This window comes from Castor canadensis, chromosome 10 (genome assembly GCF_047511655.1).
Source record: "Castor canadensis chromosome 10, mCasCan1.hap1v2, whole genome shotgun sequence".
Classification (NCBI taxonomy): domain Eukaryota; kingdom Metazoa; phylum Chordata; class Mammalia; order Rodentia; family Castoridae; genus Castor; species Castor canadensis.
Window position 1 is genome coordinate 66704653 of NC_133395.1, and position 288358 is coordinate 66993010.

The 288358-nt window shown below is 36.9% G+C and overlaps 2 protein-coding genes and 1 non-coding gene across 3 annotated transcripts; 1 reads left to right on the forward strand and 2 right to left on the reverse strand.

Moving 5' to 3' along the window:
• Positions 1-6817: 6817 nt before the first annotated feature.
• Stoml3 (stomatin like 3) lies at positions 6818-20206 on the forward strand. The gene is made up of 8 exons (XM_074042852.1): positions 6818-6838; positions 8641-8706; positions 11454-11645; positions 11728-11800; positions 15210-15292; positions 16602-16805; positions 18246-18380; positions 19824-20206. Exons 1-8 carry the CDS (start codon positions 6818-6820, stop codon positions 20046-20048), a joined length of 999 nt encoding a protein of 332 aa, XP_073898953.1. The 3' UTR covers positions 20049-20206.
• Positions 20207-21390: 1184 nt separating this feature from the next.
• LOC141413170 (small nucleolar RNA SNORA71) lies at positions 21391-21523 on the reverse strand. The gene has a single exon (XR_012437981.1). It is a non-coding gene; the product is annotated as a small nucleolar RNA SNORA71 (small nucleolar RNA).
• An 8925-nt stretch (positions 21524-30448) lies between these two features.
• Frem2 (FRAS1 related extracellular matrix 2) lies at positions 30449-190858 on the reverse strand. The gene is made up of 24 exons (XM_020184528.2): positions 185404-190858; positions 180440-180529; positions 123240-123386; positions 118067-118297; positions 106401-106526; positions 104966-105217; positions 69454-69603; positions 66917-67126; positions 65500-65697; positions 64289-64453; positions 63448-63630; positions 60481-60611; positions 58494-58652; positions 56892-57195; positions 54668-54799; positions 54067-54398; positions 45042-45234; positions 43285-43389; positions 41646-41773; positions 41399-41533; positions 40587-40713; positions 39324-39511; positions 38968-39114; positions 30449-36664 (listed from the first exon to the last, which is right to left on the reverse strand). The coding sequence occupies exons 1-24, from the start codon at positions 190559-190561 to the stop codon at positions 36152-36154; spliced, it is 9504 nt and encodes a 3167-aa protein (XP_020040117.2). The 5' UTR covers positions 190562-190858; the 3' UTR covers positions 30449-36151.
• Positions 190859-288358: the final 97500 nt, after the last annotated feature.

The window sequence follows — 288358 nt, forward strand, 5'->3', positions numbered from 1 at the left end:
TCCCTTCCTGGATGGTCTTGAGATTCTGCAACCAAACAGCTCCCAGGAGCTGCTAATTGCCAGCCCGTGAGTAACACCGTATTTCTTTTTGGCAATTCTGTAATTTCCTGAAAAGTGTTCTTTGATGCAAGCCACGTGCCTATTTCAGAGAAAAAGACAGGAAGGAGGATGGATTGCAAGTGATGAAAAGATAGTATTTACCCCTAAGATTTTATGTTAGATTTCTTGTTTGATACTCAGTGTCATTGATTTTTCTCCACAGAAGTTGACGAAGTTCTATTTTACCAAATGTGTCTTCACAGGGTTGGAGGTGTGGAGGGTGGGGAGGGGAGAGAGAGTTGTAAACACTCCTCTTTCCAAATCCAGGGAAGGTGATTGTTTCCACCTTTTTTATTTTTCTCCTGGGAAGTACCTGATCTTTCCTGCTTTGGATACACAAAGAACTTTTCTTACTTGACATGATTTTTTAGCTTTAAATTTCCTTTATTTATTTAATTAGTGACACTGGGGCTTGAACCCAGGGCCTACACCTTGAGCCACTCCACCAGCCCTTTTTTTGTGATGGGCTTTTCAAGATAAGGTCTTGGGAACTATTTGCCCAGGCTGGCTTCAAACCGAGATCCTCCAGATCTCTGCCTCCTGAGTAGCGAGGACTGCAGACATGAGTCACTGGCACCCAGCTTAAATTTACTTTTAAAAGCCATAAATGTATCCAAAATTTAGAAAACTCAGAATATAAACATCAGAAAATTAGGAAACACTGAATTTCCACTACTTAAAAGTAACTGCTTATGAGTGTGGGGTCTATGTAGACCCTGGGTGAGCAACTCTCAGGTCCTTATGTCTCCCGAACAGAGAACTGGACAGAGATACAAACTGCAGAACAGTAGTAAAGCTTTATTGAAAAAAAAATGAAAGAACAGGCACCACGAGAGAAAGAGTGGTGGGCCCTGATCAGGTGGCACAGAAGCACTAACCTTTGTTCAAAGGACAATTTATAAGTTGTAAGGGCAAACACCAGGAAAAATCTCTATGGTCTTTGTAGGAGAGAGGGCCAATGCTGATTAACACGTTGGTTGACAAGGTCTTGTTATTCTTTGCATGCATTTATGCTAATTCCCAAGTTTAATTGTATGCATGAGATGCAACCAATAGTCATAAGGTCTTAAGTACAGGGCTTTCCCTGAGAGATCAGATTGAAGACAGATTTCTCTTTACTGAGCATGTGCACTTTGCTGATCTGAACTGGCCAAGAGACTCCCCCAGTCTTTGGGGGAACTTAAATCTGCAAAGGGATTTACAATCAAAAAGGAATTTTCAGTCAAGGAGATGTTGAAGGGTGGTATAGAGTGGGGAGAAGGAGGAATTCGGCATGAGGTGAAGTTTCTCGTTGAAGAGGGTGGAGTCCCATGGTGAGTAACTTTCCCTGTCACTAGCCTGCCTTATAACCACTGTTCATATTTTTTTCCTTCCGAATTGTTTTCTATATATGCATTTGTACTAATTGGGATTCTACTGGCCATATGATTTTGTACCCTACTACTTTTTTCTCTTAACATTTTGCCAATGATTTTTTCAAACTTAAAAAAATGTACATAATATGTTAATATGTGTATGCATCATGTTTTACTTAATTATCTCTCTGTTGTTGTAGCTCGGGGTGTTTTGTTTTTTTAATTTACCACTGGTATAAATGACACTGTCACGAGAATGTGTAGGGACAAAGTATTTGTACTTGTTGGCAGTGCTGTTATTTCAGAGGGTGGGAAGCCTGGGGAGCATAGGGATAGAGGAGAATGATGCAAGGCAGTGTATCTTCTTTATTTTCTTCTCATGATGCAGAGGAGTGGCTATGTAAGGCAGAAAGTGTGGAGGAGAAAATGCAAGGGCATATGGTTCTCAGGTTAATTGAGTCTCTTGAGAGAAACATAATCTCTTCTGGTGGACCGTTATTTACAGACAAAAACTTTCAAACACATCCATACATCTATTACATTGCTCAGCATAACTCTGAGACTTCAAAGTGGGTGAAGTGTAGCTTTCATTCACTTTATTTTTTTTCTGGCATCCACTGTGGATCAGGAAGTGGAGACATAAAAACAAAATACCTGTTCTCAAAGCTACAAAACTTTACAGGGAGTTCACAGAAGGTAAAGACGACAGAACTAAAACATGACAGTGCACCTTGGAGAAGTGATGATAGAGGGTGTGTAAGAGTCAAAAGAGGAGTGCCCAAGGATGATGGTGAGAGTTAAAGAAACATCTTCCTAGAAAAGGGATAGGTGACAGAGGGGAGAAAGGATGCTAAACTATGCAAAGGGTCAAAACGTGTAGGGACATGAATGACTTTCCCTAGTACTGTTAGCGTGTGACTTGGCTTCCTTCTCCCATAATGGAGACCACTAAGGAGGGAGGAGGAAGACAGATTACAGGAATATTAATAAAGGAACTTGATCAAAGTACACTGTACGCATCAATGGAATTATCACAATGAAACCAACTTGTGCTATTAATATATGCTAATGAAACAAATAGAAAAAATTAAAACTTAAAAAATATATAAAACAATTAAAATTTTACCCCCCCCCCCAAAAAAAAGAAATTCTTGCCATCTGTAAATCTGAATTTCTGATGTGCTGAAAGCTGAAGCATCAAGCCTCGTTTCAGGCTTGGGAGTTGCTGCTGCATGTGGGTGATGGAGTTGAGACTGGTTTTCTTTGTTCTCATGGTGATAGCAACCATGCTTGTTAGTGTCACAGTTCTTTTAGCTCAGCAGTGTGCAGTCACTGATTTATCTGGGGTTCTTGTCTCAAACTCAAAGAATGAAATCCATGGTCAATGAAAGGTGAGTGCAAAGTTAAGGAATTTATTTAAGGGGGAAGAAATAAGACAAAGCACTTGACCTAGTGTTGCTGGCAAGTAGCAGGATCTAGGGGTTTTTACTGACCTAATTCTGGGTGTTGCTCAATCTCTATGATAATTGGGTGTGCAGAAAACAACATTCTGGTTGGCTGTGCCCTTTAAACTGATGGGGTTTGAAACTCTTCCAATCCAGACCAAGGTTCTAGTAGTCCTCATCCAGGTCCTTCCTGCTTTTCTTTTTCCCACCATTTAGGGTCACCAGGAAGTCACTAGGGAAATGGGTTGTTTTTCTCTCCTGTAAAGATATTTTCCAAAATAAGCATGCAGGGATGTGTCAACTTCTGGGGATTGTTGGCAGCTCGGGTCACCATGGAATTTCCCAGGGGCCTCTTTGTTCTGGCTATACTGCCTATGACCAGCCTATTCAGGATAACCTGCCTATTCAGGGTTGGGAATCATCAGGGGGAAACTGAGGCCAAGACTTTTGGGAGCAAGGGTTCCATAAAGGGGGTCACACGGGTATTTAATTGTGTTGGAAGTACTTAAATTCTTAAGCTGGATGATAAGTATAAAGTATGCATTATTTTTACAATTTTTTGAATGTTCTATGTTAAAATAAGAAGCCAGGCTCAGAAAGCCAAAAATTGCATGTTCTCCCTCATATGCAGATTATAGACCCAAAACAAATGCAGTAATATTATCAGACATGGGTCACACACTAAGGGGAGAATGTGCACGGAAGAAATAGGGAAAGGAAAGGAAACCTAAAACTTGAATGTGGTTGATGTGCTCACTGTATAGAAGTGAATATAGTAATCTTAAACTGGCAGAGGCCACTATGGGAAGGGGACCAGGAAGTAGTTAAGAGAGCTGGTAGAGATGAACCAATATGGGTTACAATACTTACGTGCATGGAAGCAATGCTAGGAATCTCCCTGCATAGTCATCTTTATCCCAAACTAGCAAAAACGTTGTATCTTTCTTATTATCTCTTATGTTTTCTCTTCAACAAAATCAAAGAAAAAGAGGGCAGAACAGGTTCTGCACAGAAGTAGGTGGCGGGGTAGGGAGGTGGCCCAAACAATGTATACACATGTAAGTAAATGTAAAAATGATAAAAGATAAAATAATAAAACTTATTATTAGGGAAAACACTCAAAAAATATGACTTTACAATGTCTCTTTTAAAAGAGCAAATGGTAAAAGGGGAATAACTATAACTATGCCTTGTAAAGTAAATCTGACCATTTGGAAGATTCTTAGGATCATGAGTACTGAATTCATAGACTTGTCAGTACTGTTGAACTCATCATCCAGCTCTGGATTACAAGGGGTTACTTTTGTTTTGTTTTGTTTCATTTTGCATCAAATTTACAGAGCATCAAACTTGAGACACTCCTATCCCAGCCTCTCAGTGTCTGAGATTGCAGGCATGTATGGCTACTCCTGGCTCTCTGAATTAGCAATTCTACCAAAAACCTAGTATCTTTAATTTCTTTTTTAAGATTCCAAAAGTTATCTGAAAGAGTTTGTAATGTCAGTGGCCAGATTATACTGGCAGATAGAAATCCCCAAAGGCCTAAATGTTTCATTGTATATTACTGAAAATTTAGTTCTTATACATGTGAAAGATCCACTCACCCCATAGAGAAAGAAAGCAGTTCAGTGAACGCCAAGGGCTGAGAGGAGGGGAAATGGGGAAGGACGGCTAACAGCATGGGGTTGCACACCACTGTGAACATGCTAAGACCCACTGAATGGTACAACTTTGAGGATGAGTTTATCGTATGTGAGTTGTAGCTCAATAAAATAGATTTCTTAAAAAAGAATACTGTTTGGTAAAAGAAAAGTAAAATAAAATGTAAATTGCTGAATTAAAAACTGCATTGCACAATGTTCAGGAAGCAAAGAAGAATTTATTCAAGACTATCACCATAGAGGGGAGAGGCTAAAACTGAGTGTGGACCAACTTGGTGGAAACAGGTTGGTGGGGCTTTGATGTTGGGGGGAATTAGTAGAAAAGTCGTAGAGGACCTCAGGGGGAAATCACTGGCCTTGTGTGTTTACCAATAGACCTCTCATGTCTTCAAGGCAGCTTTACAATTTGGGAAAAAGTTGTCCACTGAAGTTAGGCTCCCATTTTCCACAGAACCCTCTCCTATTTCCTTTAATGTTTTCATTCCAAAGAAAATGCTCAAGGCCTTGAGAAAAAGGCTCAGGCTGTATAATTAGGCAGAGGAGTTTTTAAATATTCAGATGTAAAAAGCAGATAGAAAGAATTCACAATGGCAAGTTTTCTAAAATGCTCAGAAGAAAAGGATTGTCAGGGGGCTGAAGACAGGAAGAGGCTGAATCTGTCTGAAGGGTTCTGAGCTTGTCTTGGTCAAAGCTCACCTCTAGGAAAGCCTGGGCAGTTGCCAGGGTGACCAGAGGGCCTCATCAGATGTATATGTATTTGGTTTGGTTTGGTTTGGCTGTATTTAGGGTTTGAACCCAGGGCCTCATGCTTGCTAGGCAGGTTCTCTACCACTTGAGTCACTCCACCAGTCCTGTTTTATGTTGGTCATTTTCAAGATCGAATCTCCTGGACTATTTGCCTGGGCTGGCCTTGAATCACAGTCCTCCTGATCTCTGCCTCCTGATAGCAAGAATTATAGGTATGAGCCACTGATGCCCAACTATATATTTGGTTTTTGTTTTGTCTGCTGTGTTGGGTGGTGAAATCAGGTCCTTGTGCTTATTAGGTAACTGCTCTACCTACTTGAGCCATGTCCCCAGTCTTTTTGGTTTTTAGTTTGTTTTTTCAGATTGGGTTTCATGTTAACTTTACCTGAGCCAGCCTCAGACTATGATCCTCCTTCCTCCACCTTTTGGGTAGCTGGAACCATAGATGTGCACTACTATATCCAGCTTATTTCTAAAATGGGGTCTCACTATCTTTTGCCTAGGCTGGCTTTGAACCTTGATCCTCCTGATCTCTGCCTCTGAGTAGCTAGGATTACAGGCATGAGCCACTGGTACGTGGCCTACATTTTGCATATAGCAGGAATTTTATCTTTTTCCTTTGTATAAATATACAACTTACTTATCCCTCCTACTGTTGATGGATTTGACTGACTCTTCATGTCTTGGTTTTTATGAGTAAAATTGCAATGACCATTATCAAACAAGTTTTTAATTGTCACAGGTCCCCATTTCTCTGAGGTATTACTTAGCAGTTGAATACTAAGTCGTAATGTGTGTGTGTGTTTAGGTTTAGTATGTACCTCCAAAGAATATTTCAGGTAATTGTAGCAATTTGCATTCCCAACAGCATATCTGAGAGTTATTTGCTCAATAACCTTGCTAAAACATAGTATTGTCAGTCTCTAATGTTTGCTTTTCTGGGAACTGTGTGTTAGTATCTCATTGTGATATAAACTTTGATTGTCCTGATGTATAATGTACATTCTACTTTGATGTCTTTAAATACTGTCACAATACCTATACAGCTTTTTAAACTTTTTGCTATGAAATAAATGACTATTTATTTTGTGTAGTTAATTCAACATGTAAATGCCATTCACTAAGCCAAGGTTGGGAAATAAACAAATCACTAAGCCCATTTTATTTCCTAGACTTAATTTCCAGCATCTAAACAATTTCCATGCATCTAAATAGGTCTACTGATTTGGAATATGTTCTCCTACTTCCTGGCCTCAGGCAATACTACATCTTGCCTTGAGTATTTTTGCCATCAGCTTAATGGGTATTTAAGTCTCCCCTGGTGCAAAGGGCTGTATCTGGGCACTAGGGACAATGCCCTGAGGGCACACGTCTATAGCGGCACGCGTCTACAGGGCAAGTTTGCTTTTGCCTTACAGCCTAAGTGAGGAAAGGCAGACATGAATTGCTGTCAGTTTGTGGAACTTGTGAATGCTACCTTACCTGAATAAATACTAAGGTGACAATGACAATGGCGGCTAGGGAGTTCTGGGTAAAAATGAAGGGTTGGCCTGGGTGCCTCTGTAGTCCTTCCACTGAAAGCGTCTGGTCCTTCTCCCCAGTGTCAGTGGTGCTGGGCCTCAGGTTCCTTTTGCTACGTCTCTATCTCTCCCTTTGCAGACTGGAAAGAAGGTGGTGACTTCTTCTGTTCTTTTTCACAGCCACATAAAAGAGGGAGTCTTTACTTCCTTCCCAGTTGTAGACTTTCTGGAAGTACAGTAGATTACTGCCTATGGCACCTGTCCCCTCCTGGACTAGAGTTCTTTTTATTTATTTATGTATCCATTTAGCTATCTGTCATCTATCTGCTTATTTATTGGTGGGACTGGGGTTTGAACTCAGGGCAAAGCATGCTTGAGCCATGCCTACAGCTACAACTGGAGATCCTGATGTCAAGTCCTACATCTTACTGACCTTTGACTCCTCAGCTCTAGGTCAGTACTTGTCATGTAACTGGTACAGTATTTGTTAAATGAATGAATGAGAAATCAGGGGCAATTTGTCTCTCCCAGGAAGTGAGCACACGACGAGGGCTTCGTGGTTATGTACAATGGTCCACAGAAAATACCCTTTTGTGAATAAGATTTTAAACTTAAACATTTGAGTTTCAACTTTACAGTCTTCTACCATAAATCACACTGAAAATGTAAGTAATTTTGGTATAATCCAAAACAAATAGATACTTTTAAAAAAGAGGAAGCTAAAGATGTATATTTAGATCAGTGCACAATTTTGATTTGAATTAGTACTATTGTGATATTTAGCTTTTAGATATTTTGTAGACATTTTCACGTAACTTTTGCAGTTGAGGCCAGAAACACTTGTAGGTCTAGTCCTTCAGGACACGTGGAAATCTCCCCTGATCTGAAGGGTTTGCCTCTCTGAGTGAAAGTGTCTCTTTGAAATGAGCCACAGATGGGCCATGTTTTACTCAACTTTTCCACTAATATTGTTTGCTGTCTTTTGTTTATAATTAAAAATTGTGAGAAGCTCCATTTAATGTTTAAAAATGTAGGGAGATAAATCAGACTTAACATGTAAGGTCAGTTCTCTAACAGGAAGAAAATGGTTCAAAATAGCAAAGGTAGACCAGATAAAACATGTAGTCATTTTTTTAAAAACACATACTTGGTCTTTTGTCTGTCTGTTTTAATTCACTAGAGTAAATATGTCCTTGATGTAAACGCAAAGTATTTCTTCCTGATTAAATCGTAGATGTAGACTTTACAGTCTAATTCAATAATAAAGAAGTAATTAACTGCTAAAAAAAAAACAGAAAGAAAATGTCTGCTTGTGGATGTAGATAAAACAGATGATTCAATGCTGTCAGGGTTTAGATTTTTCTTTCCTTCAACCTCGAGGGAAGGCTCTGGTAGAAGTCTAATGTAGGTTGATGTGAAGTATGGAGGTTCTGCAGGTCTTTTGTGGGTTATGTGTATTTTGTTGTTTTTCCTTTTTTTTTTTTGGTGGGACTGAGGTTTGACCTCAGTGCTTCACACTTGCAAAGCAGGCAGTCTACTACTTGAGCTACACCTCCAGTCCTCTGCAGGTCTTTTGTGACATGGCCCTGAATTTCCTATTTGGTCAGAATCAGAATCCTCAAATCCAGATATCAGCATAGTATTTGGCTTTAATTATGGGAGGGGGCTGAGGGAGGCAAGGCTGCCTGAAGGACTTGTTTCCTTGCAAGTACAAAAGCAGTGCTTGCTTTGTGACTGCTAGAGCTCAGGGAGCTGAGCTGGGAGCCTGCAGGGAAGCTGACAAAGTAGTTCAGAGCCCTACTTTACCCAGCAGCTGAAGACACCTGCGGGCTCCATCAATCCTCCCAGCAGCAGTGTCTCTGGTGATGGCAGTGCTCAGGTATAACTCCTGGAAGATCAATCACAGTTTCATTTCTTTTCTCTCTAAGCTTGCTGAGTGTCCTGCATACATGTAATGGTACAAGGGATCAGGGACTCTGGAAGAGCACCTGTAGGTCAGGGTGGTTGTCTCTGCCACAAATACTTCTTTATATCGCTTTGTGTTAAGGCTTGAGGCTACTTTGAAATGTATAGGGCTTGACTCAGGGCATTAGGTATAAATGGCATCCCAGTTGGAGCACCAGTTGCCTGTGTATGCTGTCCTGTAACATCACCTAAGAGAACTCCTAGACATCTGAACATCAAATCCTGGAGTGTCAGCAGGGAAGAAACAAAGAAAGCACACCCCTGCTGCCTTAAAACTTTGACCAAGATTCCTTGAAAGAACATGTTGACCAGCCACACATGTATGAGAAGTTATTGCAGCCTGATTTGTAAAAGCAAAGATTGCAAGTAACCTCAATGTCAACCAGTGGGAGAATGGCTAAGAAAACTGAGACTCAGGTTTAGGATGGAAGAGGAGGCGAACAACTAAAACAGGGGCCTATGTAATGACATGGAAATAGATCCAAGGTGATGAAGTTAAAAAAGGTAGAAATCTTGGTACACTGTGCTGCTGTTGATCCACAATAAAATCTACAACCAAAGCCGACAATTTCCAAATTAAATATATGTATGTAAATACATAGGCATTGGTTCTTAAAGACATGCATCAAACTGGTAATTATAGAACTTCTCTAGTTAAAACTGGGACTGAAAATGGGATAGTCAGAAGGAACCTAGAGTTTTTTCAATAAAAAGATGTAAGTATAGGTTGTGTTAATACTAAAAAAGTGCCGGTAAATGAAATATAACAAGAAATTTTATGAGAATGGATAATGTGTCTTTTTATCTTGTATAATGATAATCTGATCCACCTTACTGTGATTCAGGGCTTTAGAAGGTGGTATTTTAGGAATTTAAACTTTGAAGTAGACAGGCAAGCCCCTATTAGTTATAATATATCTTTATGTGTATTTAGACCCTATAAAGAACTTTTGTGCCAGGTGCTGGTGGCTCGTGCCTATAATCCTAGCTACTTAAAAGGCTGAGATTGGGATCCACCCCAGTCAAATAGTTTGGGAGACCCCATCTCCAAAATAACCAGAGCAAAGTAGACTGAAAGTGTGGCTCATGTGGTACAGCACCTGCTTTGCAAGTGAGAAGCTCTGAGTTCACACCCCAGTCACACCAAAAACCAAAAAAAGACTCAGGTCCCAGTGAATCAATAGCAGCAAAATGGCTAAATGGAATGGATTTAAGGGAGTGCATTTAGACTAAGTGACTTTAGTAGTTGGATAGGGAAGAGGCAATGATGATGGAACCTCTAACCTGGGCAACAGGGTGAGTGGTTAAGGCATTAACTGAAATACAGGTAGCATATGATGTTTATGGGATTCTCTGGGTGGAGAGAGCTGGTGTATATAATTATTTTCAAGTGGAGAATGTGACTCAATTGGGAGAGATGTAGGAATGAGAATGAGGGTGGATGTCTAAGAAAGGGAAATGAATGAATAAGCTTTAAAAAGGTAACAAAAGGGCACCTCCTAGCTACTCAAGAGGCAGAGATCAGGAGGATTGCAGTTTGAAGCCAGCCTGGGCAAATAGTTCATGAGACCCTATCTGGAAAAAACCCATCACAAAAAAGGGGTGGTAGAGTGGCTTAAGGTATAGATCCTGAGTTCAAACCCCAGTATCCCCGCCCCCCCCCCCCGCAAAAATAGTAACAAAATGGCAAATACAAAGCATGCTATACAGGAGGGTCAGCCAGACATGCATGTTTTAATCAAGAGTCCTGAGACCTAAATTATGTGATTGATACGACTAAAACTACAAAGTGTTAGATGGTAGGATTTGAACTCAGTTTCATCTTACTGCAAAGGAATATTCATTAAGCCAAAATATCTCGCTATTATAATGCATGATTAACAAAAAAAAATCTAATGTAATGAGTCAATCCAATGTGACTAGTCAGAAATGCCAAATATCAAGATTTTTACAAATCCCTGGAATTCTTATCCATCTGTAAAATAGGAATAATAGTTGCAATATATATTTACTCATATAGCTGTCAATGTATGGGTCAGGAGATAAATAAAAGTAATCTCATTTAGTTCTCATCAAATCTTCCAAGGTTGATAACTTCTATTCCCATCCTGTTAGTGAAGAAGTGGAGACTCAGAGATTGGGTGGGATTTAGGAGACAGCTCTCATAGGAAGTCATACCAAGAGATCTTTTAAATGTTTTTCTGGGTGCCACAATATCCCCCAACTCCCACCAGGGATAGTAGTGCCTTTCCCACCTATCTTAGAGGTTATTTTGAATTTTATCTGGAAGATTAATGGGGCCCAAGAATCTAATGGTTCTGGTGTGGATAGTCTACAGGCCACATTCTAAGAAACTATTTTATGTTTTGAGAATGATAAGCCATACCAGCCCTACAGAAATGTAATGATATTTATTAGTTGATTAGCAACAGGCTTTTCTTAGAAGTGACAGATCAATCTGAATACCTAAAAACCTGAACAAAAGGTGTGTCTGTATATGTGTGTCTGTGTGTGTCTCTCTATGTCTGTATGTATGTGTCTGGGTGTATATATCTGCATCTGTGTATGTGTGTGTCTGTGTGTATGTATGTGTGTGCTTCATTGCACTCATGGGTGTGGATGGATTTAAGTCTCCCCATCAATTACATCAGGGGTGGCTAGTCATCTGGGCACTGTTCTCACCTACACAGCTTTTTGGCTTTTCTAAAAATCATATCAGTTACAGGTTTGCTTCTTTCTCACTTTCTAGGGATCAACAAAAACCAGCTTGGTGTGTGTGGCTGGATTCTGTTTTCACTTTCTTTACTATTGATGATTATTACCTTCCCCATCTCCATATGGATGTGCTTGAAGGTAATTCCCCTGGGAAATAAATGGGGCTCTCCATATGAGCTGACAAGCCATTAAGACTAAATGCTCTCCCTTAATCTCTTAGATCATTAAGGAGTATGAACGTGCTGTTGTATTCCGACTGGGACGTATCCAAGCTGGTAAAGCCAAGGGACCAGGTATGGTACTGTGGCTGCTCTTGCTAGAGATCGTAGGCACCTCTTAACTATTATCACAACCACCAATGGTTTTCCTGGTGGCACCCATTGAGAGTCAAAGAAAAACCACAGGAAGCTGGAGCCCTCGCCTTTCTGTACAGTAGAAAGATGTTGCCCTATTATGAAAATTACTGGGACTGACCACCATTTTGAGATTTCAGAAATCTAGACCTGTTTCCTAACTTTTCCACTGAGAGGTCCAGTGAATGTGAACAAAGGGTGAAGGGTACATTGACTGGATGTCACTTATTGCCTGGTCCCTGAGAGCATGTCAAGAGAATGAAGGGAGAGAGCAAATGGCCAATGTAGACCACTAAGATGTTAGTGAAGAATATTCAAAGAGCTGGTTTTTGATTCTCACTCTTTGAAAAGGGCTAATCAATAAGCAAAAGGTAGTTTTCTTTTAGAGCAAGTAGACTACTAGATAGAGCTTGAAACCATTGTACAACTCCTTTTGTAAATTCTCTTGGTTTTGAAAATAAAGAATCAGGCTAACAGGTTTACTGATTTATCTAAATGAGCCTTACAGTTGGAGGTAAAGATGCCCTTCTGGCTTTCTATTACCTAATGTAGTATTTATTTCCATTTTTTTCCTCTACAACCTTTGAAGGAAAAATGTTCCAAACTGTTCATGTTACAAAACAGTTGGGGGAGGACAAGAGAGTGTCACATATTAAAACTGCCTAGAAATGACATATTGATTTAGTACTGACAACCTCTTATAATGTGTCTTTTGTTGAGCCAAATGAAATTGCTCATATTTATTTTGATTCAAAAAATGGCAATTTCACATTATGTCAGTTTCTCAGTGCTTTAACAAATACTTGATAGAAGCACTGAGGCTTGAACTCAGAGCCTGATTGGTATAGGCAGGCACTCTAATACTTGAGCCATTCCATCAGCCCAAAAGGTAGAAAATTTATTTTGGTTTATGGTTTCAGAGGTTTCATTCCTTGGTTGGCTAACTCCATTGCCTGAGTCAAGGCAGAACATCATGATGGAGAAAGTATGATAGAGCAGAGCTGTTTTCCTCATGGTAGCCAGGAAGCAGAGACAGGAAGGGACCAGAGATGAGATGTATATTCTTTGGGTATACCCCCCTTGGTTATACCTAGTGACCTATTTTCTCCAACTAGATCCTGCCTCCAAATAATGCCAAAATATTTTGAATCTATCAAGGAATTAATCCATTGACTATATCAGAGACCTCATGATCCAATAACTTCCCAAAAGTCCCACCTCTAAACACTGCTGCATTAGGAACCAAAACACATGAGTCTTTTGGAGGATACCCCTTATCCAAACCATAACACATATAGTTATAGTTTCAATATTCTTGAAAGGAAGGGCCATCAAAAAGCATCTTAGTAGACCCATGAAAAGCAATGATTATTAGCTATATTTTTCTGGTAACACTTGCTTTATGCCCTCTCTTATAGTTTATTTGTGTAAAACTGTTATCTCTCCAGTTTCACTGAAAGATCTCTGGGGACAGAATTGTTTTAGTGCCAGTAATACTCTATATACTTTGCACTTGGTCATGAACCATGATAGGTGCTCTTTTATATGAAAAAATAGCAAAAATTTCCAAAGGTGAAATGAGGCTTGGCCATTTCAAACAGTATAATCTTATGTGTCTAATTTCATAAAGAACCTAAGAAAAGAGGGCAGGAATTACTTACTTTGGATTTATTATAAGTTTGTCAAGTCAGAGGTGTTAGAATCAGCACAAAGTCAGCCCCTTTTGCTGTCATGTTCCATCTGCTGGGGCTAAGATTATCACTTAAAATAAAATTGAGTCTGACAGAGGCAGAATAATCATAACATGTATTTCTTTCAAATGAATTTTCCCAGAAGATCTCACTACTAAATGTCCCAGGATAACAACCCTCGTCATACATGTCTCTGGGGCTAATAAGTTACCTCAGAATGTCATAAGGACCAGAGGGAAACAACCCAGATGGTTAATGGAAAGCCTCTCTACTTTTGCAAATTGCAGTTCTTTAATAATAAAAGTATTACAATAAGAGCTGCCAATCCTTGAGCACTTACTACACAGCTGGCACTATGTTTGGTGCTTTATTTTATTGCCATATTGAATCAGACTTTGTCTTATTATCATCTTATAGAGATTAGATCACTGATGCTCAGGAAAGTTAGGTAATGCTCTCTAGTTACAAGGCATGGCAGGACTGAGATTTAACTCTTGCTAATTTTCAGTGCCATGATGTCAATAATGGTGCTGTGGCACAAAAAATGGAAGTAAATTAGGCAGTAATTCTTACCATATCTCAGCAAGGTTTAGAGACCCAAAGAAAGGCAGCATCTCAACAGTGTTCTCTATTTATGCTATTTGTGCTTCATAGAGAGCTCAAACCAAAAACTTGTTTCTGCTTTGAAAACAAAAATAGTAGCCAAACACTTCCCTGATAAATGGAAATGGATTAGTGGCCCTATTTTGCTGACATGCCTGGTGGTTCTAATCCTTGCAACTCTTGCAGTAAAGAACTTCCTCCAGGTTAATGCTAAAGTTTCATAGGGTCCTCAAATAAGTTTTCTGTGTCCATCCTCCCCTGACCAATCCTAATACTTCACAACTCAGAGAAAAGTAAGTCTTCACAATTGGGAAACACTGTTGTACTTGAACCAGAACACAGCTATGGAAAAACTGTTCCTTTTTTTTTTTTTCTTTTTTAGATAGGGTCTCACTATGTAGCCCTGGCTGGCCTTGAACTCTAGTTCCTTCTGCTTCAGCCAGCACCAGCAGAAACTATTAGTTCTGTAATGCATTGGTATCAAGGAGTCTGAGACCCTGGGAATATTTTATTCAATATTTCTTCAGTACTATTGAAGATGCTGACAGAATCGGCAATCACTGATATTCAAGTCCTAAAGTCTGTATCACTTGAATCTTTTATATAGATACCTTATAAAGAAACCAATTTTCAAAAAATCCTTTTTAATTGATGCCAATTTAAATGCTTAGTTGGAAGTAAATTATTTCAAAATAAAAATTAAAAATTAAAAGTCATGGATCATTAGCTTCTTACCAGAAGACTTTAATTGCTAAGCAATTACTTTTCTTTAGTCACTTTTTAGACTAACAGGGGGAAATCATCCCTGTGTTCATGCTAAACATTATCTGAGCAGCGAATCTACAGCCCCACGATGTATATAGCTAGAAGACTGTTGTAATTACTTTCAGTAAGTAAAGTTGTTTTTTTTATTATTATTATTCATATGTGCATAAAAGGCTTGGGTCATTTCTCCCCCCTGCCCCCACCCCCTCCCTTACCACCCACTCCACCCCCTCCCTCTCCCCCCCACCCCCTCAAGTAAGTAAAGTTTTAGATCAATTTTCTTTTCATAGGCTTGATCCTGGTCCTGCCCTGCATAGATGTGTTTGTCAAAGTTGATCTCCGAACAGTCACCTGCAATATTCCACCCCAAGAGGTAAAAGATTAAAGATGTGTTATTAGACATGAAATCTTATGGTATGTTTTGAATCTGTGAGGAGGAGAATGAACTGAATCTCCCTAGGGACCTACATGAGTTGCTTTAGGTGGCTCTAAAACTAATGGCTTTGTTTTGCCAAATGAGACTGAAGCCAAGGACAAGATCTGAAAGTCTAGATGACTTAGAATGACCAGGTGGGAGAAAGCCAGAGAGAAGAGAGGCAGTGTGCAGAGATACTGGGGTGGAGAATGACAGGAAAGTAGCTGAAGTGAACCTGGTAGAGGGCACTGGGTAGTTATAATAACTTTATCCATCACCTTCTCAGAGGTTATTTTAGAAATATTTACATGACTCACCTTTGCTTTTGATTTTAACATTTTTTGTGTATTTGAGTGTGACTGCAGAACAGGTGTGGGGACAGAGCAGAGGCTATATAGGGCCCACTTGCATTTGGACTTCAAATAATTCCCTTTTATTCTTGAAGTACTGTGAATAGATAACCAAAAACAACGACAGCACTAGGGAAAAGGAGCAGAGTTACTAATAAGCATGCCACCCTCTCATAACCAAAGTGCTTCAGAAAGAAAAAAAAATGGGAGTAGAACCTAGAATGAGGGAGAGCAAAGGAGACAGAAACTGAGTAAAGAACCAACACCCATGTCTGCACACACTGTTGAGAAGCATGGAGGAGCAAACTCAGGACTCAGCCTGGTCATAGGCGGCCTTGGAAGGCTAGGTGACCTATAGCAGGGCTTTTTTGGCTCTATAATGGACAGTTCTAAGTTCTGCTCCATGGTTCACTCAGAAGTCTCTTGTTTGCTCTCAAATGCTTTAGAACAAATGATGCTGAACCTCTCTATAAGACTAAATCTATTTTACTTTACTTGAATATAGAACACGGTCTCTGGTGCCATCTATGTTTTCTAACAAGCACTGCTTCGTCAAGTCAGAAAAAACCTGAAAACCAAGTAGATCACAGGTATCAGGAGACAAATGTTCTATGTTTGTTTAGAAGTAGAAGATGGCAGAATTCCAGAATGGTTATTCTTACCCTGGCAAGTCAAGGGCTTCTGCCTATGAGATGTAAGATCTCTCTAAGATGAAATTGCAGGGGTAAGCAGGGACAAAATCTGTGCAGAAATTGTGTTATCAGGTAGGATGACATCACACTCAAGGCAGGACTGGTGACTGCTAGCATGAGTGGTCATGAATGCTTTCCTTCTGTGGAGGAACGCTCTCAGGCTGGCTGCCACTTTGTCAATTGCTGTGACAGAACTTGTGACCTCACCTTGTTCTTGCTCTACAGATCCTTACCCGGGACTCTGTGACTACTCAGGTGGATGGAGTTGTCTACTACAGAATCTATAGTGCTGTTTCAGCAGTAGCTAATGTTAATGATGTCCACCAAGCCACATTTCTGCTGGCTCAGACCACTCTGAGAAATGTCTTAGGGACACAGACCTTGTCTCAGATCTTAGCTGGGCGAGAAGAGATTGCCCATAGCATCCAGGTAAAGATACCAAGAACCAATGTTCTGCATCATGAATTCACTCATCTTAACAACCACAGGTTGTCAATACCAGTAGTTCAAAGCACTCCTCCTCATGTTTATTCACACACACACACACACACACACACACATGGCTGCTCTAGAGAGGTGAGCTTCCATTTGTGATTTCATTTGTCTATCATTCATTAATTCATTACAGCATAAATATCTGTTTGGGAGAAAGAAGCTCTGGAAATTGTGACCCTTGTCCTTTTTTTTAAAATTCAAAATTAAGAATTAACATTGTAGATTTAACCTTTTCTGAAGAGGTTAGAGATCACATTTATTTTCAGTGTAGATAACTCCAGAAATGCGGCTATTTCTCAGACAGCCTTTGCATTCCTAAATATTAGTGGGGTACAAAAGTTAGAAGAAGATTCATTTGAGACAGCAAACATATGGCATGTTTGGAAAATATGCCATCGTTGGAAATTTTTACAGCAAACCACCAATATCAGTAATATTAATAATAACAGTAATCATTTAGGATGTAGCAGGTATGACCTCATCTCTTGTCCATCCTAGCTTATAATCACATTTCTGTATTTTCTTAAATCAATTATACTTTGATTCTAAGCCCCTTTTCTGTAAAATAGAAGGAAATTCAACTTGGATCACTCTTGGCCTCTTGAATAGTCCGTAATGTAGTAAAAGTAACCAAGGTTTCATGGAGCAAAGTAAATTCTGCATGACAGACCCTGTGTCATTTGTGAGAGCTCTGGGAATTTGATAGCTCAGATGTTTCCCTTCTAAATCCAGCTCCCTGGTTTTATGTGAGGTCTCTCTAATTCCTGGGGTCCTGCAGAAATCACAGACAGGACAGGGATCACTATTTGGTGGCGGAGGTCTCTGTCCTTGCCCTTTGGGAGAGCTGGCCTTTTAACCTCACTGCTTTGCCAGGCATTCTTGTCCATTGCTATCCATGATAGCCTGCAAGATGTCTTCCATGGTTTTAAGCTTTTACAAAGGACAAAGATATCTTTGACTTTAAGTTGTCTAAAAAATACCCTGAACTATGCTCTGAAGTATGTATTGCTAAAAATATTATGTATATATATATATATATATTTATGTATAATATATATGTATGTATATATACATATATATATTAAAAACTGACCATAGTGCAGAGGCTAAAGAAAGCATGACAAACAAATGTGGAGCATTTGCTCAAATCTAGATGGATGTCATATATATACTTAGAGATGGTTGTGGGGTGGACCCTTCTGGCAAACCATGTAAAGATTATCAGAATTTATTCATGAAAATTTCATGGAGTTCTCTTCAACTCCAAAAAGTGATCAATAAGTTTGGGAAGGATTAATTTCCCAAAACATACCAGAAACTTGTATCACATCACCTGTTTTCTGACCAATGTCCTTTCTTTTGATTTGGAAACAGACCTTACTTGATGATGCCACGGAGCTGTGGGGGATACGAGTTGCCCGAGTGGAAATCAAAGATGTCCGTATTCCTATGCAGTTGCAGAGATCCATGGCAGCTGAGGCTGAGGCCACACGGGAAGCCAGAGCCAGGGTGAGGGCCATTCTGTGTTACACGTGGAGGGAGAGCTGCCTGCTGCTGAGGCAGACAAAAACAGAGATTAAATGGAAGACCAAGGTTTCTCAATTAAATTGTTATGAAAGAATATCTTCAAAAAGTTTTTCTTTTTTCCCTGAGAATTTCCCCTGAATTTAAAGGTAATGAGAAGCCTAATGTGTCTGAGGCAGTTTGGTACCAAGTCAAGAGGATGTTCAGCCACATAGCAATGTGGAGTCTAACACTGGCTGCACATTGGAGTCTCCTAGAGGATTTAGCAAGGCAAAATACTTCAGACCTAGTGATGCAGAGTCTGGTGTGGGTCCAGGAATCCCCACATCTTCATAAAGCTGGTGTTTCAGATGTAGTCAATTTGTTGCCTGTCTTTTGAGCATCATTGTTTGAATATGTAAATGTTACTGGATTAAATGGTAATAATTAAATACAACACAAGCTAGAGTTACAAGACGTAAGTCCATCTTGGCCCCAGGTGTCCTTTTTTTTGATACTGAAATTTGAACTCAGGGCCTCACTCTTGCTAGGCAGGCGCTCTCCACTTGAGCCACTCCACTAGTCCTCCATGTGTCCTTACATCTGCTCACCTTCATGTCTGTGTGGATAGAGTTCCTAAGCATCAGAAACCAACTGAGATCAGAAACTTTGTATGCCCTCTTTGGAATATTACTTACGAGCCGATGAAGATTTTCTTTGCTCTCATTCCTTACTCATATCTGGTTTATCTTCTGAGTTCCAACAGCAACCAAGAAGGGACGTGGTGAAGAGGGATGAGCCATCCCTTTACCACACCCTTTTCCCAAGGACAGCTGACTAATCAAGAGAGTTCCAATGAGGATGAGGCCGGTACTTATTGATCCATGTAATCAAGAGCTGAGGGAACTAGAAACAATTCTGGCATTGAAAGAATGACGCAAAATTGGCAAAAGAATGAAATAAAATTATCTCATGATAAGTAAAAACAACAAAAAAAGCCATTTGGAGCCCTTGAATTTCAGACTTCTCTAAAAACTAAGGCCACAAGTAATGAGACTCCAAAGAACTTCAAGAGCATTCCTAGAGTGGATGGCCAGGTCTTCTTTTGTGTTAAATAACATTTTTATTGTGTATGGTGGTGCTTGGATTTGAACTCAGGGCTTCATGTTTGCTAGACAGTTTCTTTTGTGTTAAAGCTAGTGATTTTATTTGTGTTTGAAAATAAAATTCAGGGACTTATAATTTGTAAAAATATCTCTCCTGATATTGTGTTATCTCCTTGAATTTCTCTAATCATGACAGGATGTGAAACTTTTATCTTGCCAAAGAAAGTTGCAGAAGAAACTCGTAGCAAAGTAGGGACTGGATGTGGAGAGGGCAGAGAGACTTCAGCATGGGCCCAGAAAAAGAACGTCCTTTTTTGGTAAACCTTTATTTCTTTTATTTTAGGTTGTTGCAGCAGAGGGAGAAATGAATGCGTCTAAATCTCTGAAGTCAGCCTCCATGGTACTGGCTAAGTCACCGATAGCCCTCCAGCTGCGTTACCTACAAACCTTAGCCACTGTGGCCACAGAGAAGAATTCCACAATTGTGTTTCCTCTACCCATGAACATACTAGAAGGCATAGGTGGTATCAGCTATGACAACAACAAGAAGGTTAATGACAAAGCCTGAGGTCCTCCCGATAGCCGGACCATTGTTGAGAGGGTCCTGTTTGTCTTGGGGAGAAGTCAGCAGTTAGAGGCGTGAGAATTCCAGCACAATTTGAGACACAGTAATTCTACAGTTGGAATAGCATTAACAAGGAAAAGCGTAGAGTCTATAAAAAGAAAAAAAAAAAGCAAAAATGAGGGCTGCTTACTACTTTTATTTTAAAGGCATAATCAATTTTGCAATATTCTTTTTTTTTGCAATATTCTTATTAATTCATATTATTACATGTCCCTGACTTTAAGCAGGAACGTTCTCACAGTAAGGAACGAAATCTCCATGTGATAGTGACTAAGATTTCAGAATTACTTTTAGTTGTTTTAAAAAAGTATTCTAGATACCTTGTAAAGAAAAATAGGCCTCATATTTATTCTACATATTTGCTTTACAATTTCAAAGTAATTACTTGCTATATCTCCAATAGTTGCAATAAAAACACTCCATACTGAAAATTGTAGCTAATTTTGATGTTAAAGACAAAATATCAGCTGCAAACACAGCACTGCCCCCTCCAGGGTAAATTGTACTCAGCTCAGGATCCCATCTCTTTACTGCACTGCATGTCTTGGGGTTATTGGCCAATTCCCAGCTGCCTAGCACCTGTATTAGAGGTGGGACAGGGCACAGTAGAACAGAAAGCCCCAGTCAATTTATCTGCTTTCAAGTGAGAATGTTTGTAAAAGGTGTCATGGTTAAAATCACTGGGGAACATTATCCTGTAAATTTAGTGCTTTCACTCTGTTTGTCCCAAGAATCACAAGTAGTAAAGAATTGTTTGTAGTCTCTCCCCCACCCCCCAATAACTTGTTGCAAATAAAGAAGCCATAGAATATGAATGTATTTTAAAAATTGCTTTTTTGGGGGTTATTTTGTTACCAAGGCACAATTTTCTTTTGGGATTAGTTTTGAGAAATGGCTAGAATTTTTTAAGTTACTACTTATTAACAGCTCATGGTTGCACTGTGCTCATCCCTTTATAGATACCAAGAAGTATATTTATTTTACACATGAGAAGGTGATATCCAGAGATTAAATCACTTGTCCGAGTTCCCTTAGCCAGTCAATGTCAGATTAGGATATTTACATATCTATCTATCTATCTATCTATCTATCTATCTATCTATCTATCTATCTATCTGGTAGCACTGAGGTTTGTACTCAGGGCCTCACACTTGCTAGGCAGGTGCTCTACCACTTGAGCCACTATATCCTGGGCTGGCTTTGAATATTGATCCTATTGATCTCTGCCTAGGATTACAGGTGTGAGCCACCAGTGCCTTGCTGGGTTAGGATTTTTTTTAAGACACGTGTGGAAGCTCCAAAATTTGAAAGGAACAAGAGAGGACCCTCCAAACATGGGAAATGCTATTAGCACTTCCTCTCTCTGCCCTATCAATGATGAGGTCACAGGCAGTCCACAGTCACTTTCAAATGCAGGCCCTGGGCTAGGATTTTTAAAAGACACTTCTGACTTGCTTTATATATCATTGAATTTTATTTGAGGAGAGAGGGGGGAAATAGAGCCCTCCAGGTGACTTTTTGTCTTCACTACCGAACTTAGGTTCTAGAATCGTAGGAGTTCACTGTAGTGCCTAGGACTACACACACCTGCACAATGGTGTGTTTGTGCAAACACACTCCACACAGGCTTCTCACTCTTCCAAGTAACATCAGCACCCTCACATTCTCCATTTCCTCATAGCACCACCCTGCCCTTTCTTTCCTCACACACCTCCTTCAATACATGGGCATTAGCTACATATCAATGCAAAACGGGATCTTACTCTACCTTCAGGTTTGTAACTTTTTTTCCCATAACACTGTATGATTTTAGGGCAATCTACAACTTATGATTCATACTGGATTCTACTATTTATAAGACTCCAGTACTCATTCTTAGTCCACCGAGGTTCACATGGTTTTCCTTATAGACTAAGTACTTGGATTGTAACAGAACTGGGGACTTTGGTGCATAGGCAGGAATCTAAGATAGGTCACCAAAATAAGCCAGAATGTGAGGTCATGAAGTTATATCAGTTAGATACTTAACAGGTGACCTTATATTCTGAGGAAATGGCACTGGACTCACATAGCTCTACCCGCTATGGCACTTGGGAGGAGGAGTCCTTTTTTTTTTTAAGCCCTACTACGCTTTTTCCTTTCCTTTTTTTTTTTTTCAAATAAAGTTTTTAATAGCATATGATAGTTTTACAGGGGGTTTTGTTGTGACATTTATATATATATATGGTTTAGTTCATCTCATCTATTACTCTCCCTCTTCCCTTCTTGAACTGCCTTCCACAGGTTTCACTATTCCATGCCCATCTATGTAGAGAAGGTACCTCAACCATGTTCACCTTCCTTAACCCTCTCCATTTTCCTCCCCTTCCCATTCCTTCCCTCCCCTTAACATGACCTGTTTTACGTTCCTGTCCTTCATTGTTTCAGTGTCTGTTCATTGTTCAGCGAAGTTTTGCCTGTGTTTTACCTGTAAACATATTGTACTTTAGTCAGACTAACCCCCTCTATTACTTTTCCTTATCTTCCCCTCCATCCTGTATTGTTCAGCTGTTTTCAGTGTGTTTCTTTGTGTCTTATTCCTACACAGATATGATGTATTTCAATATTATTCATGCTCTAGAGAGGCGCCCTACTTGTACAAGAGCATTTTACTGGCCCTTGCAAAAATCTCTTCTTAGCCTTGTTGCAGAAATCTATAGTGATTCCTTGTTTGGTGATTTGCATTAAAAATGCACATTTTTTTTGGCAATGCACAAGAAAACACTAAATTAGTGGTTGGTGGTGAAGGTAAACATTCATTTGCTCACTGACTCTTTCAAATGCACACCTCTTTCCCCCAAAAGAAAAAGAACACACACACAAAACAAAACAAAACAAAAGTATAACCTGTTTGCATCCCATGGATTGGGATTGGGGTATGAGAGCTACATCAGAATCTGTGGGGTAATGGAATATACAGCTTGAAAACTCCCTAGGAGATTCAAGTGATTTCATTCCCTGCAATGTTAAGCCTTATTCAGTCTTTAGTCATTTATTACATTATTATTATTATTATTATTAAAGGTCATTTATTACATTATTATAAAAGGCTGACTAAAGAGAGACCTTTGGAAAGAAAGTATATTTGGGGACCAGGAGTCTGTAGAGGAATCAGGTAAGGTCAGAGCTCTTCTGGCATGTGAAGGCCAAGGATTATATTCAAAATACTGTCACCCTCCCCACCTACCCCTTTAATAAGTCTAAGGCTCAGGTTATTTTCCCCTGAGGGAGGAAAACAAAGCCAAGAGTGGAGCCAGCAAGCAATTATTCTCTTTGTAATGCAGCCGCAGGACCCATTCATTGCATCAATTTTTAAGCCAGTACAGATAATCTGCACCAGTTGATTTCCTTGTTTATTTTATTATTATTATTATTTTTTTATGGTGCACTAGGGCTTGAACTCAGGGCATCCTTCTTTAATGGGAATTGCCTGACCCTGACCCCAAGACTAAGTTAGGGCCTAAAATTTTCACTTTTCACAGTATTGCCCCTTTTGCTGGGCCCAAGGTAATTCCAGTGCTGCTTTAGTCTGGTAGGCCTGTTAGAACAAAACATTATAAACAGATTGCTTATAAACACCAGAAATTTATTTCTCACATTCTGGAATCAAGGTCAAGGCACTGGCAGATTCCATGTCTGATGAGGGCCCACTTTCTGGTCCTTAGATGGAAACTTCTACCTGCTTCCTCATATGGCAAAAGGAGTGAGGGGTCTCTTTGGGTCTCTCTTGTAAGGACACTGATCTCAATAATGAAGCCTCTGTCCTTACTGTCTAATCACCTGCCAAAGGCCCTACCTCCTAAAACCATCACCTCAAGGGTTAGGACTTCAAGACTGAATTCTTGAGGGACACAGACATTCAGACCATCATAAATGCCTCCTGGTTGGATGCCAGTTGTGGTGAATGCTCATCCCATGGAGTTCTAAGCTACCAGAAGACAAGGGCTAACACTGAGAGATTGTACAAGGAGGGGAAGGGAATTCCTGAAAAGGAAATTTTGGCTGGAAGTAGTGTTGATGGTGAAATCTGGAAAAATACCTTGGAGGACATGTAGTCTGTGAGTTTTTTAACTGTTAGTTAGCTTTAAGGCCTTGAAATATCCTTTAATGGAAATTTAGCCAAGCACTATGTATATAATTGATAACCCTGGAGCAGCTCTGGAAGAAGTAGGAGACTGAGGCTGTGTCTCCTGCTCTGTTCTTTCCATTCCCAATTCCACTTTACACTGGTCATCTTTGAAAAACTCTAGTTTCTGGATCACAGCTGTGACGGACTAGTTGACAAAGACCTAGAGAAGTGAAGTGACTACCCAAGGCCACAGAAACAAGATGTGACAGTTATGATTCACTACTCTCAAATCTAAAGTAATGGAAGCTGGGCATGCTGGTGGATATCTGTAATCTAGTACTAAGGAGATGGAGGCAGGAGGATGGTGAGTTCAAGCTTAGCTTGGATTATATAGTGAGATCCATCAAAATGAAATGAAACAATACACTGTAATATAAAGCAGGGAAAACCAGTTTTTCCTACTGCACATTGACTCTTAGGTCAGTCTCAGTTTCTAGTGGTTGTTGGTGTCATATGATAGTCATTGAGAGCATCTGGCTGTGCATTATCTTGGAGCAGGGATCTCCTGAGACAACTTCCAGAGTTCTAAATGGGAATGGGGGAGGAGTAAGGAGCAGGATTCCCCCGCCCCCCCTCTGCCCTTGCTGTTTATTTACCTAAAGCAGTCTCTCCCTCTCCATCTCCCTCCCTCTCACTTCCTTTTTCTCTCCCTCTTTCTCCCTCCTCTTCTGCTCCCCCTCCTCCTCTCCTTCTCTGTCCTTTTCCTACCTGCTCCCTTTTTACCTTTCTATCTTCATTTCTTTTAAACCCCAGACATACATTTCCCACCTTTCACAATTGGACTTTTGTATTTTCCTCCAAAACAACTCATTCTCTTAGGTAGCACTGCCCTGAGTGGAGAATGACAACAAGCCAGGATTCAGAAGATATCAACCCAGAGGATAACTTGATCTTGGACTTCTAGCCTCTAGAATTGTGAGAAAATAAATTGCTGTTTAAGTCAGTCAGTCAGTGGTTCTTTGTTATGGCAGCCCCAGCAAATCAACACAGCCCCCTCTTTTAGTGATTTTAAGACTCGGATCTTGCATCAATATTTCCTCCATGCTGCTGAGGAAGTGTAAAGAGGTATAAATCGCCAGTTGCTTACTTGGAAGCTCCTAACCTTGCTACCTTTAAAATGAACTGGAGAACCTTAGGAAATCCTGGTACCTGGGTTCTAGTCCCAGAGTTTCTGACTAAATGTGAAGTTTGACTGCACATTTCCCATATGCAATACTAAAGTATATAGCCAATGGAGAACATTAACTTTAGAATGATGGCTGTACTGCACTTGCTTGTCTGTAGTATTTCATAAACTTTGTTTCTGTCCCTGATATGTAAAATTTAGGGAAAGTGGTTCTTCTAAACTCAATGTTTACCAGTATGGTAGATTTTCAACATGTGACATCCAATGAAATGTGAGGAAGGTAATAAGACCCTGGAAAACAAATACCAGGAGGACCTCTTTTAAGTGAGGGGTGCAGGTTGTAGTTACAGAAAAAATATAGTATTTCCCTGACATGACAATGTACTGTTTCATCTGCAGAATTTTTTATGAAAATTCAATTTTTGAACCCAGCCTCTCCAGGGCTCAGGCTGCTCCAAATATATCACCCTGAATCTTAGGAAACTAATAAAATGTTCTGCATTTCTGTAGGTCAAAATTATTTGCTCTTTTCTGAGCCCTCTGAAATTCTGTCAAAATTGGATCGATTTTGACACCATCACAATGTTATTTACTCCTTTTCTCCAATATCTCAGATATACCTAAGAAAATAAAATAAAAACTATTTTTCTGAAATTAACTCAAAATAGTTGATTTAAAAACCCTTTGGGAAGAATAATGGAGAGGGTGAATTCAAGTATGATATATTTGATATATTGTAAGAACTTTTGTAAGTGCCACAATGTACCCCCACCTAACACAACAATAAAAAAAGAAAAAACTTTTGACATTTAATTTATTTTTGTCCTTTTATTGAGTTGCTTAAGGGAATTATATCTCCAGGTAGATTTTCCTTTCTAATAAAAAAGTCAGGACTGCTTGACTGATGCTGGGAAAACTGGAACCTGGGGGAACATAAGATAAGAGTCCAGGTGTTCCTTTCCTTGTGTTCAGAAGACCATGAATTCAGTCTTTACCCCTGCAGGGATGCCTGGCCTCAGCCTTTGCCCCTGAGCCTGCAGACTTGACAAATTGTCACCTGAAAGAGGTGGCTGGCATTCATGGTTTAGACTATTCTAGTAAAGGAAATATAGAGAGGACAGTATAAAATGTTTCCAGAAGTTTTTACATTTTTAAACTGCCAGGATAGAAATTTCTCTGTAATACAATTTTTGCCTGCTTGCAATTTTGTAATGTCTCTGTTGGATCAAAAAACAAAACAAAAATAAAAAAAAAAACCAAACAAAATAACCTTCCTCAGTGCTTCAAATCACAGTGGAAAAATGCTAATGGATGACATTCCTGTTAACCATCTTAGGTTAAAAAAAAAAAAAGAAAAGATAAAAGGGAGGCGGGCACTTCCCAGGAGAGAAGCAGAGCCCAAGTTAGGCTCAGCGAGCTTGGCTTTATCATCTGTCTGTCCCTACATGTGATGGTGGGGACAGAGTGGTGGTGGGGGCTCTGAAAATAAAAAAGAACAACTCATCAACAGACTATGGAAAAAACATTTGATTTCAGGAAACATGATATTAGTACTTAATAATTTAGATAGAAGTTCAAATTGTTGAAAATCCCTTTTGACTGTCTTTTGGATGTTTGAATCTTTATTCTTTACTGTATAATAAGTAATCAATCAGAGAGTTTTGGACCAAGGACAGTGAAAACTGTCTTCTCCTTGCTAAACTCTCTGATTAATTAATCACCTCAGCACCAGTTATCCGACAAGTAGGGACAGCATTTGTGCACCAGAGCCCACTGAAATTATCCACACTGCTCCATCTTAAGCCTGCTCACCATGCTTCTCCATTCATTCCCACAGAAATAACAATAAAGGCTTTTCCCCAAGTTTCCCCTTGCACATTCTGCCTCCTGACTGACCCTGGTGCTCTCTCTGTGGCTGTCCATGGAGCCATGGAGTGGCAGGCCTCATCTTGTTGGGAACTATGAGTGTAATACGCCACACTTTTAATGATAATCATCTGATTTGTTGGCATTGCTGCATCTGAATAATAATAATAATAATAATAATAATAATAATAATAAAATACCCTATGTTTAAAATACCAAGTCATGAGCTTGGGAACCATCTCCATAGGGAGCTATTTGTCTGTAATTCATCTATATGGAGCAGGACCTGCTTTAGTGTCCATAGACATGATACACTGTGTGGATGGACAACAGAAAGCCAAAAATCTGTACACTACAGAGCTCCTTTGATCTGAGACACTGCCCTTGAGGCCTTCTCTTTTGACACTCGGGTACCACTAGTACTTCATAATTTAGGGTTCTCTCTTGAATGTAAGCAAAGTGGTAGTAATGGAGGGAGATGGGGTCTTGTCCTCATGGAACATGGATGAACCACACCAGCCATGGCTATGCTGGATTCTAATACAGCCTACATGGTTCTAACTCTCTAAATGACTTCAGTTCTAAGAAAGAACTGGGGAAATATTTTTACCTCTTTTTTTTTTTTGCATATGCCTCCCTCAGGTGTTATTCCCCTAATAATGATCCTGGATGACTCTTCATTCCCCACTTCCTTCAAGCTTAATGTTGCATTGTTTAATAAGCTTCTCTATTGCCTTTTTCCACTTTGCTGTCAGTTACATTTAAATTACTAGGGTCCCATCTTAACATCTTGAAATGCTCTATGGACTATTGGGAAAACAGATTTTCAAAGATCATTGACAAGCTTCCTTTAGGGTTTTTGGGTTGGTTGAAGGATGGGGTGTACTGTAGAGTGTAGTCTCTGATTCTTCTGGCTCCATGCCTGATGATTTTCTTCCCTAGTCAGGTTTACCTTACTAAGTTTGCTTTGCTTATCTCCCTCCTTGAAATTGGGGGTGTCTGGAGTGATTGTGTTTTTAGAGAAGATTTTTGTCTTCCACTGTCAATATCCTGGTGGGACTGGCTCACGAGTCTTCCCTTCTCTGATTCCCTTGCTCAGACTTCCTGAAGGCCTGGCTTTCTCTCTAGCAGTGTGGAAGTTTCCCACTGCACAGGCCAGTGTTATTCTTTTCCTTCTAGGAAAGATTGGTTGAGCTGAATTACTTCTGATGATTATAACCTTTTTGCTACCACATGGTCGTTTCTGTCCTCAGTCTTGAAAACGCTGAATGAGCTTTAACATAGGACTTCTTTTCCTTCTACCTTACCTTCTCCTTTTTTTTTTCCCTTTTCTTGGAATTATCCTTCAGTATCTGTAAAAGGTTGTGTTTACATTCCCTTTTGGTATCAAGTATTAGTGTTTTCATGTCAAAAGTATGACCTGATGATAAATCAAATGACCATTGATTAGATGAAATTTGCATAAGTAATCAGTTCATATTGGAAGTAAAGGCCATATTGGTTGATTCATCCGCATTGTTGAAGCTCAGGAGGGCTTCCTAATTCCAGCAGGGTCTAGTCACCTGTTCCCTGGGACAAAGGATTAGTCACTCCAAATATGTTGTTGCCTTCAAATATACATTGTCCATGGAAGGCTTCAGGTTGTTATCTTCACCCTTTCCAACTTGTGGGCAGGCACTAAGTCCCTGTGGGTATATCAGTGGAAGAGTGGCAAATGCTTTCCAACAGTATAAAGGTGGTAGGGAAGCACATGTACCAAGCAGCCAAAAGATCTACATGAATGAGCTTTGACTCCAGAACAGAATGAAAATAATTGATATTCATTGCAGACTATTAAGAATTCTGTGACTCCAGTGTAAAATAAAAATTAAAGAATGCACCACAAGAGCCAGGTGTGAAAGTGTACACCTGTAATCCCAGCTACCTAGGAGGCAGAGATAGGAGGATTGTGGTCCCTGAAAACTTAGAAAAAGGCACAAGACCCTATCTGAAAAATATCTAAAGCAAAAGAGCTATGGAAATAGCCAATATGCCTCACTACTGATGAATGAATTAAGAAAATGTAGTATTTATATATAATGGAATTTTATTTAGCTACAAACAGGAATAAAACTTTGTCTTTTTCAGGTAAATGGATGGAACTGGAGACCATCATCTTAAGTGAAGTTATCCAGGTTCAGAAGGGCAAAACCCACATGTTTTCTCTCATATGTGGAATATAGATCTAATACAAATACAGCAATTTAAAACAGATCACACTGATGGGAGGTCACATATGAGAGAGGGAGGGTAAAAGAAGGAGGTTAAAAAGGTGAATATGGTTGATGTACTCTCTATACAAGAATGAATATAGAATTTTTAAACCTGTTTTAACCACCATAAGAAGAGTACTAAGTTAGAATGAAGAAAAATAGAGATGAACCAAGTCAGGTTATAATACATATATACATGGAAATGTGTAGGTATCTTTAACAAACAAAAATGTGATTTTTTTTTTTTTACAAAACTGGAGAACAGGAGGGTTTAAAAGGTCCTGTTTAGGGGGGCTGGTACCAGTGGGAGGGAAGAGGAGGTAGGGAAAAGATGGAGGAGGGTGAATATAGTACAAATACTGTGTACATATGTATGTAAATGTTGAAACTATCCCAGGAATGGGGAGGGGTAGTTAAAGGAGAATGATAGAGGGGGTGAATTTAAGTATGATATATTTGAATGCTTGCTTAGAAAGCACAAAGCCAAATGTTCAAATGCCAGTACTACCAAAAAGGAGAAAAAAAAAGAAAACCAAACAAAAAAAAGAATGCACTACAATAAATTTGACCATTTGAATATATTTATATGGACTTTATGTATATTAAACACATGATATACTATGAAAGAAAACAGGTATATGCATGAAACACAAGTGATAGCAAGAGTTATTTTTAAATGGATCTGAGACTTAATGACTCCAAATTATTCACATAATTAAACTTGAGTATCCAGCAAATAATCTAGTAACTTTGCAAATACATGAAAAATAAAAAATTAGAGTTTATTAGTTTTTGGAGAGTTCCCATGGGAAACTAACAAAGTTCTATTAAGTTTTGTAAGTACTTCATTACACACAGATACGCAACTCGGTGGTTGAAGATAAATTCATTAAGTGTTAGGGAGGGCACTGGGAAGGAAGCAACCACTTAATTCAATTATAAAACACACAGTTCCTTGTCCAGGATAAAGTTTTTTTTTTTTTTTAATACACAAATGGGTTTTAGAAATATCTTGCCAAAAACTGGAATTCCTGATATCATAGGCAAAGACTTTGCTATGTATCACTTTATGTAAGGTATTTTATGTTGGCCTCTACATATATTATCTTTTATTTTTGCAGTAATTTTATTTCTATATTTTAAGGTAGTTTTTTATTATAATGGCCTTTAACTTTTTTAGCTTTTAAAATTTTACATTCTTTTTTTCTTTCTTTTAAGGGAAGGAAAAAAAAACTTCCTTCTTTTGTGAGAGGATGATCCAAACAGTGTGAAAAATAAAACTCCACAATAGAAATGGATCGTCTAATTGACCATGTACTAAGCCAGGGCACCGTGGGCTGACTAGTAAAAGAGCATTGTGCAGTTAATCATTAGAACTTTACAATTTCCAGTGCCACTGACATCCTAGCAATCTCTTTTGGCTACTGATTTCAATTATCCTAAAGAACTACACATATGTGATCTTTGGCTTTTATTCCTAATTAATGAAATCTTTAAAGGGATTTTTTTTAAATATTAAAGATTAAGGTTGAACTTCCACTGACAGAAAAAAATCAAGGCACAAATTGTCATCAAATTACTTAACATGATCCTTTTGATGTTTGGCAGGAAGTCCTTTGTTGCTATTACCTCAAAGCTTAAAAATTATATAGAGGAAGTATAAATGCTACACAAATGCTGTGTGGGCCCACAGCACTGGCATGGAGAAGAATGTCTACTACCTAGTAAGCATGGTGATGGTTTCACCAGGAAAACAGAATTGTCACTGGAACAATGAAAAACACATCTCAGAGAAAGGAAAACCTAGTCTATGAAGTTAAAGAAAGAAAAAGAGAGTTAAAGAAAGAGAGAAGAAAGTTTTTGTGTGTTGTTGTCCTTCAGCAAAACAAAGTATTGGAAAAAATACTTTGTTTGCACAGAAGCAAACTAAATGCATTTGAAAGATAGGTAGGGAAGAAAGCAAAACTGTTCAAGGTTTTCAAATTTAATATTCTGACTTTTTCCCAATAAAAAAATCAAAGAGAGATGTACTTTAGTATATTTTGTTTTATCAAGTTTTGTCTGAGAGAAAACCAGCTTTTTCCCTCTATTATTTCTAAGTAATCTCTATTAGATTTCTGTGTAATCTTTCTGGTAGAAAGGGAAGGAAAATATGTCCTATTTTAGAGCCTTTTAAGAAAATCAAAATAACTTCTCAAATCTCAAAATCTTTTGTTCTTTAATATGAAAGGATATGGAAAAGGGAAGAAATACACAGTGAGGGACCCTTTTAACCCATGGATAATATTTGTATTACTATGCAATACTAGAATCAATTCTAGGAAAATATTTTAAGGAAATATATTAGCCTTTGAGCCAATGTCATACAGACTCCCCTGAGGTTTTCACACATGACTTTCTGCTGGACTTGATAATAATCATGAGTTATTTCAGTTATACTATGCCTTTAGGGTCATCTCTTTTTAGAAATGGGATTTTTAAATAATGTACATGTTTGTGTGTGTATAACAATACTAGTATTTACAGTTTTCTCCCAAATTAAACATTTCTGAAGTTTGTTTCTGGCAGTACTGGGGTTTTAACTCAGGGCTTTGTGCTTGCTAGGCAGGTGCTCTCCCACTTGAGCCATTCTGCCAGCTCATGAACTTTGGCTAGTCAGATTAACCAAACATTTGAGTCCCATTCATTTGCCATAGAGTTGTGGAGACACTTGTTTTCATCCTTTTATTATTGCTATCATCGCTAGAAAAATGAGAGTTTCAAAGAGTAGTCACATGTATGTTTTAAAAATAATACAATTATGAAAAATTCCAACTTGCAAAACATTTACATCTTTAGCAATTTTTCCTTTTTCCTGTGAAAGAACTGAAATGGTTTTCCAGTCAAATTAACTAGGAATTTTCAAAATAAAACTTCCAACTTTAAAAATCATAATGTCATTTCATTCAGCACTAATATTGCAACTTTCACCTTATTCATCTTGGAAATATTTTAACTCCTAGCATCAATACATATGAGGACAGGTTCCCTGAAATTTTCACGCAGGTCTATTTTAACTTTTAATGTTGACCTTGGACTTGGTACCCTGGAAAAGATTAGAGGTAAATGATTGATAAAGCTCCTTTACTGCTTACAGATAGAAATCCCTTCATCTTGAGCCCACAATGGGTCCTTGTCATCACAAATGCTATGCTGTGGCCTTGTAGCAGGGTTCTACCTGGTCTTTACTCACATTGTCCAAACACTGTGGATGCTGGTGAGAGGGTGGACTTCAGGAGGTGATGATGACACTAAAGGAGGACGAGTTCATGTGCTACATCCCTTTCTTGTAATAAAGGGGCCCTGGCATGCACTAAAAGGAAAAGAAAATTCAGGGTCATCTTCATCCATACCATGTACATCCTCTGTGTGGGTCTGAGATATTACTGATTTAAAACATTTTGTATTACATCTGTGATAAGAGTGATTCATATCATGTGGAGTGTGTTTTAGACAAAAAAGAGTAGAATCTAATGTTGGTGCCCCAGAGAGATTTTTGAATTGTGGTTCACAGATATGCCAGGTGTGTGCTTGGTCCAGAAGAGAATCTTAATGCAAATCCTGAAATGTTAGTCCAAAGAAAGAGCATCATTTGGCTATACACTGACTGAGGACATGGAGAGTAACTTGTTTTCGATGTAATCTCTCAGAATGGCTAACTGATCCTAGGAGAGCTTTCAGTGAATGTTGTTCAAGGGAATGAACAGGAATGAAATGATTATTAAAATTTATTTATGTATTTTAATGCTTCCTGGTTTATATGCTTAGAGAGCCATTAATGGTGATATTTATTTATTTGGTAGGGCTGGGGTTTTAACTCAGGGATTCATGGGTGCAAGGCAGAAGCTCTATTGCTTAAGTCACCCCTCCAGGTGGTAATATTTTTGCTTTTTGGTTGTGTGTAATACCAATGAGACCTTTATTGGGGTCATGAGGTATTGAGGAATTAAGGAGATATTATTGCTGACAATCTTCTCTCTAGGGTAAGTTATTTCATGTATTTGTTCTCACACTACTGGGATAGTTCCCTAAACACAAAATAATGAAAACAAGAGTCTGATTTATTTAACAAAATTTTTCCTTATTTTTCCCACTAAAAAGAGTTTTAAAAATACTTAATGTATGTTAAACCACATATTCAGTAAATAGATATTTAAAAGATTATGCAAAAATTCAAATGCTTTCTACTTAAGAAAGCTATATCTACTTGTTACTCCTTTTTCAATGGGTAAAGGGGAGGAAGAATGGAAAGGGAGGGAGGAAGAGAAGAGATGAGCAGAGAGAAAGATAATTTCTTTTGGAGGGAAGGTTAGACTCGTTCTGTAAACATGTTATTTAATTTATAGACAGTTGCTTCACTGGAACAATACATTATGGAGTGAAATTTGCTATCAAATCAGCCAGCCCAAAAGAGATTTGTCATAATAATGCTTCACTGATCACTGTCCGCTGGTTGAGATCAGAGATTGCGTCATAGCCAGATTCTAAAGCTTTTAACTACTAAAGTACAGAAAGTGGGTTGAGAACTTGCTCCAACAGTCTTTGTAAATTGAACCCAACCCTAAGTAGTGAAAGTGCATGGACTACTTGAAGCTGCTTCATTCATGTTAATTATGAGGTAGCTAAAGATATAGCTAAGCACCTGCCAGAAGATAGAGCAAAAGAAGGAGGATAGCTAATTAAGAAAGTATCACTGCTTATTTTGATAAACGAACTCCTAGGCTGTACAGTACCTCTATTTTTAGAAGTCATTAGTAGGTACTTTTGAAATTTGTTAATTCCTCAGTAGAAGGACACTATAGTCTACTTTATTCTTTAAAAGACTTTGAATGTGAAGTGCAGAGCTGCCCAAGAGAAGGGAAGCAAGTATCACTTTTCAGCTCTCTCCCACTGCCAGTGTAGCTTCCTTTTTTCAACCAAGAGATGGTTGCCACTCACAGGTATGATGAACAGGTATGACCTGGGGAGAAGTTTGCCTTTCCCAAACCTCCATTTCACCATGATGCCTCCCTTAGCCAGGTGATGGCTGAGGTGAAAAATGGATTCCAGGCAGCACTTGATGGCTTTAACCCTTTTTTCCCCCTTCTGACCTTATTTTTGTCTGAAATACACACACTTACTAGCTTTTGGAAGACTGATCATTAAGCTACAGAAGTTTTCCCCCTTCAACCAATATTTCTTCCATTTGGTAAGAACACGTATTTGCAGAAAAGCAATGCCAAGGAAGCTCATTCAAGTTCCCTGGCTTTGTAAGGGGAAAGATAAGCAGTGTTACAAATTATATTTTTAGATACTGTCAAGAGCTCAATGCACTAATTCATTGAAGTAGGGATGCCAGAGAGCAATGCTTTCTTCTTGGATCAAAGAAGAATATGATCAGTGGCACGGGTCATCTCCAACACCATTCTAGAATGACGGTTTAGAGATTTCCATCATTTGGACCAGATGGTGACTAGAAATCTACTTACATGTCCTAAGGTCGAGTTAAGTTCTGCATGCTATTATGTGGCTATGCTACTCCAAGGGCTAATCTCATTTATTTCTCATCTGTCATAATGTCTTTTTATTTTAAAGTATGTGTAAGAGGCACTCTGGTTATACATATTTTATTAATAAATACCACTTTCACTCTTCACCATCTGTAAAGATGTTTCTCGTTATCATTTATGGGTTCAATACTGCAAACATCTAGGCTCAGTTCTTGGAGAACATTGTCTTGTAGTGAATCTGACTCTATGGCATTTCTTTGTCATCAAGTCACCAACCCTCATGTTTCCCACAAATATGCAAATATGTAGCACCAAAAAAAAGCATATTATTATTATATTCCCATGCAAGGGCTCTGCTATCATTCACTCTATACCCAAACAGAACAGCCTCTCTCAAAAATATTTCCCAGAATTAACATATTCTTTGGTTTAACTTAAAATTAAATAATCAAATAAAACACAGAGGGCCTGAAAAGAATGAGAAGCAATTCAAATCCAAGTGAGGAAGTTATTTTCTTTCTATATTTCTTTCCACTCTCTCCCAAACAGCAGAAAAGTGATTTGTGGGTTGAGCTAGCCCTGGTCATAATTCTACATTGTCTTCACTTATTAGAAAACTTGTCATAATAAGAATGTGTTCATCACTCTTCCATCACTGCTAATTGAAATCTTTTTAGTAATAATCAGTTATACAATGAATAAACAATGTGATAATTGCACCTTCAAAGTTCACACTAACGTAACAATAGACTTCTCTTAAACTTCTGAGAAAGTCTGTTAGCACCTTTGAGTAGGTTCACCTCTACTATGTAGAGAACATGCCTAAAACAGGAAGTACACTCCTTGCCATCCGTCCATGGCTCTGTGTAGGTGTGACCCTGTTGTTGATGGTTTCTGAGCAACAGGACAGATGTGGCCTGAACATATGTTTTGGTGAATGAAAGAACAGACAGAATTCAAATCAAAGTACTTTAGCATGATCAGGTTCTCTGAGCAGCTTCATCACAGAAGTCCCCAGTTCTCTGCTGTTTATCAAAAGCATCTGGGGTTCTATTATAGTTTTTTCTGAGGCACTTGAGAAGCAGGTTGAATTCCACTTGTGGTGGTCACACCTCTGAGCTGTCACTTTGGTGGCTCTGTGGGGGCATCACAGGCTTGCTGCTGCCAGAGCCTTTTGGGATATTCTTCCCCTTGACACTCCCCTTGCTCTTGCACACCACTACTGCAATGACAGTGAGGCAGACGGTGAGTAATCCTACTGCAGTGCCTCCCAAGACAGTGACTAGGCTGATCTCAGAGCCGGGACTGTTGAGCTCCCGGGGTAGGGTGCTGTCAGGAGGAACTCTGCCTTGGGGGGTCTGCCTCTTTTTGCTGCGGTCCAGGACAATGTGCTGGATGTTTGTTCCTCGGTTGTTTTCAGCACCAATTTCCCTTGCCAGCAGGGATGTGCTCCTGACCTCCCTCTTCTTTCTGTTCTTGATAGTTGCCTGGGGCTTCCTGTGATGCACCAGGGAGTGGTACTGGTACTCCACGCTCCTTTTGCCGATACCTCGAAGGGTGCTGTCTTTCGATCTTACTGTATAGATTGTGTGTATGTACCATTCTCTGCCCAGAGCAACCTAGAAAACACAACCCTCTTTGTTAGGAAATTATTTTCTAAGCTGACCCAATTCATGACTATTTGCAAAAGAAATTAATGGCAGAGATTACGATCATTTCATTTATGGAATTAAGTTATTCAATATTCCTCAGTGCATAATATGTGCAAGGCTTTTTGCAAAGTGCTCTGACTCTGTAATATGTTCTTTTCAACTCTTTTTTTTCCTGCAATGCTGGGGATCAAACCCAAGGACCTTGCACGTAGTAAGCATGTGCCCTACCACTGAACTACGCTCCCAGCTTAAACTGTGCAACTTTTAAGTGACCATGTACTGGTGAATATTTGGTATTTGCAGTCACAGAATGTGAACACAATAAGGACTTTTGATATTTCACAGTTGAGCTTGTTCATTTAAAAAAAAAAACAAACGATTAAGAATACACAGGAAATTAGTGCCTGGCTAGCCTCACTCAATTAGTGTTAGAAGCAGAACTGGAGCTCAAGCCCTCTGAACCTCAGGACTTTTTCAGTATGTCTTGCTGCTTATTTCCATATAAGATCATGGTATAGGGCAGGCAGGCTGTGGGGGAGGAGTGTCAGTTTTTAAGCTTTTCCAGGGCCTGGGAAAATTTGGAAGGATTTTCTGATGACTCTTAGAAGCATTCAGTATTTAGAGAGGTCAGGTGCTTTGAGAGTTAATAGTAAAAATGAAAAAAAAAAGTTGTACTTTCATTTTTTGGTAAGATTCACAATAAGAAGTAGATTTCCTTGAGATTCCTTCCTTAAGAATGCAAATCAAAACCACACTAAAATTCCACCTCACCCCTGTTAGAACACCACCACCAACAAATGTTGTTGAGGATGTGGGGAAAAAGGAACCCTCATACACTGTTGGTGGGAATGTAAGCTAGTGCAACCACTTTGGAAAACAATATGGAGGCTTCTTAAAAAACTAAACATAGATCTGCCATGTGATCCAGCAATTCTGCTCCTAGGTATATAATTGGAGGAATGTGACTCAGGTTATTACAAAGGACCTGCACACCCATGTTTATTGCAGCACTATTCACAATAGCCAAGCTATGGAAACAGTCAAGATGTCCCACTACTGACAAATGGATTAAGAAATGTGGTATTTATACTCAATGTAATTTTATTCAGCCACAAAGAAGAATGAAATTTTGTCATTCACAAGTAAATGGATGGAACTGGAGAACATCATCTTAAGTGAAGTTAGCCAGGCTCAGAAGGCCAAAAATCAAATGTTCTCCCTCATATGTGTACTTTAGACCTAAAACAAATACAGTAATATTATTGGACATGAGCCACACACTAAAGGGAGAAAGCACACGGGAGGAATAGAGAAAGGGAAGGAAACCTAAAACTTGAGTGTGGTTGATGTGGACACTGTACAGGAGCAAATAAAGTAATCTTAAATTAGCAGAGACCACTATGGGAAGGGGTTTAGGAACTAGTGAAGAGGTCTGGTAGAGATGAACTAATGTGGGTTGTAATACACATGTGCATGGAAGCAAAGCTAGGAATCTCTCTGTGTAGCTATCTTTATCTCAAACTAGTAGAATGCTATGTCTTTCTTATTATCTCTTATGTTTTCTCTTCAACAAAATTGGAGAACAAGAGGGTGGAACAGGTTCTGCCTGGAAGCCGGGGGTGGGACAGGGTGGGAGTGTGTGGGGGGAGAGGTGGCCCAAACAATGTATACACATGTGAGTAAATGTAAAAATGATAAAAAAAAATTCCTTCCTTATTTAAGTCAAATAAGACCAACCCATTTCACCTGTCTGTATAAAATAGTGTTTGCGTAAGTTTCAGTAAATATCATTAAGGGTACACTTGTTTTCCTAAGGATCCCCAATGTTAACACATTCGTCCACTAGATGTTGTTATAGCTGCCTGCGTCCCTCTTTACATCTTGTCTCCATGTCAGGATTTTCTTTCTTGGCTTCTGAAATATCTAGAGTGGAGATTTTGCAAGCTGCACACAATTGCTTTTCTGAGTCTAATCAGTTCACTCTAAAAAGATGGCCGTATAAATTCTGTAGGAAAGAAGTATTCAATAAGAAAATTCCCAACTATCAGAATTAGACTTATATTATGAGCTGAATAAGAGCCTTCTTTGTACATAGTCATATTTATACATTGATAAAAAAATTGGTAGATTTTATGGAATGCAGGCTCTTATTAAATGCTGTGATTCACTGTATGTGATGTTACCATTATTTCCCTTTGTTTATGAGACATTTGAGATGGAAATGTTAGTCACTTGCATGTGGCTATTAAGTGAGTTTGTCTGGGGCCTACCTGGAAGAGTGGTGTGGAGTCGACTTTAAATCCATCTGATCCAGGTTGGTTCACTAAGACAATGGCTTCAGGGTCATCCACTGCCAGTTTGGCATTAAATAGGACATTTCCGAAACTGGTGGCTTGGGTTTCTGGCTGAGCTTTGTCCTTGAAGCAACAAGGAAAATGATGATTGCTGTAGGTAATGCCAACTTATGCAAGGGCAGAATGTTTGCCTATTAGTTTTGGACAAGTTCAACTTACCATAAAATGTCACTACTTGATTTAGTTAAAAATGATGATATTGTTTAAATTGTAAGACAAAAGATTTAATCTTGAAAGTCTATCTTGTTCGTTGTTTGGGTCAAAGCACTTACCACAATTTTAAATCTATATAAGAGTGAAGGAGAATCAGCTAAGCAGCCGTATTCTGCATTGCCTGGGCTGTACTTGGGCACATAGCCATCAGCTCCAGTGCACAGGAAAACCTTCTCAATGCTGCAGTAAAAGGAGTCACCCAGATTCTGGACAGGATCTACCATGACACGACCATAAATTACATCCCCTGAAACAGATATGGAAATGTTATTTCTGTTACATGATAGGGTGTCCCCTGTGATGTTACAGTTTGTGACAACAAGGACACAGACATGGTTTCTTCACTCTCTAGTCTGTCATCAAATGTGTGTGGAAGCCTTTTTTGTGTTAGCTTTGGAATCTGGTCCACCCCAAGTTTTCAGGTCAGGTCATTCCACAGACTGACCCCAAGTGGCTGAGAGTTATGGAGCCTCCCAAGCCAGCCACTAATGGAAACAATCTCAAAGTCTGGCCTGTAATTTTTTTTTCCAGTACTTTGAATTGAACCCAGGGCCTTGAGCTTGCTAGCAAGTGCTCTATTACTTGAACCATGCATCTAGCACTTTTTCTTTTAGTTTGTTTTTCAGATAGGGTCGTGGCTTTTCCCAGGCCAGCCTTGTAGGAGATCCTCCTACCTCCACCTGCAAAGTAGCTGGAATTACAGATATACACCACCACACCAGCCTGGCCTATAATTTGACATTCATAACATCCCCTTGTGGTTAAAGTCCAGTTTCCATAAGTTAATTAGTAGACTAATACAATATAGAATAACACTAAAAAGAAAATGTCAATAAAATACCTGGTTAATTTTATTTGCTTTTGAAAGAGGGCTTAATAAAGACCCTGGTATTTGATCACATATTTTACAGATAATACTGAACTCCTCACACATGCTAGGTATTTTGCTACCTTCTAAATTACATTTTCAAAAAAGGTGGGCACAATCTTTGCCTTGTTTGGCATTTATAATTTCAGGTAGCTGCAGTATTTTACACTTTCAAAATTGAAACAAAAGAAAAGCAAAACCCATACTGGTTCTAAAAGTCACTTAGGTACAGGAGATGGCAGTTAAATCTCTCAGAATAAAAAAAATCCATCCAGTAAAATATACCCAATTTTGTGACTTCTCACATCTGTCAAAGTGATACTCAGTCATATCCTCAAAAACTGTAAAAGAGGCTAAAAATTTCCCCCTCAAACATCCCAATAAAGCAAAGCACCAATGATACACAGGACAAGCAGAGCCTCCTTCTCATACTTTCTGAGTATGAGAGCCATACCTTCTGCAAAAGCAATGTCACTCTCTTGCCCAAATCCCATGGATCCATCTGACAGCCAGAGACTCTTCTTGGAAAGTAGATACATGTGGGTGTTTAGGCTAAACTCAGCTGCCACTGGATCACTGACCTAAAACAAGAGTAGCAGCCCTTTTATAAATTGTTGATGGTTCTGGTGGTAAACAAGTACATACCAGACTGTTCATAGTCACACATATCTGCTGTACACTGTCATGCAGAATACTGAACAATGCAATGAAACTTTTATGCCCAACTCAGCTTCGTCCTTAAAAAGGCAGAAATGGTGGGGTCAAATAAATTTTTTGAATGGGACTAACCAGCATTGCTTGAGCTCATTTCTGCTGGTTTATTGGGGCCACATAAAAGATTTATAAATAGCTTGGTCAGTGGTATACATTTTTGGACAAAAGTTGCCATTAATTTTTTTAAATGCATAATGGTAGTTAGGTACTTTGAGGTGGATTGAGCTACAGGATGTTCATTTTCCTTGGAGATTAAGAACAAGATAAAGAAGTACAAAACTCTGGGGAAAACTCTCAAATATCCAAGGCAGCAAACTAGAGGAGGAAACAGGAGATCAGATAAGAATAAATAACTCTTGCATGAATTTAAACTATGAATTTTATATCCTGAGCTAACAACAGATAAAAAACAATTTCTTCCTCCTTCTTTTCTTTCTTGCTTCCTTCCTTTTTTCTCAGCATGCAAATAAAGTAGTTACCTATATGTGAAGAAAATTTTACTAATCAAAGTGGTTTATCAAGTTGAGGAAATAATAATTCTATGAGACACACCTGTTGGAACCGAATGTCAAGGTCAAAGGTGACAGGCTCTCTGGGGTTGCAGGTGACTGGAAGATGATACTCCTGATTGGATGGAGTGGTGCAAGGCACCAGCTTTACAGTATAGGTTCCTGAGTAGTCACGTACCTTTGAGGAGGAAGGAAGCATTAATAGGCATTTATAGACATTTATAGATTTTCCCTGAAGTGGAATCAGAAGGCAGCAGAAAAGGAAAACTGAATAAGTCTTAATTACTTACTGCAAAGTCTGAGACAAAGCTCCATTGCTGTACAGGCTGGTTATAGGTTGGTTCACTCCTTATGAGGCGAAGGGAAAAGGTCAGGCCTGGATGATCAGCTGACAAGATCATTGAGCTTGTAAAGGATGCTAGAAAAGTACCCAGAATAAAAATGTATAGTGGCTAAATCAAAAAAATATGCAACAATTTAGGGTTTTCAAAGTACTGTATTATGTATAATTTGCTCTTAAGTCTGCAAATTAGGCAAGGTTAGCAAAACCATACTTAATTTGCAGCTGAAGAATCTGGGAGTGACTGTGACTCCCCCAAGATGACACAGATAGGATGTGTGACTTTAGATTCCTAAATCAGTGTTTTTTCTGCTCTGTTATTCTGTGAAAAGGTAATTATACAGAAATGCTCTTATTTGGGCTGGTGGTGTGGCTCAATGGTAGAGTGCCTGCCTAGCAAACATGAAGCCCCGAGTTCAAACCCCAATACCATACAAACACACACACACACACACACAGAAAAACCCAAAACAAAACAAAAACAGACTCAGAGAAGCTCTTCCTGCTCAGGGCTACTTTCCACAGAGAACAGCAGGGCAACCAGGGCTGGTGAGAATGCATTAATTGTGCATCACAGTTATGGGCTGAACCTAAAAGTCTATTAGCATCTGTGCAGCTGGGCAAACCCAATTTATGAATGGAATCTAATTATAATTAGATTACTTGCAATTGGGGCCAAACAATGATGCAGTTTATTAGAAAGGTGGACATGTAGAAGGAACTGTAAAGGCCGGGAAATACTGACTTTCCAGAACTTTTACAATAAAGCAAAGTGCTTCTTTTTGATGCTATATTTCTTGTAGCTCAATGCCATAAAAATACAACAGACCCTCTTTGTGTTCCTGAATATTCAGCTTTATTTTTCCTTCCTCAGAGCTCATGCCCAGAAAAAGAAAGGCTATGGAGATGGTAAGTGAACAATTTTTCCTTTCCAGTCTGACAAAAATTTGCACAGCAGTGAAACATGCAAATCAATTTAGTAGTATGGAAGGTCAAATAAAAATGAATTAGTTCTAATGAACTTTCACTTATAAAACAAACAAACACACATGGTGCTTTATTGAATGGTGCCTTATTAATATTCAAAGCACAGCCCATAGAGAGAGTACAATTGCCTAGCAAATCCTTATTAAACATAGCTGGTTAACATGTCTGAAACTTGACTATGAAAGTGAAGTGCCACTCTGACTTCATAATAAAGGTTTCTCACAGTACCTAGAAAAGATCTGTGAATAGAGAAGAGCTTGCTAAACAAATCACTTGAAATGCAAAATTTATTTTTTGTACAGTAGAAGTAAAGCAGAGAAAGGGACTGTTATTCCAATGTACTTTTCCTAAGGAAAACTCTTCTTAAAATGAACTCCATAGAGTTTCCTTTTATGTGTACTCAATGCTTTTGCATTTCCTCAAAAAGTCTACATAACGATGGTTTTGCAGCTGGTGAGATGTAAGGGACCATGAAGCCCATAAAGCGATAATTACTCATGTGAAATTCATCTCAAATTAGGGAAGGCTGCTGAAACCTGTGTAGATATTGAAAAACCATATGCACATACTTGTCATGGGTGTTAATGGGTAATGGTGCTTACCAGGATGTGATAGCACAAACAAGCCATGGAACTGAGCCTGGGTCTTGAAGTTCACAGCCAGGCATCCCTCTTCACTGATGCGCATACTGGTTGGATAGAGAGAACCTACAATGGGAGTAGAACACAAGGTAGAAATGTAAGTGACCACAGACTCCTAAAGTGCAGAATCTTTCCAGAATCTCAATTTTTCTCAATTCAGATTTGTCTCATCTTTAAACAGTCTAGGCAATGGATATTATCAGAAAAATTCGAATAACAAGAGAGGTAGAAGTTTCTTTGTTTTGTTTTCTAAGATGTCTAAAGTGGAGGTAAAATGAATTAGGTAATATGAACCTGGCCACTAAGAAATACACAGATTGATTACAATGCTATGTGTATTTTTTTTAAAGGCTTTAATCTACAAAAGCAGAGCTGTAAATGGAGAGACATGATAAATGAACTTGCCAGAATTGTAGAGATTTGGAAATGGAAATGGGTTTGATTTCTTCAGAACGATAGCAAATTTTAAAGTCTTGAAGAAAACTGGTGCTTTCCCCCAAAATTTAATAGTTTGACAAAATTTGGCTCCAGAGATAAGAAGGAAGCAGGAGATTCTGCTGTAAAGGCCGAGAACCACAGCAGGATCAATAAGATCCAGTTAACTATACACTGTCTAAGGTGAAAGTGAGATTAAACACTTGGAATAATCTGGAATGACTATTCAGGGTGGTCATGTTACTTGTCAGATAGCTCTAAGGTAACTTTAACCTGCTTCAGATTGTAGATTTATATTTGAGATGTGCTAGCAACTCTTACTTTCTTTCTAGCTAGCAAAATGTCGCACTTTCATGACATAGATTTTCACGAAGCAGAACAGTAATGTGAGTCTGGAAAGAAAACACACTAACTCTGCTAATGGAATAATTAGCTCGGAACGTGTAGACTTTACATTATGATTTTGACATAGATTTTTAAACAGTTTTGCAGGTGCTGATGGGCTCTAAGTGCTAGTCAACAGCACTTCCTACTGTGCTCTAAGACATTCTGCCAAAGTGTCACAGAAAAATAGAATTTTAAATCAGAAAGAGAAACTACAAATTTTAGCTATCATCAGAAGAAATTAAGCCACAGAAATATTAATCAATATGCTTCAGATTACACAGTTAGTTATAGGGTCGGAACCAGCATCCAGGGCACAATTCACCCTGGACTTTAAAATGTACCTCTTGAGTCAACAATATCGAAATGCATGATATCTCTGTATGTACATAATGATATGCACTGAAAGCTGTTGAATAATGAGAGGTGGGATAGTAGGGAAAGGGTAAAATAAGTAAATAAATAAGAAAAGTAAAATGCATCTCTCATTTTCAGAAGCAAAATATGTAACTTCTCCCCTTGCATTCATTCCTATTTTCAACTGGAACTTCCCTATTGGTTTTCTAGAACCTAGGGAACTATGCAAATTGTGTTGTGTAGTACATAAATGACTCATCACCTAAGATGAGCTGTTAGTGTAAAATACCCACAAAATATTGAAAGTTACATTTAGCAGCCACATATTATGCAAAATCTGAGGCATTGATATGATCCCATATCAATCAAGATCCCTTATCAAGAGTTTTTCCTTGATAAGTGTGAAAAATTATCTTATTGAATACAAAAGTAAAATATACTGAAAGCTGCTTCTATTATTTTTAGCTAGAGTAAAAACAAATCGTCTTACACAATTCAAAAATGTAAGAAAGCTAGAGTTTCTTTCCCAAGTCTTAACCCACCTTGGAGTTCGGCTTCTGGCGGGCTGCCAATCCCGTCATTCCACAAGATGGCAGTGTCGTACACAAAAGTCAGACGGAGCTCCGACTTCAAGTCAAAATGCTGCCAGCCTCCTACCCCGACAGGGGAATGGAACACGTAGGAAACATACAGAGGAACTCGGAGGGTCACGTAGGACTGCACTAGGTTTAGGACCTAAGACAATAAAATTATCCCCATCAACAAGATTCAGTGTTAATGAAATGAGTCGTATTTTGTACAAACCATTTTCTCCTTTCACTTAATGGAAGACTTAATGTAATCAATAAGGAAAGGAAATGATAGCATGTTACAATCCTATTTCCCCCTCACTTAATTTTGGATCAATTAAATTGTTGCACTAGCTACCTTCATTTGGAGCAAGGATGTACATCCTTAAGATAAATATTATTTTGAGAAGCATATACTTGTATAGTCCTTTTTATTTTATAGCTGCTTTATTAAGATATAGTTCACATACCATATAACTCACCTATTTAAAATGGACAATTCAGTAGTTTTTAGTATATTCAAGGAACTGTGCAACCATCACCACAATCAATTTTAGAATATTTTCATCCCTCTAAAAAGAACCTTGTACCCATTATCAGTCACCCACTATTCCCTCCTCCCCACAGTCCCTGGCTACCAATAATCTATTTATGTCTCCATGTATTTGCTTATTCTGAACATCTCGCACAAACGAATTCTACAATACATATGTGCTGGACTTAGCACAATGTTTTCAAAGCACGTCCATGCTGTAGCATGTTTTAATACTTCATTCCCTTTTATTACTGAACAGAGTGGTCCATTTTGTGTGTGTGTGTGTATTATTTATCCAGTGATCGATGGATAGCCATTTGGTTTGTTGCCAGTTGTGGGATATTATGATAAATGCTGTAAGAGCTACTTTATTATATGGAGAAAGATAAGACAAGTGGTAAAGATCTGGAAGCAAATCTATTTAGTAATGACATGTAATACTTAAGATGTCTCAAGAATAGCTAAAGTGAAGTGTCCTGCTTTGAATTTTATACACTCCTTCATGTATTTAGTTTGAGTAGGGAGAAGTGGAGGATAAATTAATATTCATTTATCAAGTACCTACCAAATTTCAGACAATGCAAATTCCCATTAAAAGCTATTTAATATTTTCACTCAACCACATAATTATATTTATTATGTGCCTGTGTGGTTGGATGGATAGATGCGTAATGTACAGAAAAAGAGATAGGAAAATTAACTCTCGAAGAAATAAGGCAAATTTTCTACAGAATTCTTTAAACCTCCTGAATGGCTCTGCCAAAATTACAACCTAATTTCTGGCCCAGGCTCTTTCTCCTCTACCACAATTCACTGTGTTCCAGCAAAAGTTGAGGGTAATCCTAAGATCATCTAACAACATTATTGCCTTTAATTCTCAACATAGCTCCAAGAACAAACACAACTAGTTTCTTTTATGTAAAAGGAATGGACAGAGCACACTTCTTAGAGGTCCTTCTCAGGCTGTCTGATAATGGTCTCATTCTTCCACACTGAGCTCAGAAAAGGAACAGCATATATGAGTTAGTAAACAATTTCAATTATGAGGGCTATACTATATCAGTCATGCTATCATGTAGTTAAGAATAAACTTAAGTTACAAAATGACAATCTGAATCACTGACAAAAATATATAAAATGAGAACCATCAGCCAAACAAGTTATTTGGTTCTCAGTTTCTAACCTGGAGAGCAAGAAAAGTGCCTCGCAATACAAATGCTTTGAGATGCTTTTTCTATTATAGTGGTCATAATTACTATCATGGAGCAATTGATTGTGAAGTCCAGTGTTCACAGTGTAATGGAGAGTGATTAAGTCAATCCATATGCCATTGGTAATTAAGATTCATCTTTCATCCTATGATTTTAATAAACTATCATTTAAAGGAGTATTAGGCTTTAGGTGTGGATTTCCAATTAAAATATAGAAGTATCAAGAATAATTTTTTGCAGATATTATAATCTATCCATCAAATTCTACTGTGGGTACTACTTTGGAGGCAATTACTAACTTTTCCTTCCTATGTAGAAATTAATTGGAATGTAGTTCCCTGCCTAATTCTTATTTGATTTTGTTTAGTTCCTGGGGTATACCAGAATTTATCATTTCTGGACACAGAATTGACATCTTATTGTATTTTCTTATTATCTATGGCTGGGTCTTTCCATCTACTAAGCATCTCTGCCCAGATAGCTGAAATGGAACTACCTCTATCATCCAGGTCACTGACCTATTTATTTCTTCAAAATTAAAGTATGCAATGCAATCAACAACCTCTAGATATCACCTTAAATAACACTCAACTTCAGCTTGGACCACAGAACTTTTTAAGGTATTTGCTTGACTACAGAAATATATGGCAGCTGGGTGCCAGTGGCTCACACCTGCAATCCTAGCTATTCAGGAGGCAGAGATTAGGAGGATTTCGGTTTGAGGCCTGTCAGGGCAAATAGTTCATGAAACCCTATCTTGAAAATACCCAACACAAAAAAGGGCTGGAAAAGTGACAAGTGGTAGAATGCCTGCCTAGCAGGCGTGAGACCTGAGTTCAAACCCCAGTACTGCCATATATATATTTATTGCAAATCTTAAACTGAGGCACAACGAGTAACTTCATATGTCCTTTATTGATACTTCAAGTTTCTCCAGCAAAGGCAAATGATGCTTATTTATTTACTAATTTGTGGCCTGGGGTTTGAACTCAGGGGCTCATGCTTGCTAGGCAGGTGCTCTTACTGCTTGAGCCAATCTGCCAGCCCTTTTTCTGTGATGGCTTTTTTTCATGATAGGGTCTTGTGAACTATTTGCCCAGGATGGCTTCGAACTGTGATCCTACTGATCTCTGCTTCCTGAGTAGCTAGGATTATAGGTGTGAGCCACTGGTGCCTGGCCAAACAACACTTTAAATACCATATTTAAAGAGGAAGTACAAAATGCAAATGCCCTAGAAACAAATTTTTGTTACTACTAAAAGTGTCAAGTTTATATTTGGAGATGGTACTGTCTGCCTGAGGACATAAGAAAGTCTGCTGCTCTGTGTGTGACACAGACCAGGGAGGGGATGAATAGTAAGAAAGATGAGTACCCCCATTTACATTCATAATATCAATGGGAGAAACTAGTGTTGGGGAAATTGCAATAGATTTTATTCTTCACTTATTTTGAACATGCAGTTGTAGCTGTCAACTTATATATATTATCTTCTTGATGTTTTAAAATTCTTATGGAAGGGGGTAAATTCAAATATGATACATTTGATACATTGTAAGAACCTTTGTAAATGCTACAATGTACTCCCACCCACGACAACAATAAAAAAAATCAAAAGTCAAAAAAGATTCTTATAGAAGTAGGCAGTATATGTACATATGTGTTATATATATGCTGTATATTTGCATATATATGTATATGAGTAAACTCCAAGTATCTAACCAATAGATTTCAATAGAATTACTCAATAGAATTATAATATACCTATATAATACACATAATTTTGTATTTTCTTATTGGCAATTTAAATAAGCAAAAAGAAACAGATGAAATCAACTTTAATAATACAGTAATACAGTTTACTTAGCCAAAAATATCAAACATATTACATTTTAACATGTAATCAATATAAGATAATTTCTGGTGAGATAGTATATAGTCTTTGTTTGTATTAAATCTTTGAAATCTGGTATGCATTTTATATGCATGACACCTCTCCCCTCTGGCCAGCCTTTTTTGGGTGCTCAACAGCCACACATGGTTGGTGACAATCCTATTGGACAGCCCAGCTCTAGATTCCCATGCTCAAGGTCTTTCAACTAGACCACATATTTTATCACATATGTCCCACCTTCATGTAGGATATGTGGCTTGTGTTTACCTCGAAGATTAAAAACTAACTCAGAGCTGTTAGAATTTCCTTGAGAATTTCCACAGGTGAGGATTTTGCATGGGTTGAAATGTCTTTCCCTTGAGAGATGATGAGGAACATCTCTCATCAAGATGGGGTTGTTTGTGAATAAGTAAAGAAGGCTCATGGATCTCAAAAGCTTCAAGTTTCAGTGAAGTGTGCAGTTGGCTACTCAAGTGAGGTCATTGCATTCATTTAGGTTCTCTGAGTAATGTACACCCAGGAAGGAACATTTGGGAAGAAAAGATCTTGACATAGGCCCAAATACAAGCCTTTCTGAAGGGCTGTGTACTAGCGATCCTCTGGAAGGAGCGTCAGTCCTGCTCCACAAACTCTAGAAGTAAAGACAGCTCTATGGAATATTTCCAAGGATAGAATTATAGGGAACCGAAATGACCAGTGATTGAAGGACAGTTAAATACATTGTAATGGTACCTCACAAGTGAAATATCACACAGTCCTCAAAACTCAAGAATCTGAAGAATTTTTCTTGTTATGAGAAATGACCAAGTTAAAAAGGCAGTATACAAAATGGTATAAATGATATCATACTACTACTCTTAAAAAATGTGTGTGTATGTTGAAGAAATTAGAAAATATTTCTGGGTACAATGATAGTAGAATAATGGGTGGGGCTTTTTTCCTTTTCTTATTTTGTGGGGTTTTTTTTTTTTTTTTTGATGGTAGTGGGATTTGAGTTCAGGGCCTTGCGCTTGCTAGGCAGGTGCTCTACGACTTGAGCCCTTTTTACTTTAGTTATTTTCAAATAGGGTCTCACATTTATGTCCAGGCTGGCTTGGACTGGGATCCTCCTACTTAGCTTCCCACATAGCTGAATGACAGGTGTGTCCCACCATGCCCAGTCACTGGTTAAAAGGGAGTCTCATGAACTTTTTGTCTTGGCTAGCCTCAAACCATGATCCTTGCAATCTCTGCCTCCCCAGCTAGGATTGCAGCTAGAACCACAGCACCTGGCCTTTTTTTCTTTTTTAAATACTTTTTTTTAGCCCCCCAGAGTTCTGCAATGACATCATTACTTTCATTTAAAAAATAAAATTAAAAATAGTAAATTTGACAAAACAGGAAGCGACAAACTTCATGAGAGTCATGCATTTCTGTATTCATTTTGATAGTTCTTAAAAAATGATTTAGAGTGGCTTATGTATAAAAGAATCAGTGAAGTAAATGTAAAATAATTGGAATGAAAAGAGATGGCTGCTAAAGGATATTCTAGCCTCAAAGTTCATGTGTGTAAATCAAATACACCACTAAAAAGGAGGTAAAATTATTCTTCAAAGCAACTAAGGAAAAAAATTTGTTTACTTTTCCAAAGTCATACTAAGTCTTTTCACAAGTACATTACAATTTCATGTCTCAAGTACAAACTGTAATTGAGGTTGCATTTCTGTAGCTTATTCATGCACACTTTTCAATGTTATCAGTTGTTTACCTAGCAAGGTGAGAGCAGAAAACTCGAGTGTGTCTGAAACAGATTTTTCGTCACATACACAAAAATGCAGGGAGTTGGCAATATTTCATGGTGGTAGCTGTAGCTACTAAGAACACATAACAAAAAAAAATCAGTTCTCCATCACGCTGCTTTTGGCAGAAGCAATTACAGGTTAATAAAAGTTGTTTGCACAGTAATTACCTTGAGCTAAAGTGCCAAGTCTAGGAAAGGAAGGAAGATAATGTTTGCTACGTGCTTGTTCAGGGCTTTGTGGTGCTGCAGAGGACAAACAGACCTGCCTGTGCTTCTTACTGGGGTGGTCAGCAAACCCATGAAGCCACTCTGAAACACATGTCACCTGTGCTGATGGATCACCTTTATTTTTATCCTTTTTCCTCATATTAAATGTGGAAATACAAAAGTTGGCAAGACTCTCATGACATTCGAACATAGAATCTATTTATCATGCATTTAGTGTGCTTTTCTTCAGAAGCGATCTTGTAAATTATGTGTTTGCATTTAAAACCAAGGTGTGAAGTTGCAAACCACTGTTGTGAGGACCAGGAACTGCTCTGTTTTCCAACAGTAGCTGTGGATAGAATCTGGCACGTATTTTCATGATCACTACTAGGCAGCATTCTTGTACTAGAACAAAGGGAAAAGTTCATTTGACTTTCTTGCAATTTCATCTGTGACCATATTCATTCTTCACATTCACCCAATTCAATGTCCAGATAAGCATTGTGATGTGGTTACAAGCACAGGCTTACAAACTCCCTGAACTTAGGTGGGTTATTTGAATTCTCTTTGCTTCAATTTCCTTATTCATAATGGAAAACTGTACTTATCTCATAGGGTCGCTGTGAGTGGAAAAACACAAGTACTTTAGAAGGATAGCAGGCACATAGTAAATATTAAATATGTTAGCTATTACTGTTATCATTTATTGTTAGTTCTATTACATATTTTCTCTTCTTCTCCAGAACCTCAAAACTAATGAAGGAAAAGTAAGGAAATATCTTAGAGTGTTATTTTTCTTGTTTTAATTTATATCTTCTTCTTCCTCACCTATATTTAAGTAATATGTATGTTAGTGTGTTTGAGAGAATGCATAGGAGAATATCAATAGTTAGGAGAGAAACAGAAATTTAATTCCAAGGAAGAAAGGGGGAAAAATGGGTGCTCATCCCTAAGCTTTGCTCTAAGAGAGTAAGCCCCATGTTTAATTTGCTAGTTTGTTACTTAGATTACACTGAGGACTTCAGAAAGTTAAAACTTGGTCCTGGAATCTCAGTGAATTGCACAGAATTTGATCTTCTCTGATGTTGATAATCATGGTTATACTTTTAAATTTATTTTCAATAATGCCAAAGGAAAAAAAAAATCCTTTCCAGAAGGGACTCATACAACATATTGGCCATCCACTTAAGAAGGTTGCACAAACTAATTAAGAATTTTGTGACGTGATAATCGTTATGAAATGCTTGATCTTATTCCTTGTGTTTTGTAACGCAAGTCTTTAAGGCAGGTGGAGCTTAGCTGAAACCTGCAGTTGCCAGTTTTCACTTAATGGAGTGGAACTTTCTGCAGTTCAACCACAGAAGGAGAGCAAAGACTTTTCTAGTTAACAGAGGACATGGGAAGAAAAAAAAGTTCTGAACTCAAAGAATTCAATAGAGGAACTGGGATTTAGCAAAGTAGAGTGAGTTAGGTGGGCACTTTAGAATCAGATTTAGTCTGAGGAGTTCACACCTTAAGGGGAAGGCTTTGCATTCAAAATGACCTTGAAACGTTGGAGAACTGGACAGATAGAATAAGATAAAGCTTAAGCAGGGTACACACAGTATTTCAATAGATGAGACGGTCTGAGTCACATATAAAAGAAGGAAAGGGGTTTGGGTCACATATAAAAGATACCATTCTGTGAAAAAAACAGAAAACATCCCTGTGAGCTAAAACAGACCACAAAATAGATGAGGCTCACAGAGAAGCTTTGCAGAAGGAAAAAAGTGATTTCACAAGCAATAACTGAACTATGATGTAATCCAATTACTGAATCCTATATTGTTTATGCCAGTAGATCCTGTGGCTTGGGCAGATCCCTGAGAATAGAGCAATCAGAAAGGAAATGGTGGTTTAACATTGGATTGCAAACAGGCTCTGTGAAGAAATGCTAAAGGAACTAGAGACAGTTGATCTATACAGAAGGCTAAGGTAGATTTGATAAAATGGACCTTTACCTTTATTCTGGAGATAGGATTTTTTCTTTCATGTCTTTTTTCAAGTGGTGAAAATCGGTGGAGACGGAGTTAAAAGGCTAACATGGATGAGGCTTACATAGTTTGCCCAAGGACACATGGCTAGAATATATCAGAACCAAATTTGTGCCTGCCTTTGCTTAATTCCTGTATTGAACCTCTTTCCACCATTTCACACTGTCTTTATGTTTTATTTTGGCACTACTGGGATTTGAACTTTGGGCTTCCTGCTTACTGGGTAGACACTATACCAATTAAGCCACACCTCCAGCCTTAAATTGGTATTTGGGATTATTACTATTTCCCATGAATTTCTGAAAATTACAGTTTTTAAAAGAGATTGTTAAGATATGACCTCAGACCTTTGAGTCTAGTAGATTCCAGACAATGATATGATGCTGTTTGTTATCATTTGCTTTTCTCTTGCTACTACTTATTTTATATTTTAACACCTTAGGAAGACAGGAATTTGGAACTCAGGAATTGCTGATTCCATTAGGAATTTAGCCTCACCTTGGCTAAATCTTGAAAGACATGATATATTCCACCTGCCACTCACCACTTTAATGAGGAAATCTACATTTGTAACTGTTATTCCAGGTAAGAATTTTTATTTCAAAATACTCATTGTAATTTTCAACTATAACCAATATACAAATTTTAGATTCTCTATTATAACCCAAACGGTAGACCTTGCTTTCTTATCATTTTAGCATCTTTTTTAACAATGATGGGGAGGCTTTTGTGTGTGTGTGTGCATTTTATGTGCAAATGTGTAGTATGGGGAGGAATTATTTGTAGTGGAGACTCTTAATGAAAATACTTTTTACTATGTTAAGTATTGAAACAGGAAACACAGGGAGGAAAGAGAAAAGACTAGAAAGAAAAAGGAAGCGAGATAAAGGAAAAGGAAGGAAGGGAAGAGGAAAAGTAGTAAGGAGAGAAAAACTAGACCTGATTCTCAGGTCTGTTAATTGTCATTTTAAGTGACTTATGATACACTATCTCAGGCTCTTATGCCTATACATGAGAAATGATAATTGTTTACTTTGAAGAGAAATCAGTATTTGCAGCTTAAAAGTCAGTAGATTTGGAGTTTAAGGCAATGATGATGCAGTGTCCTTTTGATATAAAGATAATGTAATTGATCCACTTTTTAAAAATACATATATTTTGACATATCATTTCATCAATAGACATGGATTTTCACACCATCCATCCATTTGTCTGGTCCTTCTTGTTACTGATGACCTATATTACTAAGAACAGAGTTAAGATTTAGTAAAAAAAAATATTGATAGAACAGACCAGTTGATTTATCCAGTGATCAAAGCTCAGATGCTAAAAATGTGTACCTGGCCATCTGTCCCAACAGTGCCTCCACAGTCAGCCAGGAGCTCCGACATTTCATAGTAGCTTACAAACTCCCACAAGCAGGCCTCCAGGTTCAGGTTTCGGTAGAAGCGTAAGGTACTGGAGCCTCTGATGGCGGCACTGTACTGATAAGGATATGTCTCTCCAATGACATCTGGGTTTTTTGTTGCATCAGTCAAGAAACCATGGTGAGTCTTCACTTCAGTGTAATCCAGGAGGTTGGAGCACTTGTGGTTGCCAACTCTTGTGCCGTCAGGGCTGAGGGTCAGCTCAAAGTTGGTTAGCTCTCTAGTGGAGATCACAGGGAGCATGCCTACAGCGAAGCATATTAACCATGGTTCTGTCTTACTGTGTTTGGACATGGGTTAAACTTATTTAATTTTAAATAATGCTTAAATTGTTAGACTTTTCAAGGCTAGGTAGAAAGAAGGCAGAAATAATTGAACGGAACAGCAGGACTTGAAGTACAAGTCACAAATTCAATACTGGTGTAAGCTTGGAAATTTAGAAAATTGAGCAAAATAAATCAGGTGATGAGAAGCCCAAAACTGTTCCATGGACATGCTCACCCAAGACACCTACCGTCTATGTGTGGCATTGTGATGGTGAGCTTGATAAGGTTGGGGAAGTCCGGGTCCTCAGGACCAGTGTAGCGCAACTTAGCTGAGAAGGGCTCGGCCCCCACAACTCCAGGCACACGCGGCTGACAAAGGCCTTAAGGAAAACAAACACATTTATGCTAAATGAAGACAACAGAAATACCCAGGGAGTATTTTTATATGAGTGCTATTATTTTTCTACACACTTTAAAATTCTGGGTGGACCAAAACCTGGTTAAGAACGTACATGATGAAGAAGCAGAGAACCAGCGTGAGGAGTCACCACAGCACAGGTTCATGGCCTCTTCACATTTTAGAGTTTTGAAAAGATTTGAGAAGAAACAGTTATTGTTTAATGTGACTTAATATGTGCTGGTTGTTTTAAATCATGAACAAATTCACCAAATTATTTAATATGTTGTGTGAACAAATACAGTAAAAGTGACTGAGAGCCAATAGGAACAAAGTATAGTTAAATTAAGTGAATTTGATATTTACCCTAGAACAATATACTTATGATTAGTTAATATACATTAGTTATTTATTAGTAGATAAAATTGAAATGTGCTTTTATTTATTTATTTGTTTATTGTGGTGCTGGGTATTGATCCCAGGGCCTCATGCACACTTTGCAAATGCTCTACCACTGAGCCATAATTCTCTAAAAGGAGCTCATTTTAAAGACAAAAACTAAAATATCTTTTCAATCACAGAACACATTGTATACTATATTCTTACAATGTATTTTATAAATTCTAGTTAATTTTTTCTTTCTCTCTCATTTGTTCTAAAATTTCAAAGTGACCTTCAAGAATTCTGAAATGAATGTCATCCTCCAATGCTTCCTTTAAGAGAATTATGATGCCTTCATTTGAACATGGAAGGGACCAAGACACTGAATTATAATTTCAAGAGAACTAGGAAGTACATTTTTTTTTCTGTTTCTATACAATGGAGAAAATAGATAGGTCTATTTATTAAAATAACAATAAAATCAGCAGTAGTCTCCAACATCTGGGCTATCTTTATTAATAAGGACACTAATTTTAAAGCATTGTTAATTTTTTGGTACCAACCGAACAGCTTGGTTTTAAGAAAAATGTAAAACCATATATTTATTTTGAGTATTTTATTTATGTATAATGTTTATTATGTATGACATAAAGTCAACAAATATATTAAACATCAATAAGTATTTGATTCCAAATACATAATGGTAGGAGGATGTACATATAGCATTTTATTTATTTATTTATTTTTGCTGGATTGAATGCAGGAACTTGTGCGTAAAGCAAACCCTCTACCACTGAGTTACACCCTCAGTCTCTTTCTGAGTGCTGTATGCTAATGAAATTTTAGAAATGGAAACATATACACATAATCTTTAAAAGACACCTAAGGGTTAGGGGTACAGTACTTGCCAGGCATGCACAAGGTCTTAGGATCAATTCCTACCACTGAAAATAAAGAAATAAAAATAAGTATAATCTCAAAATTCCTTTTTTTCTTTGAAACAATCTTTGAGGCAATAATCTAAAGATTCTTATGCAGTTTGAAGAATCAGTTTATAATGTGGAATTCCTGTCTTTCCAATGTTGTGTATAGCCATATCCTATTCTCCACTCCTCCCTGTAATAACAAGATAAGATAAGGGTGAGTTCATATATTTTCTACCTGAACTGGCCTTCCCTGCTGTCCCCCGCAAACTCCTACTGGTACAGCAGCCAGCTGAGCTCCTTGCCTGGCACAGGCAGCTCCTGCCAGATCTGACGCTTACATCTGATCCTGCTCTGTCTCCTGATGGTTCCTCCTCTTCCTCTCTGCTTTCTCTGCTTGTCACTCCCATCCATGTTTTCAAGATTCAGCCTCTCTGTGTTGAGCTTTCCTGATCCACTGAGGGCAGAACTAACCCTAACTTCTCATTTCAGGCCTTATTTGTTTGGGTCTTCACCTTTCCTATAGACTCCGTAAGGATGGTTTCTTGCTGATTTTCTTTCTGCCAGCATAAAGTGCTGTTTGACATATCATAGGTGCTCACAAACTATGGACCTGTTTCCTAATGAATACTGTTGTAAAAATGGATTTCACAGTTAACTACAGAGCACTGTGGAACACATTGACATTGGAAGAATTAATAACTGGAAATAGACATTTGAAATATTCCATAGTATTCCAGCAAGATTCCTGCAAAACTGACAATGCTTTACCTTCTTCTCTACCGATGGTTACAATAGGGCTCATCAGCTCCAGCCCTTCATTTCCATCGGTGTTCACAGCACGAGCCGCACACTGCACCCGGGAGCCAGGCTGAAAGTATATGGAGTCTAACGTGATTATCTTGGAGGATGTGAAAAAGGTGTCGAAGTCCACCTCTTTCATGGGGCTTGTCACACCATCAGGACCAGCTGGAGCACTTATCAGCCATCGGTAGCGAGTCAAAGTGTCATTGATGTTCTCACTTGCACAAATAGAACCTGTTTTGTCATAGTCTGAATATTTGGGGTTGCAAGCCTATGAAAAACAAATAGCCATGTTAGGAATGCCGTACAGAACAATGCGGACATGATTCCTCTCCAGTTCTCTCAATTCTCATGTTTTCACTGCTGTCTTTTATCATTTCTATGTGTTTTTCATGCAACTTCTAGTTTCTATTCCCATCCCTGATAGCTTTATGAAGTGCAAGCTTGCTTTTCCAACAGCTTATTAAATGTTTTCACTTCTAACTTGATACATGCAAAATTGTTAACCACATCACCATCTCATCAGAGTTGCTAAATTATCTTTATCCTTTCTCTTTTCCTCCTTCCTCTTTCCTTCCTCCCTAAAACAATGTTGATGGTCACCTCTCTTTTGGGACTGGTCACACGCTCAGCACCAATGGGAATTCTTGTCAGTCATAGAAAGCTGGCTCCTTTCTTGCCTTCCACATCCAGTCAATCAGTGAATTTGATATTCTTCCTTTGCAAGGCTTTTTAAATTGCTATCTTCTTCAATTATTACAAAATTTCCCTGTCTAATTCAGGTCTGTCCTGCTAACACTCTGATATCACTCCTTTTATTGTGTAGTTTTGTGGAAGAACTCCCTGCTATCCAGCAAATGAAACTTAAGTTCCTTAGTGTGATACTTAGGGATCTCTATAATCTGTTACTGAGTTATTATTTATGCCTTTTTAATTCAATAAACATTTACTGCATACCTGTTACATGTGGGTTGTTATATTAGGACTGTTGTGATATAAAAGTAAGTAGGTCATTGTGTTTGTTTACAAGGAGCTAATAATTTAGTTCAGAGAAAGCCAGTAGAAAAAGTATGCCACTTTTCTCTCTCCAGCTTTAGCTGCTGTTGCAATAAATTCATTTTGGAATAATCTTTTCTTACCTGAATCTTACTGTAAATTATTGAAATTCTACTGACTGTACTAAGCTTTCCCATAGAGCCATGGTTCTAGTTCCTAATTTGTATTATTACTACAACAATGATCACATCTTGCCTTATACTAGAGCTACTGATTCCTGTTTTTCTCTTCCTTATTTTTAAATTCCTTCTATGAAGAGTTTATACTCATTTGTTTTTCTATCAGTGAGAAACTCTCAGATTGTATATTCTGTACACATAAATTAATAAATCTTTGCTGGATGAAGGAAAAAATGGAGTTTCATTTAATTCATGTTTTTTCCTTCACTTCAAAGCTTAAATACTGCAATATTTTCCCATTTTTGTTTCTTCATGACAATACTGATCAAAGTTTATAATCACTGTAAATAGTTATCTGATAATTTCCCTCTGTTTCCATCAATTTCCTACTTACTGTGATGCAGATGACAGGATAGCCAGATACCGGTCCAGTGTGCTCCTTAGCTTTGGAAGTGTCATCATACATCAGCAAAGACACAATTTGAGGGACAGAAGGAAAAGTGACATCCGCCATGTTGTTCATTTCTTCTATGTATACAATAGCTTTGGTCACCTAGAAGGAAAAGATAATTATCACTGATTCATGAAATATTAGACTTTTATTGCCTCTGTTATATAGAAAAACATTTACAATGCCTAGGAAACCCATGGAATCTTTGAGATAAAAATTGTCACACCCAAATCCCCTGCAGAATGATAGGCCTTATGTGGTTTGTTGCATGTTACCCTGATGCTTTGTTCATATCTTATGATTCCAAGGGTGGGTACCTGAGCCTGGGACAGCTAATTCAAAGTCTGGACGGTAGCTTGTAAGGTATTTGGGTTTTAAGTTATTTTCTCCAGTTTTGAGAAGTTGATATAGCTGACTTGGGTTTGTGAAGTAGAAATTGTATGAAAAAGTCTATTAGTTGATAGTGAGAAAGCTGACAGACACTCCAAGGGAAGAGACATCCTAAAGGTCATGAGATAGTGTGGGTCATGATGAAGCAGATGACAGTGGGAAGGAAAGCTTTAAAGGGCAAAGGCCAGAAGGCAATGCCTGAAATACAGGCAGAGGAAGAAGCTGAGAACTAGGCAGAAACAGAATCTTTGGACATCTGCTGCTAGCAAGGTGACAAAACACCTGATTCTGTTTGTGTTGGCTCCTGAATAACCTCCCAATATTTAATAACTGATATTACAGCTTCCAAACCTATCTTCACATATAATATGCTCTGCAGCTTACAATAGGGTTACATACCATGGGCCCATCCCAATCCGAAAATACTGTAAATCAAGAATTCATTCAACCCACCTAATCTTCTGAACATCACAGGTTAACAACACAGGACACTGTAGAGTCTCAACTGTTGGTCCTCATGATTACTCAGAAGAGATTAAAGCCAAAATCCAAAGTATGGTTTTTACTGAATGGGTATCACTTTACAACATCATAAAGTTGAAAAACTGTAAATTGAACCTTTGGAAATCAGGAATTGTCTATATACTCTTAAGAGGAGCTTTTGTCACTGGAATTGATTTGATTCAATTTCTCTTCTTTTCACCCAAAAAATTTTCATATAATAACCAATAAAAATAATAAAAGATTTACTTTTATGTGATCAAAACACAAAAATATATTTGATAAAGAAGTTTTGCCCATACTTATTGAATTATAAATATGACTCTAGAAAATAAGGAAATTTAGCAGAAATGCCATCATGCAATAAAAATGATAAAATGACAAAAATATCTCCCCCATTTGACCTCATATTAGTAGTAAAACAAATGATAAAAGCAATATAGTAAATTAAGCCTAAATATTAAAATTGACCTGCTTCTAAAATGACATGTAATTTTAAAATTATTTTCAATGTAAGGGTCAAAATTCTGTGGAAATTATGCTTACCTTGAATAAAATCTGGTTGTTGATACAATATAAATTAAATAAGCATAGAAAACAAGTTTTATGACTGAAACATTTCAGACATGAGGCTCGAGACATCAAATTCTAATCAAACTCAGAGGAACAAGTGGGAATTTTGAGGGCTAGCAAACTGTTTTGTGGGCGAAATGTCTATTTTAATCAGTTGTGGCACTGAATTAATGTCTTGTCTTTGTTCTGAAATGATTCGTTCTCTCTGGAGGTCAATTTCAAGTTCAGTTCCTATTGAATGTCATAGGAAAGGTAATGGCTGACGTGGGGCTCACTAACTAAAGGCCTTGGGTTCTTAGAAACAGGATTTGTCCAAGAAAAAGAGGAATTTCCTGGTTATGATGTAATTAGAATGAGATTTATTTCATCCAAAGTGTTATCACTTTATGACAGATGACGTGATTTCTCATATGCATTTCCTCTGATGAATGCTGGCCATAAATTTATAACACATTGTATTACTTACCTGTGTCTCCGCTATCATGTTTTCATCAGGTTTTAAGTGAACAGTGAAGGCCTCTCTCATCTCTCTTACCCCATCAAATATTACTTCAATTTCAACAGTGTGTTGGGTTTCTCCTTCCTTAAACTCAATTTCTATGAATGCAAAAACACAGACTTAAATCTTTTGCATATGAGCATGAGTTTTTCTCAAGTCTTTTTTTCACTGTGTTCTACAAATAAAAGTACATTCTACTTTGCAGCCTAGTATATTTTTTGTAGGTGTATGTATGAGCAAAAGAGAATCAAAAGTTCACAAACATCACTTTTTCTTATTTTGTATAATTGGAGTGTAATGTTTTCTATTCTATTCTATTTTACCATACCCTATCCTATCCAAAGCAAAATTGTAATCATAAGTTACCAAATTAATTTGTTGGCTTACAGATAGAAAAAAAGCTGAGTTATGAGGCAATCAGTAGTTCTTCTATTGGGTCATAATGGGACTGTTCTTGGGAACATTATGAATGAATGTTACTGCTTCCCCTCAACCCACTGTCCCTTCTCACTAAAAAGAATTGCTTCATTGTCATGAAAATTAAATCTAATTATCAGAATTCTGAACTATTCATTTTAATTTTTTTTTTGCACTCAGGTTTTGAACTCAGGGCCTCAAGCTTGATAGGCAGGTGCTCTTACCACTTGGACCACTCCACCAGCCCTTTTTTGTGTTGGGTATTTTCAAGATAGGGTATCAAGAACTATTTTCCCAGGCTGGCTTCCACCCACCATCCTCCTGATCTCTGCCTCCTGAGTAGCTAGGGTTACAGGTGTGATCACCTGCACCTGGCTCATTTCAAAAATAAACAGTAAAAAAATCATTGGATTTTATTGAGCTCATAATTAAGCAGCTGACCATACTGTTAAACATGTATAAACTATTTTCTTGGTTTTACTATACCTTTCAGGAATCTGGTTCAGAAGAGAAAATATAAAGAAAATAAAGTATAATCATTCCAATCGGAGGAAACAGTAAATGTTGCATCTTAACTATGAATTCTTTATGGCAGAAAATAATATTTCTAGTGCATTTTTATACTTCAATTTTTATGATCAATCACAAAGAAAATATTTTCTTGAAAATCCAGTTAATCTAGATATCTTTAAAAGTAGTTCTGTTTCTAGATGCAGCATTTTTTTCCCATTATCCTTGGGAGAAAACAGGATTTTTTCCCAAGAGAGAGAATACAGACTTTTGACCTCTTTGGCACCTTCCTACATGGTAATGGGCAGGTGGTTGTGCTAACACAGCCTCCACTCAACAAAGAATGGACTTTATGGTTCAATAGCATTATAGTCCCTCCATTTTTCTCTCACATTTCCCAGATCTCATTCACTTTCCTTTCTTGTCTTAACTTTGTAAGCATTCAAGATTTTATAATTCCCTGATATGCAATTCAAATTTCTAAGGAGTTTAAAAAATAATTTATTTTAAATATTTATTTCTGATAATACACTTGCTAGATGATAGTTAAATTTCTTAATCACATTTGTCTTAATCTGTCATTTTTAGCATGTGAAAAATTTTCAACTTTTATTTATTTTTTTTCTGTTTTACTTGATTAGGTCTGTCTTCAATTTAACCCATAAAAGGAGAAATTAGGACATGTTTTGTAAAAATACCCCTTAAGTTTGTATTATAAACATTTTAAACAGCAAGCTGACATTTATGGAATAAAAGACATACAGGTTAATTTAGTATTATTTAACTTTTATCTGATATAATTCATCAGTTCACTACATAGTTAAAGAATTATGTTCCTGTTTGGCCAAAAAAATCATTTTATTTCTAAGTAAAACAATTTCCATTAAAGAGTTATACCAGCAATATTTAGAAGACTTTTCTTTCATATATAATGTGCTTATTATAGAAAAGACTGACTAGATTTTGGAATTCAGTAGCTTATCAATTTTCTTTTCACATATAATTTATTTCAAGTATATAGGGAGATAGAGGTGGATGAATTTGAAGTACTATACTGGTTTATCAAGGTTTTACAATATATACAAAGGCAATACCAGCTCCTTTACAGAAGATGCTATTTTTCTATTACCTCATTCATTTTGTTAGTGATTCAATAGTTTCTATCAGTCACTTTCTATATTTTCTTGGTGAGTAAGAAAATCAAGATGAATGCTTGAAGTGCTTTGATGGGCAAGAATTAATGACTGCTGGTAGTGAGCAGTAAAAAGTAGAACTATAGTAGGTAAGTGGAACTCCAAATAATTCAAAAATTTAATTTTGGATGTAAATTTATGGCTATTGTCAGCAAATAATTCAAAGAGAGACAGAGGGAGGAAGAGGGAGAAGGAAGGAGAGAGAAGAGAGAGAGGAGAGAGAGAGGAAGAAGGGGAGGCAGAGAGAGAGAAAGAGCGAGAGAGAGAGAATTAATTTAATTATTCCAAAAAGTAGATGATGAAGTGATCCCAACATTTGCAGAGGAAGGAAAAGTTGTGCGTAGGGGGCACCTATGCCCCAGAGAACTCATGGCCTCTGGGGCTGGTATTTCACTACCCTTTCACTGTCCTCTGTTATTACACCATTTTCTGGCTTTAGTTTTAGATTTCAGGTGTTGTCTAAACTAAAATTGATTATTATCATGGCTATCATGCACATTTTCGATGTAATGGAAACTTACAGGAAAATTATTATTTAGGTCTGCTCACCGTCTGAAGGTAAAAACCAGCAGAGAGTTAACTCAAAGCTGAAAGTTATCTAGCACATCCACTTGAAATTCCCCAAGTCCTAACACATGTACCCTGTAAGTCAATTAAAGATAAATTTTGTTATCTTTAATTTTCTAAAGGAGATGAATTGATGAGTCTGAAGGAGATGAGTTATTTCAATTGGATGTTCCTCTTTTCCCCAAAGGCACAGCACTAACACAGTGTTGGCATGATCCTACTGGAGGCAAGCCTTGGAAGCCCCTACCTTCTGATACAGGATGATAGTCTTCCCCAGAAGTGGCTGAGCCATCCTTGGTATGGACTCTCACGATGGAAACCTTGGAAGTGTCTCCTTGGCGAATCACTGGAATTTTGACGATCACTGATTCGCTTGGTTCTTTAGGTTCAGTGACACTAAATTTTGTTTCTCCAAATTTGATAATAGACTCTAAAATTGTGGAAAACATAGATTAAATTGTTAGTCAGGGAAAACTTTTCCCTATTTCTGTATCCTTCCACCTGGGAGGAGCTTAATTACTATTGCACTCCTGCTTCTCTCTGTCCCCTCACCCTGTATTAGTGGTGAGTGTGAAAGCGGAAACTGACAAGTATAGCCTTGCTCCTTCTTGAGGATTAACCAGCACCCAGAGTACATGTGCTCTGAGCTGTCCCTTTGTAGCATAAATTACAGGGGAGCAGGCCATTGATGCGGAAAGGGAAGGGAGGAGGAAAATATTGGCAGGAGATTACTTGTACCTCTAGGTTTGTGTAGGGGGCAGGGCAGATATGAAGGTTTAGGCTTCAGTATTTAAATATAAACCATATTCTCCAAACTCAATTTTATCAGTGCTTTATTCAATTTATTTCATTTATTTTTATTTTTTGTTGTGTTTAAGATTGAACCTAGGATCTCATGCATGCTAGGCAAGTGCTACCACTGAGATACATCTCAAGCATTAGGTTTATTTTGTTCCTCATTTGTCTTGGATTTTTCTTATTTCTCAATCAATTTCATATCTGGGCTAGAAAGAGAGTTCTTTTCTGAGACACCTAAAACCTTAATGTGCATGGATTTTAGCTCCCAATTCATAGCAATGAATTCTTACTGTCAGCATCATCTTGGATTCTTATCAGAGTTTCATTCTGTTCACCAACTGCAGCCCCAAATGGAGAACTGCTTTGGGGAGTGCCAAGTACCAGACGCAGCTCCTCTACCTCCTCATAGAGTGTATCATCCATCAGTTCCAGTACACATGGCTTTTCTGTCTCACCTGGGAAAAAACAATAATGACGGCATGCCAATCCTTTCTCATAGGCCAAGGATACCTTGACAACTGGGATGTAAGCACCACAAGAGCAAGAGATTTTGTTTTTTGTTTTTTTTTTTTTCATGCTAGACCAGTGCAAAAGAGAGTATGTGGCATATAATAAGCCTTAATAAATATTTGCTGAGTAAGTGAATAAGTGTTTAAATATATGCAGTGACAGGCCTTTATTTGTGCAGGAATTTCTGCCTTTAATTAAGCTCTATCACTGTTCTTAGAAAACAGAGACAGAAGAGAAAAATGCCAATTTTGTTCATAGATTTCTACCATTATGATCAGGAAGCAAAGTTAGCCAATTTGTATTGTTTGGTCATTGTTAATTTGATCATGACACTAATTTTTAGTATTACTAATTTTAATTTATTGAACAAATTGAGATAAGAACAATTAGGTCCTTGCCACTAATTAGTGGGACCAATATTATATTCTTTTTCATTAGTAGTTTTCAAATACATTTTAATGATTATAAAATATGCCATCTTATGGATGTTTAAATAGATAATAATAATAATTCTCAGTTGCTAACTATTTATTGTCAATGTTCCATTGCTCTAAACAACTGTGATAAACATCCACATTAGGAAGTCTTTCTGCATGTTTATGATTCCTTTTCTTAGAATATATTCCTCTAAGCAAAATCATTTGATCAACGTGATCACATTCTTTCAGGCACTGGCTTCATATTAAAAAAATCCAAGCTCAATTTCACTTAATTATATTTCAGTATTAAGTTTAATTCCTGGCATGGTGAAATCTGTACATGCGATATATTCTTGCCCACTAAGTTTTGAATAAACAATGTTGCATGACATTAGGAGTCAAGAAGTTAATACAGAAACCTGTTACAATGGACTTCACCCTGTCATTTAGTATACATAAGCTCACGTCACAAACTTGTTGAAATCAAGGCACTTGAATTAACTTTATACATATCTCTCAACAAACACTTGGCTTTCTTAAACTACACATAAACATTTCAAGCTCACTCTTACCAGGGAGGAATGTGATGATGGAGACCTCAGTGTTTGGGCGTTCTTCAAAGTCCATCATCACCTGTGCGGACCCCTGCCGTGTGTAGCATCTCACTGATGATCTGTGCTGGATATCCCCACTCCTGTGGATCATTGCAACTATCTGGCCATCATTTTCATGACCAGCGTACACTCGTTCTTTGAATTGCATCTTAGGCACTGCAAAAAAATAAAAAATAAACATGAATTTTCTTAAGGGAAATGGCTTATTAGAAGATATGGCTTACTGGAAAGAATAAAAGAAAAGAAGTGAGGAGAACTGGATCTCAGTCTGCTTGCCAATGTTTTGACCTGAAGCAAGTGACTTAACTTCAAGAAGTTTGATTTTCTTATCATTGAGCTTTTGCTCTATCTAGTTTGTGGAGTAAACTTATGTAATAAAGTGCTAAAAAGTAGATAAAGCAGAAGACCTTAAGATATTTCTATCTACTTATGTTGCTTAATCATGAGCATTTTAGAATTTCTTGACATGGAGAACACCAAATATTGTGGGCATAATTACAAGCATATTTTATGTAGCCCATGGTTGAGAGAACTAAAATGAGTGTGTGTACATATAATAACTTAAACTGAGTCTATTCAATATAAGTCTCATCAACAAGAGATGAGATTCCTCCAAGCACTGTCAAAATCAACATGGTGGAAGAGTATCTAGAATTCTCTTGTGATGATGTGGCAGAGAGCCTGTCGCATGTTCAGCAACTAGAATCTTATTAGGGAAATTTGAGGAGTGGTAGGATGAAGGAAATAACATAAAATGTCTTGTGCTGAGACATGGAAAAAGACCACTGACACTCAAGTGTCTGTGCAGCTCCATGTGTTTCCAACCATGTGTGGTGAGGAAATTATTGAGACAAAGGACACTAATAACAATACCATTTTTTTTCTTCAAAATTTGAGAAGACTAAAGGTTTTCTTTGAACATTGTCTAATTCTATCAAAATGATGAAGAGGAGAAAGGAAGATATGATCAATAGGATGTTTGTATAGATTGAGTGGTGTACCCTGTCATATTCGTATATTGAAGTCCTAACTGCCATATGAAGAGACATAGGGACAGGACAGCCATCTGCAGGACGGAGACAGGCCTTGGAACATTCTCTCCTTCCAGTCTTCAGAAGGAACTAACCCTGTCGACACTCTCATTTTGACATCTAGCCAATAGTTGTGAGACAATAAATTTCTCGTTTCAGCCATCCAGTCCATGGTGCTTTATAATGGCAGCCTTAGCAAATAAATATCGGTGTATATAGTTTATCATTCTACTGCCATTTGTACAAATCCTAACTTATCATTTTACTCATAACATATTTGCATATTCTATATTTATTTACTATTATTATATTTACTTATTACTGTAAAATTGATAAGCACTCACAATCAGAGACAGAGTCATTTATGAACAGTGTGGCTTTGCTGGGCTCGCCAAGGGCAGCATTCATAGGCATACGGAGCACAAGTTCGAATCTCTCAATTCCCTCCAGCACTGGTTGTCCAAGGTCATCCAGGATGATAACTCGAACAGTCTGCATGTTGACTCCAGGTGCGAAATCTAAATTTCGACTGATTCCAACATAGTCTGTTCCAGCTGTAACAGTAACAAAAGGATTATTCAGATGGGATCAGCTTTTTTTTTTCTTTGGTGGGTGTGGGGTTTGAACCTCAGGGCTTTGCGTTTGCAAAGCAGGTGCTCTACAATTTGAGCCACACCTCTATTTCATTTTCCTTTGGTTATTTTTGGAGATGGGGGGGTCTCACCAATTATTTGCCTGGGCTGGCCTCAAACTGTAAATCTCCTGATCTCAGCCTCCTAAACAGCTAGGATTATAGGTATGAACCATTGGTGCCTGGCCTAACTTTAAAAAAATTACAAGACATAAATTATACAGATGCATTTATAGTTATTAAGAAATAGAAATCAAGCTGGGCGCCTGTAGCTCAAATCTGTAATCCTAGCTATTCAGAAGGCAGTGATTAGGATAGTCATGGTTCAGAGCCAGTCCCTGGCAAATAGTTTGTGAGGTACTACTTTGAAAACAATCAACACTCTTTCAAGTGAAAGAGTGCCTGCCTAACAAGCACAAGGCCCAGAATAGCACAAAAGAAAAGAAAAGAAAAGAAAGAAACCAGCATAATATTATAGAAAAGTACATTTAATGAAATGTGAATGACCACATGGTCATTGAGGGGTAGCTCAAAATCAGTTTCTGAGCTTTATTTGTGTCTAATGGTAGCACATTGGGTCACTTACTTTAACTTTCTATATTATAGTCCTCCATCTTTATTAGAATTCACTAATGGAGTTAATAAAATCGGGTCTAAAACATTCTGCAAGTCAATCAAATATGCTTATAAGTTATATACAAAATATGTAAACTTAAAACTTTGATCACATTAGTTAAATATCTTTTTTCTAAGTGCAAAGAGGGAGAGTTTTTGAGATAGAAAAGTATAAAGAGTCCCCAGGGTTGGGTGTGTCCCAAGACAGAGTGCCCTAAATATCTCTATTTCTTATTTCTGCAATTCCAGAGCCACTACAGAACGTACTATTCAAGTGTGTGATTACCTTTTGGGTATAGCTACACATTTCAGATATGAGCTTCTGTCCCCCACACACCAACATATTCACCCCAGGCAATGAGGGCAAGCTTCAACTCCAAAACGTATTTGATGTATGATTTAATATTTTCAGATCATACAGTATATATCCATTTATATCTAAAGGATTTAAAAACAAAGCTACCCTTTAATTTCAAGGCATCACATCCAGGAAGCCCTGAAAGTAGGGGACAATTGTTCAGTATTAGTCCTTCTCTGTTTTCCTGCTTTTTGCTCATCTGACTCTGATTTCATACCTAACTTACTTCTGAATGTATCTGTCATTACTTCATTTTAAACAGCTGTGTATTCTGTGGGTGGTGTGGTAGTTCGGTGGCAGAGTATGTGCTTTACACACGCAAGGCTCTGGGCTCAAGACCAGCACAAAAACAAAAACAAAAACAGTGTGTACACTCTATAGTTCTTTTTTGTAGTTTTCTTTCCTTTGTTTCTTACAACTTTATTTTCATTTCACTCTCCTTACTCCCAACTCTGATTTGAATTTTTTTTCTTAAAAAATTGAAATTTTTTTCTTAAATTTGGTTAAATAAATGTTTCCTAAACACCTATAATCCACAAAGGACTATGCTGGTTGCACTGTATTTAAAAAACTAAAACCTAAGGTGACCTTTACAATGGTCTGATTCCTGTATGCTTTGCAGGAAGAGTGAGTGAAATGTGTGAGGCATGCGTGTGTTTGCACTTCCCATGGGTTTGTCACATAAAGATGAATCCATGTATTGTTGGTTGGTTGGAAAAAAAGGAAAGGAAATTTCAAATCTTGTGCTTGCCCAAACATTTATGATCAATGTTTTCAAGGTATGGATGTCAGAATAAGAAGCAGGTATGTGTTAGCTAGGAGTTTTCGTGATGACATCCTTTTGGATCTGAAGTATTTGTGGGACTATTTGGTTGAAATGAGGAAGGAGTCAAATGATGACACATACCTGCAGGATACGTCAATGCCACTAGAGTTCTGTGAGGGTGACTGGTATGATTATTCTCCTGCATACATCGGAGCATTTAACCATGTTAGATGTGTTAAGAACTGGAGGACCAACTCATGCAAACACAGGCATTAGAATTTACAGTATTTGAGTCTTACATTGTAACCTGACCTTTGATTCATGGTCTATAATGTCCTTTCCCACAGTGGTAAATAAAGTCTAGACTTACCAATGACATAGTAATAATTTCAGGAAAAAAATCCATCCAGATTGCCTGAATATAACGAAGTATTTAGTTTGAAGGTATTTTGTGTCATGGTGTTTGAAAGTTATAGACCACTAAAAAGAGTTGATTGAGTAAACTGCTCACCATCTGCAGAGGGAGGATCTGTTTTCCGGGATCTCACGGTGACACTGGATGGCCTGGAAAGGTCAGTGCCCGTCCTCCACACCCGCACCTCTACATAGCCAGCACTCTCCTCCACAGAATACTGGGCATCCCCAAAGTAGAAGATGGGTTCTGTTCAGAACAAAAACATTGCTCCAATTTTGTTTTTTCACATTAAATGTTATTGAGATGATTTCAAAGAAGAGTCAACTTGACCTCTTATCATCATAGCTTTTCTTTTTTGGTAAGCTAACATCTCTTTAATCTAGACATTTATGCAGTTTCAAATATTCAGGGTAAAATACCACTCCTTAAAAATAAAACTACATGTGGTAAAGTGCACGATGGAAAATTCTTATCTTGAGGCATAGGAATTAGTTCATCTCCCATAGGTGGGGTTATGTATGGCTTCTGAACATACCTCCTGGGAGAGCAGATGGAAAATTGAACCAAACGAAACAAACACATGATTGAATTTATTTTTTTTTGAGAAGTTTGGACTGAGTACTTATTTTATCATCTCCTATTAAGTGTCCACTCCGGGACAGAGATCTTACTATTTTCATTATGTCATCTTCTAGTCCATTAGAAAAGGGTTTAATCCAGTGCATTTGTGTCTTTATAACCACTGGGGTTAGAACCTATTTGTGTAATTAAACTGAATATGTATATTACCAGCTCCAAAGACTTTAGGGTGACCAGAGCCTGCCTGATGGTTACCTATAAAGTTTGGGGATCCTCTATACCAAATGAGGTTTAATTAATGTCCTCATGTATGAAAATGATGTAACTTTGGTCATTAAACTGGGGAACATGGTTTGGGGACTTTATAGTTTTCTCCAGTATTGGTGATGAATTTGAATTCATCTGATAATTATTTCCCATCTGAGTCTACCTGTGACTAATAATTTACATTTTGATAAAACTGCTGGAAGTCTGACGTACAGCAGCTAGATAGTATAGATGAAAACTGAGAGATAAATTGTGAACTTATTTCAAAACACACATAAGCTCACAGAAAATTGTAAAGTAATAGAGTATATAATTTTCCCATTGTGAGCTTATTTTATAAACAATCATTAACAAAAGTAAATTTGACATGAGACATTCTAGTTATTTGTCTTTGATTTTTATGATTCAAAAGGACTTTGTCTAGAAAGATATGCAACTAAGTCACCACTATTTCTTAGCACACAAGATGATTAGGGAGATGAGGTCATGTTTCAGAGAACCCCAATGAATCTCCAACACACAAAATGAAGCAAACCCCTCCAACAATGACTTTCAAAGCCATTGCAAAGGCCAAAAGCAATCATTTTGCATTGCTTACATTGAACATGGATTCTCTGTTTTCCTACCCCAAATTGGTTGCTCTTATTAAAACTGGAATCACTTCTTTTCTCTGCTTCTTCACCTGGTGGACATGATTAAAAGCATCTAGCTCCTCCAAACTATTGAAAAATATGAAACCAATCTTGGGAATTTTGTTTACATATTTTGTTTCAGGGGTGATAAATCTGCCTAGAGCATAGTTTACCTCCCTCCTATCTTTTCAACTTGGATGGTGCTGGGACATGTGAGTGTGTGTGTATAGATGGAGATGTTATCGTACTAACTTAGGCAAGACAGAGCTCCACTACAAGCCAACACATTCCTTGCATTTTTCACGTCTAAGGAGAGGGCAAAGGTGAAGACAGAGAGCCCTGAAAATGCTTATTCTGACCAGATGGCCAAACCAGGCACATTTGCTTGTCTTCTAAAAGGCTTTTATAATCATTATGGAGGTTTGATCACCTGCCTCCAACAAATGATCACTCTAAATCTGTTTACATTCCTGGCAAATCATATCTTCACACAAATTAAGTTTCTGAGTTACAGAAGAGAACTGTGAAATCCAGAAAGGAAGAACAACTTATTTAATACTATTGCCGCCATCTTCCCAATCCTCACAGACACATACTAGAAATGGAAAGTAAAATCATATGAGTACAATAATAAAACACCAAAGGAGGCACATATCAGAGGTAAAATTGTGCTTTGCATGTGTGCTCAGCCATTCTGTCAAGTGTAGAACAGGTCTTTTTACTTTATAGCTTAATGTGTAATTCATGCACGAAGGAAAAGGGAGTCTTATGTAGTACTCTGAGAATTTTTATCCAATTTGTCATTCAGAATGAAGATTAATGATAATGGTTACCATATATAGATACACATGTGTGTGAGCCAGAAGAAAAAGAAGAAAGAGAGAGAGAGAGAGAATGTAACATCATAAATAGTTACATAAATGACACAAACAATGTAATTATATTACCTATAATATGATTCATTATTACCCTCATCAGAAAGTAGGAGCTGGGATAGAAATAGTTTTAAATATTAAATTCCTCAATTTTAATACAGAGACTAATAGAAAAGCTAATTCCTTATCAGTAGATTTAAGCTATTTATATGATTCCTCTCACCCCTCTGTGCTCCACTGAGGATGACTGGAAGACAGATTAGATAAATAATTGCAATCATTATAATTAATGTTTGAGGTAATTAGCCAGTATGAGATTAAAACACAGTTCAATAGTTTCTATACGGCACAAACAAACAACAAAACCTCAAACCATAACTGCCCAGTTTCTTGTGCTACAAATAAAAAGAAATGGCTATGTATCAGCACCTTTATATTTTTCAGGATAGATGAATGAGAACTGAAAATGTCAATTAATATTCATACTTAATTTCTCAGTATCTTTTCCAAATCTCTAAAATCTAAATATGGTTTATAATTGTTACCATTGGCAAAAACTTTAGGCATATAAATGAGTTACAGATCCTTCAAGGAGTGAGTTGAGTGACAGACATCACTCAAAAACAATAGCAAGATCCTTCTGGAACATTTTAATGTGTGTTAAGCAAGGGAAAGGAGGGAGAGGATACATGGCGAAGACTGTCAATGGTTGAAGGATAAATATGCAAAATCCAGAATAATTGCTGTTGTGCTACCAAATAACAATTATTTATGGGCAAGATTTTTACTCACCACTGTTTTTGGTAAACTTTTTTTTCCCTTACCTAGGACTGTTTCTTTTAAACATTAACTGAAGATCGTTGCAGATCAGTCAGGGAAATATTCATATTACAACTTAGAACAACAAATTAGAAAAAGCCTATTTAATTCTCTCATTCAGGTCTTAAATACACACTGTGCCTTTTACTATATTTAAGTTCACAGACTTAATAAAGAAACAGTCAGTGAGTGATATGATCACCTGGAATGAGAGGATGATGAGGGAAGCCTCCACTCAGATAACATCATAAAACAGCCAATCCTCACTATTCCATTCCCAGAGCTGAGAGCCAAGCAGCAAAAGCTTGGTTTTCAACTGGTCTAGAGAGTGTGAGATTCCTAACTGAGGTCAGAATCTACTCTATAGCTTCCTGGCGTTACACCTCTAATTCTAGAGCACAGATCAAGACACTGACTGCAGAAGTATCTATGTTAGTTCATAATTAAACATTTATGACACTTTCAATGTTGGTGATACTTTCACTCCACACAGCACAGATAGAATCACATTTGTTTCCTGCAAATGTAGAAAACAAGGATTGGTGACAAGCTACACAACACTCAACACTCCTACCTGTGACAAAGACAAAGAAAACTAATTTGAGTTTGTTTCCATGATAAAATAGTGAATTATTTTTGAGTGTCTAGATTGATGTTTACAATTACATTGTGTCTCCTGAGATGAAAGAAAGAGATGCCAGCAGTAATTGCTATCTGGAGCCAAATCTTATTTACTCATGTGTACATGGACCATCAGTCAAGTTCACTTTGTGGCTCTAAGATGTTTGCTTAGAACTGAATGGAATATAGCCTTTGATGCTGTCTTGTGGTTCAAAGCTGAAAACAATACAAGGGAAAATCCTAAAATTGTAGCTCAGATATCTCTTCTGAGTTTTGAACCCTGATAACTCACTGACAACTCAACCAATTTCCCATGAATGCTGCAAGGCAAACTCATCCAAAGCAGAGTGAATGGGGCCAGTTCTACCTTACCCCCTGGTTTCTCTGCCTCATGGCAACTAACCTGGGTGCAGCCAGCCTCACCTGCCATTTGGCTTTTCCTAATAATACTTAAAAAGGTTCTTAACCAAAGTGACAGCTCACATCATGGTAATCCCTTGGCTGACAAGCTTCTATTGTCTTTCGTTGCCTTTGGATTGCTCACAAACTCCTTAATGTGGTTTACAAGACACTAAAATGTCTTGTCTTGTCTGCCTTTTATACCCCATGTTGGTCCCTTTTCTGCTTAACAGTCTAGTGTCTGGAATGCCTTGTGTGTGTCTCACCCAACCTTTGCTGTGTCACGATGTGTCCCCTCCCCTCATCTGGGTAATTCTTAAGTCTTTTAGACACTCTGCATTCCCTTACCAAAGCCCTCCTTCTTTTTCCACTGTCACTGCATGTTTATGTCTCCCATGTCTTTGAGGTCTCTAAGGGGAAGGAATTAAACTCCCTTTATTCTTTGGTGTTTTTCTGACACTTAGCTCTGTCAATGCCTGGCCAGAGGTGCTCAATCATTATCTGTAGAATAAACTAACATCAAGTAAAATTGGATTCTTTACTGGCTACAATAAATGAATAAACAGGTCTCTCTTGGAAGTGAGTGAGAAAACACTCTGAGCACTAGACAGTGGTAATGCAGGAGTCTCAGAAGGAGGAATGTGTGGTTGTCTTTGCCAGAAAATGACTTTGTAAGGCTGCCCTTTGGGTCTAGAAGAAGTCCACAGGAGGAAGGGAAGTGAATCACGTGCACTCAAAGACTGGGGCTGGTTGGTTGGCTGGGGTTTTTTTGCTTTTTAAATACACTGCCTCCATTGGTTCCCAAACTTGATGTGCACTGGAATTATCTAAAGAGATTTAAAATATAGATTCTTGGGACTTACCTTCAACTTAACCAATCAAAATCTCCAGTGGGAGCCTCCCTGAACAAGCATTTGTTTGTTTTATTTTATTTGATTAATTAATAGACTTTATATTTTAGAGCAGTTCTTGGCTCACAAGGAAACTGAACAGAAATGCTCCTTCCCTTTGGACAAGTGCCCTTAAGATCTCTACGGCTGGTACACATGTGGGGTAGTCCTGCCCTGTCTTAGCTTATTTCAGGGCCTTTAGTAATGGAAATTTAGTTGCTAGATACCACACCGCACTCCTAGTTTTAAATTCAATGACCTTACTTCAGCCTCATCATCACCCTTTGAGGTATGTACTGCATTAATTCTCTTTTCACAGATAAGGAAATGAAGGATTATAAATAAGATAGCAAGAGATTCGCCCAAGATTGCATATCAGGGAAATGGCAGATGAAGCCTATACCCTTTACTGCAATGAGGAAAGACAGGGGTCATAAGGATAAAAGATTTTCTTTTTCTTTTTTTTCTGGGCTTTGAATCTTGGACTCTATGCTGCTAGGCAAACACTCTACCACTTGAGCCATGCCTGCCAGCAGCCCTTTTGTTTTTATCTTGTTTCTGAGATAGGGTCTCACTGCCTTTGCCCCACTGTCCTCAAACTGGAGATTCTCCTGTCTCACCTCCCTAGTAGTTGAGATTACAGACGCACACCACCACGCCTGTTTTGAGTAAAAGGTTTTCACAAGATTTTAACAGATAAAAATTAAATATATGGGAATTTATCATAAGGAAATGCTAATGGTATTGAACAAACATATGTACAAAAGAATGTTTAATGTACTTCATTTGTGCTGGGGTGCCATTGGAAACAAAACCAAAATCCACCAGAAGAGGACTGATTAAAATACAGTTCTTGGGCTGGGGATGTAGCTCAGGGTAGGAGGGCTTGCTTAGCATGAGTAAAGGCCTGGATTGGATCCCCAGCACCACACACACACAAAAATTGAATACAATAAAGTAAAATATAGTTCTTTCATGAAGTGGACTCTATCACACACACACACACACACACACACACACACACACACACACAGTCAAAAAAATACTAGTTGAGATACCAATGTCAAAGGTGGCCTGAGAAACTGTATTTTATACTCTCCACTATATAGCACCTATGACAGATTAAAATTAAATGTAGGCTGCCATTTCTTTTTGGTAGCTTTGAAGGTTTCCCCCTTTATCACTAATCTGCTTTATAGGGAAAGAAAGAGCCATGCTCAACAAGAGTGGGCTAGGAATGGAAGAGAACACCAGAGTGCTCAGTGGAACCAAAGGTGGTTCAAGTGGTAGAGCACCTGCTTGATACCCAGTCAGGTATCAAAGATGAAGAGTTTTTAAATACCCACAGAAGCACATGAAAATTACTAAAATCACAACAAAAGTAAGTTCAAGGGAATGTGCATGTAAGAAATTATGTTGAGCAGAGAAATGGATAAAATATGTTGGCACATCCAAATAACTATAGATTGAAAGCATAAATAGTAATCATACTTGGTATTTTTCTATTTAATCCTGAAACTAAAAAAACTGAGCCAACAGTACAGAGGTTATACAGCAGGAGGAGTTAAAGTAGCTAGACTAGTTTAATATGTACTTGATTTTTTCAATTGAGCAAGCTTTGTTAGACAGATAGTATCTTCGTTAAAATTATAAGGGGCAAAAGCCAAAGGACAGAGGCCGGCAGGGAGTAAAAAATAATTCAGGAACAGGAGAGCATTCTCAATATAACAAGAAACTAAGAAGACAGGATAATCAAAGGAAAAATCTATATACCACACAGAAAGCCCAAATGTTTCCATAATTAGAATAAGTTTAAGTGGATTATGTTTTCTCATTTAAAGCAGCTCATTAGGTTGGAATAAAAAACAAAATAAATGTCACTTTTAAAGATGCCATTTATAAAAAAACAAAACTACAGGTGAATGTGAAAAGTACAAGGATATAAAAAGTATATAAGAGGCCCAAAGACACAAAAGCCAGATAAATACAGTATTAAAAGTCAAATATTATTTAAATGAAAATCATTAATAAAGTTCTACATAATACAAGAGGACAGTCCACAAAAATTATGTGATAATTTTGAATTTATATCAAAATATATGAAGCAAATATTGACAGAATTAAAGGAAAATTCTGATTAATCTACAATTATAGTTTTTATTGCACGACTTTCAGAAAATGATAGAGGAGGGCTGGCGTAGTGACTCAAGTAGGAAGAGCGCCTGCTCAGCAAGTGCGAGGCCCTGAATGCAAACCACAGTACTGCCAAAAAGAAAATGATAGAGTAGGCAAAACAAGTTAATAAGAATACAAAAATTTACAACATAATTTTTGTCTAAGGTGTGTTCATCTGTTCTTGCCCCCCAAATAAAAGATCAGTATCCAAAATAAATAAAACTCCCATAAACTATAAGAAAAAAGTCTAACAATAAAAGGAAGAATTGGAAAATTATATAAACATGCAAGTAGAAGATAAACTTGCCTTTTTTTGGTGGGACTGGGTTTGAACTCAGGGCTTCAGGCTTGCAAAGCAGGTGCTCTTGCTCTGATTATTTTGGGGATGGGGTCTTGCAAACTATTTGCCCCGCCGACCTCAAACCATGCTCTTCTGAATCTCAGCCTCCCAAGTAACTAGGATTACAGGCGTGAGCCACCAGCACCCAGCTTTGTATTGTTTATAAATAATTTTATTAGTTACACAGTGAAACAAAAACTAGAAAAGCGATGAGATTCGATAAGATCATGAAAGCCTAAGTAGTTCAATACTGATAAAACAGACATTCTCAGATACTGTTAGTGGGAATATAAATTAATTCAAACACCTGAGAGATTTTATAATATCTACCAAAGCTGAAATTGTACAACCAATACAACCCAGTTATTCTGCTATTTGGTATATTCTTTATAGAATTTCTGTACAGAAACATTCATAAGTATGTTTTATCCAACATTATACTTAAAAGGAAGGGGTTAAACTCAATGTCCATCAGTGGGGGAATAGATAATTAAAACTCATGTACACACATCAAAAAGACCAGATCTTCAAAAATACAGTGCTGATTAATTTTTTAAATCAAGCTGAATATATATATATGTGTGTGTGTGTGTGTGTGTGTGTGTGTGTATATATATATGTAAATACATGCACACATGTGTTGTGATTTCTGATACTCTTGGGGACTATGAGCAGTTGAAAGATATGAGTACAGACTTAACATCATAGGTGTAGTGTTTGATACTTTAAAAAGATTTGCAGGTTGAGGGTGTAGCTCAGAGTCAGGGCACACATGTGTGATTGTCTGGGTTCAATGCCTAGCACCAACCTCTCCCCGCTAAAAAAAACCCAAAAAGATCTGAAGCAATTGTGAAAAATGGTAACATTGCTTAATTTTATGTAGAGGATATATTTTGCTATATTGCTTTTGTACTTTTCTGGTACAAAATTTTTTAAAATAGTAGTTACAAAATATTATGCATAAAATGATTCCATTTTTTAAAGTGTACATATGTATTATAGATGCCTAGAAAAATAAGAAAGAATTTATGTTGAACTTCTAACTGGTTCATTCATTTCTTTCTTTCTTCTTCTTCTTCTTTTTTTTTTTTGCTGTACTGGGGGTTGAAGGCAGAGCTCCGTGCTTGCAGGTGCTTTCTCACTTGAGCCAGCCCTCTGTTTATTTTTTAGTGATGGAATTTTGAGGTCATTTCACTTTCTTTCCTATATATTTCTTATATAGATTCATTTACTTCACATTTAAGTTTTTTTCAGATGGCATGTATTTTTCTAATAAGAAAAACAAAGGAAAAAACTCATCATGAACTGCCTCCCATAAGAAACATATTTTTTAAATTATTTTACATAAATTTGACTGGAACTTCTCCCACTTCTCTTTCAGGCATACCTGAACAAATATCTTTCATTTAAGGTATTTTAGAAATACCTTAAACATGCATTCTTAAGAATGACCTCTTGCCTAGTCTTCAAAAAGCATTTTCAAAATTCTTGTTGAAAAATTGAAGTTCCAATGTATAGGTGAAGGGAAAGTTTAAATCATTTTAAAGGCATGTTTCTTTTTCTTGCTAACTACAGTTTCTTCAGAGAGAGTAAAGAAAAGCTAATACATACTTAGGATGCTGATAATGACTAGAGATTTCAGTTGAAAAATCTCATGGTGAGTCTTTCTCCAAAAAGACAATGTCCTCTGAGATCCTATTACCAATGTAGCTTCACCCCAAAACTTTGATCTGATCTTTTTCAGGGTAACCAGAAATTTAAAATGAAATTTAAATGTCACAGTCATCAACATTCTTTCCCATCCAGTAGCATGTATTAAGACTTCATGCATGCCTTTTATTCAGCAAATATTGTCTTGCTTTCTGCCTTCTAGGAGAGTATTTCTGACACTTAAACTTTTTTATATCCTATATTCATATCCCATAGCAAACAAGGGAGGAGAAAGGAATACAGGTCATATGTTTTTTAAATTGAATTTTCTCTCTTTCTTTTCTTCTTTCAACAAGATCTTGCTGTACAGCCCATGGTGGTCTTGAACTTTCAATTCTCCTATGGCAGCTTCCCAAGTGGTGGGATTACTGGGGCTCGGGCAATCACCTCCAGCTAGCACTTATTCTTTTCATGCCAATATTTTCCAAAGATGGTTATAGGTCTGCATTGTAAGCCCCTGAGGGGTGTTTGAAATTCAGATACCTGGGGTCTCACCTCAAATCAACAAATTAAAATTTTTGGCAGTCAAAAGATTTTAAAAATCTCAGGTGACCCATGTGCATGTAGGAGTCTGAGACTCAAGTGTGCCCTTCAGCAACTAGCATGGAAGGACACAGGATCACAGTGATTGCACCAGGTGACAGTGCCTTGGGGAAGAGGTTCTGAGAGGGTGGGGTGGCACATGACAACAACAAAAGGAAGAAAAAATGTGAGCTGTACCTTGTAGACTGAGTGGGATTCAACAACCCCAAAAGAAAAGAGCATCTAAGGGGGTAGAATAAAAGAAAGATGTGAGCATGTGGTGGTTGAGTGATGTGGCTAGAGGATGTAGAATTCTGAAAACAGGCAAAAGGCTGGAGAGGAAGTCAAGGTGAGATCTGTGCTAGGCAAGTTCTTGCATTCCATTTTAAGATCTAAGAACCGTGGATTTTTAAGCTGGAAGAGACACTGTCAGATCTTGGTTTGCAAAAAAGAGAACTGTAGGAGCACAGAGTACTAGTGGCAGGGGGCTAGACTGGATGCTGAGAAACCCCCAAAAGGGAGGTGCAGTCCTGCAGAGTCAGTGAGTGAGTGAAGCCATTAGCTAAAGCAGTGGAAGAGGGAAGATGGAGAATCTGGATTTGAGAAGCAATGCTTTATGATCAGTTACACATAGATGATGTGGTGATATCTGGCTTGGTCAGCGGGGCACCTTCTTATTGGGATGGTGATTCATATTGTCACTCATCATGACCAATGGAATTCTCTTTCCTCACTTTCATTTGCTATTTTCCCCAGTACTTGTGGGATGAATTTCTTCAATGTTATCTGGGTAAGAATGTCTATTAACATGCTCTATTCCCTTGTGTGTGGCCTTCTTTTAAGACAAAAATTCCCAATTATTCTTTGGGTTAAGGATACAGATAATAGCATCATCTAGATGATGAAGAGATGATATACATAATTCAATTTTTGCAGAGATGATATACATGATTCAGTTTCAAGTTTTGAGTATAATTATTTGGGAAGATGAGTAAAAATAATGTTTTTAGTCAACATCAAATCTCTTTTTACAAGACAAGAGCAAAGACAAAACTTGCAGAGAAGCAACTTTTGAGCCTGAATCACAATGGAAGGTAGCCAAATTATTTGATGTGGGTAAAATAAATTTCCTTCCAAACTTGGGTATTCCATGTGTATCTTTCAGTGTTCAGACACCAGTGATATACTTAGAAATACCTTAAAACATGCATTTTTAAGAAGGACCTCTTGCCTAGTCTTCAAAAAGCATTTTCAAAATTCTCATTGAAAAAACTGAAGTTCCAATGTAGGTGAATTAACACACCAACTATAAAATCTAAAAAACAAGGATGCCTATTTTTCACTCTACTTTAAGAAAGCTAATAGGCCCCCTGTTCTATGGAAGTGTTCATATTTTTCTCTGTTATCAATAAGACCAAAAGTGAGGAATAATGACAAATGATGGAGTTCACTATAATAATGAAAACACCTGATATATTCACTTAACTCTGGATATAGTCCAAATCTTTAACTTTGTCTATTAAGGGATATGGTTTACACCTGTCAGAAGTTCTTAGTCCTGGCAGTTAGGTGAACTCCACTGTGGTGTGTTCTTTCACAATTAAATGACTATTCTTTGTAACACTGCCAAAGTTCCATGCTTCACACAATCACTTTCTGGCAATATGGCCTCAGGTAACTTACCTAATGTGCCTGTACCTCACTTCTTCACATGGGGATAATACCGGACCTGCCTCATGAACTTGTAAAGATTGAATGAGAGAATGTATTTAAAGTACTTAGTGCATTGCTTGGCCTGTCACAAGCTCTCAGGAGAACATCATCTTAAGTGAAGTTAGCCAGGTTCAGAAAGCCAAAGGCCACATGTGGTATACAAACCTAACACAAATACAGGTCACATTTAGGGGATGTCACATACAAGAGAGGAGGGCAAAAGAAGAAAGTTAAGAAAGTGAATATGGATGATGTACTTCCTATGCAAGAATGAATATAAAATTTCTAAACCTCTTGAAATCACCAGAAGAAGGGGACTAAGGTAGAAAGGAGAAAGATGGAGGTATGAACCAATTCAGGTTATAATATATGGAAATGCCACAATGAAACATCTGTAGAGCTATCTTAAACAAACAAAAATGTGATTTTTTTTAAAAAACAAAAACATAATTGGAGGGCAGAACAGGTGCTCTCTGGGGGTTAGTTCCAGTGGGAGAGGGATGATATAAGAAAGAGTGTAGGAGGAAATAATATGTACACATGTATGTAAATGGGAAAATGAGACCTGATGAAACTGCTCCAGGAATGGGGGGAGAGAGGATAAAGAATGGTGGAGGGGTGAATTTAACTGTGATATATTGTAAGAACTTCTGTAAATGTCACGATGAACACTAGTATAATAATAATAAAAATAAACAAAAAAGGAAATATTAATCATTACATTGTATATTTTGTTATATTTAAAAAGTGATAGAAATTGGGCAAATAAATGGTGGTTTGTGTAAATATTTATGTAGTAAGTAATATGTATTACACCATATATGTGATTTCAAAAAAGATCTGAAAACAACACAAATGTTATTGAATTGGGGGAGGGTTAAATATGTTACAGCTACACTGTGGAATATTATAGAGCCATTACAAGCATGAGCGGAGTTCACATGAATTTACTTGAAAAACTTTTCATGACAAACTCTTATGTGAAATAAGTATATGTTAATATAGAACACTTGATCAATATTATCTTCAGAGTGCCCGAACTCTCTCTGTACACAGGTATATATGTATGTGTATGTACATATCTATGCATATATACATACATATATATCTTCATTTAGTCTTTTAATAGAGGAAAGTACTATTTGAAGTAGGTACCATTATTACTCCCATTTTATAGATGAGGAAACCGGGGTCTGGAAGTTCTAAATTCATAGCCAATGAGTAAAAAAGGAAATCAGACACTTTGTCTCTAGAATATTTGTTAGTTACCACTTCACTTTAGTCAAAATGAAAAAAATGCATACAGATAATTGCATGTGTAGGAAGACCCACATCAAGCTAAAGTGACTCACAGCAGAGATGTGGCTTTGTTAGGGACAGAACCAGACGGTTACCATTGAGTTGATGTACTTTTGTTTAGTATTCTTATACTAATTTTATAATAAAAATGTTATTACTAAAATAAGAATTAACCTGTATAACCTTTAAACATAATCTCAAAATGTTAGATTTAAGACAAAATAATAAACAGCAGAAATTCTGTCCTTTCTGTTAAGAACTTTAAGACACTGTTTACCCTTAACGGTTTTGGCATTTTTACCACTTTGCTGCTGTATTTCCCAGTGCTATGGAAGAACATGCACTCTAGGGAACTGAGGCGCTATTGAACTTTCAAAAATATCATTACTTAGGTGTGCCAAGGTCCTGCAAGGTTTGTATCTTTCCATTCTTACATATAACCTACTGCCAGTGACAGCTATCAAACAAGTCCTGCTTCTCCCACTTCTCACTTTGCATTTTTCACCCTGTGTTCAAATGACCCATCATCATTCATCTCCCCCATTAGACAGAGCTCTCCAGAGGCAGGAATCACATACAGTTCATCTGTGAACTCCAAAGAGAAGATTGGAGGCTGGTGATAGAGGTAACCAAACAGTGTGTGGGGACATCAACTAAGACTACCACTGCTGCAAACTGTCTCCTAACAGAAGTAATTGTTTTGGTTGTAAGTTCATCTTATATGAGAGAACATACTAATTAACATCAAAATTAATGCAAGAGTAATAATAATATAATGTAATATAATATGATATAATAATTGCTATATTTACTAAGTAAGCATCTGCCTCCACAAGTCACATAAAGGTCTGTAGAATCTTTACAACGCCTTTAATACCTTACAAGGTAATTATTTCTAACAGCTTTGTCTGCTGTTTAAAAACAAAATTAAGTGAAGATTCAGAAAAGTTAAATAAGTCCTCAAGACCACACAGTTAGTATGTGGTACAAGCAGGATTCAAACATAAGACCTGGATACTGTGAAATATATACTTTTTTTTTCCCATTAAGTCATACTTTCTTTGAAAATGATTAAAAATCTAGACAGTAAAAATTTTTAGCCATTTAGATTTTAGAATATTCTCTTTAAAGATTGTAAGTGTGCTTGAAGGAAAAAGGAAGAATAATATTCTCTACAAGAGAAAATAAGAATATGTTATCTATACATTCCTAAGTTATGCAGATACATTTCTTAATTAAAAACCAAGGTCGTACCATCATAGCAAGAGAGAAAGAACATGAGAGGCCATTCTATGCCAGTTCTCTCTATGCCTTTAAAAGTGTTACTGGTCCAATAGTCACCAATCAGAAGTTAAACATGTATTTTTATGCCTGCTGACTAACATGAATTTTATAAGAATTCAGAATCAACTGACACTTCGACCTCTGGGTGATTTATTTGGGAATCCCAACAGCTGAAGGAAGAAAGACTAGGATTAATAAGGTGTTAAACAATGTGTGTGAGGTCTCAGGAATAAAAGCATGTGGTTGACACTCAAAAAATAAATAACATGGCCACGGGCTGCTTAACAATTGACACTTGAAACATACCTGCTGGCGGCTAAGGAAGGACTCCAGAATAAACAGCTAAAGTGACTCCATTTCAAGATGAAAGGAATGGCTCCTATTGTGGGAACCCCTCCGTGGCTCTCCTAGTGCCTGTGCTCAGTGGTTGCTGTCAGCTCTGTGCATGGCTTGCAGGAATGGGAAACACCACGTCCCCAAGCTGTGAGTGCTCATCTCCGTCCACTGTGAAATGTCTGACACTGGGGGAGTCATCCTCCCTGGGTCTTGGATTTTTGCTCTGCAACATGAGGCTAAACCAAATGGGCCATGTGAAGTTCAGAGAAACTTTCTGGTAGACCACATTCTTCTGCCCTTCTCAGAGATTTGTGTTTTTCCTATCAATATGGATCAGTGGGCAGTAAATATCTCTCTCATTTTAATACTTGTGCAATCCACCACACTTACTTTCTGCATTCCTTATTGGAAGGAAAATAGTTGCTTCCTCTTGAGACATAATAAGTTAGAAAACCATTCTTGTCTAATAAATGATGGCCAAGGGGAAACCATACCCAGCGATAAAAAACAGGTATTATACCATTTTCATATGAATTCTCATATTCAGATAACATGTACTCGTTAACACACTTGGCTTTCACACTAACACCTTGTGTAATCATTTAAACTAATTTAATTTATAAATATTTATTTTAATTATTAGTCACATAATTTATATATGACTAATTTATAGAGGATAAAAAATTAATATTTAAAGCAATAACATAAAGAAATCAAGTTATATTACCTCCTTGAGTGATGGGAACAGCTTAGTTAAGGCCTGAGGGATGGTCACAGCATGGCCTTGTGAGCCAAGGTTGAAAGGAAGCTGAAAGAGGAGGTTGGGTAAAGGAACTGGGCAGCTCAACAAATGGCTATATGGGGAAACTTAAAAGCCAACTTAAGGTTGTTAGTGTTTGGATAAACGTAATGCCACTATGAAGCTGTTTAGCATGTCTATTCTCCCCGCTGAATACAAGCTGTAGCAGGCAAAACTTTCTAGAGTGTGACAGTGTAGCCTTTAGGTGGGTGAGTAAACTTTGATTTGGAGCAAGCTCCCCAACACATCATTTGTTCTTTGAAGTATGGAGTTGTATAAACACACGAAGTGGGTTATTTTGTGATAAAGCACTTTACTTTCTGTCTGAAATTTATTATAAAAATAGTAGGTAATAGCAAGAGTATTAAGAAAGGTACCCTGGTCAACCTGCCTGCTTCTGTGCATCCATCTATCCATTTTCTACCTATTTATAGAACACCTGCTACAGGTAAGGCACTGTGCTATATGCTGGAAAGCCTTTATTTTCGAAGAACTCTGAGCCCAGTAGTGAAAAAGAGAACAGGCACACCACTGCTCAATTGTCCTGGCAGTAGTAATGATGACAGCTGAACATATTGCTTAAATTAACCTAATTATTCTTCATAAGAGCCTCTGAAGTAGATGCTAGTATATGGAACTTACAGATACCGGACAATATGGCTGCCTTAGTACATCCTGCCTCTCCGTGCATGAAGTAATTCTGTTTGGATTGATCTACTCAATTTTACTACTTTATTTATATAACAGAAGTATATCTCTCTCCTCACTCTTTCTTCTCTGCATAAGATCATCATAAAAAATCTCCCTCAATACTACCACCCCTTTGTCCAACTTCACAATCACTACCATTGATCCTAAAGTTTCTCCTTCCTTCTTCTCACTTGGATGATGACTTTATTCTATCCATTTTCTTCATGCTCCCAACTCCCATTGATTTTGAAACTCATGAAGACATGATTTCATCCCCCAAACACTCTAGAAATCCTCTCTTCATGTTGACCAGTGACCTTCTCTTTGCAAAATTCAACTGGGTACTGCAGAATTTTGTCTTTTTAAAATTTCTGTAGAATTTAATACTGTGGGTCACATCTTCATTCTTGCATTCTTATCCTTTTTTCAGTGATATTACTCTCTCCTCATTCTTTTCCTACCACTTTCAACTCTTCTCTATTCATTAATTGTGTGTTTTTTTAAAGGAGAAAATATGACAATCACATATTTAATACTATTATTAGCAGCTGGATTTTGAGCCATTAATGTGAATTAGTCAAGTGGAGGACAAGGAATGGAAGGGCTTCCCAAACAGAAAAAAGAGCATGAAAGTGGAAACAGGATAAGTAGATAGCCTGGTATGTTTGGGAACTACACAGTTTGGCAAGATATGTTGTACTTCTTGGACAGAGGAGATGGGGTGACTAAGAAAGGCAGGTAGCAATGATCAGGCCATGTAGGACCTTGTGGTTGGAACCTTGTCCTAGAAGTTGACAGGAGAGAGGTGTGATGAGTTTTAAAAAAAGCAAAGATGAGCTGTGCATGGAAGGGTCTAGAGGATGGATGGGCTGGGACTATAGAAGGACTACAGACAGCACATACAGGAAGCTAGGTGAGATTTGAAGTTAGCTTGGATGAGGTAATGGTGGTTCAGATGGGGGAAGATGGTGAGTATATAATGTGCACAGATACAAAAGAGGTAGAATAAGGATTGAAAGTGGGGGGAGGAGATAAGAAGGAGTCTAATGCTGGTGGACCCATTCACCATGATTAGGAATCCAGAAGTAAAACCAGAGTAGAGCAAGGACTAACTGCTCTTACCTATTTAGCTTTTTGTTTTAATTTCTTTCAGAACCTAGAGCATAAAGCCCTAGTAACTTGTGAGGCTATATTGCTTTTCTTTCATTCTTTAAAAAGAAAAAGAAGACAAAATCCAATTTCATCCACAGTAAATTATTGGGTGTCCCATGGTTATAACAGAAAAGTTTGATGTAATTTCCCTCTTCACAGAAATGTCAAGGGATATAATGTTTTGAACAAGGTAATAGGGTGTCCTCAGAGAATTAATCAAACTTTTCTTCTGCTAATGGTTGATTTGTCCTCTCAGCATATCAAATTGGATCTAGCACATATTACTATGCAAATTTACTGACATTGTAAAGAACTTCAAAATATGTATTCTGAACCAATGTCACTAGAAACATGCACTTAGATTCGTTAGGAGGACAGGAATCCTTGGAAAAATGGTGTAACTCTCTGTCTCTCAATGTTTTTATGTAGCACAGATAATATTGCCCCATTTATTGAGCTGGAGACCATCACGCAGATGCAGAGTCAGCACCCAGACAGACCATTTCTACTTTTATCTCCTATTTATAGCATTACCTTGCAACATTGGGACTATGGCTTTGGTTTTCCAGGGATTTTTTGGTTTTGTTTTTAAAAATTTTTTCCCTGGCAGTGAAGGTCCTGAAAACTACCCTTCTAAATGAGGATGATTCTCAAAAAGAAAAAGGGGGGAAAAGAATGAGCTCTTTGTTGGCATTTTGACCAGAGAGTCAGTTTTGTAGTGCATTTCCTGGGACTATGAAACTGATTGTTTGTGAAGCACCCTCAGGGACACTGACACTGAGATCTATTTCAGCCACACAAGGTGGAAAAAGGAAGCTATTTTTTTTTTTCTCTCACAGTGCCTATAGTAAAGAGCTATCAGCAATTTTATTTCTTTTCACAGGACTGTGTTTTAAGGCAGGGACTGATGACTTGTACTATGGCTTGGTTCATCCCAAATAGTGCAGTTGTCTTCACAAAAGAGAGATTGTCACAGCCTACAGGGACATGGGACAATACACACCAATTTATAAGCTGCCAATTTGAATGACTCAGTCTTCTAAATTCTTTGGGTGGAGGAAGGCTGGCCTTCCTGGAGCCCAAGGCCAACTTGTATGATCTTCTGAAAGCTCTATCCCATGGGGAGCCCGGCCTTATAGTTTGCTATGTTGCATTTGTTTGTCTATCTGCCTTGTCCAAATTCTCTATAGACTTGGCTAATCTATTCGCCACTTTGTCTTTAGTGCCTTGGGGCATGACTACCACTCAGTAGGACTTAATAAATGTAGGAAGTGAAGACAGGACAAACTCTTGGTCTCTGTAGGAGAGCACAGCATGTAGAACATTAGAGATGTTCAGCAAATAATTTTGGTGAACAAATGCATGAATGCCACCTCTTGGTATCTGTAAGAAACTAGTTCCAGGACCCCCTGTGGATATCCAGCTCCATAGTCACTCAAGTCACTTATGGAGTAAGTAGTGTTTGCATGTAACTTATACTCATCTTTCCATATACTTTAAATCATCTCCAGATTACTCATAATACCAAATACATTAAATGCTATGTAAGTAGTAGTTATACTGTATTGCTTAGGAAATAATGACAAGACAAGTAGTCTGTACATGTTCTGTACAGATGCAATATTGTTTGCATATTTTCAATCTGTGCATGGTTGAATCCGCAGATGCAGAGTTTATGGTGTTTTAATTTCAAAGGTCTGTTTCAGTGGCACAGAATGAAGACCTGTTTCTTAGAGAAAGGTGAAGAAGATACTTTCTTTCTTCAGAAGTGTGAAAGGAAAGTTTTCTACATAATTCTGTGTGCTTCAAATTTGCTATCAGTAGCCTAACAAAAGAAGTACATTTTAGTTTTATAAATTGTATCATCCCAGAATAGGCTATTATTGTGATTATTTGTAGCAAAATTAGTTCACTGCATACATTAGTGGGCAATCTTTTATCTTCCTTGTTTGGAGGCAATGTTTTTTATATCATTTTTAAAAAAACTTAGGACCAAATTACAAAAATGTTACATGTAAGGTATATAAACTAGGGGTCAGGCACAGTGGCTCAAGCCACTCCAGCTACTCAGGAGGCAGAGACTGGGAGGACAGAGGTTTGAGGTCAGCCAGGGCAAAAAGTTTGTGAGACCCCTATATCAATCAATAGCCTGGATGTGGTAGCATGTGCCTATCATCTCAGTTACATGGGAGGATATAGGCAGGAGGATTGGAGTCTGAAGCCAGCCCTGGGCAAAAACACCAGAGCTTAGCTGAAAAATAACTGAAGCAAAAAGGGGCTGGGACTGTTCCTCAAGGGGTACAGCAGGTGTCTACCAAGTATAAGGCTCTTAGTTCAAACCCCATGACTGACAAAAAGATTTATAAACTAGGAATAAAGGAACAAAAAGAGAATTAACTATTTGGTTCAGCCAGACAGGATGAAGACCTGCTTCTTGGGGAAAACATAAGAGCTATTGATTTCCAGTAAAAAGTAACATCTACCTGTCAAGAGAAAGGAAGGTTCGCAGAGAACCAGGAATACTGTAGAGCACTACCTCCAAGTTTAGAAGGAAGCAAACACTTCTACATTGACCATTGGTGTATTACCAGTGTCAGAAAATAATACAAATATTCCAAACATTTTTCTCGATTTCTTATTCCGATCCCATAAATGGAGATGCTGTTTTATGCTTAATAGAGGATGTTATGAAGCACACGTTTTCCACAATGGACCACACAGGTGCACAGTGCATTGCCTGGATGTAATAAATGCATGAGTATATCCCTGGAAACCCATTATCACACTTACAAGTTATCACAGCATTTCTTAGACTCTAGCTTGTCATTGTGTCCCTGGGGTACATGGGCCAAGACTAAAGTGCTCTGCTTTTGGCCAATTTGCAGCCTTTGGCTTATCAGCATTTTTTTTCTTTTTTTTTATATTTTACAATTTCAACAATAAAAGGATGCATCAGACCTAATAGTATGTTTTTAGAGATCTTTTAAAATTACTCAACCTTTTATGCATTTTGTTGCAATATTTCTTCCAATAGTTTTTAAGTTTACAAACTCTGAAGTCTAGTATTTGAGAAGTGACTTCTCAGATTTATGTGATTTGTCAGTGGCTGAGATCTTAAGGTTCCTATAAATGCTCAGTGATCTGTTTCCCAGTTTTAGTGAAAATAAATCAGCAGTATTTATCTTTTTGATGTTTACAAGGTGGTATCACATGGCCAGAATCCACTCTTCTGTTTAGAAGAGATGGGAATCAGGTAGATAGTGTTACTATGAAAAGACAAAACAAACACAAGATGGTATTTATCCCTAAGAACCTGATGAGAGTGAAAGCCCAGGAAGGCAACACTTCCACTGAGTGGTTTAGCTAAATGAGACAGAAAAGGCAATGCTGTTCCATCTCCAACCTAAGTAGTAGACTGCACTAATTTGCTCACCTAATGATCCTGGAGGAATTATCATTGGTAATGATGAACCAGATAGTTCATTTACAAATTATCTTAATATCTGTAACATTTTAATTATTCTAGGAGAATATTCGGATGCTGTGTGCATGTAAAAGTAGACATAGGTCACTTTCACTTGCAAAGTTCTGTTAGGATGCTTAATGTCCTTTTTCTTGGCAGTGCTGGGGTCTGAACTCAGGGCCTCACATTTGCTAGGTACCGCTTGAGCCACTCCACGAGCCCTGCTTAATGTCCTTTGAATATTTGTGCAGTATCAGAAGGCAGCTGTGTATGTTAAACATGCAATATTTAACGTACAATAGGTTAATGCCACAGGCACTGCAGCAAGACTGGCTAAATGCTCACCATGGGCAAGTTACCTAACACTCCTAAAAGATGAAGCCAAGGCATAACAGACCCTTCCTCCTAATATGCGTATGTGTGTTAAGTGAAATAATTCAAAGTAAAAATCTTAACACACCTAGAAAGGTGCTCATGTTAGCTATGATTTTATGAAATATATGCTATCTATGAAGTCCTAAAAAATAAAGCCATGATTTAATTTAATACAATGACCAGGTCCTTGGCAACGTCTCAACCTTAAAACAGCCCAGCAGACCACATGCCTGCAAACGTACACGCCATGAATTGGAGAGCTCACTTCTGGGTGAACCAGCCCCATGTTCTGGCACAGTTCCCTGTGTTCACTTTCTTGTGGGCAAGAAAGTCATTGTTCAGTGTAAATTACACAAAACGGTGAGCTGTTCTCATGAGGATTGCTAGAGTCTTTGCCTTTTCTGGTAATGGTGGGGAAATGTTTTCATGGGAATAGCTGGCAAGAGTCAAAGTGGCTGCCTGCCAAGCTTTCGTGTGAGCAGTGGAACAAAGCTTGTTAATGCTTGTCCCGTGGTGAGCTGTGCATTGTATCCACAGTTTCAGAAAGACCAGAAGAGTCCACAGCAGTGCAGCTGCAAGCTCCTTTGGAGGTTGAGTCAAATGTACCCACTTTTCTAAAGACCCCACACCAGCCTTTATTTCAGTTCTGACTCCCTACCTTGTGGAACTTCCCCTTAACAGCTGGCCTGCTAAGCCCTGAATCAGGCCCAGAATTAAGTTGAGAAGGCTAGATATCGGGACTGGGGGTGAGGGGACAGGTCCTCCAAAGGCCAACCCTGGAGATGTCTCAAGTCAATGGACCCTGCTCTTCAACATCGTGAATGACTTGTTCATCTTCACAGCACTCTTATCCTTCCTGCCCCTCCCACTCATTTGTATTAAAAACAAATGAATGGAGGAATTTTACAATCCTCATCCTGAAACCATTATAATAATAAAAAATGATGTAAAGTGGCTTTTTACCAGAAAGTGGTTTAAATTTAACTGAAAGTATTTACAAATCCAGACAATGAAACCACATTAATTTAGTTTTTAGTTATTTTGAAAAGGGACATTTAAAACCAGTTTGTTTAAAAGGTCTAAAGGTATACTTACTATCTGAAAACTTCAAGAATATACTTAACCCTGCATATTTCTACAAGCTTTTAAAAATTATGTAACAAATGATAATTTCTATTTGCAGTAACAGTTAAGTACACATATTAATATTTAGTAGAAGTATATTCTGGTAATGTTCACTTTTTCTACCTCACATACTTGATTTATTATATTTGTATGAAATCTTAGTGCATAGTGATTTACTCTTTTCACTTTCTCTTTTCCTTGTCGTCCTTATCTAACCTCTAAATTTAAACTATCACTACTGGATATGCAACTTAAAGATCTCACACTGCAGCTTTATGCAGTTTCATACTTATACTGGTCCATTCTCCAGTTCCACCTGCAAGGCCTATGTGAAGTTCAAATTTAGCATGTTGATCAGAATTTCTCATCCTCTTCCATCTTCTTTTCCCTACTCTGATTCCTCTTGTAAAGTGCCTATCATAGGATCATTCTTTGAACCTTCCATGCCCAGACATTTTGGGTAAATTTTTTACTTAATTAATTACTAGGCTTTGAACTCAGGGTCTCACAGCTGCTAGGCAAGCACTGAACCACTTGAGCCAAGTCCCCAGTCCTTGGATACACATTTTAAAAATTCCTCTCTTCCCTTTAAGGCCTGGTCATGTCAGGTTTTTCTTAGCAATGGGTCTTCTCTTTTCTAGTCTCATTTCCTTCTACCCTATACTTCCAGCTCCTTTTTGGGTTCCAATTTCTGTGTACTTCCATTGCTAGCTGATTAATAATCTTGAAACCTTGCTTTGTTATTTCTCTCTCTAGTTCAAACACTTTCAGGTGCTCTCTATCAAATAAATTCAGACCTCCCTACTCATGCAAGGCATCCATGAGACTACAGCCCATGAGTTCTACTTTCTTTTGTTTAGTCAGTCTTTAAAGTGTTTTTTCATATACACCATATTATTTGGTTTTCACACAAATGCTGGAAGGTAAGGCATTTGGTGATGGGAAGCTCATGCTTCCAGTGAAGAAAACACACTGGAGAGGAAAAGTGGACTGGTTAAGAAGACAGGTTGATGGTCCAGAATCATTAACTAGAATATAACAAAAGTATACCTCCAGCCCAGGACCTGGACACCTCCAAAGAAATGGGTAGGAAAACTTTCACATAGGAGGCATCCTGCTCTTACTGGATTGTCCACTGCTCCAAAGACCTTTCCTTCCTCCATGATTTCACTCATGCAGTCTTAGAATAATTGGCCTTATTCTTCATTCATCTAAAGCCTTTTCATCTCTGAAAGGTTTCATCTGTTCGCCTTCTGACTCAGAATGATTCATAACTTGCTTTTAATCATATGCTGTGCTGCCTTCATAGTCTTCCTTTTCACTGTTTCAACTTATTAAAATAAATTATTCTCGTTTAACCTTTCATGTACTTAATTTTTTTCTCTTCCAAGTCAATTTATTTAATTTATTTTTTTGGCACTACTGAGTGTTGAACTCAGGGCCTTGTTGCTAGGCAGCCACTCGAGGCACACTGCAGCCCTTTTTGCCTTGGTTATGTTTGAGATAGGGTGTGGCTTTATGCCTGGGCTGGCCTGCACTGCAATCCTTCCATTTGTGCTTTCCCAAGTAGCTGGAATGACAGGCACATGCCACTGCACCCAGCCATTGGTTGAGATGGGGTTTCTTGAACTTTTTACCAGGGCTAGCCTTGAACCTTGATCTCCCCATCTCAGCCTCCTGAATAGCTAGGTTTTACAGACATGTGCCACTGCACCTAGCCCCGGAGTCAATTTTAAGTCTCGACAGATTCTGGCCTATGCCGTAAGTGTCTCTGCAGTCCCCACGTCATACTTAGTAACTGCATAACAAGTACTTGCTGCATGTGTGTGCTATTTAGATTTTTCTAAATGGCAAGACATTTCATTTATACTGTTTTATTTTTGTTTTCCAAGGGTGTAGTATCTATATCACTATATCTACCCTTCTTCCCAAAAGAAAAAAACTGCTTTAATTTCTACTAGTCACCATGTGTTCTGTAGAGCAGGAATGCACCAAATATTCTTTGGCTTTCACTGAGTCCTTGGCACCATGAATAATATGACTGTATTATTGGTGCAATACATAAATATTCTGAGTGGTTAGAAAATCACTTTTTCCATTTCTTGATTTTTAATTTTATTCTAACTCAGGCATACTCAGCATAGAATAAAAGTTTGTTTGGTCAAATTGTTGTTTTAATTGCATCTGTGCATTCCTTACAACCTCTGGCTGACCTTCCTTAACTTGAGCTTATTCATGCTAATGTCAAAAATTGTATTTAAGATGAGAAAGAATGGTGAGTAGGTCTTTCAGCTTTTCACAAATGAATAAAATTTCCACCCATGCACCATCCCAGGATGTATTTTTCTTGCACTAGGAATAATTTCTTCTCTAAGGTACTCCTGCTGTTGAGAAAGCTTTTCTGATGTAAGATTTGAATGGCTGTGAATTGAGTTACATTTACCATAGACTCTCTATATTGCCTTTTACATGTTCCTGCTTCCATCTGGCATGGTAATTTTTCTAGGGTGGTCGAGAAAGAGAGCTAATTTAGCGGAAACTCCTGCGGGTTGCCATACAAAGGCAGAGAATGATTAGCTTGAATGTTCTTTAATCAGCTTCTGAAGACTGACAGCAAAGATTAGTGAAATATTCTTAGCACCGACTTAATATTCTTCTTAAGGAACCAATATTGTAGTATTAAATTTTGGCTTTACTGAAATATGGAGCTCCAAAGACATTGATGGAGGATGCTTAGGATGTCTGCATATTCTTAATGTTGGAGATGTTGCTGATGTGTAACACACTATTCTCTTCCAAACAATGAAGATTTTAGCTGTTTCTTAATGATGCAACAGATTTTATCAAGGTGTATTTCTATACTTCTAGAGCACCCATCCTACTCTCTTACAGTTTACGAGTTGGCACAGAGAGATCCTTTGGCCCCAGTGGAAATTTTCAGACATATACAAGGAAGAGAGTCTCCAGTAGCACATGTGTGGTCCTCCTTCACTCTGCAGGCCTATAAATGCCATTTTATAACTCCATGGAGGGATAAGCTAGCTTTGGAGAATCTACTTGCTTTTTATAATTCAGATTGTTATAAAGTTACAAGGGCTTTATCTCTTTTCAGTTAGGAAATGGTCGGTTTATTGATTCCTCACTGGAGTATGCTCATTACCACAAAAATAGGCATAATGATCAGGGTGAAACATCTGGAAGTCACGAAGGACACCTCGTCTAGATTGTACAACATTTTTGCTTACTTCCATAATTTTTAGTGGGTGAAAAAGTGATTGTACTTAGAAGCAACATCTCCCCCTTGACCAATTTGGACTATTATTTATTTATTATTACTATTTTTTGTTGGTATTGGAGTTTGAACTCAGGTCCTTGTGCTCACTAGGCAGGTGCACTACCACTTGAGCCACATCCCCAGCTCTTTTTTGCTGTAGTCATTTTTTCAGGTGAGGTCTCACCTTTTGCCAGGGGTAGGCATCAGACCACAATCCTCCTACCTGTGGCCTCCGGAGGAGTTGGGATTATAGGTGTGGATCTCTGCACCTGCCACAGGCTGTTCTTTTGTAGACTCAATGCAATTTTCTTGTTTAGTTGTATTATTAGGTATTGTTTATATTTAAGCCCCTTGATGAGATTCAGAATTCATTATAGTTTAGTGGTGAAGCATGTAAAATCTGAGTTAAATAGACCTAAATTTTGAACATATACCCACTACTTTACAGCTGTGTAACCTTAAGCAATTTTTCTAAGCCTCTGAAAGTCTTACTTCTCTGTCTTTCAAGTGGAGAAGATACCTATACTTCTCTTGTAGTTTTGAGGTTAACTGGATTATTCATAGAAAATATTTCATACATAGTAAGTGCTCAAAAGTCACAGCTGTATGATTTTATTTGTATCATTACATATTATGTTAGCTTTATGACACTGACAAAATACCTAGGATTATCAACTTAAAAGAGAAAAGGTTTATTTTGGCTCACAATTTTGAAGGTTTCAGTCCATGGTCATTGGCTTATTGCTTTTGAGCCTGTGTTGAGGCATCATGGTGGGAACATGTGGTGGAGGAAGCTGCTCACCTTATGGCAGCCAGGAAGCAAACAGAGAGAGGAAAGGGATGGGCTTCTCAATATCCCCCTTAAGGATAATTCTCAATATCCCCCTTAAGGATAATCCAGTTACCTAACATCCTCCCATAAGGCCCTATCACTTCCCAACAGCCCCACAGACTGGTGACCAAGCCTTTAATACATGAGTCTTTGGTCAAGTGAGAGCACATATGAATGAAAACTGACTCCCCATTGAACTTGGCACCCTTTCTTCTCTCTGTGATGAACTGGTGACACTCTGCATGGAGTGTGCTTTATCACCAGCAATACTTTTTGTACATGGTAGGCAAAACATCACACTAAGATGTCAAGTTTTAAAATGAAAAAAAAAAAAGGTAAAATTAATAGTACCTCTATTTTAAACTCACAGAAACTGGACTCTTCAAAATAGCATACCCTTAAGGAACTCATCATTTTGTCCCTAAACCAATTCTACTCCTATTCACCATCGCAGTGAAATGTACCACTCCCAATCCAATTGCCCTAGCTAGAAACCAAGGCATCAGCCTTTAGTCTTTTCTGTCCTTCATCCCTTCCTGGGTGCAATCTCTTGATTGCCTGCTCGTCTCTGCATCTCCCTACAGTCACCCCCGTTAATCTGTCACCTGTGCTTTCCCATGGTCCCCTAATCGCTTCAATCCTTTCTTTACATTGTAGCCAGAACAGTGATATTTCTAAAATGCAAATCTAATTTTGTTATTCTACTTAAAACTTATTAGTAGTTCCCTATTCCTATTTCAAGAATACAATACAACTCCTCTATACAGGAAGTGGGCCTTATAAGATTGTCATCTTGCCCATCTTACTGAAACCCTCTTTGTTATCCACTCACTTGAACTCTAGAGTTTTGCTCTTTTCAAGCTGCTATCATTTCCATGGATGCATCCCATCCATTCAGCCTGTGCACTTGTGACTCTCTTGTCCTAGGAACATACTTTCCTTCTTTCACTGGACTACCCTGATATTGTTTTCAAAATCTAGTAGGAAGTCCTTCTGTGAGAAGAAGAGCACTGTCACATTTGTCTTATGTCTGTTTGTTCACTTACCTGTGAATCCTCAAAGTACCAAAGGCCCATGAGTTAAGAGGATGTAGTTGTTTTTTTTTTTCTTTTAGTTACTTTCACTTAAAAAAAAATTGGTTGTGACGGGTAGGAGTATATTGTAGCATTTACAAAAGTTCTTACAGTGCATTAAATATATCATACTTGAATTCACTCCCTGGCTGCTCTCTTCATCCCCTCTCCTCCCATTCCTGGAACAGTTTCAAAAGGTATCATTTTTGCATTTACATACATGTGTATACATTATTTGCACCATAATTATCCTCCTACCTCTTTCCCCACCACCTCCCCCCCTCCACCAGTGCTACCCCCCAGAACCTGTTAAGCCCTCCAATTTTGTAGAAGAAAGAACATACAAGATAAAAAGATAAAAAGAGAAATGACATTTTTGCTAGTTTGAGATAAAGATAGCTACAAAGGGAGTTTTGTTGTGTTGTTTCCGTGCACATATGTACTACAGCCCAAATTGGTTCATCTCTATCAGACCTCTTCATTACTCCCTAGTCCCTTTCCCATGGTGGCCCCAAACCAGATTAAGATTACTATATTCATTCCTGTATGGCGAACACACCAACCACATTCGAGGTTTTGGCTTCCTTCCTTTGCCCTATCCCTTTTGTGCATGGCCTCCCTTTAGTGTGACCCATGTTCCATAACATTGCTGCATTTGTTTTCAATTGATAATCTGCATATGAGGGAGAACATGTGGCTTTGGCCTTCTGAGCCTGGCTAACTTCACTTAAGATGATGTTCTCTAGTTCCATCCATTTACCTGAGAATGACAAAATTTCATTCTACTTTGTGGCTGAGTAAAATTCCATTGTGTATAAATAACACATTTTCTTAATCCATTCATCAGTAGTGGGGCATCTTGGCTGCTTCCACAGCTTGGCTATTGTATGTAGTTGTCTTGATGCTGTTACCACAGCACTTAACCATGTGCAGGTGTGGTGATGCTCAAGTCACATTTCACTTTTTTTTTTTTTTTTCTGGTGCTGGGAATTGAACTCAAGGTCTCACTTGAGCCATGCCCCTAGTCCTTTTCGCTTTAGTATATTTTTCAGATAGGGTTTCATGCTTTTTTTCAGGGCTGAGATCCTCCCATGTTTGCCTCCGGAATAACTGGGATCACAGACAGGCATATACCATCACAGCAGCTTGTTGTTTTTTAAATTAGAACATATTACTTGTACAAAGGAATCTGTGATATTTTCATGCATGCATATAATGTAATTTGATTAAATTCAACCTATTACTCATTCTTATCTCCCCATTTTTAAAATAAATTTTAGTGGGTTTCATTATTTTATTTTCATACATGCATATGAAGTTTTTTTTTTTTTTTTAAGACATGAGGTTTTTTTTTTTTTTTTTTAAAGATAAGGTCTTGCTAACTTTTGCCTGGGGCTAGCCTTGAACTGTGATCCTCTTATCTCTGCCTCGCAAGTAGCTGGGTCAATTCACATTTTTTGAAAGAAGTGAATGTTAGAGTCTCAAAACTGTTGAATAAATGAATAGTTGCTACACTACAATGTGACATTATTCAGAGATTCTGTCTCATAATTTGCTCCAACTAGAAAATCTTTAAAAGTAACATTTCTTTCCCCAATGTTAAATTTGTGCTGTACAATAAGTTAAAATTTTTTCATTGTGAATTTTTTTCTAAATGAAGAACTCCATTGTATTTTCTCATACTTAATCACATATTTTTCTGGTATACTTTAACCTACCTTTGGTCCTCTCCATTTTTCAGGACCTTCAACTTTCAATGAAAGCTGAAGATAAAAGAAATAAAGATCTCACACCAAAGTGTCTCACACAAATACAGAAAGATTCACTGCTTTTAGTAGCAAATGCGTAATTCAGAGTCATTTTAAAACACTGAACAAGGGAAAGACAATCTTGTTTCCATATTTTCCCTTATATTACTTATTCAAGTATATGGTAGAGGTATTGAGGTGACTTCCAACAGGCAAGCAAAAAGGACAACCTACAAAATGACACAAGCTAGCATTTGTTACATTAGGTTGTCTAGTAGGTAAGACATAGGAAGGAAAAATGATATTATTTGGCAGAACTGCACCCACTTATTTGAAGCTAGTTTCAAACATTGAAAGTCAGGCAGGTAGTGAGGTAGAGAAAATCCAGAAGAAGAAAATGCAGTGTTTTTGGCTTCCTGTGCTTTTTGTACTTTAGCATTTATTCCTCTTGTTTTCTTCTTGTACTATTTTCCCCCAGTTTTAAGAATAATAGGGAAGGGAAGAAAAAGGTGAATAGTCAAGATAACATTTGATTAGTCAAGAGACAAATTTAAACACCAAATTCACATGTCGCAAGTCAGTTGCTTGTCTCACATGATCCTTCACCAATCCTGTCCCGGAGTCTTTTTAACTTAGAAACTAAAACCTCAAATTGGTCAACAGAGGGTCTTTTTAGATGCTTCCTATTAAAAAAAACACATATATTTGTAAGTGTGCTGTGAGGAAGTACTAAGAATGCTTTCTTCATAGGTTGCAAATTTAATTTGTTACCTCTCCCCTTTATTTTATCTCAGTCATTAGAGATCCCTGGTGACGAATGAGAATGGAGCTGTGTGAGTCAAGGGACAATGTTTCTCAGTGTCAAGTGTTGCTGTCTTTATTTACGTGGGAACTTAGCTTACAGTGGAACTTTACTGTGACCACTGACCCGCTGATGCTTAAATTCTATGTGAAGAAAGCATTGTGGAAACACAGTAAACTTAGAATAATTAAAATAAAATTTCAAATAATCTATTTTGTGTTTAATGAAAGAGAAACGAGGGTTTGCTCAGTAATTAAGTCACTGTTCTAAAGAAGGTTAAGTCCAGAAGTTAAAGCTCAATTTATCTTACAAAAAATAAACAAAAAAGAAGTTTGGATGACCTATCTAGTCCTGGTACTTCTGAAATGAGAACTATCAGTCCACATGGCAATCTAGTATTATAAAAGAGTAGTCCATAAGCTCAACTACAGGGAATAGGTTTGTAAAAATGTCACTTTTGCTCAATACAGACTTTTCTAATGAATTACAATGACAATATTATGAAAACTTTCCCAACACAAATGCTACGAATATAACAAACACTCTTTTCAATGTGGGTTTTATGCTAAACAAAGGGATACTCTCAAGAAGGTGGAATGAAACCTTGTACAGTTTTATAATAAAGGAATAAATAAAAGAAATAAAAACCAGAGTACTAAGTAAACAAGTTAATATTGGGACTGCCCTGAGTGAGCTGCATTTGACTGCCCATGTACAGACAGGCGATATATAGTGGGAATTTGAAAGAGAAATCCCAGGTACAAATAAAAAATCATATAGAAGTTGTGAGAATTAGAATACAAATCCATTCTCTACTGACCCCTAACAGAGTTTATTGTTACTTCTGAGACTCTGGATGGGGACAACTTTTTCAATTGTATTTTGGATTCTAATTAATACTATCTATCTGGGAGTGAAAATCCTCATATAACAAGATAATTAACATAGAAATTGGTCCTTTGAGTATAAATGTAAGACCAGCCTGAGGGTTTAGTTGTACATGTTTCCTACATAAAAAGTCCCATTGAAAATGAGCTCATAACCCCAAATTTTTATATTCAAGGAAATATACCATGATAAAGAGACAGCTGAAGCAATTTGGAGGAGATTTGGGTTTTTTAAGATCTTCAGTGATTTGATGATGAAATTGCACAATAAATATTATAAAATAAGTATTCCAAATTGCTAAATGCATAAAAGGAAAAATTATATAAAGAAAATAAGAATGATAGAAAGAAAAACAACAGTAGAAAAAAACTTCACAACCTCACACGGAACTTCTCCAAATGAAAGTATGATTATTGAAACAAATAACCTCAATGGGTAGGTTAAGTAGCAAACTAGACACTGCAAAAAAGAGAACAACCTGAAAGATAGATCTGAGTGAAGAACAGAAATTAATGTAGACAGTCATGGTGGTACATGCAGGAGGATTGAGAATTCAAGGCCAGCCTTGGCTATATGGCAAGATCATAAGTCAAAAAACAAAAACAAAACAAAACAATAACCAAAACAACAGAAAAATAAAAAAATGAAAGTAATAGAAATTACCTAAAGAAAAACTAGAGCCAAAATAACTTAAAGAAAAAAGCCTAATAAAATGTGCAAACTTGTGCTCAGGAAGTTGAGGAAAGCTGCAAGTCCAAGGCCAGCAATGGTACATTGCAAGACCTTGTTTCAAACAAATAAAGTATGTGTGTATTTATATATGGAAAGACAGATGAAACAGAATAGGAAAAAAAAGAGAAAGAGAATGGAGAATTTCCTTAAGAAAATTATCTTCTTAAAACTAATTTAAAAGAAAAAGAAAATTTAAATACTGTCACAAAAAAAGTGACAGTATATACACATCTAGCTAAATATATGGATATATTTATAGTTTTATAAAGCCCATAAAACTGAATCATCTCAGTTTTATTTAAAGTTTCCATAAGGAAAACACAAGATATTATCCTTATTCATTTAATGAGGCTATTATAAATTTGATTCTAAAACCAAACAAATAATGAACTTAGAGCCCTATTTCACTTATAGTTGCAAAAACATTAAATAAAATACTGATAAATTTAATCTACTAACATATGCAAAATATATCATGTATGTAAAGATGGTTTAGTGCTACTAAATATAAAAGTGTATTTCATTATACAGTGAAGAGAAAAGACTATATGATAATTTCAATAGGTATAGAATTTTTTTTGATAAAATTTAATGCTTATTTCTGATAAAAGTCTTGTGAAGCCGGATATTTCCTGAACTGGCAAAATGTTCCTAGACTCCAGTAGAATTTATCATTCTAAATGGTGAGCCATTTAATATATTTCCTTTCAAATCAGAAAAAATACAAAGATGCCTGCTCTAGTACTTCCAATCAACATCATATTAAAGGCCCTACAAGGAATAATAAAATAAGAGAAAGACATAATATTGAAAACTGTCCAGGAAAAAAAGACAAACAGAGGAGTGAATAAAAAGAAATGATTGAATTCAAAGTGCAGGTTCTAAGTCAATATTATTAACTCTATAAAGGAGTAACATCATATATATATATGATATATATATCATATATATGATATATATAGATAGATACCTATCTATCTATATCTATATCTATCTATTATCTATAATCATCTCTGATTTCTCAAGTATTAGGAGGTCTCCTGAGTATTATTCACTGAAATACTAGAAATCCTCATTCAGCCACTGGGACAAACTCTGAAGTACTTCAGCCAAAAGGGTTCTATGGGTAAATAGCATAAATAAGGTAAAGCAGACAGATTGCCACAAAATGATTTCTTATTTTGAATGCTAAGCTGGATAACTGTAACTTTAACCTCAGGGTGGAGAAGATGAAGCCCATGGGGAGCTTGCGCCATCTGCTGTGTTACCTGGTCCAAGGAAAAATTCCTTCTGGTAGGACAAAGTAATCTTATAGTTGAGTTTTCAAAGATTTGAAAATAAAGCACTTAAAGATCTGTAAACTGGGTTTATTTTACTAATGGTATTTCAAACAACCATCAAGAAAGGGAATAACCACTCAAGTGGGCAACTGGATGTGACAGAACTGGCCATACATAGAAAAGACTCTACTGGGCTTCCTTTGTCTGTTTTATTCCTTCCTCACTCCCTTGGATATGACATGCTTTCACTTTGTTCCTTAATTTCCTATAGCATCTTTTCCTCACTCCTTAGCTGTGATTTGCTTTCATGAAATTGATTCTCTCTTTGCTTCTTTTGTTTTTCCTCCCCCACTTTGTCCTTCAACTGGACTGGTCATTGTATTTTAGGAAAAAGAATTGCAATATTTGTTGAATAACATTAATACATATTGCTCTTAATTAGGAAATGACTTTACAGGTTTCTCAATCATTACATCAGCAGAGAAGATAAAGCAACATTTTTTGTTCTTTTGTCTTATGCTTTATTGGCTTTTGATTGGGGAAATGGAATGTACCTATCTTTGATGATGGTAAAGTTTACTGTTGGGGATAGTTCAGGTTATATACTGAGGAACAGTATGAGTTTAGGAAATATTAGATTTGTGGAAATGGGAACCAAGGTTTGGATGGCAAGAGATACAAGACTGTGGGATCTGTAAGGAGTTTATTACAATCAACATGTGAAAGGAAAGGGTCTGCCTGAATTAGAATAGGGGTGTCTGCAGTGGAAGAGAAAGGACAGATGGGAGAAAACAGAGAAGAGTACCTGGTGTTTCTGAGCTATTGAGTAAGGTTGGGTGATGAAGAAGGATAATGATTATTGCTGAGTACTTTTCTGAGAAACTGCTGGTTCAATGTTCACATAATACTTGCAGCCTCAGACTCAAAACCCATGAAAGCAAAAGTCACCAACTCTGTGTATGTTCCAGGGTGTACAACTTGAGCTTCAGCTACCCCACTCATAGCGCTACTTGCTCTGTCTATGCCAAGGAACAATAAAGCTCAGATGAAGCATTGATAATAATAAAATATGTTGCAAATTCTATGTAGTAGTAAGTGGCACCTCCACCTTATCACCACTAAGGAGATGCTTTTAGGGCAGAGTGATGGCATGGAATGGTCATGCATTTGGGGCCCTGATGCCATGTCACCGTGTACCAATCTCCCTTGTGAGTTCAAGTCAATCACTTCATCTCTCTAAATCTGTCTTGTCATCTGTAAAATAGGTATAAAGACATGACTCTTTCTGTATATTGGGTGGTATATATGTGGAATGATAACAATCTTTACAGAAGAGGTTTTTGTCCAAAATATAGAGAAAATATTTTTTTCTTAAAACAATCTGGGCTATAGTAGGTGTTAATTAGACTTCCTATTTTTTTTTTAATTTTTAGGTGTTCCTCTTGAAGTATCTAATTTTTATTATTTACTTATTTATTTTTGGTGATACTGAGGTTTTATTTCAGGGTCTTATACTTGGCAGGCAGGTGCTCTACTACTTGAGCCATACCACAACCTAGACTTCCTATTTTTAAGTTAAACCTAGATTTATCTATGCCAATATAGATACACCAATAGATGATAAGCCTTTAGTGTGAACTCTTAGATCTATTTTGGATGACACTGAAAGTACTGGCACTCTCTCACTAAGATTGATTTAACTTAAAATAAAATTCCTGCACTTTAATATAGAATACAACTTCTTTTTATTAAACTAGAATACTAAAGCAATATTTGAAAATAGTAGAATACCTTCTGCATTATCTAAGTATAAGGTAGAATCAAGACTCTTTTCTATTCTGTCTTGATGAAATCATTCCTAATTTTATCATCAGTGTTTTTAAACTTTCTCTGTAAAAAAATCAAACAAGTAGGCATTATTACATATTTTGCAGGATTGTGGGGAATAAAGCATAACAAGGTACAAAGGACCCAGGGCTATGCCTGGTACTGGGCATAAACTCACAAGACACCTGACTACCTTCATCTCTCTCACTCCTCTTCATACCTTAAGTATCAAAGAACTTTCCTGGTAGATTAGTAGATTATTTTCAATTTCCTGACTTTTAAGATTATTTGAGCTTAAAGTCTTTTGAGACTCTGGCTTCCTTCCCAACAGAAAGACTCATCCTTCCTCTTTCATCCATCATGAGGAAAATGTTAAGGGGGGAAGAAAAACAGTGCAACATGGGGGAAAGAGGGATTCCTTTCTCTATGCATACTGCTCTTGCTTGCACCAGAAGATTATTTACAACCTTTTATTTATTCTCTCTTTCCTCATAATAAATTACAGACTGATTCTTGAATTTGGGAAGACTAAGACCCCTTTTCTTTTGAAGGCATTGCTACATGGTAATTTGGTTTCCCTAGAAAAGAGTGGTCTAATATATCTACTTCTCTTCATTGGACTGAGAACGAGCTGTTGGATTTAACTTTCCATACATTTATTACCTTTCCAGTTACTCATTTAACAGCCTTGTCTGAGGTGTTTCTTTGAAAAATACAGGTTAAAATTACAAAATATGAGCTTTTAAAAGCAAAGTCAAATGGAAGAGAAATAAATTAGGTTTATTAAAATCACCTCAATTCTTCACCATAAAGATTTAAAAGTGTAATTTCCTAGTGGTAAATAGCATTGTGAAAGAAATTACACAGGAACAAATGCACATAGGTATGGCTTTTGCCCTTCGGACACATTAAATCAAGAAGGAAGAATTAACTGAGGCAGCCAAGTGTGAACCTTAATCACATTATAAAATCAAGTGTGAAGTAAATGTTAACGTTATGATTCTGTTCGATTCTCATTTTTTTCTCTGTCTAGAAAGCTGTGTGTGCTGTCAGTAAGTGAAGAATTTCGAGGTAAATTAGTACGTACCATCATCTTTGTCAGGAAGGATTGTAACCTGAGCCCGTGGGAACTCTGATCCGAGTCTCCCACCCATGGGCATGCTCAGAAGGACATGGAAGGTCTCCTCCTCTTCATACAAGGAGTCATCAATAACGACCACACGACACATTTGCTCCCGCTCGTCTTTGTCAAAGCGGACAACACTGCTGTGGTCCTCGGGCCTGGATATGTAATCAGAGTAAGACAACACGGAGGTCGGCACAGTTCCGGTTGCTGTTCCTGAGGGTAGAGAAAGTCCAGAAGGTTTTTATTTTCACCTGCTGCATTGCCATGGTCCTCACTATATATGAACATTCCAGAAATTGTATTAGCAGCCATGTTCTATTCTAGTGTCATGATTCAATTTCAGAATGAACTCAAACCTATGGGGAACATTAAACTTTCCAGTGTTTAAACACAGTGTTTCCTGTCAATGGACTTTTAGATCACACAGTATTACAAAATAACAGCTTTTACATTCAGATGTTGATTATGTATCGGCCAAGGGCCAAGTGCATGCTTGCTTCATTAATCCTCTCAACCTTCCATTAGGTTTTACACATTTGGCAACTGAGGTGTGCAGAAGTTAAGCTACTTGCTCTGGGAACACAGATCTCAAGGCTAATCCTGAAGTCTGTTCTTAATTACTATTCTGTCCTGGCTTTCAATTCACATACATATTAATGAAAACTTTAATGAAGATCTACTCAGGCATCAATGAAATATGTGACTATTTCTTCTCCATTCTTGGCAAATCTACTGTTTTCCTAGTGAATTAGTGACTATTAGGTATGAATCTTATTTTTTTTTTTTACATAAGCCCACCTTTTCTAGGATTCTTACCCATGAGCAAAACAAATATTTTGAAATTTGTTTGCAATGAGTTTCAAAGTAGTTTTTAAATTTTAAATATGCTCTTATGATTTTTAAAACTTCAGAACATTGTTTAAGCGGCCTTGAGCATGCTCAGCAAGGGCTACACCCCCAGCCCTTGATTTTTTGAGACAAGTCTTGCTATGAAACACAAACTGGTCTGGAACTTCATCCTCCTGCCTCAGACTCTGGAATTTTGGGATTACAGGTGTGCACTACCACTCCCAGCTCTTTTATTTTTCCTGTTTTAAAACAATAATCCTCTTTTCTTTGAAAGACTTGGGTGGGCTTCAGTTCCATGCAATTTGAAAAGCTTCAGGTAAGGAAAGGAAACAGAAATGTTTGTGGTGAGCAGAAGCAGATTCCTTCCACACTCTCTTGGATTAGTCCTCAGAGGTGCAGTATTGGAGAAAATGGCTGAATTAATGGAATTTTTTTGTATCTTTGAAAAACCTCATAATAAAGTATGCCTCATGGCAAAATGTCACGGCACTAACATGTTAGAGGCTTATTTCTATTTGGGGGACTATTTTAGTTTTTTTGCAAATACCTTGCTGTGTGTAGCAGATCACCATCAACTCCTGGCTGACGTCCCCGCTCCTTCTGATGGGAATGAACAGCTCCCCCACGTCTTCTTCGATGGAGTATTCAGACTGGGGAATGAACACCATAGACTCTAAGGAGAAAACACAAGTACAGCCACTGCAATATTAGTCTGAGCTGCTTATCTAGGAAACAATCCTCTGCAAATTAAAGTTGCTCTAGTGATTTGATTTTTTTCCCCTTCGCATATTCTTTTAGAATAGCACAGTGGGAGGAGAAGGAGGGAGGAAAGGGGAAAAGAAGTAGGTATGAAGTGAGCATGTTCTGGGCCAGCGAATTTTAAAAACTACACAGAAAATCCAATGTGGCTTTTCTCACCAGTTGTTGCTTTATATTTCAGTTCCCCGGTGCTACTGACACAGTGCTTTTAAATCCAACTTTGTTCTCTGAACACAGATTAACACTTTCCCCTAGAGTGGAACATCCTGAGGGGTAGAAAGACCTTGGAATCCCTTTTGTACTAATACTTTACAGGTGGGGACCTCAGGCTCTCACAGTTGAACTTAGTTGTCGAGGACAATCACCGGTGGTGTTAGGATTAGAACTCAGATCTTGTGATGTCTATTGTTATTCTTTTCACTCAGAGCTGTCTGCACCCCCAACTATAGGCCAGTGTGCCTGCTGGGATCCAACTCCCTCTCTATGCTTGGGTCCCTCAAGCATAGAGGTGGAGATGGCCAAGGCACTTACTAGCCCTGGGTATTCTACTATATCTGGGAATCTCTAGAGTCTTTCCCTCATCTTTGTAAAATAGTCATGAGATTAAATTCTTTTAAAATTTCTCATTCTGAGTATGTCATTTGTTTCCTCCTGGCACTCTGACTGACACATTCATTTTTAAAATGTTGTAATGTAAGTATAAGATTGTTTAACTAACTCCTGATCAATCAAACATTGATGGAGTGTTTGCAACTTGCCAAGCACAGTAGTTGGCATAGTGGATATGGAAGTAACCAACGTATCTGGCCTCATGCCTGAGGGGTGGGAAGGATTGCCGAAATAAACACATGTGAAGGTACATATTATATTCAGGGTGTCATGATATGAAGAAGGTAATGTGTGCAAGGGGTGACAGGGAGGCTGGGACTGGGCATGTGGGGATGGAGGGTCTATATGTAGGAAAGTCACTGAAAGAATCTCTGACAGAGGTATATTTGAGCTGAGATTAAATGGTAGCAATGAAGTGCCCTTTGTGAATAACTTAGAGAATTATAGGCAAGATATGAAAATGGTCTTGGGTTAGGTTGTGTCAAGTATGTTCAAGGAAGGTCAATGTGGTCTGAGCAGATTGGAGAGGGAGAGGTTAAGACACGAGACTACAGAGGTGGTAGCAGGGTAGATGGTGGATGGATCTCAAGTAACCTTGAGGAATATTAGAAGGGCTTTGAATTTACTCTGACTAAGAAATGGAAATAAGCAAAGACCACCAGTGGGGTGAGAACAAGCAAATGTTATTTATTCAAAGATTACTATAGCAATGGAACTGACCACGTTCACTTGTGTTTTGACAGACTAAAAGGCAGTCAGAAAAGTGGGAACACTTCATAATGGGAAAGAGGGAGGTTAGGGCATGCCTTGACTGAAGGCTGTGGACTAGGAAAGCTGTAGCAAGCTGACTAGAAGTAGGGCATCCTATGGGGATTATTCAGGTGTGTATATCTGGGTCTTTCAGTTTTATTCAGAGTTGGAAGTAGGAACAAATATTATACAAGATGTCAGATCAAGTTCTGATCATCTTAGAATGATTTCTATAGGGTTGTGGTTTGGTTTCCTGATTGCTATAGGTTGTGGGTCAGAGCTGTATTTTAATGTTGTTTGATTTTTGTCTATTTGCACATTTAGTCTCTCTTTATGAATGGGGTGGAATAGTATTATGTGACATATTTTAAGAACATAAGTTTTGACTGCTGTAAGACAGACACTAAGTCCCAGGAGCTGAAGCAAACAGCCTGGTTATCAGTCTTTGCAACCATTCAGGCAAGACATTGTAGATGGCTAGAAGGTAGCAGTAGAGGTTGTATGATATTGTTGTGTACAGGATATATTACCAAAGAAGAACCAAAAGAGCTTTCTAATGGATCAGATGTGGTATGGGAGAGGAAATGAAGAATCCAGGATGACTCTAAGTTTTATTGACTAACTGGAAAGATAAAATTGCTGTTTATAAGGGTAAGGGAAGGCTGTAGGAGAATCAGATTGATGGAACCTGAGGTACATTTTGTATATTTTAAAATTTAGGTGTCTTTTAAATATCCAAGTTGAAATGTCCATGTAGTTTCTGGGTATACAATCCTGGATTTCAGTGGCGAGGTCCAGATGAGGAATATACACTTGGGAGTCCACTGGCAGTACTATGTAAAACTATGACTCAGAGGATAATGGCAGAGGGAGGGATTGCAGATAAAGAAGGAAACAAGTCCAGGGACTCACTTCAGGGCATTGAGAAGTCAGGGAGATAAAGGAACAAAGGAGACAGGGAAGGACTTCCAAGGATGGGGACAACCAAGGGAGTGTAAGTATAGGAAGCCAAGTGTAAAACATGTGTCAAGAAGGCAAGGACTGATTGTTTTAAATGCTGCTGACATGTCAGGTAAGGTGAGAGTTGAGATTTAGCCAAGAGAAGACATCAGAAGTTGGTTATCCTCACCAGCTCTGAGTCAGTGGAGTAGAGGAGGCAACCTGATGGAGTGGGTTCACAAGAGAGTGAGAGGGAGAAACCTCAGATGTAGATATAGGCATTGCTCTCAGAAGATTTGCTTGAAATGAGATCAAAGTGGCAGCTAGAAAAACATCTTTGCTGGTGTATTTTTAACATGAATTTTAGTAAGGCAAGAATTACAGCTACAATTAGGAAGTAAGACTTTATCAAATATAAAATTTCAACACAGGTATGATTCTGAATTTAATACAAAAACTACACAAAGTGCCATGGAATATTCAAGTCAAATAGTCAAATAGTTTTAGTGAATTTCTTTTCATTGACTTATGGGAATTTGCTCTGGTATCACTGATGTCTTTTAAGCCATGGACTCCATTACATTAGCATGAAATATTATGGAAAGCTTGATATCTTTCTTAAAGTTTGTTATGGACTGAATATTTGTGACCCTTCAAATTCATATATTGAAGCCCTAATCCCTGATGGAAATATATTTCAAGCAGCATGCCATAAATGGTGAGTGATACAATGGGGAGATGGCAAGAGGTAATGGTCTGTAAGCCAGAAAGAGGCCCCTCACTAAGAATCAAATCTATGATACCTCTGATCTTGACTCCTCACTGGTGGAGTCAGGATTAGAACTCACATCTTGTAATATTTACTATTATTCTTTTTACCCAGAGTGTTCCTGTATGATTTATGGTTAAAAATACAATGATGTACCATCAACACTTTCCAAAATAACAACCTCCTGAACAATGAGAAATGAGTGTTTATTGCTAAAGCTGGTATCTTGTACACCAGCTGGAGTTAACTAAGACAGGATTGACCACATACTATGCTGCTAATCTATACTAGCCAATTTTGTTTTCAAATAAGTGATTAAAAGAAATTGCACGTATAAGATTTTAACTGAATAAGGCACTCTGAGATTTAAATCTTGAGTGCCTGAGTTTTGGTTCCTCCTACACTCCTTGACCCACTCAGGTTTGATAAAACAAGCCAGTGCCAGAAGGTTTGAATTGTGAATAAAGAAGAAAGCTGGGTGTCCGGACCATGCCCTCAGCTCTGGAATTCATTCCAACAGTTGATCTGACAGAGGGTAAATAGGCCCAGTATCAAGTTCAGGTCTTCTGTTGACCTAACTTCTAACAGAAATGTATATTTTGTGGGAGAAACTAGAAAAGGGTATCAGAGAGACAAAGACTTCCCTGGTAGACTTTTCAGTTGACATTATTTTCCACCTTCACTTTATGTATATAATAGAAGTGTCTGTGCTAAGTGTCTGTGCTAACTTCCCCAAGCTCTTTATGTGCAAAATTACTAAAAATGCCATTCTTGTCTTAGTCTTAAAAACGATTAGCTAATATAAGCTCTTACTATTTGTTAAGTTCCATTCTAAACAGCTCACGTGAACCAGCTAGTTTTATCTTTGCAATAACCTTGAGGTAAGAACTATTATGACTGTCGTTTTACTTCTATGGACCCAAGGCACATGCAGGGTAAGTAACCTGCAAAAGGTCCAGTTGGTAGATACTGATGTTTAACTGGAACCCAATCTGTCTCAGAGCCTATGCTTATAACCACTGTGGCCACTCAGTGTTCTGCCTAAAGGAAGTACACTCAGGGTCACAGAAAACATCACTCACACCAGAGGAAATAAAAAGCTAAATGGAAAAAAAAGGATCTATCTATCTCTCTATCAATAAAGTACTGCTGAGGCAGAGAGAGCGGGGGGAAACAGAGGCAGGTAAAAGGAAGCTAGAAACAAGGGTTTGGAGGGTTTTTTAAAAAAAAGTCAGTATATTCACAGAGTTTTTATATATGTATATAATTGTATACATACAAAATTATTAAAGTATATAATATGTATAACATAAATAGCACATGTAGAGAGAAATATTTGTATATTATAAAATAAAGGTGTGTATGTCAAATCCTATTCACACATTAGTTTGAAACGGTAGCATCTTTGTGAAGGTATTTGCTGAGGGAAGATGCAAGGGCTAAATTATAGAAATAGCAAATTCTCATTAAGTGAACAGAGACTAATAAAAATAAACAGTGCAAGATTGTGCTATCACATGTTAATAATGCTTATTCCCATGATGTTGTAGGATTACAAAAAACTTTAAAAAATAATTATTATACTTAAATTTTGGTAGTTTGGGGCTTATGGAGAAATGAATAGCAACTATGTAAAGTTCCTACAGACAACTACAACACCCAAATTCTGCTGTCATTAATATCTTACATTTTTATTGCCAGTAAGCGTGTTACTTTTATACTTTCAGATGTTTCAGTATCCTTTATTTTGAAATATAAAGCTGATCAAAGTGAATGCATCCTTTACTAGTCAATGTGACTATGCTGTAATGGGTACTTTGATTTGCAACTGAACTTTTTATTTTTTAGGTCTTAATTGTGCTGCAATTTAGGTCAAACAAACAAACAAACAAATGACTTCTATTCTCAGAAATAAAGTAGCTAGTTGTAGCTAGATATGAAAGAGAGTGTTCATCCTGTCCCCTTTCTCAATTATGCTGTAAAGATGAATGACAAAATCAGACTCCACTAAGAACATGATAGAACAAAATATCTTTTACAAATTTGTTATAATAGACCAAGGGAAGGAAAATGCAGTACACTGATAAAAGCACTGAGTGTTCATTGCTTTTAAAAAATTTGGCACATTTAAAAACAACTTGAAGAAGACATTCCGGTACGTCTTCAGGCTATCAGGGTGCCCTCTGACTAGCCAGAAAGTGTACCACATACAATGGAGTCTGTCACTATAAGGGCATCTCTCTTACACTTCTATGGTTTCTTTCTCTCTACCTCCAAAACAGAACTCATAATACAGACTAATTTTAACAGAAATATAAACAAATGATAATGTACTATGAATTTACATCAGCATATTATGAGGTGAAAAAATTATACTACCTAGACTTTTTTTGTGGGCTTAGAGTGAATCTTTGAGTAGTCTTTGTTTACATCATCAAATATCTTTATTTTTTGAGTGTAGAAATTTTTAAAAACATTTTCATAACAAAAAGTTTTACTAATAACACATTTTGGAGTCAGAAACTATGGCTATCCTTCTAACAAGTGGTTGAAGTTTGTGTTTGACTGTTAGTGAGGCTGAAACTCATGCTCTATCGTTTCTTGGTCATTAGATACAGTTGACTATGATGTTATTAATTCTGGATCTTGAATCTTGGTGAACTCATCTGAAAATATCAGGTAGCCAGAATCAATATTTGGATTTCATACATTGTTCAGCTTTTGTCACCTGAGTGCCACCTCATAAAACAGGTTTGTTCATTCAGAGCAGACACAAGTTTGCCTTTTCTTTGTATGCATGAATATGAGGGTTCCTTGAGATACGTTAAGTTCTATGTTCCTTTAGAATAATGTTTATTCTCTATTAATATTACATAGCATTAACCTTAAATTCTCCCTTCAAAAATGATTACAAAGATCAAATATTTAATCTAACTTTCATGGCTATATTTTGGAATCATGGAAATATCAGAATGACCCTATTGTAACATGAATTTGCAGACATTTCAGGTGTACAAGCAAAATAATTACATAACACAAAGAGAATTTAGACACCTTTGCTAAGTATTTGTGTTTGAATTACTCCATATCTGAGGTTGTAGGCCTTTCAATAAATGTACATAAAACTCAGTTTACTCTAGTTAGACGCTACAAGTAAAAAAGAAAGGCATCTTTATGTAAAATAAGTTTCATTCCTGCACATTTTCCCTTAACAGAAGTGCAAACATTTAATATAAATTAATATCCAAATGTTTCTAAAAGTAAGGAAAGATAGTATAATTTCTGATAGTAAATTTAGTATACAGAAAGTTAAGATCATCCTAGAAACCTTTTCTTCTTTCTCAAAACTGGGTTAGATCCTCCTATGGGCTCTGTTCCTTTACATAGCAATCTCTATTGTTAATTGTAACAATTTGGTGGAATGGCATCACCTAATTATACAACTACCTGCAGGGTTAGCATGCCTTTTCACTATAGCACTTGTATCCCCAGATCTTAGCAGAATAGTTGCCATAGAGCAGATGCTTGATAAACAATTGTTGAATATGCAGATACATTATGCAAGGGCTGAAGTGGTTTTGCTTATCTTTTTAGAACATTTGGTTTTATTCACCTATGCTATTATATGCCAGACTTGACATAGAAACTGAAATGTAATACAGTAAAAAGCAAAAAAAGTTACTTTGTTGTTGCTTTTATAACTAAATCAATGTTGCTGTTTCAAAGAATACCAATTAATTATGATTTGGGATACCAGTTTATCAGTTTATCACATGAATTTACCAGTCATGTGAAATGGTGGATGACAATATAACCAGGAAAAAGGGAAGCTTTTAAGAGAGGTGTGATGGTTAATTCTAATTATCAGCTTGATTGGACTGAGAAATATTTAGGAGATTAGTACAGCACACCTCTGGGGGTGTCTGTGATGGTGTTTCCTTAGACAGATCATGAAGGCTCTGATCTAATGAATGGATTAATCCCTTGGTGGAGTCATATGATGGCATTATTGGGAGGTGGTGAAAGGCAGAAGAAGAGGGGTCTGGTTGGAGGAAGGAGGGGTGTGTCTTTGGGGGTTATATCTCGCCCTGATGATTTCCTGTATTCTCCTTTCTCTACTTCCTGGCCATCATGATGAGGGCTGCTCTTCTCTGTGACACCCTCCCTATCATGATGGACTGACACCACTGAAATTGTGAGCCAAAATAAAATGACTCCTTTCCTTAAGTTGTTCATGTCAGGTGTTTGGTCACAACAATGCAAAGTCTAACTAATGTAAGAAGAATATGCATATATGTGTATGTATGCATATGTGTGTGTATTTATTTATTTAATTTATTTCCCCAGTATTTCCTCTAGCACTGATTGGCTTGGGAATTTATGGGAGTAAATTTCTTGATCTCAGAGATCTCATTTGCAAACTGATATATAAATCACAGAGTTTCAAACATAAGTTTTAAATGAGATAAGGTGGCAAACTCCAAATGTCATGCCTGTGTTTGGCTCACGGTGGACACATGACAACAGTAGAGCTTTGTATTATGACTACCATTTTACCCTTGCTTATACAATAGTTCTTCTGCACTTCTTTGGTGGTGGGGGGGGTAGGTAAAAGGGCAGGGGGAGTAGCAGTGACCTGAAATTCCCTCCAAATCTTCCTTGTGTCATGGAAATCTTCTATGACAGATTCATGGTGGCAGTCCAGCCCAGCATCAGAGGGGCTTGCAGTGGAAGACAATTGTTACCATTGGATGGACTTTCACAGAGGAGTGTCTATGTGCTTACATGGAGAGTGATCTCACCCATTTCTGTCAATTCCAAAGAAAACCAAACAAAATAGTCTGCCAGTGGCAGGCTTCTGCAGAGACTGAAGGATGGTCCTATTTCTCAGATTTCTTATCCAGCAAATGAATTAAATAGTTCATGAACTTTAAACTCATTCCCAACTGGAACTTTCTATGTGTATATAAAAAAGGAAGGGGATTGTAGAATCAAATTGAAACAAGGAAGGATAGCAAAGGAATAAAGACAAGAGAGTGAGGAAAACACCATGACATCAAATGGCTGATTTTCTATGTATGTAACCCCAGGGGCCGTGAATATCTGGTGGCAGGGCAGATTACAGAGAGAGCTTACCATCTGTGCTTTGCAATCAGTCCTCTCCCTATTCTAGTTTTTCTCTTTGAACTGCAGGCTTCAATTTACAATGAAGTTGAATTTATTTATATATTCAATAAACATGTGAACCTATTTCACCAGGAAGTTGTTAATATACATATTCATGGAAGAATGGCCTACTCCTTTAGTGTTTCTACAGTAGTTTATTGAATAATAGAAAAATCCTCTTTTTGGTCCTGATTTTTCATACAAAAAAATATGCCTATTCTAGACAAAATCATGGGTATCTTAGTCTCCTCCAGTGAACTGCACCTGGGTGTTCTCATCCTGATTGTCAGGAGCAGGTATCACCTCTCTGCACAGTTTCAAGATTCAGTTCCATCACATTCATGGCCAATTCAAAGCCCTCAGGTCTGGGATTGGGCCACTGACAGGAAAGTCAACTCTATTGAGCACAGAGCCATGGTTCACAACTAGAGAGACACAAACATCCAGAGGCACAGGAGATATTATGGAGCATTTGTGAACACTGAGCATTGCCTCAAGTTAAATAGATTAGTAAGTATTCAGGGGTATGTGTTATTTTCCCACTGGATGTAGTTGTTAATGTACAACTCATAGCCATATAAAATCTTTACCTAAATCGGAACTACATAATTTAAAAGATGTAAGTGGACAGAGAATTACAATGGTATAATTGTGAACAAGTGCATATGTTTGTGGGTGTGTGTGGAGAATTTACATTAAAAAGTTACTTTTATCATATAATTTGGGAACTAATGTTCTAAGACTTGTCACATGTGGAATTAAGAGCTTCCTGCAAACATTAAGCAAAAGATGGAATGCTACCTAAGTCTATAAGGTGATGAAATCAAGAGGATTAAATGAAAGAAAATATACAATGTGCTAAGCACATTGAGAACCAACAGCGAGCACTCAATCAATTTCCATTGTTACCGTTATTAGAAGTTATGAGTTAGTGACTTTTCCTAATGGAAAAGTATGGATTTGCATGTATTTATATAAACTGGCTAACTAGTAAAAGTCATTCCAAACCCCAAACAAAGCAGAGTGATTAAACTACTCTGGCTCTCATAAAACTGAGTTCACACTCATCCCCTATGGTCTTTGATAATAGGAACTATTCCATTATGCAGTACCAGAACAAGAATGTGAATTTTTATGTGAAGAATTGGGAGAGAAAATGGAGAAAGAAACAATCAAAATTCTGGAAGTTAAAGTGTTACTTTGTGGGAGGGAAAGTATTAATTTCTTAAATGAAATCTGACATTAGATTTATGATACTAGAAATAATGATATTTATATTCTGTTTTATGTTTATAGAATTCTTTCATAGAAAGCTATAGCAGGAGATTATCATTTTTCCTTATTTTGTACATTAGGAAACTAAACCTTAATAATGGCTACTTGATTTAAGGCCATATAACTAGAAATAGTAGAGCTGTAATCAAATTCAGGTCTTACAATTTCAAGGCAAATGGTCTTCAAAATGGCATGGGACATATCAGGCATTATGAAACATGCCCACTATCTAAAGATAATCATAACTCTGAATGAATAGGAATGAACTTGACTTAGACAATTCTAAGACAAAGAAGACGATCATTACATGAAATGAAATTATGGTAAAGAATATTTGGCACAGCCTATAGTGAGAATAGATTTTATATGGGATTGTGTGTGTGTGTGTGTATTTTGTTTTAATATCCCACTTCTGTGATATCACTGAGTGTGTCACTCTAGGCTTATAGAAAGGAAGGCAGAAATAAGTTTAAATTGCCTTATTCCTTAAGGTAAAGTATAGCAATTGTGCTAATTGGCAAATAAAGTCTCAAAAAATGGCTTCCAGCTTTAATTAGTGGAACAGTTTAAATGTATTAAAGCCATCATGGACTTGTTTAAAAGAGAAAAGCTTTATTATTGAAGTATATAACAAGCTCAGGACCAGAAGAAAGTTTAATTATTCATGCCTAGATAATGCAGATAAAAGTAAATGTAATTAAATGCAACCGTTCTTTAATGAAAATTATAACCATAATTGAATTTTGTATTTAAAGGTAGAGATATTAGTTAAACAAATGATGTTGGAGCTCCAGTTTTCTGATCCACTCTCTTTAATTATGCTCAGTCTTTTAACACATGTGTCTCCATTTCATGTACTCAAAAGATTGTATCTTTGCAAAGCATTTAAGAGTTTTCTGACTGACAAAATAAAGTAGGCTGGCAGTTTGAAAGAAAGTCATGTCTGGCTTCTGACAGGATTTCAGCTTTAGAAGTCTCTACAAGGTCTGTATAAATGCCAGCCCTCAAAAAAGCTATTCAACCTTTTTTTTTTTTCTGCCTAACTACATCAAGACAAACCAGGATTGTAGAAGTTTGGCAGGAGGAGGAAAAAGGTCAAATTACACAGAAAAGCATTAAGGTTCTCTTTTACCAACATCAGCCAAGGGTGTGCATTGACAAGAAAACATAATCTAATAGAAATTAAGAGCAATGACTCAAGACACTGTTCACTACAGACGGGCTGGCTCAGGTGGGAGGGGTGAATATTATGTAACAAATGTGGAAACATACAGCCAAATAAAAATTTTTGACTGGTGAATATATGTAGGAAATTTGAATAATTAAATTCAATAAAGGGAATAAGTTAATCCCCAAATGGTCTAACTCTCAAGCCATTTGTTTAAAAGCTATTTTATTGTTTTATTTGTCAGATTTTATTTTATTTATTATCATATTAACACTGGAGGTACACTGTGATATTTAGAAAAGTGCTTAAATTCACCCCCTCCACCATTCCACCATATCCCCCTCCCCCCATTCCTGGGACAGTTTCAACAGGTCTCATTTTTCCATTTTCATACATGAGTACATAATATGTGCACCATATTCACCCTCCCTAGACGGTGTAAGAGATATTTTAAAAACATTTCAAAGACTTTAAAACTGATGAGTTAATTCTTTTTAAAAAGTGAAAGGAGCAATATTAGTTCTAAAAGAGAGATTTATAGTAACAGAAAGCACATTAGTAATCATATTTGTGTAGCTCATTTACTTGCATAAATACATTTTCCTGAATTATTTTTAGGGTTCCCTTTTCCCATCAGTGTATCTGAGAATAGTGTACCATGAATCTAGAAAATTCTCTGAAGAGAAAGTCTGAATAACTGAATTTAAAGCATCCTCTATAAGGTATTTTATAATGAAAACCCACTAGCAATGACACAGCAGGTCCCACTAGTGCTTACCGTCTCCGGGATCCACGATCTCCACAGTGGTCACTGCAGGGAACTCCAGGGCGGCCAGCACTGGCTCTGATAGAACCACCTGGAAGGTCTCGGACTGCTCGTGCTCCCCATCACTCAGAATCCGAACTCTCCACGTGGCCCGGGTCTGGCCGGGGTTGAACTGCACTTGCTTCTGGGCTTTGCCTTTGAAGTCTTTGTCTTTTTCTGCTGTCCCATCTTTTGTGCCAATACCTCCATAGAAAGATGATATCATTTGCTTACATTCATTTCAGATGGGCTTATTACTTTTTCTTTTCCTGCTTAGTTCTGGGAATTTAATGTAGGCCTCATGCCTACTGCTAGGCAAGTGACCTGCCACTGACCTATATACCCCAGCTCCTAGGATCATTAACTCTTTACAGTTGGATTGGTAACTTAGTTTTTTTGCCACTTGTCCTATGGAGCACAGTAGATCCTGCTTTGACTGCATGAAATGAATAATTGAGTATGGGTCTGATGATGAAAGTGTTCTATTTATTGCAGGTGTGGGATAGTGTATGATTCTGTTCTATTCTTGATCCATATGATATGGCTGTATTTTCTTTGATCTTATTTTGTGTTACAACTTCATGCAAAACAAGACAGTAAATTTTCATTCATGTTGTATAATATCCAGAATCCTACAAGTTCATAAATCTTAACTCTTCTCATTGACTTTTCCATATATTGCTGTATGTTGTAAAAACATAAGAAATATTCTCTGACTAGAAAATACAAGCCAATAAGAAACTCTGTGTGTCAAAGAACTCTCTGATAATCTAATTCATAAATGGCCACACAGAATAATAAAACTTATAATATTCTTTAAACATTTGATGGAACTAGGACCCTTAAGAGAATCTAATTCAGTGCTTATCAACATGGTCATTGTCAGGTGTCTCTTTGTGGAACTCTCCAGAATTCCCTGAATCCATGTGAACAGAATTGGAAAGCTAAATATATATAGTAATTATGAGCAGTGTGCTTGGCTGACTCTGATGGTTCACTCAAGGTCAATTCCAGTTGGCTGGAAAGGGGGAAGTATCTCTAACTGCATTACAAGAGAATTGTCACCATTATTATGCCAGGTACTCAAACCATAAATAACTTACTTGTAATATTTCTTTCTCTGTCTTTTTTTTTTTTTTGATGGGACTGGGTTTTGAATTCAGGGCTTTATGCTTGCAAAGCAGGTGCTCTACTGCTTGAGCCATAGCTCCAATCCATTTTTCTCTGGTTATTTTGGAGATGAGATCTCAAGAACTATTTGCCCAGGCTGGCCTCAAACCATGACCCATCCAATCTCAGCCTCCCAAGTATCTAGGACTATAGGTGCTAGCCACTGGTATCCCATAATATTTCTCATTGAATTGAAGACATTATCATATTTTTGGAAAATTTCATTTGTTCTTCAAATTTGAAATGGAACTTGGCCAAATAATGATTCATCCAACCACAAATGTTCATTGAATAGTTAGTATGAGACTTATCAAAGAACAAAGCAGGCAAAAACCTTTGCCCTCTAACTGCTTACACACATTAATTTGAATATTTACTTCTTCACCTGAGCAAATCACTGACTGTTAGTTTAATGTTAAAATGAGGATGAAAATAAGTTTTGTTAAGAAATATTTGTCTTATATGCCTCAGAAAATAACAGAGATAAATACTGCACTGTATGTTTCTTTTTCAGTGGTGGGTGAACCATGATTTATTTAGTGGCAACAGGAAAAAGGGCACAGGAAAGGAATTACAGAGCTGCATATCTGGTGAATGCTGGAGACAACCTGTTAGCTCTCTGAGTCCTAATGCACACAGAGTGGTTGTCAACACCTCTTAGATTCACCACAATTCACACCAAGGTGCAGATGGAAGGAATCATTCTCTGTGAGGTTCAAGAGCAGATCCTGCTCACTGACCCATCTGTCTCCAAGGGGCATGGCTGGCAAAACCCTGCTACACAGCCTCTGATAGCTTTTGCCTGCTTTTCTGTGTGGTTGTGTTTTCTTCTATCAGCAACACATTCTTTTTCTGTAGATTTATAAGGCAGTTAAAAACAAAAGGAAAGTGTATAATATAGGAACCATTCACTAGTTCCAACTGGTTATCTTTACCACATGATAGTGAATTCATCCAACCCAATAAAGCTTAAGTTCTACTTAAACACACCTATCACCTTTCACTTTGTTATTATGTGAAACTACCATTGCCTATTTTTCTCTTACATGGAGAAACAGCACAGGGGTTAAAGCAAGGTCCTTGTGGAATGAGAGAACAGATTTTGTATCTCTTCCTGTCACACAGCTATGAGATCATGGGCAAGTTATTAACTTCTCTCAGATCTCTCAGACCCTGTGGTGCAATGGTTAAGGGTGCAGGCTCTGGAGCCAAATCTCATTTCTATCTGTTACTTGCTATATAAATTTTGGAATATCATAATTTTTCTGTTTCTTCACATGGAATATGGGGGATAAAATGGTATTCTTCTCCTGGGGCTGACCTACGTAGGATACTGAGAATTGTGTCTTGCAAATAATAAGAACGCAATAAACTTAGCTATCATATAGTCCATGCAACACAGCACCTGTCACATAATGAACACTCAAGGAAATGCTAGTTGAGTTAGTGAATAAAGGGCTATTATAAGGAGTAAGAGACACAGGGAAAGTGCTTAATGTGCTTAATGAAGTGTCTTGTCTTTACTAAATGTTCAATAACTAGTAAAAAATAAGGTCTCTGAGATGCACAGATTGCTGTGGAATACAAATCCATATTTAATTTATTAGCAGATTATAAGGGTTACAAAATGAATAATCATCTTTGAGAAAACACATATACAAATTTTATGTAATTCAGGATTTCCTAACCATGTTCAAATGACAACTGTCTTTAACTTAATGCAATCTAGCTCATTCTAAAAGTCTTTAAGTAAAAGTGGACATTGTATGGTGACAGCTCTGTGAAGCATCCTCATTATAAACCATCTATGAGGCTACCTTAATTTGACTTCCCTTCCAGGCACTAGATGAATTCTAGGAACTGTCTTCAATGAATGCAGACATGGGTCACACACAGAAATCTTTCTAAATTTCAACAATCCTGATTTGCTAATTAAACATGTGAGATTAACCAAGTCTCCATAGAGACTTTAGAATTGCTGGTATTTCCACATTTGTAGGAAATAATAGTCATTTGAAAAACAATAACTTATAAAAAAGAGCTCTGGCTTGACACTTTAGTATTCAGCTTAAGAAAAAAGGGCAGTGAAAGAAAAATTAAAATAAAGACAGTTTTGTACATCTTTTCCAATTATTAACTTTCTCTTAGCTATCTATAGGCTGGTAAATGAGTAATTAAACTCCTGAGGGGTGAGAATAAAACACAAATAGATGAGAAAATCATTAATAGTTGCTAAGGTGCTATTTTTTAATTATCCTTTTCCATGCAATTTATTTTCAATCACAAAGCACAGTTAAGGCTAACCTTTCAGTGACAAGAGGACAGGATCTACAGAGTATGTTTGCAGAGAGAACATGTCCCTAAAAGGGAGCACAGAACTTCACTATGCCCTAGAAGGTAAAACACGGAGTGTAAATGACATCCAGGCAGAAGAACACACAAATAAAGAAGATGGAAACAGAGCTGCCCGACTCTGGGTGGGACTGCAGGTGTTTATTCATTTATACAGTAGTCCTCATGTATACTTTTTTACTGATTTTTAGCAGACTTTTATGTTATGGATAAACTACAGATTCACTTAAACTTATTCTAATCTAGTGATATTTGTTTTTGTTTTTTAACTTATGAGTGATTACTTCCAGTTTCTAAAGTTAAAAAAAAAGCACAAAGTATTTTTTAAATAATAAAAAATGAGTGTAAAGAATCTGAACATGTCTGGAGAAGTCACAGGGCTTGGCAGGACATTGAGGTTGTGGCAAAAGTATGCTACTGAGAGAGAGAGACAGAGGAAGAGGAGGAAGAGGAAGAAGAAGAAGAAGGAGGATGAGAAGGAGAGAAGGAAGAAGAAGGGAAGAGAGGAAGAGGGGAGGAGGCCATGAGAGTGGAGGAGGAAGAGAGGAGGACAAAGGGAGAAGAGAGGAGGGGAAGAGGAGAGAAGGGAGGGGAGAGGAGAAGAGGAGATGGGAGGAGGAGGAAAGGGAGGAGAGGGAAAAGAGAGAGAGAGAGGGAGAGAAAAAGAGAGAGAATATCTTTCTGTTGATAGTAATCTACTGGTTAAGGGTTGATGGACCACTAAAATTTCAAAATAATTACAGGGCTCCTAATCTTTTGTATTGTGGACATTTCCCTAGATTCCTATCTTAATTGATAGTCTCACTCAGAAAAGCTCTTTTACCATATAAATTCTACCAGCCTAAATGTCTATATTTAATATATGGTACCGGGGGTACTGCCATTTTCATTAATGCATCAAATATTTTGTGCCAACTATATTACTGCTTCAAATTACCCAGATACCTCCTTTTCTCTATTTTGTGCTTATATGAAATAAAATATGAACTTAAATGAGTTAGAAACTGGAGTTTATTCATTTTCTTTTAATTCTCAGTTTTAGTTAAAAGAAATAAAGCAGAAGAAAATGATAACTATTTAACATTTTAATGTTGGTTGCAAAGAAAAATGGCAGCATAAATCTTGAATGTAGTACAGCGGTATTCGTGGAGCTTTTAGTGAGTACCATAGCATTCAAATGCAGCATGCAAGTAGTAACTTACACTTTGATGTCTGATAAATCACTGAATAGTTTTTTGTTTATTTATAACGTAGTCCTTATGTGTGTTTTATACTAATGCTTTAGCAGACTTTCACTTTATGAATAAATTAAAGATTTACTTAAGATTATTGTAATCTAGTGATAATTCATTTTTTTTGAACTTGTGAGTGATCAATCCAGTTTTTCAAAGTTATTTTTATAACAGAGGAAGATAACATTTAGGTAGAAGGCTTGAAGAGGTACTGACTGTAATATAAATTTGTTGGTATTTTGTTTTTTAGCAGTTAAAGAATCTTTAAATATCAATATCTATGTATTTAAACCAGATCAGTGAGTTAAACTAGTATTTTAATCACTGTAGAAAAATTAAGCCTCTACTAGAAAATTGGGATTTTTGAGATGGAAGTACAAAATTTAACTTACTTATAAATGAGGTTTCTCCCAAGTAACCTCTGCGTTTAAGAATGACATCAAGAAATTTGGAGTCCTCATTGATCAGGTAATATTCCTTCTCAAAGGAGATCCATGCCCAATTCAGACGAAAGTGCTGGTTGGTTAACTTGTTTCCACCTGGAAAATAAAAAAATTAAAGCCTTATATTAATGCTTTCTTGAATGAGTGACCTTAAAAATTCCACAGGCAACTTTAGTGATGCAAATTTAAGAATCAACATGGCTATTTGGTTTGATACACAACTCTAAAAAATGTACATGGAGATACAGTCTACTGTTCAGGGTTGTTATATAGATACACAACAGTTGACATAATCCTTCACAAGGTCCTTGCTCTTTTAGGAAGGAAGGTTGGTAAGTGAGAAGGAGCCCAGAACTAAGTACTAGAAGCAATTTACTTCAATTATAAAACTGAATACCCACGTTGCAGGATGACCTACTTTCCAGCAGGTGCCGCTGGAGAGCAAGTTTCTCTACAGAGATGGCTGCAAGGCTCCTTTGTGATGTTTTTAAAAACACACACAACTTCACAAAAACTTCTTTCTGGTTCATAGAGCAATTGGGTGGAAGGCTTTAATTATAACCACTTAAGGAAAAACAAATATCCCTTTTCAACCTCCCCTTCCCCAAGGATTCCACTCCATTCCTCAGAGCAAACAGACAGCTCTTTCCGTTGATTCCATTCCACTCTGAAGATAAGGCTTTCTCCTCCCACCTTCCCACCAAAGTGGAGTTGGCTGCCTATTTGGAGAAAATAAACCTTGCGTGTGATCTCTGTAATGTGAAAGCTACCCTGTTGGGTAAATGAAAGGAGAAATGATTATCAGCTGAACACTCTGCACCTATCCCTCCAGTTTTTTTGATCTACACCAATTATTTCAGAGTAAGGTGAGGTTTATAAACAAAGTCATCAGTAATTCCTTTTAAGTCTTTCTGGAAAAGGGTAGGCGGAAAAAAAAAAGCCCAAATAATAAACATAGCTAGAGGCACAATTTAATTCTGGTTTCTTCTCTTCTGAGTTCACATAAAGAAAGAGCTATAGTAGAGAAAAAGAAATGAGATGGGGACTAGCAAGGCTTTCTACATAAAGGGAAATAAATAAAAGAACAAACACATGCAAATATGCTTCCTTCTATTTATTTATTCATTTGTTGTTGTTGTTTTTTCGTGGTGCTGGGGTTTGAATGTGGGGCCTTATGTTTGCTAGGCAGGCGCTCTACCACTTCAGCCACTCCTCCAGCCCATCTATTTTTCTTTTTCTTAAATAAAATTACAGTGACTGAGCTACTGATACATAATAAAAATTAAAGAGACTACCCAATACAGCTGAGATTAGGTAGGGAAATTAGTTTTATTTATTGCTGTTTGCCTTGTAAATTAGCATAAATTTTTTATGTAGCCATATGACAATGTGTGTTTGCCTTACAGAGTTCCTTTCTCTTTTGCCCCATTTCCCTACAGCTGTTGCATACACCAAAGCAGCTCTTTGGTAATTTCCAGGTTCGCCCTGATCTACCCTGGTTCTTTTCCCACCCTCTACTCCGTTCACTCAAAGGTTAACCAAGATTCTTTCAACTCCAGGGATTTGTCACCCTTGCTCCTCCAGACACCCCTTGTCCTCTTGCCTAGAATCTTCTTTGGTTGACACTTTTCACCCTCCATTCTTCTTTTTTCCACCTTCTTCCTGAAGGCTCTATGATTCCACAGCAGCTCACATCATTTCCTCTAAATAATTGTGCACCTTAGTGGATATTTCTCATACAGTTTAATTAAACAAATTTATGCAGAAATTGTGAGTGTCCATTGTTTTTTATTACTGTCAACATTTCATCAATTAAATTAAGATATAAACCAGGGCTGATTTCTAAGTAATTGTTACATGAAAACAACTTTATGTCACATTTCTGTTCAATCAGATTGTGGTTCCAGTAAATTAGGTTTTACTCCAAGCCTTTTGGCATATTATCCCAAGATATTCCTTGTCTATCCTAACTCCCATGGCTTTATATATCACTTCCTTTTGAAAATTACTACTTTAATCATACATATTTGTGGGGTATTTGGTACATATATGTATGTGTATGTATTTGGTACATATATGTATGCATGTATATATCATATATATAATGTGTAATGATTAAATCAGAGTAGTATTTCCATCCCCTTAAATATGTTTTAAAGTTTTTTTGATATGATTACTAGAGGCGGAGAAGGGTGATTTGGGGGCTGTTAAAGGAAGGTAGGGTAATTTCCTGTTTCCTCTCACTGTAACATGTGACCTCAGAGGGCAGGGAGTTCATTTTGCTTATTGTTAGAAAAAAGGCTGTTGACCGAGGTAGAAACTCTATCGTCTTGACTGAGATAAGTTGAGTTCATTTATTGGGCAGTATAAATTTCTATATAAATGTAATCTATCTTAGTATTGAATCTTTTCATTAAAAATGTAATTGTGATACACTTTTTCTAAAATATCTTGCAAACTTGGACACTGTGTAAAGATTTTAAAGTGATTACCTATGAGTATGAATTATTGGAATTTGTGTTTGCATAAATAACACCCTCAGGGATTATTGGTGACTAATGGGCTCCCATTCCACTATAGAACAGCCTGATGGTGGTAGGGATACCTGCCTACCTTAATTTCACAGTCACTTAAAGATTAGTAAAACTTACTTTTAGGTTAGTGCTTACATTTCTCAAAGGATGAAACTCCCTGTCAAGAAAATATCAAGTTACTGGTTAATCAGAGGTTTTAAATGATCTATAGCTGGACAGGTTTGCCTTATTTTACACATCCACTCACCACTTTGGGCTTTCATTTGAAATAAAATTCACAAATAATATCAAGAAGCTTTGCTTTGTAGAGTGAGATGGTCCAGGTTAATTATGATTGCAACTTAGAATTCATTCTTAAACTAGGATTTTAAACTAGATTTTTATCTACAGAATATGAAGTTAAATCTATAAAGCTTAACTCTGAATACGATTAAATACTACATAATTTCTGAACCATACACATGTGAGTGATATTTAACTTCAGAACTTATAAAATTTCAGCTCTCACTTATTATGCAGGAGTGGTATAGGGATTTGGGGAACTAAGCTGTAGCTTATTTTAACTCCCTTTATTAAAACTGTGATCTTACATAATTGAACTCTGTATTTTAACTAAAGAATGGAAAGCTACCTTACTGACTCATTTCACATACCACATAAACTCCTCTAAAACCTAAATGAATGTGAATAATAAGTGTTAATGCTTTAACCAAAGCTATAGCTTTCTGAATTTGAAAGTTTAGATGAAATTAAACAACTTAAAAACCTGACCAAACTTTTCTTTACATGTGATTAGTTGCCTTTCTAAAATAGATCTTGTCATCTCTGATGCCTGAAGAGCTAGTCTCAAAGTCTCATTGGAACAAATTAAAGTCCATAGCTTGTGTCATAAATCCACACAACAGGTGCCTGACAGCTGATAACCACACTCCCAAATGCTTTGTCCCTAAACTCTGACACTAAAGCCATTAACGTTTTGATGAAAAGACCTCCTTTGAACTTTTCCAGCTGGCCTTTAGGCTTCTTCATTTTCTTTTTCAATTCAACCCCTATAGTTATTTTAGAATAACAAAGAATCCCAATCTTCAATTAGCCCTCCCTAAAAACACAGGGCTGCCTGACTTCTTTCTAGACAAAGCCCACTTTTTCAGTAATGAGACACCAATGTCACACTTTGACTTGCATTTGTTGAAGAAGGGTGCCTGTTTAGCTTTGCAAGAAATTTCTTCTTGGACAAATGTTAGTTACCAATGAAGAATGCTATTGGTATTTTCTAGCTTGGTAAAATTTCATTAGCTCAGAATAAAGTTCAGTTTGGCAGCTGAATTGGAAATCAAATATGTAGCTTCTTAAAAAAAAAACCTAGATATAGCCTTATAAATGAGCAATAGAAATAGGTATTCTAGGGTTGGAGATATAGCTCTGTGGTAGAGCGCTCACCTAGAAATAGATGTTTGTATTAAAAATGATTAAGATGCTAGTATCTAATTTATTGGGGGAAATTAGACAATTTGACTTTTAAGCAGATTTTAAATAGTCTTTTTCCCTTAGAGGGTAAAGCCAGTGATTAGCAACCATGCAACCACCATGAGGATCAGAGTTAGCAATTATGGTGAGAATATAAAATAAAGGTTAACATATTTTTTTTTCTGTGATAGGATGAACTTTTCTTAAACTTGGCTTTGTCTTTGGAATCTTCCATGTCTTTGGAATCTACCAGCCCATGGAATCCTGTCCTCTGGCTCTTAATGTCATGTTGATTTTTACTATTTTTTGAAAACCACCTGGTGCAAAGCTGAAGCCACCTTTGCTGTCAGTGGGAGCCTAGGATTGACATTCAATTATGGGAGATGGGACATTCACAGAGATGATGTGTGTAAACTTAGAGACTGGCAAGTGCTAGAAGAGGCACTGATATTGAGCTGTGGGAATTCATAAGAGTGAGGGATTGATTTCACTTCAGGGGATCAAAAGCAAAGTTATGAAGACAGAGTGTTTAAGTGTGCCTCAAGCACAGGATTGTTTTTGGACATTCTTCTGGGGTCCTAAGAGGAAGGTATTCCTGGAAGATTAAGAATAAGACCATAAGGTTGGTCTGGTGGCTCATACTTGTAATCCCAGCTACTTGGGAGGTAGAGAAAAGGAGGATTACAGTTCCATGCCATCCCAGGCAAAAGGTTAGGGAGATCCCATCTGAGCAAATAAGCCATGTGTGGTGGCATACATCTTTGGTACCAGCTATGGGAAGGCAATAGGATTTCAAGTAGGTTGCAGTTCAGGCTGGTCCCAGGAAAAAATGTGAGATCTTGTCTACAAAATAACATAAAAGGCAAAAAGATCTGGGCCCTGAGTTCAAACCCCAATACCATAAGAGAAAGAAAGATAGAAAGAAAGAAAGAAAGAAAGACAGACAGAAAGAAAAAGACCAGAGATAAGAAATCCAGTAAAATTCAATTTGATAGGAGGTCAGGATATTTGCTAAATATTAATTTCCTCTCCTTTTCCTATTTAAGAGATTTGATATTAGAGGCAAAAAAACAGTAATTGAGGGGTACCCAAAGTTTGCCTTGGAAGGGAGGCGAGATCACCTGAGGTGACAAAGACATAGACAGACATTGAGAGATGATGATCTTTGACTCAAGAGCAGCTGACCCTGAAGAACTTGTAGATAGACTCCAAAGAGTTGTCAATAGATTTTATAATTTTGTAGACTACTAATTTTAGTATAACAAAGTATTAAAAATTATTGCCAGTATGCAACTTTTGATAATTGATGTATCATTTCCTTTCTTCACTCTGTATACCCCACCCCATTTCAATTGCCTTTTATATTCCAAAAAAGAGGCATCACAGCAAAGGGATCAGATCTACAAAGAAATAAGGGAATATGCAGAGAAATATGTGGAAAGAAAAGTTGCAGGGCAAAGATCAGAAGGTGGAGAGAAATAGTTGGGGCACATATTGATCTCTGTTGGATACACACACCCATGTGGTGGGCTTTGAGGAAAGGCACAAATAAGTACACCCTCTTAGCCAATAGCATGAAAGGAGATATGACATCTTGGTATTTGTAAAATGAACTACATTGAACTGAACTCTAGTTTGGTTAGTTCACATTCTACTCTTTCTTCTTCTGTGGGCTCTACATAGCAAGTTGCCACTTCCTCTGTGGGGTGAACAGGCAGAGTAACAAGTATACTAATGTTTGCATTAGAAGCTAAGTACTTCACAGTCCACATTGTTACACGTAGTTTTGGTCCTTGGGAATGTGATTTGGTCACAGATATTCCCATAATGGTTATAGAATGGGGGTATATTGTAAGAAAAACGATTTTTTCTATCAAAGTATTTGTTACCCTCTTAGATTACTTAAAAATTCCTCAGGTAGCCAACTTAGGTGAATTGCATGTGTAAAGGATCCTTGCTGCTTCTTCCGGATTCCTGTACAACTCCACTGCCCGCCAAACTACATGCCCTTACCCATCCCCCATGCCTTTCAGCCAATCTGGAAAGACTGTGAACCTTTGACCTGGACAAATCCCAGGTAAGGGGCAGGTACAACTGTGTCAGGGATATAAGAAGGAGCCACTGTCAGCCATTTTGTGCTTTCATGTTTGCTCAGCGAGAGTGAGCACATGCTTGCACCCTCTTGATCAAAAGAAAATTGCCTTGTCAAGATTTTTTGTCTCTTGTGTGTCTGTTTTCGGCACCGGGGGGTTATCAATTCCAACAATATGACATTTATTTGCACATGAAGTTCCAAAGACTATTCATATACTGACCAGAGGTTGATATAGGATCCATTCTCACTGTTTCTAGATTCCATATTGACAAATTCATTTACTCATAAGAATTTATTCCTAAATCAAAATACTTGAGATGATTTTGTTGTCATTCTTGGACATATGCAGGTGTAAAAAAAATTGCCTTGCCTGATACTCTGCATTCTTTTTATAGCTCTCATTCCACAAACTTCTTCACAGTCTATTTAGTGGCATATTGGGCACATTTCTTTTTTGTTTTTTTTGGTAATTTCACTGCTTAAAATGGCCCCAGTCCATAGTGCTGAAGTGCTGCCTAGTATTCCTAAACATAAGAAAGGTGTAGCATACCTTAGGAAGAAAATATATATGTCAATAAGTTTTGTTCACTCAAGAGTTCACTCAAAAGTGCTGTTGGCTGTGAATGCAATGCTGATGATAAAACACATACCAAATAAAGTTTCTTTAAACAGATACACATAGAAACCTAAGTTACAGACTGGTTGCTGAAAATTTTGTGACTAGACCTTACAGGAACCTATGCCAGTATTTCCCCTAGGAACAATCATTTGGTATTTGCTAATTTATTCAAGATGATTTTATAGAACCTGACATCTGTGAATAATGAAAATCACTGTATTTACTCAGTATAGGTCACAGTAAGTTATTCTTTTGGGACATGAAAAACAAAGTGGACCACAGGAATGGAAAAGTGTCACTGCCCCACCCATTTCCTCTCTTAAATAAATCCCTTCCCTGGTTTATGCCTAGGAGTATGGATTGAAAGGAACCTTCCATTTGTATTCAGTTGGGCAGCCGTGGCCTCCCTCCACTCATCTGTCTCTGGCTACAAAAGCATTAGGATGTGGACAGTGCTGTTCATTTCATTCAGGTCCATGTTCAATTTCAGGATACTCCAGCTTAATTCTAATTTGCTGAATTTTTTTTTTTTTTTTGTAAAGCAGTACTACTGGATAGAAGCAAAATGTTATCTAAGTGAGTTTAGCTATACCATCAGCAAGTACCATGATACTAATAAACAATGTGGCCACCAAATGGTAAGAATTAAATGGAAAGACAATGAGTATGATGGTCACTTTCTAAATATTTGAGATGGAATAATAGAGAAATTAATACCAGCTAAGAGTTAAGATCCTCTTGTTTTAGGAATGAATTTGAAGACATAGTCAAAGCCAGGGAAACTGGAGGGAAAACCTTTCTTCCAGGCTGACTGATGGAACCCATAAGGCACCAGGTGGGTCAAAAGATGCAAGCCTGAGCCTGCAGAGACCTTTGGACTTTTCTTAAGAACAGCCTCCTCCCCCACCTTAGGTTCCCTTTCAACTGACTAATTAAAATTAAGAAAAATGTGTCTATTTTCATTGCTTATGAACAACAACAACAACAAAAAAAGACAGAGGGAGAACCCTAAATTTAGATTCACCTAGGATTTTAATAGTATTTTTAAAAATCAAACTTGATTTAATTGTACACACTTCATTTTCTTAGTTAGAACTTCAGTGCCTGTGGAATGAATGCCTTTACTGCTGGTATGCATGCCTAGGATAAGGAATTCAGGTATACATCACAGAGGACAAAGGACAAAGCAAACATGTAATTGCAAGGTGAACTCTCATTCACCACAGGGATGTTACTGGATTATCATTCCCAGTCTTAAATTAAAAGCTAATTTAGTCATTTTGATTCTGTAATGTGAGCAGCTAGGGGATTTATTTTCTGAAAATAAAAGTGTAATATTGTATCTAAAAAAAGAAGACAACCTAATTCAAGAAATAATTATGTTGGTGAGCAATGCAAATACAGACGCCAGGTGTTTTAAAGCAAGAATGAAGGTTGGATTGCAACTTTTCTCACTGGTCCATTTTACCAAGATCCAGAAAGACTGATTTGAGTTAAGATCACAAGGCAACTATTTGTAAAAAAAGGAATAAATTTCCAGGGGCTTTTATTCCTGATCTAATGGTCTTTCCATTTAACAGGTTGTGATCTCAAATAATATTCTTAAGCATAAAGTCATAAAAATTGTGTGCTGTAAAAAAACGTATATTTAAATGTAAATATATATGTGCATATATGTATTTAACTTGGGAGGAGTTAATTTATTTTTAAAGCAGACTAGAATTAATTTTCTACCATTTTCCCTATTTACATATGGAAGTAAAAATTTAAGCAAACAAACTCAGTATGTTCATAGAAACACTAACTGCTTTACCAAGAGGAGAGCTTAGTGAAGTCTAAGTCAGGATGATCCACACCCTCTTCACCCTCTGGGGAAAGGAAAAAACACAAAACCAAACACCTGGTGCAGCAAGATATCATGCATGCACTGCCTGAAGCTACAAATAAATTTATTAGATCTTTGGCAACACATTCTTAAAATAAACTTAATAGCCTTCAGGTCTCTGTTCAAACCAGAACCTAATTCCTTTTGTGGCGCCAGACAGCTCCCTCACCCCAAGGATACTAGGGAGAGGGAGGCAGTGGCTCTCCCTATCCTCCACCTTCAGGGGTAAACTGTTTAGCATCATGCAGTTAATTCTCCGTGAGGTGAGACGGTTTTCTATTTCTCATTTCTGTCACAGTACATTCACATTACTAGGAGACACTGCCAGTACGATTCACGTGCATGACAGCCTGAACTATGTTTTGTATTACCTTCTGACAATGTGTTATATTCACCAAATGAGACAAAAATATTAAAGAGGAAAAATTAGTAGTGCCTTAATTTCACTGTTAGAAAGAAAAAAATATTTAACTAAATCTATTATTTCCAGCACTTAAATTTGATGGAGGAATAAGATCGTGATAGGAACACAAAAGCCATTCTATGAATTGAAATAATGTGATTGAATTTTGACTCAGTGTGTTGGAAAGTATATATATATTTGTATATATGTATATGTTTGATTTAAATCTGAGTTGGTAATATGCTCTTACGGGTATCTGTTTTCAGCAGCAAAATTAACATTTGGAAGTTGTAAAGTTTTTATTATTATAATATTCAAGCATATTAATTATATAGACTAAAGGGTCTCACTGTGACATTTACACACACACACACACACACATTATGCTTTCGTCATCATGTCCACTTTCCCCAATGGTTCATCTTTGATTTTCACATCATTTTTTAAAAACTTCTACACTTAAAAAGAAATACATGGAATCATACTTGTTTGCCCAGCTATTGTTTCTGTGGCAAACCAAAAAGGCTTTGCCACTGATTTCTTTCAAAGAGGGAGAGAAGGTAGGAAGGAGGGAAAGAAACATAGAGAGAGGGAGGGGAGGACAAGGGAAAGATGGAGGAGGAGGAGAAAAAGAAACAGAAACAGAGACAGAGACATATAAAGAGAGTAAGGAAACATAACATCCGAGTTATGTATTTGTTTTTCTTTTCTTTTCATTTATTTCAAATTAGATTTGCAAAGCTAGCTTTGGTGCTTAACTTTTAGTAGTATTTAATTACTGTAACCCTCTGGTGACGGCTCTGATCCCTTTAAAATTATTCATGCCCTGTCTGGTGATTTCACAACCTTAGATTAATATAAAAGCTGTTCATTTACATATTTAGCCTCCAAAGAAGAAGAAGAAAAACCAATAGGTATGAAGGTAAGTTAGTAGTGTGGTCGTAGAGTATCAGACGCTGTTTAAAAAACAAAAATGAACAACATTCAGCAGTTTAATTCAAAGTGTACTTTTGAGCAGAGCTCCGGGTGAAGCACATATACTGGGAAGCATAAAGCTGGTTCACATGTGATTCCTTCTATAAAACTTAGACTCTATAAGGATGCTAAACTCAATATCACACATACATTATGTCATCAAACATAAAGTAAGAAGGTGAACATTAAGTCCTTGGAGGGTGTCAGATTGGGGAGACACTGAGTGCTCTGATTAAGAGGTACAGTGGACCAGGAACTAGAGAAAAGGTTAGATCAAAAAGAATTAACCTAGAAGGTAACACACATGCACAGGAAATCAATGTGAGTCAATGCCCTGTATAGCTATCCTTATCTCAACCAGCAAAAACCCTTGTTCCTTCCTATTATTGCTTATACTCTCTCTACAACAAAATTAGAAGTAAGGGCAAAATAGTTTCTGCTGGGTATTGAGGGGGTTGGGGGGAGAGTGTGGGGGTGGAGAGGGTGGTAAGGGAGGGGGTGGGGGCAGGGGGGAGAAATGACCCAAGCCTTGTATGCACATATGAATAATAAAAGAAAAAAAAAAGAGGTACAGTGGAGAAACACCAAAAGACAGTGCCTCTGGAGGCAAAGGAACTGTTTATGGCACTGGTGCAGTCTGTGATCATGAGACTTCCAATTCTTCGTATCCCACCAGAAAGAATTCATAGCAGGACACATGGGTGTAAAGGGAGTTTATTAAAAGTTAGGGAAGACAAATACAAAGAGAAGCATGGTGAGGCCCAGGTAGAAGCCGGAAGCTGAAAGCCAAGAGTAGTATTTTCTTTCTATGAGTCCTGAACTTTTCCTAATGAAGGAGAGCTCCATGAGGAATCTTAATTGTAATGGATGATAATTCAGACACCTTGTGTCCAAATGAGTCCCAAGGGAAAGAAATAAAAGAGACAATTTCCCCTTGTAGGTACAGTCTACTGCCCCTTGTCAGCTACAAGCAGATCAGCAACCTCCCAAAAAGAATGGTTTGGAATATTGTCTTTCGGGGGAATTTGAGGCATGCTAAAGTAGGAAAAGTTTGGGACTCATAGAAATAAAATACTACATCTTAGATTAACTGTGCTTTGGCTCAGGAAACACCGTCACCTTGTTGTGAACCACCCATGCCCCTCCCCACTCATTGATTACTGAATGAGAATCACCTGGTCCTCCCCTTCCCATGGGTTATTGTAGGTTTTAAAAGGATCTGAAGAGCAGAAAACTCTCTCAGCTTCTGGCTTCCACCTGGGTTCCACCAAGCTTCCCTTTGTATTTCTCTTCCCTAAATTAATAAACTCCCTTTACACCCATGCATCCTGCCATGAATTCTTTCTGGTGGGATACGAAGAATTGGAAGTCTTCTGATCACAGACCACACCAGTTCCACTAATAGAACCACAAGGAAACAGGTGCAAGAACAGGATGGCACAGTGAACATACATGTGGACAGCAATGGGACAATCCAGGTTTTTCATGTTGTGGAGAGTGCCAGGAGAAGGAGGGGATACACTGGAAAGTCAGGCTGCCCCAGGGAAACTTGAGGTCAGGAAAGACATGATCTACACTATGCTTCAAGAAATACTGATTTTGAAACAAGTGTCAGTCATAATATAGAGAAAAGAAATCTTTGTGTACTGTTGTTGGGAATGTAAATGGGTACAGCCATTATGGAAAACAGCACAGAAATTCCTCAAAAAATTGAAAATAGGTCTACCATATGACATAGCTATCTCACTTATGGATATGTATGTAAAAGAGCTGGAATCAGAATCTTGAAGTGATATCAACACTGCCATGTTCATTGGGGACATAGTCCCAATAGCAAGCATAGGAAAACAACCTAAGTGCCTATCGATGGATGGAAGATAAAGAAAATATGGTAAATGCACACAATGGAATATTATTCTGCATTAAAGCAGAAGGAAATCCTGTCATTTGCAAAAACATTGGTGAACCTGGAGGATACTATGCTAAGTGAAAGAAAGCAGGTATAGAAAGATAAACACTCCATGAGCTCACTTCTACATGGGATCTAAAACATTCATATTTATAGAGGCAAAGAGTAGAATGGTAGTCACCAGAGAGTGGAGGGAGATGTTGGCCAAAGGGAAAAACTTTTAGTCATGGAGGACAATGAGCTCTGGAGATCAAATGCACAGTGTGGTGACTAAGGTTAATAATCCTGTATTCTCACCATTCACAAAAACTAGTATAGCTATGTGAGGTCACAGGTATGTTAAGTAGCATGTTTATAGGGAGGAGGTGGGGGAAATGGTGAAGGAGGGTGAATATGGTGTAAATATTGTGCACACATGTATGTAAATGGAAAAATGAGACCTGTTGAAACTATTCCAGGAATAGGGGGAGGGGATAAAGGAGAATGGTGGAGAGGGTGAATTCAAGTATGATGTATTTGATATATTGTAAGAACTTTTGTAAATGCCACAATGTACCCCCAGCACAACAATAAAAAGAGTAGCATGTTTATGGCATTTCATAATCTATACATGTATCAAAACATCACATTATACACATATATTCATATATATACATATAAATAAGTTTTGTCAAGCATACCTGAATAAAGATGGTAAAAAAGAAATGTTGATTTGCTAGAATAATTCAGGAATACAGTAGAATAAAGATAGGCTAAGAATCAAAGCTATCTTTCTCAAATACTCCCCAATTACCTTTTTTTGTCAGTTGAACAGGAAACTTGTATTATGATAATAAATGAGCCCATAAATATTAGTGTAAAAAATGAAAGTTTTGTCCCAAAAAGACAGAACAACACACAGCAGGTTGATAGGCTGGTGTGGTGGTGTGTGCTAACAACCCAAGCACCCAAAAGACTGAGGAAGGAGGATTGTAAGTTCGAGGACAGCCTGGGCTACAGAACCAGATCCTATCTCAAACAAACAAACAAACAAGCAAACAGAAAAGGAATCCTTGGAATATATTAAAATTTACTCAGGAACAAAAATGGTTAACCAAAAATGTCAACCATAAACAGCTACTGTCATGAACGTTTTAACTAAAAGATGAGACATATCTTCATGACATACTACCACACCAAAGATGGAAGGGCTCCTTTGTTTTGGATAAGGGCTCACCACGTAGCCGAGGCTGGCCTTGAATTTGGGATCCTCCTGCCTCTACCTCTTACCTCCCAAACCCAGTGTGCTAGGATTACAAGTGTGAGTCATCATGCCTACCCCAAATTATTTTTTATTAAATTTCTTTGTGAGCTAATTTCATATGCGTAGAAGCCCAGAAAGAAGGGTCTACCTTCCACTGACTTAGAAAAAGTCCACATACTCCACCTTTTAATCAGATATGTTTTAGAAGAAAGCTGATGTCTTTTTATTTTGTAAGGCTATTGATTACAGAACTATTTGTAAGTAAAAAAGCACCCCCATGTTTGCCCACCCACAAGTGGGATTGTTGAATAAACTATGGTAGATGTATATAATGGGATTCTATGCACTTGTAAAAAGAAATGGCAAACATTTATATACTACTGAAGAGGGACTGCCAAGACATATTTTTAAGTGAATAATGGTGAGACAGGAGATGCAATGTTATCCTGTCAACAGGATTGGTTTTAGGACCCCTGTGGATATCAAAATCCAAGAATGTTGGTCCCTTACATAAAATGGCATAATATTTACTAATTCCTCCACACACTGATGTTGTTTAAAAACTTCAGATGATTGTAAAAGTCTTTATTTGATTTTTATTTGCTTGGAAGATCTTTATCTGAAGGTCCTAAGATTTTGGTATTCTGTATACTCAGGAGTTTGAAATTCTGAAGTTCCATGAATTTTCTTCTAGTTCTTGGGAAGATGATGTAAAGGATGGTAAACGAAAAGCCCATTTGTTTTGATCCATAAAAAGAAATCATGGCTGGATGTCTTGGGAGAGTTTGAGAGCTAAGTGTCTATTTGATTAAAATCTCAATCATATCACAATTGTATCATTATCATTCTCTCTCAGTCTCTCTCTCTCTCTCTCCCTCTCCATAAAAATAAAATGAGGTCAGTGTGACAAAATGCTCTCTTAGGCCAAGATAAACGCATTCTTCTTCACTTAGTTAATGTACAATGGAGGTGCATTTTATAAATATGCTAAGGATTGAGACAATGATTATTGTAGAGAATGCTTACTGGTTAAATGCAGAGACTTAAAAAGACACGTTTTGGAAAGCAAACACATTGTCTTTACAACTCACAGTACAGGCTAAGTCAGTGGTTCTCAGAGAGTGGCAATGACTTTGCCTCCTGAGGAACATCTGGCAATGTTCCTGGAGGAGATATTTTTGTTTTTTATAACTGGGAAAGGGGCTGGAGGGTACAGAAATTATTCGTGACATCTTCTGGTGGGTTGGAACCAGGGAGGCCAGGAGTCCCACAACACACAGGTCAGTCAGGACACCCCCACTCCACACACACAAAGAATTAAAATTATCTGACCTAAAACAACAATAGTGTTAGGTTGACAAACTAAGGTTTAAACTTATTATTCTTCCATATAAATATGTGCAACTTAATATAAACATATTATCTGACTTTCCTTGGTAAGCCCATGTTTTCTTTTAGGTTGAATTAATAATACACATATTCAAATGATAAAACTACCTCCTCTTATGTAAAAATTCATGACCTCTACCACTAATATGGAAGTTTCTAGCACAAATGTTATTCTCTTGCTACAGAAGGATTAGAGTCAGCAGTTTTCCTACTCAACTAAAATTTATGGCTAATCCCCTGGGAAGTTAGGGGTGAGCAAGGATCTTGAGAAATACACCGAGCTGTGTCCAAGTGTAATTCTATGCATGATTTACATTTTAGTATGAAATCAAGCATGTGGGCGAGGATTTCCATTCTAGATCTGTTCAGTAGATTAGGCTTTATCAGTGCATCTGAGAGTTGAGAGTATGAAGCGGAAAGGGTTTCTAAGGTCATTGTAGGTGACAAAGTTGAGGACTGAATAGAAGTTATCCAACTTCCTGGTTGTTGTAGATGAAAGGGGAGATAGTGCATGCTCAACTGCATGTGTGAATTGGTGTACACACACACAGACATACATGAATACACATCCTTTTACCTTTGCTTTTATGGAGAATGAAAATACTTTCCAAAATATCCTCTATGGTTCTCCACTGAAATTTACAGAAGCTTTTCCCAAAATATTTTGCGGAAATCATATTTCCCCCCAAAATAAGTATTATGTGTGGATGTTGAACAGTAAGTTAATAAGAATTATGTTTTCTTTTTTCTATACTGGGACTTGAGCCATTCCACCAGTCTCTTTTGTGATAAGATTTTTTGAGATAGGGTCTCCTAGACTATTTGCCTGGGGCTGGCTTTGAACCATGATCCTCATGATCTCTGCCTCCTGAGTAGCTAGGATTATAGGTGTGAGCTACCAGTGCCAAGCTTTTTATTTTGAAATCACTCCACACCAACTAGAAGAGAAATATACCACTTTAAGCCATATAAACAGAACTCTTACTTCAACAACACACAAGGGCTTCTATCTGTGAATATGCCCTAAGGCATAATCCCTAAGGAAGGGATTACACATAGCACAAGGCCCAGGGAACCATGTCTTTATGTTGTTTTCTCCCCCTTCAGTACTGGGCATTGAGCTCAGGTCCTGAACTTGCTAAGCAAGCATTCTACCACTTGAACCATACTCCAGTCCTTTTTAGTTTAGTTTGCTTTTCAGATAGGGTCTCGTGCTTTTGGCAGGGCAGGCCTAGAACAGTGATCGTCCTACTTCCACCTTCTAAGTAGCTGGGATTATAGATGTACTTCACCATGCCAAGCCATGGAACCCATTTCTTAGGGAATAATGTAGACTGTGTGCTGTAGCATGTATTTTGGGACAGGTTGGCTTCTGGTATAGAAGGTAGATTTAAAAGGTAGATGCGAGCACATTCAAGTCATATAATTTCCAATTGCCACATTCAACACCCACAGTCATAATTGTACTTCATGAGGAAGTACAATTGAGGAACAAAATCCAATGAAATTAGGTGATTTTATTTCCTTCCAGTTATAGGAATTCTGTTCCGAAGTATCTGTACTTCCTAATCCAAATTGAGAAGCAAATATGTTAGTTTGTAGAATGCCAAGAAAAACAAGCCAAGTCCAAGTAAACAGTGCTGGTATCTAGTCCCATAGAGACTCCATTTATTGTTGGAGACACACACTTTACTTTTGTGTCTTAATAGTACAGTGTCTCAGTCCCACTTTTTAATTAGTAAAATGTGAGATCAGACTTCAAAAGAGACAAATATTAAAATTTTGGTTAAATCCTGAAAAAAAAAATAAACTAGGCGAAATCACCAAAAATAAGCAAGCTATGTCAGCCCCCATTTTCAGTTGGCTCTTACTCTTTGTGGATATTTGAACCTATGATCTGCCCAACTCTGATAAGGGATTTAAAGGCTTACTAAAACGAAGGCTGCTGAAGCTATTAAACACTTGTACAGGAAGCATGGGCTAAGCTGGGTTTTGGAAGAAGGACAATGCTGCAACATAAACTTTAAGGCTGATAAATGGATAAAAATTCTGAAAGTACCTCGTTCCCTAATCTATACTTCTTCCTCACCCTGAGCAGTCACTGTTTCTCAGGAGAATACCAGCAAATACAACAGCTCTGCACTCATTAATTTTAGAAGGAAGCAGAAAGATATTTTTGAGTCATCAATTCGCATCTCAACTGGTCGCTATAATGATATTAACAAGTTCTACTAGAAAATGCCTTTTTATTGTCTGAAGACTCACTTGGGCTACAAAATGAAAATTATCAATTAAACCTAGTCCTAAGTTTTATATGTATATAAGAACATACACATATATACATTTCCTATATATGTATACATAAGGCAGTCTAAGATTAAGTGTTGTAAATATATATATATATGTTACACATACATTTCCAAACTTAATGTCCCCAAGAAACTGAAACCTAGTTTTTCTAAGAAGAGAAAATGCCCACTCAGAAAACTAGACTACGAGTAACTTTTAAAGAATAGTAGGAAAACTGTCCTGGAGGAATATAGGAGATCCTCAGCATGCTTTTTTTTTTTTTTTTTTTCAGTACTGGGGTTTGAACTCAGGGCCTTACACTTGCTTGGCAGGTGCTCTATCACTTGGTCCACAGCCCCAATCCTTTTTGCTTTAGATTTGTTTTTCAAATAGATCCTCACATTTATGCCTGGACTGGCCTGGACATTGATCCTTCTATTTAGCCACCACCACACCCAGTTTTTTACTGATTGAGATTGGGGTCTCACTAACTTTTTTGCCCATCTGGCTTTCAATTGTAATCTTCCTAATCTCAGCTTTGGGAGAGCTAGGATTGCAGATAGATGCCATCATGCCCATCAGAATACATTCTTAACAGAGAAAATTCTTACAATTATCTTTTAGTATTTTACCAGTAACAAAGTGAATGAGATTGGGACAGTACCTGACAGAACTAGGAGAAACTGGACTAAGTAAATCTGTGCAGGGAAACTGGACTGAACTGCTCTCACTTGTAGTCAAGGACTAAATAATGACATCTGATTAGAGGCTGCAATCTGATAAGGATTTGGAACTCTGTGCTGGCTTCCACCAAGGATTCAGGAAATGCTGCCAAATTGGTAGAGTCTGAGCATCACCTGTCTTGGTAAAAGCCTCATTTGTTTTTGGAGGAGCTGAAACCCTTGTGGTCACTTAAAGCCCTCACTCCTTTCATGCCAGCCATACAACTCAGCAATTTCACTTCTTTCTTCCTAACTTAAGTTATAAACCCCTTTACTTGAATGCTTTTTTGTCAAGTATAGAAGAGCTTAATTAATTATTAGCATAAAATATCTATAGGCTTATTTTTTCAAAATTCCTTAGAAATGAGGGGCTTCAAGTCATCAAATATTCTTCTAATAGAGAGAAGATTTATAAGCATGGTTGTTTCAATAATCTTTGCCTACACTAGGCCATTACTCTGCTAATTTGCCTGGCAATAAATTCATAAAATCACATGACTGGTTCATTTCATCTTCCTGTTCCTGCCTCCTGGGTACTCATCCATGTCACTGCTAGAGAGTTTTAGCTAGAAAAGATGGATATGAATGCAGGCATCTTTATGTGTTAAGGCAAAATCTTGACCGGAACTGTTATAGTTTGAATATGAAATGTCCCTCTCATAGGCTCATGTGCTATTGGTGCTCTTTTGGGAGGTTCTGGAAACTTTGGGAATAGGGCCTATGCATGCCTTTGAAGGTTATACCTAGCTCCAGTCCCTTTCTCACTCTCTGCTTCCTGTCCACCATGCAGTAAACAGCTTCCTCCTTCATGCACTCCCATTGCCATGTGTTTTGCGCAAGTGCATGGGGCCAATAGTCAAGGACTGAACTCTCTGAAGCCTTAAGCCAAAATAAATCCTTCCCCTCCTGTTTCTGGCAGGTATTTTGTCATAATGATGAGAAAAGTAATCAGCACAAGAACTTTATTGCATTTTATGGTCAACACACCTCGATAGTATTACAGAATTTTCACTGGGAGTAGCTTAAAGACATATTGTTGCTTCATTATGCACAGGTTTCTCTACTATGAACTTGTTTGCCAGCCTCAAGTAGGTTTAGATGATGTTATGTTGGGCTGTTGTTCATAGTTATTGAGGCTAGGTTTAGAGTTCCTATTTAGCACAGGTGATTGAAAGATCAATTTAGGAAAGAACAGTAGCAATGAATGCAGCTACTACAAAAATACCACAAAAATGCACACTTATAAATCTGACAAGCATTTCTGTTGTGTTCTGTGAAGGAAGATTCCTTAGTTTGTGTGGTACCAGGATAAAGAAAGTGAGAAGTAGGATCAGATTCTTCATATAGAAAAATTTTATGGACTAGAAAGCATATAGGAATGTGAATCTGCCACAGGGGGAAAAACAAAGGCTTAGCTGTAAGGCTCTGGGAAACGAAAGAGAAATGAAGAAGGGAAACACACCCAGGCAGAAAATTTCTAATATTGTACCCCTAATTCTGCTCCTAGAATACAGCACTGACTCTCTCAGCTTCCTGGTTTCAGTCTGTGACCATGAGATTTTGGAGAGAAAACAAACAAAATGCTTTCCTTGTGGTCATGTGATCCTTGAAAACAGACTGGGTTAGAGTACAAAACCAGGTTTCTTTGGTCAATAAAAGGGAAGCAGAGAGAATTTCTTTTAAAAGAGGGAATAAAACCATATAGGAAAGAGGTAAATGGGCTGAAGATTTTAGGGAGCTGATTAAACATTAACCCTGGACTTTGATAAGATATCATACCAAAATAAAAAAAATTAAGAATGATATAATGAAACATTAATGAATATACCCATGATGTTTATTAATAATGGGATAGAAGTCTGTTATGGTTTGGATCTTAAATGTCCCCCAAAGACCCATATGCTAAAGATTTGGTTGCCAGCCTATGGTGCTATTGGGAAGTGGGAATTCAAAGAAAATTGGGTCATTGAGACTTGACTTTAAAGAGGCTAGTGAGACTATAGCTTCTTCCTGTGCTCTTCCCTCCCCTCCTTTCTTCTTTGTCCCCTCCCTCTCCTTTCTCCTCTTCCTTCTCCTCCTCTTCCTCCTCCTCCACCTCCTCCTCCTCCTTCTTCTTCTTCTCTTCCCCCTACCCCCTCCTCCTCCTCTCCCTCCCACACATTTGCCAATTACTCTCTGTGACTTGAGATATTTAATCATTCTCTGTCTTGGTTTCCTACTTTGCAATGTGCAGGTAAATACTTTATTGGGTAAGAATTTGGAGTCAATGAGCATAAAACAAAAGTACATTGTCTTCAATGTACTTTTCTGAACCCTTTATGTTCAGAAAGGGTTGCATTGTGGAATAGCGAAACTTACTTTTTACTTTCCAGAGATACTGTCTTCCTCATCTCTGTTAGGGAAGGCAAGAAGTCATGTTCTCATTCCTGACTTCCTCTAACAGAAACCACTAAGGAAGGGCAAGCTTCCAAACTGATGCCATGACTAAATATTTCCTAAAACCTTAATACAGTGTACCAGAGCACAATTGTTTTTTTGAAGTGATAGCATGCAACCATGTTTCTTTGCAATTAGCATTTTAATTACCATCAACATTCATTGATGCCCACAGGGCCAATACTACTCTGCATTTTTCATCATGATATGTGCTGCAATGAAGTCAGAGAACAGAATACAAAATGGTCCATTCATTTCCTTATGAGGAAAAATGGTAACGGAGTACTATAATTTTCTTTGTTTCTTTTGTTCTTTCCGTAAAGAATCAGAGAGTACAATATGATCATTAGATTCACCTATTGGCTCAATTAATCATCTCAATAATTAATGTATATTCAAGTTCATTTCAGAAGCCACAGCTCCTAACAGTGCTTACATTGTTTAAGCTCCATTTTGATATGTGCAGGTTTAAAATCTCACTGGGTTTGCCCTCATTCTCAAGTATCACATTGGCTTATCATGTCAGAAGTTTTCGTCCATGGGTGCTTGACCTCACTGCTTTGGCCTGTGGTGAAGTAGATCATTGTGGTGAAGAGAGTGGGGAGCAAAACAGATCACCTCATGACCACAAAGGACTGCCCCTTCAAGGGCATGTCCTCATGCACCTACTTCCTCCAACTAGGCCCAACCTATTAAAGGATCTACCACCTCCCAGTAGTGCCATGAACTGGGGGCCAAGTCTTCAATACATGAGCTTTTGGTCCAAACCATAGAAGCAATTTTAAATGGAAAGAAAAGAAATTGCTATCATCAATAGGTAATGCTCTTTGCCGATTCTCAGGTATGTAAATTTTAGATTTTGATATCAATGTCACATTTTCTACATTAATGACAATAGCAATTTTATGTCATAATATATTCCAATCACTTTATCATTATCAATGAAACAAGTTCTAGCTATATATTACATATTAAATAAGACCATGAAATGAATCCCTCCTCTTAGAGGCAATGGGCAGAATCTCTTTGGTAATAGATGACTGGCATTTGACTATCCATATGAGGTGGTGTGAGGATGAGGCCTTGATACACTGAAGGAGTGAACACAGAAGAACCAGTGAAGGACTTGAGAGGAGCTTCCTGGAGAAGTGGGGAAGCTGAGTGTTACAGAGAAGGAAGATCAGAGTAGACATATAATTCCTAGAAAGGGAAGCGCTGTGGGCAAAGGAAGACTACTGTAGGAGCAATTTAATTTTCAGCACAGGTCATGTAGAAATGGACCAGGACCCCTAGGCTTAGTATAGTACTCCCTATTGTTGTCTATTTTCTCCTTCCCATGAAAGTCAAATAGGGTTCCACACTATCAATCCCAGTTGCTTCACCTTCCATTAACACTTCATCCACATGGTTGTAGGTCTTCTATTCTCACTAAAATTGTGTTTATCAAGGATACCAATCAAGTCTAAGTTGAATCCATTGGGCAATTTTGGATGCTTGTCTTCCTCTATCTTTTCCTAATATTTATCAATTTTTTAAAAAAGCATATTTCATTATTTTTGAAATTTTCTTATAATGGTAAAATAGTGATGATGGTGATAATGATTCTTGCTACTACTACTATTCCATCATTTCTATTACTGCCATCCCTGCACCAAGAGCAATTATCGTATACTTACCGAGAACTAGACATTGCGAAGTGTACCACATAAGAGGTATTACTTCATCTTCACATAACTACTCTGAGTTTGATACTGTTATCATGTCCATTTTCCAATCAGGAAATGGCTTTACAGAAATTAGTATAGGTAGTATTTCCAGATCTGAAGTTTAAGGCCATGTCTGTCTCAACCCAGAATCTAAGATCTTAACAGTGTGATATCACTCTCTTTTGGCTTTATTCTAGGCTTTCAGGAAGTTTCATTTCATTTTCTGTCATCTGTGCTTGTTTTTCAAGAGATCCCCTTATTATGGGTAGCCTCCAGAGTTCTGTGCTCAGCAGTCTCCCTGTCTTTTCTTCTGTGTCTGACTGATATGGATCTGATCTCATGGGCACTGCTTTCTCTTGTAAACAGATTACTGTATAATATGTCAACTCATCCAGCACCACACTAAGATCACCCACTTTCCTTTGTACATGTCTGCTTAGATGTCGCACTGGCACCTGGAACTCACATATGTCCAAAGCTGAATTCTTGATGATTTTTTTGCTTAGCTGTATCTCTTCTTTTGTTTCATATTTTAGAAAAATAGTATTGTCTTCCTCTCAGCTCCCAAAGCAGAGCATGAGGAGTCATATCAGCTTCTCTTTTTCACTCACCTCCTTATCTAATCCACCACCAAGTCCTAAACATCTCTGGAATTCATCCCTTTTCTTTACCACAGCAACTTCCTTATTTCAGCCCCATATAACCTTTCTGCAAAGGCTTTCTAACTAGTGTGTCTAACTCCCCTTTCACACTCTTCTCCTTCATTCATCTTCCACTTAGTTCTGCAAAAATCTTCCTAAAATGCCAGCTAAACCACATCTTATCTACACTTACATACTCCCTAGAGACCTAAGAAGAAAGTCTAAAACCTTGAAACATACCCAGACCTTGACATTTTGTAAGACCCCTTACCTTCCCTGTCTTGCTAGTGAAGGCTTCATTCTAATCGATACTTAGTGACTGTCTAGTGTTTACCAAGCACTGACTTCGACTGTTTCCCATTTCCTTATAAAATTCTTGAGTCATTTAGTTTTAATTTACTATTAGTTACAACTTTCAAATTATAATTCACAACCGGTTTGTACATCACAGATCAAAACAAAGATTTCCTGTAGTTTTTTTATGTTAGATAATCTTCGGCAAATTGTGCTGTCAAAGATATTAGAGAGAAACACGCTAACACTGATTTATTCTCTCCTTCAGATGTCTTAGAAACTGGTTTCAATTAAAATAAAGCACATATATTTCACCCATCTAGCACAAAAATAACATTTTAGAGATCTTCTTGGGTTCCTGGTTGTGCAAAGGCTAAATTAACTGTTTTAGTCATTTATTCAACAAACCTTGAAAGTGTGTAATGTTCAAGGGTTTGTTGGGATGGGTGATACAAAAAGAAACACATAGTCCTTACGGGGAGACAAATGGGAACATCAACTCCTGAAGTATCCACACATGATGCCTACTGCACAAGACTTTGGTGTGGGGTTGACAGAGTAGCTCAAGTGCTAAGAGCGCCTGCTTAGCAAGCATGAAGCCTTGAGATCAAACCCCAGTATCACACACACACACACACACACACACACACACACACACACACACACACGACTTTAGTGTAGGGGAGCACAAAGAAATTGTCTCACACTAATCAGTAATGGTTTCCAAGAAGAAAATAGGCCAAAGCAGAGTCTCAAAAACAAGGAGGATTTGGTTTAAGTAGAGAAGATAGTGACATTTGAGCCAGAGAGACTACCAAGTGCTGAGGTCACTAAACACGAGAGAAAACAGAAGTAAAAAGAATTAAGGAAGCAGGAATAAGAATAAACAGTTCATCTATGAGTTACATGTCTGTATAACTTATACTAAAAGTTAACACTATTTATTGGTTAATGGAATTTCCATCAAAGGGAAATGTTTAACTTTTAGAATCAATATGGATTTCTTTATATGATGATTTTCACTATTTATTTTAACTATGATTATCCAATGATTCTTTGCTTTGACTTCTTAAAAGATGAGGCTTAAACACAAATGCATGGATTCATTTCTTCCATAAGTCTCATGCTCAAAATATTCTTACTATCATACTATTACATTGTATACCTGAAAACTGATAAGGAGAACACACTGTTTAAATGAACAGTTGAGATGTATTCATGAAAAATGGGACTACTTTATTACAAAACTTCAAAAGATTTCACCAGCTGAAATAAAATGTTCTGAAAGGAAAGGAAATATAAGTACTTTTCCTCTAGTTTTTTTAAAAAAATAGAATCCCTGTTCACTGATTGCAGGGAGGTTTTGATGAAATATCAGCTAATGAAATCATGATATTTTAAATAAATTCCCACAGATTATATTTTCCTCTCCAATCTCCAGTCGTTTGTTCTTAGGTCCTTTTGATTCCTTTTGAAACAATTTTGTAGCTCCCTAAGGCCAGAAACCAGGTGCCAGTTAGAACCACTTGCTAAAAATCAGTGTTATAAATAGGTTACCTTCTAGTTAAAAATTATCTTTCAAGGTTTGAGATAGCTTGTATCATTAAGTGAACCTCTGAGGCAAAGAAAAGCTTGACTGAATAAACAGTGCAATTCAGTTTAGGGCAAGGCAACTGTGGCTGGTGGTGGTTAGGGCATATTGGTGTTTCTTACAGCCAAAGCACACCTGCCTCCAAGGTAGGACCCCCTCATCCTGCCACTGACCACTTCTCTCTGCTTCCTGAGCAGTGGGGGTGCTAGCTTTCATACCAGGAGCATTTCCTGACTGTGAGGAGTCAGATGAATGAATTCCCCGTTTTACCTTAATTATCTGGAAATGTGGGTGGAGGTGGAGCCTCAGAAAGGGAGGAAGGGGAAAATGGTCAGAGTTATACAATCCTGCAAGTTCTCAAAGGTTCCTCACAGGCTTACCAACCAGGAGCAATGTTTCAGATATGTGAACCTCAGCTTCTGGGTCTACTTGAAAAGCCACTCCATTCTCTGACTAGCCAAAACATCTTGGGACTCTTCATTATTGTATGCTAAGATTTTCAGCAACAACTGTTTATGTTTTTTTGAGTAGCTCCTAAGTAATCATTTTATAAGAGATCTTGCTAGAATTTCCTGCTGTGTTGATGACAACTAATTATTGTTTTGATAAATGATTTTTTGTAGTAAGAATGAAAACCCCAAAATGAAATAACAAAGGAGTGGTTATCTTTTTCACAGATATAATCAGAGAGAACCATCAATGAGACAGTTCCTTTCTTAATTCCTTCCTTAATGAACTTCACTTTCAATATGGATATCACTGTTTGTATACATTGCTGTCATAGCTTTCTGTTTATTGAAATTCGACCATATATTCTAAACAAAGGTGCACATTTATGATTTGGAATGTGAGGATCATTGTAAGATGGGATGATTTTTGCACCTTAAGCATAAGGGTAAATCTCAATTTCTAATAAGTATAACACAAAGGTACAATTCTTCATCTTCTAAAACAGAAAAGGTAGTGAGACTGTATTTTCTTAATATATGTCAACCAAAGTGACCTATATCACACATTAAATACAGCATCAGACATGAGAGTCTAGCTATCTTCTATTATGCAGAACACTTCAGTTATCTCCCAGCTCTTCTCCCAGCTCTGTGCTCTTCTAAGAGTTTACTTAGAAACATAGTTACTGCTAATAAAATGTCATTTCATATGTCATAAGTTCATTACTGATAATTAACAAATCATATTTGAAAAATTTCTCAATTTGAACCATGGTTCATATCAATAGATATATCCTAAATCTATTTGAGGTCTTCACCAAAGTTTTAAGTGTGAAAAAAGACCCTGGGTCTTAACACTCTGAGACTGCTGCTGCACAATTACACAATAGCTTAATCACAAAAATGCTCCAGGGTTAAGGAATAAAATCTTTTTAACTAGTTATATAAAAAAATACATTGTGGCTGAAAAAGAGAGAAAAACATCTCTTCCTAAGGCTGCATCCAGGCTCTACCTTTCTCATATTGCCCTGTGCTTTCAGCCAGGCTCAAAATATATGTTGAGGGCTGGGATGCTGGGATGCTCAGTGGTAGAGCACTTGCCTAGCATGTGTGAGCTCCTGGATTTCATCCTGAGCACCAAAAAAAAAAAAAAAAAAAAAGGAAGAAGGAAGGAAGGAAGAAAAGAAAAAGTATGTTGAACACAGAAACTTCAGAAAACATGTGATCACTGAAAACAATGATATGGGGAGATGTATACTATTTTCACAAACAAACTTCTTTAGAATTTGCTCATTTGGCTTAGTCTGTCCATTTTATGACTTTTTACATAAATGTAATAGTGATGTAGTTTATAACCTAAAGATTGCTTCTATTTCATTAACTTAAAAACAAGCTACTTGTTAGATTTCCTAAACATATGTTTATTCAAACTACTTTTTCTGGCTTGAGAGTAGAAGACTCATTTTTACCATTATTTGGGCATTAAAATGGTTTTACATAGATAGTTTGTCAACTACAGGCAGCTTATGTTTCCATTAAAAAAAAAATCACCAATGTTTTTCCCTCTAGTTTTAAAACGGAAAAACAAAGGAAATTGGGCTGAGAATAACATTGTGACATCCTCTAACTAAAATTAAAACTTCATAAAAGAACAACAATAAAAAACAATGAAGCTCCTTTGTCCATATCACGTATCCTCTTCTGGCTTCACTTTTAGCCTTGGCTTTTTTGTAATTATTGTTTATTTTTGTTTTGTTTTATTTGAGGCTGGGTTTGGCTGTGTAGCCCAGGCTCGCCTCAAACTGATGATCCTCCTGCCTTAGCCTTCTGAGTGCTGCAATTACAAGTTTGGGTCACTACACCACCCTGACAGTTCTGGAACCACTGTCAGTTACTGAGACAAGATCCCCACCATACAATAAAACATCACACAAGCCAGTGTGATTCCCCAGGCCCTAAGCCCTGCCAGGGGTTACAAAATCCACTTGTGACAGGGTTCCATACAAATTCACTATCTACTAAGGATTGACTCTTCACTGACATTTGGCAGCTCTTATGCTAATTTCTTCTTAACTCGCCTTACTATTCTTGCTAGGATGGCTTCTTCTTCCTCAGTTCCTTCAGTGACCTTTGGTGATATTTTGAAGGACTGTACAATGAGAAATACTACAGGCAAGTCATGGAATTTGAAGCTCATTTTGTCTGGCTCCAATGTTGGATTTTTCCTTTCTCCTACCCACCCACAGCACTTCTTGGCAGGGGCTACATCTTACTGATCTTTGAATCCCCAAACAGAGCTTAGCCTAATGCTTTCCCTAGAAGAACTCAATAGACAGTTGTTAAATCAACATAGTCCACTTTGAAAATAGTAGCTGTAATAACTAAAGTAATTTATTAGGCAAAAATAGATCACAAATTTTAACAAGTATGCTGTTACTATTAGCAGCAATTTCTGCTCAATTGGCAATGTTTATGGAGAAGTCAAATCCAATTAGGAATTGGCAAGAGATGGAACTTTAATTGATAAGTTCTGATCTCTATGCAGTCTTAACCTTAAACCTCTGAGAGTTAAAGTGCTCACAATTTAAACTCTAAAAGACTACAAAGACATGAGATTTTTTCCAGCTTACATTCTTTAAGAGGGTTTTAATGAAGCTTAGATTTTTGTGCATCTTTAATTATGCACTCTTCCAAATGTAAGGAGACAATGAACACTTCTATATTCCATCTTTCTCTTGTGGTCACCAGAGCATGAAGTACCTGGTGTTATAGAACATCCTAACATCTCAAAGCTCTACAGGACATACCTAAAGATGAGAATAACTGCTTTACACCAGTTATCAGTGTCAGCAAGTCACAGCATTTCTTTTCACAGTGGGATTGTCTTCCACTACAATTATTTGCTTAGTTTCTACTGTATACTGAAGATCATATTTATTTTTCCACATCTTTTATGGACAAATAGTAGCTTCATGACTGAGGCCACTTATTGGTAAATTACTCTTGCCTGAGCAATTGTTTGTTTTATAGCTGGTAATATAGGTAAGCTCCAAGAGGGCAGGCTTGTCTATTCACTGCAGAGTTGCTTCTCAGTGCCTAGCACAGCCTCTTGAACAAGATAAATGGTGATGAAATGTTGTTATTGATGAATCTTCACTAAATCTTTTGGAAAATTCATAATCTATATGTCAACCATTATTTACTTATGGAGGACTGTCGCAGTTTATATTGGTTGGGTTTATGCCGATGCTTATGGCTATTGTTCCCTGTTCTCTCTCAAAAGTATCCTGGTTTGATGATGAGTTATATTGTCTACCTCGTTCTTTCAGATAATAAAATCAAAGGCCCATTGTCAAGCTAATGCATTTAACAAAATCCTGGCTTCTTGATCACTTTGATAAGATGTCAAGCTTACAATTTCAGGGATCTCCTGGTAACACGCTATCTTTTTTAAAGCCAATTTAACTAAGAACAATCCTTAATCATTTACTTTGTAAAACATACATCCAGTCATAATTTTTGGGTTTAATATATCAAATAGTTATTAAGTAAAATAAAGTCAGTTAAGCATATATTCCTCATAGGATATATTTTCTAGTTAACAGATATTTCAAAGCCATCCTTGTGTTATTTTTCTTGCCACTTCTCTGGGAGAATTCTCAGATATAAAATTTTGAATGGAATACTTATGAAAAAAAGCATGACAGAAATTCAGCATTAAATTTTCCTTTGAGAAAGTCAATAAAGAAACATATGAAATCTTTAGATTAGACAATATTCAATACCCCATGATATTGAATAACAACCCACAGGGATATTAATATTTCTTAGTGAAGACTGTGGTCAAGAGAAACTGAAAACTAAGTTGTATAAGAATGTTTTTATAGCCATTTTGGTATATCTGAGCCAGGTTTTACATTTCAAAACTTCAAAAACTTGAAGAAAACTAGTATCTTTGAACCGTCTCTTCTTTAATATACAAACAATGATATTTCTGGCTGTTTCATCTTATCTGCACCCACAAAGTGAAGGTAATGAGCCTTGTCTAAATGACAAATCATAGTTCCCTAAAAGCATTTTCATCTTTAGAATAAAGCTATGAACATATCTCAAAACACATAGGTGCAAATAATAGGTTTGGGGGAGGGTGGGGAGGGAGAGTGAGCTAACTGAGGAGGAGGTCAAATATAATTCTTTTACTTTCTTCTTGCAAGTCTTTCCAAGAAAGTGCCAAGTCTTAATGACAGTATCCAGAAATCCAGCATTCCTTTCTCCCAGACTGGGATACTGCTTTCCCCTAGTAGAACAGCAAAAGCTCACAGAGATCCTTCTGTCGCATGGAAGTACCTGTAGTAATTGTCCAGGTGCCCTGACCATACTCCCTGTTCATCTTCCTTAGGTTAAGTTCTTAGATTCATTTGCATTTTTACTACTGAGTGATGCTTAACAGACAGATCACTTTATAAACAAAAAGAAATATTTGTAAAGAAGTTACATAGCAAATCCATCACTCTCTTTTAAAGAAACAAGTGTGCCACAGAATACCATAGTACCCAGTATAATGGGAAATTAGAAAATTGTAGTTACAAGCAAAGTCCTCTTCGCATTGTAACCAGCCACAGGGTCACTATGGAATTTTGTTTATTTAGCACTATTTCTAAATTCTTGACCATCATGGATTCACTCCCCTTTAGCATTACTCCAATGATTACACGAAAGAGAAATTATTCCTTAAATGAAGATTTCCTCTCCTGATTTATTTACTTCATAGACTACAGCTTTACTCTGAGGTTGTCTCTGTTTTATTATTATTATTACTATTTTTAAAAGAAAATCTGGGTAAAACTATAGTTAGGCAACACAAAGATACTTTATATCTACTTCCAGACCACAATCAGACTATCAATTCTGAAGTCACTAACATTATATGGAATATAAGTTTAAATACTCAATAATTATGCATCCATAGTTTGATCACAAATGTTGAACTTCTAGGTGTGATACAGCTACAGTAAGACTTTATGTAAGTCTAAAGAAAGCTTCAATAATGTATCATATATGTGTACTGAGAATCCTTAGTTTTTATATATAGCAATTTTACATTGGGAGTAAAAACCCAATAAGAGATTCCTTCCCCTCAACTTCAGGAGAGATGGTGCCCCATTAGAAATGAATGTTTTTATTCAAGATTTCCTATCTGTAAGGAAGAGAGAACAAAATAGAATATACCAAAGCTCACTGTCCTGTCAGTTTTACCTGTTAGGACATGAACATTTAACAGAAGTGTGAAAGAGACTTCATGGTTATTAAGAAGTACCAGGTATTAGCCAGACACAGAAGCTCTCACAATTACTTGGAAGGCTGAGATTGAGAGGACTATGGCTCCAGGCCAGCTAGAGCAAAAAAGTTAGGGAGACTCATCTCAGTGGTGGTGTACACTTGTCATTTCAGCAATGGAGGAAAACATAAAAAAGGAGGAACTTTGTTTAGGCTGACCTGGGCAAAAAACAAGACCCTATTTCCAAAATAACCAGGGAAAAAATGTTGGTAGAGCACCTGCCCAGTAAGAGGGAAGCCCTGAGTTCAAATTTCAATACCCACCAAAAAAAAAAAAAGAGTATCAAGTCTTTAGAAAATTATTTTTTTGGTAAGGAAAGTTGAATGAGAGTTAAATTCACATCTTTAAGTAAGTCTAAATATGCCACCAATGACACAAAAGCCCAATTTCTAGTTAGGTCAAGAATTGAGTGATAATTATTAAAATGAAATTTAGAAATAATCCTGGATGATGCTGCAATATGAACATGATATGATAATATATTATTGGGGCTGTGACAAATCCATATTCTTTATGAACAGTGATGTGACAATACATTTGAAGACTGATATATGAGTTCTTATCTCAAATGAAAGAGTTCAGGAGAAGAACAGTATTATAAACACAAAAATATTCATCATTTTACCCCATAATGTGCTTCAGGAACTGTACTCTTTGGAAACCAACTTCCATGGGATACTAATTAGTGTTGCTTGACAAAGGAAATGCCTGTGATCAAATGAGTATGAGAAATGTTGAATTAGAAGTCTCTTTTTCTACAGAATTCTTTACTGTGACTCTCTAGGATACAGATAAAGTAGGTAGCATTTCCCAAAGGCATTTGGTTGTGACACTCTTTCTTCATGGAATATCACATGAGCCTAGTGTTCTGCAGAATATACTTATGAAAATAACAGAGTAGGGAGTCCTATTAGATGTTTCTTCTCAAACACAAAACATTCCACGCTAGGTGACCTTCTGAATTCAGATGGGAGCACTAAGCCTCAAACTTGTGGTACAATTATTCCCGTAGCTTTAATCCTGTTTTGTGGAAACTGATAACCCTGGCAATTCTGTCAAAGACCACAGGTGCCTTGGTCCTTGTTAGAGATTTAGAGAACCACCAGTTTGGAGAGCCGGGAGAATGCACTTTATTCTGCAGTGAGGAAAAGCTTATACAAGCATTCTAATCCTGAGTACACCATTAACTAACTGTATGGATCTAAACATACCTTAAGTCTCTACTTCCCTTACCTTCTTTACCCAAGAAATGGCTACCCGTGTTTAATACAGGCTCGTGAGGTTAAATATGACTTGCCCAAAAGATTTGGCAACGCTACTGTTATGTAACTGACTGCCACCTAAACCACGCTCACATCACGAGCTTAGATTAACTTGTAATTATGATCAAAGAGGAATGTAATTAATTTTGTAGTTATGAAATGCTTCATTTTTGCCATTACTAAAATTACGTAATAAAATCACAAAATTTTATTACCTGAAGCAAAAAGAAGAAAGAGAGCTGGAGAAAGAAAGCTCTTCAGAAATGGTATGGTGCATAAAGCATGAGGAGACGGCACCACCTTCCACAGAGGTAACTATGGCCATTGTAACATACTTAGTGCACATTTCTTTATGCAATCATTAGACATTTATTGAGTGCTTATTTTGTGCCAAGTTAGTTGCTAGAGAACATGGTGAACAAACATGGCCCCTACACTTACATAACTTCTAATATTTTTTATCAATAAAAGGAAAAAATTCAAATAGACTTGAAAAGTAGAGTGTTGCTCTGTAATTTTATACCCTTTTGAATAAATGAATAAAACAACATGATACCTACAGGGATTTGTTTTTTGAATTACCTATAAAAATGAAGTAGTAAAGGTTTCCAAATCTTAGATTCAATTTGAAAATCCAAATACCTTATGATTTAGAGGTGTTTAGTTGCAATAGATTAAAACTTTTGGTTGTATGCAGCTGAACTTGTATTGAAGGCATAAAAACTATATATAATAAGCTTTGGCAAATTAAAACAATACTTTCTTTGCACCTTAATTAAAGTCAATAAAGAGTCTCACTTTGTCAGGCCTGACAATCATTACCTTTCATTTCAACCATTTTAATTAAAATACCTAGCAACTTGGCAGAAGTTCTACGATTAACCAAACTACCACTTAACTCTTCTGGAAACATCTATCAGATTCCAAATTAAGGTGCAGCGGGAGCTGTAATTTCATTATATGCCGAATGGGTAAATATTTTTATTTCCTCCACCCACCATCATCTGTCTGTGCTAAAACATCACATAAGAACAATTTGGGCAATGAGTGGAGTAGCAGGGAGGGCAGCTACCTTTGCTTTTGTCTAAGCTCCCTCTGGTCATAATCTTTAGCTGCACAGGAAACAAGAGCAAACAAACAAAAGGACTATTTTCCAGTCTCTTTTGGATGCACTTTTTGGTATTTTTAGCAAGGCTACCTGGGATAATGAGGAGTCCTCAGTCTTTCCTCTCTTCCCCCTCATACTATGCATGACAGATGCATTTCCACATTCATACCTCCAACCCTGCATTAACTTTATATTCTTCCTGTTTTCTATTTCCTTGATGCTTTGACATCAGGAGTCTTGTGTCAGGAGAAACTGCCCCACACCAGGCAGATTAATTCCTAGAGATAGCAAACCATCCCCCTCCCCACCCCCACAGTGCACCTTACCATTCACCAGTAGACTAACCAAGCCGGAGCACAAACTCAAAACTACCTCCTCCCTTTGGCTTTTATATCCTAGAAGCAATGTTCCTTTGCTTTAATCATTTCAGGGTCAGGTATCAGGTGACTAGATGCCAGAGCCTGCAGGAATTACTCAAACTAGCCAACTTTAAGCCTGCTCTCTGCCTTTGCCATAGAAACCACAGTAAAGGCTCATGCCCAAGCTACCCCTAGTTCCCCATGTTTCCTGACCTAATCCACTGCTCTTCCATGTGGTGCAAGATGGTGCAGGCAAATGGAATAGCATACATCTTTTCAACGATAGTTGTCCTCTGATCTGTTGGCCTCATCATAACTGAATAATAATAAAACATACTTTTTTGTTTGCTTGTTTTGAGTGGTAGTGGGGTTTGAACTTAGGGCCTCACACTTCCTAGATAGGCACTCTACCACGCAAACCACACCTCTAGCCCGTTCTGCTTTATTTTTCAGATAGGGTCTCTTTTTTTGCCTAGGTCTGTGATTCTCCTCTTGTATAGTAGAAATTATAGGCATGCACACCATGCAGGTCATAAAATCTCCATTTGAAAATAGGTGCAGTCTTTATGAGTTCTACCTGTCCTATGAAACTGAGTGTTTGTCACTTCGCTCACAGACACCTCAAGACTGACATGTCTAATGCCCTCATGTCAGCCTTGGTGTACATCCGATTATCTGAGCCTGAAAATCCCTCAGTTGTTGGGACTACAGGGTCACTCTACTATGCCCAGCAATGGGAAAATAAATTTGATCACATGCTTTCCTTGCTTAAAAATCTCCCATGACATTTGCTGTACATTCAGAGGCTCGTTGCCCTCAAGAGGGCATGTGGCCCTGACTGATGGGTTCAGTTCTTCCACTTCCCCTTGGTTTCAGCCACAGTGGACTATTCAGTTCTGAAGAACTGAAGCTTTTCTCTCCCTCAGAACTTTGCACCCAGGTCTTGCACTAATCATTTTGAGTGGCTCAGATTCCCCTAACTCTTTCCAGGGTAAACCCATTTATTCATTAGGGCTCAGCTTGAGCTCAGCTTAATGAGGGCCTTCTTCCTCCATGAGATACTACCCTCACCATAGTCCCAAAGCAATAGGAATAACTGATCATAGACTGATATCTCCAATATTATGAGTCTAAACAAACTTTTCCTCTTTTTAAGTTGATTTGTGTCAGGCATTTGTTACAGTAATGGAAGCTGACTAACAGAGCACTTAAAAGTCATTTGTTGAGTCAGAACACCTTAGCTTGCATCCTTCCTCTGCTTCTTACTATAGTAACAACAGGTAAGTTATTTAGTTGTGATTTGGTTTCCTCACCTGTAAAATTGGTGATAAATAATATAATATCTTCTTACAGTAGCTGTGAGAATTAAATAATCCATGACCCATAAAGCACTTGGAGCAGAGCCTAGATTTCAGCCTTGTAGGAAATGATGTCACTGATTATCTTCTCCATGGGCTCATGGGTGGTACCATTCTGGATGCATAGTCATGAAGCAAATTTATTTCATATAATGAATGCTTTAGGGCATTAAGGATTAATTTTCAGGAACCATGGTTGAGCAGGGATGGATACAGAAAGAGCTTAATAAATATTAACCATTATTGAAATTCTGTTCAGGAGATAGTGAAGGGGTAATTACATCATAACCCCCATACAGTAAGGATCCCAAATAACTTTTTCACAGAGTTCTTAACCAAAAGTTGTTGTTTTGTTACTGTTGTTGCCCTTCTCTTCCTTCTTGCCCTTCTCCTCCCTCCTTCTTCTGTTTTTCTTTCCTTTTCCCTTTTCCATCATCTTTTTAGGATTTCATGGCAGATATTTTTGATCAGGGGAGACTGACTTCAAAATCTTTCTGTTACTTAAGGAAACCAACCCTTTCTTGAGTCTCAACTGTCCTTCCAGCAGCCATGGGCCCGGATCATCTTCACTTGCTGTTTACAAGGCTCACAAATGTTGTGCCACAGAGTCAACCAAAAGGTCTTGTTCCCACCACAGTTTACCAAAAGCTCATTTGCTAATTTAGCTAACCTAGAAAACTTTCTTTATATAAGTAGGGGCAGGATTTCATAATGAAAATTATTCTTATCATATTTAACAAAGTAAAAGTTTGAAACATCTGTTACCAAGTTCTATATAGTATATCTGATGTGTCAGGCACAAATACTAACACTTTTAAGATGAATAAACAAATTATGTTTCAACGCACTCCCATGGGTATCTTTATCTGGGTTTTGAAAACTTCAAAGTTTAAATATTTGACACCTTGACCTAAAATTTTCTGCAATACTCTCCAACAGGCTGTCAAAATGAGTAAAATAAAGTACTTAAAATCTTGTGTTTGATATTAGCTCTGGGCCATAGATTTGAGTCTCTGGGGTCAGATGAGCAGACAGTAGGATGGAAAATGTGTGATACAAACTCTGTTTATCATCTTTACCATCTTTTTAGGACAGTGGCTCTCAATGTAAAAAGCCTTGGTGTTCTGAGTACCACACACACTACTTTGTTAGGTAGGGTGGGGCTGGAGCCACTGATCTGTGTTTTCATAAACCCACCAGGTTATTCTCATGCACATTAAAATTTGAGAAACACTGTTCAAGAAATACTGACTTAGTTTAGTCAGGTAAATCAGTATTTTTTAAAAAAAAACAAAGAGGTCAGGAGTCCAGGCAAGATGAAGATTTACTCTCTCTAACCCATGTTTCTCAATCTTGGCTGCATATTGAAATTACTTGAGGAGGTTAAAAAAACACCAGCATTTGTGGTCCAGCACCAGAGATTCCAACTCCAACTCCTAGGACTGGCTTGAGCTGTGAGATTTTAAAAACTCTCCAGGTGATTATAATACCTGACCAGAGTTGAGAGCTTATTCTAAGCAGTAGGTAGCACCCAGGAAAGATGGAAGTTGTCGTCATTTTCAAGCTTTATATTACTCCTCACCTGGTTAGGTTTTGGTACCACTGGGAAATACTGTGTCTGCACTTATTCTGTTACAACGCAGGGGTGAATATTACTTTACTGACTATTATCAAAATAAAATTTGGCAAGTTTCATCAAAGTGACTGGATTCCTAAGTGCTAAAATATTTTCCAAGAATTAGACTAGCCTCAGAAATTAAAACTATGAAACAGCTAACACCAGCTGTTAGTATTTTATCAGTTAAGTATGTACAATTTGTTAGTATTTTATCAGTTAAGTATGTACAGCTGGGCCAACCACTTTTTTCTCATAAAATTCGTTGTCAAAACTGCCTTCTGAGTTGGTATCAGCAGATGGCATCTCTGAAACACATAGTTTTGGTGTGATCTGGGTGATGGAACTGTTCTGCCTTCCACTGCCACTGCCACACAACAAATGTACCAGGGACGTGGAATTATCAGGCTGGTGTTGCTTCTCAGCCCCCTCAAGGTGGCTGCCTTGCCTTCATTGTCTTCCTGATCTGCCAGCCTCACACATACCTGCTCCTCTGTTGGGTCTTACTCTCCCTCACCATCTTGCCCTAGGCTCTCCACTCCTTTAATTCATCCCATGTCCTGCTGTTTCCACCATGTCCTCAAGTTCTAGTTGACAAGAATATTTTTTCTGGACTCACCACACACAAACTGTAATCTTCACAGAAACTGTTCTCATCAAAAGTCACACTTAGAAATATCTTTGTCAATTTCTACTTTTTAATATACATAGCATACATTATATATAATATAACATGTATGTATTCAACCTCCCATTGTTAATGGGAGCCCTCTAACACTTCCACTTTTGATAATGTCCCTACTGGTACAGGACTCATACTGAGAATAGTAAAAATACATTTTTAGAAACAGACCCCATTTTTTAGAGCCCAGCCCTTTGGGCATCCTGACTTCTCCCTCCTCACCCCAGCAAAGTCAAGAGAACCCATTCTGTCTAGATTCAGTTTGTCCCTCCACCTTTTGCACTGTCCTGGTTTCTTTAGTGCCTGTATCTTTGCCTCATAAAGTATTTGCAAAACACTTCTTAGTATCTGCAACTGGCAATTCAGTTGGATTTAAGACTTAGCTTTTTGGTCCCTTCAGCTGGAAGCCAAAAACCTGCCTTTACCCTGGTTCTGCTCAGGCTCTTAGAAATCCTTCCTAGCCTCAAATTCTAGAAGGATGTGATTCTCACTTTTTCTTTTAACTCATTTAGATCACACTGGCCAGAATTTGTAAATCCAGGATTCTGACAGAATCTGCCCATGAGAGACACAATTAGAATCTACCAGAGCATGTATAAGCTCTACAGCTTCAAGCAATGTGGTTTCCATATTCAATTTGTCCAACTGAATTGCTCCCAGTGTCAATTTCTGTAAACAAACCTCCATTTCCATTCTAGTTGATAGCAGGCCAACTGATTCTTTAAACTGTCAAGTATCAACAAGATAGTGGTAAATAAGGATTAGTAATTCAGAGAGTTACAATGCTGTTTCTACATGTTCCTATGCCTAAGTAAGGGGGAAATCCTACCACTAAGACTAGCTCTGGGCCAAATGATGTTGTAGGATAGAAAGAAAATTGGCATTGTTCCATTTCCCCTTTCTTTGACCTTCCTTGTTTTCCTTCTTCACTTCCAATCCCTGAAATAGTCCCTGTGTACCCAACAACTTATTCAGAAATCTTCCTCTGAGGACCTATGTGTCTGAATTTTACTTGGAGATTTTTGAAGACCCAAAAAACCAATTCTAAGGCCAGGTGTAGTGGCTCACGCCTGTGGTTCCATCTACTGGGAAGGTGGAGCCAGGAGGATCGAGGTTCTGTTTTAAGCCAGTCTGTTCAAAAGAACAAGACTCTGTCTAAAAATCAAACTAAAAGTAAAAGGAATGAGCAGTGTGGCTCAAGTGGTAAACCACTTGCTAGCAAGCTTGAGGTCCTGTATTGAATCCCCAGTACTTAAAAAAAAAGAAAAAAAAATTCTAATGATGCAGTTTCAGAGACTGTGACAGGGCGTGGGTTAGATATTTTTGCATAGAATTCCACTAACAGGTAGATAAATGTGGACTTGACTTATTTCTTACAAGTGGGATGACTGTGGTTAGCAGAGATCTATATGTTCTAACCCTGGACTGTAAGTTTTCATGTCAAAAGAGAATTAAGATTGCAGATAGAATTAAGGTTGTTAATATCAGTGGATCTCTAGGTGGGAATCCTGGATTATATGAGTAAACTCAATATAACCACAGGGTCTGTTTAAGTGGAAACGAGTGGGAGAAAGAATTGGAGAGATTTAAAGATGACTGACTTTGAAGATAGAGGAAAAAAAGCCATGAATCATAAGAGCTGTGAAAGACAAGAAATCCAATTTTTGTTGTTGAGTCATTTGAGTTCCTGCTATGTTTTGGATATTATTAGTCTGTTATTAGGCAGATGGCTTGCAAATATTTCTCCCCAATGAATGGGTTGTATCTTCATCTGTTAATGTAGCAGTCTAATTTAATTGTTCTGTACACGAATCTCCAGTTTTTCTAGTACCATTTATTGAAGAGATAGTCCTTTCCCCATTGTGTATTCTTGTCACCTTTTGCAGTCAAAAATCAATTGATGGTAAATATTTCAGAGCTTTCTTTCCTGATCCATGTGTCTGCTTTTGTGCCAGTACTAATCTGTTCTGATTACAATACACTTATAATATATTTTGAAATTAGGGACTGTGACACCTCCTGCTATTTTTTTCAAAATTGCTTTTTCTATTTAGAGCATTTTTTGGTTCTATATGAATTTCAGGATTTTATTTTTAATATTTTTGGAAAATGACAATGGAATTTTGATAGGAAATACATTGAATCTGAAGATTTCTTTTGGTAGTATTAGCTTTTTAACGATATTAATTCTTCCAACGCACAAACACCAGATACCTATTTATTTGTCTTTCATCAACGTTTTATAGTTTTCATTGTAGAGATCTTTTGACTCCCTGGTTAAATTTACTCTTAAGTAGGGCTTTTTTTGTTATTGTAAATAAATTTATTTTCTTAATTTTTTTAGGGTACTCCATTATTAGTGTATAGAAAACTACTGAATTTTTGTACATTGATTTTGTAATCTTAAACTTTAATGAAGTTGTTTAGTAGCTACAAATATGAATTTTAAAAAGCAATCTGATTTAAAATGGGCAAAAGATTCAAAATATGAATGGGCAATATATATGAAAAGTGCCCAACATCTCTAGTCATCTGGAAATGTGAATTAAAATCACAATGAAATATCATCCCATGCTTATTAGAAATGTCTAGCATTGGAAAGACCAAAGATAAGTGTTGAAAAGGATGTAGCAAAAGGGTACAGTACTGATGGGACTATAAATAAGTACAATCATTTTGGAAAATGAGAAGTTCCTCAAAAAACTACAAATAGAATTACCATGTAATTTAGCAAGCTCATCTTTGGGTATATTCCCATATGAGTTAAAATATCTTAACACCCAAGATTATTTCAGCATTATTCACAATAGTCATGATACAGAAGTAATCTCAGTGTGTATCAGCTGATGAATGGATAAAGAATATATGGTATATATATATATATATATACAGTGGAATACTATTTAGCCTTTATTAAAAAGACACTTTTATCATTTATGTCAAGATGAATGGAACTGGAGGACATTATGGTAAATTAAATAAGTAGGAACAAAAAGACAAAGGCTATGTGATCTCACTTATATGTGGAATGTACAAAAGTCAATCTCATAGGGACAAAGTAGAAAAATGGTTACTAGTAGAAAAGTGGGTAAAAAGGAGGGATGGAGAAAGAAAATATGTTAAGCAGAGACTACAAAGTTTCAGTTAGAATACAAAAAATAAGTTTTAGAATAAAGTTTACATTGCATGCCACCACAGTTAATGTATTGTGTGTTTCTAAATACACAATAGGTTTTTAACTTTCTTATCCACCCCCCACACATGCATACACACACACACACACACATGCACACAACACAAATGGTATTGGTGAGATGATGAGTATGCTAATTAACTTGATTGAATTTTTCTATAATGTGTACACAGATCCAAACATCACATTGTGGCTAGGAGGCAGTTCAGTTAGAGTGCATACCTCACTTGCACAAAGCCTTGAGTTCAATCCCCAGCATCACAAAATAAAACATAAATCACATTTTATCCCATAAAGATACACAATTATAATATGTCAAGTAAAAGTGAAAAAAGAGCTCAGGCATTCTCTCTGCTACCTGGGCACCATAATCTGAGCTGTTCCACTACACCCTTCCCACCATGATGAACTGGAACCTCTGAAACCATGAGCCAAAATAAATCCTTACTTTCTTAAAAAAAATGAATAAAATAAAATAGACAAACAATAATAATAATAAAACACAGATTCAGCCCTAGAGTTTCCAGTTCAATAAGCCCTGCTTGCTATACCATGACATTAATATAGTTAGATCAATTTTTGACTTCTGATATCCAAAGTATAAGAGAGTAAATCTGTATTGTTTTAGGTCACTACGTTCATGATAAACTTTTGTAGCAGCAAAAGGAAATAAATAAGTAACTCTGAAAAATTCTTTTTTTTTTTTTGTTGGTTGGGAATCAAACCCAAGATCTTGCCTGTGTGCTCCAACCACTGTGCTACATGCTCAGCCCTGAGAAATTTAACTCCTTCAGTTTCAATTTCTTTTAAGTAAAATGGGGGGTATTAGAAACTACTGACTGCTCCTATAGTAGTCAGAACAGTCAACTCAGGCACAATGAAAATATTCAATACATTTTTCCCATTCCTTTTATTCATTTGCTGGCCCACGACCAACCTACCATCATAAACCTCACAATTAGGCCCACATTCAAAACTGCAGGTATGTGATTAACAGATAATTATTTAATAAATATTATGGAATTATCTCTCAAATGTAATTTTTACAGTGTAATTTCTTACAGTGAAAGAAAGAGGAACCAGTAGAATAAAGAAACTGCTTGTATAGAGCTTATCACTGGAGTATATAAAATAACTTCAGAGGTAGATGTCCAAATGAGCATGCCAGGAATTCCAAGGCCAAAAGATCATTACAAACTATATTTTCTTTCTGTTACTAATAAAAAGGAGAAGGAATGGTAGAGGGGATTTGTCTTATCAACTCTTAAAAGCAGCAAGAATGAAGGCAACCAGATTCCCCATATTAACAGGAGAAGATATAATATATGTGAATGGCTCCAAAATATCTTCTCACCTCTGGAGGAGGGTGCTGTAATTAATAAAGCTTGTTAGGTTAAAATTATTTAGTCATTCCCCTTTAAAAAATATACACTTCTAGCCAGGTTTGGTGGCTTGTGCCTGTAATCCCAGCTACACAGGAGACAGAACTGGGGAGGATTATGGTTCAAGGCCAGTCAGGGCAAAAGTTTAGCAAGATCCCACCTCAATCAATGAAAACCTGGTTGTAGCTGGGTACTGATGGCTCACTCCTATAATCCTAGCTACTTGGGAAGCTGAGATCAGGAGGATCATGGTTTAAGATCAGCCCAGGCAAGCAGTTCACAAGACTCCATCTCCAATATTACCAAGCAAAATGGACTGGAGGTGTGGCTCAAGCAGGAGAGAATCTGCTTTTCGATCACCTGCTTTAAAAAAAAAAAAGCTGGATGGGTTGTCACTCACCAGTCATCCTGGCTACACAACATAAATAAGAAAATGGGAGAATTGTGGTCCAGGCCAGACTGGGCATAAAGGTTAAACTTTATCCTATAAAAAGCTAAAGCAAAATGGCTGAGGGTGTGGCTCAAGTGGTACTGCACCTGTCTGGAAGGTTGATACCTTGAGTTCAACTTCAAGTACCACCAAAAAAAAAAGACTTCTTTAAAGTATCTGAAATTGTTTAAATAACCTATAAAATATACTCACATAATGAAGTAGAATGCAATCATTAAAAATAACTGTAGATCTATATTTATTGATCTAGAAAATATGAAGACAAGTGAAAGCTAGGCTTTGGATTAGTGTATGTTTAAACAGTGCCTTTTTTTTTTTTTTAAATAAAATCCATGATGTGGAAAAAGTCAGTAGTTTTCAGTGGAACTGTGATTCTGCCCAGTTAGGGAGAATAAGATGATTAATACATATACTTGTATAAAAAGAAAATCTTAAATGAACCCCACTGATAAAAACTATCTGTAAATCTTTTAAGTAGTAAAATGGCAATGTTTTCAAGGCATGTTAGCAGGATAAGGAGTCATTTTTATACCAAAGGTTATTTTTTCAAATGAAGCTGGAGTCATAGAAACTCAGAATCAATTTCTAGGCCAGTCTTTTACTCTGTCTGTAACTCAGTTTTTACACCTTGACAGTGGTTATCAGTCTTGACCTGAATATTTCTAGAAAGATTATTATCATATGAACTCTCACTTTAATTTTAGGGAGCACTTGTTAGAAAATTCATATTTCATAATTAGTCAAATCTGTAATTCTCTTCTAGTCATTGTTCTTGTTTCCACAGGAAGCTATTTACAGGCATGACAGCATAAGCTTTCTGCAGCTGTATTCACAGCATTGGGGAAAAAAATAAAAAAAGACATCTAACTTAAATTCATGTTCGTGCACACACACACATGCACAACTGAGTGCACACATATGCACTGGAAAGACAAGAAGAATAGATGTGATTCTGACACCAACCAAATGAGGGAAGAGAATGAGGAAAAGAGATGCAAAAAGGCCTATGCTGAGAATAAGTTGTGCTGATGTTATAGAACCACAAAGATGTGTCTTAAAGGTGCTTAATATGGGAACAGACAGATGCAGGCTGATTAGAATTTTGTTTAAATGCCTACTCTTGATTAAGAATATCAAAGCACACTGCACAAACAAGTAGTAGAACAGATCACAGGAAAAAGTAATAGGTGAGTTAACTAATTCTGATTAATAAATATTAGAAAGGGTCTAGGTTGATACAATCTCCCGAGAGGGAAGTTGGAATATAGCTATCTTATCTTGATCATGAATTCAGCTGTGTCTATTATTTACAATGAGAAAACTTGGGCCAAGTTACACAGTCTCATTGGATCAAGCAACTACCTAACAAGGCAAAATCATGCTTCTTACAGCACTTCAGAAGAGCTATGAACTTGTTCACACATTCTCCCTCTCCGCTCTTTGTTTCTAGTTCTCTCTTAGTCTCAGAAACCCACATGATTAAATTAAAATCTCAAAATTCAATGCTGTATGGTATCTATAATTCTAAAGGTCCCATCACAAATAGTCTTCACCACACTTACTACATATATTCATACAGTGAGTATTTAATTGATAAGATAAAGAGAGAAATAAATACGGATATCTTTTAAAAACGATTTACTCCAGAGATGCTTACTTTACCACATTATTTTGTAACATCAATTATTTTGATCTCTAGAACAAAATGCTTTGATAATCTACTAGTTATCTCAGTTTTGTCAAAGTGATGCAGAGCAAAGGAGGAGTGAAATGAGATCATTAAGATGAGGGTATAAACTCAGTACATTTTCTTTTTTTTTTATTCATTTATTCATATGTGCATACATTGTTTGGGCCATTTCTCCTCTCCTGCCCCCTCCCGCCCTTTCCCTCTCCCCCTGTACATTTTCAATGGTCTCTATAAGATAAATCCATAAGACTTAGTATCCTTATTTTAGTAAGAATAAGAAACTGTAGATTCTATAAATTCTGAAATGTCTGGAAGCAAAATCTCTGATCTAGAAACTTATCCAGACATATGATATAAGAAGATCAACTGCATTTTATAAAAAGCAAGACAGTTTATGCAAGAAATAGTGGGAAAGTATATACTCATACATATCTATGTGTGCTGGAAGGATACCTAAAAGTAAACACAGACTTTCACTTATTTTATATTAGTTTTATTGGTGTGAATATTTTGTTTTCCTTTAGATTTTTTTCTCTTGGCTTTTGAAGTTACTGCACAGTTACTTTAAGAAGAAATGGAAAGCAACAGCTTACTTGTTTTCTGCATTTATTCATGACTTTACTGAATAAATCTTGACCTCCTACTAAGGTCCACATGGAGGTTAAATGTATGCTCTCTTCATGCATAGATGGATAGAACATCTCGTGCAGTGGAGAAGCTTCATGAACACAAATGTACAGAGCAGTTCTGGTACAGGTTGGTGCCTTCAGGACTTCTGTACTGATTATTAAAATGTTGAGGGCATCTTTACTGATTCATACATAAGCAGAAAGATTACTTAAAACTCTGATAAAGTCAAGGTTCAAGCAAAAATGCCTAGAAGAGCTCACATTTTTAACCAAGATATGAGTTAATACCTCTCATTTGTCCTGAAACATTAAATTCTGCCTAACTAAAACCTGCATTTCAGTGAGTAATTTGGTGACTTCATTTATAAATAGAAATACTGAATATTTCATAAAACTTAGAAATAATCTGAATGTAATTGCTTCAGTTCAGGAAAAGCTGAGAGTAAAATTAGCTCAATGAAGAGACCATGGACATAGGATGATTTTCTACCAATGAAACCTATAAGCCACTTAATAATAATAATAACCAAATTTATGGCACAAAAACAGATACGAAGACCAGTAGAACAGAATAGAGGACCCGGATATGAATCCACACAGCTATGCCCACCTTATTTTTGACAAAGGTGCCAAAAACATACAATGGAGAAAAGACAGCCTCTTCAACAAATGTTGCTAGGAAAAATGCTTATCTGCCTGCAAGAAATTGAAACTAGATGCATGTTTATTACTCTGTACTAGTATCAACTCAAAATGGATCAAGGACCTTCATATCATACTTGAAATTCTGAAGTTAGTACAGGAAAGAGCACGGAGTACTCAGGCAAGGACTTTCCCAATAGAACCCCAGCAGCTCAGCAGCTAAGAGAAGGAATGGACAAATGGGACTACATAAAATTAAAAAGCTTCTGCACAACAAAAGAAATGGTCTCTAAACTGAACAGACCACCCACAGAGTGGGAGAAAATATTTGCCAGCTATACATCGGACAAAGGAATGATAACCAGAATATACAAGAAGCTCAAAAAACTAAACTCTCCCCAAATCAATGAACCAATAAAGAAATAAGCAACTGACCTAAACAGAAGTTTTTCAAAAGAGGAAATTCAAATGGCCAAAAAGCACATGAAAAAATGCTCACATCTCTGACCATAAAGGAAAAGCAAATCAAAACCACACTAAGATTCTACCTCACCCCTGTTAGAATAGCCATCATCAAAAACACAATGAACAACAGGTGTTGTCGAGGATGTGGGGATAAAGGAACCCTCATACACTGCTGATGGGAATGCAAGCTAGTGCAACCACTCTGGAAAACAATATGGAGGCTTCTTAAAAAACTAAGCATATATCTGCCATATGATCCAGCAATCCCACTCCTAGGGATATATCCAAAGGAATGCAACTCAGGTTAATACAGAGGCACTTGCACACCCATGTTTATTGCAGCACTATTCACAATAGCAAAGTTATGGAAACAGCCAAGATGCCCCACTACTGACGAATGGATTAAGAAAATGTGGTATTTATACACAATGGAATTTTACTCAGCCATGAAGAAGAATGAAATCTTATCATTTGCAAGTAATTAGATGGAACTGAAGAACAGATTTGAGAAGAATCTGTACTATGACACAGCACTTGTAAGCACTTTAATGAATGATAGGCATATATACATATACAGTACAGCATGCTGCATAGCACTTTAACAATCTTATATATTATTTGTGCTTCCACATACATCATTTGGTGAGCAAATTGCATGCAAAGGTATACGTGTATCTGTGTATATATATTTATATATTCCTAGGTGTGTATGTATTTTACAAATTGCAAAATGATTTAATTTACATAAATGTATTGGTATGAGTATTTTAAATATATTAATGAGTATTTTGAGTGCACTAATATACTAAATAAGAATTTTAGATATAGCCCTTAGATCCACATCTGAGTAGTTATGGGTTCACAGAGGAGGTGATGTCTGGCTCTACGGACAGGGGTAGAAGGATTCTGACAGAGAATGTGCCATCTGGGCTGACCCTTATGCAGAGGCATTTGTGGGTATTTCAGGAAGAAAGGAAAGACAGGGAAGAGCACAACACATGTGAGAATTCTGAGTGGGTACAGGGGAGGTATAGTCACAACTGGCCTTTGTACATCAAAGGGAAGAGTCTGGATTTTACGCAATGCTTAGCATTAGATCAATGAGATTCAGAAAGTAAAGAAACATCAGATTTGCACTTAAGAAAATTAACTATGAATGGCAGAAGGAGGAAGGGAAGTTTAAAAGGAATTTAAAAATCACATTTGTGCTTTTAGGTAACTATGGAGACAAGCATTTCTGGATTACAGGGAAAAGAAACATGAGAAAAAGAGACCTATTAAAAAATTGCATGAGAAGAAATACATTCATTCACTTAATAAATATTTATTAAATGAATTGAGCACTTGGGAATTGAGCACTTGGGTCTGCCAGGCACTGAAGACAGCAATGGAAAAATGATTAAAAATCCTTATCCTCATGGTTATCATCCTATTTTATAGTATGGGAAAATGACTAACATTCATATAACACTTAGTTTGTGCCAACCATTAATTTAAAATGTTTACATCTGTTAAGTTATTTAAGATAAACTTCAATGTGGTTGCAATGGAACCAATGGCCATGGAGTTATCTATAGGAATTTGACTCAACAAAAATTCAGGAAGCAGGTAAAACTGACTAGATTTAGTAACTGGGTAAACATGGATAGTGAAACAATATGACATTCCAATTTAAGCAGTGAGAATAACTTTGAGAAACTATTTCTTAAATGGCTAAATGCAGTCTATCTTTCTTAATTTTATGGTTTTCGATGCAAAGCACTTTATTTTCAGCTGTTTCTGCATCAAATAAAGAGAAGAATTATGGGAACACAAAATGGTTCTTTCCTGTCTCCATGATTTCTGAAGTCCTCCGACCAGTTTTACCACTTAATTTTAAATTTCTGAAGTGGCTCTCTTGAACTATGCTTGAAACAGTGTTTTCAGTGTTCTCAACTCATGCCTCTCACAGCTACCTCAGTGGAGTTAGAGGTAGCAGGTGGCATATTACCAAAATGAAATGATTAAACCTTTCTGTACTGAAGAATCCAGAAAGAAACGAAGAGTAGGTGCTTTTGCTTTCATTCTTGAAGACAGCTCTTGGGACAAAAAGAGAATTGTGACCCAAGTTCCTTCATCAAAAGGTACCACAAAGGGTGTTATTTCCCAAGCTAAGCTCAAAATTAACATGAAGAACAAAAATAATTCTAAATTGGAAACTAAACATAGTTTCCAATTATTCTCTCCATCTTTCTCTTTAAATTTCTTTGTTCTAAGAATGCTGATAGTATAATAAATCTTACATTAAGTGATAATTAGCTATTATCATTCCAGAAACTTCTCCCTTAGCAACAGTGAATTCTAAAGGTAAACTACCTACCTGCAGGAATAATGTTTCTTTAACATGATATTTATTCCATGCATAAGAAGTAGTTTATATATAGATACTTGGCAATTGACTTTTTGATTGTCAAAGGCAGAGCCAAATTAAAAGATTAGAATTTTTAACAAGTTCACAGTAACTGTTACAAAACAGACTGTTAATAAAAATGATTTTTTTATTAACACAATTTTGCTTTAATAAAATGTACATTATGAAATCAATCTACATTTGTGAAGTAAAGCACCTATACTCTGTGTGTATTGTACCTACTTATCAATTTTTCACAAAGGTCAAGTTCAATAAATCTTATTTTTCATTACATGCAATCAGGATTAAGTTTGACATTTGTCCCTTTCACCTCACTGGAATATTAGAGAAAGACATGTAGCTTTAATACTTAGCAGGTAGAAAGTTTGTTATTGTAGCTACTAAATAAAATCCATTTATTACCCAAACCACTATTATAAGAGCATCAGGATTATAAGATTTTAAAAAGAAGGCAGATTTCCTCTAATCTTACAGGAAAATAGATTTTACATTTTCATTACATTAAATCAAGAAGTAATTGCTAACTACAAATTGTTCCCAGAAGCAATATTTGGTTCTTTAATTAAGAAACAGGTCAGGTAGGTAAACATACACACAGCACTCATTTTTCAGTGACCACAACAGAGAATTTCAAGGTATATGCTATTCTTAGTGTTTACATTTATGAATATTCTCAAAGGTGCATTTATTTTATTACTTTTTCTTTACAACATTCAGTACATGGGATAGCTGTGTACTATAGTGACTACAGCATTCTATACATATACTAAACATATTGAGGTAGTTCTAAGACCTGAATAAGCACAGAGTTTTATCAGTGTCTTTAACCTGTTTTGACTTGCCTACTAGACATTTGCAAACAAAACTGCCCTTTGAGTTTTGCATTTGCTAAGCCCAGATATTTTGGAGTGCTACATTTTGTGAAAATCAGGTTTTTAACTTTAGTCTTCAAACTTATAAAATTTATACTTCTAGCCAGTGAAAGAGAGAAATAAAACATGCAAGATGAGCTCAAGAGATACAGAGTTTTGTATTTTTGTTATTTGATCTTAGGGAAAATTCCTCATTAATATTTTTAATGAAAATCTTAGTCAAGCTACTTATGACTGTGAAAGAACTATGAAGCATTTGTAGCCCTTAAACTCTGAATTAAAGAAAGGTTTACTACCTATCTACCTTTCCCTCCACAGATGTCCCCCAACTCACCAACTAAAATAGTCAAATTGTACAGACAGAGCTGCTGTGAGAAAGACAGGAAAAGGGAAAGACGGGAGAGGGAGAGAAAGAGAAAAACAGAAGTTTAAAAAAAAGCAACAACAAAGACAAGATAAGAAAATAAGAAGGAAAAAAAAAAGAAGAGAAGAGAAGAAATTGAACATGGTGGTGCGTATCTGTAATCCCAGCACTCAGGAGGCTAAAGCAGGAGAATTTTGAGTTTGAGCCCAGCCTGGGTTACACAGTGAGACCCTGTTTAAAAAAATAAGCAAGCAAACAAACAAATCAAAACAAGCAAGAAGGAGAGGAGATGGGGAGAAAACGAGAGAGGAGGAGAGGAGGAAGAAGCTTTGGAAGCTCTCAGAGGAGCCACAGAAGCAGGAGCTGTGATTCTCCACAGATACTCCTAAGTGACAGGATCTCTGTGACATGAATGACCTTATTTTCATGCATTATCTTACCTGATCCTCAAGAGAACCCCAATAAGTCAGCACTACTATTATCCCCACTTTGCAAATGAAACAGAGGCTAAGAAAGTTTCAGCCACTTGCATCAGCGTCACATCAGTAATTATGGCAAAGGCAGAACTTGCATTTCTTCTTGTTCTGACTGCAAGGACTGTGCTCCTAACTGCAACGGAAGGGAAGCTAAGCAGGGCTTCCTGCGTGCTCATGTCAAAGAAGAGGGCCATCTCATAATCGATACGTGCAAGCTGACCTCTTAACATTCTTCCTTTAAATCTATGCACAGCCTCTACATTCCCATCTCAGGAAATGGCACCACTATTCTCTGCAGACCATGAAACCCAGAATCATGTTTAAGGTCTCCTTTGCCTTACCCAATAATCCAATCCATCAAGAAGTCTATAGATTTAGACTCCACATTGTATTAGGCCTTTCCACATCACATCTGTCTTACTGCATTGGTCTCCTTCAGAATGGTCTCCCTCCCTTTTTCCACCTACCACCCTTTCATTGATTCTCTACAGCTTGAAGACTCATCTTAACATACAAATGGAAGCATCTTGCTTCTTTGCTTTAAAACAATTTGATGGCTTCCTTTTTCCTTACAACAAATTTAAATCACTGGATGTTCAGGTCTTACACCATCAGGTTGAAGTTCTGCTCTCCAGCATCATCTTGCATAGCTATCAGGTTTGTTCATGGAACTCCAGAAAGGCAGGGGCCCTTCTGGTAACCTAAACACCAATGCTCAGAACCTTCACACATTCTGCTTTTAATGTTTCTTCCTGCCTTCTTGTGGTAGCTACATCTCATCCTATGTTTAAATGTCCCCTTTCCTGATAGCTGCATTTCAATGTTAAAACCTTCAGAATACTTTAGAAAATGAATAAATGTTTTGTCATTTTGTCTATCACTTTACCCTAAGAATGCATCCCAATCAAAGACCATGGACTATTATACTCATTATTCTCTTCCCACATCCTAATAGACACCAGAAACAAAGTGGGTACTATAAAAAATGTTGAATAGTTCAATAAATAAATGAATAGGGAATCCCTTTTTAGCAAATAAATTTCACCATAAAAACTCTTGACTCATCTTTCACAATCCATTCTGATTCTCTGTCACTTTCTTCTCTCCTGTCTAGAATTACAGAGTAACACTACTATTGTAAACTTGCTCATTCAAAACCACCTTGAGTTTTTCCTAGCTACCCAGAGCAAATGTAAATAGAATGGGATATTACTGAATTATGCAATAAGTACCACAAGTAAATATTTGATTTGAGATTATGGTATTTTAATCACCTGTGAAAGATTTGCTTAATTTTGAAAGGTGACTATCAATTGTTCCGAGTACAAATATGGAATCATATTTAAGTCTCTAGATATGTGTCTGATAATGATTCATACTCACCCAAACACTTAATGACTTAGGAAAGTGTCCTCTGAAAAATAGCCAATAAAAGACATGTGTTCTTAAGGAATAGGTAATAAAATTCAGTTTATACTTTTCTAGCTAAAGGGTGTGACTTTTTTCATGGACACAAAACAGGTCTATTAGTTGAGTCATGCTTTCTAGGCAAGGATCCAGCCTAGAAAGACTTTGATGACCTGAACTATTCTGAACTGCTCAATGAAAAAAGAAAGCCCTCAAACATTTGTAGCCATAGTAACCAACACTCCTTCCCAGGATCTATATTCTAGTAGGTCTTGTGCTCTCTTTCAGATTAGAAATATTTGTATCAGTGCCTGGCATTATGTTATCATCTTATTATAACTCTAGGCACCAGTACCCTTCCTCTGGTTCTCACAGCAATTAATTTTATTGTCAAGAATACTTGCTTTTTTTTTCCTTTAAGCCAAATACATCAGTATAATCTTTTAATTCTTTTACTCAAGCCTCATTTTTTCTATGTAGCATACTTATTTATATTTTTCAAGCTTTATCCTTAAATTCAAGTGAATTATCAGTAATTACTTTACCTTATACCATGGGATGATGGTTACTCATATACTTTATATCTAGAATGAAGAACTTCTATTGGCTCATTGTGGTTGAATATTTGGTGTCAAATATGGAATAAAATTTGAAAGCCTTGACCTTAACTGACATTTCATAGATAAAAATGACTTTGCAGCTTCTTCTACTATGTCAAGAGCTATTTATATCTTTCAATAGCTAATGAATTAAGGATCTTGGCAGATGGGAAATTGGGCAGCAAAAGGCATAATCAAAGAGAGCAACAACAACAAAAAAATGCTTGGCTGTGAGCCAGATGCACTCTAACGGCCAACACAGATATTATGTCTGCTGCTCCAGTTTCCATGCCAAGACTGGAAGGCAAAGCTCACTTAGACCACATGCCCATGTCATATGAGAGTTCAAAGGAGGAAGCAGCAAACCGGTTTTCATAATGAAGTGAAAAGTAAGGCTCCTCTTAAGCTGTGTATCAAGCCAAATGATCACATATCCTAACTCTTTCTTATGCCTATTAAGAAACATCTTGGGGGATGGGAGTGCAGCTCAGTGATTATGGAGTTTGTCTAGTGAGCTCTGGGTTTTCCTCCCCAGCAACAAACAAACACAGACACAGAAACACACACACACACACACACACACACAGAGGTAAATCAAGAAACATTTTGAATTTGATGTTGAGGCCTTGCTATTTAAAACAGAATAATAGTAAGTCACAATACCTTTTTAATGAGGATAAAGGATAATTTATGATAAATCACTTTTATTTCTCTGCCTGTCATAATGTTGCCTTTATCATACATGAGGAAGAAAACCAGGATGACCAAAACCAGAAATACTATGGTAAAGGCTCTGGCTTAAAAAATTCAGTAAATTATGATAGAAAATGTCTATTTCTCTTTAAAGTTTCAATTGTATAATTGTTTATATATTTTTCCTAAAAATAATCTTTTAAGAACAATATAAGCTCTAAATTGGTACGCTTTTCAATCACAGCTATATTTCACTGAAGATTTCAAAGGAATTTTCACAGCTGTTGGTTTCCAAATGTGTTTATAAATGTGAAAGCTTTACTAAGAATCTTTCTTGGTGCCACAGGGATTTAAATTAGAGGTAGGATAAGAGAATGTTCTAAAGGAATGCAAAGATCTTGTGAAAATTGTTCGCAGGAACTTTTCTTAGAATACTATTTAATTGATCTTTGTATAAAAATGAATGGTTCTTCCTCCCATTTTTCACTTCATTCATTTTAATATTTGTTAAGTATTTGCTATATGTTCAACTCTGAGTAGGCACTGAGATACAAAGACTAATGTATTCTTTTGATATGAAGGAATTCCTTCTCTCCTAGTGGAGGTCTTCACATTAACAATCATAGGATGACATTCTTGCTGTAAATAAAGTTAGGGATAGAAGCACAAAGAAGGGTGTAACTAACTTCCTCATCATGATATAGGGAACAGCTTTGGAGAAGAAATGATACTTGAGCTGGGTGCTGAAGAGTGATTAACAGTCATTATGGTTGAGGGTAGGACATGCCTAGAATAGTTATGTAAGGCTGGCTTTCACATCACTATAAAGAGAGCAGTTCCTGAAACAAAAAAATTTTAAAAAGGAGCAGAAAAGTACTTTCATGTTAGAATACCTTATGGAAAAACAACCAAGAGTTGAATGCTGAGGAGGAATCAAGTGAGAATGTGTTCAACTATTAAGGGTGATGCCAAGGTATGAGATCTAGAATTAGAATTCAAAGGCAGTCATCAAAGGAAGATGCATTTCTCAGGTCTGTAGTGCTATCCTGTGAGTTACTCTCATGAAGATATCAAGGGTGAAATCAAGAAGAAGTCACATTAGCTAAACCTGTACATGATTGCTATGGATACTTAAACACACAAGTCTGTTGGAGGAAGCCACAGATAACTGGAATATATTCCTGAACTTCAGAGTCTGACCTTATAGCACACCATGGATCAATCGTGAGAAGTGACAGAACTCCTGAGAGACGGGCTAACGCTTACACGTCATTAATATTCCACTAAACATATTTCACTGTTAAATAATCATTTTAAGAAGTACACTATGATTCCAGGGAAGAGTACTACAAAGTTTAGGGAAGTATGATCTTTAAAACATTTTTTTGGTAGTGTAAAAGTTTGAACTCAGGACCTTCTGCTTGCTAGGCAGGCGCTCTACCACTTGAGCCATGCATCCAGCACTTTCTGCTTTCTTGTTTTTAAAGATAGGGTCTCCTGATTTTTGCCCAGGATGGCCTTGGGCCACAATCTTCTTACTTATGCCTGCTGCATAGCTGGAATTGCAGGTGTGTGCCAGTAAGCCTGATTACTTTTACACTATTTTGAAATACAACTGCACACTCCAGAAGACACAAAGCTTTATGTATGCCCTATCAGAACACCCTATTCTGACTTCATTCTTATCTGTTAAACATTCCTAAAAACTTAGTGTGGGGAATCCAGAACGGCTCGAGTCCCCTCTTATGACTGTCTAAACAGGTGTGAAACTTATCAGTTTTCACTATTTGGGGGGGAGACTATGATTCAAATCAGTCTGTTGCTTGTCTGTACAACTTGAAGGAGGTCAGTTACTAATTTCTGTGCCCTGGTTTCCTCATTTGCCATGTAGATACATATTTTTGCTATTTTTTGAGATTCAGGGGATGTTATGAAGGTTAAATTGCATAAGCAAGAATAAATTTTGTAGAAGTTCTAAAGATTAGTTGAAAGAGCTCTAAGCTCTAGCTATCTCTGTGTGCTTGTATGTACACAATGCTAGATTAGCCAAAGTATACTAAGTCCAAATACAGTAGTGTCCCCCTGAGGTACAAATCCTGACATTATCTATTCTTCACTGCTTTTCTCTTCTGTCATTTGGTAATTAACTTCAAAGTGCTCCTAAACCTGCAATGTAGTGACTATGTCATAAGCACTATCCCTTGATTGGTGGGTCAATTATGTGTGACCACCAATAGAAGGAGAATCCTGTGGTCACCTGGCCTCTTATCACAACACAATGAAATCTGAAGCAAGTGCTTTTACCCTTCTGTCTCCATCTTTCCACCCATTCTTGATCCCTGACACTAAGTTTTATTTTTAGGATTATTCAAGGGTTGTTTGCCCCAGTAATTCCTTTAGATGGTTACCCTTCTAAGACCAATCTTGTAGATGCGAAGAAGTGAATTCAGTACATTGGAAAGAGAATTGGTAGTAGAGGAATTCTTAATTTTATGCCATGTACTTGACTGGCTTCCTAGATGTGAAATATTGGAAACAGTTCATCCATTTCATGGGGATGATTTATGGGTATGTGTGCTATCATTGTGTAAAGTATATGACAATAAATCACCTCAGCCAGTACTCTGTAAGCTTAAATACTACTGAATTTCTCATTCAAACATTAGACTGCTTATAATGCAAAAATTCTTTAAAAAATCAGGTTAACTCAGTTTTTGAGCTACATATATGATTTTTAAAAAAAAATGTTTTAGTCTTGCAGGTTTCTGTGCCTATTCTGTCAAAGGAAGGTTTCTTACATCAGGGAAGTTAAGGCAAACTGTTTAGTAACAGCTTTCCAGAATCTGCCTGAACCCCATAAGTAATGCTATGAGGGTGGAGGAGGGTAAAGAAGATCTCTGGAATTTTTCTTTCCATATGAAACCAAGGCTCTGGAAAAGCTCCAGAAATGATTTCATTTCTATTTCCATAAACACAAAGATCATCTTTAGAGACCTCACCACATTTTCAGCAATTCTAAAAAAATAATCCCAGGGGAAGGATATAAGGGAAGGGTGAAAGAGGGTGAATTTTGTGGAAGTATTATGTACTCATGCTTGAAAATGGAAAAATGAGACCTGTTGCAACTATTCTTAGAACAGAGTAAGGGGGATAAAAGAGAATGATAGAGTGGGTGTATTTAACTAAGATATATTGTAAGCACTTTTGTAAATGTCACAATGTAGCCCCAATGCAACATGATAACAAAAATTAAATTAAATTAAAATAAGCTCAGCCTCTTCAGTTGTCATTCCTCCCTTAATATTTTGATATATGATATGCATGTTTTCCAAAGTTTGTATACAAGATCATAATTTTAAAGTAAATGTTACCACCATTCCACCTAGCTATGGATGTGTAGAAAGAGTAGAATAACTGTGTGTGTGTGTGTGTGTGTGTGTACGTACATGTGTGTGTATGAATGGGGAAAAGGCAAATTTTTTTACAGTACAGGCTACACTATCTTAAAATAATTGTAGCCTTGGATTTTGAACTTTTCTTGCAATTTTAAAGAAAAACACGTTGCTATTGAGGTTTATACAGTCATTCTGAGAGATAAATCTGATGTCTTGAAACAATATTTGATTATTTCAGTTTCTTTCAGCAAATTTTCCCTCCCTTTTAGCTGCAAGATTCAGCAAATAGATTATTGTGTATTATGAAAAACAGGACCTGCCACGGGGAGGTCACACATGAGAAGGGTAGGGTAAAAGAAGAAAGTTAAGGTGAATATGGTTGATGTACTCCCTATACAATAATTAATATAGCATTTTTAAACTGATTGAAACAATCATAAGAAATGGACTAAAGTAGATAGAGGAAATGAACCAAATCGGGCTATAATACATATATACATGGAAATGACAGAAGGAAATTCCCTGTGTAGCTTTCTTAAACAAGCAAAAATGTCATTTCTTTTTCCTTTCTTTTGCAAAATCAGAGAATAGGAGGGCCAAACATGCTCTGCCTGGGGGAGTTGATACCAGCAGAAATGAGTAGGTAGGGAATGGGTTTAAGAGGGTGAATATGGTGCAAATACTGTGTACACATAAATGTAAATAGAAAAATACCTGTTGAAACTGTTTCTCAAATGGAGGGAAGGGGGGATAAAGGAGAATGGTGGAGAGGGTGAATTCAAGATGATATATTGTAAGAAACTTTATAAATGCCACAATGTACCCCTACCCAGCACAACAATAAAATGAAAAAATAAGACAATGAAAAAAACAAATAGATTATTGTGTATAAGTTGGTTTCTGTCTTAGAACTTTGTTTCTTACTGAGATTCCTTTTATCAATATAGAAAGAATACTAAATGATGATTTGGTTACTCTCAAAATAAAGACATAAGCTAAATTAAGCTTCTGATTTATAGTAGGAATCAAATAATGGAGCCAAGTTAGCATACTTTTTAGCTTCTTTGGCATCCATCCAACAGATGTCATTTTTGAGAGCTGTGATCATGTGTGTCCAGTGATATTTTAAACAAATGCTATTTAATGCTTCAATAAATATGCAGAGTAAGGAGTCAATCTTTTTGAAATGAATGACTTAATGCTTTGCCGTTTAAAAAAAGAATCATAAGAGAACAGATCAGACTGAATCTGAATCATTTCTCTTCTCCTTCTCTCAAGTGTGCCCTCACGTCCCCTGTCCTCTTACACAACACATGTACTTAGTGAGGCACCTTCACCTCCCAGGAGGGCAAGCAAAAACAAAAAATGTCTTTAAAATCAGTGCAGTGGTGGCCAGTTTTTCTCATAGTCCACAGGGTAAGGAAGAAGATCCACTGGGAGCTGAGCAGAGTGAGTGACTGTCAGTTGGTTTGGGGTGTGTGATGACAATAATATTACTCGGGAAACTTAAATTGGAAGTCTTATTCCATTCACTACAGTGTTCTTCAGAGTTGGCCAAGAAAAATGATCACCTACACTAGGTCACAAATGTCCCCCAAACTAAGAAAATCATTAAGCATCCAGAAAAGGCTGAGATAAAACAGAACTTTATTTAGCACTGAGGTCTTGGTGAGGACGACACCTTATCCACTAGCATTAGTTCTTGCAGTATCAGGTACAAACTAAGAAAAGGGATCCCATTTGGGCAGACACACCCGGGTGGGCGCATGGCTGTGAGTGGAGCTGGGTTAGATTCCAATCCAACATCTCCTGTCACCTCAAGCACTCAGGTTCATACAAAGCATAATTTGAACAACTGGATACAGAGATCTTATTTATACAAATCTCTCTCTCTCTCTCTTCTTACAAACCATAGTACAAAAATAATACAACTAGAACATTTATCTATAGTCATTACAGGGTAGGATTGTGAAAATTTTCTATAGCAAATGCCAAATTTATTCTGCATAAATTTGCATAAGCTTAACATGATACCTGTTAAAAATTCCTTATAAGAACAACCAAGAAAAGTCCCTCTCCTGTGTTTTACTACCAAGAGAATGGGATACTTACCACCATCTTCAACCACAAAATGGAATATATCACTTGTGGCATTAGCTCCTTCTTGTAAGACATAACATATTTTCATCTCATCAATGTCAGCTAGAAAATAACCAAAAAACAAGATGATGAATTACTTGAGCAAAAATGATGACTTGTTACTTAGGCTAAATTCTATTGGCTATTACTTTCTATAAACATTTTTAGATCCTCTTCTAAGGGGAACAGTACTATATTAATTCTCTGACCTCGAAGCCCCTTGATTTCAGCTGTCCCCTGGAAATCTGATCCTTACACAGATATAGAGTACAAGACTTAGATTATAATAATAGCAAGGTGTTGCCCCTTCCAATGGTGTTTGCACGTTCACGTACCAAAGGAATGGCTATCTAAATAAGGAATGTCAGACACCATGACAGGTGGAAAGGAAGATATTTTGAGGCATGGCAGATTTCCTGGTCCTCTTGAAATTACATCTTTTGACTCCCTGTAGTGCTGTGAGCCAGTCCTACAGGGAGGCAAAGGAAAGAGTGAGGAGTGCCTCCCCATTCTAGCTCATTTTCTTACATTTTGTGGTAGAGCAGGCTATTTTAAGCACTCCAAAATTTGAAAGGAAAAACAAAGTGAGATTTTTAAAATCCCACATATTGAAATAACTATCATGATTCAATGTTAGACAGCAAAAAATATCTACAAAAGAATGGAAGTTTTTACTCATAGTAGAAAGTTATACCACGTCACAAATGCTCCTTACACTGCTTCCTACTCTATCAAATCCACTGACATAGATTTGTTTTCAAATCTAAGGCATAATTTTTAAATTTTATTCATTGTTTTACCAGTGCCAGACAACATAATAAAACAAATATCATTCTGTTCTGTGATACTCACAATCCATTGTTATTTGATCTGCTCCAATCAGTGAGTTTCTAAGGTTACATAAAGTGAGATCATAGCTAAAAATAGCTCCAACAACAGTAAGTAATATTTATTTGTCTAATTGTGTTTTTCTGTCTCCTAAAAGTTTCACTAAGTTCCATTTATGGATTTCAAAGGCATTTTATATATAGGACAATGGGTCTGTCAAAGAATTATCTCAAGTGAGGTGCGAGGTCTTTGGGTCAACTATGAATTGCTACAGCTTCTTTACAGACGTGAAATGTGTGTTCTATCCTGGCTCATGAAATTTTGATGTTGATTCACTTACAATCAGGAATCTGATTTTATTATTAACAGTATCCACTTGCTAGTAGAGTCTTAGAAGTTGAACAAATCCTGTACCATTTTATTTCTGTCTCTACCATAATTCTCCACATTTTCTGACTTGTGTCATTTATATGTATCTGTATGGCTATCATTTCTAATACATTGAAAACTTGTGAGTTTTTTTTCCCATCTTAACTTCCCACAGTCCTTTTCTCAAAGTCTTCTACCCAGGCTCAAGTGTTTTCTTAATTTAAGATGAAGGAGCTGAGTGGTGGTAGAACACACCTGCATCCCTACCCACACATGTGTGAGTTTCTGCAGGGGTAAGGAGTGCAGCCCCCTGCACAGCTCTTGACTTGTTTACTCTAAACTCAGCTTTTGTAATCTTCCCCTTATCAGTAAGGAATGAAGCAAACTCTGCTGACTATACATGCCTACCATGGGGATAATAACCTCTGGCCAGGAAAGGAAGTCTCTTATCCAATGCTCTCACCTTTTCTTTAATTTTATAAGAAAATCTAAAGGCTCTTCTAGGAAATAAGAAAAAGAGTTTTTTTAGTACACACACAACATTCAGTGCCACTATTTTCTTCAGCAAAAATATAATATTTAGGAATTTCATTGAAATAAATCACTGCTTTAAAACTGAATTTTAAGAACTTTCTTTTATCAGGTAAAGAGAACATGAATGTAATTATATGACATTCAAGTGTCACATTTTCTTACCAAATTAAGGCATATGAAATTGATTAGATGGCACATACTTTCATTTTCCCTGTAACTTTGTTACAACTACTTTACAGATAAAAAAAAAAGACTCTTTTGAAATTCCAAGAGATAAAGACTTTGATCATAATATTGTTATATTACAGCTAACACTGAAAATAACATAAACATACTGTAGCTATGCATAAACACTAGCTTTCTAAAGGCACACAAGTATTAAGAAGACAAAAATCTAATAGCTAAAATGTTTTCTTTAAGCAATCATCTAAGAATTAGCTAGTTTTTTCTAATTGTTTAATATGCATTACATGTATTTCAGCTCATCTACCCCATTGTTCATGGTTTTTATTCTAAACTCGTTAATATGCCTGGTAACCACACCTGGTTCAAACTCTTTGGGGATGTTTCTGTCTTCCTGAAAACTTATAAATTAGCCCCCAAAATACATCATTATGAATTCTTTGTAGAGTCCAGATACTATAATTTAGACCTGGAGGTAAAGGGGTAGAAAGGAGAGGGAAATCTTGGGAAAGAGGTGAAATTTGATGTCAATAATTTCTCTAACCTGGTTAATTTTACAATGTTTACCTAAAATGAATTTTAACAAGCTCTAGAAACAAATTCATTTTTTTCTCCTAACAGTCATTTCATCTATCAACTTAGGAATAACCTTCTCTGTCCACCTTTGCTAAACTGACAACTAGGTATATTGAAAAATCCATCCAAGTAATAGTTTTCCTCATCCCTTCACAATAAAGCAAAAATAAAAACAAATTTAAAAGATTGCATAGCCCTTTCTCTAAACACTGTTTTCATTTCTCCTACTGGAAGAACAGCCATAAAAACTGTCTGATGCAGCTTTCTCCATTTTTAGTCACTTATCTAATCTCTGTAAATAACTGCTATGAACCAAACTCTAGCCTTCACTTGCTCAAATGAGTGCTGTATGATTGCATACCAACAGTTTCCTAGTCAATATTTGAATTTGTATTTGAATGTGATAATTTCCTTTAAAAAGGATATTTTTAAAGTATCATAAACTTTATAATGAACTTATAACTACGTTTACAATGACCATAAAAATTAATTATGGCAAACTCAAAGTCAACTGCTGATAATAAGATAACATAATTTTAGAATTCAATATTGAAGAAATAATATCCCAGTATTTGCAGCTGTTGTACTTGGTCCATAGAATTTAAAGTAAATCACTTGCTTGTCTTCACTAAAAATTCTTTTAAAAAACCTCCAAAATCAGATTTTCTTTTTAACTCAGTGGAGGGATTTGAAGTGCCATTTTTTATCCTCTAACATATGCCTTTCATCTTCTTCACTTTCCATGAAAATAAACTAGGCTAAAATTGTGTGGCATCACTATCCTAAGAAGGCCTTCACACAAAAGTTTCCTGCTGGTTTTGCATGTCACTTGGCACTCTGGGGTTTTCCTGTCCCTGCAGGCCCTGGGATATTATTCAGGCTTTCAGCCAAGAATCAGGAGGTTAGAGTGTGAGACTATTTGCCAGAATCAAAAAGAAGTAGTTCTCTTTAATACTACATTTTTAACATCCATGTCTATTAAAGTATTTGTTATCTAAGTGTAGAACACTGTCATAGGAAAAGGACACCCCCACTGGGATTCCCTGGGGGAAATCCAGAGCCCACATAGGATAGATCCAGTTTCCATTCTGACATGGTGAGATTTTCATGAAAGCAACACAAATCCCTTTGTAATGAAAGTCACACATTCTGGAGAACAGAGCTCTCACTCCCCAGCCAGCACACTGAATGGCCTTCTCCCTTCCCTCACTGAATAACTCTGCATAGGTCACCTGCCTTTCCTGTCTCAGACTGGGTCCACCCACATGGGACATTCAAGTTAGAAGAGCCTGTTGCTTCAGGAATTCAGGTACTTGAGGTAAATGGTATCACGTACTGTGTTTGCAACACAAGAGAGAGAAGGCACAAAATGATAAAAGTAATTTTCTCCTTCTACTATTCATTTTGTTTACATATCTTCAGGCTGCTAATAATAAAATGGATTTATAGTTTAGAGATGAACATGTTGCCTTCTTATGCATCGTTAATCTATTCCTATTTGTGTGCATTCTAGTAGCTTGACCTATTATAAACATATAATTTATTTATTTTTCTATTATCATATTATTGTTTTACTGGAGGTACATTGTGACATTTACAAAAGTGTTTATAATATATCACAGTTGAATTCACTCTCTCCATCATTCTCCTTTATCCTCCATCCCCCCATTCCTAGAATTGCTTCAACAGGTCTCATTTTTCCATTTTCACACAAGTACATGATATTTTCACCACATTCACCTTCCTACATCCTTTCCTTATATCCCCATCTCCCACTGGTACTAATATAATTTTTATAGCCCTACACAGGTGTATTTATTTCTTACCTCTTTAGACAGGTGTTTGCCTGAGTTGTGAAATATTCTAAAAGAATTTTTAAATCTTAAAGAAAATATAAATATTTTTCTTTCATCTAAAAGTTCTTAGCAACCACAACAGTATCAGCACAATGCTCTTAAAAGCAATTAAAGTAATATAAATCTAAAGGATTTTTTGTGGATGCTAATTGATAATGATGATAGTGTGATAAATGCAATTTAGAAAACACATCTCTCTGTAAGGTACTAAAATGCTTCATGAAGTATGTGCAGTATACAAAACAGAGGATGCTCAGAAGATAGGTAAATGCAGCAGCGTTAGAAAGTCTACTTCAATTTCAATTTGCCAAAATCTTGTACCTGCTTTGGCAGGAAACCTTGTTACTATCAAAATGCATTGACACTTACTCTCATCAAGGTCACTGCCATGGAGCAAAATGCAAAATGAATATGTTTTTCCAGGAAAGTTAGTGAGTGTGTTCTTCCCCTTCCTTTTTTTCCCCTCCTTTCACTTTCCTTGGACCCTAAATGGATGCTTTACTTATAAGGCTTTCTGTGACAGACATATTTTCAAGAAACAATACCTTTTCCTTTTGTTATAAAGACATTGAAAAGAAAAATGAAACCTACCTTGGGTAAACTGAGTGATGCTATGGTTGCCTTTGCCCAGGTTGAGGAGATAACCATGTTGAGGGCCCTCTGTCACAATAAACCTAAGAGAAAAGTGTAGGCTGTCTCTGTCCTCCACTTTCAGTATTTTGCTTGTGATCATGAACCCCAAGTGGCCAGTGGTCAGAGTGCGAAGCATAGAAGCCCCTTTATTCACTGCAATTTGGGGGACACTGTTATCAACAGCTAAGACTTGGATCTTCATCACTTGAGGTTTCCTTGTTTCAAACACTGTATCAGGAAAAACATAGAAGTCTGTGTGGGTACTATCAGTCACTGTGAAAGAGAAGCTGTCTTCCCTTGACTCTGTGCCATCATGTTTGTAGCTGATTAAATTTTCATTCAAGTCTTGCTTGGTGAAAACCATGACAGGTCTGCTATTGTTGAATAAGAGATGACCATGAATAGGTACCTGGGTAACAATGAATTTCAGGAGTTTGTCAGGAGTATCTCTATCTTCAACAGTTAGTTCGAAGGGAGTGATCAGTTTGCTTTCACTTTCACTGACAACCAAATTATGAATGGTAACCACTGGCTTTTTATTGTCCACATCACTAATAGAGATACGGAATGTTCGAAAGACAGGATTACGCCCATCGGTGACTTGGAACTCAAAACTGTCCATCTTCACCTCATCGTCAGCTGTGTGGATATAGTAGATTTTGTTGCCAGCCAGTTGGAGCTGAGTGAAAGATATGATGGACACTCCAGGTTGATCTGTGCACTCTAAGTGGCCTCTCATGGGAGCCCTGGTGATGGTAAAAACTAAGTTTTCATCAGGACTGTTCAAGTCACTTGTACTTAGTAGATCTGTTGTGAGAATGACTTTACCACCTTCTTTTAAGGACACTCCTTTGCTTATCACATCAGGGAAGACAATGTCAATGCTCCCAATGGATACGTAAAAGTAGCGATCTATGAGGGCATTTATTCCATCTGTCACATCAAATTTAATTAGATCCCGAGTGCCCTCTTGCCCAACATGGACATATTGAATTAAATTTCTGTCTACTTCATCCTGGGTAAAATTCATGCCCAGTGTGATATTTTCATAAACTCCTGTAGGCTTTTGTCTTTGTAAAAAGCCATGTCTTGGCCCATAACGAATAATATAAACCAAGGATTTGTCCTCAGAGTCTAAATCAGTTGCCATTAATATTTTGTTGTTGATAATTTTGGTTTCCTTAATTTCTATTTCCAGTCCATTATTGATGGCCATTCTTGGAGTTTCATCATCAACAGGGATAACCATGATGAGCACCATCTTTTCCACAGAGTGTTTACCATCTGTTAGTTTAATCACAAAACTGTCTTCCTGGGTCTCAGAGTTGTCGTGCTCATAAATAATGCTGGAACTCTCTATGATCTGGTCCAGCGTGAAACTTTCCACCAAAACTGTGCCATTTACCAGCTGATTCATTATGTGCCCATGAGTGGGAAATTGGGTGACAGTGAAAGTTAAATCATCTGGAGGGATGTCAGCATCAGCAGCATTGAGAATGGGTGTATCAATCACTAGACTCATGCCTTCCATCACTATAAACTCCCTCATAAATATTTCTGGTTGTTCATCATTGGTAGGAATGATTGCAATGGAGAAAAATTGTCTTTCTGAAAAGTTAATGCCGTCAGAACAACGAAATATAAATCGGTCTTCCACAGGTTCTGCCCCTTTATGGACACTCTGGACATAATTAATGTGACCCTGTCTGAGATCTTTCACAGTGAAAGCACTTATGGCAGTTCCTGCTCTTGACTTCTCAGAGCCTGGTGCTGGAGAAATGTTTTCCACATAACCTGAGGTGGGCTGAATAATTATGGTGCACAAGATGTCATCATTTGGGGAATCAATATCTTCAGCACTAATGTGCATTGAGGTTATAACACTTTTATCACCTTCTAATACTACAAACTGTTCCCCTACAGAGATTTCTGGGGCTTGGCTGTCCACGGGGAGGATGGTCACCCACACAGTAACGCTCTGAATAGTATTGCCACCAATTCTCCATTCTTGAGACATATCTGAGAGACTTAAGTTAAAGGAGTCTGCTTTGGGCAACAGGCCAATCTCACCACTGGTGTGGGTGTAGATGACAGAGCCCTCCAAGATGTCCTTCTGGGTGAAGTGCTCTACTGGTGCTCCATTGACCAAAATTTCCCCATACAAGGGTGGATCTTCCAAGAGGAAAGTCAACATCAAATCATCAGTGTATTCCTTGGTCCCCTTAATAACATTGGTAGTGACTTCAGTAGCCCCGTTTTCTAAGACATCCAGATAAGACTCCAGAGTACCAGCAGGAAGGCTCAGCATGGGCATCTCATGGTCTACTGGCCGAACAGTCACTCTGAGAGTGATGGGTACCACATGGTGTCTATCACTGACTTCCAAGGAACAGCTATCAGTCAAGGACTCACGCCCATAATGAACATAAGAAATTCGGCCCTGTTTTATGTCCTCCAAATGGAAGAGCCCTCCTACATGCAGTACCTGTCCAGACACTTGTATGTGGCCATGTTTTGGTGCCTGGGTGAGTGTGAAAGAGATATGGGCCACATCAGTGTCTACATCATTCACATGCAACTCAGTCTCACTGAGGATGTGGTGGCCCTTCTCCTGAATGGTAAAGCCGGTGTTGAGGATCTCAGGTGGCTGGTTGTCCACTGGCTGTAAGTAAAGGGTGAAGGTGCCAGGGGCCACATTTCCAGCTCGGTCCTCCACTTGGAATTGGAACTGGGCCACCCGAGCAGCAACTCCCAGCTCTTGATCTGGAGGTCTGTAAGCAATTTTATGGTGGTTGACCTGTGCTTGAGTAAAATGGGTCACCACCACTGAAGGGTTATCAGTCAGGACCAAAGTGCCCAGAGGGGCTGGTGAGTGGTTTTCATCTGTGTCCATGGGTGGCTGAGTCACTGTGTACTGCAATTCTCGGTCATCTGTGTCCAGGTCTGTGTAACGTAGCCACTTCTTCCTCAGTGGTGTGAGCTGGGATTCCTGTACCACCATTCGAAGGGGACAGCCACTGCCCAGCTCTGGAGGGAGGCGATCCACAGGATGAATTCGTATTACAAACCTCTGAAGCCCAGATTGATTAGGAGGGTCATGGTTGTCCTGGATTCTAAATGTGAACTGGTCCATCACTGGCCCAGGACTGTGGGGTCCAGAATGCCTGTAGAACAGCCTCCCTTCTGTTATGTCCTGCTGCTGCCACTCTGTCACTATTCGTTCATAAAATACTCCCTGTTTCCTCCAGAGACCCTCCTCCTCCTGGGGAGGATGAGTTTGGCGAAAAAGCAGATGCCCTGTGGTTGAGTAGGGTGACTCCAGCACAAAACGCAGCAGAGAGTCATCAGAATCCATGTCAGTTGCACTCAGCGCAGAGGGTGGGATGGGTACTGTTTCACCCTCTGCCATTGTCAGCCCCATGTTGGCATTGAGAACAGGTGCCTGGTCATCCACAGGCACTAAGGTGATGGGGAACAGGAACTGTACCTGGTGCCTGCCTCCTCCATCCACCATGCGGAGCACCAGGTTGTCACTCAAAGAACCGTCTTTGTCATCATGCTGGTAGACCACCTGGCCAGCTGCAAGCTCAGTCACTGTAAAGGTCTTATGAGCAGAGCTGCCACTGGAAGTACCCAGGATCACAAGGTGGCCATGCCGGAGCCCAGCCACCACCTCCAGTCGCACTGCTTCCAGATCATCCTCATCACTGATGACCAAGTTTTGTGGTCCACTGCCTGTAGGACCTGTGAGGGGCCGAGACTGACCTTCATAGAGAATAAGACCAGTGTTTCTGGTGACCACTGGGGCCAGTGTGTTCATGGGCTTCACCACTACCATGAAGGCAAAAGGGTCTGAGGCTGCTCCTTCGGGGTCCACCACCTCTAGCTCTAGTTCAAAGAGACGCTCCTGGTCGGAATCTTCCGAGGGAGGCTGGTAGGCAATTTTCAGCAGGCGCAAATCCCTCTGAGTGAAGGAGGAGAGGGGCAGGCTGCGATCATCTGTGCTCACCAAGTAACCCTGCCCTGGCTGAAAGGGAGAGGTGAGGTTGAAGATCAACAGGTCCGGGTTAGACTCAGCATCCTCAGCTGCCAGCATGTCTGGAGTCAGAGCGGTAAGTACAAACTGGTCCACCTCCACCATCATCATGGCCACAAAACTCGGCTTGGGGGCCGTGTTCTCAGCTCCTCCTCGGATCCTCACGAGCACCTGGAAGTGCTCGCGTTTTAAAGCGGGACTACCTACAGGAGCCCCTCGCGAACGCAACTCCACCATCATAGGCACCCAGTCCCTGTTTGGTGAGTGACTAGGGGCTGTGTGGCGGTAACGCACGCCTAGCTCCTGGAACGCTTTACAGTCCATTAAGAGAGGCTCAAGCGCGCCTCCTTCCCTGGATCCTCCCGGGACCTGCGGGTAATGGAGGAGTTCTCCATAGCGAGGCAGCGCACCCAAGCCAGACAGGATGCCCACGCGGCACTCCTCCGTCTCCGGCTGGAAGGCGAACTCCAAGCTCCGTGCGTCCAGGGCATTGCTAGTCCCCAGCAGTTCTTCCACGACCAGGGGCAAGTTTCGAGTCACAACCTCCAGCTGGGTGAAGACCACTTCCACCTCCAGGGCTAGCGGAAGCACGATCGCCCCTCCTGGGGCATCATAGCGCAGTTGCAGCCGAACGCGGTCCCGAGACGGGCTGCGCGCGCCCAGGTGCGAGTAGCGCACCTCGCGGGGACCGAAATCGCACGGGAAGCGCTTAGGACTCAGGCGGCCAGGCCGCTGGGCTAACGCGTCGTTTTCTAGCACAGTCACCTTGCAGCGGTCCCCTGGCTGCACTTGCAACACTAGGTCGTGCAGCGGGTCCAGCCACACTTCACGTCCGAAAGGCACCCGGAGTCCGCGGTTTGCCAGCACTATGGTTTCCTCCTGAGGGACCCCAGCAACCCCTGCGAGACCCGGGGACAACAGTACTCCGGCGGGGGCAGCCGGCTGTGACGAGATGCGGCTTACCAGTGACAGGAGAAGCAGCAGCAGTCTGGGCGGCGGCGCAGGTATTAGCTGAAAGCTGGTGGCACTGGCTGTCCGGTGCGCGCGTGTGGCGATTCCGGGAGTCCCAGCAGACCGCATGGTACAGGTGTTCAGGCTCCAACAGGTCAGCCTGAGAGCATGCAAAATCAGTCCCAAGGTAAACTACAAGCGACACCTCCGGAAAGTGCCAGGCACTCAGCACGCTGCCTGCGGGATCTCCGGGTAACCAGGACTTCGCCAGAGGATGGGAAAGTTGAGCAGCGCGGTCCGGGCTGGAGCCACAGCCGAAGAGGCTAAGCCCTCCCAGCCCGTCCGGCTCCGCCGCCTGCAGCTCGGTTGCGCGCAGTCCCTTCCCTCCTACTTCCCAGGTCCCCAGACCCAGGGCTTTGAGGGAAATCCCTCCCCTCGCACCCCCTTACCCCAGTCCTCCCAGGAGACCAATCGTCCGTCCCGGGAGGAGGCCCCGAGTCCAGGGTTGGGTAGGGATTTCTGTCAATCAGCTCTCTTAGGGGACAAGGCGGGGAAACTGCAGAGAGGGGAGGAGAAAGAAGGCGCAACAGGTTGCCTTGGAATTGAGGGGATGTGGCCTGGCGTTGCCTACTTTTGGTCTCGCTTGACTCTCGACTGCTAGGTCTGGAGGTCCGGCAGAGGAATCGGAACAGTGGGCGGTGCGGGATCCATTTATTTATTCATCTATGTGCCCTCAGGATCAACCCATTTCAGTCCTCCTTCCCCTTCATTGGAACCCTGTGCATAGGGTGGTCATTTCTCACGGAAACTTTCAAATTCCAAAAGAAAAGAAAGTTAAATAGTGCCGCCTGAATTTGAATCGAAACCCAGGGCAGTTTGAGAATAAACTCTGGGGCGTATTTACAAAAGAAGGACAGCTGGATTTAAAACCCAAAGCTAAAGCAGGTTGCACCCTCCCCTCCACTCCCGCCCCACGCTGCCTTTTCATAAATTACCATGGGCACAGTCCTCGGACTGGAGAGTTTTTAACAAGCCTCTCCTTTGCAACCAAAGTTCACAGGGTAAAAGGAAAAGGGGGCATTTGGAATGCGTGAGAAATGCAGTCTGATCAGAATCGCTAGTCTGTCACCAAAGAATAAGTTCTAGGGAATGTAGCCTCAGGCTGTCCCAAAGCCTTCCCTGTTAGGGTAGCTGTCATTAGAGACGCTCCCGTTCCACTCGCAGTAATTAGACCAAGTACGAACTAAACCCGCCTGTCAGCATCACATTTCTTTGCCTGCCAAGAGAATTGATAAGTATCCGAGGGAGGGCAAGCTAAAAGAGTGTAGACCCCATTTTAGTCAGCAGGGTTTGAGGCTGACTTGAGCTCTTCCTGCCCCCTTGTGTTTGTCTGGTTTCAGGAGTGTGCAGATTGCCTTTTTAGAAGGTTTTCTAATTACCCTCCCTCCCCCTGTAAAAAAACCAACCAAACAAAAAACCACCCTTATTATAAAAACTCAACCGTTTTCAATTGGTTCCTTGAGCAGTCTTGCTTATTCTGGTCAAAATACTTTATTTGGGGTAATGTTCATTTTTGTTCAACAATACAAATCTGATTATTAAACAGGAACAAAAAATTGGCCTTCTTACCACTTTCCTCTTCAAAGATATTTTGAATTGCAAAAAGAGGTCGGTAAGAAACTGACAGTGCGCTTTTAAATTTTAGTCCAAATTAAAGATATAAGCTACATAAGTAATTCGTAAGTAATTTCACTAAGAAGTGGCCCTCTTTTTAATTCTTTTGTGCGTTTAACCTGACATCTTCTAGTTCAGGATTTTGAGCTCTGCCTGACACTTTCACAGCTATTCCAGATTACAGCCCAAACTTCGTTGCAAAAGTATTGCTGGGAGATGGCAGATTTGTTCCAGGAAGACACTGGGCCAGTTGTTCCCTGGGAGTCAGGGATGGAAAGTTCTGGAAGTTTTGCAAAAGAAGCAACATATTAATGTAAACACACAAATAATGTCTAATTAGTTGTTCTAATCTTATTCTTCATGTTCTGTACTGTTTGGTGGACTTTTAACTCCTACTTAAAATTAGTGGGTACATTTCACAATTTGTTACAAAATGAACATTCTTGTATATAGAAGGAATGAGGCCAATACATTAAACACATTAGAAAACCCCCATCCAACTCCTCACCAATTTCTAATTCTCTTTGGCATTATTATTTAAATGTGTTATGATTATTTATTTCATACAGGATACAAATGGCAGAGATATGGGAATATCCTGTTTTCTGTTCACAAATAAATACAAAGCTGCCAAGTGGAATAGAAAATCAGTTTCAGAATAAAATATGGCTCTTTCTATATTATATATCAAATTCTGGTTATATGTTTTTAATGAAAAATGTCAACTGGCAGCCAAGTGGCCTTTACTCCTGCATTGTGACTCTGGGTGAGTCCTGACCAGAATCAGATCAACAGCCTACCCCTGATGCTTCCCAGTGGCTCCAGGGTTTTCCTTTCTTCCTTTTAAAGTCCACCTCTGTTTGACTTGCCAGCAATGATAAGATCAGCACGTGAAGCATGGCAGTATGCCTGAAGGGCAGAGTTCATTATTTTGTTTCACGCTAAGAAGAATACAAGCCCACATTTCTTTGTAAGTACCATAAGGAAATCAAGAAACTGTAATCTTTTTTGACTTTTAAATCTAGCCTGTACTGATTATAGAGATGGAATGATTCTTGGAAATGTTTTGTAAACATCTTAGTTTTTTAAAATCAGATAGATGACAATGCACATGATGGCTTGCTTAAGTATCTTTTGCATTGATGATCATTGATAAAATGGTGAAATATTACGTTTTCACTTGAGAGCAACTATTATTGATGGTCTCTTTTCTGAGTAATAGCTCAGTGTTAAAATATCTCTGTGATTAAATTAGAAAGAAAATACTAACACTCAACAGTCTCAACATCATAGGGATAAGTCAATAAATGTGACACATAAAAAAATCTAAGCCTAACTCTTCAGTTGTTATTTTCTTGAGTCTTTCTAACACTGTCTGTATATAATTGGCAAAACAGTCCTTAAAAATAAGTTCTTAATTTTTTTTATAATTTAGAAGTCTATCCTTCAAAATAACTTAAAGTTAAAATGAGTGATTGAAACTCAAATGATTTCTGTCCCAAGGTTAGGCACCAGAAAACCTGTTTTAAAATAAAGGGGGTTAGTTGATGAACTTAAGATTCAGGCAAGAGAGTCAGGTAGAAATTCAGTGGCAGGTCTGGGACTCTGAAATCAGATGACCTATATCAGCTAGATCACTTATTTGATTCATGTAAGATTTCTTGCCCATTTTTTGTTTCTGTAATTTTTATTAAGTTGCTAAATTCTCAAATAAAGTCAGACTATAGTTAAAGTTGTATCTGGTTAAAACTTGAACATCACAGTTTTCATTACACGGCTTATTTCACTTTTTCTGCATTCCTCTATTGGATCTTAAGACTCTTAAGAAGAGATTGCCTTACAGACACCTTAAAAATACAAATAGTCATTTCTCAGCATCCATGGAGGACTAGTTCCAACATCCTCTGACATACCAAAATCTAAGAATGCTCAAGGCCCTTACATAAAATAACATAGTATTTGCACAGAACCGTGCACACAGCCCTGAACACATTACATTTTAAATCATCTTTAGATTGCTGCAATACCCAGTACAATTTAAATACTATATAAATACCTGTTTGCTGTTTAGGGAATAAAGACAATGCATCTGTTAGCTACAGATGCATTTTTTTCCCTGAATGTTTGCAGCTTGTGGTGTGTTGAATGCATGGTTATGGAACCCGCAGGGAGGATTTACTGTCCTTGTAGACGAATGACAGAAGCTTCATGCCAAACATCTTTACTAGTTCTCAACAGCTTCAACATCTGCAAATCCATGGCTTTCCTATAAATAAAAAATTGAGTGATTTCAGAGCAGCAGTGGAGAGAGCAAAGAGCCCTGGACTAATTAACCAGGAGCAGATTGACATTCTCTCTCTGACATCCGCTAACTACGTGACTAGCAGCAGTTCTCATATTTCCCAGTTACGATCTCCTCAAGAGTAAGACAAGGAACCCCATCTGTGTAGATAAATTCCCTTTTGGTTCCATAACATCTATAATATTTATAGAACACCTGCAATTTTGTTTCCCTATATTCTTTGATCACAGGTTGCAATTGTCATTCTTGCAAGAAAGATGGACTGAATTAATTTAAAAACGTGTCACTGTTACCAAGTCAGGAAACTTAGAGCTCAGTGATCATGCCACTTGCTAGTGGATCAGCCATTCCTTTCCAAAATATCTGGAGCAACATTTGCACTCATTGCTGTGGGCAGTTTAATACATCTCTGGTTGTTTTTTAGTCAAACAGAAAATTAAGATAAAAATCCAACAATAGAAAACTAAATTGAACTCATTATGAGGATAGATGAGATTTTAAGGTAGTTCTGTTATTAAGTGACTTATCAGCACCCATGCTTTCCAGGCAAAGCTGTGTTTGGATGGGAGTTTTCTGTAGGTAAGAAGAAAGAACATTGGATTGGACACATTTTAAAACTGACATTCACATTTGTTTACTTGAAGCTCATGACAAGTGACACTTTCCATCTCTAAAAATGTGTGATTGGGGAAGAGGTAATGTACATACAAATGCAAAATGTCTACATATTTAGTATGGTATATATGCAAAATGCAAATAAGAGAAACGTTCATTGTTTTCAAACTCTCTCTGTGTGTATATAATGTATACTCATACATATGCATCTGTTTGTCTATCTATCTATCTATCTATGTATCAATGCTAAATATTTTCTGAGTAAAGATGCCAAGCTCTTTGTTTCTCTTTGCTTCTACTTATCTCATTGTTTGGACTTATTTCTTAGTATGTTATCAATGAAAGATTGGAGTGAATCAGTATCATCTGAATAATTGATATGATATAACCATTGTCTGAAAATTTTAAATGTTTGTAAATAATCAAATAGCTTATTATTTTTAGAATCCATTTCTTGTAATTATAATAATAAATTACCTTGTTTGAGAATGGAGGCAATGATAAATGAGAATTGCGTTGCTAATCAGAAGTTCTTTTTTTTTTTTTTTTTTTTTGAGGTACTGGAGTTTGAACTCAGGGCCTAGACCTTGAGCCACTCCACCAGCCCTTTTTATGTGATAGGTGTTTTTGAGATAGGTCTCACAAAGTATTTGCCTGAGCTGGCTTCAAACTGCAATCCTCCTGATCTCTGCTCCTGAGTAGCTAGGATTATAGTGTGAGCCACGAACACCCAGATCAGACGTTTTTATAGTGATAATTTCCTAATATTACTGTTGCTGAATCTCTTGGTAAAATCTCCTACTAACATAAATAATAAAATAATGTTTTCCAAAAATAGAAAAGATTGGAGTGTTTGATTAGGTTATTATATATTAATTGCTCTATTAGTTCTCCCCCCCACACACCTGTTTCTTCAGTCTTTCTAGTTGCTTCATTTCTTTTTTTTTTTGGTTTATTTATTCATTTATTCTTATGTGCATACATTGTTTGGGTTATCTCTCTCCCCGTCCCTGCCCTCTTCCTCTCTCCCCCACCCCCTCACTTCTAGGCAGAACCTGTTCTGCTTCTTCTCCAATTTTGTTGAAGAGAAGACATATCTAGTTGCTTCATCTTTGATTAAAATCATGCTTAATTCTTCTGTTCTGTAAAAAAAGTAATGTCCTTCAAAAGCTGTAATCCCTCAAATGAGACACACATGTCTGTCTTTCTGAATCTTCCTGAATCATGGATAACTGCTTCTTTGTTGTTTTCATTAAACTGATTTATGAAACTCACAAATTATCTTATCCGAAACTGAACTCATTCTGTGCAAGCCATCATCAAGATGGAGAACTCTCCATAGCGTCTTGCACAACTCTCTTGTCTTCCTATGTCCATCTGTTGTCATCCTCACTCAGATCACCATTATTTTTGACAAGGTTTCTTCAAATACTAGCCTTATTACTGTTACATCTGCCAGCCTACACACAGCTCCAGATAAAACAACAGTCTATCTTTTATTACAGCATTTTGGTAAAACCACTTTTGCCTTCCCTTTGCTGTCAAATCAAATAATTTCTCCTCTTCTTTAGATTGCAAATCTTTTTAAAACATAATTTTACATTTACATGACAAATAATAGTACATGTTTATGAGATACATAGTGGCATTTCAATAATGTATACAATATGTAATGATAAATTTAGAGTAAGCATATCCATCACCTCAAAACATTTGTTGTTTGTACTGAGAACAATTAAAAATCCTCCTTTCTTGCTATTTTGAAGTATTCACTTAGTTGTTGTCAACTGTAGTTATTCTGTTGTGCTGTAGACCATTGAAATTATTCTCCTACATGCTGCTTTGTGACAGTCTGCTGCCTTGCTTCTGGACCTTTGCCTTTTAGTTTGCTCTGCTTCTTCTATAGGGAATGCTCTCAAGATTTACCTTTGGGAACGAATCAGAAATTTTAGAACTACAAGGGCCTTTCAGACCATTATTATAGCTTCCTTATTTCATATCTGAGGAGATTGGACCAAGGAAGTTAAGACCTAAGAGTGGAGATAGAAAAGAAGAGAGATTCCTGACTGACACCAGTCTGGGTATGTATCCTACATTTCACTGTGATTCAAACTTTAAGGATAATCTTGAATACTTCCATTTGCATGGAATCTTTGTTCATCATGCAACTTAATTAAGCTATGTGGCTTTCACTCTTTTTTATCACCCTCTTCTCTCTCCACCTACTCCTTTGCTTTTATTCCTCTTATGAGATCAATCTTATCATCTGTTTTGCCATATTCACAAGTGTTCATGTGTCCTTTACTATTCTGAAGTCTTTTTCTTGGTCTCCTTTTATTATATCATTTTTACATTTACTCACATGTGTATACATTGTTTGGGTCATCTCTCCCCTCCCCCTTCCAGTCAGAACCTGTTCTGCCTTCTTCAACTTTGTTGAAGAGAAAACATAAGAGATAATAAGAAAGACATTGCTTTTTTGCCAGTTTGGGACAAAGATAGCTATGCAGAGAGATTCTTAGCATTGCTTCCATGTATGTGTGTATTGCAACTCACATTGGTTCCTTTCTACCAGACTTGAGCTCACAGCTTGTATCAGGCTCATCCTTTACCTATATAAAGGATAAATACTATTGTGATTACTTACTAAATTATGCTGTCCACATTTTATTCTTTCCAAAATCTTTTCATTAATGTAATTCAGCCAAATTTCACACCTTTGTAAGTTAGCCAGATGTGTTAATCAGTTTCTTAGCCAAAGTCAGATCAACAGAACCTGACTTTGGCTGAATTTAGTAAAAAGGAAATGAAAAGATATTGGCTCACTCCCATAATTTCTAGGAAAGACAGAACCAAAAGCTTAGGAGACTAGCAGTAGAGACCCTTGTCACTCCAAGTACTGCTGGACACTTGACCTCCAAGGTGACACTCAGTCATAGTCCACATCTGCTATGAGCCAGCTGCTCTGAAGCCACTGTCACTGGTGCTTGTGGAATTAGAACTGGAATGTCACTGCAGCCACCAACTAAAGATCTAGGAACAATTGTATTATCTAAGTTTAAAACTAGGCTCATGGATTGGCTGCCAAGGCACAGGGAAATGAGTGTCTGGTGTTGGGTGGCTCCTCTTACCACTGAGTCATACCATGTGAATTTTTCATATAAAGGAAAGATTTACATTCAAAACAGCCAAACACAACCACTGCTTGTTGTAGTAAGATGAGTATCAGTAGTACCACTTTATAATTTATATTGGAGAAAACTGAAACATCAGAGAGTCCAGCGGTATTTTTTCATATTTGCATAACCTGCACTTTGACTCTGACATACCTGTCACATGAGCTAAGGTTATGAAATTTTCTACTTTGTGGCCATACGTCAGCACTCTAAAATACTTGGATTTTGGACCATTTCATATTTCAGTTTTTTAGGTTAAGTGATGCCCAATCTGTATTTCTTTTTTGTTTTGTTTTGTTTTATTATTCATATGTGCATACAAGGCTTGGGTCATTTCTCCCCCCTGCCCCCACCCCCTCCCTTACCACCCACTCTGCCCACTCTCTCTCCCCCCCACCCCCTCAATACCCAGCATAAACTATTTTGCCCTTATCTCTAATTTTGTTGAAGAGAGAGTATAAGCAATAATAGGAAGGAACAAGTGTTCCTGGTTGAGATAAGGATAGCTATACAGGGAGGTGACTCACATTGATTTCCTGTGCATGTGTGTCATCTTCTAGGTTAATTCTTTTTGATCTAACCTTTTCTCTAGTTCCTGGTCCCCTTTTCCTATTGGCTTCAGTTGCTTTTAAGTTATTTCTTTAATGCTGATCTATTCTTCCTTCTGAAATGTGCTTTTTTTTTTTTTTTTTTCTTTTTTCTTTTTACTTTCAGGACCATTTGGCTCAGAATGAAGTAGAGTTTTAAATAAGAGATCATCACTTAGCTGAACCTAGAAAAACTAAACGAAGCATAATAAATTCCTGTACTTGGATTTTTATTTAAGCATTTGAAAAACAATTTGTGGGAATATTTTTGTAGGTTTCTTGCTTCAATTTCATTTTTCGATTATTGTTGATAGACCTCCACTGAAGAACCCACAGTGCATAGGGAGAAACAATGTGATGTTTGGCAATCTGAGATATGGTGCTTGCTTCACTTTCCTGCAGAATTAAGTTCTAGAAAGTAGTCTAAAGGAAAAACACTTAAATTTAAAAAAACCCTAATTTGAATATGAGACTAATAATACATACTCTCCTATTAAGAAAAAAGATTATTTCAATAGCTTCAAAACAAAATTAGAAGGCCATAATGTAGGGAAATAATTGCGAATTTAGTTTTAGAAATCATTAAGATGAATCAATTCTTGACAAATATATAGATATATATTTATATATAGCAGTACTGGGGTTTGAACTCAGGGCATTGTGCTTGCTAGGTAGGTGCTCTATCATTTGAACCATGTCTTTAGCTCTTTTTGTTTTAGATATTTTTCATCTAGACCCTCATGTTTTTTTCCTGGGTTTGCTTCAGACCCTCATCCTCCTATCTGGATCTCTTGCATAGCCAAGGATACAAGTGTATGCCAGCATGCCTGGCTTGTTTGTTGGGATGGGGTCCTGGTAACCTTTTGCCTGGTCTGGCCTTTAGCCACAATCCTAATCTCTGCCTCCAGAGTAGCTGGGATTACAGGTATATGCCACCATTATTTCATTGGTAGGTTAGTTAACATTTCTCTCAAGTATTCTGTTTCCTTTTGAATTAATTTCTAGACCTATTTTTCAGGATTTTCTATTCCTGATCTGCAAATATGCCTGCCTGTTCACACTGGTGTCATACCCTCATGAGCAGAGTTCACAAATTACTTCTATGAGTTTACTTTGCCCTGTTATCTTTTGGAAGGGACCCCAAATTCCAATTTCCCCTCCACCACCTTCCTGTCTACACGTCAGCATACAATTTTGCCATCTAGGATAGATGGTCATTTGATTGCCTCTAGAAATTTTCCAATGACAGAAAGTTTGCCATTCTACTAAGTGCAAGTTAGGCTCTTCACTGGAAGATGGTAATTGTTAGCAAATCCATCCTTGAACAAAGCCGAAAACCACTTTTTTATGATTTCCCTCCATTCTCTTCTCTGACATGCAGTGGATTCTATCTACTTCCTCTTTCACATGACAGCTCCTTAGATATTTGAGGCCAGAAGTCATGTTCCCTTGCTATCTTTTCTCCAGACTAAATGTTGCTGGTTTTCTCAGCTGTCCCTTGAGATCTGTGCCTCAGAACTGCTGCCATTTTGTTTGCTTTGTCTTTAAATTACACAAGTGACTGAGTTGGGATTTGAACCTTAGTATCATGTACGCAGTGACTGGGTTTTTCTAAACTAGATACTCTTTTCTGTCTTCACTGTGCCTCCATTATGTGTGGTTCAAAGATATATCAAGTTAGAATAAGCTCTGTTCTCCTGCTAAACATATTTGAAACATCAAAAGGGAATGAACTGGAAAGATTTCTATCTCCATTCTTTACCTCTTACATTATCAGAAAAACAAACAAAATGACAACCAAAATTAATAAGGAACAGAAAAAGGATAGGAAGGTTGTTATGAAGGGTGCAAGCTGTTTCCAGACTTATTGCCAAGAGATTAGTTTTTAGTGTTTTAGTTAGTTCCCAGTGGGGAGAGAATATTTTTATTCCTTTGAAATAGTTATTGCAACTTCAAGAATTTATCCTAGGAATGAATCCAAGATGAAGTGAGTGCTATGTAAATAAAGATGTTTATGGCACTATTATTGATGAAAGAAAAAAGAGCAAAGAAAAACTATCTGAAAGAAAATGAAAAAAATTAAAATTGTACGCTACTTCCCTATATTGATATGTATATGCTTAAGATGATTAGTATGTGAAGAAGTGACCTGAGAAACTTATAATATTATGTATGTGTATGATAATTGTAACATATAAAAGTGAAATAAATGTATGGACAAGAGCTGAAGGAACATGCAAAAATAATTATTATTGGAGTATATCAGTAGGTTTGCATATTCATTGGCTTTTCATTACTGAAACAAAACAGCTGAAATAACTTATAAAAAGGAGATGTTTATTTTGGCTCACAGTTTTGGGGGCTTCAGTACACGATCTCATGACATGTTGTTTTTGAGCCCATGATGAGGCACCACATCACGGTGGGAACACTTGGTAGAAGAACACTGATAACCTCATAGCTGGAAAGTGAACAAGAGAGAGTTCCAATATCCCCTTCAAGGCTGCACCCCCAATGACCAGAAGACCACTCAGTAGGCCCCACATCTTAAAGGTTCCAGCACCTCTCAGTAGCACCACAGACTGAAGGTCAAGTCTTTAACATGTAGACTTTGGGGAATACTTATCCAAACCAGTTACATACCCATTTCTTACCCATTACAAGGAATCATGTGGGCTGCATCTACCATTTATTGGGTTGGATTAATAAACACTTGATGGCACATTTTTCTTCTTTAGTTGCCATACTTGTTGATTTTATAACAAAGGAAAATTTTAAATTATAAGTTTTATATTTGTCTCTAAAGCTTCATCAAGGTCCTTTGAAAGGTGAACTAAAGCTCTACTTGAATTGAATTTGTATAATATTTCAAAGTGCTGAAGCACAATTGCTTAAGATAGATGTTGGTCATATAACCAATTATAATTCTTCCCCTTCTCTTAAGACATTGGGCCCCACCTTAATAGCACTTGTTATAAAAAAAAAAACCCAGCATGTACAATATGATTTATTGATAACCTAGATTTTGATTTATTGTTCTCACTTATGCACACATTTCCTTACCCATTATAAAGAATTATGTAGGCAGTATCTTTAATATTTGTAAACTTTTGTGATAGTAAGAGAGTGAATAACTCTCTTATTATTCAATTCAGTTATGGTAAGTGTTGCTTCACAACAATATTCATGTATTTATTCAATAACTATATTTATGTATGAATAAAAGACCACTCTATTGAGCACACCTGCTTTAAATTGAGAGGGAACATGGTAAGATCAGTGATTTCTAACACCCTGGGACTGTTGCCACAACTTAAAGTCAATGACTTCATCAGAAGCTGTGTGGAATGTTGTGAAAGTCCACAGGTGCTAGTTTTAGCAGAGCATTGTAGTCAGTGAAGGTAGGTATGACCAGAGAGGGACTATGTAGTGCTGCAGCTATCTACTGCTGAGTGATGCCTGGATATCCTACAGAACCATCTGTAAACCAGGCCAGAGTCTTTTCTTCCTTCATCAATGGTTGTAGGGAACTCCCTATGAGACATGGTGCAGGCTGAGAGAATAGGTAGTGAAGCAGGAGTGGGGACTACGGATATAAGGGTCACTTCTTCATGTAACTTCTTGTGCCTTCAGGGCTTGCTCACCCCCATTTGCTGATAGAGTACTGAGTTCAGTGACTTGGTGTATTGCAATGACTTGATGAGTCAGAAAACACCAAGTTCAAGGTGGATGGCTAAAGATGCATGGTAACTTGGTGGCCCTTGTTCAGTCTCATCTAAAGTCTAGTAGGAGGCTAAGAACTAGTTATCAAGAGGAAAGTAGTGGTCTAGTGAAGATGGTAGGGCTAATTAGACCCTGCCAAAATCTCCAGATAGTATCTCCATCTGCTCTTCTCATTCTAAGTGACATTGGATCTGCTGGATATGGCATAGTGTCTGGGACCTGCTACAGACCTTTTCTTGGTCTAGGACCCACTCAAAACTAGCAGCTTTTCAGGTCACTTGGTAAGTGAGATTGAGTAACACATCCACATTAAGAATATGCTTTCTCCATAAACCAAAGAATCTCCTTAGAATTGTGCCTCATTTTTGGTTATAGGAGGAACCAGATGCAACTTATACCTTCATCTTAGAAGGAATATCTCAGTATGTCCCACTCTGCTTGATTCTTAGAGCTAGAAGAGCTTGAATTTTTTGGAGGTTTATTTTTTAAACTCTAGAATACAAATACCTTACTAGTAAGTCCAGAATAGTCACTATTTTTTGCTCACTATGTCAAATTAGCACATTGAGTCATATTGCAAGAGACTATTGTGATATCTTGTGGAAAGGAATGGTGATCAAGGTCTTAATGGACTAAATTCTGATATAGGGTTTGGGAGTTGATACATTCCTGAGGTATGGTTCAGGTTTCTCAATACAGTGACTGCAGTTCCCACCGTAATGTCTGGCCCATGGAGAAAGGTGATCACAGAACCCTTCAAGGATGCCAGTGTTTCCCTTACAAATTTATTTCCTACAGTTTTGGTTAAAAGTAATATATGTCCTTTGGATATTCTCATTGTGGGTGAGTAGGTCTTAAATGACCAATTCATTCTAACATTTTGATCTTGTTAAGCCTTTGAATCCCTTCCTCCCTGTTAATCCCTGGCATTCCCAGTTCACTCTCTGTGAGCAACCTATTGGTCCATGTTTCAGTCAACTATAAAAACTATTAGAGCACTTCTCACTTCCCAAGCTACAACATTAAATTCAGAATCTCTACTCACATTTGGCTTGATCCAATACTCCTTTTCTCATTAGTAAACATTCTTTGTATCCATTCCTTCATGTTTCTTGGATTTCCATATGTATAAAATAGAAAATTACTTCTTTTGGAGTATAGAATTACTATTCGTGGATCATACTTTTCATCTCATTTTTAGGAGTCTGTTAGAACTTGATTCTAGTCATAGTTACAGAAGCAAAGAGAAGTGGCAGGGTGCATCTTGAAGAGAATCAGAAATTGTCTCAGGGGAGGCCATTAAAGTTTTCTTAAGCAATGCAGAGCTAATCCCTTGAGATGGAGTAGAAAGCTCTGTACTACTGGGGTGAGGAAGGCACTTCCACTGGGAATGGGAAGGCCTTCTGCACTGGTAAAGAAGACTAATTAAGATTTAGGGACTCAGTGTCTCCAGCTTCATCAAGGTTTTTTCACATATATTTATTTAAAATATTCCATTATTTCCCAATCAATGTATGCAATTTAACTATATATACCTTGCAATACTGAGAGTCCTACTGTGTCATCAACGAGTTGCAGGATGAGATTTTGTGTTTAGTTTTCAGCAATCTCAGCCTATAGCTATGGGAGATAAAGGTTTCCTTGAGGGCAAACATAGAAAACTTCAAGCTATTGATGCTGAGATTCAGTTGGAATTTTTGTCTTTTACCACTTTATCCAGCAATATTAGGAACAACTAGCCAACCTTACTATACTCATTTAGTTTTTCAAAAATGTTTGAAAGTATCATATGCATAGTAACCAAACTCCTTGTTTCTTAGAAGTGGTTGAGTAGGAGTACTCAATGCACAAATTTTGCATATCTGAATCACCCATTCAAGTCATTTACTATCACTAGTTTCATTACTATTGAAAATAAGGTCATTAGTATTTTAAAATTTAATTATATTGGCAGTCAATTCCATAAACCCCAAAAGCAATTCAGATCACTCATCTTTAAAGTTCTGTTCAAGTTGACATCTACACATTAAGGTTGGCGAATGCTGCCCTTTCATGTATGAACTCATCTGAATTGATTTGCAGATGAAGGCTCTGTTCCAACTTATCACCTTGACTCAAGCAATTGAAACAGCACTAGAAAGTCATGTTGGGAGGACTTGTTTACATAACAAGAGTTCATTATTGTCCATAATATTTTAAAACAGGTTGCTACTGTCAGATGACTAGGTGGCTTTGGGAATGAGGAGAAAAAAAGGAAAGGTTAGGTCATTTGTAAGTAGAAACATATTCACAATAAGTAATTTGAAGACATCCTAGTTGAATATTTATTGTGCACAAGGCTAAGTCAACAGAGAAGAGATCATGTCTCTTAAAGTAAAATGTCAGCTATGTAAAGCAAAATGTGTTCATCTAACTTTAAATGGCTAAGTACATTATGACTTAATACTAAATTCTACATTTAAAAACTATTTTACCTTGAATCTTAAAATTTCCTAATTGTTGGTTTATTTTCTTATTATATATATTCATATTATCTTTAATACTTATAAGGATGTTTAAGTTCCTCACCTTCCATTTTCTACAATTTACAAAGTCTTAGAATAATTGGCAACTGCAAGAATAAACTCTATTGAAGCAAACTTCTTTAAAGTTTTCAAACTTGTGATACTTTGAACTTAATAAACCTACTTTTTTATAACTTTTATAAGATGTTCATCATTCACATTGATTTCATAGAAGGAAAATATAGCTTTTTGCTTCCCTTTCACCCATGTCTTCTGACTTTGCACCTCAAAATTAATATAGCACTGGTAAGATTATGACTTTGGCCTTAGAGATGGTGATTAAAACTTGTCCTTATTAAAAAAAAACCAACTTGTCCTTATATTTCAGGATTACCTATCAGATTGGATAGAACAGATCACTAAAATACTATATTTAATAATTAGAGAAGAAGTTCAGAATAAAATATGATTAAATAATAGCTATTTCTAGATAAAGATAGTGATTGCTAAGAAATGAGAGAGAAGATCTTTGAAGGAGGAAATAATAAGAAGAAAATGAAGGATATGAACTTGAATTGGAAACTGAGGATTAATTTGGGTAACTGAAGAAGAATAGAGTCTACAGACTAAAGGAATATTTGAAAGACAGTTCAGAGATGCAACTAAACCTGTACCTTAGAAAGCTACATTAATGGTAAAACAATAGGCTATTTAGTGACATAGAGATAAGTTGATGGTTAGGTTGAGTGCTCAGGTTAGAATAGTTACTAGAAAGTATTAAGATTTGAAAACTAAATTGAATATGGGTGGCCCATACCGGCAATCTCAGATACATGGGAAGTGTAGGTAGGAGGAGCATGGTCTGAGGCTGGCCGGGGCAAAATCTTGGGAACCCTACCTGAAAAATAAACTAAAACAAAAAGGAGTGGAACTCAAGTGGTAGAGCACCTGCCCAGCAAGCACAAGACTCTGAGTTTAAGCCCTAGTACCATCAAAAAAAAATTGAAATCTAAATTAGTGGTAGCCATTGGAGATTTAAAAAGTAGTAATAATAAAGGTAATATCTTAGGAAAATTAATATGGCAGCTAGCTCTCTGTAGGGTGAATGAAAATGTAGTTCCTGGGAAGTCATTTCAAGGGAATGAGTAGAGTAGAATGAGGAGGGTACAGCAGAAAAAGGGAGAAAAGAGGAGTTTAGGTTGTTTGGAGACAAAAGTATGTTCACATCAAGAAATCTGAATAAATAATTATTGAATTCTCACTGCATGCAAAAGACTGTGCTAAGAAGGGACAAAAGCTTAATGAACGAAGAAGAGAGACTCATACAATTTTACAAGAGTGGAAAACTTTATTTCACAAGAAACAGAGATGGGACTGCAGGGGCTCTGGTATGTGGAATCCATGGACCCACAGAACTGGAACTCAAGATGACCTAAGTGAGAGATTTTTGCCCCAAGATTTTTTTCCATTAAAGTAAATGTGTACACACCCATGTCTACAATACTGCCACCAAAGGAGGGAAGGCTATAATTTTATACACTAGGTTGTTAAGTTTCTTTGATCTATTCCTAGTATTAAACTATTATGCTCAAAGATATTCACAGTGGGATTATGGAGAACAGTAGAATGTCTCAAACTCTGGTAAGCACTTTTTTTCCAGGTCTTTGCACTATTATTTTAGACTTTGGAATAATATAATTACAACATTTTAAAGTGTGTACCATGCCACTTAAATTCCAGAAGTAGGTTTTTTTCTTTTAATTATGTAGCCAAATAAATATTTTTGGTACATTCAAATATATTCTTCCTAATGCCTCAAGATTCCTGCATGTTGATTCTGTCTGGCTGTGTGTTTGAGTACAGCTTTATAGTGTGGGTGGATTAAAAAAAAAAAAACACATACACACAATGTTAAGCTAGCTGAGTCTTAACTCAGGGAAAAAATATATCCTGGGGTTCTCTATTTTATCTAGAAATACATTGCTTTTATAGGTATCTTGATATAGGTGTATGATATAACAGGGAGTTTACCATTGCACATTTGGCTGTGTGGTAAGTTTGATTCTTGCTGCTGAATATCTGTGTTCCTCAGAGCATGTAGCTGACAAGACTCACAATAGTGTGTCCACAGATATGCTATTGTGTATGCTTCAAACTGTAACTTAGGGACTGGTTTTGCTATGTTGGCCCCTGTAGGACAGCTGTGAAAGGAATAATAAGAATACGTACATGTACATATATATGAGTATATATATATTATATATAATAGAATTACTAAAAAGTACAAAAATTCCATTTTTCTTTTTTTGGTGGTACTAGGGCTTGAATTCAGGGCCTCATGCTTGCAAGCTAGTTGCTTTATCACATAAACCATGTTTCCAGCCCATTTTGCTTTACTTATTTTTCATGTGGGGGCCTCACATTTTTGCTTGGGCTGGCCTGAGCCATGATCCTCCTACTTATGGCCTCCCCCGTAGCAGCAGTGAGAGGTGTGTGCTGCCATGCCCCACTTTATTGATCAAGATGTGGATCTCATTAACTTTTTGCTCAAGCTGCCTTGATTCATGATCTTTCTGATGTTTGCCTCCAGAGTAGCTGGGACTACAGGTATAAGCTACCACCTCTGGCCTGAAACCTTCCTTATTTTGAAGTAGCATTATTCTAATGCCATCTGGGAATTTAGGAGAGTGAAAGTACTAGAGTATTACAACTATAAATATCAACTTATTTTATAAGTGTTCTGGATAATTTTTGGTAGGGATAAACCAGGCTATGAAAAGAACTAACGTCTCCAAATGAAGGCATATTCTAAGTATGTTTTCTTTCTTAGAATATGTTGCATGCCCCTAACACTGGTGATGTGAATCAACAAAAATAACTATTAGAATATCAGAATTCATTTGACTCCTCCAATATCACACAATCGTTCTCCAACAAACCTGAAATGACTTACTAGATTTTAGTAATATTAGAAAATGGCTTTCAATAATTTTATAAGAAGTGGTGGCTGTGGTTTGTATATATTCTTATAAATGAGCAATAAAATCAGGCAATCCAGTAGAAGTATATCAAATAGAAATAATACTTTGCTGATGACATCCTGCACAAATAACACATCAGGAGTCAACAATGCACACGTATTGCTAATAAGCTGAGACAAGTATTCTGAGCTGCGTGCCTGTCTCTCCACGGGCTGAGTTAAGTCATAGACAGTGCCCAAGGCATAATGACTTCATGAGACACTGAATCCATCATGGTAGAGCTTCTCCTTGGAGGGGAGCAGTAGATCACCAGAGCCAGGACAGAGGCATAGAAGCCCTTTGGAAACAGAGTGATTTGTTTGTTCCTGAGGAATGAGAAATAATACTTCCTCTTTGGGAGTTGAAGTAGGGTGGCATCTCTTCTCCTTGTTATAGGAACAAGGGAAGATCATTAAGATTGAGGCATATGGTATCTGGCTCATAGCACAGCATGCAATTCACAGCAAGTACTCAGTGAAGGTTTGTCAACTGAATACAACATACCTATTCTAGATGTTTAAATCATAAAGGTAAATATAAAAAACAAATAGAAAACTCTATTTTAAGAAGCTTACCATTTTACTAAGGAAAGTGACAAACAAATTAACAGTGAAAAAACAATGTGGCAAATATTCTAACATGTTATACACTTGATGAAATGGAAGAAGGGCAAAAGAAAAACTTATCTTTGACTTGGGGAGAGACAGGCAGGAAGTTTTTGTAGTAAAGATGTAAACCCAACCAAGCCTTAAGAAAGGAATTGGTATATATTCATCAAATGGAGAGATAGGAGGGCATCTCATCCATGAACTTTGATACTGTTTCAGATACTGGCTGCTGAGCTCCATTGGACCTCTGCCCTGATGAGCACTTAGTCACAGAAATACTTTAGAGCAGTTTCTACTTGGAGCAATACAACATGTGCCTTCTCTCTCAATTTCTCCTGTACTGATGTTCACCTTTTAGTTGTTTGCTCTACCTAAATGTTCTGCTTAGTTCTGCTCATGTTCTATCTATTCTGATCCTCTGTTCTGAGCTCTATTCTTTTTGAAATGGATTTCTTTTCAGTTTTCCAATTTCAATCAGAAAATTCCAGATGCATCATGACTTGAAAAAACATTGTAATATTTAGGGATAAATATGTTACATACAGTTAGAAGCATTTACCTATACCTTTGTAATAGTTAATAGGTGCCTACTTCTTTACTGTAAACAAATAAAATTGTTAGGATAATTTTTGCAGGAGAGTCATTTGTGAATTCTTTCTTTTAGAATCTCCTTCCCTCATGTTCCTATTTGAAATATTGTTTAAAAGTTCTGATGAGTGATTCTTTTGTGTCACTCCCTGCCTGGGGTACGAAAGAATAAAGTTACTTAGTTAACTCTCCTCACCTTTGCTACTTGCACTAACTTAGTCAGTCTCAAAGAGGAGTGATTTTGGGCCACAAGAGACATTTGGAAATATTGGAGGCATTTTTGGTCTTTGCAGGTAGGGAAGGGGTGTGGCTCAGCTGGTGGTAACCTGGTAGAGCTCAAGGATGCTCCTGACCATCCTAAAATTCACAGAATGTCTTTGTACAACAAAGACTTTCCTGACCCTCAATGACAACGCAGGCATGGTTAAGGAAACCTGCTCTAGCTTTTTTCAGAGAATGATCTTGCTGCCTCATGCAGATCTCCACTCAGCTGCTGTGAGTGGTGGCTGATAACCACTTGTACTTTCTCTCTGCTCAGGGATTGCCCTTGTCCAAATAAGATCTGTATCTATAGACAGCCTAAGACTTCCCTCTATCCACCCATCATCAGACCAAAGGCAAACTCAAAAGACCAGCCCTTTATCTCAAGATGGGACCTATTCTCTGGAGTAATTCATACTTCAGAGCTTTCCTGTGAAATCTCATTGAAACAAGTCTCTAGTTGAGACTATATCCTTGCTCTGCTTTTCTCTCCTTTCCCTCCCAATTTTCCAAGTTCTTCTTTAGTAAATCGCTTGACTGAGAACCCAAACTAAGACAACTTAATTTGAACGAAATCAAATGCTAAAGTGTAGCTTCCAAACTCAGCTCTCTATAGGGCTTGGTGATGAATTGTTAACTTTGATAGTAACTGGAATTTCCTTAGATCTGAGGAAGGGTAACAATTTGATTATATTTGCATTGAAGTGCTGTTGTTTCTAAATCAATTGCTCTCTTATAGAGCTATTCTCATTCTCTAGAAAACAAGAAAAGGAGCCCATTAAAATAACTTCCAATTATTTTGAGAATTTTTGCCAATGTCTCACATAAAATTGTCTTTAAAAGTATCTTTTCATTACCTTTGTTATTGCTGTCCTGTGTCAGATCTCTTATCTTGCCTAGTGGGCCATCTCCTAGAAACTTCAAGATACCTGTATGATCTACCTTTTATCCACTCATTCAATGATTCACTCATCATCCATCTGCCTACCTACTCTCTTGTCTGTTGGTCTTTCCATCCATGTATCTATCCTTGTGTGTATTCACATATTGAATCAGCAAGTGTGGTGAGTGTGTTTCTATGTCAGACAGCAGGAATGCAAATGTAACAAAAATAAATTCAGCTTCTTCCTCATGAAACCCATTGCTCAGTGGTAGATATTGATAAGCAAAGAGATCATGGAGCATAGACCATCAAAAGAGGTAACCACTCAGTAACTGAAATCAAAAGCACAAAGTTTAGTTTATTGTTTACTGTAGCAAAGGAGAACTATATTGGTCATGGAGAGCCTCTTTGAGCACAGTAGTAGGTTGATAAAGGTTGATATAAGGGAAGAATGGAGTTTAGAGTTAGGCAAATTTTCAGGAGTGTGTTGACATCATCAGGAAAGACATAATTATTCAGATGAGGCTATTGTGGATTGATCAACGATCAGAGGCTGGCATAGTGGACCAAGTCTAAGCCTTTTCCCGCCTGTGTGATTCATGATTGGTGAAGAGCCTTACAGATTGTTGGCTTGAAAAGCATGCTCCCTGAGACAAGTTTTCACTGACTAAAGCAAATTTAAACAAGTTCTGGTGGCTACTTGTACTGATGTATCATGGACACACAATAATCCATCTTTTCCTAGGAATATAGATTCAAAAAATTTCAAATGAGATCAATCATATTATGAGATGTTTTTGCTTTTCTTTCCTTCCCTTTTTTGTTTTCTATGACTTGGTTACTACAATAGAATTTGCAGGAAAATTTGAGAAGATTTTAGTTTTAATTGCTTAACTCTATTCTCTCTTTCCACAGTCAACTTGAGAAATCCTTTTAGACTCAATTTATCAGTTTTTAGTACAAGGTTATCATAATCTGAAAATTCCAGGTTTTAGGTGAATTGTAGATGAGTACCTTTTCTAAAATAGGACATTTCTTTTTGTCCTCTCATCTTTATTAAGTTATAGAAATAAAAATTATATATGTTTAAGTGATATTACATATATGTATATATACACATACATATGTATGTATGTATGTGTATATATATGTATGTGTGTACATATATATATTTTTTGTGAAGTGATTAAACCAAGCAATTAACACCTCCATAACTTCATATGTTTAATATTTGAGTGTCATGAAAACATTTAAGATCTACACTTACAGAAATTTTCAAGTATATAATACATTATTATTAACTCTAGTCACTGGGCTGTACAATAAAGTCTCTAGAACTTCTTCCTGTCTAACAGTAATTTCATGTCTTTCGACCAAAATTTCCCCATATTCTCCCTGTAACCTAGCCTTTGCTAACCACTATTCTGCACTTAGCTTCTATGACTGACTCTTTTTAGATTCTGTGTATAAATGAGGTCATACAGTATCTATTTGTTCCTAGCTTATTTCACCTATCATAGTGTCTTCCAGGTTCATCATTTTGCAAATGACAGGATTTCCTTCTTTTTTATGTCTGAATAGTATTCCACACGTATGTGTGCATATGCAAACACACACAAATGATTCATTATTCATTCATTCATTCATCCTTGGGCAGTTAGCTGGTTTCTGTATCTTGACTATTGTGAATGATGCTGCAATAAACAGGGGAATAAAGTTTTCTCTGACATACTGATTTCCTCTGGAAATATATTCCCAGAAGAACCTCTGTACATAAAGGCTCTGACAATTTTCATATATACAGTGATGTACAAGTGTTTCTTTTCTCTCATCCTTGCCAACATTTGTTAATAAGTATTTTATTGGCTTTCTGATAATAAGTATTTTTACAGGTGTGAGGTGATACCCCATTTTGTCTATTATTAGTGATGTTAAGTATTTTTCATATACCAGTATGAAATTTAATTTATGAAATTTCATAAATTAAAATGTATTTTAAAATACATTTAAAAATGTATATTCATGTCCATTTCTTAATTGTCTTATTTGTTTTCTTCCTACTGAGTTGTTTGAGGTCTTTATACATTTTGGAATATTCACTCCATAGCATATGAATGCTTTGCAACTTTCTCCCTATCTATGGGTTGCTCTTCACTGTTGTTTCTTTTACTATGCAGACATTTTTTAATTTGATGACATCACTTGTTTATTTCTGCTCTTGTTTGCTGTGCAATTATTGTCTATACCAATGTCAAGAAGCTTGTCTTTTATGTTTTCCTCTTGTACTTTTACAAGTTCAGTATTTATGTTTAAGACTGTTTCCCCATTGATACTGGGGACTGAATGCAGGGCCTTGCACGTGTTAAGTAAGTACTCTTTTACACTGAGCTACAATCCCTTCCATGTTTAACTCTTTAATTCATTTTGAGTTCACTTTTGTTTATATTGTGAAATAAGGATTTAATTTTATTTTTCTGCATATAAATATTCTGTTTTCACAACACATTTTTGAAAAGATTATCTTTTCTCCATTGTGACACCTTTGTCCCAAAACAACTAACTACAAATGTGTAGATTTATTTCTGGTCTGTCTCTTCTGTCCCATTATACTGCATGTCTGTTATTATGCTGGTACTATACAGTTTCAATTGCTACGGTTTTGTAGTATATTTTGAAAGAAGATAGTATGATCCACTCACCTTTTTGTTCTTTTTGCTCAAGATTACTTTGGTTATTTGGAGTCTTTTATGATTCTCTATGAATTTTAGAAATTTATTTTAGTTCTATGAAAAGTGTCATTGGTATTTTGATAGGGAATTCACTGAATCTGTAAATCAGTTTGGGTATAATAGACATTTTAAAAATATTAATTCTATCTGTCTATGAACACTGGATACTTTTCCATTTATTTGTGTCTCCTTCAATCTTCTTTTTCAATGTTTAGTAGTTTTCAGTGTAGAGAATCTGGTTAAATTTAATCCTAAGTATTCTTTTCCCTTGATGCTATTGTAAATAAGATAATCTTGTTTAATTTTTGAATAGTCACTGTTCCTGCATAAATATGCTGAGTTTTGAATATTGATTTTTTTTTCTATCCTGGATCTTGAACTCAGGGCTTATACCTTGAGCCAATCCATCAGCCTTTTCTTTATGATGGGTTTTTTTCAAGATAAGGTCTTGTGAACTACTTGCCCAGGCTGGCTTCGAACTGTGCTCCTCCTCATCACTACCTCCTGAGTGGATAGGATTACAGGTGTGAGTCATTGGCTCCCAACTGTATATTGATTTTGTAGCCTACAATTTTACTGAATTTTTTTATTAGATCTAATATTTTTTTTTGGCAGTCTTAGGGTTTTCTGTATATAAGATCACATCATTAAAACAGAATATTTTACTTTGGCTTTTTCTATGCTTTTTATTTAATTTTCCTTGCCTGGATGGTCTGGCTGGGATTTCTGGTACTATATTGAATAGAAGTGATAAGAATGGACATCCTTGTCTTATTCCTAATCATAGAGAAATGAGTTTAGCATATTGTCATTGAATGTGATATTTGCTGTGGACTTGTCATGTATGGGCTTAATTATGTTGAGGTACATTACTTCTATACATAGTTTGATAAGAATATTTATCATGAAAGGGTATTTATCATGAATTTTGTCAAATTTTTTTTCTGCATTGATTGGGATGATTATATATTTCTTATCCTTCTATCAGTCCACCAGGAATATTAGCCTGTAATTTTCTTTTCTTGTTGTCTCATTTAGGCTTGGTATCAGGATAATTCTACCTTTGTAAAATGAGTTTGGAAGTGTTCCAACCTCTTCATTTTTGGGGAAGAATTTGAGAAGTATTAGCACTAATTCTTCCTCAAATATTTGGTAGAATTTACCAGGAACCATGAGATCTCTGGATTTTCTTCATTGGAAGATTTTTAATTATAGATTCAATGTCCTTATTTAATATTAGTATGCTCAGGTTTTCTATTTCTTCATGATTTAAGTGTTCATGGGTTCTTTGCTTAAAGAATTTTTATATTTCTTCTCTTATAGTAATGGTTTCTTGTTATGGTTTGTAGTCTGTGGTATTAGTGGTAAGATTTCCTCTTCACTTGTAATTTTATTTTTGATTCTTTTCTCTTTTTTTTCTTAGTGTAGCTAATGGTGTATTGATTTTGCTTACCTTTTAAAAGAGCCAACTCTTAGTTTCATTGATCTTTTCTGTTTTTTCCAGTCATGAAATATTAAGCCCATGGTTAAATATTGACTATTGTCATTTAGGATGCATAATAGAAACTTGACTATACAAATGATATCACAGAAAATTGAGTTATAGATACAATACCAGAAGAGGAATTTAAAAAATCAATAGGAAAAAATTCCAGAAAATATTGTGAACAAGTTTTGATTTCTCTAATACAAAGAAGGGTATTTATGAATAAAAAGTATTTATTCTTCTCTGTCTTAGTTCATTTTCTGTTATTGATAACAAAATACCATAGAATGGGTAAATTATAAAGAAAAGAGGTTTATTTGGGCTCACTGTTCTGGTGGTCCACGGTTAAGGGGCTACATCTAGTGATACCCTTCTTGCTGGTAGTATCCTGATGTGCTTCAGGAAATCACCTGGCAAGGGACAGGGAGCACACATGTGTATATGTGTTTTCTGATCACTTTGGCTCTTCTTACAATGACATAGCTTCACAATTAACTTACTCCTAATCACCTCTAAACACCACAATTTCATTAAGTTTGCACTATCTTAGAGTGGAATCACTAAGAAATGAGGATTGTACTTCAATATGAGTTCCAGAAGGAACAAACCATGTTCAAACCCTCTGCCCCATTGGATGGAGGAGGGGACCCAAATCAGCACAAATTTAGTGACGATATGATTTTACTCAAAGGTAACCATGCCCCATTTGGATAAATGCATTGGCATTTGTATCCATAAGGATTTGTGTCCAATAAGCTTCTTATTTAGAAGATTTGAGTGTTCTAAAAAGTGTCATCAACTTTAAAAGGAGAATATTATTCTTTATGTTTTAGTTCAAGGACAAGAGGAAGAAACTATAATTGTGCCTTACACAATGCTCCTGATTGTGGTCCACCCTTGTCCCTCGACCTGTCTCTCCATCTGTCTTCCATTGTTTCCATGCCATGCTGTTTCCCACACAGACAAAAACAGAGATAGACTAGAGAGTAATGTTTACATAATTTTTTTGGTAGCTTAAATAAGTTTCCTTCTTTGGATAACATGACTGAGTTCCTGTGGGGACCATGAAGTTTACTTGCTCAAGAGAATCTATTATAGGGAGCAGAGTTGGTTGACACCTTCTGATTCCATCCCTTTGGATATTGCACACCAGGCCATTTCCCTGGGGTGGCTCCCAGCCAGTGACACAGCAGTAAAACATCAGATTATTTCTGCCTGGATTACAATTCCTCTTATAGGCAAATTTAGCCTAGTTAAAACCTTTCTCCAAACTGCACTGTGATCTGAAGTTGTTCCTATACAATCCTTTCCTGTCTGCTTTCACAGTTGCTGAAACCACATCTAGATCTGAGGACTGTCTGCCTCTTAACCCTTCACAGGTCTACCCAATTGTGTCTCTGGTTTATCAATGCTGTCTTGGCATCTGTTTCTCACAAGACTCTGTAGTGTGACTCCAATGATGGTAACTACATTATCTCCAGATCCCAATCTTGACTGTTTTCCTTCCACTTGCCTGGCTGCTCTAAGGAAGTGCTGCTGGTGGCATCTGATTCTCCTTCTGTCCCTTTATAGTTCAAGTTCTGCTGAAATCCAAAGCTCATCTAGCTTAAGGGACCGAGAAAGGCCACCTGGGACTGTCACCAATTTCAAGGACGATGTCACCTAGAAATGATCCTGGAGGAAGGGCTTCACTCTGAGATATACCAAGCAAGATTCTGAGTGCAGTGTTCTTGCAAATTTTGGGGGAAGTGACTTTTTTTCAACATGAAAAATAATTTTTATTATTAATAATTTTTATTAATTTTTCAATTATATCTAATAAAAGGTCACAATATTCCAGAATCTACTCTGAGGAACAGGTGTTAGAGAATAAACATCAAAACATAACATCAAGGTATATAGTGTTACTTCTTATGTGTTATCTTAAACTTTTCATTTGTGGCAATAAATCCATCTTTTCTCCAATTTAAGCAAAGGTTATAGCAGAATACGACATCTGTTATAAAAGCAGCTCATAAAACGGGAGGGTGCTATGTTTCTAAATCTTGTCCTCATCAGGGAAGTGACTTTTGAGGGGAGAAGAGGTTATTACTACTATAATTCTACTTGATCCATAGGTTAGCATGGCAAGAATACAGTTTACAATTCTATGTTTCTTTGACTCTATGTTTTAATATATTTTTAACTAATGCTTTTTTTGTAATTCTAAAAATTAAAAAAAATCTACATAAGCTGTATTGTAAAGACCTGGTTATTTATTTTTTTGGCAGTCATGATCAACCCATCTTTCTATATTATTCATCCCCATGACAATTTCATTAAGGTTATTGGCCCTTTCCCAGTAAATTGAACAACTACTCACTGATTAAAAACTTTCCACGGTATTTATGGATATGAATTTTGCACTCCTGACCGATTTTATCCATGAAGTATAGAAGCTCATAAATCTTATGTTCAGAAACCTACTCCCTAGAAACTAAAAGAAAAAAAAGCAAAAAGGAAGACAAAGATTGTAATTTCAACATAGAGTTTAAAATAGAATAAAGCTTGGAAATAGAGAGGAGTAACGAAGCCAGAAAAGAGTCTTTTTAGATTTGATCCCTCTGCTAACTCATAAATTCATCTTGTCAAATGTGGTGCTTGTACACAATGGAATTTTACTCAGCCATGAAGAAGAACGAAATCTTATCATTTGCAAGTAAATGGATGGAACTAGAGAACATCATTCTAAGCGAGGTCAGCCAAGCTCAGAAGACCAAAAATCATATGTTCTTCCTCATATGCGGACTTTAGATCTAGGGCAAATGCAGCAATGTGGTTGGACTGGCACCACATGACAAGGGGAGAAGGGCAGAGCACATTTGAGTGATATAGAAATAAGTAGAAAACCCAAAACATGAAAGCATTTGATGTTCCCACTCCAGAGGAGCTAATACAGAAACCTTAAAGCAACAGAGGTTATCATGAGAAGGGGATCAGTAACCAAGATAAAGATCAATTAAAGATGAATCAACATGGGTTATAACACGTGTACACAAAAGCAATGCTAGGAATATTTCTGTATAGCTATCCTCAACTCAACTAGCAAAAACACTTTGTCTTCCTTATTAGGCTTGTCTCTTTTCTTCAACAAAACTAATGATAAAGGCAGAACAGGACCTGCCTGGAACTGAGGGAGGAAGGAAGGAGAGAGTGGGGTAGGGGGTAGGGGGGAGAAATGACTCAACCAGTGTATGAACATGTGAATAAAAGAATAATAATAATAAAAAAATCCATCTTGTCTTGATTTCCTTTGACTCTCTTTTCTTTTTTCACATCCAGAAAATTTTGAACTTGAATACTATTCAACCAAAGTTGATAATGTCAGAATATTCCTCATAAACAACTTTTGATACTCTGTAAGTGTCCTTAATACAAAGTTTGTTTGCTCTTTTGCTCACCTTCAATGCAACACATGGTACATTCAAATGGAGATTAAAAGTATAAAAAATCTGTGTGGAAGTAACATGGGCTTTATTGACAGGAAGTGCATTGCCTTGTTTGTTGGGCCTGTGATAACATGGCATTTTGATTTCTCTTCATAAGGGTGGACACACTACTTCATTCCAGGTCTTTTGCCTTTCCCCCCCAAGTGATAAAACCTTCCCTCTAATCAGTTGGTGGCTAGGCCTGTGTGTCTCTCCTGATTTTCAAGGGTTTCGAGGACCAAACCCTTTCTGGTACAACTTCAAGCAAAATACCATTCATACCTATGTGTCATAATTCACTCAGACAAATTGCATTATGCAAACACTGAAGTGATATGCCAGCCATCAAGTTTGAACACGTAGAGTGCATTATTGTCAACCCACCCCTGTGTGCCTCCTACCTTAGGAAAGTGATGCTGACAGCTTGAAAAATAGAAACGGGTTTCTAGAGGCAGAGCAAATGCAGAGGAGCCATACACTATGTAGGGTGCAGTAAATTCCTATGGACTAGTTATGGGTTTGCAGCCACATGGCTAGGTTGCAAAACCAGTCCTCGGTTCCAAGCATCAATCTTGAGTTTGTGTCACTCCTTTACTCATATGGACTCAGTTCTGAGTTTGTATTGTTTAATAGAATAAAAACAAATCAAACTGAACTAAACCAAACAAGGCAAATAAAATCAAATGATCTCTGCCATGGGAGACCTGACAAGTTAAGGCAAGAAAATAATCAAAGAACAAACAGCAAATTTTACCAGCATTCTGAAAGAAACTCAAGTCTCTCTCAGTGGCCTATGCTCATGACTTCACTAAAATCTCTTCCTTTTCTAGTGAGGAAATATAATGATGTGCATGATGAGATTTAAGGACAAAGTTTATAAATATAAATCACACAAAGACAAAACACTTTTTGAACTGGGGTTTGAAGTCAGAGCTTTTATTTTATTTTATTTTTTTATTATTCATATGTGCATACAAGGCTTGGGTCATTTCTCCCCCCTGCCCCCACCCCCTCCCTTACCATCCACTCCGCCCCCTCCCCCTCCTCCCCACCCTCTCAATACCCAGCAGAAACTACTTTGCCCTTATTTCTAATTTTGTTGTAGAGAGAGTATAAGCAGTAATAGGAAGGAACAAGGGTTTTTGCTTGTTGAGATAAGGATAGCTATACAGGGCATTGACTCACATTCATTTCCTGTGTGTGTGTGTTACCTTCTAGGTTAATTCTTTTTGATCTAACCTTTTCTGTAGTTCCTGGTCCCCTTTTCCTATTGGCCTCAGTTGCTTTTAAGGTATCTGCTTTAGTTTCTCTGCGTTGAGGGCAACAAATGCTAGCTAATTTTTTGGGTGTCTTACCTATCCTCACCCCTCCCTTGTGTGCTCTCGCTTTTATCATGTGCTCAGAGTCCAATCCCATTGTTGTGTTTGCCCTTGATCTAATGTCCACATATGAGGGAGAACATACGATTTTTGGTCTTTTGGGCCAGGCTAACCTCACTCAGAATGATGTTCTCCAATTCCATCCATTTACCAGCGAATGATAACATTTCGTTTGAAGTCAGAGCTTTGAACTTGCTTAGGTAGACACACTATCACTTGAACCACTTGAGCCAGCTCTTCTTGTGGTGGTTATTTTGAGATAGGGTCTTGCTTTATTCTCTGGGCCACCTAGACCACGATCCTCTTTTTGTTTCTCAGCACAGCAGAAATGACAGGCATATGCCAGTGTACCTAGCCATTGGATAAGATGGGGTCTTGTGAACTTTTTGCCTGGGTAGCCTCAAACTCTCTGCCTCCAAGTAGCTAGGATCACAAGCTTGAATCACTATACCAGTCAGACAAAAACACTTTTACACATTGGTTTCTTCATGTGGTTAATAAAGACACCTTTGTTTTTGCTGTTGCTTTGGGGACAAATGTTATAGAAGGAGTGGTGACTCCGCACAGTTACAGGAAAGTGACAACTCTGATATCAGTGACCTGAGAGAGGAGCATCTGGATCAAGGGATGTAGCAAGGATATTTCAACACTTCAGAGAGAAACTGCAAGTGAGTTAAATAAAAGGAAGGTAATAGGATAGAAAACATTTAGGAAAGCGCATTATGTGAAAAGATTTGAGAGAAATTGGACAGATGAACTATGGTGCACTTTATAAAACCAAGAAAATTTAGTCATGACTACACATTTCTCATTTTTGGTTTTGGAGTACTCATGGGAAAATATAAGCATGAAAACAGAAGACGGTAGGAAATGGAAGGATGTCACTGCTTATCTAATTTTCATTTAAACTTCCTTTTGCTATTGCAAACTTATGTCAGAGGCCAATTTTGCTCACTTTAAACCATGGTTTTTGATAGGAGGCAATAGGAGTTGTGGAAATAAAAGAACATTTCTATCTTACCACTTATCTTTGTAATCTCTTTAATTCCTAATGTTTTCATAATGCTAACATTGAACCATGCATATACCTGGGCAATAGTTCCTCAGAAACTTATTCTCCTGAGGGATTGGAAATGTTTTAGCATCCTTTCAGGAGCTAAAAGCCCATCAACTTCTTCCTAACTCCACCATTACCTACCTTACACATTCAGGGCTAGAACACCCCCAAAACAGTGGACATCGTCTCAGTGCCTTATGCAAGAAGGAAGAAGTAAGTCTTCAGTAAGAAATCTTTCTCCAAAGTCTGACCTCATGAGAACTAAGCTTCTGAATGGAGGGAAGTGACATGAAAGTTTTATTGATTATAAAGGCAGAAAAATCAAGTTTCTCTTGTCCCTTTTTCTTTTGCCACTATTCCGTGAGCCTGGAATAGTGTCACATAAATAGTGCTTAACTTCTATGTTTTTGCAGGGGAGAGGTTCAATTCCAGGAGTGAAAATATTGCTTTCTTTTTCTTGGCTATTATTCAGCCAAAAAGAAAAATGAAATTACACTATTTGCACAGAAATGGATGGACCTGATAAAAATCATAGGTTAAGTGAAATAAGCCAGACTCAGAAAAACAAATATCATGTTTTCTCCAAAACTCTTGTGAATGATTCTTGCTCTGAGTTCCTACTCCAGTCATTGAGCAGTGGTAGAGATGAGGGTGAGGTTCATTATGTTTAATGTTTCTCATGAAAAATCCCCAACAAATTATGGGAAACAATGAAGTCATCTCAGTATCTGCAAGAGAATTTGTTCCAGGAGTCCCTGTGATACTCAAATTCATAGAGGCTCAAGTCTTTTATAGGAAATGGTATAATATTTACATATACTCTACACATTTCCTCTTGTACACTTTATTTATACATTTGTTTTTCAAATCTCATGAAAATTTCTTTCCTGTAAAAAAACCTTCAAAATAGAACGTGTTTTAATAAGCTATGAAAATAAGATATGTATAAAAGTTTTCTTCCCTTTAAAGGTGATATTTGCTGTGGTAAAAATCTAACTAGAAATATAAGATATTATGGATTTTAGTGTACAGATCTTTTGAAAGTAATTTAAACTAATTACTATTTTAATTGTACGAATTTATTAAGCATAGGCGATCACTCTCTCTCTCTCTCTCTCTCTCTCTCTCTCTCTCTCTATATATATATATATATATATATATACATACACAATGTGTAAGGATCAAACCCAGGTAGTTACATATTCTTTCTCCTTAAACATTTAAAAGACTTCTGATTAATATAATAATTGTGAATATTTGTGAGATATAGTGTGATATTTAATACACATATACAAAATGTATGGATAAAATCAGTAGTAATCATTACTACTTCATGTTGGTATCTGAGTTCCTCTCTTGTAGTGATTTATGAAATATGTAATGGATTATTGTAAACTGTAGTCACCACACTGTGTTGCAGAATATGAATACTACAGCTTATTCCTATCTGTGATTCCTATCCTTCCTCCTCCTCATTCTTCCCCTGATCTTCTCAGTCTCTGAAAGTCAATTTACTCATTCTGGTTAACTTTTTAAAATGTCCTCATTTGACAGAGAACATGCAGTATTTGTTTTTCTGTGTCTGACTTATTTCACTTAATATGATATCCTCCAGTTCCATCCATTTTGCTATAAATGATATCATTCTTTTTATACTTTAAATTATCTCTAGATTACATATAATACCTAATACAATGTAAATATTACGTAAATAATTGTTCTATTATACTGTTTAGCAAATAACGACAAGAAAAAGTCTGTTACATGTTCAGTACAATTCTTTTAAAGATTAATTTTAGATCCATGATTTTTTGAATCCACAGATAAGGAGCCAAGGGATACAGAGGGTCCCTGTACCATATTCTTGAAATATAACCATCAAAAATAGCAAGTTACAAATAAATGTTAGAATATAAATCCTGAGTTTTTGTTTACAATGAAAAGAAAGATTTTCTCTATGTTCTCTTTGGAAAGAAAATGTTCCATCTAGCCTTAATGTGAAGAGAAAATTGGCTTAATTATTATTTCCAGGGAGGAAGAGGTTAAATTTGATACTGTCTAGGTTATTCTGTCAGCTTTCTTTTTATCTCAACTGTGAGACTTACTGCCTGTGAACAGCTGGGGTCCTGCCCAGGTCTTCAGTTCTTCTGTGCGATGATTCACTCCAACTTTCAGTATAAGAGGGCTTGGAACTGATTTTATAAGCTGTCTCCTTTTTTCACTAAGCATGGTTGGCAGATAAAATAAAGCACTTAGAAAAAAGGACAGTGGAAACTTCTGCCCCTTGCTTTCTTCTTCCAAAGAGGACAGAAAGAAAAATATCTCATGCCTATTTTGAATGCATATTTTCAGAGCCCCTTACAAAAGAGGTCAGAACACTAGACTATTTTATTATTTTCTAAAAATTTCTTTCTCTCATGTATTCACTGATAAAAGGCAGAGCTCAAGATAAGATATTAAGATTTGGAAAGCCTAGATGAATCAAGATTTTAAGAGGGAAATTAATGTGCTAGTTAGTGTACATTTTTTAATAAGCCATCCCCATCTTCACCAGTAATAAAACATGACAACTTCTCAATCTTGTTATCAAATGCAATGTATCTTTCCAGATAGAATTTTGGAAAAACGAGAATCTGAAATTTTGGTTGATAACTTTTTTCTTAGGGTGTATGCTAAGAAGACACAAAATTGACTTTTAAGTTTGGGTTTAAATTCTTGGTTCTGTGTGAGTCCCAAACACCTTGGATAATGTGTATTTTTTTTCTTTTGTCTCAGGAATCAAACAATGACTACATAAATGAATGATTTATGGTACTATGTATAATTATACATTGTCTTTCTCTCTCCCAACATAATGTTTGTCATGTATCCATATCTGTTTCTGTATTCAATTTAGTTAATATTTTCACATACATAGGGTGATTTCTGAATGTCTTCCAAATAACAAAAATTACTTGAAATATTCAATTTTAAAAAATATGGTTGAAGTACTTTCTATACATGTATGAATATAGAACACTGAAACCCGCTAAAGTCATTTTAAGAGGGGGTGTGGGAGAAGAGGGAGACTAATGAAGATGAACCAAACCAGTGTACAACATTTATATATATGGGAATGTTAAAATAAAACCCCCTGTATTAATATCATTTACTAATAAGACATGGTTAGGAAGATAAACATTCAGTCTTTTCAAGTATCTCTTTTGTCTCTAACTGGCCTCACCTTTCAATGGTCTTTGGATAAAAGCAGTTATAGTGTTATGTTGTATCCATGGCTGCTTGGCCCTGACATGTGCAAAAACTTCAGCAGTAGCCGCAGGTGCAGGGAGGAATTCAGTAATGTGCAGTTCTGGAGGAATATGTACATTGTAGTTTTCTCTCTTTAGTACCTTAGCCCAAATTACAGCTCCAAAAAGGGTAGGGAGATTTGAGATCCAAGTTTAACAAGAACCAAGTTGGACATGAAGACTAAGAGCAGCCAAAGTTGCAGTGGGCAACCAAGTAAAGCATAAACTCAGACACATGAATGGACTAGGTGCATATGGAGGTGTGTGTGTGTGTGTGTGTATGTGCTTGTGTGCGTGTGTCTGGTGACAGTAGACTGGAGAAGAAGGCTGCAGATGAGAGACATGCATACACTTAGGCAGCACCATTTAATTATTCCCTGCTGCTACATGTTGGAATGCCTGAGCCTGTTGGAATGCAGACTGCTATGCAGAAGACTGGCTCAATACATGAGTTTAACAAAGCTGGAAAGTTCAATATGGAATTGCTATGAATGAGAGGAGCTGGAGAATGTAAGATGAATATGTCACTGGGTGCAATGGAGAATGCCCTTCCTTCATTAATTATTGTTCAGATATTCTTCAAACTATTCTACACAATCAAGTCACGTATAAATATATAAATACAACTGCTCCAAGTGCAATCGAACATAAAACATGATAATGCATAAAACAGGGAAACCCACATTTGATTGTATTTATTTTACAGTGTAAATGACATAGCCTTTTCATCAATATAGAAGCAAAAATCTCTGTACACCATGAATACTATCTCAGAGAGATGCTTACTGTTATGGTCTCAGCCTGTATTCTACTTATTATGAAGATTTCTCTGTTTATTTTGGGCAGGAGATGCTACTTATACGTTTATAGGTTTTTATTTATTTATTTTGTTTGGTGGTATTGGGGATTGAATTCAGGGCCTCATGTTTGGCAAATGCTCTGTCACTTGAGCCATTTCCAGCAGGAGATCTTGCTATGTTGCCCAGGCTGTCCTAAAAATTGCAATCCTTCTGGCTCAGCCTTCCCAGTAGCTAGGAATACAGGCTTGAACCACATCACCCAACTAAGGCAAAGACTTCTCATTGTCACAAATTCCATTTTCTCTCCTTGATCAGATAGAAAAATTGCATTTTGTAACATCTTTTGAAGTTCAGTTGGTGTTGTGTGACTGAGTTTGACTAAGAGAGGTAAGCAGAGGCAGTGTATGTAATTTCTCATCCTGTTGATAAGACTTATGTGAGACTTTCCTCACTTGTGGAGATGTGAAAAGATGCAAGTAACCCAGATTCCCGAGTCACATCTAACTGGTTATGACTAAGAAATTGACTTTTTGTGAAAAGCTACTGAGAGTTGGGGGTTGGTGTGGCCAATGCTAGAGTCAAGAGCCCAAGTCACACTTGTTAATGCAGGAGAAGTGAAAATTTAAACTGAGGTCCATGCAAATGAAAATTAAAGACAGGAAAGGGGTAGTTATAAGTTATTCTTTTATAGCAGCTAGAAAACAAGAGGTCTGTATCTTAAAACCAAATGCAAATAGCATCCACGTCCCTAGTGAATTATTTACTTTTGTGCAAAAAAATATTTCCTTAAACTTATTGGCTAAATACAACGAATAGTTTCCATCTCCTGTTTTGAGTCAGACTCTGAAAGTGACATTGTTGGATAGTTCCTGCTCAGTTTCAAACAAGGTTACAACCAAAATGTCAGTCAGGTTGCAACCAACTAAAGCTTTGTCAAGATTGAGGATTTGCATCTTTGAGAGGTTTACACACATATGTGTTAGCTGGGGATCTCTGATTATCACCCATGGAGCTCTCCTTAAGACTGTTCACAACATGGCAGTGAATTACTGCCCCCCTAGCAAAGGATCAAGAGAGACATAAACCACGAAGTCTTTTGCAACCTACTCTTGAAAGCAATACACCATTTGCAATACAGTTCTGATGCACACAGATTTAACATAGACTCCTGCAAGATTGTTCTCAACTTTAGACCCCAGCCATAAGCTTCGGGAGTCCCAGGCCACCAATGCTTCTTACAAACTGGCTACAAAGTTGAGGGTTCTCACTACTCCCATGTTCAATAACTTGCAGAATAACTCATAGAACTAAGAAAAACACTCTCTTTCTGAGTACAGTTTTATCATATTTATTATTTGTTTATATTTTGGAGGTACTAAGGCTAAAGTCAGGCAGGTGCTCTATCACTTGAGCTTTGCTGTTTTATTATAAGATAAAGATTAGGACCAATCAATTGAAGACCCATAGGGAAAGAGCTGGAAAGGGTCCCAAATGCAAAGTGTGCATGTCTTCAAGATATATCACCTTAATAGCTCATCTTGATATCATTGTGTTTCACTCAGCAGGGAGCACACTTGAGTTTCTTTGGAACAGTTTCATTGTGTAGGCACAATTGATTGGATCAGTGGCCCCATGATTGAATTAAATCTCAGCCTTTCCTTTTTTCTCAAAAAGTCAAAGACCCAGTCTTCTAATTACACGGTTGGTCTTTCTTGAAAAATCAGTGCCCATTATGAAACTGTCTAGGGAACTACCATGAGTCACCTTGCTAGCAGAATATGGTCCAAGGGGTCCATGTCAACATCCGATACTCCAATTACTCTGGAAATTACAAAGGTTTAGAAATTCACTCCAAGGAACCACAGATAAAGCCCACTGATTTCTTTATCATTCAAAACTATACTTCTATATTCTATTTTTATATAGACAAACACTGACACAACACAGGAGGGGACTACACAGAATACAAACATAAAAAGGCAAGGGTCATTTGGAACCATCTTAGAGGCTGCCTACTACACTTTGTATTAACAAAACAAATATGTCCATACATTATATTGGATTTCTTCTAAAACATTCTTTAAATTATCAAGCCACTTTCACATAGTAGGAATTCAGTCAGTATTCTGGGGTGTATAATGAAATATTGCAAATTAAAATTTGATTTTTTTCATCTGGGTAAATGACGCTAGTTGAAGATTATCATTGAGTCTACTTAGTTCACAAATATCAATATTTAAGAAAGGACTGATGGAATGTGAATTTCTACTGATTGGGTAAAGATTTTTTAAATAATACTTCATTGAATACAAATCAGGAAAATGTAGTTAGTAAGAAAGCATTGTAATCTATCTCAAAATAAAAGTGAAACAAACAGTAATTATAAAAACAAAACAACAACAGAAAACAAAGTCTTTCTTCCATTTATCCTTCATTTTTTATAACAATATAACTATTAAGATAAATTTTTCTGCTTAACTCATTCCATTTTCCTCCCTTCCTAATTTGGTAGAGAAATTAACTTTAAATGCAATCTTTCTACTTCATTAAAAAAAATTAAAAAGTAAAAGCAAAGTTTTAAAAAGTTAAGGAACGTTTAAGAGCAACCAGAATTAATCTTTAACCAAAGTTAAAATAGCAACTCAATCATGTGGCTCGATAATTAATGACTATAGTACATTTAAACAAATGTGATCCCCATTTTTAAAATCATGAATTAAAACCAAATGACCATGTATACTATCATATGACATACTTAGAAAACTTAACTAAGTATACCCTGTTTGTTGCACATTTAACTTATTTTATTCCTTACTCACATGTTTTTGTAGTTCTCTAAACTCATGTTTTTTCTTATTAGAGCCTGATGATATAAACCTTTGTTTAATTGAATTCACTTTTTTTTTGATAAGTAGCCTTTGAAAATGACCTAAAGGGCCAGAAGGAAGTATGCTCTTTTCTAGAAGTTATTTCTTATTTTTATGTTATTTATAAATAGAAGATTTCTAAAGGTTAAATACAATGCATTCTTTGTCTTTGTTGTTTTGTGCAATAAAATATATAACATAATAGAAATATCTCAAAAAATACATCTTTATGATTTTGAGTTGTCTTTTTTAGGGCATTATCTAAAAACATCTAGGATGTTTAGGATATTACCTGAAAACTAGTTTATTTTAAAATCATCTTGGATTAAATCTTAGCAATTGTTTGGCAGAATAGTGAAACACAGATACAGAGCATTAGGGAACCAGTAGAGCTTGTAGGAATTATTTTATTTATATCCATTAGAAGACAAAGCTCAAGGGTATTTAAAAATACATCGAGTAAGAAGTAGAAGAACCAGACAATTATGACTAGATGACAAAAGAGGCATTTTCTTGCCTGGATATTCAGTTAACAGATTATGAGTTTCCACGAAAACAGGATTCATGTATCAAAGCTTCTCAGTTTAACTGTGGTCACTGAGCTGTTTGGTATTAGTAGATTCTGAGATTTGTTGATACATATCTCTCCAAGATTTCATTGCTAGAGATATAAAGAAATTTAAGTCTGGTCCAAGAATTAAAAAATTTGTGGAAAATCTCTATATCTTTCATCAGTTTTCATTCTGATGAAATCTAGGAGTCTGCTCAGGAGACAGATTGGTCCACAAGTTCAGGATAGCATGAATTGCTATAATATTCATAGGTAATAGAGTAGGGACTAAAATGACTTTACAAGACATCCCTTTTTTGAGAAGGAGAGCTATTTACAGACGAGAGGATTAAGTGATGTTATCTGAGTCAGGATTTAGATCACTTTTAAAAAATATGAAAAGCAGCAGCAACTAATTTTTGATCACTTCCTATAGATAAGGCTATATACTCTGCTTAATGAAAAAATAAAGAGAAATAGAAGACTTTTTTTTTTTTACTTTCAAGGCATTTAAACAAGTGATGAAAAATTCATGAGTAAAACTATTTAAAGTGCATGAGAGTGGAAATGTCACTAGCCTTTGTGTGACTGAAGACTGAGCAGGTATGGAGGCATAGGGATTTCTGAAGGAAGGCAGAAGAATTCTTTGCATAGATTCATAGAGAGAGATGACATTAAACCAGGATGATCTGGAACAAGGAACTCAAAGTGAATAGGCACAAGAGACTGAAAAGGTGTGTTTGGTGTAGTATAAAAAGTGAAGGAATTTAGTCCTTTCACTTTAGAAAGTTCTCAGAAGTTGAGTATTTCAGAATGATTAATAAGTGGGTAACCTTCAAAATAGAACATAGGCAAGAAATGGCGCTACAGAAAGCAAGGGTTACTGGAGCAATTGGAGACCAAAAGAACTTTTAAGATAAGAATCATTATTAAATTGTTGATATTTGAAAATTGTTTGACCTACATAAATAGAAACATTATATGGTTCAACTTAATAAGGTGAAGAATCAGTAACATTTAATATTTGAATAATATGTATTTATGTATATTTATATATATGGAAATATATGGAAAAAGATACTGGTACTCCTAGAAATAAGAAAACTTGGGAAAGTCAAATGGTAGATAAGTTCAACTTAAAAAGCCCAATTTTAATTATATTATATTTGAAGTGATGAATGGAAATGTCCATTGGTAGCCAAAAATGCGGAACTGGTTCTCAGGGAAAAGTCAGGGATTAAAATATGGATTTTGAAGTTTACCTTTTGGGAAAAAGCCTACTGAGGCCAGACTACTAGGATCTTTGATGAAGAGGGGGATAGGGTGAGAAAAGAGTAAGCTCAAAGTGAGGGGCAGGTGGAGAAAGAGTGGTCTGAAATAGAGGAGGAAATGGAGTAACTCAGAAGAATCACAGGTAATATGGAGTGAATACCAGTCACTAGATTTAATGATTAGAACTTGATTCATAATGTTTGAAGAAGCCAATTTACTAGTGAAATGGGGGAGGTGAGACTTAGGAAACTGGAGGACATAGGTAAAGGTGATCATGGCCTTCTATGAAAAGGGGACAGTACTAGTCTTTAAGTTTGGGTAGTTAATAGCAGCAAAATGTACTGTGTCCTATGAATTATACCTCATAAGAAGGTTGAGAGGAGATCACTGTAGCTTTGTGCATGTCTGGACTTCTCCATGGCACTCAAAGTTCTTTATCTTACTGCACTTCAGGATATAAATGAAACTGTCTTAAGGAAGTTCCAGCTTACAATTAAGGAGAGCCATGTTTACCATATCAATGTTTTGTGTTCTTGTGAATTCTCATCCCAGTCTCAGCTGCCTGGCCTGACACACTCACATCCAGGTGCAGAGCTTGTGGTGGCATTTTCTGTGGCTCAAAACTGCCAGGGCCCTTGGATTCAGGGTGGAGATAAACCTGACAGAAGTTGGCACATGCAACCATGGCCTGAAAGGAGCTCTTTCTTGTTCTGTTCTTGTTTAACCAAAACAGCAGATCTTTAGTCAAATGCCCTCCATAGCAACTCTCATGATTCAATAAATGACCTTATTAACTCAGGTTTATACATTTCTTCATAAGTTAACCCCATGTTTTTTGGTTTCATGATTGTTACTACCATTTTTATCATATGTTATATATATTTAATATATACAGAAACATTATATAATATATAGCTATATATTGAATCTTTTATATATTATATAAATTATGTTGTATATATTTGTTGGTTGAGTTGCTGAAAGCTACTTTGAGATTTTGTTATAATAGAACTACATCAGCACCATGTGCAAATCACAAGCAAAGTTTATCACAACCCAGAGAAAGCAGTAACAATAAGGAAATTAACTAGACCCTGTTCCCATATTCAACTGTATACTGCATCTTCATTTTAGTAATTGAAATATTAGAGACTATAATGTCAAAGAGCATTTTCATAAATTATTTTTTCTTGATATTTTACCATGAATAACATCATAGAGCCTACTGTTGTGAAGAGAAATGTGGTGACAGTTTTTACATTTGAATAGTATAACTGCCTCTGCAGTTAAAGGGCCTACTCAGAGCACATCAGTACATACATAAACACATGTAGTGGCGATGAAAACTGCAATTTAAAAATAAATGAAAAGACAAGATAGTTTCTTAGACCTTTCATTTGAGTGTGTGTATGAGTAATTAATGACACTTGTGCCATTCAGTCAATAGAGTCTACTGAGTTTGGGCTGTTATTCTAGGTACTGAAGGTGAAGCAATACAAAATGTCTGCCTTCGTGGACTGCAAAATATGCATCTTTTTGCTCCTCCTGTATGCCATGCCCTGTGCTAAGCACTAGGATGCAGAGAACCATGGTTATTAGCCCTAACATCACAGTCCAAGAGGAAGACAGACTCCTAAGCACTCAAGCAGGTATAATAATAGCATGTACTGAATAGAGAAACCCTTATTTGGATAATAAGTCATTGCAGGGAGACATTTATTTAAGAGAGTATTACAGGGAAAATCCTCCTTTAAATAAAGCTGGTGAAAATGCTTCAGCTAAAAAACCAGAATGATCAGAAAATATATATGGCTCAGGACGTCAAATTTAACTCATTTTTGCCTCCATATGGGGGTTGCCAAAGCTAAGAATAATGAGTGCCAAGTACCCCTGTATCCTAAGGAAGTTGTTGGAAGATCTATGTAGAACATGTTTCTATTTTCCACTAGAGAGTGTTGGCATAGCCATTCTGAATCAATCTATACTTTTCTTTATTTGACTTGTGTTTATAGATGTCTTTGAGGAAGAACAAATACAGAGAATTTAGTTTTAGGGCCCCCACTTAATAATTGCAAGATTTTCTGCCCATGGTATATATGCCAAATAAATAGTCTCTTTAAGCAATATTATAGTAACAAAGATTAGTGTTGTTTAGTTGTTTTGCACCAAGGAGTTAATTATTTACAGAAGACAGGTTGATAAACCATTACAGTCTAGTCTTCATTACTAGACTGTTTTATCAGACAGTCACTCATCAAGCTGTGTAGCTAGACATAAATGTCTCCAAGAGTTGTAGGCAGCATGTATCAAAGAGAGGACCCTGCATCATAAAATTGCTCACCCAAATTATTTTTTAGATGAACATCAAACAATTCCTTTAGGCAGCATTTGATCTTCTTTTGGTAAAGTTCCCCAGGCCAAGTAAAAATACAAGTATGCTAATTTTGCAAAAAGCATTTATAGTTGTTACTTAGTCCTCACAATTATTTTAGCAAGCAAAATGTGTGTCTTAGTTACAAGAAACAGCTGCCACAAAAGAGGTATAACATGGCACAACTTTGCAGTCTTGGTATCAGATCAAGGTTTCCATTTTTTCACAACTTTCCTTATTAGATTAAAATTAAAATGGTGAAAACCATTGTATAACAAATAATGATTTTTTTCCATTATTTCTTTGTTGGCCTATTGGAAGAAAATCAATGGGCAAAAATTTATTTGGTCACTGTTACCTTTAGGGGTCTTTTCATTGTTGCTTTAATTGATGTTTTTACCTCTTCTAAAGGTTAATTTGAGGGACAGTCATATCAGTGAGGTGAAGGGAAACAACTCTTTTTATCATTATTTTTAAAATTGTTGTTCTGGATAAAGATGAACCAATTGGGGGTGTAATAAATATGTGTATGGAAATGACACAAGGAATCTCCTTGTGTAGCTATCTTTATATCAAACTAGCAAACACGCCATGTTTCTCTAATAATGTTTTCTGCTTTTTCTTCTACAAAATCAGAAAACAGGAGGGTGGAACAGGTTCTGGTAGGGGATAGTTGGCACCGGTAGGAGAGAGAGGTGGCAGGGAAAGGATTAGGAGGGCAAATATGGTGCAAATAATGTATACACATGTATGTAAATGCAAAAATGATACCTGTTGAAACTGTTCCAGGAATTAGGGCAGAGTGTGAATGGGGAGGGGAGCAGGAATTCAAGTAGGATATATTTGATACATTGTAAGGTACATTGTGGCATTTATAAAAGTTCTTACAATGTATCAAATATATCATACTTAAATGCCCTCCCTCCACTATTCTCCTTCATACTCTCCTCCCCTACTCCTGAAATAGTTTCAACAGACATCATTTTTCCATTTACATACATGTGTACATAGTATTTACATCATATTCAACCTCTTATCCATTTCCCCACCTCCTTGCCCCTTCCACGGGTACCAAACCCCCAGGCAAGACCTATTCCACCATCCTGTTCTCCAATTTTGAATAAGAAAAAAATGACATTTTTGGTCATTTGTGGATAGCTACACATGGAGTTTTTTGGTGACACTTCCATGTTTATATGTATTATAGCCCAATTTGGTTCATCTGTATTTTTCTTCTTTCTACCTTAGTCCCTTTCTAATGCTGGTTTCAACTGGTTTTAAAATACTATATTCATCCTTGTATGGAGATTACATAAGCCATATTCATCCTTTAAATTTGCTTATTTTATCCTCTCATATGAGACCTTGAAGGCAGACTAAAAACTCTTTTTGCTCTCTATAGCAGCAGTTCTCATGCTACATTCTATGAATTTCCAGAGTTCCTTGACACTGTTCCAGAGAGTTTGAAAAGCCCAAACTATTTTCATTGCAATGCTAAGACATTATTTGCCTCTTGTCATGTATTGGCATTTGTATGGAGGGGGTGAAATAGAGGTGGGCATCAAGGTTGGTATCATAACATATGTCAAACCACTGCAGCAAACTGTCTAGTAGTCATTGTTTTTACCACACTATACGCTCAGTTAAGAATAGTGTTGATGAAGTAGAATAAAACATTCTTTTCTAAAAAACTGCAGTCCTTGAATCCTTGCTATTTATTTAGAGTGTGAGACAAATAGGAAGCATGCATAAAGTGCTTCTGCTCCTTGCCAAAATGTGATGGGCCACTTTTTCTTTTTTTCCACGAAACTCCATTTTTTAGTTGAAAGAATGACTGACAGGCCAACTATGGTTATTCAGCTTGGATGTTTGTCAGATTTTTTTTTGAAAATGAACAAAATGAAACTGTCACTTTGAGCAAAACAACTGACACTATTTGTTGCCAATAATAAAATTTGAGACTTCAAGAAAAAATTAGAACTTGGAAAAACTTGTAACTAACAAATGTAATTGTTGATATTGGATAATAAAGTATACCAACATTTGGAAGATTCATTGAATCACTTTTACTAGTGATCAAGCGATGATGTTCAAAATAGGTAATAGATTTTTTGAAACAAACACTATATAAAAATCTCCACCAATGTGGTTTTATTTCATCTTGCAACTAAACTGTGTTATACCTTACTAAGATTTGGTGTCATTTTATCCATAAGTATTTGAAGAAGGCTACTAAAATACTCCTGCCTTTTCCTACTACATAGCTGTGTGAGGCTGGATTTTCTTTATATGCTTCAACCCAACAACAAATCACAACAGACTGAAAGCAGAAGCTGACATAAGATTTATTTGTCTTCTATTGTGCTAGACATGGAAAAATTTGCCAGAAATGTAAAATAATAGAATTTTTCTCACTAATTTATTGCTTTGGTAAATATAAAAATATATTACTTATATTAACATGAGTGGATTGCTATTATTTTAAGCAAGTTAACAAATACACTCTTTAAATTTTTCCTTGAATTTTAATTCTAATATGTAAATACATGAAGATATAACCTATATAAACAAAAGATATTTTTAAGTCCTTAATAGATTTTTAAGAGCACGAAGGAGCTATGAGGCAAAAAAAGGTGAGAATTAGTTTTTTATGGTATTATGTGTGGACAACCAAGAATAAAATTAAAAATAAAAGTAAAAAAAAAAATGGAGAAAACTTGGAGGTCTCAGCATCTTATTTGTAGCATAGTGTGATATTGTGGAAACTGGAGTAAGATAGCCAGAGTTTGAATTCCCCCTTCACTGTATTCTATTTGTGTTGTCACTGGGCAAATTATTTTATTTTATTGTGTTTTGCTTCTTTCCCTTATAAAATAATACTGAAAATGTTACTAAAACTACCTTGTAGCTGAATGGACAGTTATGGAAACTGAATGAGATAATATAATTGAAAATGTAGCTATATCATAAAGATCTCATGAAACAGGATCCATTATTGTGCTTCCTCTGAGCTCATCCCTTTTCCACTTCCTTTTCCACTCTGCCTGTTTCAGTATCAAAAATTTTAGTTGATGACTTACCTGACAAAGTGGCCCCTTCCTTTTTTGTTGCTGAAACATTTCTTCTCTAATGCATTAAAATGGACATGCAAGTACAACCACAGGAAACATTCAGAGTATCAGTAACAAATGCTTCAGATAAACAAATGTGGGAATTTCCATTACACTGATTCCAATAAAACAACACCATGTGAAATATGCCTAAGGAAGTAACACACCCACTAGCTGAATTATCAGGGAGACCATCTTTAATATTCAAATCTTTAATTTTTAAAATGTTTATAAATCTTTGCGAATAGATTCTAGCTTTGAGACACTTTTCTTGGGTTAGAGAATTTTTGGAAGTCATCCAGGATTTATAATACCAGAAGAGGAAAATTCTTCAACAGTGCAAGGATGAAAAGATTAACATAGCAAATGGGGATTTTGTAGTGAATGTTTTTCAAGTTAGGATTTAGCAAGGTATGTGTTTACCATTTTTCTGTTTTTACTCCTGGTGTTCTTTTGGTGGGAATTAATGGAATTAAATGTTCTGATTTGAAGAAATAAACACATTGCCTTATTATGTACCAGAGGAGGTATGCGGGGGTGAATAATCAAGGGACCACAACTTTATAAAACAGTCCTTTGACCTCAGTCTGTCAATTTGTCATGCTTCACAGAATTTGCCCCAAACCAACATTTTACACACCATATTTGCTACTTTACAGGAAAAAGGGAAGAGTAATATTTTAATTATTGTGGGGAGAACTGATCTGACTTTGGAAATTCCCTGTAAGATCTGAAAAAGTTCATTCTACAAATAGGTTGCATTCATACTTATTCCAAAGGAGTCCTTAATAAAACATGCCAGCTGCCTAGATATTCTTGGTTGAATGTAGACAAACATTATTTTACATTATGTATATATCTTAAGACATTAGACAGTCCTTTTCAAAGAGTTCTGTGTCACCAACACATCATTTTCTCAAGTGAACATTTTCTTAGATGTTAGACCACTCCAAGATTTCTAAGGAGTTTGATGAGAATGAATTCTAATGTCATCTTCTTTTTTTTCTTTTATCGTTTTATCATGCTTGTTTTATTTATTTATTTAATTGTGCCAGGTAAAGATTCATTGTGGCATTTATAAAGGTTCTTACAATATAGCATATATATAAACCTTGAAATCACCCCCTCCACCATTCTCCGTTATTTACCTCTACCCCAATTCTGGAATAGTTTCAATAGGTATCATTCTTCCAATTGCTTACATGTATACACAGTATTTGCACCATATTCACCCTCCTACACCTTTTCCCCTTTTCCCACCTCCTTCTCCCTCCCACTGCTACTAACCCCCCTCCCAAGGCAGGACCTGTTCAACTCTTCTGTTCTTCAATTTTGTAAAAGAAAAAAAAAAGGACATTCTTGCTTGTTTAAGATAGCTACACAGGGAATTTCCTTGTGGCACTTCCATATGTAGTGTATGGCTGGTTCATCTATTTTTTTTTTTTTTTCTTCCTTAGTCTCTTTCTTTCGGTGGTTTCCATCAGCTTAAAAATTCTATATTCATTCTTATATAGAGAGTACATTAACCATATTCACCTTCTTAAGTTCCTTCTTTTACCCTCCCTCTCTTTTATGTGATCTCCCCTTAGCGTGACCTGTTTTTCATAATATTGTTGTATTTGTATAAGGTCTACATTCCACATGTGTGAGAAAGCATGTGACTTTTGGCCTTCTGAACCTGGCTAACTTAAGATGATGTACTCCAGTTCCATCCATTTACCTTCAAGTGACAAAGCTTAATTCTTCTTTGTGGCTGAATAAAATTCCATTGTATGTAAATACTACATTTTATTAATCTGTTCATCAGTGGTGGAGCATCTTGGCTCTTTCCATATCTTAGCTATTGTGAATAGTGCTGCAATAAACCTGGGTATGCAGGTGCATTTGTTGTAACCTTCCTTACATTCCTTCAGGTATATTCCTAAGAGTGGAATTGTTGGATCATATGGCAGTTCTATTTTTAGTTGTTTTTTTTTTTTTTCAGTACTGGGGCTTGAACTCAGGGCCTTTACCTTGAGCTACTCCACCAGCCCTATTTTTGTAAGGCATTTTCGAGATAGGGTCTTGTGGAACTATTTGCTCAGGCTGGCTTTGAACCTCAATTCTCTGTTCTCTTCCTCCTGAGTAGCTAGGATACCAGTACCCAACCTTATTTTTAGTTGCTTTTAGGAGTCTTCTTGCTGTTTTCCATAATGGTTATACTAGCTTACATTCTCACCAGCAGTGTATGAGGGTTCCTTTTTCTCCACATCCTTCCAATATGTGTTGTTTGTGTTCTTAATGGTAGCCATTCTAACAGGAGAGAGGTGAAATCTTAATGTGGTTTTGATTTACATTTCCTTTACAGCCATGGATGTTGAGCATTTCCTGCTGTTGACAGACAATATTGCCAAGGGGTTTCTTATATATTATGCAAATAAATGGCTTGGCATTGACTTTGTAAATTTGTTAATGCTAAATTATACCTTTGGGTCAGGGAACAGAAATATTATAACAACCTAACTAACAACTAAGCTAGTCAGAGCATAGAAATTAAGTCAAGGGAAAGGTAACAAGTGATTAAAACCCCCAACTAACTAATCAACAGCACATGAAAAAAGCACAAAACCAAAAAAGAAGGCAGGAGAATATGACTCCTCAAAAGACTAACAATAACATAACAGAGAGCTGGTGGAAAATGAAGGTGAGAATCCCTCATTGCTGACCTCAAAAGAATGGTAAGAAGAGTATTCAATGAGCTTAAAGAGAACATGCAAAAACAAGTCAATGAATATCAAGAGAATGAGGATAAAAAAACTCAAGAAGACACAGAAACAACTAGATGAACTCAGGATTTCAGCAACTCCAAGATGAAAATGAAACTAAGGAGATTATAAAAAAAAAAGACATACATGAAATAAAGAAGACAGCACAAGATACAAAAAAGGAGTTTAACAAAGATATAGAAAGTCTCAGAAAAAGAATCAAATAGAAATCCTGGAAATAAAAAGTCCCTTAAATCAAATAAAAAATATGGAGCCTGGCACTGGTAGTTCACATCTGTAATCCTAGCTATTCAGGAGGCAAAGATCAGGAGGATTACTGTGCAAAGCCAGCCTGGGCAAATAGTTCAGGAGACCCTATCTTGAAAATACCTAACACAAAAAAAAGGGTTGGTGGGGTGGCTTAAGGTGTAGGCCTCGGTACCACAAAAATAAATAAATAAATAAATAAATAAATAAATAAAAATTTAAAAATCAAATAAAAAATACATTTGAAAGCCACTCCAGCAGACTGGAACAAGTGGAAGACAGAATTTCAGGGCTTGAAAACCAAATAGATATTAAAGACAAAACAGAAGAATTCCTAGACAAAATACTCAAGAGCTGCAAAAGGAATATTCAAGAACTCCCTGACTCCTTCAAAAGACCAAACCTGTGAATCATGGGTATTGAAGGAGAAGAGGTGCAAACCAAAGATATATGTAACATTCAATAAAATAATAGCAGAAAACTTCCCAATGTTTGAGAAAGAGATGCCCATTCAGGTATAGGAAGCCTCCAGCACAGCAAACATACATGGCCAAAAAAGAACCTCTCCACAGCATATTATAGTTAAAACAATGTCATCTTCAATATTCCTTTTAGCATGCATATGAATTCTGGAGAATCAACATTCAGACTTACCTGTAATAAGAGTTGAGTTGATCTTTCTTGATGGAAGAATGAGACAAAATTATATAAAATTTATTTCATTGTGTAATCTTTACTCTAGGACTCCTAAAATACTTTATTGTTAATTGGTTATTCTACAGAAGCACGCTTTTTACATTGCCTTTGCTTATACTTTACTCCTTACTTCTGTTTCCTTATTTTAATTCCCATCTGTTTTCTGCTTCATATTGTTTTTATTGTATATAACTTTTTTGATTCACTTCTATACTTTCCTTTATATACATTCATTTGTAGTTCTCTGATTTTATTACCTGGTAGCTTAAATGCTATCTAAGTTTCTTCTTTTGTTTCCTCAAATCTATCCATTAAGAAAGTATTAGTCATAGTTCGTTTAAATATAAATCCCATTACAAAGACAATTTAAGATGATGTTCTCTAAACAACAACTGAGGAAGAAATATTTCAAGTTTAGGAAAATATTAGAAATAGTTTCATTTGAGAGCCAATGGAGGAAAATTTTCTTTTAGAATATGAATAAAGGTGATTTTTCTCACTTTCTAACATTTCTTTTTATTATTAATGTATATTAATTGTACAAAAGTGTTCCACTGTGACATTTCCTTCCATATATACATATATTCTACTTTGACCAAATTCACTCCATTATGTTTTCTCATCTTCCATCTTTTCCCCCTCCATTTTTACAGTTTTTCATGTGTTTCATTAATGTTATTTTAGTATATAGATACAATGTATTTCAAATCTGTCTCTCCTTTCACTTTCTCCCTCCTGCTGGTACCACATATATGTATGTATATATATGTATGTACACATGCATGTACATATGTACACATACATATATATATATAAATATAATATGTGGTCTAGAATCTGTATTTGAAGAAAAATGTGATATTTGCTTTGCTGAACGTGGCTTATTTCACTTAACGTGGTTATCTCCATTTCCATCTACTTTCATGCAAATGACACAAAGTCATTCTTTATGACTGAGTAATATTACATGCTGTATATGTGCTATACTTTCTTCATTCATTTATTTATTAATGGAAACCTAGGCTGACTCCACTATAATGGAACTGCAATAAACATGGGTGTGCAGGTATATCTTCTGTAAGCTGTGATTCTTTTGGGTATATACCCAAGCATAGTATATCAGGACCATATGTTAGGTCTATTTTTAGTTTCATGAAGACTCTCCATATTGATTTCCATAGGGGCTATACTAGTTTACATTCCCACCAACAGTGTCAGGGCTCCATTTCCTATCTTCGCCAGCATTTTTTACTGACATTAGGATTTGCAATGCATTCATGTTATTAGTATGGTTTTAATCAGAGAAACAGAGCTAGAAGGAACTAAGAGATTGTTGCAAGGAATTGATCTATGTGGTTAGAGGGGGCAGGGCTAGGTGAAAGCAACATCTCTAGGGCAAGTAGTCAGGAAGTGCTGCCTGGCTGCTCTCCTCAGGAAAGCCTTTGCTCCACTGTAATGAACTTTCGTCAAATTGAATTAGGCCCACTCAGATTATTTAAAATTATTTCTCTTATTTAAAGTCATATTATTATGATTTTCAATCTCATCTACAAAATACTTTCACAGCAACAACTAGATTATAGTGATTGAATAATGGAATTTCAGCCTAGTTAAGTCAACATATCAAAAACCATTATATATAGGAATATTTCTATTTACTTTTAGTGATTTATTTCCTTATTCAGTTCCTTTTAGTATTTTTTTTTGTTTCCGTAGTTCTATAATGTATTGATTTTAAATACAGGGTTTTTTTCCCAGAAAAACTTATTTTTCCCAATTAAGGAGAGTTATTGAAAATTTTCATATATTAGTCATAACACTGTACTCTAGACAGATCACAAGATCTAACTCAGAACATTGCTAAGTCCCAGATGAAGTCTCATGTCCAGGTAAGCACTTTTCAAATTGAGCTAAAAGTTCCTTCTTTAACTTATAATCTAACGAGAAAAAAAATGAATGGAAATACTTAGCAAATAAGTAATAGCTTTTATCTCATATTTTTCACAAAAGCCGTGCAGCTATGTTTGAAGAACAAGTGAAGACAGGGTTGAATCCATTATATGTCGTGAGGGAGCATTCAGAACTTCATTGTGAGTGGCCATTTCAATCAGTTTGCCCTCAATCTTCAGTAAATATTACAATGTATAGAACCCTTGGCTCAAATATTTGAGAAAAAGATTTTTGGTTGCCTAAAATAGTTATATATAGGGAGTTTAATTGTGTCTTTTCCATGTATATATGTATTATAATCCAAATTCTTTCATCCCCTCTATTTTTCTCCTTTCTACCTTAGTTCCCTTACTGTGATTTCAACAGGGTTAAAAATTCTATATTCATTCATATATAGAAAGTGCATCAACCATATTAACCTTCTTAACTTCCTCCTTTTATCCTCTCTCTCCCATTGGTGACCTCCCCTTAGCATAACCTGTTTTTCATATAAAGAAAAGATATAGGAAGATGAATGTGGTGGAAATATTATGTACTCATATATAAAAATGGAAAAATGAGACCTATTGAAAATATTCCAGGAATGGAGAGAGGGGATAAAAGAGAATGATGAAGGGGTGAATTCAACTATGATATATTGTATGAACTTTTGTAAATGTCACAATGAACCCCCAGCACAGCAAAAATATAATAATAAAAAGGGAAGGAAAAAAAAAAAAAACAAACTTTTGGGAATTTTTTGACTGGGAGATACAGATTATTTTCATTTGAGAGATAAGTAAGTAGCATTCAAAGATGCATACAAACAAGGCCAAGTACATGTTCCATGTCAGTATGAGATAATATTTGAAACCATGTTAGGAGTTGAATAGCATAATATTAAGCAATACAAACAGATTCAGAGGCTTTTGTTGTTGTTCGTTTTCATCTGTCAACCATTCCATATATATGACAACCCTGGAGGGCGTTGATCATAAGTATTATCATACATGTTAAGCATAAACAGGCTTAATAAATGTTCTTAGTAGAGATAATTGAATCATTCAAGAACAGGAGCTCAAACTATCCACCCACAATCAATATCAGCTAATTATCTACAAAACTTAGGACAAAACTGTTCAACTACAGTAGTATTCATACTACAGTTCATTTGAACACTGAGTGTCTCAGGGATTTGCTTGAAAATTTGAGACATTTATATTCAGCAGCTACCCAGTAGATTCTATGGCCAACTGCAATATGTGTAATTATAATTCAATTTTTATTTCATTTATTTTATATTTTAATTAAGCAATTACTAATGCCTAATAATATAATACAACTTATACCTAACAGCATAATATAAATTATATTGTTTTGTATTTTATTTGCTCCCAATGCACAACACACACACATATACTCTCAAGGGCTCACATGTCCACATTCATTCACATACCTACTTCTTGTACATGCTTTTTTCTCCATGACTTCCACATGTCCCTCCCCAAGAATACTCTGAATATCCTTCTGACTTTGCTAAAAACTCATTTCTTCAATGAAGAATTTGTTATGAAGTCTGCACATTTCATTTCTGTATTTTACATTGTTTATGAATTCTGTATTTGATAGTAATTCTCTTATACTCATGAGTAATACTCATATGAATACAGTTGTGTACATTCTTCATCTTATTAAAATGCTCAAAAAATGCCTTTAGTGGTGATAATGTTTATATATCTAATCCATCCTAAAATTAATACTATATATATGTGAAAACTGTAAATATAGAACTTAAATTGTTGACTTCTGCATTGCTTATATAAGCATTTAAACACTATCCTCTTTGGACAGAGATTAGGTTTTCTGTGCAATTGGTAATGAGGATTATAGGATTAAAGTATCAGAATAAAGGTATCAAGTCTGGGCATGGTGATTCTTGCCTATAATTCCAGCACTTCAGGGTTTAAAATATTTGTTGAGTAAATGAATTATGGAATTGAAAGTTATATTACAATGATTGCTTACATCTTTTCATTAACCAGCATTGACCAAAATAGAAACTCTCAAAGTGATAAATTTGTGATCAAGCTTAATACAAAAGGAAGAAGTGGATGTTTGGCTCCTGGGTCAGATAATAAGAGAGCTATTGATTGATAATCAATTCCAACACATTTATTTTTCATGATATAAATGTAGCCTCTAAAAATATGTCATGTTGCCTGCCATCCTTGTCTCTGAACTCTTGCTCTAAATCAGCAGGCTGAATTTAGTCAACACGTGTTTTTTTCCCTTTTCTACTTTGGAAACTCCCATCTGATCTTTAAGCACAGCTCTCTTCTCTCTTATTGTAAATCCTTACTAGTCTTCCCTGAATTTTTCTTTATTAGCCAGTAGTACTTGGATGTATTCCTGTGACAGCCTGTCACTTTGTCTTCATTTGTTATTCCTTACAGATGATGAGGTTCAATAAATATTTGTAATCATTTCAAGAAATGAGTGAAGGAGCATCCATTTCTACTTTTAATATGCAAATTAAGTAACAAGGATATAAAATTCACAACAAAGTAAGGATCTTTTAAATCTTTATGAGCTAAAAAGACAAAACAAAACACACACACACACACAATCCAAAACAAAAGATGAGACTAGTATGTTAAACTAATCCAAATTTTTCTTGAATGTTTAAGACCTTGTCCACTTTATGGTATCCTCAGGTCTAGCACAGTGGTTGATTCACAGCACAAATCAGGAAATAGTGATTTGTATATGTCTATATCTATTCATTACTTAACAAGATGAACTCTAGTTCTATCCGCTTTCCCACAAACAACATAATTTTGTTCTTCTTTATGGTTAAATTATATTCCATGGTGTATATATGCCACATTTCCTGTATCCATTCATCGGTTGTAGGGCATCTTTCCATACCTTGGCTATTGAGAATAGTGCTGCAATAAACATGGATGTGCAAGTATTTCCACTGTCTCCTGAGTTACATTTTCTCAGGTATATGTCCAGGAGTGGTATTGCTGGATTGTAGATAGTTCTGTACTGTATTCTATGCCGATTTTCATAGTAGTTGCACTGATCTTCATTCCCACCAACAGTTTATAAGTATTCCTTTCCTCCCTGCCCCCACAACCTTGCTGTATTTGTTGTGTTCTTGATGAAAGTCATTCTGAAGGAGGTGAGATGAAATCTCAATGCCAGTTTGATTTGCATTTCCTTTATGACTGAGGATGTCAAACATTTCTTAATGTGTTTATTGGCCATTTCTATTTCTTTCGAGAATTATCTGCTCAATTCTTTTGCCTGTTTATTGATTAGATTTTTGCTCTTTTGGAGTTAGTTTTTTTAAGCTCCTTATAACTCTGATTACTAATCTCTTATCAGATGAGTAGCTAGCAAAGACTGGATGCTTAACCTTTTTATGAAATATTCCATAGCACTCTGCTTATGATCCTATAGATTCAGATACTGGGAGTGCAATTTAAGACTTTGAGGTGACTTACTTCATTATTGTTAAGAGTCATAAAATTCCTTTGAGTTGAATAAGCGCATGTTCCCATGTTCCACATGACACTTTACTCTATTTCATCATTGCCCAACCCAACTTTCTGTGACAATGGGAATGTTATATGTTTGAGCTGCCTGTGAAAGCAATCAATATTTGCACAGAACTATTGAGCACATTGATGGTATGACTAAGAAACTGAATTTTTAACTTTATTTTAAAAATTAATTTAAATTTAAATACCTGTATGTGACCAGTGGCTATCATATTGGAGAGCAACAGTACATTGAAGAGAAATGCCAAGTGTATCATGAAAATTGGTCCATGTTGCTACTACATGGAATTAATAGCAAAAAACTGGCATCTATATTTACACAACTAAGTCATTTGCTTAAATATCCTCTTCCTTTCTAAATCTTTTGTCAGAAGCAAAAGATTGGGAAAAAGTGGAAATAATTATAAAGTAAGGAATGAAAATGGAATTTTACATTTACTTACATGTATAAACAGTGTTTGGGCCACCTCCTCCTCCCATTCCCCCCTCTCCCTGCCCCTCTTCCGGGACATTTCAATTCTTATAGATACTTTTGAATGAAGGCAATTTTGGAGGTTTGGCTGATTAGGAGTGTATATGCGTGGGGTGTCTCTGTGTGTGTGCATGTATGTTGAGGATAACTTAACACAGATTAAATCAGGGTCACATAGCACAGGTAATTACTAGTCTTTGCCAGCCCCTACTTAAAAGCTTTGCACAACCCTGGGCAAATAACTTCCCGTTTCTTTATCTGTGAAAGAGGATGGTGGCACTTCCCCCATAGATTTCTTAAGATAATAAGATAAGTTAAGGCTGGTGAAGAGTTTACAGCAGTGACTGGCACAAGTAGTAACTATTTTCATTATTTTTCCTACCTTCTTACTGTGGCAACCATGCAGCCTCTTCTCTATAATCAAAGAATTGTTAAATGGAAATATTTTTGACTCCTGTTTCTCTTCACCATCACTATTCAGTTTTTCACCAAGGCCTGTCCTTTAATCTTTCACAACTTACTTGTTTTCTTATATCGTGGATTTTTTTTTTTTTTGCATATGAAAATTTCACTTGTCTACCCTTATCTGGGCTGTTGTCTGATTGCCCCATACCTCATCCACAACAGCCACTGGGGCTTATGGAGGGCACCACCACCCTTCTCAGGGGACCACCAGAGTATGGCTCACAGGGTGGACATCAGATGTCTCCCAACCACAGTGTATATGGTAGAAGACAAAAGTAGAAGTGACTGGGGAGTGAAGGATAAGAAAGACTAATAGAGGGGGTGACTATGATAAAAAGTATATTATCTACATGAATGGACATATCACAACAAAACACCCAATATTGTATAATTAATATGTGCTAATAAACTGTGCAAAATAAAGAGATGACTGGGATTCATCCACTTGCCTGCTCACAGCTTGTGGGTCTGCTCCCTGTTGATGCTGTCTCTAAGTCATGCTCATGTGACCAGTCCTGCCCTCCTGACCTGCCAGCTCTGCCCCACTTCTCACGTGATATTTTCTTTTTTATACTGGAAGGACCAGTTAGAGTTTTGAGACATTTTTCTTCTGCTAATGGCATGTTCTCTGTTCTTTCTTTGATTATTTTGGCATTTGTCTTTCATGTAAGAAATTGATGAGAAGCTATGTGTGTTTGTGCATGTGTTTATATGTGTGCATTTGTATGTACTCATTTATGTGTATGCATTTGTGTGTATTTGTATGTGTGCTGAAGTGGGTTTTCAGGTGGTGGATCTCACTGTAGGGTGATGTGCCTGGATGATTTTGTTGGAGAAATTCCCAATATTAAGTATCTGTCTTCTCTCTTGGCCTGGTTGGTTTTCCCAGAAAGGGATCTTCTGTTCTGCCTGAAAAGGAATAGCATCAATTCCACCTAGTTTTCTCAGAGTTGACTGACATTTTCCTTTTCTTTAGGTAAAATTTTCACAGAATCTCCAGTGTTCAGTAACCTAATTTCATTACCAGCTGAGCCTGGGGTTAGACTGTGGGTTCGCCCTGCGTGGACTCTTCTAGGCAACAAACTTGAATCTTCCGCCTAGGTGGATTTAGGGCAGCAGTCTGACTGTGTGGGGTAAGGGAAGGGACAGGATTTGGGAGACCAACTGATATTTATGTACACATTTAATTCATTTTAGGCTCATTTCTAATGGCAGCCATATTTTCAGAGATGCATGGTATTTCCAATTCTGTGGGCTTTTGAGTTTCTGCCACAGATGGTCTTGCTGCTAGCTTTTCTCTGTTTCCAGCTGGCTTAGCACTGGCTCCTTCCATTCTGCTTGGTTTGGAAACTCCCTCACTTGCTTCCAAAACTTGACTGTGAACACATCTTCTCTTCCAATTTTTCTTAAGAGGTATGCTTCAAAAAAAGGTGACGGAGGGGGTAAATATGACCAAAGTACATTATATTCATGTATGAAAACAGAATAATGAAACCCATTAAAAGTGGAAAAGGGGAGGAGGATGATAAAAAAGAGTAATAAAGGGAGTGAATATGATTGAAGTACATTATATACATGTATGGAAATATAGCAATGAAAACCCTTTGTACAATAAATAGATGCTAGTAAGGTGAATTCAGGTTTGAAATATTTGATACATTGTAAGAACTTTTGTAAATGCCACAATGTACCCCCACCCAGCATAACAATAAAGAAAAAAAGTCCCTTTACTATCATTTCAGGAGGAAATAAGGGAAACATGTTTTTAATTGGCCGCAATTCTCTCCCGTATTGTCCACAATCATCCACTTGCCCCCTACATCACCCCATCTAGGACTCCTCTCTGTGCTCTACCCCCGTTGAGTCTGGATTTCACTCATCATGTTCTCCTCTCTCTGCTTATGATTTGATTCTGTGTTTCATTCTTTACATGCTTTCTCAGGTGTTTGGAATATGTGGTTGCTTTGAGGATGTCTCTAGGGGCTCCTACTTGACTTAAAATAATTCTACCTAGTAAACTCAAACCATATAATTCATGCTTTGCCTGGATGCTTTGGTGCATGATCATAAAATAACAAACTGAAAGCCCAGGTGAAAGATCAGAACTCAGAGTCCACCTCTTTCCCTCTCAATATCTATTTTATATAGTATTAATGATCAAATGCAATGAACTTTTGTAATTCTGCCACCTAAGTTTACCACAAAATGGTTACCAAAACTTTAATTCATTAAGTATTCAGTTAATTTAGCTTCTTGGGGTCACAGAGTAAATAATTTCCATTGACTGTTTCTTCTTCCTTGGATAGAAATTAATTACTAAATGCTTTGAAGAAATAATTCAAATTTGGTTAATTTTTTACTTTATAAGAGAGTGTTTATTTAGAGACTAATAAATTCATATTAAATGTGAAATAATTGTCTATAGTCCTGAGGACAATTTAATAACAATGTTATTAAATTAAAGGCTTGTCCACCTGCCAGTCTGATCTCCTCAAATCATTCTTCATAGGCAGTATATTCAGAGTAGCAACATGACATGGGCTAAAATAAGTGACATTTTTATTACATATAATTTTCCCTATATGAAATTGCAGTTAAACTTTCCTAAAATTAAGATAACAAGTATATCAAACATACCTCATTCCATTTTGCGAGAGAGACAGAAACATTACTTACTACATACCTGGTGGGTAACTATTCTGAAAATGCATTTCCTGTATTACACATGCCCTCAATGTACTCAACCACAAAAGTCTGCGACAGTCTCAGAATGTGGAGTTAAAGTTTAATCAGTCTTTGTTGATAACATGCATTGATGGGGAGTGGACTGACCTGTTCAACTTGTTCTTAATGACAAGGCATTTGAAAGGTTCAGCCAATCAGACACTAGTGGTCTCCCAGAGCGCAGGCTGGATGCTTACCACCGTGTTCTATCTAACAGCCTCCTTTGCTCTGGCGGGCGTCCCTTGCAACAGTGTCTTAGTCTTTTTACCAATGTCCATGTTGATGTCTGTGAAGTTTAAATTTATCATGGCACTCTAAGTCACAAAGTAGTCTATGTGTAAATCCTCTTTTTTTCAAAAATATCTAACATTTATTATTATTTTTCAGCTGCAAAAGCATTTATTACATTAACGTGCCATACATAGTTTACTTTACAGTTCCTGGCTTGGAACACTTTAATTTGTTTCTAGTGCCTCCCTTTGTTTTTTGTTTGTTTGTTTTCATTTTTATTAGCAGGTATTCATTGCACAGGGGATTCATTGTGCCAATTCTGAATACCCTTATGTTATCTTTTGGTTAGATCATCCCTACCATCTCCCTACCCCCCTGCAGCCTCCTCCCTACCCCACTTAAAGCTATTGCAAGAGGTTTCCTCATTCCATTTCCTATATGTATATGAAGCCCATCAATCATATTCCCTCACCTTCATCTCCTCCATTCACTCTCCCTCATTCCAGAAGTACTCCCCTACACTGTACCTATTTTACAGTTCTTTCCTTTTTAATCCCAAGTCAATGTTCAAAGAGGTTTTTTGATTTTTAGCCCAGTTGTGAATATACTTTGCTCAGTTCAATCCCCTTCACAATTCTCCCTTACCCCTTCCCTCCCATCCCCCCATTATTCAACAACTTTCAGTGCATATCGTTATGTCCACTACTTGCACAGATGTAATACATTTCGATATTATAGACTCTCTATCATGTATATCCTTATGCAGCCTGGGGTTTGGGATTTTAGTTGATTTCCAGAGCTTTATTTGAACAACTGCAGTTGAGAAAAAAATTAGTTTTGTCTAATTACCATTCATTTCTCTGATACATTATTATTTAATCAGCCTTATAAGTTAGGAGGGAAAATCCTGACTAATAAATTCTGAGAACACAGTAGCTACAAAAAACAACCTACAATGTAATATACTATAAAACAAACATATATGAATTTAAAGATCTTGGTCTCTTGTTCATCTTAAATTGTTTCTTGTTTTGAACAAATGATGAAGAGGCTTTTATCAGGGCTATCAAACAAGGAGTAATTGATCACTTTTTCATTATTAATTTTCACACAAAATTATGTTTATAGTTAAAAAATTATCCACAAATGTATATAATTTAAAAGATTCTGTAGCCCATGTCAAAGCTTTCATCCTAGTAAAGAATCCCTGAATTTGATGAGATATACAAGAGATTTGCTGACTGTCTGACATGTGCATATGAATGAATCAATGAAACAAAAACTAACACACACCGAGCACCACAGTGTACCAAATGGTGGAGGTCTCTAAGTAGAAACAGGAAATATTTCCTTCCTCATCAAGGTTCTGAACAAAGTAAGGTCCTGGCATCAAAGAATGAATAAGGGTGCCCTCAATCTCCTGGGTACATTTTTCTTCTTGTTTTCTCTCAAGAGCAAGAGACAGAGACAGGGCACGTTTGATTTATTCTTGCAGCATGTATCAATCCGATAAAACACTGCTTGGAGTTGACTGAGTAATGGGGTGTAGAAAGTCCAGAAGTCCTCAGGGCACTTTATCAATACCAAGCATTGCAGATGCCAGACTTTGCCAACTCTTTCTCCACCTTAGTTATTCATGAATTTCTACCTCCTTCTTGTTTCATTTCTTTCCAGAAGACCAGTAAAAAGCCATCTACTCAGTATTCCTAAAGTCTTTGCCATATGTATTGTAGGATTTTCAAAATATTCTTAGGTACCTGTGGGAAGGGAAAAGGTGCAGAGTTCTCCTGTGATGCTATAGAGTAGTAGTCTTTCCCATCCATTCAGGAAACTTATAATAATCTTCCAATGGCCCAACACCATCATCAGATTTTCTAAGGATACATGATTGCAAAAGGTTAGGAAACACTGCCCTCTCTAGAAAGCAGTGGCTTCCTGACTTTTTGCTTGGTGGACACACAAATCCTTTCTGTGCCTCCTAGGACATTGTTCCCAAGTTGACTTGCTGCTGTCATTTCACATGAGTGTTTTGGAATTATCCTATCTCAATCCCACTCTCATCATCTATCCAAAATGCCCCCGTGGTTCTCTGTACAGAAAATCGATGAGTTTGCTGTGTCCTGGTTGTACCCTTGTCTGAAATTGATTTCTTATTTGGGAACTCTGTGCAGAGGGATGTCTCCAAGTCCTTAGAACTTTCCTCTAAATCCTATATTTATGGTGCTATTTCCTTGACCCTAAGCAGAGTGCACTTATTTGGATTTTTCAATCCAAAGGAAGGAGGAGAGGAGGACCTCTAGATGAGGTACTTATACATGGGTTTTTCATTTACCAAACATGCCTTGGGCATCTGCTATGTGGTGGTCATTTACCTGAGCCACAGGGTCATTAAAATGAGTGAGACATAAAGCTTACATTCAATTGGGAAGTGGGTGTACTACAGAGATTATATGACTTTTTGTTTTCATGTTGGGTCAAAGGACAGTTCATCATATTTTCCTCTAAATGCAGAATCCAACAGAAACTAAAAAAGAATGGAATACTAGATCTTTTTGAGCACTACATAATTATTTTGGACAGACATGGTGGTTCATGCCTATAATCCCAGATATACAGGAAGCAGAGATTGGGAAGATGACTAATCAAAGCCAGCTAGAACAAAAAAGTTATTGAGACCCCCTCATCTCAATCGATATGCCAGGTGTGATCACAAGAGGCCCTAGGTAGAAGAATCACTGTTCAATGCCACTCTGGGCAAAAAAAAAAAAAAAAAAAAAAAAAGGGCTGGGATGTGGTACAAGTGGTAGAGCAAGTGTAAGGCCCTGAACTCAAATTTGGTACTGTCAAAAACCAAAATAATATAAAATTATTTTATTTATAAGATCTTATTATCATAAACAAAAGTCTGTATTATCTGTAAACCTCATTTGCCCGTAGGGATGACACCATATAGGTAAGTGACAGACTTAACCTGAAATACAGGTTCAGGGTTATGTGGATAGATACCAATGTTGTTCACTTTTGAAAACAGCCTGAACAAGACTGCTTCACTTCTAAATTGGGAAACAGAACTCAAGAGGCCATAACCCCCCCCCCCCACTTTGTTGCCAGTGTCCCTTAAAACTTAGGACCAAAGCCCAGGCCATCTTCCTGGCTTAGCTATTCTTCTCAGTCCAAAATAAAACCTCTTTCAACTTCTTCAAGCCTTTGCTTCCTGTATGATCACCTGGGAACCTTAAATACTGACAGTGCTTAAGTCTTCATCATGTTACTCTCTCCCTTTGTAACTTTTAGGCTCTATTATGAGATTCAGAACATATAAACAACACTGGATTGTCTCTTGTAAGTGAGAGAAATAAAATGTATTCCAAAATCATTTTTTTTCATTTTTATTAGCATATATTCATTGCACAGGGATATTCATTGTGCCAATTCCCAATACCTTTATATTGTTCATTGGTTAGGTTGTCCCCTGCATTTCCCCTTCAGGAAACCCCTCCCCACCTCACTTAAAGCAATTGCAAGAGGATTTGTCATTCTGCTTTATATATGTGTAAGAAGCCCACCAATTATACTCCCTCACCTTCTCCTCCTTCATTCACCCTCCCCTTTCACAAGTATGCCCCACTGTACCTATTTTATAGTCCTATCTTTCATTTTTAATTCCAAAGTCAATGTCCAAAAGGGTTTCTTGATGTATCCCCCCTGTGAGTATACTTTACTTTGGTCAGTTCAACCCCTTACTCCCTTACTTCTTCCTTCCCACTCCCCATTACTCAACAGCGTTCAATACATGTCGTTATGTCTTCTAACTGCACAGATGTAATGCATTTCAGTATTGTTGACTCTCTATTACTCTCCTTTCCTATCCCTAGTCCCCCAAGTGTCATAGAGTAGTTCCACTATTACAAACATGTTCTACATATAAATGTGTACATGATCATATTTGCTATTGTGTATATGTTTATCTTTTGGATCTATCTTCCACATATGAGAGAAAACATGTGGTCTTTGTCTTTCTGAACCTGTTAAAATCATTTTTGAACAAGTAATACATGCCAGAAACAGTGCAAGTTACTGGAACAGTTGGTGACTCAAACAAATACAGTTCTGTAGTTGTGGAATTTCATCTAGAAGGACAGACCTTAAACACATCAGGACAAAAGTAAATGGTAATTGTAACATGATCCATAAAAGAAACAGACAGAATGCAATGGTAATGAAAAATGGGGTACCAAATGTATCCTGGAGAATCAGATAAAGTGAGTCAGAAGAAATGTTTCATTTGTGATCAAAAGGATCGTAAGGCTCTATCTGCCTTAACAAGGTGACAGAATCAGAAACATGCCTTTGGTGTAATGATGGGATGCATTATCTTTCTAGGAAACCAAAGTGGAAAATATTGTTTCAGATGCAGATCTTTTTCAAAATTACATAAAAGGAAAATTCTTAATCTTTAAAGTGATTCAAAGTGGTGACTTCTATTAAAGTGATGATAAAAGAAGGATTATGAATCTGTTGAATTTTGTTACCAAAATAACTCAGCCACCTGTGAGTATCATTAGATTTGCTGCAGAATTCGAATAGAATTACAAGTAAGGAAAGCATCTCTCTACCACACTGATGGTACTTTACTTCAGCTCAGTGTTATTTATGGGGTTTAGGGGCATTGCTGTGTATGTGGCTTTGTCTTATCTCTGCCAGAAATACCCTTGAGTTTTACTTCATATGGTAGAGCCTTTACATTTTATGTATGAGGGTAAAATATGAAAAGTGGTCTGTTATAGCATTCTTTTGTTTTTTTAACTTATTCACGTGTGCATACATTGTTTGGGTCATTTTTCCACCTTAACCCCCTCTCCCCTCTCCCCCCGCTCAGTTCCAGGCAGGTCTTGCTCTGCCCTTAACACTAATTTTGTTGAAGAAATGACATAAGCATAATAAGGAAGACAAAGCGTTTTTGCTAGTTGAGTTAAGGATAGTTATACAGAGAGATTCCTACTATTGCCTTCATGTACCCATGTGTTAAGTCCCATGTTGATTCAACTCTAACTCAGTGATCTTTACATTGGTTCCTGATCCCCTGCTCATGATAACTTCTGTCACTTTAAGGTTTCTGTATTAATTCCTCTGGAGAAGGGACATCAAACGCTTTCATGTTTTGGGTTTTCTACCTATTCTTATATCTCCTGTATGTGCTCTACTTTTGTCATGTGATCCAAGTCCAACCATATTGCTGCATTTTTTTGAGATCTAATGTCCACATATCAGGGAGAACATACGATTTTTGGTCTTCTGAGCCTGGCTGACCTTGCTGAGAATGATGTTCTCCAGTTCCATTCATTTACCTGAAAATGATAAGATTTCATTCTTCTTCATGGCTGAGTAAAATTCCATTGTATACAAGTACCACGTTTTCTTGATCCTTTCATCAATAGTGGGGCATCTTGGTTGTTTCCATAACTTGGCTATTGTGAATAACACTGCAATAAACATGGGTGTGCAGGTGCCTCTGGAGTAACCTGTGCTGCATTCCTTTGGGTATATCACCAGAAGTGGGATTGCTGGATCATATGGCAGGTACATGATTAGATTTTTAAGAAGTCTCCAAATTTTTTTCCAGAGTGGTTGCACTAGCCTGCATTCCCATCAGCAGTGGAGTAGGGTTCCTTTTTCCCCACATCCTCACCAACACCTGTTATTGGTGTTGTTTTTGATCATGGCTATTCTAACAGGGGTGAGGTGGAATCTTAGTGTGGTTTTGATTTGCATTTCCTTTATGGCTGGAGATGGTGAGCATTTTTTCAATGTGTTTTTCAGGCATTTGAATTTCTTCTTTTGAAAAAGTTCTATTTAGTTCAGTTGCACATTTCTTCATTGGTTCATTGATTTTAGGAGAGTTCATTTTCTTAAGTTTCCTGTATATTCTGGTTTTCAGTCCTTTGTCTGATGTATAGCTGGCAAATATTTTCTCCCACTCTGTAGGTGGTCTTTTCAGTTTAGAGACCATTTCTTTTGTTGTGCAGAAGCTTTTTAATTTTATGAAGTCCCATTTATTCATCCTTTCTCTTAGTTGCTGGGCTGCTGGAGTTCTATTGAAGAAGTCTTTGCCTATACCTATTTGTTCCAGAGTGTTTCCTGCTCCTTCCTGTAGTAACTTCAGAGTTTCAGGTATGATATTTAGGTCCTTGATCCATTTTGAGCTGATACTAGTACAAGGTGATAGACATGGATCTAGTTTCAGTTTCTTGCACACGGATAACCACTTTTCCCAGCAACATTTGGTGAAGAGGCTGACTTTTCTCCATCATATATTTTTGGCAACTTTGTCAAAAATGAGGTGGGTATAGTTGTGTGGATTCATATCCAGGTCCTCTATTCTGTTCCACTGGTCTTCATGTTTGTTTTTGTGTCAGTACCATGCTGTTTTTATTGCTACTGTTTTGTAATATAGTTTGAAGTCAGGTATTGTGATATCTCCAGCATTGCTCTTTTTGCTGGGTATTGCCTTGCTTATTCATGGTCTCTTGTGTTTCCAAATGAACTTTAGGGGAGATTTTTCAATCTCTGTGATGAAAGTCATTAGGTTTTTGATGGGAATTGCATTAAACATGTAGATTGCTCTTGGTAGTATAGCCATTTTTACTATGTTGATTTTACTGATCCATGAGCATGGGAGGTCTTTCTATTTTCTGTAGTCTTCCTCAATCTCTTTCTTCAGGTGTTTGTAATTCTCTTTGTAGAGGTCATTCACATCCTTTGTTAAATTAACTCCTAGGTATTTGATTTTTTTTGAGGCTATTGTGAATGGAATTGTTTCCATATATTCCTCAGTTTGTTCATTGTTGGTGTATGGAAAGCTAATGATTTTTGTAGGTTGATTTTGTATCCTGCCACCTTACTGTAGCTGTTTATGGTGTCTAAGAGTTTTTGGGTAGATTTTTTTGGGTCTTTAAGGTATAGGATCATATCGTCTTCAAATAAGGATATTTTGACTGTTTCTTTACCTGTTTGTTTTCCTTTTATATCTTCTTCTTGCCTAATTGCTCTGGCTAGAAATTCCAGTACAATGTTGAATAGGAGTGGGGATAGTGGGCACCCTTGTCTCATTCCTGATTTTAGGGGGAATGGTTTCAGTTTTTCAATGTTAAGTATGATTTTGGCTGTAGGTTTGTCATATATAGCCTTTACAATGTTGAGGTACATTCTTTCTATTCTTAGTTTCTTAGATCTTTTATCATGAAGTGTAGTTAGATCTTGTCGAAGATTTTTTCTGCATCTATTGAGATGATCAAGTGGTTTTTGTTTTTGCTTCTATTGATGTCCTGTATTACATTTATAGATTTGCATATGTTGAACCACCCCTGCATCCCTGGGATGAAGCCAATTTGGTCGTGGTGAATGATCTTTCTGATGTGTTGTTGGACTCAATTTGCCATTATTGTATTGAGGATTTTTGCATTGGTAGTCATTAAAGAAATTGACCTGCAGTTCTCTTTTTTGGAGGTGTCTTGGTCTGGTTTTGGGATGAGTAATACTGGCTTCATAAAATGAGTTAGGCAGTGTTCCCTCCCTTTCTATTTCATGGAACAGTTTAAGGAGAGTTGGTATTAGTTCTTCTTTAAACATCTGATAGAATTCAGCAGTTAATCCATCAGGTTGTGGACTTTTCTCTTTTGGGAGGCTCTTGTTGGCAGCTTCAATTTCTTTTTTGTGTTATAGATCTACTGAGGTGATTAATATCCTCTTGGTTCAGTTTTGGCTGATTGTAAGTTTCTAGAAATCTGTCCATTTCTTTGAGATTTTCAAATTTATTAGAGTATATACTCTCAAAGTAGTCTCTGATGATTTTCTAGATTTTCATGGTGTTTGTTGTTATCTCTTCTTTTGCATTTCTGATTTTACTGATTTGGGTTTTTTCTCTCCTCATTTTAGTCAAGTTTTCCAGGGGTCTGTCAATCTTATTTATTTTTTCAAAGAACCAGCTTTTTGTTTCATTGATTCTTTGTATTTTTTTTGTTGTTGTTTTTATTTCATTGATTTCAGCCCTTATTTTTATTATTTCTCTCCTACTTGTTTTGGGATTTTCTTGTTCTTGTTTTTCTAGGAGTTTGAGATGTAGCATTAGGTCATTGATGTGAGATCTTTCTGTCTTTTTGATATATGCAGTCATGGCTATAAACTTTCCTCTTAAGACTGCCTTTGCTGTGTCCCATAGGTTCTGGTAGGTCATGTTTTCATTTTCATTAACTTACAGGAACCTTTTAATTTCCTTTTTTATTTCATCGATGACCCATTCATAATTAAGCAATGTGTTGTTCAGTTTCCAATTGTTTATGTGTTTTTTTACTGATGTTTTTGTTGTTGATTTCTAGTATTAATGCATTGTGGTCAAACAGAATGCATGGAATTATTTCTGTTTTCTTATATTTGCTGAGGCTTGCTTTGTGCCCTATGATATGGTCAATTTTGGGCTGCTGAGAAGAATGTATATTGTGCAGAAGTTAGATGAAATATTCTGTAGAAATCAGCTAGGTCCATTTGATCTATGGTGTGATTTAGTTCTAGGATTTCTTTACTGATTTTTTTTGTTTGGATGACCTATCTATTGGTGATAGGGGAGTATTAAGGTCTACCACAACCACTTTTTGGAGTTTATATACGTTTTTAGGTCCTTCAGAGTATGATTGATAAAATTGGGTGCATTGACGTTGGGTGCATATAGGTTGATAATTGTTATTTCCTTTTGGTGTATTTCCCCTTTTATTAGTATGGAGTGTCCTTCTTTATCTCATTTGATCAATGTAGGTTTGAAGTCTACTTTTTCCAAGATAAGTATTGCTACCCCTGCCTGTTTTCAGGGACCATTGGCTTGGTAAATCTTCTTCCAGCCTTTCACTCTCAGCCAGTGCTTATTTCTGTGGATGAGGTGGGTCTCCTGTAGGCAGCAGATTGTTGGATCTTCCTTTTTAATCCAGTTTTCCAGTTGGTATCCTTTGATGGGGGAATTTAGTCCATTTACATTCAGTGTTAGTATTGATAGGTACATGGTGATCCCTGTTATGTAGTTGTCTTTGTTGATTGGGTTTGAATATGTATAGTTGAATCAGTGTTACTCTTTACTTTCTTGCCTTTTCTTCTCCTGTGGTTTGGTATTGCCTGGCCTTTCATGGTTTTGTTTGCATTCATTTCCTGTGTGCAGAATTCCTTGGAGAATCTTTTGTAGTAGTAGCTTGGTAGTCATATATTGTTTTAGTTTCTTCTTATCATGGAATACTTTTATTGTTCCATCTATTTTGAATGGTAGTTTTGCTGGGTAGTGTATCGTAGGATTGAAGTCATTTTCATTCAGTGCTTGGAAGACCTAACTCCATGCTCTTCTTGCTTTTAATGTTTCTGTTGCAAAGTCTTCTGTGATTTTGTGATTTTGATGGGTTTTCCTTTGTATGTTATTTATTTTTTCTCTTTTACAGCCTTCAATATTCTTTCTCTAGCCTCTGTACTTGTTGTTTTAATGATAATATGTCATGGGATAGTTCTATTTTGGTCAGGTCTGTTCTCTGTTCTGGAGGCCTCCTATACCTGAATGGGCATAGTTTTTTCTAGATTTGGGAATTTTTCTTTTATTATTTTGTTGAACATATTATGCATTCCGTTTGCTTGTACCTCTTCTCCTTCTTCAATGCCCATGATTCTCAGGTTTGGTCTTTTGATGGAGTCAGTGAGTTCTTGCATTTTCTTTTCACAGGTCTTGAGTTGTTTAACTAATAGTTCTTCAGTTTTTCCTTTAATTGCCATTTCATCTTCAAGTTCTGAGATTCTGCCTTCTTGTTCTATTCTGCTGGAATGGCCTTCATTTTGTTTTGTATTTCTGTTTCATTCTTTTTTCTAAGGTTTTCCATATCATGGGTTACTTCCTCTTTAATATTGTCAATTTTTGCCCTTAATTCGTTTATCTCTCTGTTTATGGTGGTCTCAGTTTCAGTTTGGAATTTATTTAGGGCTTCTATGATTTCATTTATTTGTTTGTGGGTTTTCTTATACTCTCTATTTTTGTTGTCTTGGAACTTCTTGAGTGCCTCCTGTATGTTTTGGTTGACCATGTCTAGTAATATCTCTATGAAATTCTCATTGATTACTTATAAGATTTCTTCTTTCAGAGTGTTCTTGTGGGCTTCATTGGATTCCTTGGTGTAGTTTATCTTTGTTTTTTTTTTGTGTCTGGATCTGTGTATCCATTTTCTTCATTTCGCTCTAAATCCTGCAGTTCTTTATTTTTTTGGGGGAGGATGGTTTCCGTCCCTTTTTCATTTTTCCATATTTCCACTAGGTACCATTTCTATTCCTGGACTATGTGTAATTTAGTATTAGATGGGTAACAATATTAATACTAACAAAACAAAGACAGAAGGATAAAAAAGAGAGATGGAAAGATAAAAGGAAGAGAGAAGACAGAAGAGAGGCAAAGAGAAAAAAAGAGAAAAAAATGGGAGAGATGGTGTGTGATCAAACAGCAGACCTGGCAGCACATCCCTTAAAGTAGGGAAAAAAAAATCACCAGTTCTGGAACAGTAGAATTGCAGTCCTAGGTGTGATGTTACTCCTTTAGCATCCAGACCTGTCTGTGTGTGTCTGTTAGGAAGATTGGGAGTCCTCCTGTGGCAGGTGGCAGGTGGGTGGGGTCCCACAGGCCTACAGGTGAAGGCCTTTGGAGATGTACTAGCAGGCCTTTGGAGCATGGGCCTGGCGTGCCTGAAGGGTGAGGGCCAATGGAATTAAGATCTTGCGTGTCTGTGGATTGCCGGCTTGGTAGGCTTTATGGGCATGGTTCTGGCAGAGATCTTGCAGGCCTGTGTGTGCGTGAGGTGTGCAGCCCAGCAGAGATTGTGGAGTCCTGTGCAGGTCTGAGGGCATGGCCTGCAGGAGATCATGAATGTCTGTGGCTTGTGGCTTGGCAGGCCTTGGGGGCATGGCCTGGTGGAGCGGAGATCGTGCACGTATGGATTGCCTGTGTGGCAGGTCTTGGTGGTGTGGCCCTGTGGAGCAGAGATCGTGCAGGCCTGTGCAGACCTGAGGGCTTGGCCTGGCAGAGATCGTGAATGTCTGTGGATCTCCAGCTTGGCAAGCCTTGAGGGCTTGTTTGGCAGAGATTGTGCAGGTCTGAAATGTGGGAGTTTGGGGTAGCACAGCCCTGGCAAGGCTAAGGAGCAGGGCTGGAGGATTGGAGATCCCACGTGTGGAGCAGTGGCTCCATGGGGCTATGGGCAGGGCTTGGCATGCACGCCTGCTATTCTTTTGGTATATCATGGCCTGGAGAAGCATTCCACGAGCTAGGGGTTCAGAGTGCTGATGTTTCAGCTCTCCCTGGTGTTTTACCTCAGTCGAGTGTGTCTCCAGTCTCTTGGTAATGTCCCTGGATCATGGAGGTCAGGAGGTCTGTGGCTGTGTCCCGGTTGCCATCTTGGATTCTCCTGTTATAACATTCTGATTACTTCTCCTGCATAAATGAATTCACAATCACCTAAAAATTAGTGACAATGGAGCAGCTATCAGATACCAGCCTGAAGGTGGCTTGAGCTGCATACCAAAGTTTTAGCACTTTGGTTTGCAAGGTGGAAGGCCAAAAAAACCAGAAAGGAATGTGGAAGAAAAAAATCAATTCCCTTCCCAAGGCCTGCTTTTTCTTGTTTTCTATTTCAAAAACTACCACACTCTTACTCTCTATTTTACTTCTGCTTGGAATAAATGTCTTTTGCTGAGTGCCGGTGGCTCACACCTCTCATCTTAGCTAGTTGGGAGTTTGGGGATCACAGTTTGAGGTCAGTCCAGGCAAATAGTTCACTAGAAACCTGATATCCAAAATAACCAGAAGTTAGGGGACTGGAGGTATAGCTCAAGCAGTAGAGCACCTGCCTTGCAAGTGGCAAGCCCTGCATTCAAACCCCAGTCATGCCAAAAAAAAAAAAAGAAAGAAATTACTATCTTCCATTTGGCCTTATATAGTCTCACTTTATTCAAGTGTGTTTGTGGCTTTGAAAGCAAAGCCCCTCAACTTGATTTGGATATCTTGAAGTACCTATCAAAAGTACAGTGTCTTTCAAAAATAATGTTTGATCATATTTTGCAGCATCACATGTAATTATCATGTAATGATAATTCACAGTTATCAGTGATGATATTCACTGAATAAGAATTTGGACTAAATTTGGTGAATCCCTCAATTTATTTTTTAGCTAACTGTCCAAAATAAAGAAATGTATTGTGACATTTTTGTGCATTCAGACTATGTATTTTGAATGTATTCACCCTCTTACCATCTCTTGCCACCTTCCCTCCTTCCTCTGGTCCACATCCTACCTTCAAATAGTACTCCTCCTTTCATGTATTTTTTAAAGTATAGATTCTGCATATGAGAAAAAACATGCAAAGTTTGCCCCTCTGAGTCTGCATTATTTTGCTTAACATGATGAACTCTGGCTCCATCCACTTTTCTCCAAGTGGCATAATTTTTCTTCTTTATATCTGAATGATATTCCATTGTGTATACATACTACATTTTCTTTGTCCCTTCATCTGTTGATGGGCTCCTAGGCTGCTTCCATGACTTAGCTATAGTGAATAGTCCTGTGATAAATGTGGGTGTGCAGGTTCCCCTGTTGTAAGCTGACTTTGATTCCATCGGGTATATGCCCAAGAGTGGAACAGCAGGATCAAATGGTAGTTCCACTTTTAGACATTTGAGGAACTGCCACACTGATTTACATAGTGGCCATATTAGTTTATATTCCCACTACAGTGTATTCACACCAGTGCTTTTTGTTTTCTTTTCTTCTTCTTCTTCTTTCAGTCAAATTTTTTTAAGTTTCTTTTTTTATATTGTGACATTTACAAAAGTTCTTATAATATATCAAAATTGAATTCATCCCTCCATCATTCTCCTTTATCTCCCCTCCTCTATCCTGAAATAGTTTCAACAGGTCTCATTTCTCTACTTTCATACATGAGTACATAATATTTCCACCATATTCACCCTCCTTGCTCTTTTTCCCTTACATCTTCCCCTACCCACTGGTGCCAACCCCCAGACAAGACCTGTTTTTACCTTCCTGGTCTCCATTGTTGAAAAACAGACATTTCTGTTTATTTAAGATATCTATACAGAATTTCATTGTAACATTTCTATGTATGTACGTATTGTATGCTGAATCAGTTCATCTCCTCCATTTTTCTCCTTTCTACCCTAGTCCTTTTCTTCTGGTGATTTCAACAGGCTTAAAAATTCTATATTCATTCTTATATAGAAAGCATATCAATTTGGCACTATTGGAGTTTGAACTCAGGGCCTCATATTTGCTAAGCAGGTTCTCTACTATTGGAGTCACACTCCCAGCCAGTTTTGCTTTAGTTATTTTTAGATATGTCTTCATGTTTTGTCCAGGGTGGCCTCAGACCACTATCCTCTTGACTATTCTTTCTGTGTAGCTGGAGTTAGCAGGCATGATCCACTACACTGGCCTTGTTTGTTTTCTTGATGACAGCCATTCTTACTGGGGTGAGGTGGAATCTCATTGTAGTCTTGATTTGAATTTCCTTTATGACTAAGGATGTTAATTATTTTTTTCATGCATTCTTTGGCTATTTGTACTTCTTTTGAAAACTGTACAATGGATTTGCCCCATTTATTGATTAGATCACTTGTTCTTTTGGTGTTTACTTTTTTGAGCTCTTTATATATTTTGTATATTAATACCTCATCAGATATCTGACAAATATATTTTTCTTCATCTGTAGGCTGTCTCTTCATCCAACATGGTATTGGCACAAAAACAGACATGTAGACTAATGGAATAGATTGGATGATCCAGAAATCAACCTATATATCTGAGTCTCAACAGAGGTACCAAAAATGCATTAGAGAAAAGACAGCTTCTTTTATAAATGGTGCTGGGAATACTGTTTATCCACATGTAGTTATCTATCACCCTGCATAAATGTCAATTCAAAATGAATCAAAGACCTAATGTAAGAACTGAAACATTGAAACTATTATAGGAAAACTCTGGAAGATATAGGAATAGGCAATGATTTTCTGATTTTCAGTAGCTCAGGAGATAAGAGCAAGAATTGACTAATGGGATTGCATTAAATTTGGAGAATTATCAATCTTGTATTTTGAGTTTAGTAGCACATAAGCTCCTGATTTGCATTGTCAAAATAGATATTATAGTTTAAAAACAACTACTTATTTACTTACAACAGCATGTGGGGGACAATGAACTATGGTTCTTAGCAACATAAAATTTGTAATCAGATGGACCCAGGTTCAAATACATAAGAACATTATTACTTTATTGTGATGAACAAATTATGCCACCCCCAACACTGCCATGTTTTACAGAGTTTACAGACACAGCAAATGCCATGTCTGAATGTTTTAGAGTTATATATAACACTAACAAACTATTACATAAAATGTTCTCTACCTTCTACTTTCACATATGTCTTCAGAATAGAAATATTAAAAGGTACATGCTAACCTATGTATTTTTATATGACTAAAGATTTGAAATATATCAGACAACTGAATTTATTATTGCATATGTGGAAATTTTGCTGATGGGTCAATGACATTCAAATGGATAATGAAGTAAACATTATATAATAATAATATAATATAATATATTATTATTAAATAATAATGTATTATATAAAAATTACATAATTTATAATTAATGTTTATTCCATAAAATTTTGGATGCCATGATTGCTAATTATGATGTAGTAATCAAGATTTTCATACAAATTGTGTCTTACTATCAGTAGTGACCTAAGGATTAAAAACATATTCCTAGTCAAAGGATCCATGTTTATAATTTTTTCATTAAAATGTGTTATTTCAGAGAAGTTAGTTATCAGGAAAGTTACTTTTCTTTTAAAATTTAGAGGTAAATTATACATTATACTTGGTAATAATAAGTGTTTAAATCAAAATGATTAAATGTAACAAGTTTTAACAGTCCTTATTTAGATATGTAATATATTTTATTATAAAATTTATAAAATTTCCATAACACAGTATTTATAAGTCTAATATTCAGTGCCACTCTGATGTCAATTCACAGAATAAGCAATGCATATGCTGGAGCATCGTATGCCTGTCTACCTTATTCAGAAATGCTGTGTTGGTAGCTTGAAATCAGAATAAAAGTATTTAAATGATGAAAATTGGCCAACACTACAGGTGAGGCTCTTTTCTCTCAGAGAGCTGACTGTTAAACATTTGTCAGCATATCACTGAATATTGAGTTTCATATGAGACACCTAAGATGCAGTAACTTCTCAAAATGAAGAAGTGGTCAAGTGGATCAAATGCTGCTGAAAAGTTGAGCACAATGAGGGAAGAACAATATTACCAATGTCTCCATGATGGAATTCTTGGTTATTTGACAGTTTCAGTGAAAAGGTGGGGAGAAAGGGCAGGCTGTCTGTTTAAAGAGTAATGGAAAGTGAAGTCACTAGATCTGACGTATAAATCTATTTCACAAACTGTGACTAAAAGCGAGAAACCTGCTATAGAAAGGGAAGCTTTGTCATAGCTCATTTAAGGTGATCCATCACTAATAATATGTATTATTTCCACTAATGACAGTTAAGCACTATTATATTTAGAAAGCAAATGTTTATTAAAATCAATATCATAAAACCTTATGAAAGGAACAGTTCTTACGGCAAGGTCTTCCGAACAGGGAGGCAGCTGGGACTACTTTAATAATACTTATGTAAAATTAGACATTGTTTCAAAGTATAAAGAACATTTTGTCTTAGTGAAATTGAGTTGTAGAGTCCTTTAATTATATGTTTGTAATGATACACATTAAAGAGATGAGTTTTAGAACTAAATTAGGTCAGGTTAATAATCAGTTATGTCTAAATGAAGTAAAAACTGAGCCAACATCATCATGGCATCATCATGGCAATAATGATAAATATTATTATTATTGAAGTAACTAATTAAAATTATGAAGGTAAAAGTACATTTCAAGTGTGACTATTGCCTGACTGGTGACAAGCACATGCATGATCTAATTTTGACTACTTAGAAAAATCTGCCAAGCACCAAAAGCCAGGAACTGATTAACTAGCCCCACCTTATGTGTGATTCAACAATTAAAACAATGTCATTAGGTTCATAGAGATGAGGTTTGAATGCCAGAAATCTTACTGGTTCCACATGGTTCAGAAAGCATAGTCTGGGCTTCTGTCTTCCAGGTCAAGGAATGAACCTTGAGGTTAGAAATGGATTCTTTTACATCTCCTGACACTAAGTGGCACTGTGATTATGCATAGTATGTGCTTAAATAAATGTATGTTATACTAATCAGTTATTTTAGTAATAGGAGCTACTTTAATTTTTAAAATTATTTTTGCAGAAAATATAGAATTTGTACAGTATTCAATCCTAGGCAGCAAAATCAACATTCAGAAAAATCTGAATGTAGTTCTAAGTCTTTAAGAATGTTGGTATTGTAGCCTACTGGGAACATTGCCTAAAATCTGGTTTCTACTCCTATCATTCCTGTCTGAATATTACAATTTTCTTGCAAAATTACATTGCTAGAGGCTTATCTTCTCAAAAGTAATCCATTGGCAAGTGAGAGTTAAAAAAATGCAACATTCCCTGAAATGAAAGACAAAAAGATGATTATAACGAATTTAAAAGAAGAAGTATGTGGTTGAGAACTTTAGAGTATCAGTGAGGCCATTCATGTATTCCTGGCATCCAAGCGTGTTAATTTACAATGTGATTCCTGCTATTAAGTGAACCCAGGTAAGTATTAGATTTGACCCAAAATATTTTCTACGATTGAAAAGACTCCGCAGTTAAAAAAATAAAAAGACTGTGGTGTATGAGTGGGAAATGTGAAGAGCAAAGTCAAGTGGACAAGCTCCATCTGCTCTGTTAAGTTTGGCACATCATTTACTACAGTATTGACCCCTGAAGTCAAAAGTAATTTTGGTATGCCTTAGATTGCTATAGATCCTTGCCATAATAGGATGACTTGAAGCTTCTGTGATGACTGAGAAAGTACCCACGAAACCTATACGGACAGCCTGGAACTTCTTCAGGGAAATTTGCATTTGTGGAACTTCTGAGCCTAAGGTCCATTAATATAAGCTGTTTCATTTAATTTAACATTGTTCTGTGGTGCCCAAAGACTGAATAGTTAGAACAACATAGGGGTGGTTGTTTTAGATGCAACAATGGACAAATATTTCTAGCTAATACAAAGAAGAGTTCTCAGGAATTCAAGAACAATGGCTGGTGTATATGACCCTTAGAAACTTTTCCACCATCTCTTTACCTTTGACATGATTCAGCTCTCTTAAGTTATGGATCTCCACAGTCATCTTTCTTTTCCTTCTTAGCTGCTGGATCAAACATCATTCTCCAACATGTCCACATTTTCTGTACCTATGGCTATTCTTAATCATTCATAATTATTATACTACTTATAACTTCTTTTCTTCATAATATTTTAGTTTCTTTCCCAGTGACTAATTGCCTAATTTTTTGAAATATCTAAGAAGGAACAATATTATGGAACTAACTCATTTAGAAAGGGTTTTTGAGCTCAGGTTACATTATTACTATTGACAAGCCTATAGATTAATCATCTTTTAAGTCAAATATCCAATCTAGCTCATTAATATAAGACCATGAGAAGATGCCAAGACAATTTAATGGGAAAGAATAATCTTTCCAACAAAGGATGCTGGATATCTATGGGCAAAAGAATTAAGTTGGACCCTTACTTTATAACATCTACCACGATAACTCATAATGATTAAGCAACCAAATGTATAAAATAGGAGAAAATGTAGGCATTAAGTATTTGTAACCTTGTTTGAGGCAATGACATTTTAGATATGACATCAAAATATAAGCCAAAAAATAAAATAAATAAAATGGACATTATCAGTATTGAAATCTTTTGTGCTTCAAAGGATACTATCAAGAAAGTGAAAAGACAATCCACAGAATGGGATAAAATATTTGAAAATCATATGTCTGACAAGGGTCATATATCTAGAGTAAATGCAGAACTTTTGCCACTGTGTAAAAAAAAAAAAGAGGAAAATGGAATTGAAATGAACAAAATACATTATTAGACATTTCACCAAAGCATATATTCAAATGGTTAACCAACCATCTGAAAAGATCTCAAAAAAGTAATCAACAAGGAAATACAAGTCAAAATCACAGTGACATTTGTACTTCACACCCTCTAACATGGTTACAACAAAAATACAGAGAATAATCAAACATCTTTTATATTAAATATTCCCAAAAGACAAATATACAGAATAGAGACAGAGAGACGATTTAAGAGGGTAATGAGAATGGTCTAAATTTGATCGTGGTAATGATTATACACTATGCTACAATCCACAGATTTTTGCACTTTAAATAGTTAAAGTGTGTGGTACATATGTGCATTGTGTCCCAATAAAGCTGCTTTCAAAACATCACAATGTTCAATGTACCTAGAAAGATGATTTTTCAATATGTTCTTCCTCCAGTTGCCATCACCAGTTCTGTCACCTGGACTAGAAATTTGAAATGCAAAAAATTTAAACTCTTCCTTATCACTCACCCTTCTACTTAGGCCACATTCATCCAGTTTCTAAGTCTTCTAGATTCTATTGCCTTAATATCTCTAAATTCCTACTTTCACTCTGCTTTTATATCTACCACTGAATTCAGGCTGTTACCATTCTTTCTTGGATTGTTGAGTCCTCTGCCTGGTTTCCTTGTCTCAGCTGGCCTCCTCTGTGCTAACTGCAATGACGATCTTTCTAGAACACCAATGTTATTATGTCTGTAGCAAGTGTTTAACATGCATCCATAACTCCATAGCTTTCAGAGTGAAGTTCAAAATCACTGAGCTTCAACTGCATGGCTCTTGATGAACTGATAATGCTCATCTCTTCCCTTTCTCATGCTAACAGCCTCTTTAGCCATGTGGACCTTCCTATAGCATCTTGAACTTGTCATTCAGTTTTAAATCTGCAGCTCTGGCATGTTTACAAGGTCATTACATTTCCAAGGAATACACTGGTAGAACCAATGAGAATTCATTACAGATAGGAATATTAGAATATTACTATGTTTATCCAACTCTTCATAGATGGGAATATATGGGATATATTGGAAACTTTCCTGTCTATTGTCTACAGCCTTTACCCTTCAGCTCCCAAAAGAACAAAATCAAAATTAAGCATTGAAGCATTGTGTTAGAAGAGAAAGAGAGAGAGAGAGAGAGAATGCGTGTGTATGTGTGTATTTCTTTATGTGTCATCATGAGATAGGTATGAACTGGTGTTGGGAAGAAAAGGAAAAGAGCTATTGAGAAAAAGAAGCTAACAGGAATAATAGTTGTCATGGGTGGGAACAGAAAACTATGTACCACCCAGAAGCTGTTCTCTGAGCTTTGAACAGAGCCAAAGCACATTATCAACACTTTGCAAATATTAAATATCCCAAGGAACAAATTATTACTCACCCTAAGTGAATTTGCATTGTTTTAGAACATTTTTCAGGTGCTTAGAGCAGTGCCTTGTGAAATCAGTCCTTCTAGTCTTCTGGATGTTTCTACCATCAGCAACACAGATCTTTAGCTTGCGTTAATAACTACCTTGTTTGAGATGTATCTTGAACAATGTCCAGGTTTTCTTTCTGTTCATTGATTTAATTTTGGTCTTTTTGACTATTATAATGATTAATCCTTGAATTGTTCCAGGAGTGACCCGTTCTGATTTGGCAACAAAGATTGTTACTGATCTATGATAAATGGACTTTCAGATAACTACAATGGAAGGCATACAATACTCCAGGCACATTTCAAAACTCTTTTGCTCCTGGATTAACCTGTAATCATTTTTTCAAATAGCCAAATTAATCAGAATCAAGTACACTAATGATCATTTCGGAATTGTCATTTTAACATTACTATGAATCAAAAGTCAGCTTAACTTAAACAGATGGTTTTCAGATGCCTCTCATTTTTATTGTTGGGCAGATGGTCACAAAGTAGTAGTGCTCACTCATGTTGTATAGCTATGTACTTTACCCTTGAAGGTTTAGAAATGCCTGAAATCAGAGGCATACTATAAAAAGGTAGTTATCCAACATACACACAGTAATGAGAAAATAAGTAGAAAAAACTATTAGGCAAAAGAATAGGAGAAAATTTTATTACAAGCAATTGAACTACATTTTCTGCTGATTCTCTGAAATTGAGACAAAAAGTGCCCTTTTACACATTGTCTTGAAAGCTAACAAATAGGTGCTCTCCTGTAATATAAAGAAAGTACATTTTAGAGCCAAGGTCTCTCAACCCTACCTTCATATATTATTAATACATGAGTTTGAGGCCAGTTATTTTTTTAAAAGTACTTGAACAACTTTGTTGCTTTTTAATGGGTGTGTCTTTGAATGTCTGAAGAATTTTCCTGAGATTCTGAGCCTCTACAATTAGGATTTATATGTCAACAGCAAAGATCATGTAATCTCTATTCGCATTGCATGAGAGTAAGGCTCTTTCAAAACATTCCAGAATGTTTATGTTATCCTCATGCTTTAGCCTGAAAATACATACAGGCTATACACACACACACACACACACACACACACACACACACACTTTCTGACACACACAGCTTATGCCCACGTGAGCGGCATACAATGCTTCTGACGTAAAGTTTTATTTCTTGAAGCCACATTTCAAAAAACTTTCTTCCTGTTTTTCTTCTCTAGATGGTATTAAGAAATACTCTTGAACTCATTTGACCTGTATGAAAAAGTAAACTTAAAAAAGATAATGGCTTGACCAGTTCCAGTCATTTGAGTTTACTGAGTGGTTCTGTGTATACTGAATATGAAATTATAGAAAACAAATATGGGATTTGTATATTTTTTAAATTTTAAAATTAAGTTTTAAACAGAATCTTATTTTTCTTGGACATGTACCTCTGTTTAATTTTTATAAGGCCTGGGTAAGCTTGAGATGGAGCTTTTCCCCTTTGTTTTATGATAAAGAATCAATGGAGAAAAACCAAATCTTGAAAATGTGGTGAGTGCAACTTAAAAATTAGAGTTGTTTTTATATGTAAAACTGGTATTTCCAGATTCCAGCTGCACAGATGAGTTTTGAAGCAATAAACCAAATGACTTAAAAAATTAGCTGAATTAGTCCAGCAGGAGAAATTTGTCCAGCCCAAATTTTTAATTTACATTAGAATTTCCCCTTTTGTGTCTTTCAGCTCTCTTTTTAAATGGATCTTTGAATATCAAGAATTTTTAAATTTCTCATTATTTCTTCCCCAAAGTTCATAATTGTGAGATTGATGCATATTTTCCAATATTTTTAAGGTGCACGTGTAATTATTGCCTCTGCCGGCCACCTTCTATGTAGAGAGACCAAACTGCCCACAAGAAATATCATCCATTCATTTACCCACCCTCCCTTGAAAAGTGCGTTGCAATTTTATGCACTAAGGATAAGAGAAAATATGAAACACATCTCTTTAGATACGGGCTAATGAAAACACAGACACTCATAATGCTATTTGCAGATGGAAACAGATATATGGATAAGTTGTACTACAGAATCACACAGCATTTCATCATTCTCATCACACTCAAGTTCGTTTTTGTTTTTATAGCTCATATAACTATTAAACATAATTTTGTTGATTATAACATTTTTAGTGTCTTTCTTTCCTAGTAAAATATTAATTCCACGAGAGCAGAATTGTGTCTTATTAGTTATTATGGCCCCAGGACTTAGAACAATGCCTTTAATATAGTGGTTGTATACATTATTTGTTAAATGAAGTAGCTAATGAATGAATGAATGAATGAAAGGAAATACACACAATCAGGTGTAGAATTTCTCACACTGGGATGATAGGAGTGGTGAGCTAATGGTAGTATTTGACCTCTCATTGTTTGAATGACAAGCAAGCATTTACCAGGTAGACAAAAGAGGAAAACATCCAAGTTAGAGAAGAGGAGTAGATGCTTGTTTATTGGAGTAAGAAAGACCTGGTATGTTTGAGAATTGAGAGTCATATTGAGTTTAGCTAAAGGAAAAAATGTGTCAGAGAATGACTTGGCTGACATGGAAGAAGAAAGAGAGGAAAGAAATGAATTAGGTAGTACAGTGATAATGCAATGTATAGCAAATGAATATTTTGCTAAGTTTATTAGGTTTGTGGTGATGTAGTTGGTCATAATTTCACATACATGGCATAATGTTGTTTGTTCTTTCTCTATCCTCGTTTTTTTCTTGGAATATAATTTTTAGATCTTGTTCCAATTCCTTCATAATTAACAGTCAAATCCTTTGGTCAGAGGCAATTGAAAGACAAAACTATGTATAGGTTTCTGATCTCTCAGAGGATCTTAGCATGAGAGCAAAACATACTTGCTCAACATCATTTATTTCAATATTGTTCTTGACAATGGGATCAACAAACTTTTTTAAAAATAAAGTTTAGTCTTTACAGGACACATGGTGTCTGTCCTAACTGCTCAAATCTTTTCCAGTTGGGGTAAAAGCAGCCATAGACAATAAACAGTAAAAGAGGGTGATTGTGTTTCAATGATACTTTATTTATGAACACAGACATTTAAGTTTTGAACATTTTCATGCATGACAAGGTATTGTTTTGAATTTTTTCAACTATCTGAAAATGTAAAAACCATCCTCATAAGTCACATGAGAACACGTGGTACAAATTAGACCCATGGGCTCTAGACAATAGGATTACAACCAAACCAAAAAAAAATCTCTCTACTCATATGACATTTACATCTTAGTTGGAAGAAGCATAAACAAAGATGGTTATAAATGTTATGACAGAAATAAAATCTGGGCAAGGAGGATAGGGATTGAGAGAGGGGTGTGTGTGTGTGAGAGAGAGAGAGAGAGAGAGAGAGAGAGAGAGGAGAGAGAGAGAGAGACTGTTTTGAAATAACATGATCAGGGAAGACTTCTCTGGCCAAGAGACATTTGAAAGAAGCAAGCCTGGGGGAAAAGGACTCAGGCAGAAGGAATAATAAAGGTAAGGTCCTGCAGCCGTCTCAGCTTAGAGTGTTCAAAAACCAAAAGAATAGGGCAATGTAGCTGTGACAGCATAAATAAGGAGCAGGAGACAATAACACCAGTGAACAAAAGAAGGGGAGATAAAAGTCAAGGACAGAGAAACAGTTCTGTATCCCTAGATGCAGTCATCTCTGAAGGCAGGGCTCCCCTCTGGTGACAGAGGGCTCATTAGTCATTAAATCAGTTTGAATTGGGTTTCTTTGCAAAGTATCACCACTACCACCATGAAAAGTTGTATCCATAATATTTAAAATTCAGAAATTCACAAAGACATGTATGTCCTGACAGCCAACATTTCTAGATAACTCTGAAGCCCTAAGCCATAGGCATGAGCTCTGTGGCTTGTTTCTCTGCCTCTTCCTCATCATTCCTTCCAGCTCCAAGATTCAAATGTATTAGTTCACATTACAAACAGGATCTGGAAAGGAAAAGTATAATCACTGAACCTGAAGAAGGCACTTAATATATTTTCAGTAAATGGATGAAAAATTTGAACAAAAGAATGAATAAATCTTTGTATTAATAAGAAAGTATAATTCATTTATAAAGGAAAACTTTATTCTTTCTCTTAGGATATCACTCATGAACATGCTATAATGCTCTTTTAATTAACATGGAAGACTCTAGTTAGTGTTTACTATGTATACATATGCCTATGCTAATATATTGTTGACGCTGCTCCATTGCAGATCCTTGATAATTGCACCAGGGCCAGTAGAGTACAGATTTTATGAGAAAAGGAAGCCAATGTAGTTAAAGATATTTTCCTCTCACAATGCTTTTTCAAAAATTATGGTAAAATAAACATAGCATAGTATTTACTATTTTAACCATTTCAAGTACATAATTCAGTAGCATTAAGAACATCCATGCTGTCATGCAACCAACACTGTCCATCTTCTGAACTATTTTCATTTTCCAAACTGGAATTCTGTTCCCACTGAGCTCTTCATTTTTGACTCACACCATCCCTTGGTAACCACCATTCTACTTTCAGTCTATATGGAATTAACTACTCCAAGTACTTTAGATAGGTAGAATCATACAATGTTTGTCCCTTTTTTGGTCGGTTTATTTCACTCACATGATGTCTTTAAGTTTCATCATCCATGTTACAACATATGTCAGAATTTCCTCCCTTTTCAAAGCTGAATAACATCCCATTGCATGTACACAACCATGTGTTGCTTATCCATTCACATATTGATGGACACTTGAGTTATTTCTACCTTTTGGCTATTGTGACTAATGCTGTTATAAATGCTAGTATATGTGTTTAAATTCATGCTTTTAATTCTTTTCAGTAAACATATGCAAGCACAACTGCTGGATCATATAATTTTTAAATTTTTTCTTGTAATCATGTCTATCTTTTTTTCCTTTTGGTTTTTAGTGGGTGTTTTCTTTTTAAATTGGCAATGAAACTTGGATTCTAATGATTCAATGATCAGTTATCTTACAATAATTATTTTCAGAGGTAAATATAAAAATAATTAGGTTGGTAATTAGAAAATCTGCTTCAAAGTATATATGATCCACTTGTTTCAACAAACCATCATAACTATAACAAAATCTTCTTTCTGTTAGTAATTTATGAATGTGTTGTGACTATTTTTGGAATTTTGAACTGAAACATAAAAACACCAAAATATAACAGACCACCAAAGATAAATTCAGTAACGATTATAAAAAGGGATTTTAATAGATTTTTGGGAGGAAGAGGATCACTATTATTACCATCCTCGTTTTCAGTTGATAGTACAGATTCTTCTGAACCTGGAGCCTAGTTGAATAGTATAAGTCTTCCACTTGACTTGTGTATGTATAAACTGTTGATAAAAATTATTATAAATGAAAGCTTCAACTGTCTATTGTATACTCTGTGCCACTTACCATGCTAAACATTATCCATGACTGTAGGAAACACAATAAATTATAAGGCAGCTTTTGTAATTATAGTAGCAGTGCCTGAAGTTGCCATCAATATTCTTTCCACCTTAATGACAGCACTCCTAAGTTTTAGCTAGACAAATGAGTGCCTAGCATTCCAGGTGTTCCTGACAACACCACTGGGCTAATAAAATATGGATACATTACAGAAGGGAATAAATTTCTAACTCACTTAAGACATCACATTTTTTGGGACCTCTGTTTGTGTACCTAGGTTTTAAACTTACTAGTACAATTTAGTAAGGAAATGCTAATTAACCTTCCTTGCTCACTCACTCAGATTTTGAACACTGCAGATGTGAGATCAAAGCACATACCATTAATAGTTAGGCTGTGCTGCTCCATACCCTGGGAACATTACATACACATCTTAGTTTTCCTCTACCATCTCAATTTCCACGAAACAAAATGTGAGATTGTTGTACCCGTCAGGGCAGAAGGAGCAGCAAACCACATCTGGTAGGGAGGAGCTGAGCTAGTCAGAATATCTGGCATAGAACATGGTCCCTGGGCAACTAGAACCCAAACTTAAGAATTAGAAACTGTCTATAAAACATGCATTGCCTATTTGAGAAATGAGGAGAGGCCATAACTATTAGACTGTAGACAGTCAGGGTCCATAACATTTCTGCTTATAGAACTCAAATGCCTAAAACTCTTCAATGTCCCTATTGTCCTCATGGTACAGAAAAAAGCTTTTAGCTTCGCACAAGTCCTACCTACTTTCTTCCTAACTTGTCTCTCTAGGTTCATTTACTTTAAGTCCTACCTGTGTGCTTCCCATGGCTCAGAGTAGTGAATTATTCTTCCTTCAATATATAGTATATCCACAACTTTGCCTTTGTCTTCTGAATCATGCTGAGCATAGTCTTCACTCTGAGCTCTCTCCATTTGATCAAATCCTGTTTAACCCTCAAGAGCCTTTATAAGGATTAATGTCTTTGTGAAGTCCTTTCTGACTCACCCAGGCTTAGATAAGGACTACTTCTCCGTGCTGCAAATTACCATTCATATAGTTATACCACAGCTCTTATCATAGTAGAAAGGACTGTGAGCTTTCTCAAGGTAAAAAGTTGAATTTCTAATCCCAGAACTCAGGAAAGTGTCTGGTGTAGTTAGGCACTCAGTGAAACTCTGTTGGATAAAAGAAAGAGGAATGATAGTAAAATAAAGTGAACAAATTGAAATCAAATTTAAAATAAGTACAACTTATTATACAATCTGTATTAGAAAGAAGAAAATGCTAACAATTATATTGCTTCATTTTAAAATTTATATGCAATGAAAAATATTGGTGTTTTCATACCTAGCAAAATGTTTCACTCAGCTTGCCAATAGACTGAATCTCTGGAAGAGAAAAGATAATTTGCATGGTGATGAGAAAATACATTATTTGTATATCGAATGCTGCAAAAACAAAGCAAAATAAGATGTAAGGATTGAATTCCAATATGTGAACAAATTACTTGAGTTTTTTTAACTTTTGGGTTTTTGTTTGGTTATTTGAGTTACTTGGTTGCTATAAAAATTGAATTGTTCTGGGTTCATGTTAAGAATTTCTCTCATTTCTTTAAGTTAAAACCCTTGTTAATACCAGCAACTTGTAAAATACTAATCAACAGAATCTATAAAATAAATTGTTGGAATCTGAGGTTGGCTCACCAAAATCCCCTTCAGAATGCACTTTCTATTTAAAAAGAAATTGGTCAAAGTTGCTACTTGGCATGGCTTCTATACATAAATGATCTTTCCTTTCATTGGTTATTGGCCAGATGTTACAACTTTGAGAATTTAAGCTTCTGTTGATGTCAGAAGCAGCACTCACTGGGGCCTAGTAAGCATCTTGAATCATGGCATATTGCACAAGGAAGCTCTCTGAATTAGATGGTTGGAAGGGGCAAATGGACCATGTGACTTTATGTTGCAACTAACTCTAAGATTCTGATACTGAACAAAAATAGAAACTTAGCGTTTGATTTTTCTAATTCTCATAAAGTAAATTCAGAAATCAGTATACCTCTTCTGAAATAATTGTGCAGTCATAATATAAATGAGAACTTATATTTTTATGATTTTTTTCATTTAAAATTTTCATATACAGAAATGAACAAACTGTAAGCATACATTTAATGTTGATAAGTGAATACATATCTGGAACCAAAACTTTTATTGAGACTAGAACAGGCCTTCTTATCTAACTGAGATTTTGTAGACAAAATAATTCTTGAAAAATACTGAGAATGGATGTCAAATGTTCTCACCACAAAAGTAGTTACTATGTAATGCAATGCATATGCTAATTAACTATGTTTAGTCATTCTACATACTTCAAAACATCATGTTGTCCATGATAAACCCATATAATTTCATCTGTCAATTTAAAAAAAATCAATTTTCATCATTTGAAGGAGCTTCCTCACCCTTTCTAGGTGCTTCTTGCTGTCACTCCTTTTGGAGACAGCTGCTATTCTGAGGGCTTTCCTCCAGCGATTTGTTTTGCTCATTCTCGGACTTCACGTACATAGAATCCTTTTTTATGTAGTTGTTTTAGTCTGTTTGTTGTTGCTATAATGGGAAATCACAGTCTGGGTAATTCATGGGGAAAAGAAATTCACTTTTTACAGTTCCAGAGGCTGAGAAGTTCTAGATAGAAGGGCTTTCTTTCTACATCATAACATGGCAGAGCTCATCACATGGAGACAGAGGATGAGGGAGGGAGGGAGGGAGCGAGAGAGAGAAGAGAGACTATGTATGTGAGAGAGAAGTGCAGTCACTCTGGTTACACTAGCCCAATCCATCAATAATGGCACTAATCCATTCACAGGGTGGAACCCTTGTGATTTAATCACCTCTAAAGGTCTTACTTCTCAATATTATCAGAATGATAATTAAATTTCAACATGAGCTTTGGAGGAGCCATTTAAACTACAGCCATAGTGTCTTGAGTCTGACTTCATTCATAGAATAATGCTTCTGTGGTCTACCCCTGTTATTGCCTGATCAGCAGTTCATGGCTTTTGACCTTGGAGTTGTAATTCATTTTCACTTTGTGCCTCAGTTTTTCTAACTACTACCCTATTTCTAGATACAGGGCTCTTTACATTTTCTGGTTATTATGGCAAAAAACACTACCATGTTTGTGTAGGTATTCTTGTTTTTCTTGTTTCTTTGGAGGAGGATTTTCTTTTTAGGATGCAGGATAAGGTGATGGGATTATTGGCACCAGAATCGGCTCAGCAGGTACTTCTTGGAACCTCTGCAGGTACCCAAGGAACAATCTGAGTTCCCCACATTACAGGCCAGAGTCTGTAACTGTAGTCTTGTTTCTGACAACCTCTCATCCCAGGATTGGGACTTGTGATTTAGTGTTCTCAGCTGTAATAGAACTCAAGTTCCATATAACCAGCCCATTCACTTTTCACCCTTAAAGCTGCAGTTTGTCCTAATTTTCTCTAGGTTGTCTATTGTCTCTGGTTCAGAATTGGCCTGCATAATTGTCTCACTTGTGTGCTACTTGGCTGGCAGTCAATCAACCCATTATTTACAAAAATTCCTCTGGATGCTAGGGTATAGTCAGGAATTCCGATCCTAATTCCCTAAATTCTAGAATGGACAATCACTATTATTCAAATAAGTTAAAAGCAAGTCCCAAAAGGGTAGCCAAAACATCTGATAACTTTTAGAGTAATGTACGTACAAGATGTTTTTAATTATTTTATTAATATAGTTGAACATACAGGAAAAGAATCTTAAGTTTTGGGTATGGCTTACCATACCCAAAATGTTTTCTACATTTCTGTCAATAACCTTTATGGCAATGCATCATGTACACTAGATATTCAATGACTGTCTGTTCACTTTGCCAATAAATGAGTGAATGCTAAGTAGGTCTTCCCAAAGGACACATATTACAACACTGAAGACATTTTTCTCTATTGTTTGGCAGTCAGTGTAAGCTGCAGCTGGTCAGGGAGCTGACAGATGCATGAAATGCATGTTAAGTATCAAATGTCTGGATGCAGTCGGGGGAAGGCTGTTTCATATGTCATGTATTGGGTATGAACAGATTAGAAAGACTGTCCATAGCAATTTAAATAGTCTTGTCTGACAGGAAAAAATCATGAAAATAAATAACAGTGAAGTTATGGTGATTGCACTGTTTTGTGGTTAATTCTTTCAACTGATTTAGTTAACAAATACTATATAAATGCTGAGAGATCTTTTATCACACATTTCATAAAACAATAAATGTTCTGTGAATTTGAAAACTGAGAACATCCTATCCTCAGTTACCAATGACTACTCCAACATTTATTAATTTCATTCCAGACTGAAGACTGAAATAAAATATGAGTGGTCCAATGGGGAGATAGCAAGAGACAAAGACAGAATCAGGGGGTGGAAACAAATCCAGGTCCAAAAAGCCAAGCATGTACTCAAAAAAGAGAATGGATGTTGAGATGAAGTGTGGCAAGAGGTTTTGCAGCTGAGACACGCAGCTCACCAGATCAACATATGGCTGGCCCTGGTCAGGAGATTACAGACAACCTTTTCTGGGTCCAGATTCTGAGTGCCTGTCAGTAATGCTTCTGTGATCATGGCTCAGAAGTAACATTCCCAGATAACTACCTTAGGAAAATGATAATAATCATAACATATATTGACTGACACACTTACAGGGTATCTGAGATTTTGTGTAAAACATCAAAGTTGATACACTAATCCTGCAATCATATGTTTAGGGTGAAGGGATGGTTGGTTTTGACAGGAGGATAATGATTTAGTTTTGATGATATTAGGTTTGGAGGTAATTGTGAAATTAGGTACAAATATCTCAGAAGCAAAATGCATTTATAGGAATGTTTCATTAAACCTTAGATTGAAAGTAAAGGTTGGAAATACAAACTTGATTTTCAAAACAGGAAATCAGTTTTGCTACCAGAAGTGTTAGAGTGAGAAGTACTAATCTCAGAGTCTGATTCTAAAAATTCTGGGAAAATGAAAAGGAATGGAGGGCTTTATACGACAGTTGACCAATGAAAAGTGGCAGCATACTAGGTGGTTGCAAAAATGTCCAGCAACATAGACATTCAGAAGTTCCTTTCACTTTTGCCACTGGGAGTTGAATTGTGAACTTTTCATTGTGCTTTAATTCCTATGCAATTCCTATACGTTTTATGGTCTAATTACCCAGCTTGAATAACAAACCCTGGGGAACTCAATAAAGGAGATGAATAGAGACCCATAAATGTAAAAGTCAGTACTTTAGAGTCATCAAGGTCTTTTTGCCTCTGGACTAACACAAATCCTGTAATCATTACACAAAGAATCCAGGTTGTATGGTAAGTAAAGCCTATTGCAACTCTCCCACTTTTTAGCTCTGTAATCTTAGAGGCAATCACATAAACCCTCTGGGCTTCAGTTCGTTCATCTACAAAATAAGGATAGAAATAATTAATATGCAATCAAAACCCCACCTAATTATATGAATTATTATAAAACTTTAAAAATTTTAAATATGAGTACAGTATACAAATATTAATTGCTATTAGTTCTAAATGATTTCCTGAAGCTAAATATTTTCCATTACATATTTCAGGTTCATAATATTTTATAAGGGCTATGAAAAATGCACTCATAACAAATACACAAAGGGCTTTTCTTCAAGAATTGATTAGACAGCTTAGAAACCTCCAACCTCAATATTTCCCTGTGTACATCTTTCTAGCCTGACATGTTTTTCTTTCTGGAATTGGATCATCACAGGTTTTTAGTTGAATTGTATCTAGTAAAACTTACCAAACACTCTATTTTTCTTTTGCATTCTCCATTTGGTGATGATCGCTTACATTCTACATAATACATATTGTAATCTCAGTCTGACAGGAATATAGTTTAAAGCCCAGTTAAATGAGGAACTGATATTGAAAGGTTAAGGGTTATACAGTTGATGAATTATTTTTTGAATATTATTTCTGTCAATTAAGACTACCTTTTGTTTATACTGTGTTAAGATAAATGTTGGGGATGAGGAATGTTAGAAATGATAAAGCAGAAAAAACATTTAAAAATACTTTACCAATGGGAATTGTAATTAGGCAGAGTTTTTGACTGGAAGGCAGATACTTTGGGTTTCTAGTTTTAATTCTGTTATTATATTTGGGTAACTATATATAATGAACCAGGCTTGGTTTCCTCCTCTATAAAGAATTAAAGATGATAACACATGAGGACAGTAAATTAATTTCTAAAATCTCTCTTACAAATTCTGGCTTTTGTGAAGCCAAAGTCTCAGCACTCTAACATTTGTAGAATGTCTGTTCACTTGATGTTACCTGCACGTGAAGGAAGGTGGCTAATGGGGAAACTTCTCTGTTCAACTTTACATTATTTCACTAGTTTCCATGCTGTCTTGCTGCTTTCAAAACTTTTTAAAATTACTGAGCATGAGTGTGTCTTAGTATTTCTTGCAATGAACTGAATATTTCTCCATTATCTGGATTATTGGAAATACTTAGTGACCTGCAGTATCACATGTAGTATTCCTCACATTCTATTAGGGTACAGGATACATAATGAAGATGAACAATGCATATAGCATCTGGCTTCTTCAATGTTTCTTCATTAAGGAAGGAAAGTAGTTTCTCACCTTGTTTTCTACTCCCTAACTTAATATAAACCTGTCTAGAACAAAAGACAATAGAAACATTTTTCATTATTAAAAAGCTGTTTTCTACAAAAGGTAGCACAGTGACTAGTTCATTATAGGCATCCAATGAACATTTGTTAAAATTTTCAATTGCATTAATGAATGAATGAATTAGTACCTCAATAATTTATTATTTTTCTTGCCTAAGAAAAATACTGAGGGAGTTGTAGGGTAAGTTTTAGAAATAATAGGAACTTCTTCCAGGTGACTCTGTGAATGACTAGAATCATTGTAACAAGGACAGACTACATTCCTCAAAGATAAAGAAAAGAAGAGCATGAGGAACCACAAAAGTAGTGACAGGACAGTTGAAAAGTCATGGAGAAACAGAAAGGTGATCCAGAAAAAGAAGTAGGAAACAGCCTTCATCACTAAACACTGTATCCCTAGTGGGGAAGGGAAGCTAAAGCTATAATCCTAAAGTAAGCCAGGAGGTCTTGGCAACAGACTTGTAGTTCTGTTACAAACATTAGCTGATAATTATCACAAGTCTTAAATCCTGTGTGGGGAAACAGGGGTTTTCACTTTTGTTACAGGCTGGCACTGGGGAAGAAATCTATTTTTGTTGCTCCCCATATCTTGGAGTTACAGCTGGATGCTATCCTGAGAGAAGGCCTATTGTCTGAGCTACTCTGAGGATACAAAAACAAGGAATAATTGCATCTTAGGGAACCTAATGATGTGCCCCATTCCCAGTGTTTGGGTGGGACGCAGCCAGGGCAGGTGGTCATGGAAAGGGGGAGAGTTAGACTCAGACCCACTGTGAAGTTTCGGTAATAGGGGGCTCATGTTTTTGCGCTGTGAAGAACATGGCAGTTGGTGGCCTTCTGTGCTCAGGTGTGACCCCTGCCACCCGTATATCACTGAGGAGACTGAGAGATCCAAACACAAACAGTTGGGAACTGAGTGAGGTGGCAGCAGGCAAGGTCCAGAGCTCTGAGCCCAGGCCCAGCAGACTGCTCTGTTTTCCCAGCTTCCTTCCTCTGCAGGGTGATTTGATGCTGGGATGGGTAGAAAATTCTGAGATGAACAAGGAAATTGATGCTTGGTTCTTCCCCTCCAGGGAAGATCTCAGGTCTCTGTTTTTCTTTCTCTGTACTTTCCTATCCACTTGGGGGAAAACTCCTAGTCTAGACCATTTGTTGTCTCTGGGTGCACAGAACTGATTTGGAACAAGAGGAACACTGCATCAGTCCACAGGCATCAGATCTTTCTAGAGCCCACAATAGCACCAGGTATGTAAAAAAGGGAAGATTCAAACAAGAATGCACCCAGATGTTGACAACTGGACAGCTAGCCTGGTCCTTAGCCCATACACAGCACCAGCTTGATAATTATTACAGTGGTTTGTTTTCTCCTCTTTGAGTGATACTGAAGATTGAGCCCCCAAGAAGAGACTACCTACTAAGAAGTCAACTGAATAAAATTGGAAGAGATAACTGTCCCAACAGATGCACACATCACAACCTAGAAACACAAGAAATATTACTCCCCCCAAAAGCCCAGAACTCCTCAGTAACCAAATCTAAAGACACTGAAATGGCTGAAGTGCCAGACAAAGAATTTAAAAAAGTCTATCAATAAAAATGATCAATGACTTAAAAGAAGATTCAAACAAGCAGTTGAATGAAGTAAAGAAGTCAATTTAAAATCTAGATGAGAAAGCCAGTAGCATGGATGAGAAATTCTACAAGGATACTGGGATTATGAAAAACAAACAAACAGAAATTTTACAGATGGAAAACTCAATAAATCAAATAAAAGGCAAAGTGGAGGCACCACCGATAAACTAGTCCAAGCAAAAGAAATAATATCAGAGACTGAAGGCAAAATTGAGGAAATACAACATTCAGACAGCAATAAAGAACAACAATAAATGAGCATAATCATCACTTCTAAGAACTCTGGGACATGACTAAGAGATCAAACATAAGAATCTGTACAATAGAAGGAGGAAATTATAGCAGAAAATTTCCCAAATGTAAGAAAAGATAAGGACATCCAAATACGGGAGGCATATAGAACCCCAAGTAGATATGATCAGAAAAGAACTTTTCTATATCACATTGTAGTCAACATATTAAGACCATAGAACAAAGAAAGAATATTGAAAGCTACAAAAGAGAAGTGCTAATTTATTATTAATGCAAACCCACTTGAATTGCATCAGACTTCTCAGTAATAGTGCTGTAGTCACTGATAAAGAGAAAATCCAGATTTTTATATCACACGTGGATGCATCCAGGCAGGATACATAAATATGGTAAGGGTGATAATAAAAGTTTATTAAAGGTTAGAGGAAAAAATTACAAATGGGCATGATGGGCCAGGTATGAGGTGGAAACAGAGAGGGCTCTTCCTGAATGCAGGTGCTTTTAAAATCTGCTCTAACCTGTATGAGGGGGAAAAACCTTGGCAAATCTTGATCACCAAAAATCAATGAGTGGGGAGGGGTTTAAGTGGTCCCTGGGCTAGGATGGTGATTCCAAGTTGTTCCCAAGTTGGGGCGTGAATAATCTGCACATATTTGTAATTGAAAAGAAAGCTCATAGAAGAGCGAAAAGTGTTCAATCTTAAAGTAATATTAAGTCATATATGTTTTAAGAGTCTTGAACTTTCCTTATCTTAGCCTGCTTCAACTGAAACCTTAAAAGGCAGGAAAGCATGGAATAATATATTTCAAGCTCTCACAGTAAATAACTGTCAACCACTATCGCTATGTCCAGCAAAGATAAACTTTAAAATCTATGAAGAAATACTTTCCAACATAAAACAAATCATGGCAACTTATGACTACTAAGTGAGCTTTGCAGAAGATAATTAAAGGAATCCTATACACAGAAGAGGAAGAAAGATAGAAGCATGAGAAATCAGGAAAGAATAAATTTTGAGGGAGGAATCGAATATGTTCAACTCAGCAAACCAGCAAACTCCTAAGAGGAACAAGGGAGAAAAAAAAGAACTAACAGTACTCCAACTAACTAGGGGGGACAAAAACCAAAACAATGAAGTTATAGGAATAAGCAAATACCTCTCATCAATAATCCTAAATATAAATAATCCTAAATCCTATTCTCTAATGAAAATAGATAGATGGTTGATTGAATTTACAAAGATCCAATTATTTGTCATCTGGAAGAGATGTACCTCACTGACAGTGACAGACACAGATTGTAAATGAAAAGATGGGAAATGATATACTAAACAAATGGAAACTGAAAACAATCAGAATCCAACAAAGCAGACTTCAAGCCAAAATTAACCAGAAGAGATAAAGAAGGTCTCAGAATGTTCCAAGAATGAAATGAAAATGAAATGCAAAATACCAGAGCATGCTAGATAAAACAAAGGCAGCTCTAAGAGGGAAATTTTTACCGTGAGTGCTGACATTAAAAAATCAGAGAGAACTCAAATAAGTAACCTAATAATGCACCTTGAGCTCTTAGAAAAACAAGGGCAAGCCAAAGCCAGAATTAGTAGGTGGGAAGAAATCATAAAGACCAGGGAAGAAACTAATATAACAGAGACACAAATAATCAATCAAATACAAAAGTTGGTTCTTTGAAAAGATAAATAAGACTGACAAAACCTTAGCCAAACCATGTAAAAGAAAGGGAGAGAAGATCCAAATTAATAAAATTAGAGATGAAAAGAGGATATTGCAAGAGATACCAATGAAATTCAGAGGCTCAATAGGGAATATATTGAAAACTTATATTGTGATAAACTGGAAAATCTAGAAGTGGATAAATTTCTAGATATATATGATGCACTAGAATTGAACCAAGCAATATTAACAGCTTAACCAGATCTATAACAAACAATAGTGAAGCAGTAATAAAGACTCTCCCAGTGAAGAAAAGTACAGGACTGGATGGATTCACTGCTGAATTTTACCAGACCTTAAAAAATACTAAAACCAATGCTCCTCAAACTATTCCACAGAAAAGTCAGAGATGCTATGAAACATTCTGTGAAGTCAGTATTACATTGATACCAACATTGGGTTAGGACACAACAGGAAAGAAAGCTATAAACCAATTTCCTTTATGAACATTGATATGAAAATTCTCAGTAAACCATTTGCAAACCAAATTCAACAACGCATTGTATACTATGATCAGAGGTTTCATTTCAGAGGTACAAGGATGGTTCAACACATAAAAATTATTTAATGTAATATATTACATAAATAGAATCTGTGACAAAAATCATGTGACCATCTCAACAGGTGAAGAAAAGAGCTTTGGCAAAATTTAAATCCCTCATGATAAAAGACCTGAGGAAACTAGGGATTAAAGGGACATACTTCAACATAATAAAGGCTATGTATGACAAACCTATAACTTACATTGCACTCAATTGGGAAAAACTGAAAGCATTTCCTCTAAAATCAGTAACAAGACAAGAATGTCCACTTTCTCTACCTTTACTCAATATAGTGCTTGAATTCTTAGGGAAAATAAAAATAAAAGTTACATAAACTGCAAAGGAAGAAGTCTGATCATTCCTGTTTGTAGATAATATGATCCTATACTTTAAAGACTTCACAGAAAACTCTTACATCTGATAAACACTTTTTGACAAAGTAGCAGGGTATATATCAAAATTCAAAAATCAGAAGCTTTTTTAAACAACAATAAAAAACATGTTGAGAAAGAAATCAGGAAAATAATTCCATTCACAAGAGCCTCAAATAGAAGTACCTACAAACAAGCTTAACTGAGAAGGTGAAAACTAAAGAACAATAAAGAAAGAAGTTGAAGACACTAGAAGAGGGAAATACCTCCTAGGTTCATGGATTGGTGGAATTAATATTGTGAAAATGGCTATATTACCAAAAGCTTTTTAAAGATCCAGTAGAAGAACCTATAAAATTGCAATGACATTCTTCACTGAGATAGAAAACAAACAAAAATTTAGATGGAAATATAAAAGTCCCAGAATAATCAAAGCAATTCTGAGCAAAAAGAGTAATGTTGGAGGAATCACAATACCTTAGCTGAAACTACACTGCTGAGCCATAGCAACAAAAGCAGTATAGAATTGGCATAAAAACTGACATGTAGACCAATGAAGTAGAATTGAGGACCCAGAAATAACCCCAACATCCACAGTCATATGATTCTTCACAAGGACATCAAAAAATATACGTTGGAGAAAAGACAGCCTCTTTAACAAATGGTGCTGTGAAAACTGGATATGTACATGCAGAAGACTAAAAGTTGGTCTAGCTCTCACCCTATACAAAAGTCAATTCAAAATGAATCAAAGATCTCAGACTGAAACTTTGAAATTATTAGTGGAAAATATAAGGAAAACACTTCAAGATATATATGTAGGTAAAAATTATCTGAATTGGACTCTAACAATTCAGGAAATAAGAACAAGAATTGACAAATGGGATTACATCAGATTAAAAAAACTTGTCACATCAAAGAGTAGAGACAACCTACAGAATGTGAGAAAATCTTTGACAGATATTTATCTGACAAAGGATTAATATTCAGAATAGAGAACTAAACAATTAAATACCAACAGAATAAATAATCCAATCCATAAATGGGCAATGTACAGTTCTCAAAAGAAGAAGTACAAAGGACCAATAAACACACAAAGAAATGTTCAATATTCTTAGCCATAAAGGGAATGTGAATCAAAACATCACTGAGATTCCACCTCACCCCAGTCACAGTGGCTTTCATCGAGAAAACAAATAATAAAAAATGCTGGTGAAGAACAGGAGGGTAGAACAGGTCCTGCCTTGGGGGGTTGGTACCAGTGGGAGGGGGGAGGAGGTGGGGAAAGGGTGTGGGAGGGTGAGTATGGAGCAAATACTGTGTACACATGAATGTAAATGGAAAAATGAGACCTGTTGAAATTATTCCAGGAATGGAAGGAGGGGGACATGAAGGAGAACGATGGAGGGGTGAGTTCAAGTATGATATATTTGATATATTGTGAAAGCTTTTGTAAATGCCACAATGTACGCCACCCAGCGCAACAGTAATTTTTTTTTTTAAAAGCCAGTGAAGATGTAGAGGAAAAGAACCCCTCATACTCTATTGGTATGGATGTACTTAGTCCAGTTACTATGGAACTCGGTATGGAAGTTCCTCAAAGAATTAACTACCATTTTACCATATTATCCTGCATTCCACTCTTGAGGGTAAACTGGAGGCAATGCAAGCCAATGTACTTACCCTCACAGTCATGTTCACCACAGCACTATTCATAACAGCTGAGTTATGGAATCAGCCTAGGTGCCCAACAACAGATGAATGGATAAAGGAATTGTGGTCTTACACATATAATGGAATATTATTCAGCCATAAAAAATGAAATTACATCATATGCAGAAAAAAGGATGTAACTGGTGATCATGATGTTAAGCAAAATAAGACAGGCTCACAGAGACGAATACTACATGTTTTCTCTCATTTGCAGACACTAGACCTAAAGAAACAAAAGGACATGAACATAAAATGGGGACTTTTTGAGGAGACCAAAAGGAGGAGCAGAATAGAGGGTGGCGGGGAGAGAATGTGGTCAAAGTATATTGTATGTATGTATAAAACGCATAATGAACCTCATGAAGAATTGTAAGAAAGATTTTAAAAAGGAGACTGTAGGGAGAGGGAACTAAGGAAGAGTAATAGAGGGATGAGCACGATTAAAGTATGTTATATGCATGTGTGGAAATATCACAATAGAACCCCACATTGTATAATTAACTGTCTCTAATTTTAAAAAATTCTGAGAGCTTGCAGAAAATTGGTCGGAGTAATTATATAATCCGGAGTAGAAGGTGGCATATTATTTTCAAGTGACTTGGAAAATTAAGATCCGTACTTTTCCAGATAAAGGTTATTTATTGAATCCAGGGATTGTATTTTAAAATCATCGCAATTGTTTTCCTCAAAGTGCTCAATATAAATAATAAAATGGATATACCTTAAGAATGAGACAAATATGTCTTAAGAATAGTGACTCCCTCCTCACAGGCCAGTGTGGGAAAGTCAGGGCCTCGTTCCTCCCTATCTTTATTCAGGATATAGGCTCCCTCCCTTCTGTGACTCTGCCCTGTCTTACTTCTCAATGTTGTTATTAGTTATGTGGAGGATATGGCAAAATGTAGGGGATATCAGTAAGCTTTTAGACTATGTAATCTTCATTGTCATATCCCTAGAAAGCTAATCATGTGATTTGTACTATCTAAAATTTGAGAAGAGTCATTACTTTGTGTTAAGGACTGAATTGTGTTTTCTCAAAGTTCATGGGTTGACACTCTAACTGCTGATGTGATTGTATCTGAAGATAGGATCTTTAAGGATGTAGTTGAGGTTAAATGAAGACATGAAGGTGCGACCCAGATCTAATAAGATGAGAGACCTTAGAGGAAGAAGATAAGACACCAGAGATACACACAGAATAAAGGCTGCATATGGACACAAGTGAAGGCAAGTGTCCATAAGCCAAGGACAGAAGCCTCAGGAAAACCTTTCTTACCTCCAGAACTGTGATACGCAAATTTCTGATTGTGCTTTTTGTTGTAATAATTTTAGCTGACTAGTATACTTTTCTATACCCAGTCACTTGGAAACCTATATATAATTCCATCATAAAGTTATTTGAAATTTTCTATTTATGAATCTCCTAAATTAACCTCTTTCTTTTATTTCCAAAATCACTACCTTATTATGTCCTTACTCCAAATCTGTCCCATCGATCCCAACACCCTCCCAATAAATGGAAGTTTGCCAGAAGGCTGTCTAAAATATGTATGTAATCAGATGAATTCATAGTTTAGAAATCTTTCAATGACTATGAAGACCTTCAGTCAAAATTCAAATCACTAAGTGATTAAATACCTGTTTACTCATCTGATATCATCTCCTACCCCTGACATCCACTTTCCACAAACATGTCATGTGCCAGCCCCACAGCCTGATCCTCTGAACACAGGTTTCTGTCATTCCTGCTTTTTTCTTCTCCATGGAATACTCTCTATACCTCTGCACTAGATCTAAGCTGTTTTTATGCTCAGTTTGGAAGCCAACCTCTGAAATATCATTTCTGATTTCTCCTTCTCCTTAAATTCTGATTTAGCTTTCTTTAAAATTTGGTAGCAATCTTTCTCTGCAAAAATCTACTGTACTGTTTGTCATTGCCTTTATGGTGGTTTTAACAGACTTCCTCACTAGACAGTGATCTTTATAAGGACAGGGATTCTATCTTTCAGATTAAAAACTGGGTAAATATTTTTTTGCCTACGTGCATGAATGAATCTAAGACCCAGTTTATCTCTGCATCCATAGCTTTCAATTTATTTCCCAAAATGGAAATAAATAAAGCTTCATCACATTATAGGCACAAATCCATTCAACCGTCTAGCACTTTTTTTTCAGGTTGTCTTTAGTTGGTTTACAAAACCACAAAAGGATCTTTGCCACCACCTGCGTTCCTTGGAGCGTAACATTTCATGTTTATATTGAAAGTTGCCATATCATTTTCTTTGAAGAAGCTAAATTCCATTTATGCATCTCATTAGGCAGCTACATGAATGGGAACAGTAGGGCTGTGTGGTCTACATCTTTAAAGAAGATGGTGGGTGGTATGTTTTCTTAAACAACACATTCACCACCACCTACTCAGGTCCACCACAATTCAACAGCGATGAAGA

What these genes read in the sequence shown, in the direction of transcription:
- Stoml3 (XM_074042852.1), top strand. Translation starts at nt 6,818, where the DNA reads ATGGCGGCTAGGGAGTTCTGG. An exon ending in TGGCGGCTAGGGAGTTCTGG is followed by an intron (nt 6,839 to 8,640) that starts GTAAAAATGAAG and finishes TTTACCCAGCAG; the next exon opens with CTGAAGACACCTGCGGGCTC. An exon ending in TGGTAAAGCCAAGGGACCAG is followed by an intron (nt 11,801 to 15,209) that starts GTATGGTACTGT and finishes TTCTTTTCATAG; the next exon opens with GCTTGATCCTGGTCCTGCCC.
- Frem2 (XM_020184528.2), bottom strand. Translation starts at nt 190,561, where the DNA reads ATGCGGTCTGCTGGGACTCCCGGAATCGCCACACGCGCGCACCGGACA. An exon ending in GGGAGAAACCTCATTTATAA is followed by an intron (nt 118,298 to 123,239) that starts GTAAGTTAAATT and finishes CTTTCTATGGAG; the next exon opens with GTATTGGCACAAAAGATGGG. An exon ending in GCTTTGTCTCAGACTTTGCA is followed by an intron (nt 41,534 to 41,645) that starts GTAAGTAATTAA and finishes TCCTCCTCAAAG; the next exon opens with GTACGTGACTACTCAGGAAC.